The 288,358-nt window shown below is 42.2% G+C and overlaps 2 protein-coding genes across 3 annotated transcripts; one reads left to right on the top strand and one right to left on the bottom strand.

The window, feature by feature from the left end:
• Window positions 1-74,984: 74,984 nt before the first annotated feature.
• Window positions 74,985-189,707, top strand: SPATA6 (spermatogenesis associated 6). 2 transcript variants are annotated; one of them, XM_089684445.1, is made up of 10 exons: window positions 74,985-75,023; window positions 81,533-81,559; window positions 91,030-91,099; window positions 93,915-94,130; window positions 95,744-95,816; window positions 103,214-103,254; window positions 125,562-125,746; window positions 172,521-172,620; window positions 183,535-183,617; window positions 189,396-189,707. In XM_089684445.1, the coding sequence occupies exons 3-10, from the start codon at window positions 91,088-91,090 to the stop codon at window positions 189,577-189,579; spliced, it is 894 nt and encodes a 297-aa protein (XP_089540571.1). In that variant the 5' UTR covers window positions 74,985-75,023; window positions 81,533-81,559; window positions 91,030-91,087; the 3' UTR covers window positions 189,580-189,707. The 2 variants fall into 2 exon arrangements, with proteins under 2 accessions (XP_089540571.1, XP_089540570.1); XM_089684444.1 differs by lacking the exon at window positions 74,985-75,023 and having other exon boundaries at window positions 81,470-81,559.
• A 46,613-nt stretch (window positions 189,708-236,320) lies between these two features.
• On the bottom strand, window positions 236,321-286,955 carry LOC149456839 (sodium/glucose cotransporter 4-like). The gene is made up of 16 exons (XM_089684360.1): window positions 286,842-286,955; window positions 281,617-281,688; window positions 274,341-274,445; window positions 273,235-273,399; window positions 273,031-273,136; window positions 272,396-272,476; window positions 268,383-268,588; window positions 265,207-265,342; window positions 263,092-263,199; window positions 255,681-255,831; window positions 252,867-253,032; window positions 248,189-248,404; window positions 244,304-244,424; window positions 243,822-243,887; window positions 239,175-239,321; window positions 236,321-236,343 (listed from the first exon to the last, which is right to left on the bottom strand). The coding sequence occupies exons 1-16, from the start codon at window positions 286,953-286,955 to the stop codon at window positions 236,321-236,323; spliced, it is 1,983 nt and encodes a 660-aa protein (XP_089540486.1).
• Window positions 286,956-288,358: the final 1,403 nt, after the last annotated feature.

Raw genomic sequence — 288,358 nt, 5'->3', positions numbered from 1 at the left:
CAGTGACACCAAGTCAGTTCCCCCCAATGTCAGAATGCCCACTGCAGTCCTGCAGTACCACTATAAGTCACTGATTGCTGCCACTACTAGTAGAAAAAAAAAACAATTCCAGTATATTGCCATTTGTAAACATTATAACTTTCATGTAAACCAATTAATTTACACGTATTGGGATTTTTTTTTAGCAAAGACATGCAGCAGAATACATTTTGGCCTAAATTTATCATAAAATTTGATTTTTAAAATTTTTTACTGGACGTTTAATAGCAAAAAGTAAAAAATATTGTGCTTTTTTTCTCAAAATTGTCGGTCTTTTTTTATAGCACAAAAAATAAAAACTGTACAGGTGATCAATTACCACAGAAAGAAAGCTCTATTTGTGGGAAAAAAGGTCGTAAATTTAATTTGGCTGCAGCGTTGCATGACTGCACAATTGTCAACTAAAGTAACGCAGCGCCGTAACGCAAAACATGGCCTGGACAGGAAAGGGGGTAAATCTTCTGTAGGGCAAGTGGATATTCAATGTGCATGCAGCTTGGACCAGGAGAGCAGAGCTGTGACCACAGCATAGCAGAGGAGACTAACCAAAAACTAGGATGTATAAATGTAGAGAGAGCAGTATATAAACTCCTAGAAGAAAAAAATAATAAATAAAAATATGCAAAATACTAAATATACAGGATGCATGGAGATGAAGCTTAAGGCTCGGTTCACACTGCTGCGACTTGGGATCCAACTTGTAAGACCTCAAGTCGCATGACATGCGAAATCTAATGTTAGTCAATAAGAGCTGTCTTAATTAGCACTAATGAAGTTGCACCGACTTTAGAAAAGATTCCAGTACTACTTCAAGGCGACTTCTATCAGACTTGTGCCCATAGACTTTAATGTAAGTCGTCTCCAAGTCGGAAGCTTATCTATAGTGATGTGCTTTGCTTTACAGGAAGATTACCCAGGCAAAGTCACATGGCATGAAAGTTGTGCATCAAGTCGCATCAAAGTCATACTCAAGTCACCAGGAAATCACCAGCAAGTCACCTGGCAAAGTCGCACTGTAAGTTGCAATAGTGTGAACCGAGCCTAAAAACTAGCCTGCATTTAATACATTTAGAAAGAGTTTAGAGTTTCACTTGCTTACTTCAACCTGTGGGATCAGTTCATGATGGACCCGTTTGAGATATTCTCCAGACCTTGACCATGTCTTGTGCAATGCTTTAAAGTGAACCTGTATTCCCTGTAAATGTGCTAAGCCACTCAAAACAATGCAAGGTATATGCAAGAACCTAGAGGCACTTACACATACCTTTATCCTCCAGAGCACTCAGGAACCTTAACCACTTTATGACCATTGATGTACTGGCCTGTTGCTGGATTTATAGGGGGGTAACACAGTCATTGCTGCAGCTGCAGTTAGCGGTCGAACAGTCAAACCTAATGAATGTTTGATTGCAAACTTCAAACAAGTCTATGGGACTCGACTGTAAATTCAAAAGTGCCCATTTTGAAGGCTTATATGAAAGTTATTGGGGGTATGAGCACTAGGGGACTACCCTGAGGGACATGAATCAGTGAAAAAAAAATCAAAAAGTACAGTTAAAGGGGCAGTCATTTTTCATAGCTTAAAGAAAAAAAAAATGAAAGATTAATTTAAATATCATGCCTGAGGGGGTCCCGACTACCTGCAAAGTTGCACATCTGTACATTGTATAGAACCTGCTGCAACAGGACTGACTTTTTTTTGAAAAATTACATTTTTATAAACAAAAAAAAATAAAATAAAAACAGCATGGAGTCACCCCTAATCCTACCAGACCCTTTAGGTCTGATAGGAAGGTAAGAAGGGACCCCACGGTAAATTAAAAAAAAAAAAAAAAGAGTGCGTGCAAGAAGCTGGAATCTATAACTGCCTTTACATACCATTAACCACTTGAGCTCCAGAGGATTTACCCCCCTTAATGACCAGGCCTCTTTTTGCTACTCGGCGCTGCACTAATTCAACTGATAATTGCGCGGTCATGCAATGCTGCACCCAAACAAAATTTACGTCCTTTTTTTCACACAAATAGAGATTTCTTTCGGTGTAATTTGATCACCTGTGCGCTTTTTATTTTTCACGCTATAAACAAAAAAAGGCCACAAATTTTGAAAAAAAACAATATTTTTTACTTTCAGCTATAAAAAATATATAGTAAATTCAAAGTTGGTTATAAATTTAGGCCAAAATGTATTCTGCTACATGTTTTTGGTAAAAAAAATCCCAATAAGTGTATATTGATTGCTTTGTGTGAAAGTTATAGCGTCTACAAACTATGGTATAAATACTGCAATTTACGCCATTTTTCTGCTATACAGCGCTGCGCTAGTTTAACGGACAATTGCGTGGTCATGCAATACGGTACATAAATTAAATTTACATCCTTTTTTTCCCCACAAATTGAGCTTTCTTTCGTTGGTATTTGATCATCTGTGCGGTTTTTGTTTTTTGCGCTATAAAAAAAAAGGCTGACAATTTTGAGGAAAAAAAACAATATTTTGGACTTTTTGCTATAAAACATGTCCAGTAAAAAAAAAATGCAAAAATCAAATTTAGTCATAAATTTCTGCCAAAATGCATTCTGCGACATGTCTTTGCTAAAAAAAAAAACCCAATACGTGTAAATTAATTGGTTTACGTGAAAGTTATAGCGTTTACAAATGGCGGGAAAGATACTGGGATTTTTAGGGTTTTTTTTATACTAATAATGGCGGCGATCAGCGAATTATGGCGGCGATCAGGGACTTATGGCAGCGACCAGCGACTTATGGCGGGACTGCGGCGGACATTCTGACATTGGGGGGTACTGACTTGGAGTCACTGACATCCCCAAAAACACTAATACAGTGATCAGTGCAAAAAAAAAAAAACACTGACACTGTACTAATGGCACTGGGGAGGAAGGGGTTAACTTTATTTTGCAGGGAAGGGTTATAGGAGTGAGGGAAGTGTTTTACTAGGGGGCGGGGTGTGTACTGGACGGGACAAGGCTGATCGAGAAAGAGAAACTGTTCTTTCTCGATCAGCTCATCCTTGAGCTGACAGGGAAGTGACAGACAGCACAGCTACTGCAGCTGTGCTCTCTGTCACTGTTTACCGCCGATCGATAGCCGGTAAGGACCGGCTGTGACCCGGCGCCTGACATCTGCGGCAGTGATCGGTGGGACAGATAGGGCGGCGGCGCGCCTCGCGCGCGCCCCCTATTTGTTTACAAAACACACGTTTTAAAACGTGGTTTTGCCTGCGAGTGCCGCCCTGCCGCCATATATCTACAGTGGCTGGGCGGCAAGTGGTTATATACCTAAACTGCCTGGTAGGACTTTTAAGGGCAAACCCACTTCCCAAAAATGGGGGAAAAAGTGCGTGGGGTTCCCCCTAAAAGCCATACCAGGCTGTTTAGGTATTTAACGGTATGTAAAGGCACTCCTGGATTCCAGCTTCTTCCATATACTAGCCAAGAGTTTCTATTCTGACACTTCACCACCACTGGACTCCGGAGTAAGAGCAGACCTCCCTAAGGTGCATGACTCTGAGGAGGAGTTTCAGGAGGCGGGGTCAGTACAGGAATCACTGCTTGCAAGCAGCAAGATACCATGGGACATGTAGTCTTTAGAAATGGAACGTAAACAGCAGAGAAGAAGCTGCAAAGCAGAATTCAGGATGTTGTGGAAAGAGATGGCCAGCAGACAGGCAGAACTCATAACATAAATGGAAGTATTTCAAACAAGCCTATATTGGATTGCCAAATATAACTATTGTTTGTATTGTTATTACATGTGTAGCGCTACCCTCTTGAGGACTACTGAGTTTTTGGGTCCCCCTAAGCTCTGCACAATCAAGCAACATGCATTTTCCACACTTTCATCCGAAGTCAACAGTCCATGAGCTTGGTTTTTGCTGTTTTATTAGGGGTAAACAACTTGGATGGGGTCTAGCGGTATATGAGATGCCCAATGGAACTGAACAGCTTGGAGGACAAACTTCTTAAGCAAAATGGCAAGAACCCAGCAAACAGCACAAAATGGATCCTAGGCTCTCTATTCCTTCAGGAGTGGCACTTGCTTTCTGACAGATTAGTACACAGTCTTTGTAAGGAGCACTTGGTCCCCTTTAATGAACCTCCTCAGACACCAGATGAAAATCTCATCCACCTGGCTGTCTTGAGAATATTCCAGGACAAGGACTCCAAGACACTCAAAGAATGCAGTCCCAAGGAGAACTTGTTGGGTATTGAACCTGATTGCTCTCTCCCTTCTTTGGCCCAGAGGGTGTAGAAATACACTCTCCTGTTTCTGTGGCTTTTAAGGTTGAATCTGCTTTCAGGCCTTCTCTGCTCACAAGCTGTCTTTCTCTGATAGACTGTGGCACAGTGGAGGTCCTTCTGTCCAGCTTCAGCCTGTAAGCAGATCCCCCTTCTCTGGGGCTCCCTCCCAGACTCCACACCAACAGTACTTCCACACTCCATCTTCCACCCGACTACCCAGCTGACCAGGCTCTCTCATATTTAAGGGCTGATTTAGCCACCATGATAGGTTTCCTGCCTGGGGATTGGCCAGATTCTCCTAGGTTTGCAGATCAGCCCCTCCTCACCTCTGCCCACTGCTTCCAAAAACTTCTCCAAGTTTCTAGAGCAGGGGGAGATATATATTATAAGAATGCTCTGTGAATGGGAATACATATACTGTAAAGGGGTTTCTAAAATTTGAATACATAGTGGAAATACACTTTTAAGACACTGCTGCTTTCACAAAAACTGCAGTTATGTTTGGTGATGCTACTACTGCCCACTATTCTGAAGGGAAGATGGGGGTGGGAATCATCTTGGACATAAGAAAGTAATGCCTTGCCTCTGCTAAGATGGCCACCTCAATACAAAGTTTGGAACAAGACATGGGGGTTGATTTGCTAAGACTGGAGAGTGCAAAATCTGGCGCAGCTCTGCACAGAAACCAATCAGCTTCCATATTTTATTGTCAAAGCTTAATTGAACAAGTTGAAGTTAGAAGCTGATTGGCTACCATGCACAGGTGCACCAGATTTTGCACCCTACAGTTTTAGTAAATTAATCCGATTATATGACAGTAATAGGGAAATGCAGGATACCTATAAGCAGTACTAGTGACTGATATTTTGCCCTCTACTTGCCTTTTTTTGGGCACAGTTTTCACAGTACAGGTTCTTCTTAAGGTAACTTGTACAATTTTGGGCAGGTGTCAGACAGAACAGTATTGGAGGAAAAATCTCTGCAATGGAGACACCAGCAAGGATAAAACCACAACCTTCGCTGCTCTTTATGAAGATGAAAAAATGTACCCGATGATGGGCTTTGACTCAATAATTATTGTAAATTCTCTCAAGCTATCTGCAAAAACTGTGTTCATCTTATCTGACTTACAGGTACTATATCCCAAATGTATCCTGAAGTATAGATTCTTAACTCCTGGCAAATCACTAAATTACAGATGAAATACACAAACTAATGTATGTCTACTCATCCATTTCTGAGGGTCACACAGCTCTGCCTCGCGGCTTTGTCTCCTAGGGCTGAAAACCTGATTTTTTTTCTCTGTTACAGATAAAGCATAACTCTGGGCATTTTCTTAAAAAATGCTGATAAAATATAAATTGCTTGTTTTTCTAAGGGAAGATTTAACAGAGAGTATTACTTATTTTACTCCTTAGTCCCATGCCAGCCAGTGGTCCAGTTTTCTTCTCTTCAGTGCAAGAATGTAGGTGGCATACAAGGCAGGACCAGCCATGGTCGCTGTATATAATGACATTGATGACCCACAACAAGACCTTCGGAAGAACACAAAGGGCTTTGGGAGATCAGATAGCAGAATCACAGAGAAGAGTGGGACCATAGAGTATGGAACAGACATATATTCTTCCACTTTTGGTAGAGTGACAGGGATCAACAAATTCAAAGTTTTACGTATTGCCCAGGCTTTTAGAACTTCAGGTGGTGTTGTTCATCCCACAACCTGAGACTGTGACGGCAAACTTATGAACACATCTCTCTGTCACTTTATTATCTCCTCCTATCAGCATACCAAACACTGGAGCACAGGTAATTGGCTCCTTCTGTTGCTTCTCCCTCTCCCATTCTGACCTCTGCTGTACACTGCAAGAGGCTGAAGCCATATAAAATTCAAGTACTTACAATGTTTGCATTTGAAAGAAATGCATTGATCAGGGCACATATGAATAATTATTTAGTTATGAAGAATTAAAGTGTTGGTTCACCTTTACAGAAGAAATGAAAAGATGAACTAACACTGTACACCCTCCCCACCACCCTGCTGTACATACCTCTGGAGATGCTGAGCTGCCAGTGCCAATGCAGCCGGTCCAGTAGTCCAGGAATTTGAAATCCCCGCTCTTCTACATCTTATCTGTGCAGAGCTTCTGGGATGGACCAGAGAGATCCTTTGATAAAGTTGTGATGACGAAACGCGCCAGTAAGTGACGTCAAATGTTACCGGACGTATCGAGGCGGACATTTTGGACGAGGTCCGGACTTCACATTGAGAATAGTGAGCTATAAGGGCAATTGTTCTGCTGTATTTACTCTGCAAAGGCTATCTTCACTACTCCATTAACTCTGCATATTATGTAAGTGCTTTTATTAAAGTCTTGTACAATTTTAAAGAGCTTCTGAACGATGATCCTTTACTTTTATTTTGGGTACTTACAATGCTGATTTTGGAGTTTGGTACTATAACCTGGACAGCAATCAATTCTGAGTTAAAGCTTGCAATACCTGTCAATCTGGTAAGGATTATTTCTTATCACATGTGTTACTTGATCACTTGTGGATGTTGGAGCACAGATTCACATTGCATGAAGGATACCTGACACCACGTTGTAAGAAGGATCCTGGAGCAAGAGAGTTTGTTTATAATAAAGTCTGCACTACCTGTCTATCTGGTAAGGTACATTGATTGACAGGTGTCACCTGATTTGATTGCACTTTGACCACTCATTGCTGTGTGCTGTGGCACTTACTTACACCACGTGGAGAAATGTTGATTATATAAGAGAGTTACTGCTCTGTTTGGATAAATAGCAGGAACCAGAGGCGGACTGACCATTTGGGAACTCGGGCACTGCCCGAGGGCCCAGGGTCAGTAGGGGGCCCCATGAGATGCCCCTGGTACCTTTCATAGACTTTTTTGGGTGCGGTTTGATTGTGGGCGAGGACACAAGGGCCCCATAGTCCCCTATTGCCTGGGGGCCCCATGAGTTGTCAGTCCGCCCCTGGCAGGAACCCCAACCGCTGGATATATTTGTGATCACTGGTCACGGGTTGTGTGAATATTTGGAAGCACACATACCATTCATTATTATGTTTAAGGGTAATGCACTATGTTTAGTATATTTTTGTTTAGATACTAAAGGCAGAAGAAGAAGTATTGCTTTGAGGAATTTTGGACATTTTAAGGATCACTATGAACTGGTGGATTTAAGGAAGACTTTATCAGGGCACACGGAGAACTTTGGAAGGACTCTTATTATTTATTCTGGTTGGACACTGATTCATTTTGTTCACATATCAACCTTTATTGCCTGTATCTACATTTGTAACCTCTGGGGGGAGGTATTTATGCATTGGGTCTGTGGATGATTACACTTTAAGTTAGGTGTGGTTTTGTTATATATATATATATATATCAAAAAGTGCTACATGCTTTTCTGCAGCATCCCCATTGAAGTCTATAGAACCAAAAATGCAATGTTTTGCATTTAAAAAAAGTCTCTGACCCTTTCCAATAAATGCGCCTGGAGAAAACACGGAGATGTGAACCTGTCCCATAGGAAACCATGTTAAATGGAATGCTGTGCGTTTCTGCAAAACGCACCGGAAAATGCATAGGTGTGAACCTAGACTAAAGGTGAGCGAACACATTAGCTCACCTTTCACAATCACACTAATGCTGTGCGATTTTAGCATGGTTTTCAGTGTGATTTTGCATATTCTATGGGGCCCAGTCAAACTGTAAGTCACTCCAAAGTAGCACAGGAACCTTTTCCAAAATCGCACTGTGCTGAGTTGTATTGCTGTGAGCAAGAACCATTGAAAACAATGTGTTTTTACTTGTCATGTGATTCTGTGCGACTTCCGTCGCATCAGAAACCGCATTCGCGTGAACAAAGCCTATGTTCTTTTTATCTGCCTGGAATTTAACTTTAACTCCATTGCAAACAATATTTGAATATAGTTTACAGGGTCTATCCACATATTAATGTCACTTGTTTCTTATAAAGCACCTAATTGCAGCAGCAGCTCCTCCGACACGAACAGAGGTTGCGTTCATCTAGCGTGAAGATCAATCTGCGACCTAATAACTAATTAAAATAATCTAATTGAATTTGCGCGTTCCCAGCTATTTCTCCGATGAGGAATACTGTAGCATAATTACAATAGGATGTAACATATGACACGAGTCCCAGAGAAGCACAAATAGTTGATGATCTCAGGAATTTTTGCTGTTGGTTCTGAGGCCGCAGGGGGAAAAAAAATAAGAATTACTAATTTATGTTCCCTGACAGTCTGTGTGTATCGTCACTCCCGTGAGAGTGTTTAATTGCTCTGTAAACTTCAGACTTAAGTATTTCTCAACATCAAGAGTCAAGTTGGAGTTGCAAATGTGAAGGGAAAAAAAAAAAGAGTTGTTGACATGTTTATTTAATAGATATAACCACAAAGGGGGCCGACATCGAGATCTTACATATAAATTAACTCGCAAACCGAATTTAACAGCAAAAATCGTAAAGAAAAAAAAAAAGAGCCACGCAGGCCATCGTGACACAATCTCTGCATATCAACTTAATTAAGTGATCCTGCATAAATTAATTTACATTTCAATTAATGTCCTTAGCAACAAAATGCTGCTTTAATAGGGTAATTGGATGCTAGGGAGTGTGTACACAAATAGAGTGCTATGTTCTTGGGAAGAATTCATATTTTCTTGAGCTTTTTTTGTTTTTTTATTTTTGCATTACTATAAATTATCCGAGTAATGATTGTATGTTTGGGCAGGTCTTTGCTCCCTTCTGGGTCTAATTATAAAGACTTAGTACCTCATTAAGCAAAATGGGTTTGGAGTCACAGGAAAACATTACTCTAGTTGAGAGTCATTAGTTTTTACAAAAGAGGGAATTCTGGGGAATTGGGCACATTAACTGCCATGGAAGGGAAATTCAGCTGCTTGTTTATTGGTGTTAGATAATGCAAAAAATAACATCAAACCAACAAATTCCAGCACGACACACAATATTTTGAGATACGGGCCTCTATTTAAAGAAGACCTATACTAAATGTTAGTTTAAAAGGAGCCTGAATGTTCGTCAAGTACATAAACAAAACAGTCCCTTCATAATCCAATCCATCAGCGATTTCAATTGTATTTCTTCTTTCCACAAAATGTGCTTTTGAAGTAAACCAAATAGTAATGTTATTAAGTAAATTATTATTGTATTACATGTAAATTGTTTCAAAATAAATGATTATTATTATTTAAATTCAACTTTTTCTTTAAAGTCTACAGCTAAGCCCTCACCCCCATCTCCAAAGACCCTTCACGCTGCTATTAAGTAAATAAAGTAATACAGTAAGCTAAGCAGATCTAAGCAGATGAATATTATATTAAATATTTTGATATATTTTTGTAATATATTATTATTACTATTGTTATTAATAATAATGAGTCAATTTGAACCCTCCTAGCTCTTAGTAATATTATTATTAAGTAAATAAAGTTATAAAGTAAGCTAAGCAGAACTAAGCAGATGAATATTATATTCAAAATTTTTATAATACATTATTATTATTATTACTATTATTATTATTGTTATTAATAATAATAATGAGTCAAGTTGAACTCTCCAAGCTGTTATTAACATTATTATTAAGTAAATAAAGTTATAAAACTCCAAAGACATGCTGGTAGGTTAATTGGATCCTGTCTAAATTGTCCCTAGTATGCGTATGTATGAATGTGAGTTAGGGACCTTAGATTGTATGCCCCTTGAGGGTTAGGGACTGATGTGAATGTATAATATATACGTAAAAGCGCTGCATAAATTGACGACGCTATATAAGTACCTGAAATAAATAAATAAAATAAATAAAGTAAGCTAAGCAGATCTAAGCAAATTAATATTATATTAAATATTTTTATATATTTTCGTAATGCATCATTATTATTAATTATTATTAAGTAAATAAAGTTATAAAGTAAGCTGTTATAAGTACACTATCAACATAATTCAGGTTTAAAAAAAAATATATATATATATATTTATTTATTTATTTTAATTATTAATAATGAGTCAGTGTGAATTTTTTATTTAAGTCTACAGTTAAGCCCTATTCTCCATGTCTAAAGACCCTCAGAGCTGTTTTTAATGGTATTGTTAAGTAAATAAAGTAATAAAGTAGGCTGTTAGTAATACTTAAATTGTTGTTATATTACATGTTTTAAATATAATTGTTTTTTTTTATAAATTGTTATTGATAATAAGTGAATTTTAACTTTTTTTGAAAAACCGACAGCTAAGCTATCACCTCCACCTCTAAAAACCCTCTGAGATGTTATTAATAAGTAAATAAAGAAATAAAGTAAGCTGTTGATAAGTAATTTATTATAATATTACATGGGTTAAATGTTTTTATATATTTTAAAATTTGTATACATAATTATTATTATTATTATTATTATTAGTAGTAGTAGAACTAATGAGTAATAAAGTAAGCTGTTATTAATACGTAAATTATTATTATATTACATGTTTTAAATATGTTTATTTTTTTTTATAAATTATTATTGATAATGAGTCTATTTTAACTTTTTATGAAAAGCCTACAGCTAAGCCTTCACCTCCATCTCTAAAGGCCCTCAGAGGTGTTATTAATAAGTAAATCATCATAATGTTACATTAGTTAAATATGTTTTATATATTTTAATATTTGTATACATTATTAGTATTAATAGTAGTAGCAGTAGTATTAATAATGAGTCAATTTGAACTTTTTTTGGAAAAGTCTACAGCTACAGGAAGCCTTTACCTTCATGTATAAAGACCCTCAAAGCTGTTATTAATGTTATTAGCAAGTAAATAAAGTAAGCTTTTATGAATAAGTAAATTATTATTATTTTACATCTTTTAAATATTTTAGATTTTATTTATGAAACATTATTATTATTTTAATAAATCAATTTGAACTTTTTTTGAAACTTTTTTTTAAAAGTCAACAGCTAAGCACTCATCTCTATCGCTAAAGAACGGTTGATGTATGCAGAGAAAATGTTTCTCTTAGCTGTCATGTTACCAAAAGACTAGGCATTTGGTCACATTATACAATACCATAGGGAAGGGGAGAGTCTACCAATTTTAACATAGATCTTCTCCTTAAAAGATCACATGACAGATAGCTATTAAATGAAAGACAATGCAGTGCTTTGATTATTAATGATCAAAAGATGACAAAACTGACAGCCCTCCCCACTCAGCAACCTCCAGAAATGAATACCCACCTGACCTGACCTCGCCTTTGGCACTGCAAAGTCTCCCAGATAGCTGATTCTGTGCCTGTGTAGAAAATCTCCTTCGTTTCTATAAAGGAGCCAACTATTATGCTTCTCTATGGTAGTCGTACTGTATAAGAGATGGCCTTAGTGCTGTCCAGCCAGGGGACTTCGCAGTGCATGTTTACTAGTTGGCCATACAGTGAAGATCTGGCAGGAGCAAGGACCGGTTAGAATAAGACTTTGAGGGGGATACTGGAGGAAGGGTCATTTCAAAGATAACTGTAGGGATTCACTAGTAACCCAAGATACACAGAGCATTATGGGCTTTCTAAAGAGAGACCACAAGAAGGTGTTTGCCTTCAGACTGTTTCTGATTGAAGTGCCAGATGATCCATCTGAATATAGTAGTCAGGGAGATGATGGGGGGAGCATTTCTCTGCAGATTATTCCTCATACAAACATTGTGCTATAATTTCAGTAGTAAACTAAACTAACAGTATCAATGGGAAGAGTACCTATTCATATATATGTAGCGGGGCCATATTGTTCATGTTCCTTACAACTTGTTGAAAACTTTAGCAGCTTTGAAATGACTAGACAGACCTCTGAAAGCAGCAATCTGACCTTGTAGTTAAATTGAATTGTGGTGCACATAAACCAAAGAGATTTTCTACTTTTATCTAGGTGCATATCACTTGCCTGCCAACTGGAGGGGGTTTGTGCCGTAACTATTCCTTTTTGATCAGCTGTTCAAAAGATACTGCTAGGCATCTTTTCAGTTACTACCATTTGGAAGAGCATATTTTTGCCAAAACAATCCAACAAATGGATCTTTCTGACCACAAGATTGTGAAGTGGTAGAAGTACTGGACCGGCTTATCATAGCTTTTCAAACTGCAAATGGCTCTTCTGCTTTTAGCTAAAAGTTTTATTATTTATTTATATTACGACTAATATAGTTATCTGGAATCCATTTTTATGTTAACTTCCTATACCCATCGGCCCATGCTAAAGGAACATAACCCTCTTTGACAGATAGCAACTGACACTGTAGGCAAGCTGTCAGACCACGCTAACCCCCTGTTGGTTATGTGTTAGAGAAGACACTGGTGGTGATGAGGCAGAACTCTGTTTTACTTGTGTGGCTTAAGTTGCAAACATACAGAGCACATTTCAGCAAACTGTGACAGCAGACATCTTGGTTTGAGATGAGAGAGAAGAAGAGAGAACCAACAAGTTTTACACATATGCACAACTAATAACCTTAGTGTACAGTGCCATCTACTGGTCAAGTGATATTAACATACAATACTATATATAGTACATGCTGTTGTATCTCCAACACCCCAGGCAGCTCGATGAATGATTGGGGATTGAATAAAATAAATCCTGATCACTTGATCCTGTCAGCTATCGAATAATGATTACATGAATCCTGTGGATACCCCCTTGAAATACACCCTCAGCCTGCAGACACCTTTGGCAGTGTGTGAAGTACTGTAGTTGTATTTAAATATATATATATATATATATATAAAATGTATATATATGTTAATTGTTGTCAATTTGTCAGCCCATAAAAGACCCCAGAGCAAAAATGATATTAAAACAGAGTAATAAAGACCTTTTATATAAAGGTTATTGTTATCATTAATGTTATCATGGGTAATCAAGTTAAACAATGCATATCGATGTTGCTAAATGTATCCTACACAGCTCAGCTTCAAAGACCTCTGGTCACGAAACGTTTAAATAACTTTCAGGTCTCAGGGTGTAGGCAGGTATTGGGTTGCACCAACCTGGAGGTGGCACTGTGCTGTTTCTTCAGGCTAGCAGGAGACCACTGAGGACTAATTTATAGCCTGCTTTGGGCTTCAGGTATGCATTTTTGAGTGGTTAACATATCTTAGGGAAAGAATAGGTTTCCTATTACAGGGTATGTCCTCGGTCAGCTTCCTTGAGCATTTTCCCATTATCAGCCAGATATCTGCAAGGACTTTTGGAGGTTGCAGTATGACTCAGTAATACCACCACCCCTCCACGGGAAGTGCTCCTCTTGTGATCTGTAAGTGTGTATCATAACACTTTTGGAAAACTGCTCTGTGGATAAACATACATTTTTCTGCCCGAAGAACTATGTAGTATACAATATATGTAGTGCGATTTCTAGAAATACCTTGTTTGTGACTATTCAATTTTTACAATATAAACTACATTCGCATAACGCCATGTGGTGATTCCTCTCAACCTTCAGCTACGTTGATTAGGCCTTACCAACAAGGGAGCCTTGCTCAAATTATATTATCTATGGCTCAAAGTGCATTAGCATAATAAATAAGATGAGAAATAAGAACAAATAAAAGAATAAGGAAGATGACATATTTGGTGTATATGAAACACAAGACTGGTTTATATGACAAAATTATTTTTTGTAATTAAAATTAAATGAATAGTAATGAATGACTAGAAAGGAAACGTCAAGAAAAAAAATTAAAAGTGGCGGTCAGTGAAGAAAGGACCACTTACATTGGTGGTCTTTGTAGAACCCACTTAAATTGGTGTTCAGAGGTGCCCTCTTACACTGGTGGTCAGTGGAGAGGTTTCTTCCTACTTTGGTAGACAGAGGAGAAGAAATCCTCTTACATTGGTTTCCATTGGGAAAAATGTTACTTTATATTGGTGGTTAGTGAGAGAAGGGCCCCATTATAATGATGGCAAGAAGAATGCACCTCTTACAGATAGGTAAAAAGATTGTTGGTGTCACTGGTTACTTATTTGAGAGTTAGAACTTGCTCATTGCACAAGGACCCACTGGCATCGTCTAAAAGAACACAAAGAATCTTGGTTGAGAATGACTAGTCTAGTGGTCTACAAACTGTGGCCCATGGGCCGAATTGCAGCTCTTTGTTAGTCTTTATCTGGCCCTTGGGGGCACTACTCTTTCCAGTGCCACCAAGAGTGGGGCATAATTCCTGCCACTGACACCAATGATTGGGCACTATTCCTCCAACATGATATCAATTATGGGGCACAGTGTTCCTACAACTGACCACAGGTGCTCTGTAATTTCTATACTCGCACTGACCACAAAGCCTGAACCTTAGTATTTCTACTAAATCCAGAATATTTTGTACCTCCACTGGCCACAATCTGGCGCCCCTAAAGTCAGAGGAATAGCAAACTGGCCTTTTATTTAGAAAGTTTGGAGACCTCTGGACTACTCTAAAAGATAGAATTTGCAGAAAGGATGGGAACACAAGGTAAAATGATGACCTCATCCATGTGGTGATAGTCCTAGTAAGCAGACTGGAGTTGGGCCACTGATCAGATTGTGTCTTTGAACTCATAAAGTGAGGTCAGTTACTTGGATATGCTGTTTGGAGGAGTAACTGACTTCACTTTCTGAGTTCAAAAAGACACAATCTGATCATTGGCCCAACCCGATATCTGCTCTAATCACAATATTTTGGTAAGATAGTTTACATATATTGTATGCAATAGCAGTAAATTGATAATTCATTTATTAAAATTGTTTCCAATGGAGCTGTGCACCATATCAGGGCAGCATTAATGTAAAGTGTAGGAATGCTCATTAACAGTCATATGCAATGTTCTGGCACATAATTAATTGCTAGCTATCTCCCCAGTGATCTTGTTACCTTCAGTTACCTAAAGTGTAATGTAGTATGTGCCTGCAGAACGGATTCGCTGGGGTTCACTTGTCAAAGCGGTGCTCCGCTCTCAGTCTGCAGTGCTCTGTGAGCCAGTAGGTGCAGTGAAAGCACCATACACAAATCTAGCACATATCACTATTCAGAGCTGTCAAGCTGATCACCTTGATTGCAGATATTCCTTAGGTGTTGCAAACTCCAGCAACTGTGGATCTGAATATAGAAATGTTATTAAGATGCATGTGATTGAACTTCATGAAATATGTATGGATGTCTAATATATTTCTTTCCCTAGATATTCCTAAATATGGCTTGATGTTATTTGTACTGGCTAATAAAAAACAAAGAGAATGCAAAACCCAGCAAAATCAGATACCTAATATTGCTTCATAAAGAAAGAAATGTATATATTTATTGTAGCATAATAGTAATTTTTTGCTGGTCAAACAATTGTATTTATATTGCTAAAGATATACTATTAAAGTGGTGGTAAACATCAAAACAAAGGGGTGCATGTGCGGTGGTCCAAGATGACGGACGCATTAAGTCTGAACTCCGCTGATCCTCAGACTTCACGGCCCTCCCGCTCCACTTCTACAGCATCTGCAGCTCCAGGAGGGCCCTCTCCCAGGTCGTGACACATACAGGCTTCCTCATGGAAAAAAATCGGGCTCTGGAAGCCGCCCACGCCACCTCCTCCAGACCCTATGCCTTCAGTGCTGGACAGCTTCTTCACAAGGCCCGCATCCCCGGCCTCGAGTAGTGGCGGTGGCCCAAGCGATTGCTCCGGAGGACCCACTGAGATGGATGGGACGGATACAGACCCCCCCTAGCAGCTTCATATCTTTCACCGGTGGTCCCTTCTCTGATGGTGGATACTTTGTAAAATAAACTGCAAGTATTTCTACATAACAGTACTGCATTTCTGCGGAGGTCGGGAAACTGGCTCAGGAGCTTAGGGGGGAGATTACTCAGATAGGAGACCGCACAGACCACCTTGAGTCTAAATTTGATGAACTGGTACAATATGTCCATGTTCTAGAGGAGGATAATGCCAGCCTGAAACAATTAGTGCCTCAATTACAACACCAACAGGAAGATTTGGAAAACGGAGCGTCATCAGAATATTCGTATCTGTGGCATATCCAAAATGGTTTCTGACTCCAAACTTCAATGTCACTTGCTGTCTCTATCCATTACTCTGGCTCCCAAGGTCCCAGATGTTGATTGGCGAATAGATCAGGCCCATAGGTCGTTAAGCCTGAAACCTTCTGAGGTCACCAAGCCTAGAGATGTTATCATTCGCCTTCACTACTTTGACAGCAAAGAAGCCTTGCTCACTTCTACCTGTAACAAGCCCTCTTTGGAATTTAAGGGAGACGGGTTCCAAATTTTCAGTGATTTTTCAGTGATTTATCCCCCATCACCTTGGCAAAAAGACTGGTCCTGAAGCCAGTCACCTCTCATCTTCTGCAGCATCATATCCCATACCGTTGGAGATTTCCCTTCAAGCTGGTTGTCTCCAAGGATAACACCCAAGTCATACTCTGTGACCTGCATGAAGGGGACTCCTTCTTTAAACAACTGGGACTTCAGAGGGTCTATCTCTGAAGAAGTGTGTGCGCACGAAATGCGTCAGTGGAGCCCAGGACGCCGTTGACACTACGCCGCCGGTGCCACGTGGAGGCCCGGCGGCCATCTTGGTATTTAAAGGGTCAGTGTGTTCACCCATACTTGGCACCACTGTGTTTTATTATGCACCCATGCTTTTCTAAATAAAGTCAGTTACCTACTACATTATGAGTATTTCCCTGTGTCTCCTCCGAGGAGCTTTTTCAACCTTTACAGCCCCGAGTGATTCCTGTGTCAGCTCCTGAGAGGGTGAACTATATTTTGGTAGAGATTTCTCTGACCTGCTGGACCACATCTTCACCACACGAGGACGCTTGATCTTCATTCTTTCCAGCTTTTCCCGTGATCAGACCAGTAAGGAGAGGGGAATCTTCAGGATATTTATTCACATGCGTATTACCTATACGCTTCGGGTTAGTGCGCATTTCTATCATTTGCATCGGGAATCAACGAGCACCTTTTACTGGACTGTGTCTCATTATTACCATTCATGATATATTAATAGCGCTGCATTTTTGTATATACACATTTTATTCTACTCCACATTTTCTCACTTAGATCATTTTTTTGGTCACCACCCCCTGCTCCCCTTTTTGGTCTCTTCTGAGATCAACCCTATCACTTGGTCAGATCATGCCTTACGGTCACTTAATCTCCTACTCCCTAACTCCTCCCCTAGGATCTTTCACTAGCGCCTCAACAAAAGTTTCCTATGTTTGGACCACCTTCGAGAGGAACTCTCAGGGACTGGGCGCTTATTTTCAATACAATCTTGGCTCGGTTGCCTCATCTTCCACCACCTGGGAGGCTCACAAAGTGGTCTTCAGAGGCCTTTGTATCTCCATGGGCACTTGTTTAAAGAAGGCCTCTGTTTGTACCAAACAGTCTCTTTTATGCCAACTGTCCTTAGCCGAAAGACGAATAATAGACAACCCGTCTATACCTCGGCTTCAGAAAGTGGCCCGTATACGCGACCTACACAGAACTTTCCAGTCCCTTGCTTGGACTAGGCAAAAATTCTATGAAGTCTCTAACAAAGCGGATCACATGCTTGTGAATAGACTCAAATCTCAAGCGGTCCCCTCACTGCCAGGTCACCTACGCCAGTCAGATGGCAAACCAACATATGACCCACATGTAATGGCTACTGTGTTTGGGGAATATTATGAGAAGCTGTATAATTGCCTAGTCCCTGATACCCACCCTCCCCTTCAGATGGTTGCTTTTGACGCTTTTTTTGATCCCTTACGACTACCAAGTTTGTCACCTGCTGATGTAACAGTTCTAAACACGGACATCTCTACTGAAGAATTATTGGATGTTGTCAAACATCTTCCCACACACAAATCTCCGGGTCCAGACGGTGTTCCTTATTCATATTACAAGAATTTTATTGGCATCTTGGCTCCCCACCTTTTTTCTTTGTTTTTTGATCTCCTGAAGGGGTCCCACATACACGATGATTTTACTCACGCATACATCTCAGTGATCCCCAAACCGGATAAGGATCACTCCCTTCCGGATAATTTTCATCCTGTAGCCCTATTAAACTCTGATTACAAGATATTTATGAAAATACTAGCTAACAGATTGGCCAAGTGTATTTCCAAGCTCATACACAGAGACCAGGTGGGTTTTGTAAAGGCTAGACATGCCATGGAGAACACTAGGAGGACTATTGATTTGATCGATCTTGTTAATAAGCCCTCTACTCTTACTCTCTTGTTGAGCTTGGATGCCCAAAAGGTGTTTGGCCCACTTAGCTGGCCTTATATGTTTCTGGTCCTGGAGAGATTTGTGTATAGCGGACTGTTTATAGCAACTTTGAAAGTTCTTTTCTCCACCCCCACCTCTCAGGTCAAATTGGCATAGTTTTTATCACCTACCTATAGTGAAAGTGACTGGCCTCATTAGATCCAATCCGGATATCCAAGGGATACGCACCCATAACAGTAACTATAAACTGTCCCTGTTCACTGATGATATCTTGTTGACGCTGATGGAGCTCCACACTTCTTTACCTGTTTTGCATCATACCTTACAACTCTTTGGAGCCCTGTCGGGATATAAGATCACCGCATCCAAAACTGAAGCACTAACACTCCATATACCATCTATGATTTTATCTTCCCTCCAGTTAAATTATCCTTACCAGTGGTGTCCTCATTCCTTGAAATAATTAGGTAACAAGCTTACTTCCTCATATCACTCCCTTTATGCTGCTAACTTCTCTCCTCTGTTTCATACAATTTCTCAATCCTTAAAGTCCTAGGACAACCTTCCCATTTCTTTCCTTGGATGGATCAATGTACTAAAAATTACCATATTGCCCAAGCTTTTGTATCTGTTTGAGATGTTTCCTGTTCCTATTCCCGTGTTCAAATTACACTCCCTTCAGAAATCCTTCACTTCATTTGACATAATAAATCTCATCGGATTGCCCGTACTGTCCTCCTCTCTCCCCGATCTCGGGGCAGTTTGGGAGCCCCAGACATTGTGTCATACTACTTCGCTACTCACCTTCGGGCTCTTGTCCCGTGGTCCTCCCAGCGACCCCCTAATAAATGGGCCGAGATTGAATGGCTACATCTAAGTCCGATGCACCCTTTGTTCTTTACGACCAACACTGAAACTTCCTCTCATAAACATCTCCTGCTTGGACCCATGCAGTTCGCTTTATCTATATGGAAACGATGCAGGGATAAATATGCCCTGTCTTCCCTGTGTTCCCCCTTGACCAATGTCATATTTAATCCATCTCCCAGATAGTCTGGTCTTGACTCATGTGCGTCCCTGGACCAAGGCTAATCTATTTCAGTTGCAACACTTGGTTCATCCAGCTTCTCGTAAGTTTAAATCCTCTGAGATTCCAAAAGAAACTCGTATGCCACCCCACCAATACTATGTTTATCTACAGATACTTCACTTCTTTTCCTCCAAAGCCTCTTCTTTGACTCTTGAGAAACCTACCCCCTTGGGGCGTGTCTGCATCCAAGGCCCATACCAACGGGGCATAATTTCCTCTACGTATAAGCTGCTTTTAGACGCCTGCCCTCTTTCTATTGATACCTACCTTTATATGCGTAAATGGCCCAAAATCCTCCAATGTGACATTGCTCTGGATCAAAGGAGTAGGAATTGGGAGGCTGCTTCCAGATCTTCTATATGTGTAGTATGTGTAGTATATAAAGAAAACACTTATAAAATTCTGATGTTTTGGTATTAGGACTCCTGAGCAGGGGAGGACTGACAACTCATGGGGCCCTCGGGCAATAGGGGATCATGGGGCCCCTGTGTCCTTGCCCAGACTCAAAAAAGTCTCATGGGGCCCCCTACTGACCCCGGGCCCTTGGGCAGTGTCCGAGTTTCCAAATGGTCAGTCCGCCCCTGCTCCTGAGGTTGTTCATACTCGTAATCTGACTGTTTCTTCTGTCTGCTGGCGATGTGGCAAGGAAGTTGGCACTCTTTTCCACATTTTTTGGGCTTGCTAGTACATTGCACCCTTTTGGAGAGAGGTTCTTAACCCACTTTTGCGTACTCCTATTTCATTTGAGCCCATCCACCTTTTTCAAACCTCTCCAAATTTGCAAGGAAACTTTCCTCCCACATTCTAATGGCAGCCAGGAGAACCATTCCCATGCATTGGTTTTCTACTACGCCTCCTACACTGTCGGAATTAATGAAGGTTATCGCTGAGATTAGAAAAATGTACCTCACTGCTTAACACGCTAACTCTGTACCCACTTTTGAGGCAGTTTGGGAACCATGGGATACTTTCAATTCCGATTTGTCTACTCAATTGTCTGAAAAATGCTAAATCACTGTTATATATTGACATTGTATGTACCTATGTACCTCTCATCGATGAGCCTATTCCTTTGTCCTTTTGTTGCTCTGTGTTTGTCATACCGTGTTTCTATGCCACTCTATTTGTTGTAAATGTTTGAAAACTAATAAAAAGTGTGATTATTGTCTAGATGAAGGGAAAGGAATCGAGGGAGAGTTTTTGTGTGTGTTTTTGTGGGAGGGGGGGATATTTTGTGTTACTTTGGAAGTGTGAATTTTGTATTATTATTGCTGTGTTGATAAAAAATTTATTTTATACTTATGTATGTAAATAATTTTTATGACGTTTTAAATAAAAGAATTAAAAAAAAAAAAATCTGGGAAAAAGTAGGGGTTTTCTGGGTGGGAAAATGTACATACATTTCAAGTATGCAAATTAGTGACCATGATCCTTTGCAATTCCTAATGTGTAACAACAAGGAAAGGAGTATGCAAATAAAGGTGACCATAATCCTTTGCAATTGGATCAGAACACTCTCCCAACAACAGAACACAACTCTCTTTGGGAGAGCCCCTTGTACTTGGTGGTCCGCTTCAGCTAGCCACAAGGAAAGGAGTCCGCCAGGTCTTTGGCCAGATGGACTATGTGGAAACCTCAGACTCTGTCAGGAGCCTCATGCCCCGGGGGATCAGTGTAGAGGTCCTACTCCTTTGTGGGCCAGACTAAAGCACACCCCTAAGTGCACTTTTTTGTGTTGCTGTTTTGCACTTGCATGTTCACTTATGGGTTTTTCATTTTTTTCACACCTCCAGGGACTTAAAAAAAAATAGAGAGGATAAACTACACCAGCCCACACTTACAGACTAGGATTGTGGGAAGGAGGAGTAAAGCACCACCACTGTGCAGTACTACACAGCAGGAGGCAGAACGTTGCTGTAAATATAATAATAAGCAAATATAACTGCCTCTATGTATATAATTAAAGTAGTTGCAAACCTCTAACATGAAATATGAACAACGCACTCCATAGTGTGTACTTATCGCTCTCCATGATTTTATTTAAGGGAAAAAAGTTGTCCAAACCTAAAGTAATTTTCACACCACCTTGCTAAACAGAATGAACTCTAATTAAGCACATTTTATGGAAAGCTGAGTTAAATTTCACTTGTCACATCCAGGCCTGATTACTGCCAGACCTGTTGGATCAAGAAATTATTTCAATTTAAGCCATCTGACAAGGTGAAGTATGGTAAAAGATCAAAAGGTCTGTTCTTTGAATAAATGCAGAGAAGACAAGACTGCAGATAAACAAGTACAACATATGTAGGAGGATTTGTTTCATTACTGTGTATCACCTGAGGCCAGTCACTTTCACTATAGGTAGGGGTTTACAATCACTTTAATTTCAAGTTAAGTTAACTATAGACAAAAGTTATTTTTTTTTTAAACATTAAGACATACCGATCATTTTCCATGTATCTCTGAAAAACAATGATGTAAAATCCTATAAGTCCCCTTTAAACCAGTTTGATTTTTTTTTTTTTACCTATAAGCAGTTACTGAATCGCTAATAAAGAGGGTCGTTTAAACTGAGAAGAGTGATAGTAGGCGAGCTGTCACTCTCTATTTGAGCGCTCATTTAAGAAGGCCATATTTCTTCTCTGGGAGCTGTGGAGGGACATTAAAGGTTATAGCTGGGCAGTTATTAAGGATACCTCAGCAAGTTTAAGGTACTTGTGTGTCTGCGGGCTTCGTTAGAACTGGAAGTTTGAGATGGCAGCACCGAGCTGGAGTTATAGACTCATTTTAAGACGGTCTACATTTAGAAGTGAACTATTTTCAGCCCTTTGCATGCTGTGTGCTTCAGAAAGTGACTGCGGGAAATACAACGCTGCAGCTACAAAATGTAAAAGAAACACTTAACAGATTGAACAAACGTTCTGCAATATACATATAAAAGGGCAACCTTCTTAAATTTCTTAAAGGATAATCCCCCCCCACCGATTAAAGAAAAAAAAAACTCTACATACCTTAAAGCTTAACTCCAGCTTCACCTTCAGTCTTGCACAGTTGTATAGGCTCCTTTTCTGGACTCTGTTTTCACTGCACACTGTGAGCTTGTCATAGTGTTCATTAGAAGCTACAGAAAGTCTAATTTTCTGGCTGGAGGACACCCATCATCATCTAGCTCTTTCTGCCTTACCTTACTACCCCTGGCGCACCTCTTTTGTTCTGCCTTCAGCAGGGTAATCTATTATGTGTTCTTCCTGCAGTATTGAATTTGGCCACAAGATGGCACCTAGAATAAACTTACTGTTTTACAGAAACCAGAAACTGTTTAGTTAATACAAGCTCCCATCATCCTTCATGCTTAGAAAAGGAAACTGGTGCATCCTGGAAGCCTCTCTTTATGCACTACATTTGCGATCTATGTTTTAGGGTGTCGTTAAAATATACTGACACCTGCAGCAGATTGTACACCCTGTGCATTTTGAGCACTGTGTTGGAAGTGTGGAGGGCACATGGGTTTCCCACACCACATTCTACTGTGAACAAGCCCTAAATTTACTCTTTAGGATGGACTGGGAAGATCATGAGTCCTTCCTCTTTGCTGTGGCCCAATTCTGGTTATATTTTTGGCTTTTAAATGAATTGCCCATGCCTTTTTAAAATAAACATAATTAGCTGCAATATTTGCTGTCCCCTGTAGACTCACTTTGAGAACTGGTATTCTTGAACTGGATTCAGCAAACTTCCTTCAACCCCGGGGGGGGGGTGCATGATCAACTGCTCTGAACTCAGAATTACCAGATTACCTGAAAAGGTGTGTAGCATCCTCTAGCGTACATAGTTAGAGGATCCTATCCTATAGGTACATTTTCTTTTGGCTCACAAGTAGCTAAAGTGAGCATAAAGGCAGCACAGTGGCTAAATGGCAGTACTAGGGTTGCTAGTTCGAATCCCAACCACGGCACCACCTGCCTGGAGTTTGCATGTTCTCCCTGTGCCTGCGTGGGTTTCCTCCGGGTACTTCGGTTTCCTTCCACACTCCAAAGAGATGCTGGTAGGTTAATTAGCTCCAGTCTAAATTTGGCCCTAGTATGTGTAGGTATGAATGTAACTTCAGATTGTACGCCCCTTGAGGGTTAGGGACTGATGTGAGTGTACAATATATATGTAAAGCAGTGCATAAATCAAAGGCGCTATAAAAGTACCTGCAAAAAATAAATGTCTGTGGGGTTCAAGCTCAGGTCAGGCTGGAGTAGGGTTGTCACTTCATCCCTTTAAAGGATAAGTTCACCTTTCGTAACATGTTACACCCATATTCAGGGTGTATTATGTAACATCTTACGAATGGACTGACCGCCGCTCCTCTGCCCACTCCCCGTTGTGATAGTTATCGGGGGATATTCTCCTCCCTGCTAGCTGTCACAATTTTTAATTTTAATTCACTGTTTTCTGTAAATGAATGAACTACAAGTCCCGACAGCCTTTGTGCCTGCCCGCTTGTAGTTCTCAAAGAACTAGCATGGCACTGTGGAGTGCCGAGGTAGCTCATTCATTCTTCCTGTCAGTATATGTGCTTGGCTGTACATCCCGTATGGGCAAGCAGATATACTGACAGATCTGCAGGAGACCTGCATGGCACCAGCGATCTTCTGATCATTGGTGCAATGCTTTAGAGGCTCCAGAAACAACAAATAATAAATACACATGTATTTACCTACCAAAAAAATAGCATTTTTTTTTTGTAAAAAAGGTGAACTTATCCTTTAAAACCAAATACATATTAATTATGCAGGTTCTGTGGGTAATTAAGGTGGTAATTAAACTCAGTGCCTTATCCGCATTAAATTAGCTTCAGAACCTGTGTCATTAAACCAGAAAAGGGGAAGTTCTGCTTTTACTGGTCCCCCCGCTCCCCGTGAGGAATTGGTACCTTTGGGGAGCAGGGGGGAGTGGGTACTTGATTTTGACAGGTATCCGCTCCACTGCAATTGCCTAGGCGATTGGAAGCAGAAGCTGTCCTCCCCCTCCCTCTCCATAGTCTTCTGCGACACATGACAGTCTCAGACGATTATGGGACCCTTCACAAGACGCACTGCTACGCATGTGCAGTGGGAACCCAGCTGTGAAGCTGCAAGCTGTCACAGCCAGATGCCCACACTTAAGATGTCAGTGCCAAAGAGTGAGGACAGATGCGGTGAGTACACTGCTGGATCATGGGACAGGTGAGTGGCTGTTTTTTAAAATCAGCAGGTACAGTTTTTGTATTTGCTGACTTTTATTTTTTGGTTTAACTGGAGCTCCGATTTAATATGTGTTTGGTTTAAAAGGGATGAAGTTTGCTCTGGGCTAGAGGGCTCTGCAGGTCAGGCCTCTGTTGCCTCCCTCTGGTTCTGGAGGTTTCCAGAAACCTTTAGAAGCCAGTAGGTAGGGGTACAGGGGCAGGGATCTGAATATTCACGGGAGTTTCACTAATCCCTGGACAGGAGGCCTGGCATGGTGGCAAGATCTGCCCATAAATTCTGAAGAGCCTGGCCAGCAGGTGTTCATTGCTGGTTGAGAGCATGAAGTGCTGAGTTGAGGATCATGAAGTCTGGAGGGGCCCTAGGGGGCTGAGGGCTCTGCCTCCAGGCAGGAGTTTAGGAAGGAAGGAAAGGAGCAGTTTGATCAGAGGGATCTTCACCACCCTTCAGTCTCATCCAGGAGACACCCTGGAAGGACTTACACAGCAGCCTAGCAGCAGGATTTCACAGGACAGTGTGAGTACCTCTACTTTCACCATCCAAAGCCTATATGGGAGAGGCAGCCAGGTGCAATACCCAATCTTGTGCTAATATGCCAGTGTTGGGATTGGAAGTGCTTTGTCAGTCCACTGAAAGTAATTACCCCTGGAAACACAGTCTGGAGTTTGTGCTGAGAAGACAGTGTAGCCACAGTGGTCCTGTCCTGTATTTCTACACTTTTCACCCCCCGATGCCTACAAAGGAGATTTCCACCAAGTGCAATAGTCAGCTAGTTTTCAGAGGGACTGCATACTGTTATCCTCCACCCTTGCGTGGGGAATTTTCAGTTGAAGCTAGGTGCTCTGGTATTTTCTACTAAGGGGACATAGATCTCCTGCATACAATTGGGACATAGAGCTCCTAAAAGCAGAAAGGACATTCAGTACTGATCCATTAGGGACTGACATTATTCTGGAGGGAGTACAGCCTAGGATCCATTCTTGCTATAAGTTGTACATAGAAGAGTTGGCCTCTAAATCATTTTCGAATTCCCATTTGGCATCCCAAAACCCATTATTCCTATCCAAGTTATGTTCCCACAATAAAACCTGAAAAGTCAAGCCCAAGGATTGCTTTTCTGACGTGTCTGCTGAAAATGCATGTTGCCTGGCTGCGCAGACAAAGGGGCAGCCAGAAATCCAGTGGCTCCTTAGGGGGTAGAGCTACAGGTGCTACCAGTCTGTACAGCATTGAGAACCCCGCTCACCACAGAAGGAAGAGGAGGACCCAGGGGGGTGGGTTTACTAAAATCAGAGAGTGCAAAATCTGCTGCAGTTGTGCATGGTAGCTATTCAGCTTCTAACTTTAGCTTGTTCAATTAAGCTTTGACTATAAAACCTGGAAGCTGAATGGCCACCATACACAGCTGCACCAGATTTTGCACTCTCCAGTTTTAGTAAATCAATCCTATGTCGTCATGTAACGACCAAAAGTCCAAAATGGAAAAAAAGGTATGTACAGTATAAAAAATTAAAACAAATAAGTAACAGTCATGGGGGTCTTCCAAAGAGGTGAAGAGTATGAGATAAGAGGGGTGTAAGACAACTGCAGAAACAATTTACTAGGAGCCAAATACAGATATGAACAGAACACACCAGAAAAAGCGGCAGAATAGTGACAAAACAACCCTACTGAACCCTTTACAAATAGGTTCCTTTATCTTAGATATTCTTAGCATGCAATTTCTATTTTCCTCCCACTACATACATTCTCAACAATATGGAAATGATTGGAGCCAAAGAAGCAATGATACTGCTTTTATCAGTGTCCAGGGACATTTCTCCTTTGTAAGTGGCTCTTTGATGGCTGCATTTCTCCAGTAAATGCTGAAGCAAAAGACCAGCGTCTCTTTTCATCTCAGCTATTATTCACATTCACTAGGTTAAACAGTTTCATATCTTGCAGCTTATGTGCAAAGATAAAAATCCCAGAGAAACCGCAAATATACCATATGTGTAACTGATATTTCCACATTTAAATATTCACAGAGAAGGGCATAAATAAAGGCACCCAACGGTACACTGCTGACTTTATCAGGATGAGATCAGACCTCAGTAAACACCTTGGAAGATAGATAATTTGACCAGCGATATTGTTGCTATCCCAAAGACAAAAAAGGTTGATAGCTTGTAAACTGAATTCCGGGAAAACTAAAGTTTTTCACACCCGATCTTCCGGCAGCATAGGCTCCTCCATGTTCTTCTCCAATATGTTTCAGCACCTTAATGTCTTGTATCGCTTGCCCCTGAAGGGGTCCCCTGTTTCTGTGCCCATGAAAATAGTAACACATTGCTGGGTTAGGAATATTTATTGCAGTACATGCAGTACCCAGGCAGATATACAACAACAGCAATAACATGGAAAACATTTTAACTACATAAAAAATATATATATTGCAAATAGTTGAACAGTAGAAAGGAATCTACAGTAAATAACAATCAATGGGTGTAGACTACAAATATAGACAATACACTTTTCTGCTGGCCAGCTTGTTGAGACTCAACTGTTATGTTGGAGCGCTCAGAATGATCTCCCTTTAAGTACTGATGATGGCACTGACTCTGGTCCCCGGTAGGCTCTATTAGCATTCCTGGTGTTCTTCAATGTCTGTCGCTGTGATCACCTCCTTTTAGGTGTGGCAGTGAGCAGTGTGCTAGCAGCCTGATGTGCAGTCAATAATAACCTCCACACCTCTCCACTGAGCCCCAGTGCCTTTTGGGATCTGCAGTTTCCTCTGAGCCCCAGTGCTTCCTGGGATCTGCAGTTTCCTCTTTACAGTCTATCGAGTCAGCTCAATCTGTGTAAGACTATACCTCCCACAATCCTAGCAGTCCACATCCTTTATCTGTCCCTGTTCAGTAGATGGCGGGTTGATACTGGCTGTACAGTTCCACAATAGCCATCTCCTCCTACAGCTGTGTCTGTGTAGAAGTCTCCTGTGAACACAAGCAAGGGCAGGAGTGGACACAGTGCCCAAGCACCTACTCCTTTCCTTGTCAGGTGCTGCACACTGGGCTACAGTCTTCTGATATCATCAGGACCAATGCAGAGCCAATAGCCCTTCTTTGGATGTGAGGACGCCAAGGGGCAGTCCACTGCTGGAATGTAGGTGCATTCCATCTGTTGAGGGAGCATAGGATCATGTAAGTAAAAGTGCCTTTCCTGTCCTCATACATAAGGCCATGTTCACTTATGTGCAGCCATGCGGGCTGTGATTTGTGCGGGTACGAGAGCCCATTCATTTGAATGGACTCCTGTGCCCCAGGACACGCAGGGAAGAAGTTCCTGCACCTCTTCGGAAATCGCAGCCCAAATGGGAACCAAGGTTCCCAGTACGGTTGCAATTTCCAGTGCAGGTGGCGTGCCATTAGAATTATTGGTTCCCGTCCGTGAGTCCCGCATTCCTCTATGTTGGTGGTGCAGCTGCAGGTACAGTATTTGTAAAAGGTCCCACAGTGGCACCACCCACACAGATGTGAACCAAGCCTAAATGAGCAGTCAACCTCTGCAGTGCGGGTTTAGGCTCACTGCAAGGGAGGACTTCCATTTTTCCCAGAGTTGGGGTTTAAGTGCAACTTTGGTGTATTAAGAGGGTTTTTTTTTTTTACTTCTATTATTAAACATTTTGAAAAGGATAATACAACTACAGCAGGCAGCAGTTTTAAAGAGCATGGACAAGCACAGCACACTGTAAATAGCTGAAGTGCTGATTGAAGGCACAATTCAGATATGGTTCATCAGCAAAGGGAAGCACTTAGGTATGAATAAAAGCATAGAGGTCAACATCACCTTAGTGTAAGGTTTTTGATAGGTAATCATTCATGGGGACACCTCCATAAGCATCTATGCCTGCTACAAATGGGCACCATTTACCTGCTACTAATCATCTCTTGGAAATTCAGGTAGAGAAAACTATTCCCCTACAATAATTAGCTTCATTGCTCCCATAAGAACATAAATAATGTAATAGCTTCTTGAACATATTGCTGACTCTTGACTAGAAGAACCCACTTTGAAACCACCCATTAGCTTAAAGAGACCCTGAAATTGAAGGAAGGAGGAAACAGCTGCAAGCACCTACAAAAGCACATATCTGCCGTAGTCCCCCAAACCTTTGTCTAACGACTGATTATTGGGCAGTTCTGACAAGCAAAGCTATAACACTAAAGGCCTCATTCACATAGGTGTTCTTAAGCATATGTGGAGGCCCTGGACAGGGCTAGAGGTGGGGGAGAAATAGACCTGCACTCAGGAGGGCTGGCTGTAGACTTCCTGACCCTTAGGGAGGTAGGGGCTAGGGCAGGTTGCAAAAGGTCTTTTAGGCCAGGCCAAGAGTTCCCTAAGAGTAAGGCTATTCCCTGGAGGGTCCAAGGACTGGTGTACCTATGGAGAAGGTGACTACACAGAGCATAGTTCTGTGATTACTAATGACCTTGAGTGACAGAAGAGACTGGTAAAAGGTAGATGACTGCTTAAAGTACTGCACATGCTTTCACATGTGACTGCTGCAGATGTATTTCAAGTGACTCCACAATGTATGTCATTGTGATGTAACTGTTATGCTATTTCCTGAGTATCATCAGTAAAGTGCAGTGATTCTATTCGTGTGTAGATATTCCTTCCTTGGGATATAAAGATCAATGGCTAGGAATGTCGTGTGGAAGTAGGGCACAATATGGCGGAGAATTTGGCCTCAGCAAAAGAGGTATTGTAGTGTAGGGTAGTACAGAATCAGGGGTAGGGACTTGTGCTGTCGGTGGAATCACTAGCCAATCACAAAGCCCCTCTTACAAGATTTATTTGTCCCCCATAAGTGTCTGAATCTTTTTAACAATGCAAACAACAGCAGTTGGGTGGAATTGAGAAATCTGGTATGGCTATCCTGCCAAATGAATCCTAACAGATATAAGAATCATGCAATTCAACTTTGCTTTCACACAAATAGTTCAGTTTTCTAAAGTTATCTAAAAAACATATCTCTCTAAAGTATTCTCAATGTCAAGTGTCCACTTTAGCTTCAAACACTGCTACTTAGTGGTGCTCATCTTGAAGGCTCAATGGACAGTTCCTTGAAATCTTGCTTCCGTGAATATACCAGTTATTATTTCCCATACAGTACATCTTTGACTTAATCACAAGACATCTCACAGTGCAGGCTGTGGAGTTTCGATGGTCTTAATGGCAGTTATATGCTTGCATGCAGATAAATTGGATTTTAATAATAAAATCCCCCTTTAAAAATTCAACATTTCTCTATAACCTTTTTAGTATTGCCCTTGTCTTTCCTGGCCTAGTCTCTCATCCACCTACAAAACAAAATCCCTACAAGGCAACATGCTAAGAAGAAAGTATATTTATTTTTCAGTGACAGAATCTACGATCTACAAATACTTCTGCATCTCAAGTGGGTTTTGTCGATATTTAATTTGTAAATCTTGGCAGTATGACCTTAGCCAAGCTACCAACGTCTAAAAGTTCTTATAAAGGACATTTTAAATGACAGGACTTAAAGATCAACTACAGTGTTGTTTCTGAAATGTCATGTGTTAACCAATTTCTGTAGCCTAGACCTTATACAGCGGCATACTTCATCCCGACCGCCTTGTGTTTTGGTGATTTATCCTGCAGCGTTCAGATGCCAGCTCTCTTGCTTGTTTTTGCAATGTTTCTTGTACTATGAAAGCTCTGCATTCAATTCTACTAAATTAATCACCTTTCAGCAGGAGAAGACAAGTCCACCGACAAAAATTTAGATGGGAACATTGGTTTTCTTTTCTTTATGTTACAGCGATGAAAATACCCAATTTAAACGTTTCTGACTCATTTACATGTGTACAAAACCTCACCGATGGTATACTCCAGTCTGATTGAAAATGAATCCTTGAAAGAATACTTTCTCTCTGCTCAGGGCTTCAGTTTTTCATTTATCCTTTTTGCTTAAAAATAACAAATATGTCATACTTTCCTGCTCTGTGTAATGGTTTTGCACAGAGCAGCCCCAGTCCTCTTCTTCTCGGGTCCCCCGCAGGCGCTCCTTGCCCCTCTCTTCTGCTTACTGCGCCCAGAGCAAGGAGCTTACTATGGGGGCACCCGAGTAGGCTCGCTCCCGAGTTGCTGCTCTGTGAGACCTGTTACACACAGAGCATGGTTCGGCCCTGCCCCTGCCCCCACTCTCTCCTCATTGGCTCACTGGCTGTGATTGACAGTAGCGGGAACCAATGGCTACTGCTGCTGTCTCAGCCAATGAAGAGGGAGAGACCCAGGAGAACTAAGGCTTTTGTGCACAGCGCTGGATCGTGATGGGGCTCAGGTAGGTATTAGGGGTGGCTGGGGGAGGTGTTGCACACAGAAGGTTTTTTTACCTTCATGCATAGAATGAATGAAGGTTAAAAAACCTTCAGCTGTAACAACCACTTTAATTTTTTTTAATTTATATGTACTGTGAACCCCCACCTTGTAAAACAACCTATACAGTTTAAAACAGAAATGAAAGGTAAAATATTTGTCCACAGATATAAAAACATCATAAATATCTTTTTTTTTCCTGTTTTTAAGTGACTACATACTATCTGTTCTCTTTGCATAGAGATGGGGGTGGAGAAATAGCAGCACACTGAACTTACCAGTGAATGGCTGTCTGGGGAAGGGGGGGGGGTGTCAGGACAAGTCTGAATTTCTTAGAGGAGGAATAAAAAACAAAACAACAAAAAGCAGCTGAGGCTAAATATTCATATTCAGCCCGGAGCTGTCCACATTCCACAGAATGAAAGATGTCCTCAAACTTCCTTTTCTTCTCAGCATTACCCTGCGCTCACAGTGAGATAATGTGCATTGTAATGATGCAGTCATGTCATCACCACTGTCTGCATCATTGACGACCACCCACCGCTGGAGAAGATCCAATGAGAAAGAGGGCCCTTTGGATCACGTGACTGGCCTAAAGACTTCTGGAAAAGGTAACTATACAAAAAAAGGCAAAATCAGAATTCAGCTACTTTGTAAAAAGTGCAGGCATACTATGAGTTAAGTCCAAGTGGACATGCATGCCACCTCCTGGACTTACAGTATCTCAATTATTTATATCTGACAAGTTTATGAAACTCTCGGAAGACAGCTATGGCTATAGTTCAGGGAGCTCTGATGCTGGACCTTATGGTCTCAGCCAGGGGCGGACTGACCATTTGGAAACTCGGGCACTGCCTGAGGGCCCGGGGTAAGTAGGGGGCCCCATGAGATGCCCCTGGTACCTTTTTCATAGGTTTTTTTGAGTTTGGGCAAGGACACAGGGGCCCCATGATCCCCTATTGCCTGGGGGCCCCATGAGTTGTCAGTCCGCCCCTGGTCTCAGCTCCTTCAGCACTAGAGTTGATGCAGTTGCTATGCTGCCCCTCCCCTCCTCCTGGCCAATCATAGAAGCCTTTCTCCTATGTGCACTCATTCCCAAAATACAAAGGCTTCTGTTAATGGGTAACAGAGGGGAGGGGCAGGCAGAGCTGCTGTGTGTGCTTCTCTCCTCTCACAGCCCCGAGTGTCTCCTCCAGGAGCACCATAAACCTGTCTAATATACAGTGAGTACTACAGCTATGTCTAGGAGGTGGCATACACCTTGTTGGATTTAACTCATATTATGCCTGTACTTTTTGCAAAGTGACTGAATTCCTGGAATTCAGCGTTAAGCATAAAATACATATAAGGGAAGCACAGGGGAAGAGGGAGTGGATACCAGTGATGCTTTCTAGATTGTAAGCTCGAAAGAGCAGGGCCCTCGAACCCCTGTGTATTGTTTTGTTACTGTATTGTCTCATGTTCTGTCCCCCACTATAATGTAGAGCGCTGAGCAAACTTTTTGGCGCTATATAAATACTGTATAATAATATTAATGACCCGCCCTGTAACTGGACTTAGTAGTCCACACGCCAATAGCAGATATATGGGGTTTATTAACACAGGAACAATCCCTACATGTGAATAATAGCAAACAATAGGTAGAAATGATAATTTCAACAATACAATGATAGCAGTACAATACAGCTACAAGAAGAATCAAACACAATGAGAGCTTATTCTTTTTGCCACTGCTTCATATGCACTAGCCGAGTGCAGAACAATATTCTAAGCAGCAAAAAAGCAATACTAATTAAACAATACTTAATACACAGTTATAACCAGTTGTATGATTTGAAGGGTATACCACCAAAAGAAAGCTCTATTTGTCTTATAGAAATGAAAAAAAATGTCATATGGGTACAGTGAATATATTGGGAGTCCTCCTGCGCTGCTATGGACCACCCTCCCCTTCCCTAGTTAACAGCCGCTAACACTCTGGCTGATGCCCACAAACAGTGTTCAAATAAATAATATAATAGTGTAGCGCTTGATAACATATAAAAACTAAAATAAATAAATTAGGTACATAAACCTAGTGACAACGCACATAGTGTCTAAAATATACGTGCTCTTAACAAGTGTAACTTAACTCATGAGTGAAAAAACCTCATAAAACATAATAGTGTAATTATAACCATACAACATACTATTGGTGTTAGTGCCACTCCTAATTAATGTAACATGTGATCGTGCCAAATCACTAAAGTAAATATATTGTCCAATATCCGAAAACACAAATATAAAACAGTGAAGTCCAAGTGATGCTTAGATACACATGCAATGTGTTAACATGGTGTCACTCGTGAGATATCCACTCTTCCACTTTGGCTGCAATGCCTCCTCACCTCCTTTCTACGACCCCTAGGGGCCAACAAGCCTTTTGGATCAACTTGGATCCTCAGCACTCCTGGATGGTACCTCTCAGGCTATCCTTCTGTTTTGACCTCCTCCGCACCTTTCCGCCTCACGGAGACCTCTACTCCGATCCTCTGTAAATCCTCACTCTCACAATGGTGAGTTCAAGAAAAGAGATCCTCCATAGTGTAGTAGTTAAAACACCAGCATTTTATTTGTAGAATAGAAAGTCACTCACATTTGTGTACAGCGTTTTCTTCTCCCCTGTATGGGTAAACTGCACTCATGTAAGGCTCTGGGAAAATGGCGTCCCGTACCGGAAGTGCGTCACTCGGGACTCCGGAAACTGCGTCTCTGCGTGCCTACGCGTTACGTCACGTACCTCGTGACTTCATCTGGGTACCGCTAGAGAGACTCAGATCTCTTTTATAATGAATGGGAGGTGTATACACCTCCCCTTCATTACCATGTATATGGCCGCCGCCATTTTCATGAAGCCTACTCCCAGGGATTTCTATTAGGCAAACAGCCTAGTGCTTAGATCATTACAATGTCTTTTATATACGATTAGTTAATCCACAACCTTCAACATTAGGCTATCTGTCTTAGCTGTGCTGACATAAATATATATTTAGTAACCTCTTTAATTAATGGCATAAAATAGATAAGAAATACATAAAAAACTTTTTAATTATTAAAAAATTCATATTAAAAATCAATATTCATAATTTTGATTAAATTGACTTATGAACATAATTAATTAATTCCCTGTACCCCCTGTCTACAAATATGACTAAATATAATCAGATACCCACCTCATATACTCACATGAGTATACACATATACCCATATGCGCAAATATAAATAGTAATCATATAAAAATGAATATTAAGTAAAAATAAATTTTTTATATATATATAGCAAAAACTAAAATCCTTTATGCTTGCAGTTTACCCATACATCACAATTAGAGATGAGCGAATCGAAGTATCCGAAGTGGAATTCGAGTCGAATTTCGGAAAAATTTCGATTCGTGCCGAATCCGAAAAACAGCCTAATTCGGACGCGCGAATCGAAATTTTTCCGAAAATGGCGGCTGACATGTGCGGCGACGGAGCGGGGATGTCGGGGAAGGCGCGCAGACAAGGCGCGCTGCCCCATAATGCATTCCTCAACGACATGTGATCGCATCAGCCAATCAGCAGCCAGCCAGCCAGCACTGTGTAATGGTCGAGGTATATATAGCGGCCATTTTGGAAATCTTCATTTGCCTGCAGTCATTGAACAGAGGCAGACCGCTCTGTACTAGGGACAGGGACAGAGTTAGGGCCACAGAAACAATACTTGGGGACAGAGAGAAGTTACTTAGGGACAGAGAACCATTACTCAGGGACACAGACTTGTTAATGAGGGCCACAGAATCGTTCTTTAGGGACAAAGAAACGCTAGTTAGGGCCACAGAATTCATACTCAGGGACAGACAGAATTGTTACTCAGTGCCAGAGAATTGTTACTTAGGGCCACAGAAACGTTATTAGGGCCACAGAATTTTTACTCAGGGACAGACAGAATTGTTACTGAGTGCCAGAGAATTGTTACTCAGGGACAGACAGAATTGTTACTGAGTGCCAGAGAATTCTTACTCAGGGCCACAGAATTCATTCTCAGGGACAGACAGAATTGTTACTCAGGGACAGACAGAATTGTTACTGAGTGCCAGAGAATTGTTACTCAGGGACAGACAGAATTGTTACTGAGTGCCAGAGAATTGTTACTCAGGGACAGACAGAATTGTTACTGAGTGCCAGAGAATTGTTACTCTCACAGACACAAAATTGTTACTTGCACAGACACAGAATTGTTACTTGCACAGACACACAATTGTTACTCAGGGCCACAGAATTCATACTCAGGGACAGACAGAATTGTTACTGAGTGCCAGAGAATTCTTACTCAGGTCCACAGAATTCATACTCAGGGACAGACAGAATTGTTACTCAGGGACAGACAGAATTGTTACTGAGTGCCAGAGAATTGTTACTCAGGGACAGACAGAATTGTTACTGAGTGCCAGAGAATTGTTACTCTCACAGACACAAAATTGTTACTTGCACAGACACAGAATTGTTACTTGCACAGACACACAATTGTTACTCAGGGCCACAGAATTCATACTCAGGGACAGACAGAATTGTTACTGAGTGCCAGAGAATTGTTACTCAGGGACAGACAGAATTGTTACTGAGTGCCAGAGAATTGTTACTCTCACAGACACAAAATTGTTACTTGCACAGACACAGAATTGTTACTTGCACAGACACACAATTGTTACTGAGTGCCAGAGAATTGTTACTCAGGGACAGACAGAATTGTTACTGAGTGCCAGAGAATTGTTACTCAGGGACAGACAGAATTGTTACTGAGTGCCAGAGAATTGTTACTCAGGGACAGACAGAATTGTTACTGAGTGCCAGAGAATTGTTACTCTCACAGACACAAAATTGTTACTTGCACAGACACAGAATTGTTACTCGCACAGAGACAGAATTGTTACTCAGGGCCACAGAATTCATACTCAGGGACAGACAGAATTGTTACTGAGTGCCAGAGAATTGTTACTCAGGGACAGACAGAATTGTTACTGAGTGCCAGAGAATTGTTACTCTCACAGACACAAAATTGTTACTTGCACAGACACAGAATTGTTACTTGCACAGACACACAATTGTTACTGAGTGCCAGAGAATTGTTACTCAGGGACAGACAGAATTGTTACTGAGTGCCAGAGAATTGTTACTCAGGGACAGACAGAATTGTTACTGAGTGCCAGAGAATTGTTACTCTCACAGACACAAAATTGTTACTTGCACAGACACAGAATTGTTACTCGCACAGAGACAGAATTGTTACTCAGGGCCACAGAATTCATACTCAGGGACAGACAGAATTGTTACTGAGTGCCAGAGAATTGTTACTCAGGGAAGACAGAATTGTTACTGAGTGCCATAGAATTGTTACTCAGGGACAGACAGAATTGTTACTGAGTGCCAGAGAATTGTTACTCAGGGACAGACAGAATTGTTACTGAGTGCCAGAGAATTGTTACTCTCACAGACACAAAATTGTTACTTGCACAGACACAGAATTGTTACTCGCACAGAGACAGAATTGTTACTCAGGGCCACAGAATTCATACTCAGGGACAGACAGAATTGTTACTGAGTGCCAGAGAATTGTTACTCAGGGACAGACAGAATTGTTACTGAGTGCCAGAGAATTGTTACTCTCACAGACACAAAATTGTTACTTGCACAGACACAGAATTGTTACTTGCACAGACACACAATTGTTACTGAGTGCCAGAGAATTGTTACTCAGGGACAGACAGAATTGTTACTGAGTGCCAGAGAATTGTTACTCAGGGACAGACAGAATTGTTACTGAGTGCCAGAGAATTGTTACTCAGGGACAGACAGAATTGTTACTGAGTGCCAGAGAATTGTTACTCTCACAGACACAAAATTGTTACTTGCACAGACACAGAATTGTTACTCGCACAGAGACAGAATTGTTACTCAGGGCCACAGAATTCATACTCAGGGACAGACAGAATTGTTACTGAGTGCCAGAGAATTGTTACTCAGGGACAGACAGAATTGTTACTGAGTGCCAGAGAATTGTTACTCTCACAGACACAAAATTGTTACTTGCACAGACACAGAATTGTTACTTGCACAGACACACAATTGTTACTGAGTGCCAGAGAATTGTTACTCAGGGACAGACAGAATTGTTACTGAGTGCCAGAGAATTGTTACTCAGGGACAGACAGAATTGTTACTGAGTGCCAGAGAATTGTTACTCAGGGACAGACAGAATTGTTACTGAGTGCCAGAGAATTGTTACTCTCACAGACACAAAATTGTTACTTGCACAGACACAGAATTGTTACTCGCACAGAGACAGAATTGTTACTCAGGGCCACAGAATTCATACTCAGGGACAGACAGAATTGTTACTGAGTGCCAGAGAATTGTTACTCAGGGACAGACAGAATTGTTACTGAGTGCCAGAGAATTGTTACTCTCACAGACACAAAATTGTTACTTGCACAGACACAGAATTGTTACTTGCACAGACACACAATTGTTACTCAGGGCCACAGAATTCATACTCAGGGACAGACAGAATTGTTACTGAGTGCCAGAGAATTCTTACTCAGGGCCACAGAATTCATACTCAGGGACAGACAGAATTGTTACTCAGGGACAGACAGAATTGTTACTGAGTGCCAGAGAATTGTTACTCAGGGACAGACAGAATTGTTACTGAGTGCCAGAGAATTGTTACTCTCACAGACACAAAATTGTTACTTGCACAGACACAGAATTGTTACTTGCACAGACACACAATTGTTACTCAGGGCCACAGAATTCATACTCAGGGACAGACAGAATTGTTACTGAGTGCCAGAGAATTGTTACTCAGGGACACCTAATCGTTGAATTAAATAGTATGTCAGACAACATGCAGAGGAGTGGCAGAGGAGGCAATGTTTTAGGAGCGAGCAGACGTGGCAGCAGAGGAAGGGGTCGAGGCAGCAGTATTCGCAGCCAGAGGCCAGTGCTCCCGGTGTCATCCAGCGGTCGTGTCTCCACCGACAACCCTGCCGTCATTGATTGGTTGGCTCGGTCGTCTTCCTCTTCCCAGGTCACCTCTGACACCTACAGCCAACGGTCGGTGGGTACGTCAGACACAACCGTTAGTTGGCATGGCCCGGGACCAAGCCCACTGAAATCACGTGTCCTCTACCTGCCCCTGTCCTTTGCTGTTCCCTCACCAAGCGAAGTATCGCATGCTGTGGGCTCAGCCCCACTGTACAGTGAGGAAGAGCTAACAGAGGGCGGTCAGGAACGGGGGGAGACATCGGCCTTTTCAGCAGCCAAGCGAACAAGTACTGGCGAGGAGAGTGGCTCGGTAGCCGGTCTAGAGACAGGTCTGTCTCCTGACCCAGACGCAGCCGAGGGGGCTAGTAGTGAGGCGGAGACCCTACTTGATGATGAGGAGGTTGATCGCACTTGGCAGCCTCGTCGTCATCAGGCAATTTCTTCCGCATCATCAGGAGAAGAGGGTGGCAGCTTGGCAGCGAGCAAAACAGTCGGTGGGTTGCCCAGGAGACAGCAGCAGGGTCGCATCAGTGTCAGTGGAGCCAAACGTCCACGGAGTAGAGCACCAGCTCCACTGCAGCCTACCACCACGGCCAGTAGTGGTGCCGGTGCGCACGGAGGAAGTAGCAGTCAGCCAGTGAAGAGTAGCGGGGGCAAAGTTTCCTACTCGGTGGTGTGGCAATTTTTCCTCAAGCCGCCCGAGGAAGTAAACGTAGCCGTATGTCGACTATGTGGCCAGAAATGCAAGCGTGGCCAGGGGGCCCATGTTGGGACTACAGCGTTGCGTCAGCATATGCAGCGTCACCATTCGGTGGCCTGGGAAAACCGTGATAAACATACGGCGGTTCTGCCTGCCCCAGCCCCCGCTCCATCACCCGCTCCGTTACTTGCTCCGTCACCCGACGTCGTCAATCGCCCTCTATCAGCCAGTCAAGGCTCCAACACCTCTGCTGAGGGGAGTTGTCGCTCATTGGCATCTTCCGCTCGTTCAGATGCTCCTTCTCCTGCTACTCCTCTTCTCGGATTCCGTCAACAGTCTTTCTTGGAATCCGTATCCAAGAGACAACAGTTTGCGAGCACGCACCCGACGGTGCAAAAGCTGAACGTCCTCCTGTCCAAGTTGCTGGTGCTGCAGTCCCTCCCTTTCCAACTGGTGGACTCAGCACCTTTCCGAGAAATGATGGCTTGTGCCGCGCCGCGGTGGAGAGTGCCAAGCCGTCATTTCTTTGCCCAAAAGGCAGTGCCAGCCCTGCATTCACATGTAGAAGAGATGGTGGGCCAGTCTTTGAGCATGTCGGTCTCTGCCAAAGTGCACGGCAGCGCCGACGTGTGGAGCTGTAACTACGGTCAGGGACAGTACATGTCATTTACGGCCCACTGGGTGAACGTGGTGCCGGCACAGCCGCACCAGCAACTTGGACAGGTCACGACGCTTTTGCCTCCACGTTTGCACGTCCTTGGTCCAGCAAGCATGTCCGCCTCTACCACCTCTTTTTCCGCCGTGTCCTCAGCCGCCACCCCCGTGCCAAGTCCCATTACCCGACCGGCATATCACATGTGCAGGGCGCAACGGTGTCACGCTGTGCTGCACCTGGTATGCCTTGGCGAACGTAGTCACACAGGGGAGGAACTGCTGAGTGTAATGAACAGAGAAATCGACAGATGGCTGTCTCCGCGCAAACTAAAAATCGGAACCATGTTGACTGACAACGGAAAGAACATGGTGTCTGCTCTGCGTCAAGGAAGGTTGTGCCATGCGCCATGCATGGCTCACGTGTTCAATCTGGTTGTCAAGCGGTTCCTAAAATCCACCATCCCACTGCAAGACATCCTTAAAATGTCACGTAAACTGTGCATGCATTTCAGCCATTCCTACACCGCAAAGAACACCCTCATTGAGCTGCAGCGGCAGAACGGAATTCCACAGCATCGCCTGATCTGCGACGTTGCAACAAGGTGGAATTCAACCCTACACATGTTAGACCGCCTTTACGAGCAGCGAAAGGCCATCACCGATTTCCTGATGTTACAAGCGGATAAAGGTACTCCCCTGTGTAACTTAGATGTCAGCCATTGGCAGCTCATGCGTGACACCTGCCGCTTGCTCAGGCCCTTTGAGGAGGCCACGCTATTCGTGAGTCGGCAGGACTATGGGATGAACGACGTCATTCCTCTGTTGCACGTCCTGGAACAAATGCTGTTAACAATGGCTGGTCAGGGTGCGGTAGACGTGGCGCACAGATCTCAACGCCACATGACCCCTGTGGGGGCAGGACAGGAAGAAGAGGAGGAGGTAGAGGAGGACATTTGTGCTCAGGAATTATTGAGTGAAATGGGTGGTTTTTCCACTCAGCGGACAGGAGTGGAGGAGCAGGAGCATCTGGTAGAGGAGGAGGAGGAGGAGACAGAGGACCCAGACGCACCGTGGCAGTATGCTGTGGAGATGGAGGCAGGGAGTCCCTCGCATTCCTTGGCACAAATGGCCCATAGCATGCTCGGTTGCTTGCGTAGCGACAGCCGAATAATAACCATCAGACAGAGGGATGACTTTTGGCTGTCCACCTTGTTGGACCCTCGCTACCGGTCCAAAATGGTGGCCTTTTTCACACCTGCTGAGAGGGAGGCCAAAATTACGTACTATAAAAACCACCTATGTAGTCAGTTGGTCTCTGCCTTTGTGCGCCAACGTCCATCCTCAGACACTGTGGGCCCTGTGCGCTCGCGTTCCGCTGGCATGGCAGCAGGGGAGGGGTGGGGTGGTAGGAGCAGTGGCAGCTCCACCAGCAGCGGCTGCCTCAGTCTGCAGTCGATGATGAGTAGCTTTCTTCACCAGCGCAGTGAGGAAACTACTAACCAGCCGCAGCAGCAGCAGCAGCATCAGGTGGACCTGGAGCAGGAGCTCAAACAACAGGCTTGGGCCTACTTGGACAGCACCCTGCCAACCGAGGTAGACAATCCCCTTGACTACTGGGCAACGAAACTTGACCTTTGGCCCCAACTAGCTGAATTTGCCCTTGAAAGGCTGTCATGCCCGGCCAGTAGCGTGGCATCGGAGCGCGTGTTTAGTGCGGCAGGAGGTATTGTAACTCCGCGGAGGACACGACTGTCCACCCAAAGTGTGGAGAGACTCACGTTTGTGAAAATGAATCAGGCGTGGATTAGTCTGGATTTCAAACCACCAGTTCCTGACACAACTGACTAAATCCGCCATGAATCATGCCTCAAACATGTGCCACTTTCAGGTCTCCTCACACTGCTGGTGTGTTGAATTTTTTGACATAGGGTGCTGGCAGATTACGGGCCTCCTATAGCTGCTGCCAGGCCCCTAATCTGCCATAGGCCCCTATATACCGCCTCCTCCTGCTGCTGCCAGGTCCAGAGTCTCTCATGGGTCCCTGTACGGCCTCCCATTGCTGCTGTCTCCATCGCCACACTCTGCTGCCATGTGCCACTTTCAGGTCTCTTCACACTGCTGGTGTGTTAAATTTTTTGACATAGGGTGCAGGCAGATTACGGGCCTCACATAGCTGCTGCCAGGCCCCTAATCTGCCATGGGCCCCTATATACCACCTCCTCCTGCTGCTGCCAGGTCCAGAGTCTCTCATGGGTCCCTGTACGGCCTCCCATTGCTGCTGTCTCCATCGCCACACTCTGCTGCCATGTGCCACTTTCAGGTCTCTTCACACTGCTGGTGTGTAAAATTTTTTGACATAGGGTGCTGCAAGATAACGGGCCTCACATAGCTGCTGCCAGGCCCCTAATCTGCCATGGGCCCCAATATACCGCCTCCTCATGCTGCTGCCAGGTCCAGAGTCTCTCATGGGTCCCTGTACGGCCTCCCATTGCTGCTGTCTCCATCGCCACACTCTGCTGCCATGTGCCACTTTCAGGTCTCTTCACACTGCTGGTGTGTTAAATTTTTTGACATAGGGTGCTGCAAGATAACGGGCCTCACATAGCTGCTGCCAGGCCCCTAATCTGCCATGGGCCCCTATATACCACCTCCTCCTGCTGCTGCCAGGTCCAGAGTCTCTCATGGGTCCCTGTACGGCCTCCCATTGCTGCTGTCTCCATCGCCACACTCTGCTGCCATGTGCCACTTTCAGGTCTCTTCACACTGCTGGTGTGTAAAATTTTTTGACATAGGGTGCTGCAAGATAACGGGCCTCACATAGCTGCTGCCAGGCCCCTAATCTGCCATGGGCCCCAATATACCGCCTCCTCATGCTGCTGCCAGGTCCAGAGTCTCTCATGGGTCCCTGTACGGCCTCCCATTGCTGCTGTCTCCATCGCCACACTCTGCTGCCATGTGCCACTTTCAGGTCTCTTCACACTGCTGGTGTGTTAAATTTTTTGACATAGGGTGCTGCAAGATAACGGGCCTCACATAGCTGCTGCCAGGCCCCTAATCTGCCATGGGCCCCAATATACCGCCTCCTCATGCTGCTGCCAGGTCCAGAGTCTCTCATGGGTCCCTGTACGGCCTCCCATTGCTGCTGTCTCCATCGCCACACTCTGCTGCCATGTGCCACTTTCAGGTCTCTTCACACTGCTGGTGTGTTAAATTTTTTGACATAGGGTGCTGCAAGATAACGGGCCTCACATAGCTGCTGCCAGGCCCCTAATCTGCCATGGGCCCCTATATACCGCCTCCTCATGCTGCTGCCAAGTCCAGAGTCTGTCATGGTCCCTGTACGGCCTCCCATTGCTGCTGTCTCCATCGCCACACTCTGCTGCCATGTGCCACTTTCAGGTCTCTTCACACTGCTGGTGTGTTAAATTTTTTGACATAGGGTGCTGGCAGATTACGGGCCTCCTATAGCTGCTGCCAGGCCCCTAATCTGCCATGGGCCCCTATATACCGCCTCCTCATGCTGCTGCCAAGTTCAGAGTCTGTCATGGGTCCCTGTACGGCCTCCCATTGCTGCTGTCTCCATCGCCACACTCTGCTGCCATGTGCCACTTTCAGGTCTCTTCACACTGCTGGTGTGTTAAATTTTTTGACATAGGGTGCAGGCAGATTACGGGCCTCACATAGCTGCTGCCAGGCCCCTAATCTGCCATGGGCCCCTATATACCGCCTCCTCCTGCTGCTGCCAGGTCCAGAGTCTCTCATGGGTCCCTGTACGGCCTCCCATTGCTGCTGTCTCCATCGCCACACTCTGCTGCCATGTGCCACTTTCAGGTCTCTTCACACTGCTGGTGTGTTAAATTTTTTGACATAGGGTGCTGCAAGATAACGGGCCTCACATAGCTGCTGCCAGGCCCCTAATCTGCCATGGGCCCCTATATACCGCCTCCTCATGCTGCTGCCAAGTCCAGAGTCTGTCATGGTCCCTGTACGGCCTCCCATTGCTGCTGTCTCCATCGCCACACTCTGCTGCCATGTGCCACTTTCAGGTCTCTTCACACTGCTGGTGTGTTAAATTTTTTGACATAGGGTGCAGGCAGATTACGGGCCTCACATAGCTGCTGCCAGGCCCCTAATCTGCCATGGGCCCCTATATACCGCCTCCTCCTGCTGCTGCCAGGTCCAGAGTCTCTCATGGGTCCCTGTACGGCCTCCCATTGCTGCTGTCTCCATCGCCACACTCTGCTGCCATGTGCCACTTTCAGGTCTCTTCACACTGCTGGTGTGTAAAATTTTTTGACATAGGGTGCTGCAAGATAACGGGCCTCACATAGCTGCTGCCAGGCCCCTAATCTGCCATGGGCCCCTATATACCGCCTCCTCATGCTGCTGCCAAGTCCAGAGTCTGTCATGGTCCCTGTACGGCCTCCCATTGCTGCTGTCTCCATCGCCACACTCTGCTGCCATGTGCCACTTTCAGGTCTCTTCACACTGCTGGTGTGTTAAATTTTTTGACATAGGGTGCTGGCAGATTACGGGCCTCCTATAGCTGCTGCCAGGCCCCTAATCTGCCATGGGCCCCTATATACCGCCTCCTCATGCTGCTGCCAAGTTCAGAGTCTGTCATGGGTCCCTGTACGGCCTCCCATTGCTGCTGTCTCCATCGCCACACTCTGCTGCCATGTGCCACTTTCAGGTCTCTTCACACTGCTGGTGTGTTAAATTTTTTGACATAGGGTGCAGGCAGATTACGGGCCTCACATAGCTGCTGCCAGGCCCCTAATCTGCCATGGGCCCCTATATACCGCCTCCTCCTGCTGCTGCCAGGTCCAGAGTCTCTCATGGGTCCCTGTACGGCCTCCCATTGCTGCTGTCTCCATCGCCACACTCTGCTGCCATGTGCCACTTTCAGGTCTCTTCACACTGCTGGTGTGTTAAATTTTTTGACATAGGGTGCTGCAAGATAACGGGCCTCACATAGCTGCTGCCAGGCCCCTAATCTGCCATGGGCCCCTATATACCGCCTCCTCATGCTGCTGCCAAGTCCAGAGTCTGTCATGGTCCCTGTACGGCCTCCCATTGCTGCTGTCTCCATCGCCACACTCTGCTGCCATGTGCCACTTTCAGGTCTCTTCACACTGCTGGTGTGTTAAATTTTTTGACATAGGGTGCAGGCAGATTACGGGCCTCACATAGCTGCTGCCAGGCCCCTAATCTGCCATGGGCCCCTATATAACGCCTCCTCATGCTGCTGCCAAGTTCAGAGTCTGTCATGGGTCCCTGTACGGCCTCCCATTGCTGCTGTCTCCATCGCCACACTCTGCCATGTGCCACTTTCAGGTCTCCTCACACTGCTGGTGTGTTGAATTTTTTGACATAGGGTGCTGGCAGATTACGGGCCTCCTATAGCTGCTGCCAGGCCCCTAATCTGCCATAAGCCCCTATATACCGCCTCCTCATGCTGCTGCCAAGTCCAGAGTCTGTCATGGGTCCCTGTACGGCCTCCCATTGCTGCTGTCTCCATCGCCACACTCTGCCATGTGCCACTTTCAGGTCTCCTCACACACTGCTGGTGTGTTGAATTTTTTGACATAGGGTGCTGGCAGATTACGGGCCTCCTATAGCTGCTGCCAGGCCCCTAATCTGCCGTAGGCCCCTATATACCGCCTCCTCATGCTGCTGCCAGGTCCAGAGTCTCTCATGGGTCCCTGTACGGCCTCCCATTGCTGCTGTCTCCATCGCCACACTCTGCCATGTGCCACTTTCAGGTCTCCTCACACTGCTGGTGTGTTCCATTTTTTGTCATAGGGTGCTGGCAGATTATGGGCCTCCCATAACTGCTGCCAGGCCCCTAATCTGCCATGGGCCCCTATACCGACTCCTCATGCTGTGACGTTGCAACAAGGTGGAATTCAACCCTACATATGTTAGACCGCCTTTACGAACAGCAAAAGGCCATCACAGATTTCCTGATGTTAAAAGCAGATAAAGGTACTCCCTGTGTAACTTAGATGTCAGCCATTGGCAGCTCATGCGTGACACCTGCGCTTGCTCAGGCCCTTTGAGGAGGCCACGCTATTCGTGAGTCGGCAGGACTATGGGATGAACGACGTCATTCCTCTGTTGCACGTCCTGGAACAAATGCTGTTAACAATGGCTGGTCAGGGTGCGGTAGACGTGGCGCACAGATCTCAACGCCACATGGCCCCTGTGGGGGCAGGACTGGAAGAAGAGGAGGAGGTAGAGGAGGACATTGGTGCTCAGGAATTATTGAGTGAAATGGGTGGTTTTTCCACTCAGCGGACAGGAGTGGAGGAGCAGGAGCATCTGGTAGAGGAGGAGGAAGAGGAGACAGAGGACCTAGACGCACCGTGGCAGTATGCTGTGGAGATGGAGGCAGGGAGTCCCTCGCATTCCTTGGCACAAATGGCCCATAGCATGCTCGGTTGCTTGCGTAGCGACAGCCGAATAATAACCATCAGACAGAGGGATGACTTTTGGCTGTCCACCTTGTTGGACCCTCGCTACCGTTCAAAAATGGTGGCCTTTTTCACACCTGCTGAGAGGGAGGCCAAAATAACGTACTATAAAAAACACCTATGTAGTCAGCTGGTCTCTGCCTGTCTGCGCCAACGTCCATCCTCAGACACTGTGGGCCCTGTGCGCTCGTGTTCCGCTGCCATGGCAGCAGGGGAGGGGTGGGGTGGTAGGAGCAGTGGCAGCTCCACCAGCAGCGGCTGCCTCAGTCTGCAGTCGATGATGAGTAGCTTTCTTCACCAGCGCAGTGAGGAAACTACTAACCAGCCGCAGCAGCAGCAGCAGCATCAGGTGGACCTGGAGCAGGACCTCAAACAACAGGCTTAGGCCTACTTGGACAGCACCCTGCCAACCGAGGTAGACAATCCCCTTGACTACTGGGCAACGAAACTTGACCTTTGGCCCCAACTAGCTGAATTTGCCCTTGAAAGGCTGTCATGCCCGGCCAGTAGCGTGGCATCGGAGCGCGTGTTTAGTGCGGCAGGAGGTATTGCAACTCCGCGGAGGACACGACTGTCCACCCAAAGTGTGGAGAGACTGACGTTTGTGAAAATGAATCAGGCGTGGATTAGTCTGGATTTCAAACCACCAGTTCCTGACACAACTGACTAAATCCGCCATGAATCATGCCCCAAACATGTGCCACTTTCAGGTCTCCTCACACTGCTGGTGTGTTCCATTTTTTGTCATAGGGTGCTGGCAGATTACGGGCCTCCCATAGCTGCTGCCAGGCCCCTAATCTGCCATGGGCCCCTATACCGCCTCCTCATGCTGCTGCCAAGTCCAGAGTCTCTCATGGGTCCCTGTACGGCCTCCCATTGCTGCTGCCTCCATCGCCACACTCTGCCATGTGCCACTTTCAGGTCTCCTCACACTGCTGGTGTGTTCCATTTTTTGTCATAGGGTGCTGGCAGATTACGGGCCTCCCATAGCTGCTGCCAGGCCCCTAATCTGCCATGGGCCCCTATACCGCCTCCTCATGCTGCTGCCAGGTCCAGAGTCTCTCATGGGTCCCTGTACGGCCTCCCATTGCTGCTGTCTCCATCGCCACACTCTGCCATGTGCCACTTTCAGGTCTCCTCACACTGCTGGTGGGTTCCATTTTTTGTCATAGGGTGCTGGCAGATTACGGGCCTCCCATAGCTGCTGCCAGGCCCGTAATCTGCCATGGGCCCCCGTACCGACTCCTCATGCTGCTGCCAGGCCCGTAATCTGTCATGGGCCACTGTTGTCGCTTGTTGGCATATTCCGCTCGTTCAGATGCTCCTTCTCCTGCTACTCCTCTTCACGGATTCCGTCAGCAGTCTTTCTTGGAATCCGTTTCCAAGAGACAACAGTTTGCGAGCACGCACCCGACGGTGCAGAAGCTGAACGTCCTCCTGTCCAAGTTGCTGCTGCCAGGCTCGTAATCTGTCATGCGCCCCTGTACCGCCTCCTCATGCTGCTGCCAGGTCCAGAGTGTGTCATGGGCCCCCGTACCGACTCCTCATGCTGCTGCCAGGCCCGTAATCTGTCATGGGCCCCTGTACCGCCTCCCCATGCTGCTGCCAGGTCCAGAGTGTGTCATGGGTCCCTGTACGGCCTCCCATTGCTGCTGCCAGGCCCGTAATCTGCCATGGGCCCCTGTACCGACTCCTCATGCTGCTGCCAGGCCCGTAATCTGTCATGGGCCCCTGTACCGCCTCCTCATGCTGCTGCCAGGTCCAGAGTGTGTCATGGGTCCCTGTACGGCCTCCCATTGCTGCTGTCTCTATCGCCACACTCTGCCATGTGCCACTTTCAGGTCTCCTCACACTGCTGGTGGTTTCCATTTTTGTCATAGGGTGCTGTATGGCCTCCCATTGCTGCTGCCTCCACCGCCACACTGTGGCTCCACACTCTGGTTTTGGCCCCGTGACTGCCCAAATGAGTGAAGTGTGCGGTGATTCTAAGATCGACGGCACTCATCTGCATGTCATACTGACTGACAGTATTATTTCTCTTCCCCAGCAGACTCCAAGGGCATTTAAATTAAAGGTACAGTGTTCTGCACTAATATTAAGTCTCTCTGAAGCCTAGAAACACCCTTTTTTAAGTTAAATTCACAGCGAATTTATTCGACTCGAATCGAATATTGTCCACGAATTCGCCGAATCAGTCGAATCGAATTTTTCATTTCTTCGCTCATCTCTAATCACAATCTTAAAAGCTATCTTAAAATGGGTCTAAAGCATAAACTACTCAGCTTCCACAGTATATTTAATATAATAAAAAATACTAATTAAAAGATTAAAAATCACTAATAAAACAATTGAGGTCAAATTCAACGTTTAAACCTCTTGGGACCAAGGTTCTCATATCATGTATCCAACGCGACTCTGCTTGACTTAATGATTTGACCTTATTACTACCTCTCCAATGCTTTTTGTGTCTCTCTATGCCCCAAAATTTCATTTTACTAGGGTCCCTGTTATGGTATATGGAGAAATGTTTTGATACATTGTGTTTCGGATACCCTTTTAAAATATTTCTCACATGTTCCCCCAGTCTCTTCCATAGTGGTCTCTTGGTTCTGCCTATATATTGGTATCCGCATTCGCATTCCAGGCAGTACACCACTCCTATGGTTTTACACGTTATAAAATCTTTGATAGTATATTCCTGTCCAGTAGTGTTAACCCTAAAGCTTTTCCGTTTCATATTTTTTGTGGCTTTACAAGCAAGGCAATTTTTACATGGGAAAAAACCTATATCATTTAAAAAAGTCAGTCTATTTGTACATGGAGGATCTAGCACACTTTTTACCACCCTAGATTTGACCGTGGGTGCTTTGCGATACACAAACCTCGGATGGTCTGATATGACTGTAGTTAGCCCAGGATCCAATTTCAAAATATTCCAATGTCTTTTGAAAATTGATTCTATTTTTTTATATTGGATATTGTAATCCAATACTACAGGAACCTCTTCATTATTAATACCTTCTTTATTTTTATCTTTATCCTTCAATAGTTCCTTTCTTTCCATATTGCCAACTTCTCTTATCTTCTGAGTAATCATATCTTTTGAGTAACCTTTCTCTATAAATCTGGATCCCAGTTTATTCGCTTGTTTCAGATAATCTTCATGTCTAGTACAATTCCTCCTCACTCTCACAAACTGGCCTTTCGGTATATTGTATAGCCATGGAGGAAAATGGCAACTTCCCATTGGTATGTAGCCATTCCGGTCCACATCTTTAAAGAATGTTTTTGTTGTAAATGTACCATTCCCAAATATTATATTTAAATCTAGAAATTTAATTTCCTCTTTACTATGTTCCCATGTGAACTTTATATTTTTATCATTAGTATTCAATTTATATAGAAAATTCACCAATGCTGTTTCTTCTCCCTCCCATATTATTAAAACATCATCAATAAACCTCTTGTATACTTTTAGTTCTTCCGGATAGTTAGTATATATCTCCGTTTCCTCCCAACACGCCATAAAAATATTCGCCACACTTGGTGCATACCTAGCACCCATTGCTACGCCTCTTATTTGTTTATAGTAGGTACCGCTATGCCAAAAGTAATTGTGACTTAAAGAAAAGTCCAAGCATTCCAGCAGGTATTTCCTTTGGGTCCATGTTAAGTTACTATATTTTCTGAGTCCCCAGTCTACTGACTTCATTGCATCATCATGTCCTATTATTGTGTACAATGATGCCACGTCAGCACTGGCTGCATACAGTTTTTTTGTTCCTTTATACTCTTCTAAAATCTGTATCAGATGTTTTGTATCTCTTAGATAAGCCCTTGTGCTTTTCACTACTGGTTGCAGGAATTCATCTATATATTCCCCCATTCTGGCTAGTACCGATTCTATACCATTCACAATTGGTCTGCCAGGTGGGTTTTCATTATTTTTGTGAATTTTTGGGACTGTATAGATTACAGGTACCCTACATAGGTCAGGGACTAGATATTTGGATTCTTTCTTATTAAGAATCTTTTTTTCCAAACCTTTCTTTACCAGTTTTTCCAATTCCTTTTTATACATCAAAGTAGGATCCTTCCTTAACACTTGGTATGTAGATTCATCATTGAGCTGAGTGGAGAGTTCTTTCAAATAATAATCTTTCGATAATATGACAATCCCACCCCCTTTATCGGCTGGCCTAATCACTATATCCTCTCGTTTGGATAACCTCTTAATCCCTGTTTCTAGGCCTATATTTTTCTTTATTATCGGAACCTTCAATTTTTCTATATCCTGATTGACTAATTTCTTAAAAACCTCTATTTGGCTATTATTATTAATCTGTGGGTTAAAAAGTGATCTGTTTTTAAGATTAGTATGGGTAAAACTGCTACTCGGGGCATTACTAACACAATTTTTTGCCCCTGGTAATCCTATAAAATATTTTTTTATATTTAGTCTTCTGATGAATTTTTGGGTATCTATATAGACTTTAAATTTGTTCATGGCCGCAGGAGGGGCATATTTCAGGCCTCTATCCAATACCATAAGCTCCTCCTTGGATAATGAGGAGCCACTAATATTAAACACCCCATCCCCTATTGTTCTCTTTTTCTTTTGCTTTTTGAATCCGGCTCTACATCCCCTCCTTTTCTTGGGCTCTTTTTCTTTTCTCTTTGGGGGCTCCTCTCCCCTGGGTGTCTCTCTAAAAAATCCCCTTGTCTGTACTCCTGCCTCAACGGCTCAAACCTATTATAGGTGGGTATGGGGCTTCTATATTCATATCTTGGGGGATCCCACCTGTCATATAGATCTGGACCATCATACCTAGGTCCATATGGTCTTGGGATATATGGTCTTTGCTGGAAATTATTGTAATTGGGCCCCGGTGGGTAGTACGGCCTATTATTTTGATAATATCTATTATTATATGGCGGGCCTTTCTTATAGTTGTTGTTATTATTTGGTCCCCTATAGCCACCATTTCCATTTTTTGGTTTATAACCATTTTTTGGTGTTCTATAGTTCTGAGTGTTATCTTGCACTTGAATGGGTTGTTGATTCTTATAAATTGGTGCAGGACCGCCTTTATTTTCCTCTCTTTCTTTTACTGGAGTAGTATTGGTTGAGGCCAGCTCAACTTCATTATTCGCTGATTGCCATTTAAATACTTGATTTTTCTTCATATCGTTTGAATCTCTCTGGTATTTTTTTGTCTTCCTGTATTTAACTTCCTGGTCTACTCTTTCTAGGTCTTTATTGAGGCGATTCGTTAGATTTTGTATCTCTACTGTATCTTTGAATGGTACAATTTTTTCTTTAATCTCCCCTATTTGTTTATCCAAATTCCTCAATTTCCTTTGTTTCCTTTTCAACAGGAACATGACCAATTCCAGGCCTTTTTCATGGAAAAAATTAAACCATTCATCCACTGCTTCTGGATCTGTTAGCCCATCACAGATGGGTATATCCCATCTGATTCTTCTGGGCACTAGTTTATCTTGTAGATACTTTTCATGTGTCACTATGTCCCACCATAGTGACACTTTTTTCTCCATTAGGTGGCCTAACTTCCTATATTGGGTTTCCAAATCACCCATAGGTCCCGTATTGGATTGATTAAAGACTTCCTCTAAGTTAATGGACCTGTTTTCCAGGAAGCCAAAAACATCCATAGTAGCTGCTAGAGGTAAGGATAGGTACTATACAATGAATATATTGGGAGTCCTCCTGCGCTGCTATGGACCACCCTCCCCTTCCCTAGTTAACAGCCGCTAACACTCTGGCTGATGCCCACAAACAGTGTTCAAATAAATAATATAATAGTGTAGCGCTTGATAACATATAAAAACTAAAATAAATAAATTAGGTACATAAACCTAGTGACAACGCACATAGTGTCTAAAATATACGTGCTCTTAACAAGTGTAACTTAACTCATGAGTGAAAAAACCTCATAAAACATAATAGTGTAATTATAACCATACAACATACTATTGGTGTTAGTGCCACTCCTAATTAATGTAACATGTGATCGTGCCAAATCACTAAAGTAAATATATTGTCCAATATCCGAAAACACAAATATAAAACAGTGAAGTCCAAGTGATGCTTAGATACACATGCAATGTGTTAACATGGTGTCACTCGTGAGATATCCACTCTTCCACTTTGGCTGCAATGCCTCCTCACCTCCTTTCTACGACCCCTAGGGGCCAACAAGCCTTTTGGATCAACTTGGATCCTCAGCACTCCTGGATGGTACCTCTCAGGCTATCCTTCTGTTTTGACCTCCTCCGCACCTTTCCGCCTCACGGAGACCTCTACTCCGATCCTCTGTAAATCCTCACTCTCACAATGGTGAGTTCAAGAAAAGAGATCCTCCATAGTGTAGTAGTTAAAACACCAGCATTTTATTTGTAGAATAGAAAGTCACTCACATTTGTGTACAGCGTTTTCTTCTCCCCTGTATGGGTAAACTGCACTCATGTAAGGCTCTGGGAAAATGGCGTCCCGTACCGGAAGTGCGTCACTCGGGACTCCGGAAACTGCGTCTCTGCGTGCCTACGCGTTACGTCACGTACCTCGTGACTTCATCTGGGTACCGCTAGAGAGACTCAGATCTCTTTTATAATGAATGGGAGGTGTATACACCTCCCCTTCATTACCATGTATATGGCCGCCGCCATTTTCATGAAGCCTACTCCCAGGGATTTCTATTAGGCAAACAGCCTAGTGCTTAGATCATTACAATGTCTTTTATATACGATTAGTTAATCCACAACCTTCAACATTAGGCTATCTGTCTTAGCTGTGCTGACATAAATATATATTTAGTAACCTCTTTAATTAATGGCATAAAATAGATAAGAAATACATAAAAAACTTTTTAATTATTAAAAAATTCATATTAAAAATCAATATTCATAATTTTGATTAAATTGACTTATGAACATAATTAATTAATTCCCTGTACCCCCTGTCTACAAATATGACTAAATATAATCAGATACCCACCTCATATACTCACATGAGTATACACATATACCCATATGCGCAAATATAAATAGTAATCATATAAAAATGAATATTAAGTAAAAATAAATTTTTTATATATATATAGCAAAAACTAAAATCCTTTATGCTTGCAGTTTACCCATACATCACAATCTTAAAAGCTATCTTAAAATGGGTCTAAAGCATAAACTACTCAGCTTCCACAGTATATTTAATATAATAAAAAATACTAATTAAAAGATTAAAAATCACTAATAAAACAATTGAGGTCAAATTCAACGTTTAAACCTCTTGGGACCAAGGTTCTCATATCATGTATCCAACGCGACTCTGCTTGACTTAATGATTTGACCTTATTACTACCTCTCCAATGCTTTTTGTGTCTCTCTATGCCCCAAAATTTCATTTTACTAGGGTCCCTGTTATGGTATATGGAGAAATGTTTTGATACATTGTGTTTCGGATACCCTTTTAAAATATTTCTCACATGTTCCCCCAGTCTCTTCCATAGTGGTCTCTTGGTTCTGCCTATATATTGGTATCCGCATTCGCATTCCAGGCAGTACACCACTCCTATGGTTTTACACGTTATAAAATCTTTGATAGTATATTCCTGTCCAGTAGTGTTAACCCTAAAGCTTTTCCGTTTCATATTTTTTGTGGCTTTACAAGCAAGGCAATTTTTACATGGGAAAAAACCTATATCATTTAAAAAAGTCAGTCTATTTGTACATGGAGGATCTAGCACACTTTTTACCACCCTAGATTTGACCGTGGGTGCTTTGCGATACACAAACCTCGGATGGTCTGATATGACTGTAGTTAGCCCAGGATCCAATTTCAAAATATTCCAATGTCTTTTGAAAATTGATTCTATTTTTTTATATTGGATATTGTAATCCAATACTACAGGAACCTCTTCATTATTAATACCTTCTTTATTTTTATCTTTATCCTTCAATAGTTCCTTTCTTTCCATATTGCCAACTTCTCTTATCTTCTGAGTAATCATATCTTTTGAGTAACCTTTCTCTATAAATCTGGATCCCAGTTTATTCGCTTGTTTCAGATAATCTTCATGTCTAGTACAATTCCTCCTCACTCTCACAAACTGGCCTTTCGGTATATTGTATAGCCATGGAGGAAAATGGCAACTTCCCATTGGTATGTAGCCATTCCGGTCCACATCTTTAAAGAATGTTTTTGTTGTAAATGTACCATTCCCAAATATTATATTTAAATCTAGAAATTTAATTTCCTCTTTACTATGTTCCCATGTGAACTTTATATTTTTATCATTAGTATTCAATTTATATAGAAAATTCACCAATGCTGTTTCTTCTCCCTCCCATATTATTAAAACATCATCAATAAACCTCTTGTATACTTTTAGTTCTTCCGGATAGTTAGTATATATCTCCGTTTCCTCCCAACACGCCATAAAAATATTCGCCACACTTGGTGCATACCTAGCACCCATTGCTACGCCTCTTATTTGTTTATAGTAGGTACCGCTATGCCAAAAGTAATTGTGACTTAAAGAAAAGTCCAAGCATTCCAGCAGGTATTTCCTTTGGGTCCATGTTAAGTTACTATATTTTCTGAGTCCCCAGTCTACTGACTTCATTGCATCATCATGTCCTATTATTGTGTACAATGATGCCACGTCAGCACTGGCTGCATACAGTTTTTTTGTTCCTTTATACTCTTCTAAAATCTGTATCAGATGTTTTGTATCTCTTAGATAAGCCCTTGTGCTTTTCACTACTGGTTGCAGGAATTCATCTATATATTCCCCCATTCTGGCTAGTACCGATTCTATACCATTCACAATTGGTCTGCCAGGTGGGTTTTCATTATTTTTGTGAATTTTTGGGACTGTATAGATTACAGGTACCCTACATAGGTCAGGGACTAGATATTTGGATTCTTTCTTATTAAGAATCTTTTTTTCCAAACCTTTCTTTACCAGTTTTTCCAATTCCTTTTTATACATCAAAGTAGGATCCTTCCTTAACACTTGGTATGTAGATTCATCATTGAGCTGAGTGGAGAGTTCTTTCAAATAATAATCTTTCGATAATATGACAATCCCACCCCCTTTATCGGCTGGCCTAATCACTATATCCTCTCGTTTGGATAACCTCTTAATCCCTGTTTCTAGGCCTATATTTTTCTTTATTATCGGAACCTTCAATTTTTCTATATCCTGATTGACTAATTTCTTAAAAACCTCTATTTGGCTATTATTATTAATCTGTGGGTTAAAAAGTGATCTGTTTTTAAGATTAGTATGGGTAAAACTGCTACTCGGGGCATTACTAACACAATTTTTTGCCCCTGGTAATCCTATAAAATATTTTTTTATATTTAGTCTTCTGATGAATTTTTGGGTATCTATATAGACTTTAAATTTGTTCATGGCCGCAGGAGGGGCATATTTCAGGCCTCTATCCAATACCATAAGCTCCTCCTTGGATAATGAGGAGCCACTAATATTAAACACCCCATCCCCTATTGTTCTCTTTTTCTTTTGCTTTTTGAATCCGGCTCTACATCCCCTCCTTTTCTTGGGCTCTTTTTCTTTTCTCTTTGGGGGCTCCTCTCCCCTGGGTGTCTCTCTAAAAAATCCCCTTGTCTGTACTCCTGCCTCAACGGCTCAAACCTATTATAGGTGGGTATGGGGCTTCTATATTCATATCTTGGGGGATCCCACCTGTCATATAGATCTGGACCATCATACCTAGGTCCATATGGTCTTGGGATATATGGTCTTTGCTGGAAATTATTGTAATTGGGCCCCGGTGGGTAGTACGGCCTATTATTTTGATAATATCTATTATTATATGGCGGGCCTTTCTTATAGTTGTTGTTATTATTTGGTCCCCTATAGCCACCATTTCCATTTTTTGGTTTATAACCATTTTTTGGTGTTCTATAGTTCTGAGTGTTATCTTGCACTTGAATGGGTTGTTGATTCTTATAAATTGGTGCAGGACTGCCTTTATTTTCCTCTCTTTCTTTTACTGGAGTAGTATTGGTTGAGGCCAGCTCAACTTCATTATTCGCTGATTGCCATTTAAATACTTGATTTTTCTTCATATCGTTTGAATCTCTCTGGTATTTTTTTGTCTTCCTGTATTTAACTTCCTGGTCTACTCTTTCTAGGTCTTTATTGAGGCGATTCGTTAGATTTTGTATCTCTACTATATCTTTGAATGGTACAATTTTTTCTTTAATCTCCCCTATTTGTTTATCCAAATTCCTCAATTTCCTTTGTTTCCTTTTCAACAGGAACATGACCAATTCCAGGCCTTTTTCATGGAAAAAATTAAACCATTCATCCACTGCTTCTGGATCTGTTAGCCCATCACAGATGGGTATATCCCATCTGATTCTTCTGGGCACTAGTTTATCTTGTAGATACTTTTCATGTGTCACTATGTCCCACCATAGTGACACTTTTTTCTCCATTAGGTGGCCTAACTTCCTATATTGGGTTTCCAAATCACCCATAGGTCCCGTATTGGATTGATTAAAGACTTCCTCTAAGTTAATGGACCTGTTTTCCAGGAAGCCAAAAACATCCATAGTAGCTGCTAGAGGTAAGGATAGGTACTATACAATGAATATATTGGGAGTCCTCCTGCGCTGCTATGGACCACCCTCCCCTTCCCTAGTTAACAGCCGCTAACACTCTGGCTGATGCCCACAAACAGTGTTCAAATAAATAATATAATAGTGTAGCACTTGATAACATATAAAAACTAAAATAAATAAATTAGGTACATAAACCTAGTGACAACGCACATAGTGTCTAAAATATACGTGCTCTTAACAAGTGTAACTTAACTCATGAGTGAAAAAACCTCATAAAACATAATAGTGTAATTATAACCATACAACATACTATTGGTGTTAGTGCCACTCCTAATTAATGTAACATGTGATCGTGCCAAATCACTAAAGTAAATATATTGTCCAATATCCGAAAACACAAATATAAAACAGTGAAGTCCAAGTGATGCTTAGATACACATGCAATGTGTTAACATGGTGTCACTCGTGAGATATCCACTCTTCCACTTTGGCTGCAATGCCTCCTCACCTCCTTTCTACGACCCCTAGGGGCCAACAAGCCTTTTGGATCAACTTGGATCCTCAGCACTCCTGGATGGTACCTCTCAGGCTATCCTTCTGTTTTGACCTCCTCCGCACCTTTCCGCCTCACGGAGACCTCTACTCCGATCCTCTGTAAATCCTCACTCTCACAATGGTGAGTTCAAGAAAAGAGATCCTCCATAGTGTAGTAGTTAAAACACCAGCATTTTATTTGTAGAATAGAAAGTCACTCACATTTGTGTACAGCGTTTTCTTCTCCCCTGTATGGGTAAACTGCACTCATGTAAGGCTCTGGGAAAATGGCGTCCCGTACCGGAAGTGCGTCACTCGGGACTCCGGAAACTGCGTCTCTGCGTGCCTACGCGTTACGTCACGTACCTCGTGACTTCATCTGGGTACCGCTAGAGAGACTCAGATCTCTTTTATAATGAATGGGAGGTGTATACACCTCCCCTTCATTACCATGTATATGGCCGCCGCCATTTTCATGAAGCCTACTCCCAGGGATTTCTATTAGGCAAACAGCCTAGTGCTTAGATCATTACAATGTCTTTTATATACGATTAGTTAATCCACAACCTTCAACATTAGGCTATCTGTCTTAGCTGTGCTGACATAAATATATATTTAGTAACCTCTTTAATTAATGGCATAAAATAGATAAGAAATACATAAAAAACTTTTTAATTATTAAAAAATTCATATTAAAAATCAATATTCATAATTTTGATTAAATTGACTTATGAACATAATTAATTAATTCCCTGTACCCCCTGTCTACAAATATGACTAAATATAATCAGATACCCACCTCATATACTCACATGAGTATACACATATACCCATATGCGCAAATATAAATAGTAATCATATAAAAATGAATATTAAGTAAAAATAAATTTTTTATATATATATAGCAAAAACTAAAATCCTTTATGCTTGCAGTTTACCCATACATCACAATCTTAAAAGCTATCTTAAAATGGGTCTAAAGCATAAACTACTCAGCTTCCACAGTATATTTAATATAATAAAAAATACTAATTAAAAGATTAAAAATCACTAATAAAACAATTGAGGTCAAATTCAACGTTTAAACCTCTTGGGACCAAGGTTCTCATATCATGTATCCAACGCGACTCTGCTTGACTTAATGATTTGACCTTATTACTACCTCTCCAATGCTTTTTGTGTCTCTCTATGCCCCAAAATTTCATTTTACTAGGGTCCCTGTTATGGTATATGGAGAAATGTTTTGATACATTGTGTTTCGGATACCCTTTTAAAATATTTCTCACATGTTCCCCCAGTCTCTTCCATAGTGGTCTCTTGGTTCTGCCTATATATTGGTATCCGCATTCGCATTCCAGGCAGTACACCACTCCTATGGTTTTACACGTTATAAAATCTTTGATAGTATATTCCTGTCCAGTAGTGTTAACCCTAAAGCTTTTCCGTTTCATATTTTTTGTGGCTTTACAAGCAAGGCAATTTTTACATGGGAAAAAACCTATATCATTTAAAAAAGTCAGTCTATTTGTACATGGAGGATCTAGCACACTTTTTACCACCCTAGATTTGACCGTGGGTGCTTTGCGATACACAAACCTCGGATGGTCTGATATGACTGTAGTTAGCCCAGGATCCAATTTCAAAATATTCCAATGTCTTTTGAAAATTGATTCTATTTTTTTATATTGGATATTGTAATCCAATACTACAGGAACCTCTTCATTATTAATACCTTCTTTATTTTTATCTTTATCCTTCAATAGTTCCTCTCTTTCCATATTGCCAACTTCTCTTATCTTCTGAGTAATCATATCTTTTGAGTAACCTTTCTCTATAAATCTGGATCCCAGTTTATTCGCTTGTTTCAGATAATCTTCATGTCTAGTACAATTCCTCCTCACTCTCACAAACTGGCCTTTCGGTATATTGTATAGCCATGGAGGAAAATGGCAACTTCCCATTGGTATGTAGCCATTCCGGTCCACATCTTTAAAGAATGTTTTTGTTGTAAATGTACCATTCCCAAATATTATATTTAAATCTAGAAATTTAATTTCCTCTTTACTATGTTCCCATGTGAACTTTATATTTTTATCATTAGTATTCAATTTATATAGAAAATTCACCAATGCTGTTTCTTCTCCCTCCCATATTATTAAAACATCATCAATAAACCTCTTGTATACTTTTAGTTCTTCCGGATAGTTAGTATATATCTCCGTTTCCTCCCAACACGCCATAAAAATATTCGCCACACTTGGTGCATACCTAGCACCCATTGCTACGCCTCTTATTTGTTTATAGTAGGTACCGCTATGCCAAAAGTAATTGTGACTTAAAGAAAAGTCCAAGCATTCCAGCAGGTATTTCCTTTGGGTCCATGTTAAGTTACTATATTTTCTGAGTCCCCAGTCTACTGACTTCATTGCATCATCATGTCCTATTATTGTGTACAATGATGCCACGTCAGCACTGGCTGCATACAGTTTTTTTGTTCCTTTATACTCTTCTAAAATCTGTATCAGATGTTTTGTATCTCTTAGATAAGCCCTTGTGCTTTTCACTACTGGTTGCAGGAATTCATCTATATATTCCCCCATTCTGGCTAGTACCGATTCTATACCATTCACAATTGGTCTGCCAGGTGGGTTTTCATTATTTTTGTGAATTTTTGGGACTGTATAGATTACAGGTACCCTACATATCTCAGGGACTAGATATTTGGATTCTTTCTTATTAAGAATCTTTTTTTCCAAACCTTTCTTTACCAGTTTTTCTAATTCCTTTTTATACATCAAAGTAGGATCCTTCCTTAACACTTGGTATGTAGATTCATCATTGAGCTGAGTGGAGAGTTCTTTCAAATAATAATCTTTCGATAATATGACAATCCCACCCCCTTTATCGGCTGGCCTAATCACTATATCCTCTCGTTTGGATAACCTCTTAATCCCTGTTTCTAGGCCTATATTTTTCTTTATTATCGGAACCTTCAATTTTTCTATATCCTGATTGACTAATTTCTTAAAAACCTCTATTTGGCTATTATTATTAATCTGTGGGTTAAAAAGTGATCTGTTTTTAAGATTAGTATGGGTAAAACTGCTACTCGGGGCATTACTAACACAATTTTTTGCCCCTGGTAATCCTATAAAATATTTTTTTATATTTAGTCTTCTGATGAATTTTTGGGTATCTATATAGACTTTAAATTTGTTCATGGCCGCAGGAGGGGCATATTTCAGGCCTCTATCCAATACCATAAGCTCCACCTTGGATAATGAGGAGCCACTAATATTAAACACCCCATCCCCTATTGTTCTCTTTTTCTTTTGCTTTTTGAATCCGGCTCTACATCCCCTCCTTTTCTTGGGCTCTTTTTCTTTTCTCTTTGGGGGCTCCTCTCCCCTGGGTGTCTCTCTAAAAAATCCCCTTGTCTGTACTCCTGCCTCAACGGCTCAAACCTATTATAGGTGGGTATGGGGCTTCTATATTCATATCTATACACCTCCCATTCATTATAAAAGAGATCTGAGTCTCTCTAGCGGTACCCAGATGAAGTCACGAGGTACGTGACGTAACGCGTAGGCACGCAGAGACGCAGTTTCCGGAGTCCCGAGTGACGCACTTCCGGTACGGGACGCCATTTTCCCAGAGCCTTACATGAGTGCAGTTTACCCATACAGGGGAGAAGAAAACGCTGTACACAAATGTGAGTGACTTTCTATTCTACAAATAAAATGCTGGTGTTTTAACTACTACACTATGGAGGATCTCTTTTCTTGAACTCACCATTGTGAGAGTGAGGATTTACAGAGGATCGGAGTAGAGGTCTCCGTGAGGCGGAAAGGTGCGGAGGAGGTCAAAACAGAAGGATAGCCTGAGAGGTACCATCCAGGAGTGCTGAGGATCCAAGTTGATCCAAAAGGCTTGTTGGCCCCTAGGGGTCGTAGAAAGGAGGTGAGGAGGCATTGCAGCCAAAGTGGAAGAGTGGATATCTCACGAGTGACACCATGTTAACACATTGCATGTGTATCTAAGCATCACTTGGACTTCACTGTTTTATATTTGTGTTTTCGGATATTGGACAATATATTTACTTTAGTGATTTGGCACGATCACATGTTACATTAATTAGGAGTGGCACTAACACCAATAGTATGTTGTATGGTTATAATTACACTATTATGTTTTATGAGGTTTTTTCACTCATGAGTTAAGTTACACTTGTTAAGAGCACGTATATTTTAGACACTATGTGCGTTGTCACGAGGTTTATGCACCTAATTTATTTATTTTAGTTTTTATATGTTATCAAGCGCTACACTATTATATTATTTATTTGAACACTGTTTGTGGGCATCAGCCAGAGTGTTAGCGGCTGTTAACTAGGGAAGGGGAGGGTGGTCCATAGCAGCGCATGAGGACTCCCAATATATTCATTGTATAGTACCTATCCTTACCTCTAGCAGCTACTATGGATGTTTTTGGCTTCCTGGAAAACAGGTCCATTAACTTAGAGGAAGTCTTTAATCAATCCAATACGGGACCTATGGGTGATTTGGAAACCCAACATAGGAAGTTAGGCCACCTAATGGAGAAAAAAGTGTCACTATGGTGGGACATAGTGACACATGAAAAGTATCTACAAGATAAACTAGTGCCCAGAAGAATCAGATGGGATATACCCATCTGTGATGGGCTAACAGATCCAGAAGCAGTGGATGAATGGTTTAATTTTTTCCATGAAAAAGGCCTGGAATTGGTCATGTTCCTGTTGAAAAGGAAACAAAGGAAATTGAGGAATTTGGATAAACAAATAGGGGAGATTAAAGAAAAAATTGTACCATTCAAAGATACAGTAGAGATACAAAATCTAACGAATCGCCTCAATAAAGACCTAGAAAGAGTAGACCAGGAAGTTAAATACAGGAAGACAAAAAAATACCAGAGAGATTCAAACGATATGAAGAAAAATCAAGTATTTAAATGGCAATCAGCGAATAATGAAGTTGAGCTGGCCTCAACCAATACTACTCCAGTAAAAGAAAGAGAGGAAAATAAAGGCGGTCCTGCACCAATTTATAAGAATCAACAACCCATTCAAGTGCAAGATAACACTCAGAACTATAGAACACCAAAAAATGGTTATAAACCAAAAAATGGAAATGGTGGCTATAGGGGACCAAATAATAACAACAACTATAAGAAAGGCCCGCCATATAATAATAGATATTATCAAAATAATAGGCCGTACTACCCACCGGGGCCCAATTACAATAATTTCCAGCAAAGACCATATATCCCAAGACCATATGGACCTAGGTATGATGGTCCAGATCTATATGACAGGTGGGATCCCCCAAGATATGAATATAGAAGCCCCATACCCACCTATAATAGGTTTGAGCCGTTGAGGCAGGAGTACAGACAAGGGGATTTTTTAGAGAGACACCCAGGGGAGAGGAGCCCCCAAAGAGAAAAGAAAAAGAGCCCAAGAAAAGGAGGGGATGTAGAGCCGGATTCAAAAAGCAAAAGAAAAAGAGAACAATAGGGGATGGGGTGTTTAATATTAGTGGCTCCTCATTATCCAAGGAGGAGCTTATGGTATTGGATAGAGGCCTGAAATATGCCCCTCCTGCGGCCATGAACAAATTTAAAGTCTATATAGATACCCAAAAATTCATCAGAAGACTAAATATAAAAAAATATTTTATAGGATTACCAGGGGCAAAAAATTGTGTTAGTAATGCCCCGAGTAGCAGTTTTACCCATACTAATCTTAAAAACAGATCACTTTTTAACCCACAGATTAATAATAATAGCCAAATAGAGGTTTTTAAGAAATTAGTCAATCAGGATATAGAAAAATTGAAGGTTCCGATAATAAAGAAAAATATAGGCCTAGAAACAGGGATTAAGAGGTTATCCAAACGAGAGGATATAGTGATTAGGCCAGCCGATAAAGGGGGTGGGATTGTCATATTATCGAAAGATTATTATTTGAAAGAACTCTCCACTCAGCTCAATGATGAATCTACATACCAAGTGTTAAGGAAGGATCCTACTTTGATGTATAAAAAGGAATTAGAAAAACTGGTAAAGAAAGGTTTGGAAAAAAAGATTCTTAATAAGAAAGAATCCAAATATCTAGTCCCTGACCTATGTAGGGTACCTGTAATCTATACAGTCCCAAAAATTCACAAAAATAATGAAAACCCACCTGGCAGACCAATTGTGAATGGTATAGAATCGGTACTAGCCAGAATGGGGGAATATATAGATGAATTCCTGCAACCAGTAGTGAAAAGCACAAGGGCTTATCTAAGAGATACAAAACATCTGATACAGATTTTAGAAGAGTATAAAGGAACAAAAAAACTGTATGCAGCCAGTGCTGACGTGGCATCATTGTACACAATAATAGGACATGATGATGCAATGAAGTCAGTAGACTGGGGACTCAGAAAATATAGTAACTTAACATGGACCCAAAGGAAATACCTGCTGGAATGCTTGGACTTTTCTTTAAGTCACAATTACTTTTGGCATAGCGGTACCTACTATAAACAAATAAGAGGCGTAGCAATGGGTGCTAGGTATGCACCAAGTGTGGCGAATATTTTTATGGCGTGTTGGGAGGAAACGGAGATATATACTAACTATCCGGAAGAACTAAAAGTATACAAGAGGTTTATTGATGATGTTTTAATAATATGGGAGGGAGAAGAAACAGCATTGGTGAATTTTCTATATAAATTGAATACTAATGATAAAAATATAAAGTTCACATGGGAACATAGTAAAGAGGAAATTAAATTTCTAGATTTAAATATAATATTTGGGAATGGTACATTTACAACAAAAACATTCTTTAAAGATGTGGACCGGAATGGCTACATACCAATGGGAAGTTGCCATTTTCCTCCATGGCTATACAATATACCGAAAGGCCAGTTTGTGAGAGTGAGGAGGAATTGTACTAGACATGAAGATTATCTGAAACAAGCGAATAAACTGGGATCCAGATTTATAGAGAAAGGTTACTCAAAAGATATGATTACTCAGAAGATAAGAGAAGTTGGCAATATGGAAAGAAAGGAACTATTGAAGGATAAAGATAAAAATAAAGAAGGTATTAATAATGAAGAGGTTCCTGTAGTATTGGATTACAATATCCAATATAAAAAAATAGAATCAATTTTCAAAAGACATTGGAATATTTTGAAATTGGATCCTGGGCTAACTACAGTCATATCAGACCATCCGAGGTTTGTGTATCGCAAAGCACCCACGGTCAAATCTAGGGTGGTAAAAAGTGTGCTAGATCCTCCATGTACAAATAGACTGACTTTTTTAAATGATATAGGTTTTTTCCCATGTAAAAATTGCCTTGCTTGTAAAGCCACAAAAAATATGAAACGGAAAAGCTTTAGGGTTAACACTACTGGACAGGAATATACTATCAAAGATTTTATAACGTGTAAAACCATAGGAGTGGTGTACTGCCTGGAATGCGAATGCGGATACCAATATATAGGCAGAACCAAGAGACCACTATGGAAGAGACTGGGGGAACATGTGAGAAATATTTTAAAAGGGTATCCGAAACACAATGTATCAAAACATTTCTCCATATACCATAACAGGGACCCTAGTAAAATGAAATTTTGGGGCATAGAGAGACACAAAAAGCATTGGAGAGGTAGTAATAAGGTCAAATCATTAAGTCAAGCAGAGTCGCGTTGGATACATGATATGAGAACCTTGGTCCCAAGAGGTTTAAACGTTGAATTTGACCTCAATTGTTTTATTAGTGATTTTTAATCTTTTAATTAGTATTTTTTATTATATTAAATATACTGTGGAAGCTGAGTAGTTTATGCTTTAGACCCATTTTAAGATAGCTTTTAAGATTGTGATGTATGGGTAAACTGCAAGCATAAAGGATTTTAGTTTTTGCTATATATATATAAAAAATTTATTTTTACTTAATATTCATTTTTATATGATTACTATTTATATTTGCGCATATGGGTATATGTGTATACTCATGTGAGTATATGAGGTGGGTATCTGATTATATTTAGTCATATTTGTAGACAGGGGGTACAGGGAATTAATTAATTATGTTCATAAGTCAATTTAATCAAAATTATGAATATTGATTTTTAATATGAATTTTTTAATAATTAAAAAGTTTTTTATGTATTTCTTATCTATTTTATGCCATTAATTAAAGAGGTTACTAAATATATATTTATGTCAGCACAGCTAAGACAGATAGCCTAATGTTGAAGGTTGTGGATTAACTAATCGTATATAAAAGACATTGTAATGATCTAAGCACTAGGCTGTTTGCCTAATAGAAATCCCTGGGAGTAGGCTTCATGAAAATGGCGGCGGCCATATACATGGTAATGAAGGGGAGGTGTATACACCTCCCATTCATTATAAAAGAGATCTGAGTCTCTCTAGCGGTACCCAGATGAAGTCACGAGGTACGTGACGTAACGCGTAGGCACGCAGAGACGCAGTTTCCGGAGTCCCGAGTGACGCACTTCCGGTACGGGACGCCATTTTCCCAGAGCCTTACATGAGTGCAGTTTACCCATACAGGGGAGAAGAAAACGCTGTACACAAATGTGAGTGACTTTCTATTCTACAAATAAAATGCTGGTGTTTTAACTACTACACTATGGAGGATCTCTTTTCTTGAACTCACCATTGTGAGAGTGAGGATTTACAGAGGATCGGAGTAGAGGTCTCCGTGAGGCGGAAAGGTGCGGAGGAGGTCAAAACAGAAGGATAGCCTGAGAGGTACCATCCAGGAGTGCTGAGGATCCAAGTTGATCCAAAAGGCTTGTTGGCCCCTAGGGGTCGTAGAAAGGAGGTGAGGAGGCATTGCAGCCAAAGTGGAAGAGTGGATATCTCACGAGTGACACCATGTTAACACATTGCATGTGTATCTAAGCATCACTTGGACTTCACTGTTTTATATTTGTGTTTTCGGATATTGGACAATATATTTACTTTAGTGATTTGGCACGATCACATGTTACATTAATTAGGAGTGGCACTAACACCAATAGTATGTTGTATGGTTATAATTACACTATTATGTTTTATGAGGTTTTTTCACTCATGAGTTAAGTTACACTTGTTAAGAGCACGTATATTTTAGACACTATGTGCGTTGTCACTAGGTTTATGTACCTAATTTATTTATTTTAGTTTTTATATGTTATCAAGCGCTACACTATTATATTATTCATATGGGTACAGTGTTGCATGACCGCGCAAATAGTCATTCAAAGTGTGAGAGCGCTGAAAGCTGATAATTGGCCTGGGGTGGAAGGCGGTGAAAGTGCACAGTGGGCAAGTTGGTATTATTATTATTATACTGGATTTATATAGTGCCAACAGTTTGCGCAGCACTTTACAATATAAAGGGAGACAGTACAGTTACAATACAATAAAAAAAACAAGAGGATTAAGATTGCCCTGCTCATAAGAGTTTACGATCTAATAGGGTGGTACAAAGGGTTATAACTGTAGGGAATGAGCTGATGGAAGTGATAAATGTTTAAGCGGAGGCACGATAGGCTTCCCTGAGGAGATGAGTTTTCAGGGATTGCCTAAAGGCAGCTATAGTAGGGGATAGGCAGACAGATTAAGGTAGAGAGCTCCAGAGGATGGGAGAAGCTCTGGTGAAATCCTGGAGGTGAGCATCGGAGATGGAGACATGGGAGCTTGAGAGCAGGAGATCATGAGTGGATCAGAGAGGACAGTTTGGGTAACATTTGAAGACAATATTGGTGATATAGCTCGGGGCAGAGTTGTGAATAGCTTTGTATGTTGTTGTTAGTATTTTGAATTGGATTTGTTGGACAATGGGAAGCCAGTGGAGGGATTGGCAGAGAAGGGTGGCAGACACTGAGCAGTTGGTAAGATAGATGATTCTGGTTAACATACTTTGCCAACCCATAGTGAGAAACAGGGTTGGGCAGTCAGGACGTTTGAGGTTTAGAGCTGACAGGATTCTGCTGAATCTTCCAGGGTTACCAACAGCCAAAAAATTTACGGATTTTCTGTAATAAATGTAATCCATAAAGTCTGAAAGAACTTGCCTGCACATTGTGCCTTTGTTTATGCCAAATGTTGCTTATACTGAACGACCAATGCCACACTCGTGATCCTCCTGCACTATAATGGTCCCAGTGCCCTACCACTTTAGAGAATGTGTAATGTAGTTGCCAAATCCTGTGGTACGGTATTGGGATATGGTCACGGTCCCACAGTAAAGAAAGCTGTGCATGCCTTGTATTGGGATGTTGTGCTAGCAGCCGCAGGGTTTTTATTCAGTTTTTTTTTAATTTTCAGGTGTATTTAAGTGCAGGTTTTCTTGTTGTTGCATGGTTCCAAAGTGTCCGTAACCCACAGGCTGTCCTGAAGCATCCAGGGCACAATGATAGAGTGTCAGTGGGGTTCCAATTGCTGGAATATTGTCACGTACTTGGTCAGAGGCCAAAGTGCCAAGAGGGCTCCCCTGGAGGTAGGTATAGGAGATGCTCAGCCCAAAGAAGCATGGGTTTCCAGCTGTAGGAGCCTGAAGATGATGATTACCTGAAGAAGTCAGGACCAGAAGGAGTGACTCCAGAAGTGGAAGGCAGTACTTGACAGCAGGCAGCAGCAGGAACAAGAATCAGGAACAGGTCAAGGTCAAACACAGGTGATCAGGCAGATGTAAAGTCAGGAGGATAAACCTGGGTCATACACAGGTAATCAGGCAGCAGCAGAGTCAGTAGACCAAGCCAGGGGTCAAAGCTAGGAGCAGAGAAAAAACAGGTCAAAGGCAATCCGGGTCGGCAATGGAAAGTCTAATAATAGTTCAGGAACACGGGGCTGACAATCATTCAGCAACTAAAGGCCAGAGCTGCAAAACAATTGGGCACCAATGAACAAGGGCCTAATAAGCACTGGCACTGTCCACCAATACAGGGGATAATTCAATGGCACTGTTCAGCAATGAAGGGAGAAATTCAATGGCACTAGTCACTGATAAAGAGGGTAATTCAATAGCACTCTTCACCAATAAAGGGGGTGATTCAATAGCACTGTCCATCAGTGAAGAGGTAATTGAATAGCAAGTGCAAAAAGAGTTATAACTAAGTGCATTCTGCATGAAACGCATTAACTATGTTGCTGCGATCCTGAATCCTGGGTCTGTGATGTCTGTATTTTTTTAATTTAATTAATAAAAGCTTGCAATGTTTCTGAAGATTGAAGTGCAGTTAACCTCTTTTTGTATTTGCTTGGAATGTTCAGGTCACGGATTGGACCGGCACCCTGTGGTTCAGAAAGGAGATTACATGATTATGTCTCACCTGGAGGGGTGTCTGCTTCTCTGCTGAAGTGTAATTCAATAGCACCGTCCACCAATGAAGGGGGTAGTTCAATAGCACCATCCACCAATGAAGGGGGTAGTTCAATAGCACTGTCCACCAATGAAGGGGGTAGTTCAATAGCACTGTCCACCAATGAAGGGGGTAGTTCAATAGCACTGTCCACCAATGAAGGGGGTAGTTCAATAGCACTGTCCACCAATGAAGGGGGTAGTTCAATAGCACTGTCCACCAAAAAAGGAGGGAATTCAATGACACTGTTCACCAATGAAGGGGAGGGGGGAATTCAATAGTACTGTTCACCTGTGAAGAGGGGCAATTCAATGGCACTGTTCACCAATGAAGGGGGGGAATTCAATAACACTGTTTACCAATGAAGAGGGTAATTCAATGGCACTGTTCACCAATGAAGGGTGTAATTCAATGGCACCGTTCACCAATGAAGGGGGTAATTCAATGGCACTGTTCACCAATGAAGGGGGTAATTCAATGGCACTGTTCACCAATGAAGGGGGTAATTCAATGGCACTGTTCACCAATGAAGGGGGTAATTCAATGGCCCTGTTCACCAATGAAGGGGGTAATTTAATAGCACTGCCATTGATCACCAATGAAGGAAGTACAGTCAGGGCCATAAATATTGGGACATCGACACAATTCTAACATTTTTGGCTCTATACACCACCACAATGGATTTGAAATGAAACGGACAAGATGTGCTTTAACTGCAGACTATCAGCTTTAATTTGAGGGTATTTACATCCAAATCAGGTGAACAGTGTAGGAATTTCAACAGTTTGCATATGTTCCTCCCACTTGTTAAGGGACCAGAAGTAATGGGACAATTGGCTTCTCAGCTGTTCCATGGCCAGGTGTGTGTTATTCCCTCATTATCCCAATTACAATGAGCAGATAAAAGGTACAGAGTTCATTTCAAGTGTGCTAATTGCATTTGGAATCTGTTGCTGTCAACTCTCAAGATGAGGTCCAAAGAGCTGTCAGTATCAGTGAAGCAAGCCAACATTAGGCTGAAAAAACAAAACAAACCCATCAGAGAGATAGCAAAAACATTAGGCGTGGCCAAAACAACTGTTTGGAACATTCTTAAAAAGAAGGAACGCACCGGTGAGCTCAGCAACACCAAAAGACCCGGAAGACCACGGAAAACAACTGTGGTGGATGACCGAAGAATTCTTTCCCTGGTGAAGAAAACACCCTTCACAACAGTTGGCCAGATCAAGAACACTCTCCAGGAGGTAGGTGTATGTGTGTCAAAGTCATCAATCAACAGAAGACTTCACCAGAGTGAATACAGAGGGTTCACCACAAGATGGAAACCATTGGTGAGCCTCAAAAACAGGAAGGCCAGATTAGAGTTTGCCAAACGACATGTAAAAAAGCCTTCACAGTTCTGGAACAACATCCTATGGACAGATGAGACCAAGATCAGCTTGTACCAGAGTGATGGGAAGAGAAGAGTATGGAGAAGGAAAGGAACTGCTCATGATCCTAAGCATACCACCTCATCAGTGAAGCATGGTGGTGGTAGTGTCATGGCGTGGGCATGTATGGCTGCCAATGGAACTGGTTCTCTTGTATTTATTGATGATGTGACTGCTGACAAAAGCAGCAGGATGAATTCTGAAGTGTTTCAGGAATATTATCTGCTCATATTCAGCCAAATGCTTCACAACTCATTGGACGCTTCACAGTGCAGATGGACAATGACCCAAAGCAGACTGCAAAAGCAACCAAAGAGTTTTTTAAGGGAAAGAAGTGGAATGTTCTGCAATGGCCAAGTCAATCACCTGACCTGAATCTGATTGAGCATGCATTTCACTTGCTGAAGACAAAACTGAAGGGAAAATGCCCCAAGAACAAGCAGGAACTGAAGACAGTTGCAGTAGAGGCCTGGCAGAGCATCACCAGGGATGAAACCCAGCGTCTGGTGATGTCTATGCGTTCCACACTTCAGGCTGTAATTGACTGCAAAGGATTTGCAACCAAGTATTAAAAAGTGAAAGTTTGATTTAGGATTATTATTCTGTCCCATTACTTTTGGTCCCTTAACAAGTGGGAGGCACATATGCAAACTGTTGTAATTCCTACACCGTTCACCTGATTTGGATGTAAATACCCTCAAATTAAAGCTCACAGTCTGCAGTTAAAGCACATCTTGTTCGTTTCATTTCAAATCCATTGTGGTGGTGTATAGAGCCAAAAATTTTAGAATTGTGTCGATGTCCCAATATTTATGGACCTGACTGTAGTTCAATACTTTGCATTTCAGTCCCCTGTACTGAAATAAAGCCAGTATAGTTAGGTAGAGGGATCTCTTCCTGACAGTATCAGCCAGGTGGTGAATAAGCACCATGGAAAGGGGTTAATCAGGTAAGCAAACCAAATGAACACTGCCACTGACCACCAATGGAAGGAGGGAGGCATTTAATAGCACTGTCACTGACCACCAATGAAGGGGGGAGCATTTAATAGCACTGTCACTGTTAAAGGGGCTATTTAGTATAGCTACCAATGAAAGGAGGGGTCATTTCATAAAGCTGCCAATGAATAAAGGGCGGGGGGGGGGGGTCATTTAATAGCACTATCAGTAATCAACTATGAAGGGGGGTATTTAATAGAAAGAGCACTGACCACAAATAAGGGGGGTCATTTAGTAGCACTGCCAATGACCATCAACAAAGGGGATGGGGGAGGGACATTTAATAGCACTATTAGTACCCACCGATAAAGGTAGACATTTAATAGCACTGTCACTGACCACCAATAATTGGAGAGGGGGTGTCATTTGATAGTACTGCCAATGATCAATAAAGAAAGGGGATTAAGTAGGGGATTAAGCTGGAATACTGAGGGTTATTATTGTATCCACTGACACCAATGTTGGGGGTTATTATTGCATTCACTGACACCAATGCTTGGATGCTGGGGGTTAATATTGCATCCACTGACACCAATGCTGGGGGCTATTTATGCACCCACTGACACCAATGCTGTGGGTTATTACTGTATCCACTGACACCAATGCTGGGGGTTATTACTGCATCCACCGACAGCAATGCTGGGGGTTATTATTGGATTCACTGACATTAGTGCTTGGATGCTGGGGGTTAATATTGCATGCACTGACACCAATGCTGGGGGCTATTTATGCACCCACTGACACCAATGGTGGGGGTTATTACTGTATCCACTGACACCAATGCTGGGGGTTATTACTGCATCCACCGACACCAATGCTGGGGGTTATTATTGCATCCACTGACACCAATGTTGGGTGTTATTATTGCATCCACTGACACTAACGCTGGGCGTTATTATTGTATCCACTGACACCAATACAGGGGTTATTATTGCATTCCCTGACACCAATGCTGGGATGATGGGGTTTATTATTGCATCCACTGACACTAACGCTGGGCGTTATTATTGTATCCACTGACACCAATGCAGGGGTTATTATTGCATTCACTGACACCAATGCTGGGATGATGGGGTTTATTATTGCATCCACTGACACTAATGCTGGGCGTTATTATTGTATCCACTGACACCAATGCAGGGGTTATTATTGCATTCCCTGACACCAATGCTGGGATGATGGGGTTTATTATTGCATCCACTGACACTAATGCTGGGGGTTGCTATTGCATCCACTGACACCAATGCAGGGGTTATTATTGCATTCGCTGATACAAATGCTGGGATGATGGGGTTTATTATTGCATCCACTGACACCAATGCTGGGGGTTGTTATTGCATCCACTGACACCAATGCAGGGGTTATTATTGCATCCACTGACACCAATGCTGGGATGATGGGGTTTATTATTGCATCCACTGGCACCAATGCTGAGGGTTATTGTTGTATCCACCGACACCAAAGTGGGGGGTTGTTATTGCAATCACTTGGCAGTTATACATTTTACGTTTGAATGTTTTCCAGTAGTGCTCTATTCTAAACACGGAAATCCTCAACAAAGTCCATCTACACAAACACTAATACTAGTCTGATTTTGGTTCTATTTTCTATGGGATACAGGGATTTGCTGCCTCTATTAATTATAGCCGACAATAATAACCGGAATATCATTACTGAACACGTACCTTGCGGTGTCACTGCTGCAAAATAAGACAAATAAGCCAGAGTTGGCCTGGAGCAGTCTTCACTATTTTTGGCACCTATAAAAAGTATTCTGAGATCCAGATTCCGGGTTCCAAGTTCTAAGTAATGATTTACAGTTCCATGTTCCAAGTTCCGAGTTCTACATTCCAAGTTCTCATTTCTGTGTTCCATCTGCCAATTTCTTAGTTCTGATTTCTAAGATATGAGTTTTAAGCTCTGAGTTCTATGTTATTGTTTCAATGTTCCAATTTCTTAATCCTAATTCATAAAATCTGTCCTACGAGTTCCAAGTTCCATATTCCAAGTTCTGAGTTCTGTGTTCGGAAATCCGAGTTCCATGTTCTGAGATCTACGTTCTATGTTCCAAGTTCTAAGTTCAATGTTCTGAGTTCTTTGTTCTAAATTCTGTGTTCTGAGTACAGTATTTAGTGTTCCATGTTCCAACTTTTGAATTCTAAGTTCTGATTTCCAAGTTCTTTGCTCCGCCTCCAAGTTGTGTCCTTAATTCTGAGTTCCATGTCCTGAGTTCCATGTTGCATTTTCTTAGTTCTTATTTCTAACTTAGTTCTAAGTTCTCAGTTCCCTGTTCCAAATTCTGTATTCCAAGTGCTAAGTTCCAAGTTCTGAGTTCCAAATTCCATGTTAGTAATTCTGAGTTCCTTGTTCCGTGGTCCATTTTCTAAATTCTGATTTTCAAGATCTGAGTTCCAAGTTCTGCCTTCCATGCTCCAAATTACGTGTTCGGAATTACATGTTCTCAGTTCTATGTTCCAAGTTCTTTGTTCTGAATTCCATGTCCTGAGTTCAGTATTTAGAGTTCTGAGTTCCATGGTCCATTCTGAGTTCTAGTTTCTTAATTCTGATTGCTGAGATCTGAGTTCCAATTTCTAAGTTCGCAGTTTCATGTTCCAAGTTCTGTATTCCACATTCTAAGTTCTGAGTTCCGTGTTCCAAATTCCGTATTCAGAATTCTGAATTACATGTTCTATGTTCTCTGTTCCAAGTTCTGAGTTCTTTGTTCTAAAGTCAATGTCCTGAGCTCAGTACTTAAAGTTCTGTATTCTGAGTTCAATGGTCCATTTTCTTAATTCTGATTTCTAAGAACTGAGTTCCAAGTTCTAAGTTCCAAATTCCGTATTCAGAATTCCATGTTCTGAGTTCTATGTTCTGAGTTCCGTGCTCTGCCTCCACGTTCTGTGTCTTGTATTCTGAGTTCTAGTTTCTTACTTCTGATTTCTAAGATCTGAGTTCCAAGTTGTAAGTTCTCAGTTTCATGTTCCAAGCTCCATATTCCAAGTTGTACATTCTGAGTTCCATGTTCGGAATTCCGAGTTCCATGTTCTGAGTTCCGTATTTAGAATCCTGTGTTTTAACTTTTGCGTTCTAAGTTCTGACTTCCAAGTTCTGAGTTATGTGTTCTGAGTTTAGAGTTCTCGGTTCTGTTTTTTTTTTAGTTCAGAGTTCCAGGAAGGATGTAATTGTCACAGTGTGAGGAAAGTACTGTCATCAACGCACATCAAAGCAGAAAAATTACCTGTTTGCAATATTTTATAATAGAAACAAAGAAAACCTTTTTTTTCAAAATTTACAGTCTTTTTTCATTTAAAGTGCAAAAAAATAAAGAGTGGTGATTAAATACCACCAAAAGAAAGTTCTATTTCTGTGAAAAAAAATGATAAAAATGTCATATGGGTACAGTGTTGCATGACCGTGCAATTGTCATTCAAAGCTTGACAGCGCAGAAATATGAAAATTAGCCTGGGCAGGAGGGGGAAAAAGTTCCTGGTAGACAAGTGGTTAACAATCATTTATTTTAAAACGTCTATTCCCCCCTCCCCTCCAAGAACAATTCAGCTTTATGTAATATTTAGTTTTTTATTATTCAAAACCAAAGACAAATATTTCCCAGCATACAATGTAAACATCTCATGGGGTGGGGATGCAGGAAGTGACACACAATTCCGTATCATAGCAACCACACCGCTCTGCTTCCTTCCAGCACACGGGGACCGCAGAAGACGTAACGTCCGAGGGAGGAGCCTCCCGGGGCTTGTCCAATCCCAGTGCGGAGACAGGGGGAATCTCTGGTGAACATCCTATGAACTTCTCCAGAGGCCGCCCAGTCACCGCGCCCGGGTAACTTTACCGAGAGACCGATAATCATCGCCACTGATACCGAGAACAGCGGGGGGAGGAGGAGCTGCAAGACCCAGCATGAGAGGGGTGTGAGAACATTCTGAGAGGGAGCGGGGCATGCTGGGTCTTGTAGTTCCTCTGCTGCTGAAGTTCTGCAGGCTGCCTCCCGCTGTGTTAATGGTTGTATTTCTGTTTTGCATTCACTAATGATAAATGGGGACGGTAGTGAGAGAGCTGTGGAGGCAGCCATTGCTCAGCTTGGTTCTGGAAATGCTCATTGCCTGGCACTGTCTGGCTGGGATGATAATTATCTGGAAAGCAGTGTTCAGGTCCCACAGTGCTCCTCGTCCAATCACCGTCCTTGTTCCTCAGAATTAGGCCCCGTTCACACTATGATGGTTGGTGTGCGTTTTGTCGCTGTGTGCATAGGGTGGTCAGTTCATTTCAGTTGGCTGTCCTGTGTGCTGCCAAAGCAGCTCATGTAGCGGTTTATGTGCTGAGTCCCGCGTGGAAGAACATTCGTCCGCTTGCTGCGTTCAGGTGCCATTAACCACTTCCAGTCCAGGCCATTTCTGACATTCTTCTACATGTAGAAAACCTTTTTTTTGCTAGAAAACTACTTAGTACCGCCAACCATTATACAGTTATGTCCGCCCCAAACTACATAACTGACCTGATACCCAAATACTACCCTACCCGTGCCCTCCGCTCCTCCCAGGACCTCCTACTCTCTAGCTCCCTGGTCTCCTCCTCCCACGCCCGATTGCAGGACTTCTCCAGGACTTCCCCCATCCTCTGAAACTCCCTACCCCAATCCATCAGACTGTCGCCTACCCTCCTCACCTTCAGGCGCACCCTGAAAACCCATCTCTTCAGGGAAGCCTACCTCAACCTCACCTAACACCCAACCTCACCTAACAACTAACCTCCTCCACTCCTCCCGCCACTCCATCCCCCACAGCCATCTCCTGTGCCACCTTCCCCTCCCTCCTAGATTGTAAGCTCGAAAGAGCAGGGCCCTCGAACCCCTCGTGTATTGTATTGTTACTGCCTTGTCTCATGTTCTGTCCCCCTTGCTACTGTACAGCGCTGAGCATACCCTTTGGTGCTATATAAATACTGTATAATAATAATAATATATATTTTCAGGAATTTACCAAAACATGTTCAAGCTATAGTTCTATAATGGATATGGGCTGAAAGTGCACACTCTCAGGTTTAATTTGAGGGTATGTACATCCAATTGGAGGAAGGGTTTAGGAATTACAGCTCTTAAGAGTAGCCACCCTCCTTTCTCAAGGGACCAAAAGTAATTGGACAATTGAATCAAAGCTGTTTCATGGCCAGGTGTGGGCTACTCCTTTGTTATTTCTTCATCAATTAAGCAGGTAAAAGGTCTGGAGTTGATTCTAAGTGTGGTATTTGCATTTGGAATCTTTTGCTGTGAACCTACATCATGCGTGCAAAGGAGCTGTCCATGAAAGTGGAACAGGCCATTGTAAGGTTTCAAAAACGTAACAAATCCATCGGAGAGATAGCAGCAGCATTAGGAGTGGCCAAATCAACAGTTTGGTACATTCTGAGGAAAGAAGAATGCACTGGTGAGCTCAGCAACATAAAAAGGCATGGACGTCCAGGGAAGACAACAGTGGTGGATGATCGCAGGATCCTCTCTATGGTAAAGAAAAACCCATTCACAACATTCAGACAAGTGAAGGACACTCTCCTGGAGGTGGGCATATCATTGTCAAAGTCTGCAATCAAGAGAAGACTTCACGAGAGCAAATACAGAGGATTCACCACAAGGTGCAAACTATTCATAAGCCTGAAGAGTAGAAAAGCCAGATTAGACTTTGCCAAAAAACATCTAAAAAAGCCAGACCAGTTCTGGAAAAGCATTCTTTGGATGGATGAAACTAAGACTAATCTGTAGCTGAATGACGGGAAGAAAAAAGTGTGGAGAAGACTTGGAACAGCTCATGATCCAAAGGACACAACGTCATCTGTAAAACATGGTGGAGGCAGTGTGATGACATGGGCATGCATGGCTTCCAGTGGCACTGGGTCATCAGTGTTTTTTGATGATTTGACAGAAGCAGTCGGATGAATTCTGCAGTGTTTAGAGATATACTGTCAGCCTAGATTCAGCCAAATGCAGCAGAGTTGATTGGACGGCGCTTTACAGTACAGATGGACAATGATCCAAAACACACTGCAAAAGCAACCCAATAGCTTTTGAAGGAAAAGAAGTGGAATATTCTGCAATGGCTGAGTCAATCACCTGATCTCAACCCAATTGAGCATGCATTTAACTTGCTGAAGGAAAAACTAAAGACAGAAAGACCCACAAACAAAGAACAACTGAAGACAGCTGCAGTTAGAGCCTGGCAAAGCATCAGAAAGGAGGAAACCCATTGTTTGGTAATGTCCATGGGTTCCAGACTTCAGGCAGTCATTGCCAGTAAAGGATTCTCAACAAAATATTAATCATGAACATTTTATTTATGATTATATTCATTTGTCCAATTACATTTGAGCTCTTGAAAATTGAGAGACTGTGTATAAAAATGGTTCCAGTTCCTAAAATTTGTACTTGATATTTATGTTCAACCCCTTGAATTAAAGCTGGACTGCACTTCAAATTGTCTGCACTTCAAATTCATTAGGATTGTTTCGTTTTAATCTATGCTGGTGGCATACAGAGCCAAAAGTATAAAAATTGTGATTGTGTCCAAATATATATGGACCTAACTTTATATTTTTAAGCAGAGGCCTCAGAGAACAAAATGGTGGGCGTTGCATATTTTTATGTCACACCATATTTGCGCAGCGGTTTTTCAAGCGTTTTGGAAAAAATACGCTTTATTAATTCTAATGCACAAAAACACATATATAATACAATTATTTGGTGAAATATAAAGGTAACGTTACACCGTGTAGAAACCAAATGTCATACTTTAAAATTGCATACGCTTGTGGAACGGCTCCAAACTACAGTACCTAAAAAATCTTCGTAGGCGGCGCTTTAAAAGCCTTTGCAGACCGGTAACACCAGGTTAGAGTTACGTAGGAGGTCTGCTGCTAGAGTCATTGCTTTTACTCTGACACGATGTCCCCGAGTTGGCGTGACTTGCGCACATGCGCAGGAGTTCAGTCACATTCGGCACTGCTGAATTTGTACAGTGAGCTGCGTGTGAATCTTGGACAGGCAGGTAACTTTAATTTTGCAGAAATGCACTACAGTCCATTTAACATGGTTTCCTATAGGGCACGTTCACATATATGCATTTTTCAGCCGCTGTGTTTTTTAAAAGGATCAGGGACATTTTTAAACACAACGCTGTACATTTTTGGTTCAATAGACTTCAATGAACACATGGCAGAAGTGCATAAAGTGAGGTTTTGACATGTTTTTGATGTGTTTTGCATTTACAATCAGCATAACAAGAAAAACAACAAAAAAAGAAAACGCATTGAAAAACACGCGTGCAAAAACACACTGTAAAAAGCACTGCAGAAACAGATGAAAGCAAATTGCATACAGTTTGTGTGAACCAGGCCTAAGGCTAGGTTCACACCTATGCAGGTTTGAGCCGTTTCTGCATTTTGTTTTGCATTTTTGCGTTTTGAGGGTTTTTTTTTTTTTTCAGTTTTTACAAATTTTTCTTCTTGCTAGGCAGATTTAAAATGCAAAACTCATAAAAAATGCAGCAAAAATGCAATACATGCTTTTCTGCAGCAATTCAATTGAAGTCTATAGAACCAAAACCGCAACTTTTTGCATTCAAAAAGTCCACGACCCTTTCCAAAAAACGCACCGGGTGAAAACGCACAGGTGTGAACATGGGTAGGGTAAGACCTGGTTCACACCTATTTGTGTTGCAATTGATGAGTTTTGCTGGCACGTTTTGTGGTGCGATTTTGAATGCGTGTTTTTGATGTTTTTTTTCGACTTTACACTCTCTAGCAAAGTCGCATCAGAGTAGTGCAGCAACCTTTTCAAAGTTACAGTGACTTTGAAAATGTTCCTGTACTACTTTGATGTGACTTTGATGTGATTTGAATGCCAGAGAGTGTAAAGTTGCATCAAAGTTGTAACCAGTAGTGCAGGAACCTTTTCAACATTGCAGTGACTTTGAAAATATCCCTGCACTACTTTGATGCAACTTCAGTGCCAGAGAGAGTAAAGTCACATCAAAGTCGCATTCAATACTTTCCTACTGAAAAAAACCCTGCAAAATGCATCAAAAGCGCAATTGCATTTTTGGTGCTGTTCCATTGAAGTCTATTGCACCAAAATGCAATCTGCTGCAGGGAAAAAAAGTCCCTGACCCTTTCCAAAAACATAGCAGCTGAAAACGCATAGATGTGAACGTGGCTCATAGAAAGCCATGGTAAATAGGTTGTAGTGTGTTTTCTCCAAAACACACGGGTTTGTATTTCAATGTTTTTATTTATAAACAGTTTAAGACAGGAGCAACAAAACACGCTCACGCAGGGGCTATCAATTGCACATAAAAAATATAAAAAAAAACAGTGCTCTAACACCAACAGAGCAAAAGGTGCGCCCACGCAGGGGCTATCAATGGCACATAAATGACAAAAACATTAGTATAACTCCGACAGTAACTCAAACTAAAGGCAGCTATCCACTGCCACACCAAAAAACACACGGATTTGAACCAGGCCTTAGAGCAGGGGTCCTCAAACTACGGCTGGGGGCTACATGCGGCTCGCCGAGGACATTTATCCAGCCCGCCGGGCAGGGGTGTATCTGCTGCGAGGCAAGGGACTAGGGTTTGGCAGGTCGGGAGAGCTCGGCAGGGCTCCGGCAGGAGGCAGAAGGGACTAATGCTGTCGCTGCAAAGGGCTGTGCTTGGCCAGGGGGGCGTGCTCGTGTGTTATAGAGCTGGGCGGGTTCCTGTGTGCTCGGCTGCGAGAGAAGAGAGAAAACCTGTCAGCCATGGAGCCGGCTGGAGAGGGGGCCGGGTGGCACATAGAGGACCGTGCATTTCTCTTTTGCTCTATGTGCCGCCGATCACCTCCCCCATCCATCTCCTGCATGTCAGCTACTGTATGCTCCCCCACGGCCGCCCCTCCAGCACTGCAGGGGATCTGTCAGCATATGCAGTCCCCAGTGCTGACAGCCCCCCCCCCACACACAGACCGGAGAGAAAGCTGCCCCTCCTCCTCCCATCCTCTCCTGTGTCTGCCCCGCCCACACTTCCAGCCAGCCTTGTGTCTTCTTTCCTCTCTCTCTCCCTCCTCTCTCCCCCCCTCTCTCTCCCTTCTCCCCCCCTCTCCCTTCTCCCCCCCTCTCCCTTCTCCCCCCCTCTCCCTTCTCTCCCCCCCCCCTTATCTCCCCCCTCTCTCCCCCTTCTCCCCCCCTCTCCCTTCTCTCTCCCCCCCTTATCTCCCCCCTCTCTCCCCCTTCTCTCTCCCCCTTCTCTCTCCCCTCCCCCTCTCTCCCCCTTCTCTCTCCCCTCCCCCTCTCTCCCCCTCTCTCTCCTCCCCCTCACCCTCTCTCCCCCTCCCCCCCCCCTCTCTCTCTCCCCCCTCTCTCTCCCCTATCTCTCCCTCCCCCCCCCTCCTCTCTCTTTCCCCCCTCTCCCTTTCCCCCCTCTCCCTTTCCCCCTCCTCTCCTCTCTCTCTCCCTCCTCTCTCTCCCTCCTCTCTCTCCCCCCCATCTCCCTCCCCCCTCTCTCTCTCCCCTCCCCCCTCCTCTCTCCCCCCTCCTCCTCTCTCTCTCCCCCCTCTCCCTCCCCCCTTCTCTCTCTCTCCCCTCCTTATCTCTCTCTTTACATTGTACACAGATCTGACCCAACAAGGTGTCCTGCATTTACCGTATATTTTGCTCCATAAGACACACTTGGGGATGAAATGTCTGTGCGTCTTATGGAGCGTCCGGCCCAGTATTCCCGCCGCCGCTGTATGTCCGCAGTCTCTGGTCATCTCCTGTACTGTGTCCGCATTTGTTCATAGTTTTTTTTTTTTCGGAAACTATAGTCCAGCCCACCAACGGTCTGAGGGACAGTGAACTGGCCCCCTGTTTAAAAAGTTTGAGGACCCCTGGGTTAGAGCATCATAGCAGCCAACGTAAAGTCACTGCACTGGATCTCGAGGACAAATGTGGAGTTTTTTGTATACAGTAATTGTGTTGCCGTTATATTGTGACATGTTGAAAATTAATTCATTCATTCATCTGACAGATCTGCATTTAGAATGAGAATATTTAGCTGTGCTTTAGACTTGTATCCTATTTGCATGTAGCAGCACACATATATGGTATATAATAGCACCGTGTCCAGATCAGCAACACTGCTGCCAGTTTGTTTCATTGACCTATCAACAGCATGCTGCGGCTGTCACCTCCCTGGTAACCGCTTTACCAACAAGAAATCTTCACCTTAGTAACCATTATAATCTCACTGGATCCTAGCTAGTAGTGTGGTTGGTGAATACCTGGGAAATGCCTGTATTCGTATAACACTGTTGTTTTATATCCCCAGAGAACACGCGCTGCTTCTCAAGTGCCTGTAAGTACCTGCATTTAGTACTGTATATTGTTCCAATTGCACTCATGTCGTTTGTACCTCCAATATGCATTTGTATTTTTGCTTAGAACCTATTAAATATAGACACCATTCAATACTGAACATAAAACCCTGAAATGCAAAAAAAAAGCTAATCTGGAACCCTAATGTGTGCAGCACTTTGACATTTGAGGCCCGGTGTTGTCAGTCCCACCTACTGTATACTCTGTGCTCACACTGCAGAATCTTGTGCTACATACATGTAAAATCCAGCTCTGCCCATTTACACGAGCTTCACCCTTTATAGAGCGATCCGTGAGGCTGTTTGACAAGTGGTGAGTAGGTGCTATTTTCTATTTATTTATTTCAGGTACTTATATAGCGCCGTCAATTTATGCAGCACTTTCCATATATATATTGTACATTCACATCAGTCCCTAACCCTCAAGGGGTGTACAATCTAAGGTCCCTAACATTTATATACAAGGGCCAATTTTAGACAGGATCCAATTAACCTACCAGCATGTCTTTGGAGTGTGGGAGGAAACCGGAGTACTCGAAGGAAATCCACGCAGGCACAGGGAGAACATGCAAACTCCAGGCAGGAGGTGCTGTGGCTGGGTTTTGAACCGACGACCCCAGTACTGCCAGGCGGAAGTGCTAACCATTTAGCCACTGTGGTGCCCATTACCATCTGCTTCAAACCCCATTTGAACATTTTTCAACTCAATGCTCAAAAACACTCAACAAGCAAAGTCCCATTCACTTCAATGGCCCCCTGTTCACAGCTGAGCATTTTGTGGCCTGTAGCAAAACATTTGTCGCTCATAAAAGTACATGAGCTACTTTTCAGGCAGATTGAACATTTTTGTCCCCCTACACTTCCATGGAAACGTCTTGAAAACCGCGACATGAGCGTTTTTTCAAGCAATTTGTCATGCGATTTTCTTCTCAAGCAGCAGCTCTCCACCCCTTTTCAGCAGCACTTTACACCTTTTAGTTGAAAAACGCCTGAAAAAACGCATATAATTTTTGCAAATCTGCTCAATAAAACACCTGAAAAAAAAACCACTGAAAAAAACACCTTAAAAAACTCAGCTAAGTGTGACTGTAGAGAACAGAGGTATACCGCTCAGGCCAACAATCCAGATCGATCCACGACAGGTGTAGGCTCTGGCTCGCCACACATGATCCAACAGGAAGAAGGGTCAGCCGCACACCGGAGGATTGATGAATTTAGTGTGTATTTATTGAGCCATAGGACACACAAAAGGGCATGAATACAGGACCTGTTAACGCGTTTCAGCGTGAATGTAGCCTTAGACCCTGAGGGCCCTTTCAGACTGATGCGTTTTTCTTGTGTTTTTACCTTGCAAGAATAATGGTTCCCTTTAAATCCTACGGGTCTCTACACACCATTGCACTGCAGGTGCGGTGCGATTCGAAAAGTCCTGCATGCTGCATCTTTGCTGTGGTTTTGAAAACTTCACAAAAAACAGAGCTCCCCCTTGCAGTGAATGGAAACCAGGACATAATTGCATAAAAATCGCACCACATTTTGCGTTTGAGTCACATTGTGGCTACTGCGTGTGTATTGTGGCTGCTGCATGTGTACAACCCCGCCTGCAGCTTAAGCTATAACTAAAGACAAAACTTTTTTTTAGATTTGGATAGAGTGGAGATGGATTAGAACCCCTGTCAGATTTTATTGCTGTCTGTTCCACCATTAGGCCTGGTTCACACCTCTGCATTTTTTGGTGCTTTTTATGTTTTGCAGAAATTCACTGCAGTCCATGGTTTCCTATGGGATACGTTCACATTTAGGCATTTTCAGCCCCTGCGTTGTTGGATAGGGTCAGGGACTTTTTTTTTTGGAGCAGATTACAACACGCATAGGTGTGAACTAGGCCTTAAGGATATTCACCCTTTCTATTTGTCCTGTTTACCATTATCATTGAAAGTGAAAGTAAAAGAGAATCACAAATGTTTTGGGTTTTCCCCAGAAAAGGATTGGAAGGATGTTAGTGTTTGGTTCGGTTTTCCCTTGTGGTTGGGGGGTGCTAAAAACAGGCAGCTGCACTTTTACCACCCCCAACTAAAAGTTGAACTATAGGCAAAACTTTTTCTCATTTTGGATAGAGAAAGGGTGTTTATAACCCCTATCAGATTTATTTTCGCCATCTATGTCCCATTGTGGAGATTTTCCTTCACTTCCTGTCCCATACCCATACAGGAAGTGAGAGAAAATCCCTGCAAATTAAGTGATATCCTTAGGGACCCCTAGGTCATCAGAACTAGTGTCCCCATTGGAAGAGTTCCCCTCTCATTACTTTTCTGGGGACAACCCAAAATTTGGGATTTTCTTTTACTTTCACTTTCAATGATAATGGTAAACAGGACAAATAGAGGGGGTGAATCTCCCCAAGAGGGGCACACACAGCAATAAAAGTTCTAATCCCTCTCCACTCTATATAAAACTGAAAAAAAAAGTTTTGGTTTAGTTATACTTTAACCACTTTAGCTCTGGAAGGTTTTACCGTGCACCCCCCGCCTCCGTCATGACCAGGGCATTTTTTGCTATTCAGCACTGTGCTATTTAACTGTCAACTGCGCGGTCATGCAACACTGTGCCCCAATTAAATTTATATCTTTTCTTTTTTTTCACACAAATAGAGCTTTCTTTTGATGGTATTTTATCACCGGTGGGTTGTTTATTTTTTATTATATAAATGAAAAAAGACCGAAAAGTTTGAAGAAACAATTATATTTTCTACTTTCTGATATAAAACATATCCAATAAAAAAAAAAATCAAAAGACCAAACGTCTTCATAAATTTAGGCCAAAATGTATTCTGCTACATGTCTTTGGTATAACTAAGGGTTGCTGGTTAAGGTATGTATTTTTGCTGTTGATACAAAGGTGTGTAAGAGGGTTGATATCCCTGGAGTCTGTAGCATGGAACATGATTTGGCATTGTTGAAAGACTGGTCAAAGAAGTGGAAATTGCAATGTTTCTAAATGTAAAATAATGCACCTAGGGAAAAAGAATCCTTTGACAGAGTACAACATTGGGGGTACAGTGTTGGCCAGCACTACAGAGGAAAAAGATGATTGCAAAATGAGGAAACAGTGTAGCTGGGCAGTAGGGAAAGCGAATAGAATTCTAGGATCCATCACTAGAGGGATCACCAGCAGGAGGAAGGAGGTCCTGATTCCCCTATATAGATCTTTAGTTAGACCTCATTTAGAATACTATGTCCAGTCCTTGCTTTGCAGGTAAAAGAAACAGCCAGATCGCTGCTCTGTGTACAAAGCTGTGTTGTTTGTAAACTGGTTGGACATTTTTAAAGAGTTCATTTGAAGTAAGCTGGTCCAAAGAAAATATTTCCTTCACTAATACATGCGACCGCTGTCAGCACTGTATACATTTTATCAGCTACATACAATATACAGTTCTGTGTTCCGTTGGTGGTACCTGGACTTTCAGTCCCACACCCGGAACAGAAATGAGTTGGGCTGAGTGTTGTGCTGTTTTATGAATGAGGCAGTTGATGTCACAATCTCCATCTCAACCAATCAGAGGAAGTTTTGTATTCATACATGAAATACAAGGCTTCCTATGAATGGCTGAGCAGTGAATGGGACAGGAAGTCCTTCAAATGAGCTATTTAAAGTTAAAGTGATATTAAAGCCATTTTTAGAAAAATAACAAACACGTTATACTTACCTGCTCTGTGTAATTGTTTTGCACAGAACAGCCCTGATCCTCCTCTTCTTGGGTACCCCACTGTCGCTCCTGGCCCCCTCCTCTTGCTGAGTGCCTCCAGAGCAAGGAGGGAGAGTCCCTGAAGAGCCGAACCTCTCCTGCACATCGCTGGATTGATATGGGGCTCAGGTAAGTATTAGGGGCTGAGGTGCCTGCTGCACACAGAAGATTTTTACCTTGAGCCTTTACAACCAGCTTAAAGTGGTTCTAAAGATTTTTTTTTTTTTTTTTTGTAAAATAACAAACATGTCTATACTTACCTACTGTGTGCAGTGCTTTTGCACAGAGCAGCCTGGATTATCCTCCTTCTCAGGTCAAATTCGGGCTCTCCTGTCTATCAGGTGCCCCCACAGCAACAGCTTGCTATGGGGGCACCCACTGCTCCATGTGTCCATTCACACATGGAGCTGTGGCTTGGCCCCGTCCCCTCTCTCCTCATTGGCTGACTGGCTGTGATTGACAGCAGCGGGAGCCATCGGCTCCCACTTGCTGTCTCAGGAGGCAGAGACCCGGGACAGCCGAGGCTGTCATTCACATTGCTGGATTTTGATGGGGCTAAAGTAAGTATTGAGGGAGCTGGGGGAGCTGCTGCACACAAGGTTTTTTTACCTAGAATGCATGAGGGTAAAAAACCTTCAGCCTTTACACCACTTTAAATCAAACCTGGAATTAGGCTTTAAATTGGTTCTGAAGACAGAAGATTTTGTACCTTAATGCATTTTGCGCATTAAGGTAAAAACCTTCTACAAGCAGCTCCCCCCACCCCCCTTACACTTATCTGATCTTGATCCAGCGATGTGCACAAGAGCAGAGGCTCTCTTGGCTGTCTCTCTCCTCATTGGCTCAGACACAGCAGTGGTAGCCATTGGCTTCTACTGCTGTCACTCAAAGGGGCTGGAGCTGAGCCAGCTCTGTGTGTGGACACACAGAACCAGCTTGGGAGCGAGCAATCACGAGTGCCTCATAGTAATTGGCTTGCAGGGGGGAGGGGCCAGGAACTCTGGCGGGGGACCCCAGAAAAAAAGGATTGGGGTTGCTTTGTGCAAAACCAATGCAAAGAGCAGATAAGTATGACGTGTGTATTTTTAAGGAATAAAAACTGAATGTTTATAACTTTAAGATCTGAGTGACATTCCTGGGTACCCATTGGAGGTTAGCCCTGTTTGCATGTGAGCCACCTAACCAGAGCCAATGGGCTCTCCAAATGGCTGTCTTTTTCTCCATTTACTACTCTGTATGAATAAGCAATGAAGTCCCAGCACACCTTGGCTGTACGGTGGAAAGGGCGATCTGTTGGGGGCCAGATTAATATTTATGTACGGGCTTCCTGTAACTTGTTGCAATAATTAAATAAAACATTTAACTGGAGAACCACTTTAAGAATCTTCTAGTCACTTTTTCTCAGCAGTTAATACTTTTTAGATTGAGTGTCATGGAAGCAAATTGCTCACCATTGTAAGATCAGCTGCAGATATGATTTGTCCTAAGCAGAAAGTCCTTGAAGAGGTTTTTGGAATGCGTCCCATGGCTTCAAGTGCTCATAAATACAATTTCTACTGAATAATATGGCACTTCACCTAAGTGCTGTTATATATATGTCATTATCAGTAAATGCAAGATTTATGACTAGCCGGTCCTATTACTGGATTATACTGAATGTTCCACTGTATGCACTGACACCAGACACAGTACAGTGATAGAATGCTTCCCTACTATGTATTAATATTAATAGAACTTTATTTGTCTTTAATATTTGAATGATAAAGCAGATCACCAGAAAGGCTGTAATTTGTCACCGCAAACGGAATTGTTGCCCGACAGCGATTCAGCACATTCGTATTTGTTGGGGAGCCAGAATGCAAAGTGTGAGCCTATATTAAAGTAAAATAGAAGATTTATGATGTGCACTAGGCCAGCTGTCATTTGGTGATCTTGCAGCTGATGGGGAACAGAAGGCCTGGCTTTTCGATATGCAGGGCAAGCAGAAACTGACAATTTCATAACAGCCTGAGAAACAGACTGTGGATTTGGGGTCTGCTCTCATCAGGGTTACTATCTGCCTGGAGTCTTTAGGCTGGTAATTGGCTTCCACCCAAATAGTCACTAGTGTTGGTGACAGCGTGGTAATGACTTTGGACTTCTCTGGGGCATTGATTCATTCGGTGCTGCCTGCGCTGGCCAGGACATTGTATGCAAATGCATATAAATTATATAAATATTTCTGTTTTAAATTCTAGAAGAATACAAGAGCAGAAGTGTGGCTTTGTGTGGTCTTGGAGCAAATCACTGGGTTTAGCATTCTAGCAGAAGGAAAGGCAAATGCAGGGAAGGGGGAAAAGGGGGGCTAATAGGTATGTCTAGGGGGGCATGAATAAGGAGACATACTGACCTCAGTCTGTGCTCCCGCAGACTCCCTCTAGCAGCACGTACCCCCCCCCCCCCCCACACACACACACGTGCAACAAGCGGGTGAAAGGATAAGTAATCCTGCCAGTTCATGTACCCCATACACATATTGAGCATTCTTACCTTGCAGATTGGGGAGGGTTCACTGCAAAAGCAGATGTTTTTTCGAATTCCTGGATTCAGATTAGATTTCTTAGCGATGGTTAAAGAGGAACTAAACGCTCCTATTCTTTACAGCCAAGCAAGTGGCCATCTTATCCTCTGATCTGCAGTTTCCAAGATGCTGCACATGTGATCAGTTATGACATCAGCTATTTGGTGGCTTGACCGTTCAGTTGCACAAGCAGCTGCCTTGAATGTAACTGTTTTGTGGAACAATTCAATGGGTTTAGTTCAGCTTTAACCCCTTTCTGATGGCTGCTAGAGACCCTTTAAAGAATTAGTTCACCTTTTTAATAATAGTAATAAATGCACTTTTTTTTTGCATTTATTTTTTTCTTTTCAAAGCCTGTAAAGCATTGCACCCTTGATCAGCAGATCATGGTACGGGCAGGCGGTTACATAATGACAGGAGGAATCGATGACTTATGAGGATGCTCACCAGCATCCTTGTAGTTTATTGAGAACTGCAAGCTGTTATCCGCAAAGGCTGTTGGTACTTGTAGCCTCATCATTCTCAGAATTCTGTGAATGAATGATTCGGCCATGTGTGTAGAGCTCACACGGCCACCCTCTTTTCAAATTCTGACAACGAGTGCGGGGAGAGCTGCAGGAACATGTTACATGTTTCACCCCCAAAGATGAACGTATCCTTTTAAATGGGTTTTAATGCTGAGAGGTGTAGCATCTTCCCACTGCTGTGATTGGTTCCCATAGTGCTCACACTATAGGAAGCCCATGTTGTTCCTGATCATATGTTGTGACTGAGAGTTGTCAGAGACAGCTCAGTCAGTGTGCTGGGAGTACAGTGAGCACATTCCCAGCCCACAACCATAGACCACCCTTGACACATTGGTGTGGTGGCTGGGCATTGGAGCCCACTTTTCCAGCTATCGTATATATAGTTACATGGTCGGGAAGAGGTAAAACATTTACCTGCATTCTGCAACAGTTTTTTTTTCTTTTTGAGAAAATCATGTTGCAAAGAAAATTCATTTTCAACTACCATCTTCAGAAGGAGAGGTTAGCATTACATCCTCATTATTTCTCATTTTACAGCTTTTCTTTATTAGGTGCTGCAGTGGAGGAACACCCCTCACGCACTAAGTGCTGGATTTGTGTTATAAAATGCAGTGTGTGTCAGGGGGCATGTCCCCTTTTTGACTCCTTTCCTGCTCTGCAAAGATCCTGACTGTCACTGTCCAATAACTGCTTATTCCTGCTAGTGACTTGTCCACGTATCACTAGTGTTAATCAGATCTAGGGCTTGAAGCCCAATTCCAGGCAGCTAATACATTATCCTTTGCAGTGGGGCTGAGCCTGCAGTGCAAGGCTTAATTACTTGTTTTTGTCTAGGGGAACAAGAAAAAATATTTACTTACCCGATCCCCTGCTCCTCCCCGCAGCCTCCTCTCCCCCTCACACCAGCAGTCTAGGGTCCTATAGTCCATAGCCCTGTATTGGATGTGATGATGCCGAGGAACATTCCACTGTTGAAGCATGGGGGAGTGCCATCTGCTGGGAGAGTAGATGATCAGGTAAGTAAAATGTTGTTTTCTCTCTCCTAGAGAAAACAAGTTATTAACCCTTGCAGTGCCAGGTTAATTTTTAAAGAAGTTCTTCAGAAAAGTATTCATTTGTTTCCACTTCTTCACTAAGGGGGAAGTCCACAGCTCATTAAAGTGGAACTATATTGTATTTGACCAAAAACACTTTTTAATTTATTTGTAATATTTAAAGTAAACTCCCCCATCCATCCATGTCTCGATACTTTATTTTGCTGAGAAATTACATTAAAAAAACAGCCCCTAGCATTCCTGGTCATGGCCATCTTGAGTAAGGCAGATGATTCATGTAGCATCCATCTGCCTTTAGCTCAGGCATGTATGCAGGAGGGTGTGCTTAGCTGGGAAAACCCCTCCTCCTCTCCTGAAGACATCTGGGATGTATGACATTATTTGCCTAGGCATGGAAATCAGGAAGTAACTAAAGAAATGTAAAAAAACAGTTTAAAACAAGTAAGTTTAATATACTTTCCTACCTATTTACTAATGCTAGCAGCATAAGGATTCAAAATAGTCAATGTTGATTGAGAGAGTGAAGTTCTGCTTTAAAGGATAAGTTCACCTTTGGGAACATGTCCCTGATACTACAGCTAAACCCCCCCCTCCCCGTGACAGCAGTACAGGGAGAAGTTCCCCGTACTACCTGTCAGATTTCATGAACAACACGCCCATGTGTGGCTCCGCCCTCACACCCCTGTCATTCACAGTCCTCTGTGAATAATTTGACTACAAGTCCTGACAGCCTTAGCGGCTGTTATCTTGTAGTCCTCAACGAGCTCTCACAGTGCTGTGGTAGTTCATTGATTTTTCCTGTCAGCAAGTATCAGCTTGCCTGTGCGGGATGTACGAGCAAGCAGATACACTGACAGTCTGCAGGAGGCCTGCATGGCATCAGCAACCTGCTGATCGATGGTGCAATACTTTACAGGCTCCTAACATAAAAAAGTAATACATGCAATTTTTTTTACCTGCATAAAATGGGCATTTATTAGTGTTTGTGGAAAGATGAACTTATTCTTTAACTGTAATAGAGCACACAACGGTTGTTTAATGTTTGAGTCCCTATCAGAGATCAGGGAGCTGTTAACATACATACCTATTTGGTTCGGTTTGTGGCAATAAACTGAGTTTCTGATTTTTTTTTTTGAGGGGGTCTAGCGTTCTGCCTTAATTCTTAACCCTTCAGTGAGAAACACCAGTGTGTTGTTTGGATAGCAAATCCTATTCGAATTTGTTTTTCTCTTCCATTTGAAATGCATTTTTAAACGGTTATCAGGAACGCCACTTAAAATCGTCAATCCTAACCAAACAATCCAGTGGAATAAAAGTCAGATCTTAATTGTTGTACAAAGCAATGTAATCATTTGTAATTGAATCGTCAGAAATGCAAATGTTATCTGCTTGACATTTCCTAGCAGTCCCGTGTCTTTTTTAATTATCTTTATTAAAGTCAGGAGCTTACAAAGGGAATGCTTCACAATTAAACCCCAGTTTGTTACACCGCCTGACATTTACCTGCGATAGCCTTTTCTTTTAGACCTTGATGTTTAATTATTGTTTTTTGTGACCCCTCCAGGGATTTGTTGGAAAAAAAGAAACGTATGCTTGAGCGGTGACCCGCCGACAAAAGGAAAATGCAGAAACAGGTTAGAGATCTTGTTCTTGTTTGTCTAATGACAGAAAACATTATGTAAAAGGCAGCCATATCTGCAGCTTGTTTTCTATTAAATAAGAAATGATCCTGATTATTTATTTTTTTTGTTGTTGTTTCTGCCAACAATTTTTACTGCCACAAATCCCTCTGCTCTAAAGAAAGCAGACAGCTCAATTAGACTTAAATTAACAGTAAGTGTTTTTATTGCACAGACACTGAAACTCAGTTGATATAATTGAAGTGGTCAGCTGTATACACTCTAGTGTTCCTTTTGTTTAATTTCATGCTGGTCCTAAATATTCTAAATTCATATTGATAAATATGTGACTTGGTGAACCAGTTAGGGGTAATAAAAATATCCACTAAGCACCCTTTATGCAAACATAAGTAAACCGTTTATAATTGGAGTGGACCTGTTCTCAAATGTTAATATAAATCTATGTTAGGAGTCTCGCTGGAATAGATAATTAAAGCTGAGCTTCAAGAATTATCTGTATTGCATACTTATATTGATCCAGCTTTGCACAATGAAAGTATGCATATCTCATACCTGATGGTCTGCTAGAAGGTAGTTACTGTAGTGGTCAGTGCTGCTACAGTGGTAGCAATGATCTTCTGAGTCCCGCTGAGGTTCTGTGTGAGCAACTTCTACTCTGCATACTGACCACAGCGGGTTGCTCGATTGGCATGGCTGCCATTGATATAACTCCTTTTACTTTTTTTTTTTTTAGCAAAAACAAGCCTTTCTTTGATTAGACGAGGTGGAGAGCAGGAGGTGGTGATGTTGCAATTTCCACCTAGTCCATTGAGAGAATGCCTTGTATTCATAAAAAAATACAAGGCTTTCTGAGAAAGGTGGATGTGCAGAACGAGCCACCCCGTTTGTAAAGGGGAAGCCACTCAGTACTGGACTCATATTAAGGCTATTACTGTATCAGTGCGAACTACTACAGGGATTTTCAGCTTCCACAGTGGCCCATCAGTTGTGAAATATTCATATTTACATTGTGCCAAGCTGGACACATGTAAGTATGATAATGATAGAAATAGATGGTGTAATGCTACCAAACCCCATCTTTCTAATGGTTCTACCAAAATAACCGAATAAAATAGGGAAGTAATACTGTATGTGAACTGCAGTGCACCTCCCCCACTAAAAAAAATGTGGTAAATCAAATCCACCACAGTATTTAAGCTTTCTTTATATAGGGCAATGTGCGTACCCTCAATAAAAGCTATAATCTTGCCATACTACAAAACACCTCCACTATGAACAGGCGTACATAATCAACAATAAATCAACAATATATATCTTCGCTGAAAAAAAAACAAAATTATGCTCTGGATATAAAAGTGCATATACTGAAGCTATAAAGCCCCCTCCCACATAAATATATTTAATAGTCTCTGGTGAAATCCACAATTTATAATTAAGTATGTCAAAAATGCTTAAGATGTAATAATTTCCTCTGGCTCCCAGTTGTTTATGGGTGGAATCTCCTCTGGCTCCCAGTTGTTTATGGGTGGAATCTCCTCTGGCTCCCAGTTGTTTATGGGTGGAGTCTCTTCTGGCTCTCAGTTGTTTATGGGTGGAGTCTCCTCTGGCTCCCAGTTGTTTATGGGTGGAGTCTCCTCTGGCTCCCAGTTGTTTATGGGTGGAATCTCCTCTGGCTCCCAGTTGTTTATGGGTGGAGTCTCTTCTGGCTCCCAGTTGTTTATGGGTGGAGTCTCCTCTGTCTCCCAGTTGCCTGAACAGTTGTTTGTTATTACAATCCTTTCTCCTGTCCTACGGATGGACCATACAGTGTGGATTAAAAGTTGGAATCTTCCATAGTGCTATACCATTGATTATTGTTGTTATGAAAAACATAAAAATGCACTCACAGCATATAAAAGATACTGGCCCTTTAAGAATACATCTAAGACACTCCTGCGTTTCTCGGATCGGAATCCATAAAACCAGAAGTGATGCAATTAGCCCAGCCCCTTTTTTTAGGGGGGAGGTGCACTATAGTTCACCTACCGGTGAAGGATATAGTGTTTGGTGACAACAGCTGGCCACAATATACTCCATAATTCATTGCACAGAAATATGTATTATTTACATGTAAGTATTATAGAAAGGCTAAAATGCTTACATTTCCGGGATAAGATACTGCATATTGGTCTATGCCTAGGCATACAAATCTACTGAAGGGAAAGCCCAGGCAGCCTGAACTCCCACCCTTACTTGCAGCTGAGATCACATGATCGAGTAGCTAAGACAATGATTCCCAAGCTGTCTTCTCAGTGAATAGGGAAAGAATCGCCCCATCACCGATGCCCCAGATATCAAATCTTTGCCCGAATGATGCAATGGCACCTTTGTATCAGGGGTAGGGATCCTAACCATCCTAAAGTCCTGTCATGGTTCAGCCAGTCATGTGATTTACAAACCTGCAACAACACTGCACACCCAAGAAGATCACTCTACTACTTTTTGGTTCAGCTTTACAGCTCCTTGGTCAGTCTTTCCTACTAGACAGAAGTGATGATGCTAATTCCTTGCCAAATTAGCAGTCTGGAGGCAGAGTGATGGTATAGGATAGCTGCAAACCTGAACCAGGAAATAGGGGTGTCACTTGTAGCCTCCTGTGCTGTATGGGAGGGTATATGAATCACATTTTTTTGGCAAAACAGTACTCATACAGTACATGTATTTCAACTGTGTATTTATCTATTCACCTGGATTTATACCTTGATTCCCCAGGACCCCAGAACTTTGCAGCAGTAAGATGTATGATGATTCTTCTGTTTTTCAATTACAGTTTTCTTCGCCTGTCCGTAAAAGTGTCTCCTTCAGGACATCCAGAAGATACGAGCAGCCTACTATTGCATCTAAATCCCGCTCACCATCGCCCTACACGAACAGGCGCATGTGTCAGTTATCTGAGGATGCTAAGCAAAGACTAGCCCATTTCAACCTGGGACCTTATGAATTCAAAAAAGAAACTGAGTACAAGCCTCCCTTTGTAGTCAGACATGTAGGTGAAATATACTCTCTTCATGTCTTTTTCATTTTCTTGCCCATGCCATAGAAAAATTTTGGTCTGTGTAAACAGTTTACGCTGTAGTATATAGATTGCAAGAGTAATTTATCAGAAACAACAATACTGTTTTCTGTTAACTGGAGTAAACTATCAGTGTAGCCCATAGCAAATACCTATTCCTCTAAAGCCTCGTACACATGGGCGAATATCGGGTAGTTCAACAGAAACTGGCCAACATTTGGCCCGTGTGTACGGCAGCCGGACCAACAAACACAGAAACCGGATGTTTGTTCGGCTTCTGTCAAAAGAGCGTGATCGGAAAAGGTCTGTTGTTCGGCTTCTTATCACCGCTTTGTGCCAATGGCTGAGAGCGTTGACTGGCGTGTTCTGGTGGGGGGGGGAGGGGGGTGCAGTCACCCTGTTTGAACACAATAGAACAGCAGGGAGATCACCCCTTGTGTTAGGACAAGAATCTGTCAGGTTTTTTTTTTTTTCGTTCAGCCCGCTAGGTTGAACAAAAAAAACCGATATTGTGTACGGGGCATAAGGCAGATTAGAAAATGAAAGCTAAAAACCCAGTTGTTAAAGGGGATTCCAGCTTTTGTCATGCTGTGTTCAATCAACATAACAGTGCCAAGACCTTGTAATGCCTGTTGTGTTATATAGATTAAACTGTATAGGATTAATTAACAGGAGATCATTTTCATTGTTATAAGTACTCTTGTATTTGTTAACTGCATTCTTCCAGAAATGTTATTTGTACCTACAGTGTGCCCTGAAAATTTTACCTTTTGTCCTGCATTCCTTCAACTATAAAACAGAGCACTTCTTGTGCGTTGAGTCTTATAGCTGTGCTTCTGCAGCATGGGATCACCTTAAGACACTGTGCTTCTGACTTGCTAGTTTCACAATATTTACAGTGAATTTGGTGATGCCACTAGTCTGCTGCTCATTGTTCCCAATGCTGGAGAGGAAGCTGTACCTGAGGACCTGCAGACCTGCTTTTAGTTCATTCACTCTGTAGAACTGTGTTTTCTGAACCTGTCCTTCTGCTTGATTATTCCTGCATCAGTCATTTGACTACCAGTCATCGGGACGAGGGGGTGGATTTTCTATGAGGAACATAGCCCTGCTCTTTTACCAAGGCAGCTGCTTTCACCCAGAAAGACAGTTCATACTATGCAGTCCTGAAAAGACCATCTACTGAGAGACACCAGCCATACTGTTGACCAGTCATTTGCCTTCTGCCATTATTGGGCACAGCTTTCACAGTTCAGTTCCTTTTTAAGGGATGCAGATAGAGGGAAAATCAGAACTCCTGAATTGCATACTTGTTCCAGGTCAGCGGCTCAGAATGCATTAAAACTAGAGGGTTACCATGACAGACAGGCAATTGGCTTTTTCAGTGGCACATCACCGATGATAGCTTCTATATTTCTCTTTTGGGTTCTGTTTTAGAGGTACAGCTTATTTGCATATTTGCTGTAACTCGAGGTTCAGAAGTTGAGGCAAAAAAGATTTATATTTCGAGAGTAGCTTTTACTGCTAGTTCTACAGAAAATCTTTTCTCTTGACCAGAATCCTTTTATGTTGCATCTCTGTTTCAGATGGAGACAAGTCAATCACCTGACACATCTATGCTGTTATGTTCTACCAGAGAATGCTCTAGGGGGCATAGTGGTAAGTAACAGTATTCTGCCACCTGGAAATGTTTTTGCTGTGTAATGCGTGTAGCACAAATTTCCTCACGGACAACGTTATGGTTGAAATATCCCTTAAAAGAAACATGTCGTTAAAGCTAAAGTCCGGGCACAAAAACCTTCCTTTAAATATAATTCTCAATTATCAACAATGGATATTAAACAACTTTGTGTGCACCAAGTACCTTTGCAAATCAAGATATAACCTGTAAATACAATGCTGACATCATCACTGGGGTGCACAAAGCCTTTGCAGAGTGCAGAGCTTTAGGAGGGACCTAGGAGCTCCAACCACTACAGGCAGACTGCAGAAAACTACAGGAGGAGGCAGATACAAGACCAGTCACTCTGCACCATAAGAGACAGAGCAGCACTGAGCAGTCTTTGCTATGGCAAGCTCCTGCACAGAGATTGTTTTACACTGGATTTGCTGTGCAGACTTCATGAAATACACAAAGCACACCAAAATTAAAGTAATAATACAAATGCATCTGGTATTTAGATAACATTTGCTTATCTTGGAGCTCAACTTGAAATCGTTAGTTCACCTTTACAGAAAGAAATGAAAAGGTGAGATACTATTATAATTCCTTCCTCCTTTGTCCCTGCTGTACTTACCTCTAGAGATGCTGGGCTGTCAGTGCCAATGCAGCTGGTCCATTGTTCCCAGGATTTGAAATCCCCGCTCTTCTCCCTCTTCTCTGTGCATCGTTTCCGGGATGGACCAGAACAATTCTGATTGGTCAGCACCTACCCAGTGAATAACTCTTGGTTGTCCTGGAAGAGCTGCACAGTGAAGGGGGGTTCAAATCCCTGGACCACTGCACTGGCTTCCTGGGCACTGACAGGTCAGCATCTCTGGAGGAAAGGGCAGTGGGGTGTGCGGTATTCACCTTTTCATTTCTTTCTGCAAAGGTGAACTAACCAGTTCAAGACCGCCCTTTAGCAGATTTACTATTATAGGGCAGCTGTTCTGTGCAAAATCACGAATATAAACATGATTTTGCACTTCCTAATGTAGGGGGCGCACCACTTCTGTGATTTGTCACAGCAGAAGCCGATCAACAAATGCTGGCCAATGGATGAGCGCCGGCACCCATTGATTGGTGAGGAGAGTGACAGGACACAGCTCTGCCTATGTAAACAAGGCAGAGCTGTGTCCTGTCAGTGGCAAGCCGCTAGATTTTCTTTCCCTGCAAAGCAAGGAATTGAATCTAGCAGATTGCCTAGTAAAGTCGCATTACTATGTACACAAAATGCAGGCCAGGCACACAGTTAACCCTTTGATTGCCCTAGCTGTTTAACTCCTTCCCAGCCAGTGTCTTTAATACAGTGACAATGTATATTTTTAGCACTGATCACTGTATTAGTGTCACTGGTTTCCAGTAAGTGTCAGTGTCAGATTGTCTGACGCAATATCGCAGTCCCAATATGTCACTGATCGCCACCAGTACTAGTATTAAAAAAATAAATACATAAAAATTCCAGTGTATATAAAACATAGTTTGTAGATGCTATAACTTTTGCGCAAACCAATAAATATACGCTTGTTGGGATTTTTTTACCAAAAATATGTAGAAGAATACATATTTGCCTACATTTATGAGGAAATGTGATTTTTAAAAAATAATTTTTAATTGTATGTTTTATAGCAGAAATTAAAAAATATATATATTTTTTTAAAATCGTCAGTCATTTTTTATTTATAGAGCAAAAAATTTAAAAAAAAATGCAGTGGTGATTAAATACCACCAAAAGAAAGTTCTATGTGGGAAAAAAATGGCATACATTTTGTTTGGATACAACGTTGCAGGACCACGCAAATGTCAAAAGTAATGCAGTGCTGTATCGCAAAAAATGGCCTGGTCATGAAGGGGTATAAATCTTCCAGAGGGCAACTGTTTAAGGAATCATGAATGCTGCTATTGCTGGCCTTACCTTCTTAAAATACTAGTTGCCTGGCTTCCATTCAGTCCCTTTGACCCTAATAATCAACGTGAAACAAGTATGTAGATAAAAAACTTTTCACTGTACTGTGATTTGTTTGATCTGCAAAGCAGAGGGCCCCAGGGTTCTGTTTTGGGCCCAATGCTCTTCATTTTGTTTATTAATGATATAAAGTTTTTTGCTTATGATATCAAATTATGTCAGGAAATACATTCAGCAAAGGATAAAGCATCATTGCATTAAGACCTTGGCAAAATAGGGAGTTCAGCAGCTACATGGCAGATGAGGTACAATATTAAGAAATATAAAGTTAAAGTGATACTAAAACTAAAAATTTTTTTTTACTTTAACCGCTTCCCAACTGCCCTATAGCAGAAGTACTGCTACAGGGCATCAGGGATGTGCAAAATCACACATATATACATGATTCTGCATTTTCGGGTAGGGGGCACACACATGGCTCCTCGGCATGTCAATCACCAGGTCCCGGCTGCCCATTCTCGGCCGGGACTTGGTGATCATCAGCGGAGCTTGGTGATCCAGCACTGTGCATGGCTGCATCTCTTCTCCCTTCTCTTCTGCTTCACTTCCACTTCACAGAGCACTCAAGCAGCCGCAGGAGCCATTGGCCAAACCACGGCTATCAAAGCCAGCAAAATACTGTCATTCACAAAAAAAGACATACATTCAAGAGAAAATCAATGATTCTACCCCTTTACAAAACTCTAGTTCGACCTCAACTCGAATATGCAGTTCAGTTTTGGTCACCAATCCTCAGGAAAGATGTTGTTGAACTATAAAGAGTTCAGTGAAGAACAACAAAATTAATAAAGGGGGGTGGAGGAGACTACAGAGACTACAGTTATTCACTGTGGAAAAGAGGCGCTTAAAAATCAAAGTGTTTATAATGTACAAATATATCACAAGTGACTACAATAACTGCAATAAATTCTAAGGTCTCTGAAGAGGACACGTGGCTACGATTTGTAATAAGAAGAATGATGGTTTAACATTTGATTGTGGAAAAGGGTTCTTTACTGTTAGAGCGGTAAAAATATGGGACTCCCTCCCCTTGAAGTAGTACTGGCTGAGAGTTGACAACTTAAGAAAAAAAAAACTTTAAATGTCTTCTTCAGGAAACAGAATATGGAGGGCTGTGGAAATTGTTAGAGAATAAATATCACACGCACATACATACACATAGGTTGAACTGGATGGGACTGTGTCTTTTTTCAGGCTTGTAAACTATGGAAGTATGCAAGTGCAGGAGACTGTGGAGACCCTTGTGGAAGTGTTGGTTTCCCAGCAGACTTCTGGGGAACATTTCTTACATGTGGAGTGAAGTTCAGCGGTGCAAGTGCTGAACTCCGCTCTTTTATTTATACACTCACTCACAGGTACACCTGTTCATTTGCTTGGTGACACAAATTGCTAATCAGCCAATCACATGGCAGCAACTCAATGCATTTAGGCATCTAAATGTGGTGAAGATGACTTGCTGAAGTTCAAACTGAGCATCATAATGGGGAAGAAAGGGGATTTAAGTGACTTTGAACGTGGGATAGTTGTTGGTGCCAGACGGCTGGTCTGAGTATTTAAAAAACTGCTGATCTACTGGGATTTTCACACACAACCATCTCTAGGGTTTACAGAGAATGGTCTAAAAAAGAGAAAATATCCAGTGAGAGGCAGTTGTGTGGACGAAAATGCCTTGTTGATGTAAGAGGTCAGAGGAGAACTGGAAGACTGGTTTGAGATGATAGAAAGGCAACGGTAACCATATAACCACCAATAACCACTCATTACAACCAAGGTATGCAGAATACCATCTCTGAACGCACAACACATTGAACCTTGTAGTAGCAGAAGACCACATCGGGTACCAGTGTACCCATCTGCTGATGGCTGCTTCCAGCAGGATAATGCACCATGTCATAAAGCTCAGATCATCTCAAACTGGTTTCTTGAACATGACAATGAGTTCAATGGCCTCCACAGTCACCAGATCTCAATCCAATAGAGCATCTTTGGGATGTGGTAGAGTGGGAGATTTGCATTATGGATGTGCAGCTGACAAATCTGCAGCAACTGTGTGATGCTATCATGTCAGTATGGACCAAAACCTCTGAGGAATGTTTCCAACGCCTTGTTGACACTTTGTTGAATCGATACCATGAAGAATTAAGGTAGTTCTGAAGGCAAAAGGGAGTCTAACCCGTTACTAGCAAGGTGTACCTAATAAAGTGGCTGGTGAGTGTAGGTACATGCTTGCTGGATACAGTTTACAAATGTGACAGGGTCACTTTAAAAAAATTAAGGAAATTAGAAATTCTAGGGGACTATTTAAATATAACCAACAGCATAAGATTCCAATATAGACCAAAACTTTGAAAAGAGTATACATTGGTACATGTCTTCTAATGCAAAGCCTTTGTGTGGAAAGCAGCATAGGTCAGTAAACATGACACCCCCACTGCAGCTAATCATCAGCCAATTTTTCAATCTTGGTATCAGGACACATGTCTGTCGCATCAGAAAATAATTTAGCGTCAACCAGGTGTATCCCAAGGGCAGAGCTTTGATGTGGTTTCACATGAATCTGAGTCATTTCATTTCCACTGAGCCAGGCATATGAGTGGGAGCTGGTAAATTAGAAAAGTGGGCGTTGGAAATATCTTGTCAGGTTGTTGCTCACACACAATGTTAGCCGATAAGGAATAAAACAAGCCAGATGATTCATTTCCCAAGTCTTTTGAGTTGTAGTTGGTTTCTCCATGAAATGGTATAGCATTTGGAATATAGCGGTATATACTTCAGTTTTGATGGAACTTGGCACATATTATAGGTCTACATTTTGATACTGTCACATCATTGCTCTTTCCCCTGATAAGGCGGTGGGAGTGAGAGAAGCACATAGAAACATGCATTAAAGAGATTTCCCCTGTGACTTGGATTATTCAGCACAACACTCTATGAGCCATATGATACTGTCTAGGTTTTTCTATACCTACAGTTAAAGTGGAACTTTACCCATAACATCTTGATACAAAATAATGTTCTTTAGCAAGGAACATACATTCCACATTAATAATTATGCTAGCAAAATTAGTGTGTGCTATAAATTGCCTCCAGCATTGTTTTTTTTTTTTTTTTTTCTTCTTGCCAGAAACTGCCATTTTGCTAAAGCCCAGAACCCTGAGCAGCAATAAATCTTTAGACTGTCAGCAGAGCAGTCTTTACATTTTCGGCAAAGTGCCAAAAAATAGAGAGCAATTGAGCATGTGCAGAGCAGGGTGAGACAGTGTATTACTGGATTTTAAACAGTATAGGCACTTATATGACATGTTTTACATACGTAGCTATACCTGCAAAAGGGGCCAGCCTGAAGTGATCTAGCAGGACTTCATTTTCTAACTAAAGTTCTACTTTAAATGAATTAGCTTCAGTTTAAAGGAAAAACTACAACTAAAAGCACAAAGTGTAGTTGTCAACTCCAGCCTAAACATTTTATTTTTATTATGTAGTTGAGGCATGGAAGAGTTGAAAACTCAGTAAACTTGTTTTTGCTGTCTTTAACCTCATTTGGGAAATTTCTTCTCACTTTCTTTCAATTGGATGAGTAACAGACCAGGGTGTCAAGGGGAATCTGCTAAACCAGTGGCTGGAGCAGATCTTGGGCTATTTATTTATTTTCCAAAGATTCTCTTGTCCAAATCTTCTTTTTTTTTTAGTCTAGCATCATTAAATTGGTTGAAAACCAAACAAAAACCACATTAAAGCCTTCACAAAAACATCTCTAACAATGTGTACCTTTCCTTTTTGTTTTCATAATTTTAAATTTTGATGAAAATACTAAATGATGCTACCAGTGATTTTCATTTCCTTACCCGTGGTACAGCAGTCTGCGGGTTCATGTACCCCCCGCACCACATTGGGCATGCTCAATCTAAAAAATAATGACTGACTCTGCTCAGCATGGGTAGGACCCAACCACAGAACATCACCCTGACATTACCAGTACACACTCCTCTGTCATGCTGTCAATGTCAATGATAGTAAAGAAAAAGTATTATATTTTAAGTTCCCAGGAGCAGGGCCATACTAACCCTCTTGTATTGAATTGAGTTGTGGGCAGCACAGTGGCTAAATGGTTAGCATTTCCACCTGGCAGTACTAGGGTCGTTGGTTCGAATCCCAGCCACGGCACCACCTGCCTGGAGTTTGCATGTTCTCCCTGTTCCTGCGTGGGTTTCCTCCGGGTACTCTGGTTTCCTCCCACACTCCAAAGACATGCTGGTAGGTTAATTGGATCCTGTCTAAATTGGCCCTTGTATATGAATGTGAGTTAGGGACCTTAGATTGTACGCCCCTTGAGGGTTAGGGACTGATGTGAATGTACAATATATATGTAAAGTGCTGCGTAAATTGACAGCGCTATATAAGTACCTGAAATAAAATAAATAAAATTGTATTGTTGTATTTTCTCCCTTTACATTGTAAAGTGTGGCACAAACTGTTGGAACTATATAAATCCAGTATGATCATCATCATCATAATAATAATAATACAACGCTCTTTGGAACAGCCACTGTCAATCAATGCTATTATCCCATATCCGAAAGTGCTGTTTGTGATATAGACAGGGGGGATGCTGATGGGGCAGATAATAGAATTGATTGACAGCCACTGCTATGAGGAACCTTGCTATCATAGCCATTGACTTCAGAGCAGAGGACTGTACACTGGCAATGTCAGTGTGGTATGCTGCAGCCCTGGAAAGCCATGCTGTCATTACCTTTTACTGTGAAGCAGACTGGACGAGTGTTTAATGGTGATGTTGAGGTTATGTGCTGCTGCTTGGTGTCACCAACCACCAGGACTGTACAGAACCCAGAAAGAGTGAAGTGGTCACATGATTTGAAAAAAAAAAAAATAGGACACAAGTGTTAGTGGGTTTTTCAACTACTTTCATTGCTTAAAAATGAGACCCTTTGGAACACCCAAAACACATTTTACATAATTATTGTACTAACTAAGCTTTATTTAGACTGCCAACTATACTTTTGATGCACTGTTTTTTTTACAAACCCCAGGAACTGTATCAGGGTCCATCGTGCACCTGGGTGCTGATTCAAAAGCATTGTCACATCAGTTTGTCACACTCACCACACCAGAGTCCAGCGCTCCACCATCTCACGTCTGCAATGATGTATGAGAGATTTCCCTTCACTTTCTGTCTAGATTCACCACAGGAAGTTAGAGGAAATCAAATCTTTGATGGGATGGCTGTCACTGTAACAGGTGTTCACATTGGGAGATTTCCCCTCTGCCTATGCTCCGGTCTAAAATGTTGGGTTCCCTTAGAACTTCATTTTATTTTAAATTTAGAAAATATAGACAGAAGTAACACATGCTTCTTTTTTTTTCCAGATCTGTCAGAACTGGACAGCCACATACCCTCGCATCCCCAAGTAAGTATATGTGCAAATGAAATCAGTCAGTTAACATGTCTATATAAATGAAAATTACAAACCCTGAAGCATTACCAAGATCATAGGGAAAAGCATTAACGTTATGTAAGCATATCTGAAATGATCTCAAGGGGGTCATGCACTCCCTGTTGGATTTTTATGAAAAGTAAAACTTCAGGCACACAGCTAAATACTAAAATGAAAACCAATATGTGGGCTTGTTTACCTCCCAAAAGAGTTGTATATCTGTTCAGTTAGTCCTGTGATTCACACACTTATGCCGCACTGCTTAGTGATACAAATATGTCATATAGCTTAGTTGGGCTCTTCCATTGCCCTGGAAACAGACAGGTGACATAGAAAGATGAAAAGCTCAGCCAACAATTGCTATGACCCAGCTGTCCTAGTTGGGTTGAGAAGTTTTTCTTATTCTCCTGTGTGGGAGAATTGGTTTCCCAGTGTCTTGTATTGACTTCCTCTGGATCAAAGCTACAGGTGCTGTGAGAACATGATGGACTTCAGTCATTTTTACCCTTAAAGTTGTTGTAAAGGCTGAAGGTTTTTTACCTTCATGCATTCTATGCATGAAGGTAAAAAGGCTTCTATGTTCTCCCCCCACAGCACCCCCAATATTCACCTGAGCCGCATCTCGATCCAGTGATCTGCATGGGAGTCTCAGCTATCCCGGCTCTCTCTCTCTTCATTGTCTGACACACAGCAGCAGTAGCCATTGGCTCCCACTGCTGTCAGTCATAGCCAGTGAGCCAATGAGGAGACAGCGGGGGGGGGGGGGGGGGGTGAGTCTTAACACATAGAACGGGGCTTGGGAGCAAGCATGCACCAATCCCCCATAGCAAGCGGCTTGCTATTAAGGGCACTGGTCAAGGGGGATGAGCCAGGAGCGCTGGAAGCAGACCTGAAAAGAAAAGGATTGGGGCTGCTCTGTGCAAAACTACTGCACAGAGTAGGTAAGTATGACATTTTTTTTATTAAAAGAAAAAAAACAAACCTTTATTATCACTTTAAAAAATGTGTATGTAAATATACAGTATAACCGTTTACTTACGCATTTAAGCTCTTTGTTTAAGTGCTTGCTTTGCTGAAAATGTATTCTGAAGAGTAATACTCCTCTTTAGTGGGAAGAACAACACTTTCCATACCCCTACTACAGGCATGTTAAAGCTGAACTCCAGGCATATTAAAAAAAAAACAATTACAGGTAATGCAGTTATGTATTCCTTAAAAAAATATTAAACACGTTTAAACCTAATTAGTTTAAGCATTTAAATTTGACTTGGTAATGGTTTCCTTTTAATCCTTTGGATAGTAGCTCTCAGACCGAGAGAGGAAGGGGCAGCTCTACCAGCCAGTTAGGTGTGCTGACAAGAAACATGCCAATAGTAGTGGAGAGCAGAAGGAATAAACCCATCAGTTCCTTGCTGCTCTTTCATTGATAATTCACAGGCTGCTAATTCTATGGCAGGTAAAGGAGCTCCCATATAAGGGTTTGAGGTCCCTGCTGTCAGAATACAATAGTGCAGTGGAGGAGATCCCTGCATCCACATTGTTTGTGTGACAGGAACCTGTCAGTTTTTTTTTTTTCATTCAACCCCCTGGTTAAACAAGAAAAGAAAAAGACAGTCTGTGCAAATCCAGCATCAGTTTTTTTGTTTTTTTTGCCATCTGTGTCCCATAGGGGAGATTTCACTTCATTCCTGTTCCATAGCCAAACGGGAAATTGGAGGAAATCCCTCCAAAGTGAGGGAATCGCAGTGTGATAGGGTTACCAGAACTAGTGTCCCAGTTGGAAGATTTTCCCTCTATTACTGTTTAGGTGTCAACCCAAAATGTGGGATTTTCTTTACTTGCACTTTCAATACTAAACAGGACTAATAGAGAGGGTATCTCTAATCCCTCTCCACTGTTCAAAACTAAGAAAAAAAAGGTTTTGCCTTTAGTTACACTTTAAATATAAGTTTTGCACTGCATCTTATTTGCTTGTTTTTTTTTCAGTTTTTACTTTTTTGAGTTGAATGTTACATTTTAGCTCAGGAAACATGTTGACACTTTCACAGTGTCTGTGTGTAGTTAGTATACAGCCACATCTTACGGGTGATTTGTGATACCATTGCAGTATAAGCCACGTTCCCGTTAACTCCACTCATTAACAAAAAGAGAATTTAGGATGCTGCCAATCTGCTGGACGTGCATTATTTCTCAGAGGAACTCATTCCATTTTCCACTGGCATCATCCATTATTTTGTAAAGTACCTAGTTATTGATTTTAGACTGGTCTCATACTTCATTGTGATGTTAGTTTAGTAGAAACAGCATTGGGCCACTTCTCACTTCTCTGTTCAACGACCCCCTATTCCTGCGTGTTGCAAGCATTCAGCAGGAAAATAAATAGGAGATTATTAATGCTGGTATTATTTTTGTAAAAATAAAGTGGAATTTGCAGGAAGGTCTGCTTCTTTTGTAGTGCATCCTCCCCAAAGGAGTATAAGAGGAGACTAAGAGAAGAAATAAAAAAGTAAATGCTCACTTTTTATCATGTCTTCCAAAGGGTTTACCTAGATGAGAGTAATGTCAATGGCCTTTCTCCAGGATCATGGAAAGCTGAGGATGCCAGATCTTGCAGGAAGTCTCTTCTGCACAGCATTGGAGACACAACTCATGAGATTTGGGATCTTCCGCTTTCTTGGTGTCCCAAGAGATGGCCAAGTGACGATTCCTTTGCCTACAGGAAGCCAGGGTGAGTAACTTTTATTTTTTTTTGGGGAAAAAAATGGATCTTGTGTTTTTATGCAAGATCTGTTTTAATACATACCTGTTTATTGCATTGCTTTTTGTCTTCTTAAAATTGAAGTGGTTGGTTTGGATTCTTAAAGTGGTTGTAAAAGCTCAAGGTTTTTTACCCTCATGCATTGTATGCATGAGGGTAAAAAACCTTTTGGGTGCAGCTCCCCCCAACCTCCCCTAATACTTAGTTAAGCCCCATCGCAATCCAGTGATGTGCAGAAGGGCCTTACTCTCTGGGGACTCTTCCTCCTCATTGGCTGCAATAGCCGCAGTACCTATTGACTTCCGCTGTTAATCACAGCCAGTGAGTCAGTGAGAAGCAAGAGGGGGAAGGGTCCAGGACACGAGCAGCGGCTCGGGAATGAGCCTGCTTGGGTGCCCCCATAGCAAGCTGCTTGTTTTTGGGTCACTAGGCAGGAGGGAGTGGCCAGGAGCAACATCAGGGGACCTGAGAAGAGGAGGATCGGGGCTGCTCTGTGCAAAAACCATTGCAAGTGTAGCATGTTGTTGTTTTTATTTTTTTATTGCCTTTAATGTCACTTTAAGATTTAGTCCTAGTAATTTATATGCACATAGATTGCAGAGGGGTACTTGGCATTGAGGCTGACACCACATGTGATAGTCAAATGTTTGATGAATAATGCTGGTTCCAAGGCGCAGGTTCACCAAGTGCCATAATGTGAATCAATCTTGGTGGGTTTTGCATTGAGCAAGCAGCTCATATATCTAATAGGATCTTACAAGAACTTCAAATTTAAACCAGAAAGACAATACAGAACAGTAAAATAAATCAGTAAAATGCCCAGAAAAGTGGCTACAAGGAATAGAATAGAGAAAAACTGGCTATATGTCACACTTCTTAGTAGCTGTTTTTTTGTAGTCAGTGTAAATTTTGACGGCAAATTTTGATTTAGTTTTAGTCCATGTCTTTTTACTAAAATTCCATTTTAGTTTTATAATATTTTAGTAATAGGAATTGTTTTAGTTTTAGTATTTTAATTGACTAAAATCTGCAGTATCAGTATTAATGTCAAAAATATTTTAGTTGCCAAAATTAACATTTATTGCAGTGCCATATTGCTGGTTTTCCTCTACTCAGTTCCTTGTAACTCAAAGTCCACCACATGTAATGACTATCTCAGCAGTTCCCATCCCTAATCTGTGAAAAACGGAAAATTGTATGAAATACCATAATTTTCCTTTCCTCAGGCCAATCCATGGCAGCATACATGTGATTATAGCTTTGCCCCTATATCCACTTACAGGACCTGTGTAAATCTATAAAAGTTTGACTTGAGAGCAACCTCCCCCATTTTCTGTACAACAAGATCAAACAAAGGAGGGTTCGTATGCTGCCATGGATTTGCATCAGGAAAGGAAAATTATGGTAAGTATTTGATACAATTTTCCATTTTCCTGACGCTAAGATGGCAGCATACATGTGATAAATAACTAGATAAACAGGGAGGGCTAAACTGTATAATCAAACTGCATTACAATGGACATGGAAGCCTAGACTACCATTCTGTTGAAGTCCATTGACGTAGAAGCCCCTGGATATTCTCTGAGGCAGGTGCACTGTGGTAACTAGCCTGCTGCTTTGCAAAAGTCTTCATAGACACTTTGCATGCGCTGCCCCGAATGTAGAGATGGACCTGGCTGAATGAGCCTCTACCACTTCTGGAGGCTCTTGCCTGGCTGCACTGTGTTTTCAGGATGGCCTTGACACTCCAAGATGACAAGGTTCATCCTCCAAATTTGCCTGATGGAAACACAAACAGCCTCCCAGAGGATTTAAACTAGGAAGCAGCTTGAAAGTAGGCATCTTAGATACCTGGTATATCCAGTTTGTTTAGGTTAGGTACTATCTGTGCCAGGAAGGATGGAATCAATAATTTGTAAGATGAAAACTGAAGCCACCTGGGGACAAAAGTGTTCGAGGGGCATAGGCCCCAACTTGTTCAGGAGAAATAAGATGTAGGACTCTGTAGCTTGAAGCGCTTGCAGATCCAAAACTCTGCCCCCTGAAGTTATCAAGGGACACTGCTTCTCGAGTGACGTCCTACTGAGGATTCATTTCTATTGGTGCAAACAGAGTCCTGGCAAGGAAATCCAGCGCCAGAATAAAATCCCACAGGTGAAATGTTTTTCCTCCTCAGGGCAAAGTTTCAGGACCGACTTCCAGAAACGCTGGCAGGTCACACACTCATTTTCCCTGATAAAGCTGAAATGGCTGAAATTTGAGCCATTACAGAACTAGGCTGAGCCCCAAATCCAGATCTGTGTAAGGAAACTAAAGCAACTGGGCGGGTTGCTAGGATCAAAATCCTGCTAAGCTGCAAAGACTGTGAACCTGTTCCAGACTTTGAAGTAAATTACATTTGTTGGCATCCTTCTTGAAACCCTGCAGGATTTACCACTGAAAGAGGATTGCCCTAATCCTTCAGTCCTTCCCTCTCAATTGCCAGTCCATCCTGGGCCAGGTGTTTGGAAACACTGGTAGCTGATGTGCTTGGTCCAGACAATAGTTCCATGGCTAGGGTAAAACCCAAACCTGCAGGCTAATTGGGCATGCGTGTTATTACAGTGAGACTCAGACAACAGTCCCCCCTGGAACTTCATGACCAAAGGCAGTAGAGGAAAGCCATTTTCTAGGCAACTATTCCTTGGCTGAGTGAGCGTCCACTTCCTACACCAATGGGTGACAGTAGCATGAGAGGCACTTTGTGAAAGGATGGTGATGCAAACAGGATCAACTGAGGGAGGCCCCATACTTGAGTGATATGGGCAAGATCTTTTCGATTAAAGACCCATTCATTGGGAAACAAAAACACCTGGTGCCACAGCCCCTTTTGGCATCGTGGGCACTCGCAGCCCCTGAAGATTCCATTTGGTCATGGACATGATATTTCCACTTCCAGTGGAACCTGCTGTTGAGTTTCCTTTATTTATAAATACATGATACTGATGCTGTGTTAACATCATGCAGAATAACCAGTCAAGCCTGAATGCGAAGTGACAGTGCACATAGCAACTGCAGGTGGTGATCCGCCCTGTAGCACAGGCATCAAAGGTGACAATGGTCCTTGATAATGAACCTACCATACCGGACCGAGTGATCCCCTGTCACACCCATAACCAGAGACCCCTGCAGATCTGATGAGAAGCACCTTGAATCAGCTCAAGTGCCTCCTTCTGTATTGCAAAAAGGAAATTCTTTGGAACATGCAGGGAATCCAGTGTGCCCAGGGTAGCATAGGGATGCAAGACATCATCGTTTCCAGGAGACCCCTGAATTGGGAAGCTACAAAACTGACAGAGATACCACATTGGCTAGGTGCTGATTAACCTACTTTTTAAATTGTAGGAGGAATCCAGAGCATACAAACAGAAAAGGCCCTGGGGGGGAATGTGATCCCAGGAACTCCAATCCTGGAAAGCAAGAGTGCTAGAAAAACATTGAAGCCAAGAAATCAAGCAAAACAAAAATGAGTTCATACATAGTTGCCATGGGAGACTGTGCATCTGGCATTTGCACTGTATTTTTAATAGGCACTTTAAGGTGCCAGAGAGTGATTTAGTGTCTGGAGAGATGAAATGAGAATATGCAATCATCTCACGACAGATCGAGTATATTAAATGATTTACTTCATTACAGAATATTGACATGCAATGCTCCAAGACTTGACAGACTTTTCCCCAGAGACTGAACAATTCCTGCTACAAGCTGATTGCACATACTTGTTTTCTGTATGTTCTCCTCTTCAAGCTCATACCCTGCTTAGAATTCTGGCATCATCTATGTCATGGTGTAATTCTTAGACATTCATTGCTCTATCCATTGATCTATATCCAGACAAAAAAAGTTAAAAGATAAGTTCACTTTTTAGGAAAAAAAAAATGCCCAGGCAAAAAATGTGCATTTTCAATATTTTTTGGAACCTGGAAAGCATTGCACCAGCAATAAGCAGAGTGCTGGTGCCATGCAGGACTCCTGCAAAGCTGTCAGTGTATCTGTGTCCTCATACCTCATACAGCCAAACAGATACACTGTGACAGAAAGAATCAATGAACTACCACAGCGATCAACAGTGCCTTGGTAGTTCATTGGGAACTACAAGCTGACAAAAAAAAGTGACAGCTAGTACAGGGAACTTCTCCCCGTACTGCTGTCACAGGGAGAGAGGGTAATGGGCAGTAGCTGCAGCAGTGAGTACATGTTACATGTTCAACCCTAAAAATGGGTGGAACATGTAACATGTTACGAAAGGTGAACTTATCTTGTAACAAAAATAAATGTATTAAAAACAGGCAGACCCGATGGACCATTTGGTCTTTTTTCTGCCATCACGTTTCTTTGTTGTTCCCTAAATAGCCAATATAAAGGAAAACTATAATGTGTATTCACAAAGTGCACATTTTGCATTTTTATTGACCTGTGGGACTCAGGGCCAGTTCTTTTTTGTTTGTTTTGGAAGTCTATGGAAGGGTCAGAGAATTTGTCTTGATTTTGTTACCGACTGTGTTTCTTTTTGGAAGATTATTCCTCACTTTTTTCAAAGGTAGTGGCTGTCTTTGGTCAGGCAATGAAAAGAAATTTTCCTAACTGGGACAAAGATAGCAGTAAAAACTTGAGATCTTCACTCTAATTCTTAAAGTAGAACTATAGGCAAAACTTTTTTTTTTTTTCATTTTGGATAGAGCAGGGAAGAGCTATAACCCCTGTCAGATTTTTTTTTTCTCCATCTGTGTCCCTTTTTAAAGATTTCTGTTCACTTCCTGTCCCATAGCCAAACAGGAAGTGAAAGGGAATCCCTTGGGGACCCCCAGGTCATCAGAACTAGTGTCCCCATTAGAAGATTTACCCTCTGTTACTTTTATGGGGACAAAGGAAAATGTGGGATTTTCTTTACTTTCACTTTCAATGATAATGGTAAACAGGACAAATAGAGAGGGGGAAATCTACTTAACAGTGGCACAGACAGCAAGAAAGAAAAACTGACAAGGGTTCTAATCCCTCTCCACTCTATCCAGAACTGAAAACAAGTTTTGCCTTTAGCTGTACTTTAAATCTGAACTTTTTTTTTTTTTAGGTAAATCACATTTAAATGCTTGTCATCATTATTTTTATAATAGGTTTTCTTTTAGACATTTATTCTGCTTGTGAAGGCCAGAAAGAAAGACTGTACCCTTGAAACAGAAATAGAATGTACTGTATGTAGTGGGTGTTTTATAGCATTAGGCTAGTGTTTCTCAACTTTTCTTCTTTCTGTCAAGGCACTTTTTAAAGTTCTGCACAATCTCGAGGCATCCCTTTCTAAAATATAAAACACTAAACTAATTGTTTTACATAATACAGAAACATCCACAGATACAGGACACTAAGGCTAGGTTCTCATCTGTGTGGTGGTGCCTCTGCGGGACCCGGACGTATACCAGAAGCCCCAACCATCCGTACAGACAAATGCAGGACCTGCAAGAAGGTTCTATTAATCTTAGTGGCGCGCTACCCGCATTGGAAATTGCACCCATACTGGGAACCTCGGTTCCTTTGCGGGCTGCGATTTCAAAAATAGTGCAGGGACTTCTTTTCTGTGTGTCACGGGGCTGCACAGGTGTGAACCTAGCCTAAACATTAGAGGTGATTTGCACGCTAGGATTGGTTAGTATTCCAGCATTTTATTTATCACAGTTAGTTGTATAGCGCCATCAGTTTACACAGTAAACATATATATTGTACATTCACCTCTGTCCCTGCCTTCAAAAAGCTTTCAATCTCAGGTCTCTAGCTCACATACATACACGTGTTGAGGCCAATTGAGACAGGAACCAATTAACCTACCAGAATATCTTTGGAGTGTGGGAAGAAATTTGATTACACAACAACAAAAACTCGATGGACCACTCGGTCTTTTTCTGCTGTCACTTTTCTATGTTTCTACCTCATGGAGGAAACCCATGTAGGCACAGGGAGAACATGAAATCTCCAGGCAGGTAGTGCCGTGGTTTGGATTGGACACAACGACCCTAGTGCTGTTAGGCTGGAGTGCTAACCACTTGGCCACTGTGCTGCTCAGCTTTTCTGTTCTCCCTCACTTTCTCTCTCCATCACTCTGCTAATGTGATCATAGTGCAGACAAAGAACGGCTGGGGAAGGGCAAACAAGGATACAGGCACCTAAATTCCTCCTTAACAACCAATTATTAAAATGTGATCTGGAGTACCTTTTTTGTGATGAGCCTCCATCCCTAAATCAACATATCCTCAAATTACAATACATTTGCCCTGGGACTTTAAATGAGGCGCATCACACATGATAAGCTACATAATTAATGTACGCGATTGCAAATTTATTATTACATATATACAAAGCTCAGCACAGTAAAATCCAGTTAAATTTGTATAAGGCTGATTTGTAGTATACAGTAATGTATATGTCAATGTAAATTCATTCAGTGGTATATTCATATACATTAAAAATGTTGGTATATGATTATATGAGAGACTGCATAAGGGGTCACATGACTGACCCAGAGTGGGCTGAAAATAGGTACAGTGAAGTTGATTTTGAATGTTTTCCCACTCGCAAAGAAATGGTCAGTCTAAAAATCGAATGGTAGGTGTATTGTAACACTGAAAGACAGAATAGAGACTGTCCCAGCTGCCTGGAGATCATTGACAAGATCCTCACATGTAGTTCTGGGATGATTCCTCACTGTTCTCATGATCATTGACACTCCACGAGGTGAGATCTTGCATGATGCACCAGACTTAGGGAGTCTGACAGTTGTTTGTGTTTTTTCCATTTGCGAATGATTGCACCAACTGTTGTCACCTTCTCACCAAGCTGCTTGGCGATAGTTTTGTAGCCCAGTCCAGCCTTGCATAGGTCTACAATCTTGTCCCTGACATCCTTGGGCAGCTCTTTGGTCTTTGCCATGGTGGAGAGTTTGGAATCTGATTGTTTAATTGCTCCTGTGGACAGGTGTCTTTTAAACAGGTAACAAAATGAGATTAGCAGCACTCCCTTTAATATGTGCTGATTGGATCACTATTGGTTGCTGTTCCTCTACTGGGATATCCTGCAGATCATTGCTCCCAGAGCAAAATGCTATCATGCTGGTTTATAATATAATCAGCATATAGCTCTGGTGAGTGTATTCATTCATCTGGTGTTAGATTTGCACATGGGTGTTTGTTTTCAAGATTGACATTAAGTTGATATTGGACTATCACTGTTATGGTGGCTGGACTTATGTTTATATTTATGAATTCATTTATTTTTATTATTTATCCTTGCATGTTTTGTGAATAATTAGCGCACTTTTTATTTGTACACCATTTTACCTTTTTTGGTTAGAGGTGCTGCTTATTATTTGATTTATTTTGCATTTTCTGTGGCGCTTCTTATATCTGCTACATTACTCCCTTTAAGAGACTGCTTCTAATCTCAGCTTGTTACCTGTATGAAAGACACCAGGTAGCCAGAAATCCTGCTGAATGATAGGGGATCAAATACTTATTTCCCTCATGAACTTGCAAATCAGTGCATAATTGTTAGACATGCATTTCTTTTGAATTTGTTGTTGCTATTCTGTCTCTCAGTGTTACAATACACCTACCATTTGATTTTTAGACTGATCATTTCTTTGTGAGTGAGCAAACATACAAAATACTTATTTCCTTCACTGTAAGTATATGCATCTATCTTACACAGGTTAGGCAGCATAGGTGTTAGGGAGGGATTGGAGACATGTTTAGACTGGAATTTTAAAAAGTTTTGTCTAATAAAATATTATTGCAGTCTTTGCATGAATATTTTTGGTCTGTACCCCAAACTTTTTTTCTTGTGTCCCATATTAGTAGAAAAAACCCTGGCAGGGGTTTTAACTATTCCCTACTCCAGTATTTCTCAACCTTTTTTCCAGTCAAGGCACCCATTTAAAATTCTGCACAATCTGGAGGCTCCCCATTCCAAAAATGTAAAAAACTAAACTAATAGGTTTACATAACAAAGCAACATCCTCACACATAGGACACCCTATGTTAGAGTCGATTTTATTCTTTCAAAGCAAATATACCTTTACACAATTGTACTGACTAGTATGCCAATGTTTCTATTCTCCCTCAGCTTCTCTAACTCACTCAGGAAGGAGCATGGGAGGGTCAAATAAGAATGCTGTACAGGTGCCCGACATCCTGCCTATCAACCAATGATGTAATTGGTTGTTAGGATGCCAGCGGCTAGTTCTAATTGTGCACAATGAAAACCTGTGGCTCTGTGTAACTAAAAGGCAGGCTTGATCAACCAGCTGGGTTGTATACAATTTTAGTCAATTTCTAGGCATTTTGCCAAGGTACCTCTATACATACCTGAAGGCACCCTGGTTGAAAAAGGCTGCTCTTCTGTATCCAAAACTAGAAAAAAAGTGTTGACTTCAGATATACTTTAAACTAATGAACTGCAGTATATTCAAATGCTCTCTTTTTGACAAATTTCCATTTAAATTATGCTTTTGGTTGCTGTTTGTAACGCTATACTTTCATTGAAAGTATTAAAGTTATACTCCAAGGAGCTAAATTCCCAGTTCAAATACATTAGGGCTCATTCACAGGGGTGTATTGATCCATACACTCGTGCGAAGGGGCCGTCTTCTGTGCAGAGCCGTGCAGGCACCACATTGAAATCAATAACAGGCTGCCAGCTGCACAAATCCCCAAAGCACATCCCTGAGTGTACATCTGTGCAGGTCCAGTGCAGGGATCTGTCTTCTTCCTGAGCCACACATTGGATCTTCACAGATGTATACTCCAGGATGTGTGTTGAGATCTATGCAGCTGGTGGCTTGTCATTTATTTCAGCAGCTTGCCTGTATGAGTCTCCACAGATCACCTGTGCATCTCACATTGAGAAAGACGGCTCCTTCGCATGTATGGATTGATACACCCTTGTGAATGAGTCCTATATAAAAGTTTAGTACCTGCCAAAAGATTTGTATTTCTGTCCATCCATTTCTGAGATTTACGCAGCTCTGCCACTAAGAACAGTGCTGCTAACATGTCTACTCCCCACCCAAACCCTATCAATGAAAATTAAAGGAGAAGTAAGGCCAAAGCTCTTTTGGGGATCACAGCAATGCACTTTGTTCTGCACACCTGTGACCCATTTTCAGCCGACTGCGGGCTAAAGTTACAGAGCTGTTCCAGGCTCTGAAAGGATCCCAACCATATTGTTGAGATCCACCCAGATTCCTGACCAACAGCTAGCTCAGCCTCCCAGGATGCTTCCGAGAGCCTGCGCCAGCCGCTCCTATCTCCTGCACAGCCCAGCGCTCCAGTGAGAGCTGAGGGGGCAGAGCAGAGAGCCGGTGATTGACCGTCACTGTTTCTCTGCTCACTGAAGACCGAGAGATCAGCAGTCTTTGATCGCTCAGTTCTTAGTCTTAGACAGCGGTGGACAGATGCAGCATCAGAATGAGTAGAACTGTTTTTCTAATCCCATACTTCTCTTTTAAATGAGAAGCAGCAAGCTCATAAGTTATTTTCTATGTCATTCTGCTCTTTCCTTCTGTCAACAGTTGTTAAGCACTGCAGTACAGCTGGATGGCTTCTTGTGGTGCTGCTTCTCCCCCCTGAGCTCTGCTGTACCGTGGATTTTAAGATGCTGCATTCATTTGTGCCCTTATGTCTGCCTAGAGTTTTGCTGAAGCTCTTTTTAATAATAAACAGGAGTTTCTGCTTACATTGTACTACCATGCGTTTGTATGATCTTGCGTGTTTGATTACTGTATATACATGTGTTTGTATGTAGGGGGTGTGCCTGATTGTTTTGCCCTTTTGGCATTTCAACAGACCAACTAATAAAAGACCAAAGTTAAGTTTGTGTCCATTGTGTTGTTTCAGCATTCAGTCCCCATTACTTTTAATTCCAATTTTCTTGTCACGCTGCCTCCAGCCTCTCGCCGTTAATGATAACCTCATCGGGCTTCAGTATATTTTCCGTTCGCTGAGAACGCTTTATATAATTTACTTTGCTTGGACTGTCCTGATGATTCACGACTGGTTTATCATGGAGATTTTAATTAAAATTGATTTGTTTGAAGGGGAAAAATAAAGCTATATTAACAATGGGAACTTTTGGGCCCTGCCAGACAGTTATGGTTGGTCTTCAATTCATCACTCCCTGTATGGCCCAAAGCCGCCGAGCATCCCCGCAAACCGACGAGAGATTGAAATCAACCTTTATTAGCAGCTGAAAACAACGGCACAGCTTTGAAATTAAACGGAAAACGTGTTTGGAATGAACTGGCCGACATCAAAATTCTGAGAATAAACAAATAAACCTCATCCCTGGCAACTTCCTGATGCAGATTGGATTCTCTTCAAGTAGAAAAACGCCAGATATCGATACGCTGATGCTGGTTTGATTAATAGCTTTTTTTTTCCTCCCCCTCTTTTTCATCAGCGCTCAGAAATCTAAATGACTTCCTTCATAATTTCCATTCCTCTTGCTCAGGCACAGCCTAGAGCCAATGATTTTCTTGCCTTTGATTTTTTTTTCCTTCCCGTGTAGGTATTTGAAGAGGTGTATTGGACGACGCTGTGCCAAAATATCCTGCAGACTTATTTTTCAAATTCATTTACAAGTTGTATTTGCTGGCTCAAGCTTTGTATTTCATTTATATGCAAGGGGCAAAGTGTGCAGACTTGTTTCAGTCATTTCTGTCAAATAGAAGAACAGATTTCTTTATTAAAATGCCACTTTGCCCAAAATGTGATTTGTAGAGTCTGGTGGGCCTAGTCACCTTTTGACTTTTTATTTATCTTGAGGGCTCCAAGGTTGAGATTCCTCTACCAGTATGTTTACCTTTTTTCCTTTTCACCAAGGGGCTTTGTGTTTTTCCACTTCTTCTATTGCATCCTTTACAGTGGAATCACTGAAAACTGGAGCAGGGAAAGTGGAATCCTTGATCTGTAGACCTGACAAAATGAAGGTCTTATTCTCAGCAGCAGAAGGAAACCCATGCAAGCATATAGGTGTGCCCAGTACTCTGTCCAAACCTCTCTGCATAAGGGAAATGCTAAACGTGCATTAGTATTTGTGTGTGCAAAAAATTAGCATGCTCTCACAAAGTAACGTGTATGGTCAAACTGGCTTTAGCGCCCAGCGACCCATATAAATTGCTGACTGTTTAACTGAAACCTGACCTGCTGGTTCTGCTTCCCCATGTATGATTCGGCTTACCTTCTGGACTCAGCTATGTATCCTGTCTACCCAGCTGTTACTTAGCTCAGCTTGTTTCCTGGTCTCTGTCTTTGCCTCCTGATTTGATACAACATTGCTCAGCTGTTACTGATCTCTGCTTTTTACCTGGACTCTGTCTCTGCCTCCTGATTTGATACCACACTCCCCAACTGCTACTGAGGTTGGCTTGTTACCTGGACTCCGCCTTTGCCTCCGGATTTGATACCACATTGCCCAGCTGTTACTGAGCTTGGTTTTTCCCTGGACTCTTGTCTTTGCCTCCTGATTTGATATCTCGTTGCCCAGCTGTTATTGACCTCGGTTTGTTTTCTAGACTCGGTCTTCTCCTGATTTAATACCACGCTCCCCAACTATAACTGACCTCGGCTTGTTTCCTGGACTCTGTATTCACCTCCTGATTTCATACCACGTTGCCCATCTGTTACTGAACTCAGCTTTTTCCTGGACTCTGTCTATGCCTCCTGGTTTGATATCCCGTTGCCCAGCTGTTACTGACTTTGGCTTTTTTCCTGGACTCTGTCTCCTGATTTGATACCACGCTCCCCAACTATTTCTGACCTCGGCTTGTTTCCTGGACTCTGTCTTCGCCTTCTGATTTGATACCATGTTGCTTAGCTGTTACTGACCTTGGCTTGTTTCCTGGGCTCTTGTCTTTGCCTCTGGATTTGATGCCACGCTCCCCAACTGGTACTGATCTTGGCTTGTTACTGGTCTGGTTATTGTTACTGACCTTGGCATGTTTCTTGGACTCTGTCTTTGCCTCCTGATTTGATACAACATTGCCTAGCTGTTACCAAGCTCTGCTTTTACCTGGACTCTGTCTTTGCCTCCTGATTTCATACCATGTTGCCCAGCTGTTACTGACCTCAGCTTTTTACCTGGACTCTCTTTGCCTCCTGATTTGATACCACACTCCCCAACTGTTACTGAGGTTGGCTTGTTACCTGGGCTCTGCCTTTGCCTCCTGATTTTATACCACGTTGCCCAGCTGTTACTTAGTTCTGCTTTTTACTGGACTCTGTCTTCTCCTGCTGATTTGATACGATGCTCCCCAATTATTACTGACCTCGGCTTGTTTGCTGGACTCTCTTCACCTCCTGATTTGATAACACATTGCCGAGCTGTTACTGAGCTTGGCTTGTTACCTGGTCTCTGTCTTTGCCTCCTGATTTGCTACGACATTGCCCAGCTGTTACTGAGCTTGGCATGTTACCTGGTCCCTGTTTTTGCTATCTGATTTGATACCACGCTCCCAAACTGTTACTGACCTTGACTTGTTACTGACCTGGATACTGTTACTGACCTTGGCTTGTTTCCTGGACTCTGTCTTTGCCTCCTGATTTGATTCCATGTTGCCCAGCTGTTACTGACCTTGTTACCTGACTCTGCCTTTGCGTTGTGCTCTGGAACCACTTTTTTCCTGTGCTTGGTTCCTGCTCGGGGATCTTCAGTTTCCAGTTCTACTCATTTGGCTGCAACACAGATCCAGCTTGGTCTGCAAACTCTGTCACTTATTCCACTCTGTTCCCTCACACTCTCTGTCACCACCTTCTGGAGTGTTGAATAGGAGGTGCAAAAGGTGCCCCTCATCTACTCATTCTCTACCAGGTATGTGATAGGCAGGTGCTCCATCTCTCTGCCATCTAACAAATACTGAAAAATCCATATAAGAAAAACTTTACAGGTTACAAATTACAAGTAAGAGTGAACACACACCCTGGAAAGCCATTTTGGATTGATAACACTGGGTTTACATGCCCTAGTAATGGGGCACACACCTAATATAACAACACTTAAATCTTGATATATCACTGCAGCACATGAGGTCTTTTGATGGTAGCACTTACAGAAGACTCCCCTGCAAGGGCAACTATCCAAAACAAAGGATACGTGTGGTATGTGTAATGTATGGTCTTAAAGTCTTTCAAGTCATTTTCAGTTAGTTATATAAAGTCAAGCTGTAAGGGTCTGAATTCTTTGGTTCTGAGGAAGAGGGGACACCCCTCATAACATGTAAACCAGCAAAGATCCAGGTGGTGTCTTCCCAAGCAAAGAAGCACGTGCTGTGGATCAAGCTATACTGTTGATGATTTCTTTGAGCTTTGTTTTTTACAGTGGTTTGTGTTTATATTCATGCTGGTTTATTAATAAATGATCTAGTGGGATAATGTGCAAGGCTAGTGCACCCTCTCTTCTTTGTTTTTGTAGTATGTTATTGGGGTATCTCCTGTCCTAAGTGGGCAGCAAATTGGGTGCTTCCTTATTTTCCGTTGAGGAGTAGATGTGTGAGAAGCATTGGTGTCTGGCTATCACTGTCATGCGCCGGAGGTGATGAGACAACGTGTAAGGGACCGCCTGGCGGTACCACTAGCACTCCACTGAATAGGCGTCCCCAGCGCACGGAGTCTAAGTCCCAGGGTGCTTGTTCACCAGGGCCCCTGATGGTGGGGATGGACTTGGAGCCCCCTGAGACCAGGTCGTGGCTACTGGGTGCGTCCGTCAGTGGTAGTGGTATGCGCCAAGGGCTCCCACGGGGAAGAGTCTGATATGAGGAGGTCAGCAGACCCCACTGCACGGGATGGATGGATGAGCAAGGTCAGACGGGCCGGGTCGGTAACAGAGAGGACGGCAAGGTACAAGGCAGCGGGCATAGAATGGTCGGGTCACACGCCAGGTCAGCAACAGCAGGTCAAATCCAATAGGGGGCATTCAGGAGAGAGGTCAGGCAAAGCAAGGGTCAGGGCAGGAGAAATACAGCAAGGTCAGGTACAATCCGGGTCAGCAACTTACAATACACAGGTTCGCAGATACAGGATACAGGTAAGACCAGAAGGCACTGAATGACAGCTCAGGGTCGTTTAAATATCCCGCCCTGCGCTGCCATTGGTGCCCAGCGGGCGGCCGCGGCTTCTACTGCGCATGCGCGAACTCGAACGCCGCGGCCGGCCCGGACCTAGTGCTCGAGTCCCTGCACAGGGAGGCACACTGCGCCTGCGCCGGGACCATCGCGGCGGGGATCGAGAGGATCCCTGACATTGCCCCCCCCTACGGGCAACCTCCGGATGCCCACCCGATCTCTCCACCACGGGTGATCGCGAAAGAACCTCCGGACAAGTCTAGGTGCATGGACATTCTGGGCTGGTTCCCAAGAATTGTCCTCAGGGCCATAGCCCTTCCATTTGATTAGGAATTGGGCCTGGCCCCCCCTCCTTCGGCACTTTAGGATTGATTCCACCACAAATTCTTCTTCTCCCTCGACCGTTATGGCTTCTGGGGGTCTCGATTCTCGGTCAGGGAAGGCATCTGGGATTACTGGCTTCAGCAGGGACACATGGAAGACTGGGTGGATTTTGAGTGTGTCAGGAAAGACGAGTTCGTAGGCCGCTTCGTTGACCATCCGTTTAATGCAGAAGGGGCCTATAAACTTGGGTCCCAATTTCTTCGACGGACAAAGCATCTTTAAATTGGACGTCGCTAGCCAAACATTCTCCCCAGGCCGCAACACCAGATCTCCCCTCCGTTTCCTGTTGAATGCCTTCCTGTAGTCTTCCTGGGCCCGACTGATGGCCTCTTGAAGCTTCTTATTGTTCGTGGAGAAAAACGTTACTACATCTTGCGTTGCTGGTACTGGGCATTCCGGGACCAAATCCGGGAGGAAGACGGGGTGAAAACCATAGTTGGCAAAGAACGGGGACTGTCCCGTCGCTGAGTGACGGGCGTTGTACGTGAATTCTGCTAGGGGGAGAAGTGGCATCCAGTCATCTTGAGTAAACGAAGTGTAGCATCTCAAGTATTGCTCCAGGGTCTGATTGGTCCTTTCGGTTTGACCGTTTGAGGGTGGAATGCAGAGGAAAGGGACAATTTGATGTCCAGGGCTTTGCACAGTGCCCTCCAAAATCTTGACGTGAACTGGACCCCTCGGTCCGAGACAATGTCTTCGGGGACCCCATGCAGCCTTACTACCTCACGAATGAAAACTCGCACAGTCTCGGCTGCCGAGGGGGTTTTCTTCAACGGGATGAAGTGGGCCATCTTGGACAAGCGGTCCACGACCACCAGGATTGCCGTGTGGTCTATTGATGGCGGAAGCTCGACTATAAAGTCTAACGAGATCTTTTGCCAAGGCCGTTCAGGAATCGGTAAGGGTCGCAGCAGACCCCAAACTTTGTTTCTGGATGGCTTGTTCTTTTGGCAGGTGATACAGGACCTTACATAGCCCTTACAATCTTTAGCCATGTCCGGCCACCAGAAGGAGCGTCGGAGAAGTTCCAGGGTCTTTTCTGGGCCAAAGTGCCCCGCCATCGGATGGTCATGGCAATGGCCCAAGACCAGGGTTCGGGCTTCCTCCGGCACCACAATCCAGTCTTCCCTCCATAGGAGTCCCCCCTTGTTCTGGAGGAGCCCTCCGGCTGGGGTAGAGACGGTTGTGGATGCCTCCATTATCTTGGAACGAAGGTCCGACTGAAGGGCCAAGAAGTTACCCGAGGACAGGATGGTGTCGGGTACTGGGATCTCCTTGGCGTCCTCGTACATACGTGATAACGCATCTGGCATAGTGTTCTTTGATCCAGGCCGGTACGTAATGTGGAAGTTGAATCTAGAAAAGAATAGTGCCCATCTTGCCTGTCGCGGGCGTAGACGCTTGGCGGTTCTCAGATATTCTAGGTTTTTGTGATCAGTAAATATTAAGATGGGGTGCACAGCACCTTCCAGCAGGTACCTCCATTCCTCTAATGCCGTTTTGATCGCCAGTAGCTCTCGATCACCGATATCATAATTCTTCTCTGCTGGGGTAAGCTTCCGTGAGAAGAATGCTACAGGATGGAGCAATTCCTTGGTGCCTTTCCGCTGGGAGAGGATGGAACCTACCGCATTCTCCGATGCATCCACTTCCAGGATGTAGGGCAGGGCGGCGTCTGGGTGACCCAAAATGGGTGCCGAGGTGAACAACTTCTTCAAGGCTTCAAAAGCTTCCTGAGCTTCTGGTGTCCATCTGAACCGGGTTCCCAGCTTGGTTAGCTGAGTAATGGGGGAGACCAGACCCGAGAAGTTCTTGATGAACTTTCAGTAAAAATTTGCAAAACCAATAAATCGTTGGGCGCCTTTCCTGTCCGTGGGTTCAGGCCAATCCAGTATTGCAGCGACTTTCTGGGGATCCATCGCGACCCCCGCGGTGGAGATAATCAGGCCCAAGAAAGTAATGCTGGATTGTTCGAAACAACATTTCTCTGCCTTGGCGTACAACCCATGCTGCCGCAATCGCCCCAATACCCTCGCTACATGTATTCTGTGTTCCCCCAAGGAAGGGGAGAAAATCAAAATGTCGTCTAAATAGACGATAACAAAGACATCCAGGAAGTCCCTAAAAATATCATTCACAAAGTGTTGAAACGTGGCCGGAGCATTACACAACCCGAACGGCATGACCAAATATTCAAAATGGCCGAAGCGGGTGCGAAAGGCCGTCTTCCACTCGTCCCCCTCCCTTATGCGAACCAAGTTGTATGCTCCCCTCAAATCCAGCTTTGTAAAAACCACTGCTGTTTTTAAACTTTGGAATAACTCTGGTACTAACGGCAGTGGGTAACGGTTCTTTATCGTGACCTTGTTCAACTCCCTGTAATCGATACACGGCCGCAAGGTTTTGTCCTTTTTTTCAACAAAGAAAATTCCCGCCCCCGCCAGTGAAGTGGAGGGGCGGATGAACCCCTTCTGGAGGCTGTCCTCGATATATTCCTTCAGGGCCCCCAATTCAAGCTCTGAAAGGGGGAAGATTCGCCCAAAAGGAATTTCTGAACCGGGTAACAGGTCAATGGGACAGTCATAAGGGCGGTGGGGGGGTAGATTATCGGCTCCCCGCTTGCTGAACACATCTAGAAACTCATGGTAGGCTGCCGGGATTACCTGTTTTAATTCGGCTTCCCCCTCAGAGCACAGGAGGATTTGGGGGACCCCCGGGCCCGAAGTGCGGCAGTATACCCGACAGTATGGAGAAGGGAACGAAATTACTCCGGTCTCCCAGTCAATTTGGGGGTTATGGGCCCGTAACCATGGGAGCCCCAAAATGACTGGGAAGAGGGGTGAAGCTATAGCATCCAGGCGGAGCAGTTCCTGGTGCTGGCCGGCAATGACAGTGGCGATGGAGGGGGTTTCCTGGTTCACTACCCCTGATTTTATCCGGGAACCGTCGGCCAAATAAATATTGAACCCCTTCTGTTTCATTTGGAGAGGAATACCCTGCTGGTGAGCAAAATTAATGTCCAAGAAGCAGCTGCATGCCCCCGAATCAACTATGGCCGATACTTCCACGGTCCTTTCCGTAAGCTGAAAGGAAAGGGGCGCCACTAAGTATTGGGATGGACTAACATTGCCAATGGACAAGGAAGAAGAGGTGCACTTACTCAGTTTCTGCGGGCAGGATCGTACCATGTGACCAGCTTCACCACAGTAGAGGCACAGGTTCTGGGATCGTCTGCACTGATGTTCCTCTGGAGATAGTTTAGGCCGTGCCAGGCCGAGTTGCATAGGTTCAGGGATATCTCCAGGTGGCCGGTTCTGGATGTTTGGCCTAGGTGCTTGACTGGGACCTTGAAATGACCCCCAGGGATTTCCATGACCCTGGCCGGACCTCTCAAACCTGCGTTCCCGCAGTCTACGGTCAATCTTAATAGTCAGTGCAATTAAGTCCTCTAAAGTCTCAGGCACCTCCACCCGGGCGAGCTCATCTTTCAGGCCTTCTGATAGGCCTATACGGAACTGATGCAGGAGAGCAAACTCGTTCCAGCGTGTGTCCCCCATCCAGCGCCTAAATTCAGACGCGTACTCCTCCGCTGCTCGGCGGCCTTGCCGGAGCGTGTACAAAGTAGCTTCAGCAGAAGTTGCCCGCTGTGGGTCATCGTATAGGATGGCCATTGCGTCAAAAAAATTGTCAACCGAACTGAGGTGAGGGTCATTTTTTCCCCGCAGTCGGTGGGCCCAGTCTTGGGGTTCACCCTGCAGGAGGGAGATGACGAACCCCACCTTCACGGATTCAGTCACAAAGGTTCGTGGTTGCAACTCAAAATAGAGAAGACAGGACTCACGGAATGACCTGAAGCGTGTGCGGTCCCCGTGAAAACGTTCCGGTAAGGGTACTTGGGGTTCGGCCGCCGGGAGTGGGGCGGATGCCCCAGAAAGCGGCACAGGGGCTGCTACGGCCGGGGGTGCGGGGACCGCGGCCTGTGGGGCAGAAACGGATATAGTGCAGGTCTGGAAGTGATTCTCAATCTGCTGACATCTGTCCTGCAGGGCCGATACGGCCTGTGTCAAGTTAGACAGGTGCCTGCAGATCTCCTCAAGCGGCGAGGGCCCTCCTCTAGACTCAGTCATGGCCTTCTGGTACTGTAAGGGACCGCCTGGCGGTACCACTAGCACTCCACTGAATAGGCGTCCCCAGCGCACGGAGTCTAAGTCCCAGGGTGCTTGTTCACCAGGGCCCCTGATGGTGGGGATGGACTTGGAGCCCCCTGAGACCAGGTCGTAGCTACTGGGTGCGTCCGTCAGTGGTAGTGGTATGCGCCAAGGGCTCCCACGGGGAAGAGTCTGATATGAGGAGGTCAGCAGACCCCACTGCACGGGATGGATGGATGGATGAGCAAGGTCAGACGGGCCGGGTCGGTAACAGAGAGGACGGCAAGGTACAAGGCAGCGGGCATAGAATGGTCGGGTCACACGCCAGGTCAGCAACAGCAGGTCAAATCCAATAGGGGGCATTCAGGAGAGAGGTCAGGCAAAGCAAGGGTCAGGGCAGGAGAAATACAGCAAGGTCAGGTACAATCCGGGTCAGCAACTTACAATACACAGGTTCGCAGATACAGGATACAGGTAAGACCAGAAGGCACTGAATGACAGCTCAGGGTCGTTTAAATATCCCGCCCTGCGCTGCCATTGGTGCCCAGCGGGCGGCCGCGGCTTCTACTGCGCATGCGCGAACTCGAACGCCGCGGCCGGCCCGGACCTAGCGCTCGAGTCCCTGCACAGGGCGGCACACTGCGCCTGCGCCGGGACCATCGCGGCGGGGATCGAGAGGATCCCTGACACAACGTCCTGACTTTTAGAGACATGGGGACTCTATAACTTGTAATTGAAAGAATTGTTGTCCTAAAATTATAAGGGTGATATTATGTTATTAATTTTGATGCAATATGTGCTTAGCAGAGTCTTTTTTTAATAAATATATTTTTTCTTTAATCTATTACAGAGTTCACAAAGGATGCACGTTGATGACCTTCACATGTCCTTGGACAGTCTAAATGACCTGATGCCCCTAGAGACAGAGAGTGGTTTTGCATCTCATTACAGGTCTTCCTTTTCTCGGTCGGCTCCATCATCAGTACTAAGACACCCCCCCAGCCCTGTCCTTAACCGATCTTCTCTCAGAGAGAGGTAATACTCGTATTTTTCGCGAACCACTTTTTATAATTTGTAAAGTGCAATTTTATGTGATCTCTGGACATGCATTATAATATCAGAATGCATGAACGTGCTGTATAGACCTTGATATGCTGCAAACAAATCAATCTCAAGGTGTTGTTTTGATTTAAGTTCTCAGTTTCAGGAAAGTCATCTGATTTTACGCTGGAGGAAGGTAGTCAGCAGAATTGTTGCCTAATTGTTCAATAGACAAAGTTGCTGAGATCGTAGATTTTATAAAAGTACAGTTTTCTCTCAGATTCTTTTCATTTTGGATGTTGCTGCCTGTCAGTCAGTTCTAAGATAGCTGAGATAATAATCTTTCTGAAGCTGTCTGAAGGTATTCTTTCCTAAAGAGTCAGTCCACCCAAAACTGACATTTCAGCCTCTGCTAAAATCAGACAGATAAAGAATTGGTGCTCTCAAAAATGACATCTTAGTTGCAGTCCATCTAAAAATTCTATTTGGTTATTATGGGAAACTGATAAGCTAAGCCACATGGAGTTTCTACAGCTAAACTCCATATGGATAAAAATTAATTAGTGTAGTTATGTATTTACTGAAATTCGTGAAATGTTGCAGCTATAGTAAGTTCCTAAATTGGACTTAGATGTTGCCCCTCTTTACTAATATCTTGTACAGAAGTACCTGGGTTAGGGAGGGTCAGTATTGTAAGCATGCTAGGTGCTACTGCTTGTGCCAACAGGAGGAGAGAGCTGACCTTATGCTTCTGCACCTTCACTGTCCTATCACATGGGCAGGTAGGTGACCTAGCAGGGTTGGTCAATTGCAGTAGAAAACAATGAGGTCACTGACCTGGCTTTTCTTCCCAGTTGAACTGTGTAAATCTTAGGACTGACTGGACAAAATTGCAAGTCTTTTGAAAGAGAAAACAACTTATGTTTTCCAGCTCTGTCTATCATGAAGTGATACTAAAGTCTCTTTCTTTAAAAAAAAAAAAAAATAGGTAAAAAGAGTTTATACTTACCTGTTCTGTGCAATGATATTGCACAGAAAGCACCCTCTTCTGCTCATAGACACACAATACCAGCACGTTGCGCCTCCGTTTCCTCATCACAGGCATTTGACTGACAGCTATAGGAGCGTATGGCTCCACTGCCCTCAGTTTCTCCTGTAAAACCAGGAAGTGGGGGTAGCAGTCCTGGAGCAGTGACAGGAGCCAGATAAGTGTTTATGGATGGAAGGGGTAGGATAGGTTATGAGGCGTTTTTTACCTTAATGCAGAGAACACATTAGGGTAAAAAAAAACATTTTGCCTTTAAACCACTTTGAGTTTAGTTTTATGTCTTGAAGGGCTCCAGCATGAATATTTCAGTACCAGCCTCTAAATTTAGGGGTGGTTCAAACTTTTTTACCAACTCCTTGCCATGACAGAAATATAATTCACAGTTATCAAGTTGCAGATCTAATGCTGTATTAGTAACATTTTAGCAATAGTATCATGTATTAAAGCACTTATTATTATACAGGATTTATATAGCGCCAACAGTTTGCTCAACACTTTACAATATAACGAGAGACAATACAGTAACAATACAGTTCAATACAAGAGGGATTTGAGGGCCCTGCTCCTTGGAACTTACAATCTAGGAGAGAGGGGCTAGTGGTACAAAAAGGTAGATTCAGTATTAGCTGAAGGCAGGATAGGCTTCCCTGAAGAGAGAGGTTTTCAGAGATAGCCTAAAAGTGAGCAGAGTAGGCGATTGTCTGATAAATTGGGGTAGAGGGTTCCAGAGGATGAGTAAAGCTCTGGAGAAGTCCTGGAGACGAGCAAAGGGGTAAGAAACAAGGGAGCTAGAGAGCAGGAGGTCTTGCGAGGAGCGGAGTGTACGGTTTGGATGATATTTAGAGACAAGATCGGTGATGTAATTTGGGGCAGAGTTATAAATGGCTTTATACGTTATTGTTAGTGTTTTGAATTTTATCCGTTGGGCAACGGAAAGCCAGTGGAGGCTTCCCACTTAACTCCTTTACACCCCAACAACCCATATGTGCGGCGCCATTAGCTTTAAGGGCCACATGTTGCACAAATGCATCACCAGGCAAGCAATGTTTATGTGCTTGGTCGCCAACTTCTGATCATGTGACCACTTTGACAGCCAAGCATATTGGTCACATAATCGCCAATCCTTTTTGACCCCCCTGGGAGTTAAGAACTGTAGCAAATTTGCTCATCAGAGATGGACACAGAGTCCCCCTTTTTATTAAAAGTATTCATTTATCCTTTAGTCTCCTCCCCCCTCCCTTCCTGAGAGGCACAGTGACAGATGTGTGTGTGTTAAAAGTCACTGGCAGGTAGAGCAACAGGGGGCCCAGAGCTACAAAGCCCCCCCATAGAGACAGAGCCTCTCAGAGACAGGCTGTCCAAAAGCCTGTGTAAACTCTCACCTCCTAACAGAGATAAGGAAGCTTTTCCCTGGACTTGAAAGAGATTGTAACCTCATAAAACCTACCAGCTAGGTGACAGAATTAAATGAACATTCCTCAAGTCAGTTTGTCCCCTATGTTTCATATCATGGATTATGAAGCTGTTGGTTTTAATGCAGAGTCGACCCGACGATCCCTCTCTAAACAGGGTATCGGCCAGTTACTCAGAGCCATCCCCCCTGCTGGGGGATTTTAAACACAGGCTAGCAGGTCTAAAAAGAAAAGTTGAAGACATCTCCTATTTTTCCATCGGGAGATCAAAGACTCTTTCGCTCTGCAACTTGGATCTGCTTACCTCAAAGGCTTAACATGGCAAGTAACCTAACCTTTTAACTTCTCCCTGTTATCTCTTTGCTGTGCTGTGCTGTTTTCTATGTATATATATATATATATATATATATCTTAGTTACATCTTTTTTGTAAATATTTATTTTATTGCACCTGTTTGACTCTTTTAGTAATAAATCTTTCTTTCTGAAAGTGTTGAACTGTTCCTATAGTTCTTAATTGCAATTTACGAATCCCTGCCTTTGAAGAGCCGCTACTGTTTGTTTTAATCTCTGTATAACGGGCCTGCGGACTGTGTTATACAGACCATTATTTCAATCATTATAGTGTATTAACTGATAACGAGAGTTTCCCCTTTCTCTGTGCAAAAAGGGGTGGTGGCAGTAGAGGGTTAGTTGCGTAATTAACCTGACGCAGTATCAAGCGCATTCAGGCTGCCGGTGTGTCGATTGCGTTCAATTAGCTGGACAATCGTTGTGCATGGCGCAACTGAGTGTGGCATTGTTACGCACGTCACATCGCGGTCTGGATCGGCCAGTCCTTCTGTCACGAGTTTGGTGAGAAGGTCTGGGGTCTGACGCCACGATCGTGATGTATTGGTGGAAATTTTAAAGGGAATGCCAGGGCAGATGGGAAGGGGGTTAGCCATGACATGTACTGTATGCTGCAGCCTGTATCTAGCATTTAGACAGCAGTTAGTCCCGTCGTAACATAGTTTTATTACATGTTGATCCTGCCAGTAGATCCTTTATTTTTCCATTTCCTTGTTTTGTTTCCCAGTTTTACAGAACTGTTTGTTCTGTGGTGATATTGCACAGCATCATTGACACCTTGTGTACGGGGTATTCTTAGATGGCATTTAGCTTTAAAAAGCCCAATTCCAGCAAATACTTTTTAAGCAGTAAGGCCAGTTGCACAGAGGCGTAATAATTTACTGATGTTTATACTCAGGCTCTTTTTGATGGAAAGATGCTGAGTAAAATGTTCCATAAGGACCTTGCCTAAACATGTTTATAGATGCGTAAAGTTATGTAAGCATATAGACAAGTAAAATTCTTCTTCATTGTTGTAATATACTAATCTATACTCCTGTAAACACGCGTATACGCAAAATTTACTGCACTCAAATGTAAAATCTTCTAATTTTTTTACTGATTTGTACTCATCGCTTCATTACCGATCTTTACTCTGTGTACATTGTTCCATAGAAAACAATGCATCTAATTTCAAACCCTTAAAAAACATGGCTATTTACTCCCATGTGGAAGAGGCCCTACATTAAGTTTTTTTTCCTTTAGAATAAAGTATTAAATCATATGAATAAAAGGTGACAGCTGTAATCACTCCTGGTACTGATATATTGGTTGTCCCAACCTCTGTAACTCTCATTTTTGCTAGCCTGTATGCAAATGTGGAGAATATATAATAAGAGATTCTACAATAAAAAAGGATTTATATGCTGAATCATTACAGGTATAAGCACCATACAATTTTAATTAACAGAATACAATATTTTTATTAATATAGTGGGCCTATACATTTCTTTATCAAGCCTCACACTTTGACTGTATGTTTGATTAAAATTTAAAATGGTGTAAGGCAGGGCTCACTGTAGCTGACTTTGATACAGGAAAAGCTTGAATTGCAAAAGAAGCACTAGCAAGTGTCTAACCAGTATTACAGAGGAATGAGTATGAACCTGATAGAGATCAGAGAGGCATCTGCTGACAGAAGGCACTGCATGGGGTTATTAGGAGCCCCTCTCAACTTATTGACTAAACAGCACACACAGGCTTATTTAGTAGTGATGATCTGCAAAGAGTATTTAGTAACCAGCAGCTGCCACTATTTTAGTGTCAGGCAGTCAGCTTGATTTGTTGCTGTGGGTAATAACTATTTGCACTAGCCCTTTTAAAGAGAATGTAATCACTAACTGAATGACATTTATCCCTGGTTCACACTGGATCTGACTTTGAAATTGTGCGACTTCACTTGAAGTTGCACAATTTCAAAGTGACATGTCAGTGTGACTTCAGGTGCGACTTGGCAGACATCTGTGTGACTTCAGGCACAGATGTCTATGCAAGTCACACCTGAAATTGCAAAAAATAGTGCTGGAACTACTTCCAGGATCACTGCAACTCCAATGGAGTCAGAGTCGCACCGATTTGAATGGTTCCTTTGCCAACAATAGGGTGGGACTGTCAAATCGCATGACATGTCGCATCGGTGTTAACCAGGGCTTAGAGGAAGATTTACTGAAACTGGTGCATATGTAATCTGGTGTAACTGTACAAAGTAACCAATCAGCTTCTAGGTTTTATTGTCAAAGTTTAATTATACAAGCTGAAGTTAGAAGCTGATTGGTTACCGTGTACAGCTGCACCAAATTCTGTGTGCACCAAAATCTCCCTCTTAGTTTGCCAAAGCACTATGTATGATACTTTGTATGTATATTATGTATTGAGTATTGTTGAGGTTTGAACCACATCCAATCTGCATGGCATGTGAAATAATATTGCTTCCTATGGTGCCTGTTGACATATGTCGGGTGCACTGGTGGTACGGATTCAGTGCAGTTTGAAAAAGAGTCCTGAATGATTTCTGAGCAGTGCGGTCTGGTTTAGGTGCGGATTACAGGCTATTGACTACTATGGGAACCGTATCTAAACCGCATATGTGTGAAGATAAAATCCTGACCTAATCTTATCCTGAACCTGATGTAAACCTGACATGAACCGCTGATCATCTACTGTACCACTTAGCTATGAAACCTGAGCTTCAATCCGCACCACACATGTGTGAATCAGCTCTTTAGGTGTTTACATTGAAGAATTTTGTTGATGCTACAGCAAGACATTTAATCAACTGTGTGCTTCCTTGTGGTAACAGTTTGGGGAAGGCCCCTTTCAGTTCCACTATGACTGTGTACAAAACCAGTTCCATACAGAAATGGTCTGATGGTTTGGTGTGGAGAATCTCAAATGGCCTGCAGAGAGTCCTGACCTCAACCCTACTGAACACCGTTGGCATAAATTGAGCCCAGTCTTCTCATCCAATATCGGGCTGAATGTCACAGATTCCCACAGACACAATCCCAATATTTATAGAGACTCTTCCCTAGGTTTCTACTAACAGCATTGCTTACCTTCCCTCTGAAAAGTAATCCATAGTTGATTTCTTTTCAGAGTAGTTTGATAGGTGGTGAGGAAGCAATATGTTGCCATCTCACCACCTGTTTTAAAATTGTGGTCTCTGTGTAGGGGTCCCAACCTCAGCGTCTCTGACACATCTGGTTGGATGGAAATCACTGCAACCACAAATAACAGCACAAGTGGAAAATACCCCTATCCTAGCTTGTAAACACCACACCACTACACTTCAAACTACATGCATTACACACGATTTTAGGACAGTTGCAGTGATACCTAATCTGCTTGAATGGGTTGCGCTTCGCGGAGCTGCCCACCGTATGCAGCAGTGGGGTCATTTTTGCTGTGCAGAAGCAAAGCAATGTGGCCCCAGCATTTGTGCACCCCTGTCGGGCTGTGATATGCTACTATAACTGACAATTGTGTGGTCATATAACACTGTACACAAATGGAATTTATACCATTTTTTTCAGACAAATAGAGCTTTCTTTTTTATTTTTTGGGGTATAAATGAAAAAAAAAAATAAAATATTTTTTTTTTACTTTTTGCTATAACACATATCTTAGAAAAAAATACATTTCTTCATAAATGTAGGCTTAAATGTATTCTGCTACATGTTTTTGTTAAAAATCCCAATAAGTCTATATTAATTGGTTTGCATGTTTACAAATGATGGTATATATACTGGCATTTTTTTTTTAATACCAGTAATGGTGGCGATCAGTGATTTATAGCAGGACTGTGATAGTTCGGCAGGCATTCTGACACTGACATGACCAGTGACACTAATACAGTGATAATGCAGTATATAGATACAGTTCTAATAAAATGCACTGACGCTGTACTAATGACACTAGGAAGGAAGGGGTTACTATCTGGGGCAATCAAAGGGTTAACTGTGTGCCTAACTATTGTGATGTGTGTACTTTGTACTGTTTTACTAGGGTGACGTGACAGTTTGTCAGTAAAGAGATCTGTGTTTTTTACCAACACAGATCTCTCTCTCTTGTCACTGGCTCTGACAATCAGCGAGTCACGGCCACGAACCATCGGCTGGGACCCACAGATCTGCATGCCAGGGAGCCAATGACAGCGCAGATAGGCGGGTATGCGCCCCCCCCCCCCCCACTTCATATCTGGGTTCTGGGCTGGGATGTCCAATGAGCTTATACGGAGCACACCTATATAGATGTGATGGTCAGGTGTCCATAATCAATTGTCCATATCGTGCATCTGCCCATCCTGCTTTTTCTCTGTGATTGCCCTGATGTTGTGATGAGCGATCAACTATTCAGTGCAATCATTTTAATAAATCCGATGTCTGAAACAATCCGTCATTGCAGCACAAATAATACATTTTCATGCATCGGTCTGCTCACTTTCATTGTCAAAAATGTACAAAACAAATGTGTTTTATTATCAATAGATTGATCCATACACCATCCTATCAGCTTGGAATTTAGTTCACTTGATAACTTTCATTTTATTTGGCCACCAAAATAGAATGAAGGTTGAAATGATAGAGAAAAACAATTCACAAATGCTAGATCCAGTCAGAATATTGAAATGATCATTTTATCAAAGATTAGATTGATATGTTCAGTATGTGGCCAACAATAATTTCAGTGTCAGCTCTCCAGTGAGTGGTGTGGCTTTATTTTCTCTAGTATTGACTTATCTGCTCCCTAATGAATGCTCTGACCACACATCCAGCCTTTGTATGGGTCAAGGACCCTTAATTTACCAGTGTGTGTTTTCTATAGCAACTCGACAATCCATATACCGATCAAGTGATTTTTTTTTTTACCATCAACAGCAACATGGATGACATACTGTACTTCTGCTAAATCTGCCAAGACCTAGCTGTGTGTCTGAAAATGACTTTCGGCTCATCCAGCCGAATAGCACTATAAAAATTCAAATTATCATGAGTTTGAACTCAGATCTTTTTTTTAGATGTGTGGGATGCAGTTAAACAAACAATGTTCCCAGCGTGGCAAGCTTTCCTGCTGGAGTTATACATCCTGACAAGAATCTAGAATGCAGTCTTATTTCTTTCCCTAAGAAATGATCTAGTAAAAGATTTTAAAATAAACATATGATATATTTTTTTTTTCTTAGAAACACTACATTCTTTCTTCTGCTTGAAATAATATTTTGAAAATGTTCTTTTTCTTAACAGGAGTTTGGATTTAAAAAAAAAAAAAACTACTTGTCCAAGGGATTAATTCGGGGTCCCAATCTACTTGTTCTGATGAAAAAAAAATTAACCAAAACACCCGGGGGCTAGCAGGGAGGGGAGATACCTTGCCGTGTAATGAGCACTGATTGGGTGCTTGGCAGGAAAGGGGAGTAACAGACTCTCTTAACTCTCAGCAGAAGAGCATCTGCTGAGCGAGTAAATTATTATTATTATTATACAGTATTTATAAAGCGCCAATGGTTCGCTCAGCGTTGTACATTACAAAGGGGGACAGAACATGTGACAGAACAATAACAATACAATGCAAAACATGAGGGGATTGAGGGCCCTGCTCTTTCGAGCTTACAATCTAGAAGGGTCGGGATAGTGGTACAGGAGGAGATAGCTGTGGGGGATGGGGTGGTAGGAAGAGTGGAGGAGATCAGCAAGTTAGCAGGGGGTGGGGTAGGCTTCCCTGAAGAGATGGGTTTTCAGGGTGCGCCTAAAGGAGAGGAGAGTAGGTGATAATCTGATGGGTTGGGGAAGGGAGTTCCAGAGGATGGGTGACACCCTGGAGAAGTCCTGGAGGCGGGCATGGGAGGAGGAGACCAGGGAACTAGAGAGAAGGAGGTCTTGTGAGGAGCGGAGTGTGCGTGTTGGGTGGTACTTGAATATTAGGTCGGTGATGTAGTTCGGGGCAGTATGGTGGACAGCTTTGTACGTCAGTGTTAGGATTTTAAATTTGATCCATTGCGCAATCGGAAGCCAGTGGAGGGATTGGCAGAGGTGGGTGGCGGAAACGGAGCGGTTGGAAAGGTGAATGAGTCTGGCAGCCGTATTCAGGATTGACTGAAGCGGGGATAGCCAGCAGCGAGGCAGGCCAGTGAGGAGGGAGTTGCAGTAGTCGAGTCGTGATGTGATGAGGGAGTGGATGAGCTGTTTAGTTGTCTCTGGGGTTAGGAACGTGCAGATTTTGGCGATGTTGCGGAGGTGGAGTCTGCACGAGTTTGTTAAAGATTGGACTTGGGGCCGGAAGGATAGGTTGGAGTCCAGAATGACACCAAGTACTCTGGCCTGCAGGGCGGGTTTGATATTGGCGTTGTTGGATGTGATGGAGAAGTCAATGAGACTCTGGCTCCAATGAGGGAAAACAAATTTATTCCTTCAGCACTTGGATGCCCATTACAAGCACATGCTGAGAAGACAAATTAGAGGTGCAACTAGAAACTTCAGGCCCGGTGCTAGAACCCATGAAGGGCTCCCTTGGCCTGCAGCCAGGCCCTTCCCACTGATCTCGGGGCCCTTCACTCCAGTCATAGGACTCTTTATTATGGGCCCCCTTCCTGCTGCCTTGGCGTCTCCTGGTGGAACGCCGGGGCCAAGTTGCAAGTGTGACCTTTACGACCCCGGTAGTTCCACCACTGGTGTCAGTAGTTTATTATTTATCTATTTTTACCATTTTATTTTTCATTATTTTTCAAAAGATTTTTAGGACCCCCTGTACTGATATAGTGTATATTCACACAGCTCTGTATGGTCTTTCTTTGAAAGGCCCCTTAGCTCCTCTTCTGGCAGTGCTCTCCTTCCTTCTCTGGGTGCCTCCTTAGCAAGCCATGTTCTATGGAGGCATCTGTGCACACATGCTCCTGAGCAGGGATGTGTGCATCTATAGACACACAGGGCCAGTGTGTGAAATATTGTTGCACAGAGTAGGTAAGTATAATCTCTTATTTTATTTTTAACAAAGAAAAAAAAGTTTACGTTTTCCCTGTGGGAATGGAGCCTAACTTTATTAAGCACAATCTACCTGCTCAGGGATTTGGCATTTCACCCTAGAAGTGCTTGGGAACACCAGGCTACCAGTGTTAAATCAATGGATTTTGTGGGAATTCTGCAATTTGATACAATGGCAATCAGGGATTCCTAGCTCCACCCATTTGTCTCTCTGTAATCAATTGTGCATACATTTGATCAGTGATAATGTCCAGCCCACCTGTTTTAAAATTTTGGATAGTATAGGGATGGCAGGTTTTGACTGCTATGCAGGGTTCCATTAGAGAGATTTTCTATAGCTTTCTGTTTTATGGACAATGGTTTTACCAGACAGGTAGTTTGGGAAAATCTGCTTTAGTAAAACAGACAACAATAGACAGCACATGGTCACTTTGTGAAAAGGGTCTGTTTTCCCAAATGTTAATGGATACACCTCTTTTTGCATTTCTTTTACTTTTTTTCAGTACACTTTATTATCGAACAACAATACATTTTTAAAATGTCTATCTAAATGAATATCTAATGGGCAATACATATTGACTGGGGTTCTAGGCTTCTTCAACTCTGTTTTTATAAGCTACTTGCAATATCCTGTATAGCAACCCTCAGCTTGGAAAAGAAAGGGGGATGGAAGTCAATCTGGTATGCTGCATGCAAATGTGTAGACAAGGAAGATACTGATTTACATATCCAATCTTATCTCTAAATCTCACCCAGCCGTACACTCCGCTCCTCGCAAGACCTCCTACTCTCTTGCTCCCTTATCTCCTCCTCCCATGCTCGTCTCCAAGACTTCTCTAGGGCGTCACCCATCCTCTGGAACTCCCTACCCCAATCTATCAGACTATCACCTACTCTACTTACCTTTAGGCAATCACTGAAAAGCTATCTCTTCAGGGAGGCCTAACCCTCTGCTAATACTGGAATCCTCTACTCTTCCAACCACTCCATCCTCCACAGTTTTTACCTTTTGTACCACTCACCCCTCCCTCCTAGATTGTAAGCTCCAAGGAGCAGGGCCCTCAATTCCCTCTTGTATTGTATTGTATTGTTACTGTATTGTCTCACCCCTCCCTCCTAGATTGTAAGCTCCAAGGAGCAGGGCCCTCAATTCCCTCTTGTATTGTATTGTATTGTTACTGTATTGTCTCACCCCTCCCTCCTAGATTGTAAGCTCCAAGGAGCAGGGCCCTCAATTCCCTCTTGTATTGAACTGTATTGTTACTGTATTGTCTCCTACTATAATGTAAAGCACTGAGCAAACTGTTGGCGCTATATAAATCCTGTATAATAATAATAATAATACTGATGGAAGGAGAGGGCAAAGTGATCAGAGAGATGGCCTCATCAGATTGCTACTTCTCTTTTACTGTCCAGACAGCAAGCTGAGGATAGAGAGAGGACTGCACTGTATTCCCTACTGTAAATGGTGTCATCCATCTGGCTCTACTGTGTGACATGCCTGTGTAAATCTTAGGGCTGGATGCACAGAAATACAAAACAATAGGGAACTAAAACATCTCCCTAATATGTATTTCATCTGTGTATTCAGCTGTTTGCCTTGAGTTCGAGTTTAACACCCAGATGCTATTTTGAATAGCGCTGATACTGTCAAATCTCCAGAACACAAAAAAATTCTGTCTTGACCATGAATGGGTTAAATTACTGTCCACCAGCTTTCCCTTCCTGGAATTAAAACCTATTTTGTAGTTCATAATAAAGCATTCTAACTGTGTATATCACAACTACCTCCTTCCATTTCATTTTTGCAGCTCCCTCCATTTCCCTCTCACAAATAATAAAAGCAGAATAGGAATAAGAGGTTTTATTAGTCTTTACTGCTGACATTTGTTCATTGCTTTATCGCCATACTTAGTCGAATTTACTGGCCCTTTCTGCTAGAATTTCCGTGCATTTTACTCTAACACAAGTAGCTCAGAGTTCACCTTAAACTCTGTGGGACATGAACCTGTTGTTTGGGATGTGAGTGCACCCATTGTCTTTTTTAGCATGTATTGCTGCTACACATATTTAATTGGCTTATACATAAAGCAACAAAAACATGTCTCTCTGTCTCTAGGGAAGGGATGGATCCCCTGCTGGGATTACACTGCAGTACTGGGAAATCTGCATCTGCCCAGATGTGCTGTGGCATACTAAGCTTGCCTTTACAGCTGAGCCCTTGTTGTCACTAGTCTGCAAGTTTTACATATTCCTATAGAGCATACATTAAAAATCATTTGATACAGATTTATTTCAGTTGTTAATTTCACGCTGAATCCCAGGCAAAGATATATGTACAGTCATGGCCAAAAATATTGGCACCCCTGATTTTCTGTCAGATAATGCACCACTTCGCCCAGAAATGTATAGCAAATAAAATGTTTAGGCATTCTCATGTTTATTTCTTGAATTCGTTTCTATTGGTATGAGACAAAAAAAGTGGAGAAAGAAAAAGCCAAATCTGACACATTCCACGCAAAACTTAAAAAAATGGACTGGACAAAATTATTGGCACCCTTAATTTATGATTTGGTAGCACACCCTTTGGAAAAAATAACTGAAATCAATCGCCCATGACCGCTGACGGACACCCAACTTTCTGACACTGGGCTCTACATTGCACCCCAGAATTTGTTGGTAGTCTTCAGATTTTATAATGTCATGCACACGGTCCAGACATCCAGTGCCTGACGCAGCAAAGCAACTTCAAAACATCAGTGAACCTCCACCATGTTTGGCTATAGGTTCATTGCTTTTTCTGAAAACAGTAGAATGATGGGCTGTAAAGAAAGCTGTAAATTTTGTTTCATCTGTCCACAGCTCATTCTCCAAAAAGGATTTTGGCTTCCTCTGGCAAGTTTTTCGCAAACTCCCAATCTGGCTTTTTTATTTTTCTGTGTCAGCAATGGGGTCCTCCTAGGTCTTCTACCATAGCGTCCCTTTCATTCATATGTTGATATATAGTGCATACTGACACAGCTGTAACCTGTGTCTAAAGGTCAGCTTGAATTTGTCTGGAAGTTGATCGAAGTTCTTTAGCCACCATTTGAAAAGTCCTCTGTTGCAATCTTTGATCAATTTTTCTCTTTCATCCACATCCAGGGAGATTAGCTACAGTGCCATGGGCTGTATACTTCTTGACGATGTTGTGCACAGTGGACACAGGAACATTAAGATCTCTGGAGATGTACTTGTAACCTTGAGGTTGTCCATGCTTTTCCACAATTTGTGTTCTCAAATCCTCAAACAATTCTTTGCTGCTCTTTCTCTTCTCCATGCGGCACACAGAGACACACAACAGAAAGGTCGAGTACATTTTTCACCATTTTACCTGGTTGCCGGTGTGATTTCTATATTGTCTGCACCTGTTAATTGATACAGGGGTGTTTAATTACAAATTACAGGAGCATCACAACCTTGGAATGCAATTATTTCTTACAATTTTGAGAAGGTGCCAATAATTTTGTCCAGTCCATTTTTGGAGTTTTGGGTGGAATGTGCCAGATTTGGCATTTTATTTCTCCACTTTTTTTGTGTCATATCAATACAAACAAAAGAAATAAACAGGAGAATGCCCTAAACATTTGTAATTGCAACAATTTTAGCGAAGTGGAGCATTATCTGACAGAATTGCAGGGGTGCCAATATGTTTGGCCATGACTATATATGAACAGTTTTATTTCCAAAAGGTTTAGTAATTCTCTTTAACTAGTCTTGTGGTAAAGGGATTCCTGTTAGATGGCATAGCCAGGTCAGTAATTTCACTTTTGTGCAGCAAAGCCATGCAGTTTGGTCACCAGCCTACGCATAGCCTGCTGAATAAAAAAAGAAAGAGCATCACCACATTGGGTAGGTCACAGCTTTATGGTTCTTGCCTCCTGGTGGCAGGATTTTAGTGTTGGAAAGACTCAGTAGATTCTTATTTTAGAATCATACAGTAGAAGTTACGTCTACATAATTATACCAGTAAACCTAAAACAACTACAGCATTAGTAAATACAAAATAAAAATAATCATTATACTCTGTATTACATTCTATAGCATGACATGCTTTTTTTTTTAATAAATTACATTTTGATAATAAAAAAAAAGAATGGAAAAAAAGAAATATGCAAATTTGACACTTTAGCTCTCAGAAGTGGTACAGGCACCCATCACGTGAACCATAAATTTCAATACTTTCAGCAACCTGGAAAGAGATGGCGTTGCATTTCGCCTCAGATTTGTTGAAATCAAACACTGCACAAAACACAGAGAGGGCGCAAATGCCTAGCTCATTATCTTCAGCACTTTATTAAAGGGTATAAGAAAACAGGGATGTAGATGCACAAAGCACACAATCAAAAAGTCCGGTCTCCTCCTCTAGCTGAAGACAGGATGCTAGTGCCAGCTGGTCCGTTTTGGGGGAATAACCCCTATGGCTGTGCCATAGCACTGAGGAAGGGGGTTAGTCCTCCGAAATGCACCAGTTGACACTGGCATCCTGTCTCCAGTTAGAGGAGGAGACCGGACTTTTTGATTGTGTGCTTTGTGCATCTACATGCCTTAGCTCACTTGGCTTGTGAGTACAATATATTTTCTTATTAGGACCCTGCATTCACTATATCTGGTCTCCCCGGACCCTGCATTCACTATATCTGGTCTCCCCGGACCCTGCATTCACTATATCTGGTCTCCCAGGATCCTGCATTCACTATATCTAGTCCCCCAGGACCCTGCATTCACTATATCTGGTCTCTCAGGACCCTGCATTCACTATATCTGGTCCCCCAGGACCCTGCATTCACTATATCTGGTCCCCCAGGACCCTGCATTCACTATATCTGTTCTCCCCGGACCCTGCATTCACTATGTCTGGTCTCCCCGGACCCTGCATTCACTATGTCTGGTCTCCCAGGACCCTGAATTCACGTTGTCTGGTCTCCCAGGACCCTGCATTCACTATATCTGGTCCCCCAGGACCCTGCATTCACTATATCTGGTCTCTCAGGACCCTGCATTCACTGTATCTGGTCTCCCACCGTACATAGAACATGGAAGTACAATTACGTTAGTAAATATAAACTGCTAAACAACTTTTCTCATCTGCAGTTAGAACAGTCTTGTGACTTCTGTCACTGTCCAGTACAGCACATGTTAAAGCTTGTAGAAGGCGTTTTCTTTCTGCTCTAGGAGGATGCAGGACCACTGACCTCTGTCTGGATAGTGCTGATTGTCTCTGTGCTGATCACATGCACCCTCCCAAGAAACAAAAAAAAAACCTCTCTAGCAATACACACCAAACTGAGCATGTGCAGAGTGACTCCACATTGAAATGTCTTATCAGGAGATAAAAAGGAGACACTGGAAAAAGGGGAGGATCAGATAAGTCAGGATAAAATGGCCTTTTTACACAGTGAAAGCGAATAATCCCTTAGGTTCCACAGAGAGTATAACAAGCATGCTTTACTGCATATACAGACTGATTTTACTGTTGCGGGTTTAGTAACACTTTAAATAAAGTGCTGAAGATAAGGCGCTAGGCGTTTGCACCCTCTCTGTGTTTTGTGCAAAAAAAGAAGAATATCTGTTGATCCTGCATGCTCCAGAGAAGCCCTGTCCACATCTTACTCTACCTTGCTCCGTTTGGATCTGACTGTCCCTGATGGTAGGTGGGGCCAGTTTGCCCTGCCATGAAGGACAATGACAAGAGAAACCACTGTCAATCAGACACTCGTATGTGCCCCTTCAGGCGGTGCTGCTTGTGACAAAGCCAGTTGGGAGACTGATGGGACAAGTAACAGTGATCGACAGTGGCTCTTCCTGTAATTGCAATTTACAGCAGGGCAAACTGGTTCTGTCCACCCTCCAGGCTGGTTGTATCTAAAGAAAAGCAATGCAGTCATGTGACCTAGAAATAAATGATTAAACAAAAGGTATTTGGGAAGTTTATTCTTCTTTATAGTTTAATTTAGGAGTCTATTACCAACCTAGATTTGTAAAAAAAAAAAGAAAGAAAAAAGCATTTGCAGTTGACAACCATTTTAAAGGGTCAGTTCTCCCTAAAGTTTTAGTTATAGGTGGAGCTTGGTGTATTAAGTCAGCATCATCCTACTATAATTCCTTCTTGTGTTCCAGTCTAAGCTCAGGTGTGTTAAGACATAAGTCCGAACCCGTCTGTGCCTTGACAGTGCTGACAGCCAATCACAGGCGACGATGGCATTTCCCATCTCGCATCTGTACGTATGGAAGGTACATGTATACGTGCGGCTGTAAGGTTGGGAATTCCAGGGAATGATTGGCTGTCGGATTTGACAGCTTCCTGGTGGGATAACTTAGGCGGGTTTGGACTTGTCTTTGAACCCACCTGAGCTTATCACTGTTCCTGTCTACCTGGGGGTTTTGATTATTCGCACCCGACTTTACATATTCCATCTCTTACAGTGCCTTGAAGAAGTATTCATACCCCTTGAAATTATTCACCTTTTGTCATGTTACAACCAAAAACGTAAATGCATTTTGTTGGGATTTTATGTGATAGACCAACACAAAGTGGCATATAATTGTGAAGTAGAAGGAACATTTTTTACAAATAAATATCTGAAAAGTGTGGCGTGCATTTGTATTCAGCCCCCTGGAGTTAATACTTTGTAAAACCCCCTTTCGCTGAAATTACAGCTGCAAGTCTTTTTGGGGATGTCTCTACCAGCTTTGCCCATCTAGAGAGTGAAATTTTTGCCCATTCTTTGCAGAATAGCTCAAGCTCTATCAGATTGGATGGAGAGCGTCTGTGAACAGCAATTTTCAAGTCTTGCCACAGATTCTCAATTGGATTTAGGTCTGGACTTTTACTGGATCATTCTAACACATGAATATGCTTTGAACTAAACTATTACATTGTAGCTCTGACTGTATGTTTCGGGCCATTGTCCTGCTGGAAGGTGAACCTCCGCCCCAGTCTTAAGTCTTTTGCAGACTCTTAACAGATTTTTTTCTAAAATTGCCATGTTTTTGGCTCCATCCTTCTTCCCATCAACTCTGATCAGCTTCCCTGTCCCTGTTGAAGAAAAGCATCCCCTCAGCATGATGCTGCCACCACCATGTTTCACGGTGGGGATGGTTTGTTCCAGGTGATGTGCTGTGTTAGTTTTTCGCCACACATAGCATTTTGCTTTTAGGCCACAAAGTCCAATTTTGGTCTCACCTGACCAGAGCACCTTCTACATATTTGCTGTGTCCCCCATATGGCTTCTTGCAAACTACTTATGGCTTTCTTTCAACAATGGCTTTCTTCTTGCCACTCTCCCATAAAGGCCAGATTTGTGGAGTGCACGACTAACAGTTGTCCTGTGGACAGATTCTCCCACCTGAGCTGTGGATCTCTGCAGCTCCTTCAGAGTTACCATGGTCCTCTTGGCTGCTTCTCTGATTAATGCTCTCCTTGCCCGGCTTGTCAGTTTAGGTGGACGGCCATGTCTTGGTAGGTTTGAAGTTGTGCCATACTTTTTCAATTTTTGAATGATGGATTGAACAGTGCTCCATGAGATGTTCAAAGCTTGGGATATTTTTTTATAACCTAACCCTACTTTAAGTGTCTCCACAACTTTATCCCTGACCTGTCTAGTGTGTTCCTTGGCCTTCATGATGCTGTTTGTTCACTAATGTTCTCTGACAAACATCTGAGGGCTTCCCAGAACAGCTGTATTTATACTGAAAATAAATTACACACAGGTGGACTCTATTTAGTAATTAGGTGACTTCTGAAGGCAATTGGTTCCACTAGATTTTAGTTAGGGGTATCAGCGTAAAGGGGGCTTAATATAAATACATACCACATGTTTCAGGCATTTATTTGAAAAACATTTTTGAAACCATTATCATTTTCCTTCCACTTCTGACAGAGCTTAAGCTATTTTGAAAAGTAGAATGGGCAAAAATTTCACTCTCTAGATGTTCAAAGCTGGTAGAGACATCCCCAAAAAGACTGTAATTGCAGCTAAAGGTGGTTCTACAAAGTATTGACTCCGGGGGGTTGAATACAAATGCACGCCACACTTTTCAGATATTTATTTGTAAAAAATTTTAAAAACCATTTTATCATTTTCCTTCCACTTCACAATTATGTGCCGCTTTGTGTTGGTCTATCACAGCAATGGGCAAACTACGGCCCGGCGGACCTTTTAATCCGGCCCGGCGGACCTTTTAATCCGGCCCGCGGAGCGTGATACTGTCAGGATGGCTGTCAGGATGTGTGTAGGCGGGGCAGCGTGACGAACGTGAGGGGAGCTAGGCTCCTCTCACAGTCCGCCCTGAAGACCGGAACGGCGCGGGAACACGGCGAGAGGAACGCGCGGAGCAAAGGTAAGTAAATTGAATTACTATAGGGGGAATGAATTACTATAGAGGGGATGAATTACTCTATGGGGGATGAATTACTATATGGGGGATGAATTACTATAGGGGGGATGAATTACTATGGGGGATGAATTACTATATGGGGGATGAATTACTATGGGGGATGAATTACTATATGGGGGATTAATTACTATGGGGGATGAATTACTATGGGGGATGAATTACTATATGGGGGATGAATTACTATATGGGGGATGAATTACTATGGGGGATGAATTACTATATGGGGGATGAATTACTATGGGGGATGAATTACTATATGGGGGATGAATTACTATGGGGGATGAATTACTATATGGGGGATGAATTACTATGGGGGATGAATTACTATATGGGGGATGAATTACTATATGGGGGATGAATTACTATGGGGGAATATTACTATACTTACTATGGATGACACATACACATCATTCATCTACTCTTGGTCCGGCCCCCGGGTCCAATATATGAACCCATTGCGGCCCTCAAGTCAAAAAGTTTGCCCACCCCTGGTCTATCACATACAATCCCAATAAAATACATTTACGTTTGTGGTTTTAACATGACAAAATGTGGAAAATTTCAAGGGGTATAACTACTTTTTCAGAGCACTGTAATGACCACAGCGGGTGTGCAGACTTCAGAAGTCAAGCTAAAACATTTCAGCAATAGAGTCCCCGAGAGATATAAGAAACTGTGAGGTTTAGATGCTCCAGCATCTACCAAACACTAAACTATCAGTTTTGAATGGACTGACCCTTTAATCATTTGTATTTCCAGATGAGAATGTGTTTGTTTACTGTACCAACAAATCTGTATTGTTGGATTTACAATATGTCTGCAGTCATTTCACCGCAATACCATTATATAGCTTGATTATGTATTAGTTTATTATCAGCTACCTGTCCATCACCTCCATTCGTTTCTCCACCAGGGATCCGAGCACCTCTCCACGCTGCGCCTATACAGCTATCGATTTCTCTTCTCTGATACTTTGTCCTTGTAAGTCATTTTGCGAGCAGCTCGCTGGCTAAGCCTTTGAAGTCAGCACAATCCATGATCTCTAACATCCTTCACAAATATGCATGCCCTCAGGGAGAGCGGACAAAGTTTAGCAATATATATTTGCAAAGAGTATGTGTTTATTCTACGTGTTCGTCCCTATCCCCGTCCCCATCACCGTAGATGTTACCAGCACGTCTTTGTCTTAAACAGATAATTGTTTGACATTTGAGACAAGTTTTTGTATCGAGTGATAAACCATCAGTGCATGAACCACCAATGACTTTTTTTTTTTTGTGTGTGTGTGTGCCTTTGCTTGTAGTTACCGGCCTTTAATCCCACGGAGAGTCACACCATTGTCACTTTGGCTAATCAAGAAATCTTCCATCTAAAGAGATTATTTGCTTTCTTTATGTTGTCCCTTTCGTTCCTTGTCTTTATCGTTGCGCAAACAGAGGGCAAAGCATACTTTTACCGCCACGTCAGAGAGAGGGAGAGAGGAGGGCGGGCGATCACACTTGACGGAGCATCTTTGAAATGAATTATGAGAAGGGCTGCTATTGATCTGGCTTTTTTCAGGTCGCTGAGCAATAATTCCTAAGTGTTTATACAATCTATTGAAATCAATAAACAATTTAAACTGGTGTAGCCGCAGAATGTTTGCAGTGGCTGGGGAAAATTGAAAGTATGACAGTGAATACAGCTAAAGAAGTGTATTTTTATCATCAGAGCAAACGGGTCCCTTAATGAAATGTTTTTTTGTTTTTTTTTTCTTTTCTTCTCTCCTTTGACATGACAGCAAAATCCCAGTTACAGGGACACGAAAAATAAAAAAGGGAGACGTTTTTTTGTATTGTAAGGCTGTCAGGCTGTGACAATGGTGATTCAGTTTGTTTCTGGGCTGTAAAGCTGTGTTGTTGCTATTTCTGGTCTAATGTATGCAAATAAGGGATTATTCCATTAAGGCAGATGTATCTGTGCGCTAATGCTTGCCGTCATGCTCGCTATATGGCTTTGTAGTTATTGTGCAGCATGTTTAAAGGGATACAGGTAGGAGATCTGGAAGCCAAATATACAGGAAACAGTAGATCAGAAAATAATTGCTGATTTCCTGTAAACATCTCATAAACAGAGATCAGATCACCAAGCATTTTCTCCTACCGGTATTGTTTGGAACACATCTAACAACTTAATGAGAATGAGAAGATGAGAAGACAGTTTGTCTTTAAAGCTGGCCTAATTTCAGATGCCTGCTCAAAGCTGAAGTTTTATCTCTTCCACCTCATCAATATGCTAATGCAATTTTAAAATAAAACCTTTCCATTTATTTTACATGCTTTTTTTTAAGGCCCAGTGATTTCACCCCTGGTCCTCTGAGCTTCTCTATATGATGAAGCCACATCATGGCTGGTGGGAGGGGTCAGCAGGGTGTGGCACATAGCTTCCTAAAAACATCACAGCACCCTGCCTCAGTGCATTTCTCCTGAGCCCTCAGCTCTTATGTAATCAGTGGGCTGGCTCTTGGGAGGAATTCTAGGAAGAATGTATTTGCATGCAGGCCACCCTAGGTAATGCCCAGATGTGATGCTGAGCCTCTGTGATTGAACAAACTGAAATACAGTAAATAAAGGGGTGGATTAGGGAGAGTCAAGCTGGTGACGGAAGGGCTAGAACAGTGGTCTCCAAACTGTGGCCTGAGGGCCGGATGTGGTCCTTTGCTTCATTTTATCTGGCCCTTGGGGCATTATTCTCCCACTGTCATCAACTGTGGCTGTGTGGGTTTGCTCTGGGTACTCCAGTTTCCTCCTACACTCCAAAGACATGCTGGTAGGTTAATTGGCTCCTGTCTAAATTGTCCCTAATATGTGTATGTATGAATGTGAGTTAGGGACTTTAGATTGTACACTCCTTGAGGGTCAAAGACTGATGTGAATGTACAATACATGTATGTAAAGTGCTGCGTAAATTGACGGCGCTATAGAAGTACCTGAAAGAAATAATAAATAAACAGTGGTGCATAGTTCCTGCCACTGACCAACAATGGGGCACTATTCCTCCCACTGACACCAACGATGGGGCACTAGTCCTCCCACTGACACCAACGATGGGGCACTATTCCTCCCACTGACACCAACTATGGGGCACTATTCCTCCCACTGACACCAACTATGGGGCACTATTCCTCCCACTGACACCAATGATGGGACACTATTCCTCCCACTGACACCAATGATGGGGCACTATTCCTCCCGCTGACACCAATGATGGGACACTATTCCTTCCGCTGACACCAATGATGGGGCACTATTCCTTCTGCTGACACCAATGATGGGGCACTATTCCTACTGCTGATACCAATGATAGGGCACTATTCCTCCCGCTGACACCAATGATGGGGCACTATTCCTCCCACTGACACCAATGATGGGGCACTATTCCTCCCACTGACACCAATGATGGGGCTCTATTCCTCCCACTGACACCAATGATGGGGCACTATTCCTCCCACTGCCACCAATGATGGGACACAATTCATGGGGCATTTTTTACTGCCACTGACACCAGGACGTTTTCTACTCCTGCTGGCCACAGTCTGGCCCCCTTAAAGATTGAAGGACAGTAAACTGGCCCTTTGTTTGGAGACCCCTGGGCTAGAAGATGCTGGATGTCATCCAGTCATGAAATGAGGCAGGATCTATCTGCAGCTTCTAATGCACAATGTGAGAAGCTCACCGTGTGAGTGAAATCAAAGTCAGTAATTTTAGTACAGGAGGGGAGCCTGTACAACTGTGCAAGATTGAAAGTAAGGCTGGGGTTCAGCACTAAAGCGGTTGTAAACCTCAGACATGAGGTTGTAAACCTCAAAAATGAACAAAGCATATCCCTCTATAGTGTGTACTTGTCTCAATCAAGAGAGCATAAAGTGTCATTTCTGTCTTCTGCTTTGTTCCTCTGCTATCAGCATGAATCACTTCTGACACGTTTTATTGACACCAAGAGAAAAATGGTGACAAGGAGGGACCTCTAGCAGAGTGACAGCCTCAGCTCTGTTCTTGTGTGCCATGTGGAGGGGGGTATGTCTCTTCCCTCCAATCAACTCTCAGAGCTTTCCTCACTGAGATCTGCAGAATGTAACTTCAACTCTCCCCCTTTTTTCTAAACTCTCAGACAAGCTTATAAATTCTCAACTTTGAACAGATGTAGAGAAGAGTAATGTAGATAAACAGGTACAACTTATGTAGGAGGATTTGTATCATCTCTGTGTATCAACTGAGGCCAGTCACTTCACTGAGTATATGTAAGGGCTTACAACTACTTTAACCTCCTCGGCAGTATGATTCTTTCCGATTTTTTGTGCTGAAAGCAGTACCATTTTTTTGCATGGAAATATGTTGTTTTTTATTGTAGGCTGTAATTTTTAGGAATAACTCACTGAAATCTGTCCGAACAAGAGTCTATTAAACATTCTGGATATGATAAAACTTGAAACACAAAATCATAATTTATAATTTAATAAATAATCATAAAAAAAAATAATATAATAATAATAAATTTAATTCAATAATATAATCAAACCAAAAACACTTAAATTTGAAATACAGAGGCAAATTCGCACATCAAAAGAGCAAAATCGTTTTCAGTGTCTGGTGACAAATTTCCCCACGAATCATTATCACTCAATTCTGCAAGTGGTTCTGATTTACTATCGCTGTTATAAAACCGCTTTTGACGTAAAGGGACGCTTTTTGGACGGCATGGACTTTTTTAAGTTTCCAGGCAGAAAGAACATTCAAAATGCAGGCAGGGCACAGGACAAAGCAGTAGGGACAAAATGTATGTGAAATGCATTGAAATAGCAATGACAGCAAAAATGAAATTTTTTAGAAATTTCAAATTTCCCGCCGTTTCCGGTGCCCGTACGTCCCGACGTCACGGGGACCGGAACACAGAAGCCGGATGCCGGCATCGGCCGGAGGAGATGGCCGGGGACGCTGCAGGGGACACATCGTGGGAGCGAAGGACAAGGTAAGTGTTGCAGGGACCCCCAGAGCAACGCCGCATGGTAAGCCCGAGTGTAGCTCGGGGTTCCCGCTTTTGGTATAGAAATTTTAGCCCGAGCTACACTCGGGAATACCGCTAAGGAGGTTAAAGCTGTGTTAACAGTGTTGGGATGGATAAAAAGCAACAAAAAGGCAGATATATTTATGTTTACTGAAAATAAAATGCTGCTTTAGCTTTCTTCATGTGTTATGTAACAAGACGCCCAGGCTCCTTGCTACATCCCTTGTTGATCCCTGCAGAGGAGGACGATCCAGCAATAAAACTATATTCTACTCCCCCATTAACATAAATCACATGACAATATTCTTAGGCTTTTAGTTATGTAAATACCACAGGAGGAAAGCTGGAGCAGATTATATTCAAGGAAAGTATTTCATGTTTTAATACTTTTTATCCATCACACCAAGACAGTTAAAGAGCCCGTGTCACCGGTAGGAAACGGGGGGGGGGGGGGAAGCTGCTGCTAGGGGTGTTTGCACATTTCTGTAGCAGCTTCCTTATCTACCTTAGAGAAAATGGAATGGAGATTCTGACATTTGGTTTGTCCTTTTATTGTAAAGCCGGCCATAGATGGATGAAATCTCAGCCTGTTCAGCAGGAACCAGCTGAGATTCGATCCAGGTATGAGCAGGCTGGTTGTACTGAAGTCACTCCATTAATTGACTTCAGTACAACCAGCCTGTCGGATTTTGTTCATGCAATCACTGCTGGCAGCTATAGTGACCAACAGTGATCGTTGTGTTCTGCTGGCAGGGAAGGCTCTCCTTCCGGAAGAACACAATAGAGCTACGGTAGGGATTCCCCCATCAACTCTGACTGTGTTGATGGGGGAATCAAGCTATTTTCTTTCTCTTCATTCATGGTGGAAGGAAAGAAAATTACTAAAAAAATTGGGCTACTTTACAGTTATGAGATTAAGATGGATTATCTGGATTATAGGCAGACACCGTCTCCACACAAGAAGATTTACTCTGCCCATCTGGCTTGTAACCAAAATTAAAGCACCAACCCAAAAATGTAAATATCCACATCTAGATTTATTCTAAAATGAGATTTAAAAAAATGCTCATCAAAGAGAACCAAGTATAAATTTATAGTGCTAAGCAGTTTGTATGGAATGGGTTACAGACAAAAAGAAAAGTGGTTGAATAATCTCCTAAAGCAAAGAACAATATATTTCCCCCCAGCAACAATAGATCTCCCAGCAGCCAGCATGAGTAAAGCCTCCAGCAGCCAGCAACAGTAGCCCCTCCCTTAGCAGTAGTCTCCCCCCCAAGCAACCATTGACCCTCAGCAACATAAGATCCCCACTAGCAACAACAAATCCCCCAACAGCAGCAATAGATCCTCTTTGCCACTATATACAGTGCTGCTGAAAAAACACCCTGGTCTTTAGGAGTGAAGGTTGTACTTGGAGGACTCTAGCCAAAGCCCCTATAGGCTCCATTCACACTTGTGTGACTTCAAAATTGTGTGATTTTCATGGCGACTTTACAGTGCGACTGGATGTGATATTTAGATGTGTGACTTTGATGCGACACAAGTCGCATGTATATCGTCCAGGTGTAACTTTCATGCGACTTTGGAGGGTTTACTTTGAAGTCCATGGCCTGCAAAATCACGTATCTATACGTGGTTTGCGCTACCAGGTAGGGGGCGCGCGTGCCCTACCTGCGCCGCTAATAGCAGCCACGGCTGTCAATCACTGGGTCCCAGCCGGTGATTACTCACCAACAATCGGTGATTGCCTAGCATCTTTGTCAGGGGGAAGAACTGTTAAAAAACAAAACAGTTCTCCCGGTCAGCTCGCGCACACTGCTTTGCATGGCTGTGCACAGCACAGCCATGCAAAGCAGTGTGCTTACAGTGATGCACACAGTAAAACAGCATACAGTTAACCCTTTGATTGCACCACATGTTAACCCCTTCCTGTCCAGTGCCATTAATACAGTGTCAGTGTTTTTTAACACTGATCACTGTATTGGTTTCACTGAGGAAGTCGGTGAAACAAAATCAGTTCCCCCCCAGTGTCAGATTGCCCACCACAGTCCCACTGTAAGTCGCTGATCGCCGCCATTACTAGTAAAAAAAATTAAAAAATTTAAATACCAGTATATATACCGCCATTTGTAAATGCTATAACTTTCACGTAAACCAATTAATTTACATGTATTGGGATTTTTTTTAGCAAAGACATGTAGCAGAATACATTTTGATGTAAATTTATGATGAAATTTGATTTTTGAAATGTTTTTACTGGACATGTTTAATAGCAAAAAGTCAAAAATATTGTTTTTTTTTCTCAAAATTGTTGGTCTTTTTTTTTTAATTTTTCGCCCAAAATTAAAAACGGCACAGGCGATCAAATTCTACTGAAAGAAAGCTCAATTCGTGGGGAAAAAAAGGATGTAAATTTCATTTCAACTGACCGTGCAATTGTCAGTTAAAAGTAATGCAGCAGCGTAACGCACAAAAATGGCCTGGTCAGGAAGGAGAGTAAAGCCTCTGTAGGGCAAGCAGTTAACAAACGTTGTTTCAGATTCCTACCCTTTGTTATTCTGAAGAAATAGCTGTCTGTTTGTCTGTGTCCATGTGTAGAGTAAATCTGTATGGGAGTGATTTCATAATTATCAATCAGCTGCTGCGTCTGCAGGGCTCTAATGAGGAAAGTGGCAGGGTCTGCATCCCTTTATAAGTGATTTCCCTTTGGGAGTATCTCACCAGAAATGACATTTTTGTTGCAGGAGATGCCAAAAATTTTACTTGTATTTTAGTGCAGACTTCTGGAGAAATCAGTGAGCCAATCAGTAAAGCAGGAATTGACATTTCTGGGGGTATTCTGTACACCATTTGTGTACAGAACTCCTCCAGGTAGCCATATTGCATTACATTTTACAGAAAATTACAGCGCTGCCGATTGAAAAAGGAAAGGTAATTTTTAATAACATTCAATTACTTGAGTTGCAAGTATACGCTATATATTTTTTTAATTTGCTAATTTTTTTCCCACAAAAGTGGAGATACACTTTAAATTTTTTATTTTTTTTGCATCTATTAACACGGTAGTAAACCGCCCCAAAAAATTCCTATAAAATCTCCCTGCAAGTTAAGAGCATGCTGTGCTAGTATGCATCGCATTCTAGAACATTATGAAAGACTTACCTGAAAACGAAGCCCTCCAGCGGAGCACTGTCACGGCTCCCCAGGGCTTCCATCTTCACCCGATGCGAATGGTCAATCCGCGATGTCGTCACTCCCGCGCATGCATGAACGGAGTTTCGGCACGCTGTCCATTGAGTGCGCAGTGCGCATGCGCCAGTGACATCACCTGCGCTTCTACAGCAAATATCTCCTAAACAGTGCACATTTAGGAGATATTTACAATACCTACAGGTAAGCCTTATTAACCACATGCCGCCCAGCCACTGTATAAATACAGTGGCAGGGTGGCACGGCTGGGCAAAACCACGTTTTAAAACGTGTTTTGTAAACAGGTAGGGGGCGCACCGCCGCCCTACTTGTCCCGCCGATCACAGCCGCGGATGTCAGTCGCCGGGTCACAGCTGGGCGTTACCGGCTATGTCCCGGCGATCGGTGGCAATCGCTGACAGAGAGCAGGGCTGCAGTAGCTGTGCTTTCTGTCAGTTCCCTGACAGCTCCAGGACAAGCTGATTGGGACGGAAGAGTTTCGCTCTCCCGATCAGCGGTGTCCTGTACAGTACACACCCCCACCCCCTGGTAAAACACTCCCCTCACACAGTTAACCCTTTCCCTGAAAAATATACTTAACCCCTTCCTCCCCAGTGCCATTAGTACAGTGTCAGTGTTTTTTTTTTGCATTGATCACTGTATTGGTGTCTCTGGGGATGTCAGTGACCCCAAGTCAGTACCCCCCAATGTCAGAATGTCCGCCGCAGTCCCGCCATAAGTCGCTGATCGCCGCCATAAGTCACTGATCGCCGCCATAAGTTGCTGATCGCCACCATTATTAGTATAACAAAAACTAAAAATCCCAGTATCTTTCCTGCCATTTGTAAACGCTATAACTTTCACGTAAACCAATTAATTTACACGTATTGGGGTTTTTTTTTTAGCAAAGACATGTCGCAGAATGCATTTTGGCAGAAATTTATGACTAAATTTGATTTTTAAATTTTTTTTTACTGGACATGTTTTATAGCAAAAAGTCCAAAATATAGTTTATTTTCCTCAAAATTGTCAGCCTTTTTTTTTATAGCACAAAAAATAAAAAACGCACAGGCGATCAAATACCACCGAAAGAAAGCTCAATTTGTGGGAAAAAAAGGATGTAAATTTCATTTATGTACCATATTGCATGACCGCGCAATTGTCCGTTAAACTAGCGCAGCGCTGTATAGCAGAAAAATTGGCGTAAATTGCAGTATCTATACCATAGTTTGTAGACGTTATAACTTTCACACAAAGCAATCAATATACACTTATTGGAATTTTTTTTACCAAAAACATGTAGCAGAATACATTTTGGCCTCAATTTATAACCAACTTTGAGTTTACTATATATTTTTCATAGCTGAAAGTAAAAAATATTGTTTTTCTTCAAAATTTTTGGCCTTTTTTTGTTTATAGCGTGAAAAATAAAAAGCGCAAAGGTGATCAAATACCACCGAAAGAAAGCTCTATTTGTGTGAAAAAAAGGACATAAATTTCGTTTGAGTGCAGCATTGCATGACCGCGCAATTATCAGTTGAATTAGTGCAGCGCCGAGTAGCAAAAAGAGGCCTGGTCATTAAGGGGGGTAAATCCTCTGGAGGTCAAGCTTACCTGTAGGTAATCGTTACCAGAGTGGGGTTACTTCCATTTTAAGTCTTTACAAGTTCATCTTTAAAAAAATATTATGCGGTCAAGGGACCACAGTAGTGTAAGCAACAAAAATACAGTTTCATTCACACAAACATACCCCCTCCTGGATTTGAAGCTGGCACAACCTGATCATTGAGCACACCCCAAGCATAACAAAGGGAGGGAGAGTGCACTGCGCATGCGCTGGTCTTGAAAGAGGTAAAGCACTCATTTCTGTGATGCTGGGGGAGTGTCCAGCTTAGGATGCACGCCAGATCCTGGGCAGCACAAAGTAATTCACTCCCAGTGCTATTTTTTTGGTCAGGCTGTGGGGAAGCCAGTCTTGTCCTACATTTATAGCTATTAAAGGTCCAATTTTCTAAACTGCATAGTGTTTGTAAAAGCACTGGGGCCCCTTGACTGCATACTACATTTTGTTACAAAGGTTATCATAGCCTTTAAATCTGTGCAGCAGTTAGATGCAGTTCCTGAAGCAGAATATCACATTTTCTCTATATTATATGAACATTTCAGCCTTGATGTGGTCCTTCAGTTTTCTTCACTCCCCATTTGGTCAAGATTATATCCATTATATCAATTTGTTTTTTATATCCTTTTTTTTTTTTCTTCTATTCCTTCACATTTTTAGTTACCCTCTCGCTAAAATTATCAAAATACATTTAACAAACATTAGAGTTCTGTTAATAGGGGAAGACTTTTTTAATTTATAGGTATAAGTGTCTTCCTGCTAATTCCTCCACAGTGAGCTGATAAATTAGCCCACAGCACCCCCTAATGGTGCATTTAGGAATTTTTGAAAAAGTGTTGCAGCTAATCAAAGTGCAAGTTGACAAAACCCAAGGCAAACGTAAAAACCATGAATTTTACATAATTGTGTATCCATATAGTTATTGAATTAATGCAGAAGTTATCTTTTAACTTTGTTATGGACAATTATATGCAATGCTGTTTTAAAATTACATTTCTATCTTATCTTTAACTTATCTATTAACTAAAACCATATATAAACCTCACATATCACATGATTATAACTCATATTTCTTAATCTTTAACAGATAAAGTGCAAATATCCAATATGTCCCAAATTGTGCAAAGTGCCCGCGATCATACATGTGTTTCATGGTGCTCCACTTGACAGTGCAATTTGTGCTCCACATGGACTAACACTCACTATATGTAGATGACCATCTGTTTCTAGTATGGTCAAAAGCGCTTGTGGGGCATTCCCCTGTAAGATATACAGCATTCAAGATGAATCCATTCAAAGGGAAGAAACACAGAAATAAGATCTCATAGTGTAAAACCACTCCAGTAATTTATTCGTAAAAGTTCATAAATATACACTCCCATGGTACAGTGCCTAAAAGACCAGCATCCAGCGTAAACCGCTTGTGTGCAGGAGGAAAAATGGCTGCTGCCTGCTCCGGTACCAGAAGTGGGACATGTTCCACCGCCCGGAAGTGACGTCGGTGGAAGTTGCGTCACCAAGCCTGATCTACATTCAGAGGATGTTATAAACAACAGCCAGTGCTGGCATTCACAGTAGAAGTGACAGTGACTGATCTGCCTGCAGATCACCTTGCTTAGGTTATTTTTAAGTCAGTTTAACATTCTGCCATTTACCCCAGCACTTATTTCCCTGTATAATCACCATCACTCTGATTTATCAGAAGATATACAGCATTCATTACACCCAGCTTAAACAGCTTGTGTATAGGAGGAAAGATGGCTGCTGCCTGCTCCGGTACCGGAAGTGGGATGCGTTCCACCGCCCGGAAGTGATGTTGGCGGAAGTTGCGTTACTTAGTCTGATCTGCATGCAGAGGATGTTATAAACAACAGCCAGTGCTGGCATTCACAGTAGAAGTGGCAGTGACTGATCTGCCTGCTGATCACCCTGCATAGGGTATTTTTGAGTCAGTTTAACATTCGGCCATTTACCCCAGACCTGATTTCCCCGATTAATCACCATCACTCTGATTTATCAGAAGATATGCAGCATTCAAGATGAATCCATTCAAAGGGAAAAACCACAGAAATAAGATCTCATAGCATAAACCACTCAAGTAATTTATTCATAAAAATTAATATATATACACTCACATGGTACAGTGTCTAAAAGACCAGCACCCAGCGTAAACAGCTTGTGTATAGGAGGAAAGATAGTTGCTGCCCGCTTCAGTACCGGAAGCGGGGCGCAATCCACCGATCGGAAGTGCCGTCCGCAGAAGTTGCGTCACCGAGCCTCAGGCTTCATGGTTCACCTGGTTACAACAAGCAGTGCAAAAGACAGTCAGTGTGCTTTGGGAGCCACACAATCCCCCATCATCAGGGTTTGGTGAAATGACAGAATGTTAAGTGAACAGTGACAGTGCTGTGTCACTTATGTTTTAAGAAGGGTTAGATGTCACACCAGTTTCTCATTTATGCAGGTTGAGGAGCTCCAGGATATCTGTTCTGTGTGGAGAAAACTGGTTGTGCAGTTTTCGCCAGGTTTGGTAAACCCCGGATTGGGTTCTAGCATCTAGAGGCTTTGTAGAGATTTGGGAATGAAGTCCCTAACCCTGGGTCCACATTTTATTGGAAACCAGCATCCTGGTTGTGTATGTGTGCACAGCCCGTTTAGTATAGGACCTATCTATGATTCAGGGCTCCTTCCCTGGAGACAAACTGTTGCATGAGCGGAGCGTGTGAACAGATACTGGAAGAGTGTGTGTTCTGGCCTCAAGGGAGGTGACCTGAGCAGGCCATTGCCTAAGAGACTTTGTAATTAGACAGGAGCATGTGCAGAACAAGTTGGACAGTTTATCACAAGGCTAAATGAGATAACATGGTGAGTCTGTGTGGAGATAAGTGTAAGAACTATGCAGTCTGGAAAATGTATATTTGTTTCTATGACGCTGAAAACTGTGTAGATAACCATCTGTGTGATTTTAGAACTTTTGGACTCAAAAACACTCCTAAGCAGACTGATCTGCAGGCAAAGGATGTTATAAACAATGGCCAGCGTTGGCGTTCACAGTAGAAGTGACAGTGACTGATCTGCCCGCTGATCACCCTAATTAGGGTATTTCTGAGTCAGTTTAACATCCTGCCATTTACCCCAGCACTGATGAAGGGGGACTGTGTGGCCCCCGACTCACTTTTGCTGTCTTTTGTCTTCTATGTTGTAACCAGTTGCAAAAATAACCGCTTAGCGACCACCATGAGTACATTTACTGCAGCAGGGTGGCCACTGTGCACTGGATCATGTATCTGGTATGTGATCAGCGCTTTCAGATAGAGCACATGCATCCCCCGGCCCCAGCTGTGCTGTGAGTAGTTACAGCACAAGCCGATCAGCGGATCCTGGCCAATGATGTATCGCCAGGACCCACTGATCTGCTCTGTGATTCACCATGACAGGCAATCTTGCTATTTTTTTAGCAGGAAAAAAAACAATATTACACACATTACACAGTGTTAGGTACATGGTTAACCCCTTGATGGTAACCCCTTCCCAGCCAGTGTCATTAGTACAGTGACCACGTATAGTATTAGCATTGATCACTGTATTAGTATCACTATTGATGTCAGTGTACCTCCCAGCCAGCATAAGCTAGTGTCAGATTGCCCTCCACACTATCACTGTCCCATTATAAGTCGCTGATTACTAGTATAAAGATAAATAAATAACAATTCCGATATAAATACCATCGAAATATGCAAAAACTAGAAAGGCTACTGGGACTTTTTGGGTACCATACCAACAACAAAACATACAAATGTTATAAAAGCCATAACTTTATTGTAGAATTGTAGAATATTAAAAGTAATGATTGTAGTACACAAATTGAGCATCAGAAGGCTCTCTAAAAACACATATGCCATTGCATGTTGAGACAACACAAGCATCAAGCTTGATATAAATAGCTACAGGATTACATATAAAGTACATAAGGAGAATGTAATGTATATACAGCGGGTAAAATAGGTATTGAACACGTCACCATTTTTAGCAGTAAATATATTTCTAAGGGTCCTGTTGGCATGAAATTTTCACCACATGTCAGTAACAACCCATGCAATCCATACATACAAAGAAACCAAAACAAATAAGTTCAGAAATTAAGTTATGCATAATAAAATGGAATGACACAGGGAAAAAGTATTGAACATGCTAACTGAAATTTATTTAATACTTCATACAAAATCCTTTGTTGGTAATAACAGCTTAAAGACACCTTCTGTATGGATAGTCGCATGCATTGCTCAGGTGCGATTTTGGCCAATATCTTTTTGTAAGTGAGGTCTCCAGAACTGCACACAGTATTCTAATGGAGATCTCACTAAAGATCTATATAGAGGAATCAGGACCTTCTTCTTTCTGCTGGTGACCCCTCTAGTGATGCATCCTAGAATTCTGTTCGTTTCCCCCACTGCCTGGCCACACTGTTCATTTTGCAAACATCTGAATAAATACTCCCAAATCGTTTTTCTCTGTAGTGCTGGCCAACATTGTACCCCCGATGTTGCGCTTTGTCAAGGGATTCTTTTTCCCTAGGTGCATTATTTTACATGCAAAAACATTGAACTGCAATTTTCAGTTCTTTGCCCAATCTTTCAGCAATGCCAAATCATGTTCCATGCTACAGACTTCAGGGATATCAGCCGTATTGCACACCTTTGTATCATTTAGCAAAAAGAAATACATTGCCCAACAATCCTTTAGGTATACCAAAGACATGCAGCAGAATACATGTTGGCCTAAATTTGTGAAGAAATTTGTTTTTTGGATATGTTTTATAACAGAAAGTAGAAAATATATATTGTTTTCCAAAATTTTTGGCCTTTTTTCATTTATATAATGAAAAAAATAAAAAACCGTGTGGTGATCAAATACAACCAAAAGAAAGCTCTATTTGTGGGAAAAAATGATATCAAGTTTCAGTTGGGTGACCGCACAATTGTCAGTTAAAGTAGCGTAGTGTCGAATACCAAAAAATGGCCTGGTCGTGAAGGGGGTAAAACCTTCCAGAGGGCAAGTGGATTAGGACTTTAGACTCTTAAGTATTTTACTTTTGGAGCTCTCTTGGACACAAAATAGGCAGAGTTGAATCCCACAGGAGCAATTGTGAGATGTGACAGGCTCCATCAAAGATAAATGCTTAAAATTAAGTTCTACTTTGGAGCATCTTTCGAAGTTCAAATGTTTTAACTCTAGTAATTGAAAAGAGTAAAATGTACCTTCCCCTCTTTTTTATTTTTATTTTTTTTAATAGGAATACCCACTACCAAAAAAGATGTGTGACTTCTAGGGGCACATAAAGCGGTTTAAAGTATAACTAAATGCAAAACTTGTTTTCAGTATTGGATAGAGAGGAGAGGGATTAGTACCCCTGTCAGGTTTTTATTGCTGTCTGTGCCCCCGTTGAAGAGATTCACCCTCTCTTTTTGTCCTGTTTATTTTACTTTTACTTTCGATGATAATGGTAAATTCCCAAATTTTAGGTTGTCAGCCGGAAAAGTAATAGAATGGATTTCTTTCAGTGGAGACATGAGTTCTGGTGACACCAAGGGATTCCCTTACTTTACAGGGACTTCCTCTCACTTCCTGTTTTTGGTTGTGGGACAGAAAGTGAAAATAAATATCTCCAAGCTGACGGGGGTTATAATCCTCTCTTATTCTATCCATCATAAAAAAAAGTATTGCCTGTAGTTGTACTTTAACATCTGCTAGGTTCTATACTGATAATTCTGGGTTGCATTCGACGATCATGAGCTTGTGGCCTATAAAAGATGCTTGAGTTTTTTTGTAAGTTGAACCACAAATTCTTATTGGTTGCTGTATTAGTTGGGTAAAAGATATGCAATTTTGCCTGGTTGGTTTGATTAACTGGTCTCTAAATTTGGCCCCTTTCACACGCTTGTTCCGTTTGTTTAATCAGTTCAGTCATGTTTTTTTCAAAGAAAAAACAGCAAAGTTTACATCAGTTTCCCCGTCAGTTTTTTACATCCACTACTGTTGCAAAAATAGACCATTTATCTGTTTCTCATCCATTCCATGCTTTGTTAACGGAATAAAAATAGGGCTTTAATCTGTTTAAAAAAACGGACGTTGATGGATGCAGATGTAAATGGATGATCATCTGTTTTTTTTTCGATAGAGATGCATTGATGTCCGTTTTTCATTCATCAACAAATTGATGAAAAACAGACAAATGGAATGCTCGTGTGAAAGGGGCCTAAAGTAAGTAAGACAAAAGAACAGGAACCCATAGTAAGGCCCCTTTCACAAATGCGGATTGTTCGTTTTATCAGTTCAGTCAGTTTACATCAGTTTCTCATTAGATTCTTATAAGTTTCTCATTCGTTTTTTACATCCACATCCGATGCAAAAATGGACCCTTTGTCCATTTACATCCTTTTCTTCGCCCTTTTTTTTTTAAGGAAAAAAGATAGGCCCCTTTCACAGTGACGGTCTGATTGGGTTCGCCTGTCCGTTTTTCAGAAGATCCCGATCGGACCATCCATAGGTCTCTATGGAGCGGTGGGTGTCAACTGACAACCGCCGGCATCTGATCTGATCCTGTATTCTAAAAACAGACGGATGGGGATCTGTTCCCCATCCGTCTGACAGATCGGGTTGGGTGGAAACATCCTACCGATCCATAGAAAACAACGGGCTGTATTAGTGTCCGCTCTGCGGTAGCGGAGAGGACACAGAAATGTCATCTGCTTGCTCAGCGGGGATCAGCAGAGAGATCCCCCGCTGAGCAAGCAGGTCCGCTGACTAGTCCGCCCCGTTTGAAAGGGGCCATAGGACTTTGATCTGTTTCAAAAAATGGATGTGGCTGTAAACAGACATCCGTGTACATCCATTTTTACATAGAGATGCATTGATGTCCATTTTTCTTTTGTCAACAGATGGATGAAAAACAGACAAGCGGTCCACACGTGTGAAAAGGGCCTTAGCTGTGAGACGTAATCTTTGTGGATGAGTCAGGTTGCTTTCGGTTAAAGCTCTGTGCAATATACAGTGGGGATCGAAAGTTTGGGCACCCCAGCTAAAAATTTGTATTAATGTGCATAAAGAAGCCAAGGAAAAATGGGAAAATCTCCAAAAGGCATCAAATTACAGATTAGACATTCTTATAATATGTCAACAAAAGTTAGATTTTATTTCCATCATTTACACTTTCAAAATAACAGAAAACAAAAAAATGGCGTCTGCAAAAGTTTGGGCACCCTGCAGAGTTAATATCTTGTACTGCCCCCTTTGGCAAGTATCACAGCTTGTAAACGCTTTTTGTAGCCAGCCAAGAGTCTTTCAATTCTTGTTTGAGGTATCTTTGCCCATTCTTCCTTACAAAAGTCTTCCAGTTCTTTGAGATTTCTGGGCTGTCTGTCACGCACTGCTCTTTTAAGGTCTATCCATAGATTTTCAATTATGTTGAGGTCAGGAGATTGTGAAGGCCATGGCAAAACCTTCAGTTTACGCCTCTTGATGTAAGGTTCGAGGTGTGTTTAGGATCACTATCGATTTGTAGAAGCCATCCTCTCTTTAACTTCAGCTTTTTCACAGATGGCATCAAGTTACTATTCAAAATTTGCTGAAATTTTATTGAATCCATTTTTCCTTCTACTCGTGAGATGTTCCCTGTGCCACTGGCTGCAACACAACCTCAAAGCATGATTGATCCAACCCCATGCTTAACAGTTGGACAGAGGTTCTTTTCATTAAATTCTGTGCCCCTTCTTCTCCAAACGTACCTTTGCTCATTCCGGCCAAAAAGTTCAATTTTAACCTCATCGGTCCACAGAACTTGTTTCCAAAATGCATCAGGCTTGTCTATATGTTCATTTGCAAAGTTCAAACGATGAATTTTGTGGTGAGGACGTAGAAGAGGTTTTCTTCTGATGACTCTTCCATGAAGACCATATTTGTACAAGTATCTCTTTATAGTGGAATAGTGTACCACAACTCCAGTGTCTGCCAGATCTTTCTGGAGGGATCGTGCAGTCAAACGTGGGTTTTGAATGATTTTTCTCACAATCCTGCGAGCTGTTCTGTCTGATATTTTTCTTGGTCTTCCAGATCTTGCTTTAACTTCCACTGTTCCTGATGACTGCCATTTCTTAATTACATTCCGAACAGAGGATATTGACATCTGAAAACGCTTTGCTATCTTCTTATAGCCTTCTCCAGCTTTGTGAACGTCAACTATTTTCAGTTTCAGTTTTCTAGACAACTGCTTAGAAGAACCCATGGTGCTGATTGTTGGGGCAAGGTCAGACGAGTCTGGGCATTTAAAACCTTTGAGATTGACAGAACCTGGTCTTCCCAGACGATGATTGAGAACAATCCATGACACTGGCAGGTCTCAGCTTGGCAAAGGGGGCAGTGCATGCTATAAATTCTGCAGGGTGCCCAAACTTTTGCAGACGCCATTTTTTTGTTTTCTGTTATTTTGAAAGTGTAAATGATGGAAATAAAATCTAACTTTTGTTGACATATTATAAGAATGTCTAATCTGTAATTTGATGCCTTTTGGAGATTTTTCCATCTTTCCTTGGCTTATTTATGCACATTAATACAAATTTTTAGCTGGGGTGCCCAAACTTTCGATCCCCACTGTAACTGCCAGTACATTGAGCACCAGCTTACTGAAGACTGCAAAAGTTCAATGCATGATTAACTAATACACAGAAAACCATTTTAAGACCGACCCAAACCAAATAAGTGCAGGCCATCTTTTTGCAGCCTTTTCCATTGTAAAGTTTTCATAACTCCTCTTTACTGATGTTTGGCTATCCCAACTATTGGAATGCAGATCTAATAACAGTAAGAAGGACCCATTCACCCTCAAGCACATAGTTCTGTGTGTATTTCTTGCATAGATGCTCATTTCCCATTCATTTTGAAGGGGCTGTTTAATTTTTTTTTCAATTGTGCTGAAGGACAGGGGTTACTCTGTGTATGCATGTTAGGGTAATGCAAGTTTTATCATTTGTATAAGTATATAATAATATATTCCATGAAAGCAAATTGTGAGTCTAACATGATTATACTTTTCTCATATTTCCCTAGAATGTGATATTTTCTCTTATTAGTATGTACTTTCATATCTCCCCAAAGTAAGTTGTTCAGAAGCAGATGTCTTCATTTATCAACCAAAACATGTATGTCTGCAAGCCACAGGAGAAGAGGATTTGTCAATGTCTAGCAGTAAACATGAGCAAAACCAGATTTACCAGAGAATAAATCCCTATCGGTCTAGGGAGACCTTTTACTTAAATAATTCACTGCCTCTTGTTTTACGGTTATATTACTATTGTAAGTAAGCCGCTCAGCATGTCTTCCAATTACAGCTTTGCCTGTTCACATTGTACCAAAGAACTACAAAGCTAGAAGAGTATAAAGATTATACAGTCATGGCCGAAATTGTTGGCACCCTTGATATTTTTCCTGAAAATCAAGTATTTCACACAAAAAAGGTATTGCATTAACACATGTTTTGCTATACACATGTTTATTCCCTTTGTATGTATTGGAACAAATATAAAACAGAGGCAGAAAAGCAAATATGACATAATGTCACACAAAACCCCAAAAATGGGCTGGACAAAAGTATTGGCACCCTTAACTTAATATTTGGTTGCACACCCTTTGGAAAACATAACTGAAATCAGTCGCTTCCTATAACCATCAATAAGCTTCTGACACCTCTCACCCGGAATTTTGGACCACTCTTCCTTTGCAAACAGCTCCAGGTCTCTCTTATTGGAAGGACACCTTTTCCCAACAGCAATTTTAAGATCTCTCCACAGGTGTTCAATGGGATTTAGATCTGGGCTCATTGCTGGCCACTTCAGAACTCTCCAGCGCTTCTTTGCCATCCATTTCTGAGTGCTTTTTGACGTATGTTTGGGGTCATTGTCCTGCTGGAAGACCCAGGATCTTGGACGCAAACCCAGCTTTCTGACACTGGGCCCTACAGTGCGACCCAAAATCCTTTGGTAATCCTCAGATTTCATGATGCCTTGCACACAGTCAAGGCACCCAGTGCCAGAGGCAGCAAAACAACCCCAAAACATCATTGAACCTCCACCATATTTTACCGTAGGTACTGTGTTTTGTTCTTTGTAGGCCTCATTCCGTTTTCGGTAAACAGTAGAATGATGTGCTTTACCGAAAAGCTCTATCTTGGTCTCATCTGTCCACAAGACGTTTTCCCAGAAGGTTTTTGGCTTACTCAAGTACATTTTGGCAAACTGTAGTCTTGCTTTTTTATGTCTCTGTGTCAGCAGTGGGGTCCTCCTGGGTCTCCTGCCATAGCGTTTCATTTCATTTAAATGTCGACGGATAGTTCGCGCTGACACTGATGCTCCCTGAGCCTGCAGGACAGCTTGAATGTCTTTGGAACATGTTTGGGGCTGCTTATCCACCATCCGGACTATTCTGCGTTGCAATCTTTCATCAATTTTCCTCATCCGTCCACGACCAGGGAGATTAGCTACAGTGCCATGGGTTGCAAACTTCTTGATAATGTTGCGCACTGTGGACAAAGGCAAATCTAGTTCTCTGGAGATGGACTTGTAACCTTGAGATTGTTGATATTTTGCCACAATTTTGGTTCTCAGGTCCTCAGACAGTTCTCGTCTCCTCTTTCTGTTGTCCATGCTTAGTGTGGCACAGACAGACACACAATGCAAAGGTTAAGTGAACGTCTCTCCTTTTTATCTGCTTTCAGGTGTGATTTCTATATTGCCCACACCTGTTACTTGCCCCAGGTGAGTTTACAGGAGCATCACATGCTTGTAACATTCTTATTTATCCGCAGTTGTGAAAGGGTGCCAATACTTTTGTCCAGCCCATTTTTGGAGGTTTGTGTGACATTATGTCGAATTTGCTTTCTTTCCTCCCTTTTTTTGTTTTGTCCCAATACACACAAAGGGAATAAACATGTGTATAGCAAAACATGTGTTAATGCAATACGTTTCGTGAGAAATACATGATTTCCTGGAGAAATATCAAGGGTGCCAACAATTTCGGCCATGACTGTATATCACAACATAGAATTCCAGAATATCATGCAATCCTAAATCCTTGCAATATCCCTGGACAGTACACAAATCTATTATATTACACAAATTTCAACAAAGAAAAAAAAACTACACAAAAAAAAGACTCACGCCAAAAAATATATTAAGAAAATCAATGTGTAACTCTGATTTAGTACTGTATATAAAAAAAGTAACAATATCCAAAAGAAAAACAATAACATACACGAAACAGCAGAAAACAAGAATACTGTACAAATATAGACAACAGTGGACAACTACGATTTTGCTTCCTGAACATGTTTTGGTGTATTTTATAAATGTTAGACTGCTAATCATGAAAATGGCCCCTAATTTAATGTATTGCTTACTGGTTTCTGTTTTTTTTTTCAATTTGCAAAACCTGTTTGCTCTGCTGCACTAATGAAAGAAGAATACAAAAACATGGAACTGTTGTTGAAGCACATCCAGTACACCAAGAATAACTGGAATATCTGTGGAAATCTAATAATAGTAGCTCTGCTGCTTGGAATCCGGCTCAGATATAAAAAGTACTGTTGTTACAAATGCAAATGGAACATCCATGCAAGACCGTGTTGTTACATTAAAAAGAAATGGCCAGCAATGCATAGTTTAACCATTTCAATACTGGGCAATTTTACACCTTCCTGCCCAGGCCAGTTTTCAGGTTTCAGCGCTCTCACACTTTGAATGACAATTGCGCGGTCATACAACACTGTACCCAAACTAAAATTTTATCATTTTCTTCACACAACTAGAGCTTTCGTTTGGTGGTATTTAATCACCGCTGGGGTTTTTATTTTTTGCCAAATTAACAAAAAAAAGACCAAAAATTTTGAAAAAAACCCACATTTTTCTTTGTTTCTGTTATAAAAGTTTACAAATAAATAATTGTTCTTCATAAATTTAGGCCGAGATGTATTCTGCTACATGTCTTTGGTGAAAATAACCCAAATTAGGATGTATTTTTTAGTTTGTAGGAAAGTTATAGAGTTCACAAACTATGGTATAGATCTGAAAATTGATCAATCCTGAAGTACTGACGGCCAATCTAATTTCTTGAGGTCCAAGAATGTCAGAATAGTACAGATATCCCCAAATGACCCCTTTTTGCAGAGTAGACAGTCCATCGTACTTCATAAGAGGCATGGCGAGTTTTTTGAAGTTGTATTTTTTTGTCATAATTTTTCGGAAAATGAAAAAATTAAAAAAATTATTTTCACTATTTTTTTTTTTACATACTGTCACCAGTGCAGTACAGCGTCATCATATAACTGGCATGGCGGTGAACAGGGACACTGACTGGTGACAGTATGAAAAAGATATATATATATTTTTTTTTTTTTAATTTTTTTATTATATTTAATTTTTTATTACATTTTTTAAATTTTTTTTAAGATTTTTTTTTTCATATTTTACTATGACCAAAGTAGTACAATGTTACCATAGTAACATTGTACTACTTTGGGGAAGTGATCAGTATTTTTTTTTTTTTTTCACAATTTGCTTATAGCAAAGAATTACTTTGCTATAAGCAAGCATTTACCTGAATGAAATCGATTCATTCAGCTTTTTTTTTTTTTTTTTTTTTTTGTGCTTAGCTGTGATTTGGTCACATGTGCATGTGATTAGCTGTGACCATTCACAGCTAGGCACTAGTATACAATGGATGGCATCATGAATGAAGCCATCCATTGTATACAACTGTCATGTGACCTGCTGTGATTGGTCACAGCAGGTCACATGGTACCAGCAACGGGAGCCGGTACTCGAATCTGTCATCGGCCGTGTCCGAGGTGCACGGCCGGTGACAGATCGCACTGCTGCGCCGCTCTCCATTAGCGCAAACTGCGCATGTGCGGGAGCACGCCAAATGGCGTGCACCCGGAGTGCAGAGACAGTTTTGAAGCCGCCAAACGGCCATTGGCCGGGCGGCTATTGGTTAAAGACCATTCCATTATGGGGTTCATATACTGTTGCTGTCAATATATATGAGATCATATCATAATGGTATAGAATTCCTGACACCTAAGAATATGATCACCGAAGTGTTTCAGATTTTCTGACGTCGTGCCATTTGTTGTAACAGTATTGAAAACCTTGGATAGTCTACTTACTGTAATACCTTTAAGGTGGTTTTGCACTGTGAGGCTTCATGCACACTAGCATTTTTTTACACTTCTAGAAGCTGTTATCAGCATTTTTTCTGCTTTTTTTTGCTAGCAGCATTTATCAAGCTTCAGCATTTTTAGGAGCCAAAAAATAATTGTTTTTGTAGAGTTTTTGGGAATGTTTTTCCAGCAGAAAAAAAAACACTAAATGCTCCTAAATGATACTAAAACGCTCCTAACAGTTTTTTCTAACGCTCCTAAATGTTACTAAAACGCTGCTACAAGCCCCCACAAAAACACTATTATTTGTGTTATTCAACAAGCTTTTTTTTTCCTAGTTTTTTGAGCTTCTAAAAGAAACAATTGAGTACTGTCCGTGATACTTTTTTTATTTGCACTAACATACAATTTTAAGGACAAGCTTTAGGGGTATGTCCCCTTCTTCAAGGTCCAAGCAGTACTAATCACAAAGTTTTAGCAGAATGTTAGAAGAGATGTGGGGGATGAGAAAAAAAAGAAAAGGAGATAAAACACGGCAAAAGCAAAGACTGGGGGGGGGGGAACAACACTACAGAGGGAGTCATGCTTGAGGTGATAAAACTGTTGGATAATGATTGAGGAATCCTATGTCCAAATTCAGGCCGTTATCTCTTGTGGCAAATAGAATTATCATTCTTAGTTCAAAGGTTTTTCTTTCCTGAATGGATTTGAAATTTCCTTTAAGAACTAAAATATTGAGGTCTCCCATTGTGTGGTCTGGTTGTGTGAAATGGTGTCCCACAGGTGGGCAGATGTCATCTTCTTTATGTTCCTTGATGGTATGTCTGTGCAAATTCATCCTTGTTTACAACTTCTATCCTGTTTCGCCAACATAAGATCCTTTGCTACATTTTCTGCAATGGATAAGGTACACAACATTACTGGAGGTGCAGCTGTATGATCTGGAGATATTGAAGATTCCTTTTTGAGTGTCTGACGCTTTTTGATGGATTGATTTGGTTGCACAGTTTGCAGCATTTTTTATTGCAGGGTTTGCTTCCATTATTTGTGACATAATCAGAAGGAAGTGTCCTACTGATTAGTTTATATCTGAGGTTGGGGGGTTGTCTGAAGGCCAGTATTGGTGGTTGCTGGAATATTTCTTTCAGAGTTCCATCCTCTGTTATGATGGGTTGTAAATCTTTGATTATTTTTCTTATTCCTTCTAGTGCTGGGTTGTATGTGGTTACTAGAGGTACACGGTTGTTTGTTTTTTTCTCTTTGTACTGAAGTAGATTTGTTATGGACCACCTGGTGTACTCTAGCAGTCCACAGGACAGGATTCCCTAGGGCACGGAGTCTAAGCCCCAGTCCGCTTGTTCACCAGAGCCCCTGATGGTGGGGATGGGCTTGGAGCGGACAGTGACCAGGTCACGGCCCCTGAGTACACCCACCTGAGGTAGAGGAATCGCCAGAGGTAATGACAGGTGGAGAGCCTGGTGTGAAGAGGCAGACAGGTCTGGAGAATAGTAGCTAATCCATGCGGGTCGGATGGATGGCTGAGCAATAGCGTGGTCAGACGGGCCGGGTCGGTAACGGGTGGACAGCGTGGTACAAGACAGCAGGCACAGAGGAATCATGTCACTCACCGGGTCTGGTAACAGAAGTTAAGATCAGAAGGGATATCCAGAAGAGTAGTCAAACAAGCCAGAGGGTCAGGGCAGGAGAATATCAGCAAGGTCAGGTTCAAGCAATGGTCAGCAACAGTCAGGAATGAACTCACAGATCACAGGAACAAGATCAGACCATACGGCAACTTGTGTCTGTGCAGGGCTGGTTTAAGTAGCCCGCCCTGCGCCTGACAGGCGCAGCCTAGGTCCTAGTGCCTGCCCAGCGCCGTCATAGGTGACGGTTGCGCCTGGGTCCTAGTGCCCTGCCTCCTGCATGTCTTGACAGACACCTACGCATGTGCAGACCCATGTGTCGCGATGGTCTCTGGCAAGATTTTCTCTTCGGGTTCTCAAGGCTGTGTTTATGCTGGTGTTGATAGTTTTGTCCTTGTAACCTTTCTTATGGTAGGAGTCTGCTAGTGTCCCGAGATGTTTATCTCGGTCTCTTGGGTCAGAACATATTCAGTGGTATCTAATGGCCTGACTGTGTATGATGGCACGTTTCGTGTGTTGGGGGTGGAAGCTGGAACTGTGGAGGTAGTTGCATCTGTCAGTGGGTTTCCTGTATATTGAGGTGTGAAGCGTATCATCCCTGATGTATACTGTGGTGTCTAGGAAGTTGACGTGTGTGTTTGAGTATTCCATTTTTAGTTTTATTGATGGATGAAAAGTGTTGATAAATCAGTAAAATTGTTTTAGGTGTTCTTCACCTCTTTACTATAAAAAACTGGATTATGATCTGACCCAGGATTTTACAAAGCAATTAAAAGGTCTCATTAAAACACTTCCAGCCCACCTACATTCAGAATTGTAACAATTTTACTCACTGATCAACACTTTTCATCCATCAATCAAACTTGTATGGGCTTTTGTTTATTACTGAAAATCCAATAAAGATTTATTCTTAAAAAATAAATTGCCACTTTGAAAGAATTTGGTTTCAGGAAAGAAAAACATGACACATGAACCACTCTTTGACCCAACAAAGATATTTTTGCCTTTCCTCTTCACATAAAACTGTGACTGATGAAAAACTTTGTGAAAGTGATGAACAAGGAAGGTGAAGGTTTTTATTATTTGAGATGTTTCCAAGAGTAATTGATGCCAAGATTAATGAAGGGATTTCTGTTGGTCCACAGATCAGATACATCATCAATGACAAGCGGTTTGTAATCAACAAAATTTGGCAGGAAGCAAAAAAAAGTTTGGAAAAAATGTGTAGTCCGGTGCAGTCGCACAATTCTGAAAAATACAACAAAATCTCATTCTAGGAACAGCACAGCCTACAATATTACGTACTCATGAGGTTAGGTACATGTAAAGCACAAATCTACCCAAAATCGATACTTTATTCATAGATGTAACTTGAGTGGTTTGATTTAGCCCCTGACTTCTTATATGCCAGTGTTTCTCAACCTTCTTTCAGTCAAGGCACCCTTTGAAAGTATATTTGGTCTCGAGGCACCCCAGTCTAAAGCTAGGTTCACACTAATGTAGGGGGTTGTGAGAATTGCAGCTGTTCCCGTACTTGCAACCATCTGCAGCTACAACGCACTGCTCTTTACAGACACATGGGGCTGCCATTCATTCCTAATGGCACACCCATGCATCTAAAAATGCAACGTGTTTTCAGATGTGAGAACTGCTGTGAAATTGCATGGTGCCGCTGCATGTTAAAAATGGTGCAGGGACCTTTTTCTTGCATGAAACACAGGCACAGCCTGTTGTGCCTGAGAAAACCCCACTTGCAGAGTCGCAGTAGTATGAACCTAGCCTAAGAGCTTATTCACATGTGAGGTTGGGGGATGGGAAAACAATGCGGTTGAGCCACAGCCTAGTTGAGAGAGGCTATCTTAGTGTGTGCTCATTTTAAGCTACTGTACCATGCCTGAGCACATTTGACCTCCAAAGTGCAATTTGTCTGACTAGTGTGATCATTGCGTACCGTGCATGGGCATGGTTTACTGTACTGTGCCTGGGGAGCTTGAAGCAGTGGGCTCAGGCACGGTTCAGTTGATTTGGGTAAGGTACACATCTGTGAGAAACAGAGCTAATGACATAAGGGTTCTGAGGCTTGGCACAATGTGAGCGCAAGTCAGTGGACAGTCTTGCTTGCACATTGTACAAGGCAACCATACCTAGTGTGTGTACACCCTTATATACTCCAAAATCAAGATCACTCTGGTATAATATGAGGGAGATAGAAAATATTTTTCTTTATTTTTAGGGTGTAAATATAAAGTTTTTAACAATATAGAGGAGTGTGCATGTGTGTATACAGCCCTGGCCAAAAGTTTTGAGAATGACACAAATATTAATTTTCACAAAGTCTTTTAGTTTTTAGATCTTTTTTTAACGCTTAAGGCATCAGCATACCAAGACATTTTGGACAATTTCATGCTCCCAACTTTGTGGGAACAGTTTGGGGATGGCCCCTTCCTGTCCTAACATGACTGCACACCAGTGCACAAAGCAAGGTCCATAAAGACATGGATGAGTAAGTTTGGGGTGGAGGAACTTGACTGGCCTGCACAGAGTCCTGACCTCAACCCCATAGAACACCTTTGAGATGAATTAGAATGGAGACTGCAAGCCAGGCCTTCTCATCTGACATCAGTGCCTGACCTCACAAATGCGCTTCTGGAAGCATGGTCAAACCTTCCCAAAGACACACTCCTAAACCTTGTGGACAGCCTTCCCAGAAGAGTTGAAGCTGTTATAGCTGCAAAGGGCGGGGCCAACTCAATATTGAACCCTACGGACTAAGACTGGGATGCCATTATAGTTCATGTGCGTGTAAAGGCAGGTGTCCCAATACTTTTGGTGTAATATATATATATATATATATATCAGGGGCGGACTGACCATTTGGAAACTCGGGGACTGCCTGAGGGCCCAGGGTCAGTAGGGAGCCCCATGAGATGCCCCTGGTACCTTTTTCATCGGCTTTTTTGAGTTTGGGCAAGGACACAGGGGCCCCATGTTCCCCTATTGCCCGGGGGCCCCATGAGTTGTCAGTCCGCCCCTGCTATGATTTTACTAGTTTAAATTAGTTTGCAGAGAATTGGATATAGAAGTGCATGTAACTCATATGTACCTTTAAAGTGTACTCCAAATTGCTTTCAGATTTTTACTGACAACCTGTTGCGGCCCTAGCACTGGTGTGTGTAGATGCACTGGCCATGCATGCACAATCCAGCTACCAAATGATTTTCACACATATGTTGGCATCAAGTGGATATTCACATTTGTTCATATAGAGATGAACGAAAAGAAAACATTGAATGAAAGCAGTACAGCTAGACAGCTAGATTAGAGAAACTATTAGCAGTTAGTCACATTAAACTGGTTTTGTATGTTTTGTAGCTTACCTACTCTACTTTTAAGTTTTAATGAAAGGAAGAAAAGTATTTCCCCAACTTATTAGAACTGGAGAAGTTGCTGGGATAAGCTACGAAACATCTTCAGCTTCACAGAACAAGTCCAGTTGAATGTGATGAACTACTACTAGCTATACCATGACCTGGATAAATGAGAAGCTTCGCAGACAGGCCTATGGTCATTTGTAAACACCCAGCGTGTGAAACAAGTTAAGGTATACCTTTCAATGTTGGATTGTTAGTGGTAGTTTTTAAATTGAAGCTTTCACCATGCAAGCAACTACCGTGGACCCGTTTATGCGATGTGATTGTAATGTTTTAGATATGTAAACCAGACTAAGCAGTATAAACTGGCTTAAAATATTTTTAAATGTTTCTAAGTGATTTTGAACTTCTGATTTCATTTTTTCGTAGATTCCAATCTGACCACCGAGCTTCAGCCAACTGGGAAGAGATCCATTCTCGTGTAAAAAATATATTAAAGACACACAGTGCTCGACAAAGGCTTGTTTTTGTGAGTATCAGTAATGTGCTCTATTATTGTGTAAAAGGAATATTCATTAGAAAAAAATATATAATTACACAAACAGAATAACATTGAAGCTTTTTCACTTCTTTTGTGACTCTGCACACCCTGCACATACTGTAGGACTAGCAACCAAGAATTGTAATTTGGTATGTTTAGAATAACTTTTTATAGCAGTCATAGTTAGAAGCCCGGTCATCAGACCATCCACGTCTACAAATATCTTCCTGTAAGATTATATTTGCAATTAAAGTATTTTTTTGCATGTTATTTACCTATAAAAGCCTTCCTTGTGTTAGCATCCAATAGCATTGAGGTTGCTGCTGGGCATCACCATCTTGGATAAGATGTCAGCAGCCCAGCAGACTTAGAGCAGTCACCAAAAGCAGAATTATACTAATTTGCGATCCCCTGATGCACTGTCCCGGAGCTCCCTACCTGGCCACTGACATCTCTGGGCGACCGGCCTCCGGGTCCCAAATGCTGGCCACTGTCATTGGCCGGGTGGGGATGATGTCACTCCCACGCATGCGCAGGAGTTCCGTCAATTTTGCCATTGCCAAATTTGTACAGTGAGCTGTACAGGGGTGGACAGGCAGGTAAGTAACTTTAAAGCAAGAGACAAAGCATGTCTCTTCTGCTTTAAAAATCCTGCCTGTCCGCCCATTTTTAATCTTTATTTAAAGTTCCACTTTAAGTGACACTGTACCGGGCAGCATAGTGGCTACATAGTTATCAGTACTAGGGTCGTTGGTTCGAATCCCACGGCACCACCTGCCTGGAGTTTGCATGTTCTCCCTGTGCCTGCGTGGGTTTCCTCTGGGTACTCCGATTTCCTCCCGCATTCCAAAGACATGCTGGTAGGTTAATTGGATCCTTTCTAATTTGGCCCTAGTATGTGTATGTATGAATGTAAGTTAAAGACCTTAGATTGTACACCCCTTGAGGGTTAGGGACTGATGTAAATGTACACACAGCGCTATATAAGTACCTCAAATAAATAAATAAAAATACATCTAGTATTCTTCTTCACTCTTTCTCTGGCAGCTACACATAAGGCTATGTAACGAAATGAGGGTAGGGGCAAAAGAGCAAGGATCAGCACAGAGAGTAATTGGACATTCCAGAAGAGAAGTGGGCTATGGCATGCAAGGAAGGAGGGGACTGTACTAGGGAGTTGACAGTCTCTGAAGTTGGTACATTTCCCAGCAAGATCTAAGGCACACCACAAGTTAATAAAAAAAATGTATGGAAAGGAAAAAATGCAAGCATTTAAAGTACTTGATTTTTCTTTTTTCTGCATTTTTTTAAAATTTTTAACAGTCTCTTTAAAGATTAACTCCACTTTTATTAAGAAATAAACAGTCCCCTGTGGGTGCTAAGTGTATATTGCAAAGATTTCAACAATCTTTGTTGCAGATTCCTACCGTTTGTTGCTCTAATGGAACTATCTGATCATTTGTGTTAATGTTCACAGTGAATGGGAGTAACGTTTTCATTATTAATCAGCTGATGCTCTTGCAGTGTTGCGGAAAATTGCAGTGTTTTAATTCCTTTAGACATGATTAAACCTTTGGGAGTATCTCACCAACAATGAAATGTTTGTTCCAGAGGATGCCTAAAATCTGACTTGTATCTGAGTGCAGACTTCTGAGAAAATCAGTGAGCCAATCACACAAGCAGGAAATGACATTTCTGGGAGGCGTTCTGTACACCAACTCTGTACAGAATGCCTCCAGGTTGCCAAATTGCATTGAATGTCAGAGAAACGTATAGCACCACAGATTGAAAGGGAAAGTTCATGTTCTATTAACATTCTATACATAAAGATGGCAACCACTTCTATTTATAACTAACCTTTACAGTAAGGTGTACATGGAATGAAACCGCACACCACAAACAAACATAAAATTCCCAGCACATTTACCAGCTAGCCTGCAAACAAACCAAATTGACCGTGTCGAACAATTCATGTTAAAACAGAGGGTTTCGTTACACACATTTGCAAATATATGTGGAAGCCGCAGTGCTCACATCAAGGCTCCTTTGTATATTGCGGTCCTAACTTTATATTTTAAACAAATACAAAATATATTATTATTATTAATAATAAATAATAAACTTGATTTTAGAAATATAAAGTTAAGACCGCAGTATACAGAGGAGCCTTGACATGGGCACTGCAGCTTCCACATATATTTGCAAATGTGTGCAACGAAACCCTGTGTTATAACTTGAGTTGTTAGGGTCAATTTAGTTTGTTTGCAGGCTGCTGGTAAATGTGTTGGGAAATTTTTGCTTGTTTTTAATAACATTCAATTATAACATGGCTTGTGTAGCAATTGTATATGCTATATTATTTTTTATTTGCAATTTTTTTTCCTATGAAAGTGAAGTTACCCTTTTAAGTATGTAAATATTTTAGAAGCGTTTTGATTTTATCACATCTAACATCCTGTCCAGAACTCTCAATGGAGAATAGTGCCAACTATTTATAAGCCTGCTGCCTAAAATAGAAGGAAAGGTTGAGCAGAGAGGTGAAGGGTCCATTCACACTTCTGCAGTTCTCTGCAGTATTCTCACAGCGGGAGGTCAAGTCCAATATCCATCTTAGTCATTTGCTGCGGCTCACATTGCTGCATAGAATTGCAGTTATTTTTTTGAAAATCTTCCCTGCTACATTTTTATGCATTTATCTGCAAGTCACCTATCCTCAAGAATGAATTAAAAGGTATGTGTAGTATGTTTTAGCCTTTGTTTTAGGGTTGCTCACAGCAGTCCCCATTGCCAGGGTTATGCAACACATTCCCATCCTATAGTCAAGGCAGCTTGCCTTATTATGCACACGCTCAAGGGCGGACTGACCATTTGGAAATTCGGGCACTGCCCGAGCGCCCGGGGTCAGTAGGGGGCCCCATGAGATGCTCCTGGTGGCTTTTTTGAGTTTGGGCAAGGACACAGGGGCCCCTATTGCCCGGGGGCCCCATGAGTTGTCAGTCCACCCCTGCGCACGCTATAATGCATTGCAACACTCCTGCAAATAGAATTCAGTAGGGTTTTAAGATAAATATAGTTCTGTTAAAATAAAAACAATCACACCATATAAATTTTTGTGATCTGTTATGTCTGCGGGTACTAAAATTCCAAGTATCCCTGGGTAGCACACAACACCTTTTGGTTTTCAAAGTTTTCCAAATGATTATGCTCTAGTTATATGGGCTTTGCTATATTTTTTTTTTTTTTGCAATAATTCCCGCAAACAGTCTGTGATTAGGGCTCTCATTTCTTTTTCAAATCTGAATTTGCTAACTTTCAAGTTGTAATACAGTACATTCTTTCTGTGTATGCTTTATTGCAGAGTCCTTGTCTTATCTATTGTGACTGAATGAACCATAGCTGCATAATTGTGGTAGCATTGATGTTAACTACTACTACTACTTAATACAATAACCCTTTTGGATTAAAAAAAAAATAAAAACAAGCATTGTAATGTGTTTAAACAGGAAACCCATACTGCCCAACTTTCTAAGATAAGAAAGGATGCCTTTAGAACAATGTAGTCCATGTACGTAGTCACACCCCCAAATATTAGGATTATAAAAAATTAATGTGCAAAAAAAGATGATTGGTTAAACCCACAAGTGTTTTTTTTCCACCGCTACCCTTCCTTTGTACTGGCTTTTTAAATAGCAAATGCAATCATTTAGACTTTAGATGAAATGTTTAAAGTAATATAACACTTTTGGTAGTTAAAGTGTTACTAAACCCCGGACCCTGCATTCACTATATCTGGTCTCCCACAGTACACAGAACATGGATGTGCAATTATTTTAGTAAATATAAACCGCTAAATACCTTTTCTCATCAGCAGTATATAGCAGTCTTGTCACTTCTATCGGTGTCCAGCCAAGCACTGGTTAAAGCTTGTAGGAGGAAATTTCTTCTGCTCTAGGAGGATGCAAAAACCCTTAACTCTGTCTAGACAGTGCTGATTGGCCCTGTGCTGATCACATGCACTCTCCCAAGGAAAAAAAAACTCTAGCAATACACACTAAACTGAGCATGTGCAGAATGGCTGTGGTTCAGTCTGTCTTATCAGGAGATAAGACATGGACATTTGAGCAAGATGAGGAGCAGAGAAGCCAGGATCAAATGGGCTTTTTACACACTGCAGAGGATTAACCCCTTAGGTTCCACATTGAGTCTAACAAGTATGCTTTACTGCATATACAGACTCATTTTACTGTTGTGGGTTAAGTAACACTTTAAATTATAACATGTACAGTCCATCAGACTAAAAAGAGGGATAGCTGCTATAGGAAAGAGGGACAGAAAGATTTGCTTTCTAAAAAAATACAATTGCTCCAAATGAAGGACGGTTGAGAGCTATGGGAAATCACATGTAATAAAAGGAAATGTTTACTGTCTTTTCTTCATTAGCAATATATGTTTTTTTTTTTTTTTTGTTATGCCTTTGTTGCTAATTTTGTCCATTTGTACAGGTGTGTAAATGTGTCTTTTGCTCATGACGATCTTTCTGTCTTGTTCTGATATGATGGAAGTATGGCCAAGTAGTGCAAAGAAATCATATGGGGTTAGCGAAAAAAAAAACTATCCTCACCTAGGTGGATGCAACATCAGTCCGATGTGGCTTCTGTCCCCTGCCCTTTCTAAGAATGAGAGCTTAGCAATCAATGGCCACTGAACGCTCAGTTCCCGGTCTTCAGTGAGAAGAGAGCTGATGACCCACCGGCTCTTTGCTTTGCCCCCCCCAGCACACACTGGAGTGCTGGGCTGAGGAGGGGACATGAGCAGCTGATTCAGGCTCTCAGCGGCATTCTGAGCCAGCTGCTAGTCAGACTTCTGGGCGGATCCCGACAGCGGGCTTTAAGAGTACAGAATGAAGTGTGATCCATAGGAGAAGTATAGTCAAAATAGCTTTGGCCATACTTCTCTTTTAAAAAGTTGTTACCAAATGGCTTTCTTCTGCATCATCTCAAGAAGTTTCCACCTTTTATGACCACTGAGTTTGTTGGTTCTACCTCTACCCTATGCATTTGAATTGTTGTATGTTTAATTTTTCTGAAATAAAAGAGAAAATCCAAATAGAGTGTCAGATATTTGACGCAGGGGTGTCAGAGATTCCTGCAGAAAGAAGAAAAGTGAAGGAATGGAGTGGAACAGAGAGATTCTGGTAATTACAGCTAACCAGTACAAATGATCAGATGTCTAACAAGAACATATTAGCATGAGAGCTCGCTGAGCTTTGAAATTTGATTCTGATGTTCCGTTTTACAAATGTTCTACTGCCACGGGAGTTTAAAGGCATGAGCGCTGAATGGCAAGCGCCAGTGATTTCCAAGGCCTCCGTAGAGTCTCTGAAATTTATAACCCACAGGAATTTTCCTTCCTTCTCTCCATTCGGCAGCGTTTAATTAAAAATATTCATCAATTTGTGGCTCATTACTCCACATTGCTCTTTATTCTCTTGCTGTTTTTTTTTTTCTATAAAATTCACTGTAAATGCTCAGTGTTTGTGTGAAGGACAGAGAACATTTTTCACAGTGGTATAAATGATAGAAAACGTAACGGTAGCATTAAGTTTCTTGGGAAATGTCACTTTTTACCTAGAGTCGTTGTTGCAACCATTTTTTTCCCAGGAGCCATGAGTACAGATGTATGAACACACTTTTAATAGCATAAATTTATATACCTAAAGGCTTCAAGATCTTGTCAGAACTGTTTTTATTTAAATTTACTGACCTTTTAACCACTTGTGCTCCATAATATTTTACCCTCTTTATAACCATTTTCCTATTTAGCACTAGTGCTTATTTTACCTGATAATTGTGCGGTCGAGCAATGCTGAACCACTGTTTGTTTTATTTTTTGCAGTATAAATGAAAAAAAGATCAAAAATGTAAAAAAAACTAAACAATATTTTTTTCTTTCTGCTATAAAACATATCCAGTAAAAAAGTAAAAAAATCGAATTTCTTCATTACGTTTGGTCAAAATATATTGTGCTACTTGTCTGTAGCTACTGCTACTGGTAAAAAAAATCCCAATAAGTGTATATTGATTGAAGAGTAATCACTGCTCAAGGCTGGTCTCCACCTGTATCACCTCCACTGCACATTAGTAGGTGCTGGCCCCGTTTGTAGCAGACATCATGGGAGAAAAGAAATATCCAGTCGGCCGCACATCCAATAAAATCACCTTTATTTGGACTTATTCAAAATAGACACTCCACAATGTACAAAAGAGGGAACATAGCACTCCAACTAACGCGTTTCATGCCACCATCAGCGCTTAACCAAAGTTATTGATTGGTTTGCCTGAAACATATAGCGCCTACAAACTCTTGTATATTTATTTGTGGGGTTTTTTTCATACTACTAATGGCGGTGATCAGTGACTTATAATGAGACTGCAATAGTGTGGATTGTAGTCTGACACTAACTGGCACTGGGGGAAAATTGACTAACTGCAACTGACATCACCAGTGACACGAATACAGTGATCAGTGATAATACTATACACTGTCACTGTACTAATTACCTTGGCTGGGAAGGAGTTAACATCTAGGGCGAACGAGGGGTTAAATGTGTGCCTAATACTGTAATGTGTGCTGCTTTTACTAACAAATCTTTCTGTTTCCTATTCCTGCTTTGCAAAGATAAGAAACAGAGGGATTGTTCTCTCTGTATAGAGCCCTATGTTAATTGTCAACACAGGGTTCTGGGTTGTGATTGGACACAGCCAATCATCAGGTCACGGCCATTAATAATTGGCCAGGAATTGCTGACAGACTCCTGCTGTGTACAATCACAGGAGGTGTTGGCGGAGGAGCGCGCGCCCCAAACCTGGAAGCAAGTAGCAATGCACTAGTATGTTGCTTTGCCTGCACAGACCGCCGGTCCACAGTGCATTGCATGCAGGCAGTCTTTAAGTGGTTAAAGTAAATGTCAGCCATTTAAAGTTGAGATCTACCAAAAATTACTTTTAATTTAGTGTGTGCCATTTATGTATGCTGCTCATTTAGCTCTTATGCCTAGGACATGTAATGAGAATATCAGATGTTAAAAAAAAACACTTTCAGAGCGATCTTCCGATAATCGGTTTGTTAGTACACAGCTTTCAAAAGCATTCTTTTACGACATTTTAATGCGAAAATATTGGAAAGCACAAAAAATTGTCTCATAAGATAATAGAGCAAACAATTGTCATGTAATTAATATAGTATTTAGTATTTAATATAGTATATACCCACCTCTTCAGGGAAGCCTACCCCACCCCCTGCTAATTGCCGACCTCCTCCACTCTTCCTACCACTCCATCCCCCACAGCTATTTCCTCCTGTACCACTACCCCCTCCCTCCTAGATTGTAAGCTCCAAGACACCGGACCCTCGAACCCCTCGTATATTGCATTGTATTGTTATTGTACTGTCGCATGTACTGTCTCCCATTGTAATGTACAGCACTGAGCGAACTGTTGGCGCTTTATAAATACTGTATAATAATAATAATAATAATAGTATTTGTATGAAAAAAAAATCAAGTGACCAAGACCATGCATGGTTGGAAACGAAAGAATACATTACATCACTTCCGAAGTTGTATTCTATCCTACGAGAATTTTCATAATTTTAGTAACCTTTTCCTTTTCGATATGAGACTAGCTTGCAATAAAAAAAAAACTGGAGTACAATGGTCATAGCGGATTGCTTGCTCTACACCTCAAGAAAACGTCTTGACTTTTCTTATTCCGAAAGTAATGGCAGCTGGCCTGGTCTTTTGTTGCTTTAGCCCATCCTAATCAAGGTTCTGCACACCACTATTGTAAAGAGCAGTTATGAACTTATGGTCAACATAAATACATCTGATGCTGTCTTCTGACCTCTCACATTGAAAGAACAGACATTCATTGGGGGGGATTTATCAAAACTGGAGCAGACCGATTCTGGTGCAGCTGTGCATTACAACCAATCATTTTCTATATCCAGGTTGGTTGTTCAATTAAGCTTTAAAAATGAAAGATAGAAGCTGATTGGTTGCCATGCACAGCTGCTCCAGATTCTTTTTTTTTTTTTGTTTTGTTTTTTGTTTTTTTTCCATTTTTGCACCATTCCTTAAAACTCTAGAGACTGTAAATTCTAATTCATTAGTTGCTGAGATTCACCAAGCTCCATATTTGGCAGCTTAGTTTTCACATCTTACCCATTTTGATAGTTGGTGCAAAGTGGTGGACCTGCATACCTTTATTTTGAGCTGCATCCACTTTATTTGATGTTTGGATTATTGGCACAGCTAATGTAGCATCTCTAGAATATGTAGATTCACTGGTGGTTTTGAATGCTTCTGTGATCTGTTTATACCAACTACCTGCTTATTTCCTTTAAATTCATCACATACATTAGTTCAAAGTCACCAAAATAATTTCATATTTTGCAGGCTCCAGTTGTTTGTAAGACTAATCATTACCCAGCCCTATTTAAAATGGTTAATTTACCCAACACCACTGACAGGCATTCATTATTTCCTAATTAGAATTTAATGACACGTATATTATCCTTCATATTAGTTAGAGAGCTAATTAATGTTAATCCTTGGACAGAGACACAAAGGACTTTTAAAGCCTCTATCTAGCAAGGGATCTGTATGTAACCTAAAGAACGTTTCTGGTTAACACTTGTATTCTGTAAATGAAATATCTTCTTAAAGGGCAACTGCAATCCTTTTAAATTTTGTGCATACACGTTTAATGTATCATGGTTGTATGGTTCACTTATGTTTTAGGCCCCCACCATCCATGTAAAAAACAGGGTTATGTTTTAAAAAAAAAAAAAATACATTTGCCAATAACCTTGACTTTTACACACAACGCCTAGGCAAGGGTGTCATCACCGGGCCTTCAGGCAAAATCCTGCAAACGTTAGGGGGTCTCAGTTCTCCCTAGAAGACATTCCAAAACTATGCTTCCTCCAGCACTAGGCACTCCAGCTGCTATGCTTAACCACATGCCGCCCAGCCACTGTAGAAATACGGTGGCAGGGCGGCACGGCTGGGCAAAACCACGTTTTAAAACGTGTGTTTTCAAAACAGGTAGGGGGCGTGCGCGAGGCGCGCCGCCGCCCTACCTGTCCCGCCAATCACGGCCGCGGATGTCAGTCGCCGGGTCACAGCCGATCGTTACCGGCTGTGTCCCAGCGATTAGCGGCAATCACTGAGAGAGAGCAGGGCTGCAGTAGCTCTGCTCTCTGACAGCTCCTGACATGCTGATCGGGACAGAAGAGTTTATCTGTCCGGATCAGTGTGTCTCCATGCAGTACACACCCCCGCCCCCTAGTAAAACACTCCCCTCACACAGTTAACCCTTTCACTGAATAATAAAGTTAACCCCTTCCTCCCCAGTGCCATTAGTACAGTGTCAGTTTTTTTTTTTTTTGCACTGATCACTGTATTGGTGTCACTGGGGATGTCAGTGACCCCAAGTCAGTTCCCCCCCAGTGTCTAAGTTGCTGATCGCCGCCATAAGTCACTGATCGCCGCCATTATTATATAAAACAAAAATTAAAAATCCCAGTATCTTTCCCGCCATTTGTAAACGCTATAACTGTCACGTAAACCAATTAATTTACACGTATTGGGAGTTTTTTTTAGCAAAGACATGTCGCAGAATGCATTTTGGCAGAAATTTATGACTAAATTTGATTTTTAAATTTTTTTTTACTGGACATGTTTTATAGCAAAAAGTCCAAAATATTGTTTTTTTTTCTCAAAATTGTCAGACTTTTTTTTTTTATAGCGCAAAAAATAAAAAAAGCACAGGTGATCAAATACCACTGAAAGAAAGCTCAATTTGTGGGAAAAAAAAGGATGTAAATTTCATTTATGTACCGTATTGCATGACCGCGCAATTGTCCGTTAAACTAGCACAGCGCTGTATAGCAAAAAAATGGCGTAAATTGCAGTGTCTATACCATAGTTTGTAGACGCTATAACTTCCACACAAAGCAATCAATATACACTTATTGGGATTTTTTTTACCAAAAACAAGTAGCAGAATACATTTTGGCCTAAATTTATAACTAACTTTGAGTTTACTATATATTTTTTATAGCTGAAAGTAAAAAATATTTTTTCTTCAAAATCTGTGGTCTTTTTTTGTTTATAGCGTGAAAAATAAAAAGCGCACAGGTGATCAAATACCACCGAAAGAAAGCTCTATTTGTGTGAAAAAAAGGACGTAAATTTCGTTTGGGTGCAGCATTGCATGACCGCGCAATTATCAGTTGAATTAATGCAGCGCCGAGTAGCAAAAAGAGGCCTGGTCATTAAGGGGGGTAAATCCTCAGGAGGGCAAGTGGTTAAGGTATGCTACCTTATAGAGCCAGCTATGCAGTTCAACCCTAAGATTATATTGCTTGAAGGCAATGCAAGGGTGGAGTTAAATCTCAACCAGAAGACGGTAACTCAGGTGAGCTTTATGAGGATGACATCGATGGTTGGTCATTATCAGTGCAATGATGTCCACTAGTGGGTCTATGACCAGTCATTCGGTCTAGTACTGACATAAAATCTGCAGAATTGCAGACTGCGAAAGTATTGTCTCCCCTTCTTATGCTATGCAGCCCTATACAGCAACAGAAGAAAGTGTATCACAGGACAATGTGTATTCTTTATTCTTTTGCAGATAATTTATTTGTGTTTTATATCAATAGTTAAGTGAGTGTCTAGGATTGACCTAAAGAGCCCAGGATAAAACATGAGATGATATATCCTGCTTTAGGAGCAAAAATTGCAGGGGCAAATCTCCTTCAACCCCCTGGATTGTCCCTAGAAATGCAGAACATTTGAAATGTATTTTACCACTGATGATCCTTATTTCACTGTTTTAGGACAACACTGACACTTGGAAGGAAGTCCATAAAAATAAAATAGGAAACCGGACATCACCTTGCGCAAAAGATTTGCACGAGAGGTAAGATTTTGGCATTTTGTATCAATATTGGAACCTATGTTGGGTATTCACTGCTGTATGTGTACCCATTGGGGTGATTAGATCTTTCTAAATGTCCTGGCAACCATTGTTATAGGGCCTTACACTATTTAATATTGCAATAGAAACTTAAAAGAAGAACTTTCACTTTCAAATGTAAATTACAGTCATTTCCCCCTGTCTATTTGGTGCTCCTATTATGCTGCATTAATATACTTACAAGCCCAACAGATCGAGTGTTGTTCTCTTCTTTTTTTTCCACTCTCCTGCAGGTCCTACCCAAGCTGCCATCTTCCTCTTGGGGAGCTGGCTATACACTCCTGGTCTTGCAGATGGCCTATCCCCAGAGTCACAGTGAGGGGGATTTACAAAGACTGGAGCAACTGTGCATGGCAACCAATCAGTTTCTAGGTTTTATTGTCAAAGCTAAACAAGCTGAATTTAGAAGCTGATTAGTTACTATGCACAGCTTCACCAGATTCTGTCGGTTTCAGTTTGAGTGCATCCACCACCACCACCCCTCCCCCCCATTGCCTGGTCTTGCACATGCACAGCCAAAGATCTGAAGACATGCCTGTTTACATGTTTTCATGGACTTTAAGAATGGAGGATAAGGAGGAGGAGTACTACATCCTGGGATATGTGACATTGTTATCCCAGGAAGCTGCAACATAATTCTCGTCTAGGGGAGAATCAAGGCTGGGGGTGGGTTAAATTGAAAAGGTGAATAATTAAAAAAGCTTGGCTTTTTTTTGTCTGGGAATCAAACTGACCCTCTCGTATGCCACTCTTTTCTTGACCAATTACTAATCACTTCTGCGAACCATTACCTCATGCAATCGTGGTAGTTCCCCTCATTGTCGTGGATCGGCTGTATTCACGTGGTTAAAATGACCATACTCCCCAAAGTCTTATGTTACTTCAGAACCCTACCTGTGTGCGTACCATTTGTCTATTTACGTCTCTTACAGAATAAAATTCTTTCTTTTATTTGGGCCTATAAGCGCCCAGATTATCATGCTTTACCCTATATACACACTACGGGGAGGTCTTGGAGTATCTAATGTATCAAATTACTACCCGGCGGCACACATCTCTTCTTGCCTTATGCCACTTCGGATATCCCTTTTTGGGTACTCTTGGAGCTTCCCAAATGTGCGCCATTCCCCATAACGGCTCTGCTGTGGCTTCCCCACAGGCTCCGCCCTTCGCCCCTTAGCCCCTTTAAGCTTGTAGTTTACGAATCTGGCATTCAGTCCATTATTCGGGCGACCTCATGTCTCCTTTTTTTACCTCTTCTTCCCCTTTTCAACAATCTTCATTTCCCTCCAGGCCTAGAACAGCCGGGAGCATTTTCATGGTGATCATCTCACAGCTTCACGCAGGTCCACCACTTCCTCACCTCATGCACCTTCCCTTCATGGTCCTCTATCCAGGTGACTTATGAGGCACCACCTGCTGAGTTTTCCCGCTATGTATGCCTTTGCCACTGAGTGACCTCTCTGAGGTGCAAGTCCACCTATCCCTTTCAATCCACAGCCTTCAAACATACATGTCGACACTCCCCTCGTGCTCCAGGCATTATCTCCCTGATCTACTCTTTCCCTGAATGCTATTGAATCTCCTTCTACTACTTAAACGTCTAGTTGGGATCAAGATCTGGGAACCTCTATTGATCTTGAGGAATGGAGTAAGGCCTGGTCTTCCATAGCAAAATGTTCCTTTAACATGACTACGCTGGAAGCAGCTTACAAGGTCCTTTTGAGGTGGCATTGGGTCCCAGTCCATATTGCAGTTTTGAACCCATCCTACAGTGATAGGTTCTTTAGCGGCTGCAGTCAATGCGGTGATGTGGTTCATATCTGATGGTCCTGCCCACTTCTAACGGGGTTCTGGTCTCCGGTCTTTGGGCTTTTATACACTAATTTCATGTACCTATCTTTAAAGACGCTAAATTAGCCCTACCGCAACAATAAACAATATTGTACCAGAAAAAAAGTTGTGTTTTTTTTAATATTGCAGAGGGAAGGATTGCAACGGTGCAAATGGTTATTTTTGTGTAAAGGTCTGTTTTAAGGTCTCATTACAGAAATGTACTGTATATTCTTTCTTGTCCTTATAGTTGTCCCATGATGCAGCATTTATATTGATAATACATGATAGTGGTGTAGTGTCCTTCCTACATTGGCCTTTTACCTCATCGTCAGTGCAACTCTGCCTGTAAATGTCAGTCTAGAGTCTAATCCCTTTACCTGGCTGCTGCCTGTCACACGCTGGAACAGCGGAGACAGGGACTGTTGCCATGCTTGTCTTTATCTAGTCATTCTGCCTCTGGGCACACTTTTTGTGTAATGGGACTGTACATTTACAGTCCTCAGAGAGCCATTCCCGCTTGTACAGTCTATTTAGGTAACAACTTCTTTTAATTAAATCTACTGGTTGCAAAATTGTATTTTATTGCTTGAAGTTTGGAGGCCGAGTGACTTTGTTCTGCAAGATCTGTGAGATATCTTTTGCATGCAGGGCTGTCTGGGAGAGAATCTATTCAAAGCACTGTATCTAAGCTGCCTTCCTAAGACATTTAAAGAATGCCGGTTTTCTTGACTTTTATTGGTAATATCACTATTTTGCAATTGCTGTAGTAGCTCATCTTTGTATGTTCTTGTAAGGCCATTTAAAGTCCCAGAAATAGATATTCAGACAGACATTGCAACAACAACCTCTATGTTCATAGCTTTATTTCCACGTTTGATTTACATTAGTTACACAATGAGTCTAAATATGATGATGCAGTATATTATGCACCAGTCAGACCCAGTGCTCGCTGAAATGTTACAGAGCTGCTCAGGCACACTGCTTCCCCTTCTCTGCCGTAGATGCTCTTTAAAGCAAAAAAAAACTCTGCAAATACCTCCCCTCCAACGATCTGATGCCCATGAGGTACCTCTTCTACCCGGCTTCTTCTGGGTGTTGGATCTTTGGCCTTCTTGATTGGTTGGCACATAATGATGTAACGCCACACAGGCACCAGAATGTACGCAGAGCTGCGCATGCGCAGTGTACATTTTAAAGAGGACTGCAAACAGGCTGATGACTTTTTTTATTCTGGAAGAAAAAGTGCATGTCTCTTCTACAATACATAATCCTGCCTGTTCTCAATAGTTTTTTTGCTTCATTTGGTTTCACTTATGCTGCATGACCATCTAAGACTACCCTGTGTCATGCTACTTGATTTCACTTAAAAGTAAACATTGTTATCACCTAGTTATAGGCAGTGCAGAATAACAGATCTATTGGTGGGATTAACAGGTAATACAAGTATGGTACGGAGGAGAAAAACAAAAACAGCAGTGTTAATGTTATTGGCAGACTGCATAATATATGTTGTTTGTGATTTTTTTTTTACCGGTTGTTACAGGTTGGACTCATTCTCTACCTTCAGTACCGTCAGTATAATTCCCCTAAAGCAAGTATGCATATCAGAAAATGTGTAGAGAATTCAGAAGTCTTATCTGCATACTTGTTCCAAGTCAGTAAATCAAACTAATAAAGCTTGAGGGTGATTAAAGCTGTAGGCTTAGGTATGGCTTTGACTAATGCAGTGTTTCTCAACTCCAGTCCTCATGGACCCCCAACAGGTCATGTTTTCAGGATTTCCCTCAGATGAAACAGCTGTGGTAATTACTAAGGCAGTGAAACTGATCAAATCACCTGTGCAAAATAATGGAAATCCTGAAAACATGACCTGTTGGGGGTCCATGAGGACTGGAGTTGAGAAACACTGGACTAATGTAAGTATGTATATGCCATACCGGACCAATCCCTGTGGAAGCTGGAAATCACTGTAGTAGGAACCACTACTACAGATATTGCCACTAGCTCCTGGGGCCCATGGCTACCCTACTGCTCAGTGAACACAGGAGGTTGCTTACTTGGCATGGGTGTCATTCACAAAACACCTTGCATTTTTCTAAATGAATGCAAGGCATCTTCTTGGATGAGATAGCAATTGTGACATCACTGCCCCTGCATATATATATATATATAATTTTTTTTTTACATACAGTTGTGCTCAAAAGTTTACATACCCTGGCATTAATTGTGGCATTGATACTGAAAATATGACTGATCATGCCAAAAAATGCTCTTTTATTGAAAGATGATGATCATATGAAGCCATTTCTTATCAAATGGTTCCTTTTTAAATCATAATGGTAGCAGAAATCACCCAAATGGCCATGATCCAAAGTTTCCATCCCCTGGAATGTTTGGCCTTGGTACAGACACACAAGGTGACACACGCGGGTTAAAATGCCAATTAGAGGTTAATGTCCCACATCTGTGGCTTTTTAAATTGCAATTAGTGTGTATAAATAGTCAATGAGTTTGTTAGCTCTTACGTGGATGCACTGACTAGGCTAGATACTGAGCCATGGGGATCAGAAAAGAACTGTCAAAAGTCCTGCGTAACAAGGTAATAGAACTTTATAAAGATGGAAAAGGACATAAAAAGATGTCCAAAGCCTTGAATATGCCAATCAGTACTGTTAAATCACTTATTAGGAAGTGGAAAGTTTGGGGATCTCTTGATACAAAGCCAAGGTCAGGTAGACCAAGAAAGATTGCAGCCATAATTGACGGAAGAATTGTCCGGAACTCAAAATAAAAACCCCACAGGCAACCTCAAAAGAAATACAGGCTGCTCTGGAAAAAGATGGTGTGGTTGTTTTTAAGGAGTACAATATGGTTATACTTGAACAAAAATGAGCTGTTTGTTCGAGGTGCCAGAAAGAAGCTTTTACTGCACCAATGCCACAAAAAAACCCAGTTACAATATGCCTGACAAAACCTTGGCATGCATAACCAGGCCTTTTTGTGTCATCGATGCAGTAAAGGCTTCTTTCTGGCACCTCGACCATGCAGCTCATTTTTGTTCAAGTGTCATCATATTGTGCTCCTTCAAAACAACCACACTGTCTTTTTCCAGAGCAGCCTGTATTTCTTTTGAGGTTGTCTGTGGGGTTTTTCTTTGAATTCCGGACAATTCTTCTGTCAATTATGGCTGCAATCTTTTTTGGTCTACCTGACCTTGGCTTGGTATCAAGAGATCCCCAAACTTTCCACTTCTTAATAAGTGATTTAACAGTACCGATTGGCATATTCAAGGCTTGGACATCTTTTTATGTCCTTTTCCATCTTTATAAAGTTCCATTATCTTGTTACGCAGGACTTTTGACAGTTCTTTTCTGATCCCCATGGCTCAGTATCTAGCCCAGTCAGTGCTTCCATGTAAGAGCTAACAAACTCATTGACTATTTATACACTGACACTAATTGCAATTTAAAAAGCCACAGATGTGGGACATTAACCTCTAATTGGCATTTAACCCGTGTGTGTCACCTTGTGTGTCTGTACCAAGACCAAACATTCCAGGGGAGGGAAACTTTTGATCGGGGCCATTTGGGTGATTTCTGTCATCACTATGATTTAAAAAGGAGCCAAACAACTATTTGATAATACATGGCTTCATATGATCATCATCCTTCAATAAAAGAGCATTTTCTTGGCATGATCAGTCATATTTTCAATATCAATGCCAACATTTCACAATTTCTGCCAGGGTATGTAAAGTTTTGAGCACAACTGTATTATTATGCTCTCTATTTTTATATATTTACTGTCCCTTCTATGTAATAGTTTTTCCCTCTGTTGTTATTGAGTAAAATAACAAGATTATCTATTCTCTTTCCTCCTGCACAGCCTTCCATACACACGTGATACCTCTGTCCATTTAGACAATGGGGAGTTCTGGTGCAATAATGCTTCGGCATACAAGGGGAAGAGTCATCGGGTCATCTTTGAAGAGAGTATGGAAAAGATCTATAAGAATATGTACAGAAATGCCTTGAGTCCACATACTTACAGAAGATCACACAATTCCTAGGGTAAAATGGGAACTCTAGTTCTGGAAAAAAGCACCTCTTTTGCAATACCAATATAGTATTATTATTTTGAACCAATAAACAAGTCTTGCTGTCTGTAAAATGGACAATAAACTGGAGTGGATATTTAGCAGTCGTCTTGTTGACTCTTCTAGGGTATTATTGGAATATATTGAAATGCTCGTTTATATGCAGACAATGTAGTTTATAGATTGCTTACATAATCCATTGTCCTAAAGCCCTAACCTGAGTTTCAGAGGACAATAATTGGACTGTAAATGTACAACACACAGGCCAGTTTAGGCTGTTTATGGTGGGGATGCATGTATCAATTTGTAATTATTGTAGGCATGAGTGATCACCAACAATCGGTTCATCATGGATTAAATGTGTGAACTATTCAACACGCATGGTATTATTGTGCACTGGGTGATAAAAAATACAATATATGAGTTTTTAATAAAAACAACCTAATAAAACAATAATTTGATTGACCTGTTTTACGATCAGTTCTCTGACATGCTTGAAAATCTCCATAGGTGAGATCCTTTGGAACTTTCCCTACCACCTACCACTTAACTCTTATACAGTCAGGTCCATAAATATTGGGACATCGACACAATTCTATCATTTTTGGTTCTATACGCCACCACAATGGATTTGAAATGAAACGAACAAGATGTGCTTTAAATGCAGACTGTCCGCTTTAATTTGAAGGTATTTACATCCAAATCAGGTGAACGTTGTAGGAATTACAACAGTTTGCATATGTGCCTCCCACTTGTTGAGGGACCAAAAGTAATGGGACAGTTGGCTTCTCAGCTGTTCCATGGCCAGGTGTGTGTTATTCCCTCATTATTCCAATTACAATGAGCAGATAAAAGGTCCAGAGTTCATTTCAAGTGTTCGATTTGCATTTGGAATCTGTTGCTGTCAACTCTCAAGATGAGATCCAAAGAGCTGTCACTATCAGTGAAGCAAGCCATCATTAAGCTGAAAAAACAAAATAAACCCATCAGAGAGATAGCAAAAACATTAGGAGTGGCCAAAACAACTGTTTGGAACATTCTTAAAAAGAAGGAAGGCACCGGTGAGTTCAGCAACACCAAAAGACCTGGATGACCACGGAAAACAACTGTGGTGGATGACCGAAGAATTCTTTCCCTGGTTGAAGAAAACACCCTTCACAACAGTTGGCCAGATCAAGAACACTCTCCAGGAGGTAGGTGTATGTGTGTCAAAGTCAACAATCAAGAGAAGACTTCACCAGAGTAAATACAGAGGGTTCACCACAAGATGTAAACCATTGGTGAGCCTCAAAAACAGGAAGGCCAGATAAGAGTTTGCCAAACGACATGTAAAAAAGCCTTCACAGTTCTGGAACAACATCCTATGGACAGATGAGACCAAGATCAAGTTGTACCAGAGTGATGGGAAGAGAAGAGTATGGAGAAGGAAAGGAACTGCTCATGATCCTAAGCATACCACCTCATCAGTGAAGCATGGTGGTGGTAGTGTCATGGCGTGGACATGTATGGCTGCCAATGGAACTGGTTCTCTTGTATTTATTGATGATGTGACTGCTGACAAAAGCAGCAGGATGAATTCTGAAGTGTTTCGGGGAATATTATCTGCTCATATTCAGCCAAATGCTTCAGAACTCATTGGACGCCGCTTCACAGTGCAGATGGACAATGACCCAAAGCATACTGCAAAAGCAACCAAAGAGTTTTTTAAGGGAAAGAAGTGGAATGTTATGCAATGGCCAAGTCACCTGACCTGAATCCGATTGAGCATGCATTTCACTTGCTGAAGACAAAACTGAAGGGAAAATGCCCCAAGAACAAGCAGGAACTGAAGACAGTTGCAGTAGAGGCCTGGCAGAGCATCACCAGGGATGAAACCCAGCGTCTGGTGATGTCTATGCGTTCCAGACTTCAGGCTGTAATTGACTGCAAAGGATTTGCAACCAAGTATTAAAAAGTGAAAGTTTGATTTATGATTATTATTCTGTCCCATTACTTTTGGTCCCTTAACAAGTGGGAGGCACATATGCAAACTGTTGTAATTCCTACACCGTTCACCTGATTTGGATGTAAATACCCTCAAATTAAAGCTGGCAGTCTGCAGTTAAAGAACATCTTGTTCGTTTAATTTCAAATCCATTGTGGTGGCGTATAGAGCCAAAAATATTAGAATTGTGTCGATGTCCCAATATTTATGGACCTGACTGTAGCTGCCAACACTAGAACTGAAATCACTGGCACACTTTTCAGTTGTTTTGATTTCTCTAACACTCACAAATATTTGTTCTATCAGAAGCTATTGACTTGGAAGATTGTAAATCAATGGATAGCTCACTAAATTGATTGAATGGAGAGTCTCTGGTTTACGATTTTCTACCATTCAACCAGTTTAGTCACATTGAATAATCGATTGTATGCAAATATCAGTACATATTTGGCCCCCATTAGACTTCATTTGGCCAGTTCCCCCAGTCTCTCATTGCAATCCAACTGTAAAATCTCCTTTCAGATGACGGAAACTATGTAATATTATGACCTACCTAAACAATCCAGTCAATTAGAATCTAGTCAAGAAGGCCATTGCATGACATTGTTGTTAGTAGATCTAATGGAAACTGTTTAATCAGACTGTAATGTGTGATGAGTTAACTCTTCATACAATGGTCAATACTGCCAACATGTAAGGACGCCATGTGAATAAATTGTTCTTATCAGCAAGAAATGGCTGAATATATATAAGGTCAAATATGAGAAAGGCTGGGCTTATCCCTACCTGGAAGCAGAAGACATATTGAAGGATCAGTTTTTCATAACATGGGTAGCTTTAGAATACAGACCTATTTGTGCCATGCTGTATTTACCATGTAAGCTGAGACAATGGGAGCTTGTGTTATCTCTTCTGAAATCTGCATTGTAATTAGGAAGGTTAATGCAGAGGAAGTCCAAATACCAATATTATTAAAAGTACAGCTGCCCTTTAAACGCCTATGCTGTAACGAGTGTTGGATCGCATTTGCCATTAATAGCAAAGGAAATGTATTACTGAACAATATAGTGTGTGTCTATCAGCTGTAATATTGCATGTCAGTTATGAGAATCTTATACTAAGCGTGGAATCAGAAGTTATAAGATCTGTCATCAGAAGTCCTTACAGAAGTTATAAAGACTTCCTTACCAACCTTTATGGTATGCCTTGTATTTCTATACAATATCGTAAAGGGTTAGTTCCCCTTTTTAGAAAAAAATGAAAAAGGTGAGATAACACCTGCCAGTGCTGACCAATCAGAACAACTCTGATCTGTCCCAGGGACCCTAGAGGAAGAACTAGATGAACAACATGGTTTTCAAACCTCATGACTGCTACACTGGTCATAGATGGTGAAGCAGTATCACCCATGGGAATTAAGTGAACTTGGGACTGGGGGGTGGGTGGAAGAGGGTTGTAGGGTGTTATTTCAATTTTTTCTGAGAAAATAAAAATTACACTTTAACATATACTTAAAACGAAACTAAAATCCCACTGTGAAAAAACAGCAAGCAGGCGGGCTCTTTATAGCATGCAATGTCTTTTCTGCAGTAAAATACACCTGCCTGCCTGCTCGCTGTCTTCTCCGGCATATAAACTGAGCAGCGCATGCACAGCAGTGAGCCATTCCACACCAATTTATGAAAACGGCCAAAGACTGGCACCCAGAAGATGGCAATGAGACAGGGAACATTCTAAAAAAAAAAAAGGTAATTTAGCTCAATTTTAAAGGCTTAGTTCACCTATTAAAATAAAAAAATAATAAATGCATATTTTTTGCAGGTAAAAGGAATGTGCATTTATTATTTTTTATTTGTGGAGACTCTAAAGCAGTGCACCAGCAATCAGCAGATCGCTGGTACCATGCAAGTCTCCCTCTGACCTGTCAGTATATCTGCTTGCTCATACATTCCATACAGGCAAGCATTTACTTACTGACAGGAAGGCTCAATGAACTACCATGGCTCTGTGGAGCGCCATGGTAGTTCATGGAAAACTACAAGCCGACAGCGAAGGCTGTCGGAACTTGTATTTATCCCATTTACAAAATACTGTGAATGAGTGGCGCGGTCGGCGGGTGGAGACCTGCACAGCTGTGCTTTTTTAAAATTGTGACAGCTAGCAGAGAGGAAGAGAACCCCCGCAAGCAGTCACAACAAGGGTGTGGGGGTCAGTTTGATCTTAACATGTTACAACCTGAATATGAGTGTAAAATGTTACGAAAGGTGAACTTATCCTTTATTACCTGTTAAATCCAAAAACAACAGCTGTAACAAAAAATAATGAAGTAATGACAGTGGCAGTTTAGGTTATTGTGTTTAGTACAAAGTGAGGTTCCTTTCACAAGGGTGGCTGTAAAAACAGGCGGTTGATCCACATTTTTGCCGCCTCCTGACTGCCCACCTATACTGTAAAATGATGGGCTAAGTGAGTAGCACATATTGCTGCAGCCATCATTATTTTCTTCATGGTACAGCCAAATTTGGGCTTATGGTTGCTTCAATAGAAAATCCCTGTTCAGCAGGAGACCGCAATATTGCCTCTGAATGCCTCTCAACTGCTGTTCTACTACCCTTTGAAAAGAGTGGATCACCTTTTAGTGGAACAATAGAAAATGCTGCACATGTAAACAAACCCTATCATTAGGTCCTGTGTCAGTGGACTTTGGACTTGTATCAATAGCATCAGTTTGAGATGCTTCTGAGATCATTCAGAATTCATTAACTAAGCATTTGACCTGCAGTTGATCGTCTGACTTGCATTTTACCTGCTTCAAATGGTTTTTGCATCCCAATAGACTTCAATGAGAATACAAAACCCACTTGATGCCAATAAAAGCCCATTGATTGTTTTGAAGCTGACTTTCCCTTTCTTCTTGTTCCAGTGACAGGGCTCATCAAGACAGGAGGTGATGGGAAATTCCTTTGACACAGCAAAGGAAACTTTTTTTTTTTTTTAGTGAAGGGAGGAAGGTTTTATAAATTCTTAAAGGCTCCTATTGCTGGTAGCCAGTAGCCAGATTGAAGTGTAATGCTAGAAAATATGGATTCTTGGAACAGACTTCCAGAGAGGTATTTGCTTGGGATAAGCATAAGTATATATCAGACAAAAATGTTTAAAAATAAATAATTATTAAAAGGGTGGACTTGATGGATAACTTGGTCTTTTTCTGATGGTAGCCTTCTATGTTTCTATTCTTTTAGCCCACACGCACTTGGGTCTCTTTGACATGACCCTAGAGATGCGGCAGGATGACAAATGCGGTAGCGATAGCGTTAAGGGGCATTCAAGGCACATTTTGCATACATTATGGTTCATTAATCAATTCTACCAAACACCACCTCTGGTTTTCAGTTTTTTCTCAAAAGGGGAAATGAATGCTGTGAACACATCAACAATACAATAGGCAGGTTGCAATGGACTTTAAAACAAGCAGTATGTCAGGGCTCCGGGTATGACCAGAGGTGTGTGGACTGACACAGGGAAACGCAGGCTTCAGATATAGTATAAACAATATAATTTATTTAAGACTAAAGAATACATAAACGCAGTGCAAGACTAAGCATAAACACAGTGCAAACAAACCAAACCAAAACCCCCAACAGATAACAAAAGAACAATACTAAGTGTAGTCGGGCAGGCCGGGTCGGTAGCAAACGGGCAGGCAAGGTACAAAGGAGCAGGCAGAGCGTAGTCAGACGGGTCGGGTCAGGAACAATCAGGCAGACAAGGTACCAAAGGAGCAGACTGGAGAGTGATCAGGAATAGCAGAGGTCAGGACAGGCGGAGTTCAATCAGAGTCAGGGATCAAGCAGGATCAGACAGGAACCAGACAGAATGCAGGTACAGGGGCTCTTGGGAAACATACACCAAGGCCCTGAATGCAAGTCTGGCCATTCCTTATATGCACCTTCTGCAATCAGCCTCAGGTGTTTTGGCTGACTGCAGGAGTGAGCCTCTGGTTGCTGAGAGCACCCGCTGGCCACTCCTGGTACTGCAACCCACAAGGCAGGTGAGTCCCACCACTATTGGCGAGTCCATTCCTGACACAGTAGCTTGCAACATAACCTAGAGAACACAACACAAAGCGACTCTTACATGCTAGTGTGTTGACAGGCGGTACGGAGGAGTTAGTTATTTGACTCGATCTATGGTGAGCCTCATGCACATAGATAAATAGGAGATCTGTATGTATTGGCACTATCTGCGGAGTTTCAACTAGGTTATTAACCAGATGATGCAAGAAGTTACTTCTGCCATCTATAAGACATTGTGTGCCATGTATAAGGAAGATCCTATCTCCCATGGGTGGTAATTTTGGTTCTCCTTAGGGTTAGGAGTCTCTTTTTCTCATCTATGGGCAAGGTTCAAATTTGCCCCAATCACACAAAAAATGGCTACTTTAAAAACATTTTTGTTATACCTGCTGCTCTCCTCCTGGTGCTCCTTGCTAGTCACCTCCAAGAAGTATCGGGGATGTTTAGTTCTGTATCTGGTTGCAGACCGATGCATGGGCCAGACATCTCTAGATAGATCCACCCTCTTGCCTCCTCTCCCCCTCCTGAAAAAATTATTATGACCCATGAAATGCGTTGGGAGACTCAGAGGCTCCTTTTCCTCCCTCGTTTGTTTTGTGTCCTTAAGCACCACAAAACATCCGATTTGCCCCAAATAGTTTTTCAATTCTTCAGTGGTTATGAGGACGAGGTGCTTTGTAATTGATCCACCTGCTACTTTCTGTAGATATGTCTGGATCGTGTATAGGCAGGTGGTACAGAGGAATTAGAAACATTTTGTTTTTTGTCACATCTATAGGCCCATAAGAAAGGCCTTGGAGTACCATTCCAATGACTGTATTCCACTGCCCCTCCATGTACCCGTTACTGTATCTGGCCAGCTAATGAACATCACTGCACTAACACACACCCAAAACCCATTGTAGTGTACATTGGGGAAACCCACATTGTGTTTAGGGTGCTTCCTATTGCAATGTTAGTGATCTTTGCTGCTCCTCCGGGTAAAAGTTTATGGACAATCGATAGACATTCCTTAACAACCATTACTAGATAGGTTGACTTTCTTACAATCTATGTCAAATGTATGAAATAGTATCCTGAAAGCAGCAGCCATTGAAAAGCAAGTAAATAAAATGTATGTCTGGATAATCTTATCTAAATTAATAATTTAATATGATCACTTGCTACCCATACACAAAAGTTTCCTTTTACAAGTAATTCATCCACCTTCTAACAATTCCTGGCCAGGAGGGACCGGGTAAAGTTCCGCATTAACTAGTCTAAGCAGCCGGTTACCATTCCGCATATGTAGCTAGGTTTAGAGAAATTCTTTCTGCTGGGAGCTGCTGGGATAATTATACTTTCACGGAGAACAAATCAGCACAGTAATAAGCTGTAATTGTTTGTTTCATCTCACTTTCCACCAACAAAACTGAAATTTCTAATGCAAATGTCTGGGTTACTTGGGGATAACACGTATTTTCTTCTCCCTTTGCAAACATCGCTGCTTGTTTTTGTTACCTAAATCATAAAACATATTAGAATCGAATGCTATTATTTTATTTATGTTTGTGTTTATTAAAAACAATTTCGTAAGTCACAGTTTCCTAAACGATTTGTAGAGAAACAGTGCACACTCTGTAACATGCAGATATAAAAACAAGTGATGCATGTAAATTTAAACTATCCAATGAAAAAATATTTTTCTTTTTGAAGCTTACCATTGTAAGTGTTTATTCACATTTCTTCCCTTCCCTCACTTATCCACTTTCAGGGAAAACTCCACTAAGCACTGTTTGCATCTAAATTGACTTGATTCTTGTTTTATGACTTAATCAGGCTTGTGACTTTGGTTTTTACATTGATATTTCTTCCACTGGTTCTACCTGCTTCCATTAAAAGTCTTTAAGGAACTACAGTACATAGCATAACTCAAATTATTTTTGTCCATGCCTAGATAGGCAATTGAGAGAATTTAGGTAATTTGTGTCCAAAGGTGAATTTGGACAGGTACTAGTCACTGGTGTCACATTTGATATACACGCAGACTTGCACACGGGATAGAGGATGACCACCAGTATATAGGGATCATGGGTGTATACTGGATATTTTGACTAGTCTGCATTCCTTGTAATCTTGTACTTGTTTTCTGACTCAATCAGGCTTGTGACTTTAGATTTTGGATTGATATTTTTACCACTGGTTCTACTTGCTACCAATAAAGTCTTTAAGGAACTACATAGCATAACCCCATGTTTTGGTTTTCCCTGTATATCTACTAGATAGGCACATTAAAAAATGTTGTTAATTTGTGTCAAAAGGTGAATTTGGACAGGCACTAGTCACTACCTTTACATTTGGTGTACATGCAGAATTGCACATGTGATAGAGTTTGACCACCAGTATATAGGGATTAGAGATGAGCGAATCGAACTTGGCGAAGTGGAATTCGTTTCGAATATTAGGAAAATTTCGATTCGTGACGAATCCGAAAATTAGCAGACTTCGGATGCGCGAATCGAAATTTTTCCAAAAATGGCGGCGACATGTGCGGCGACGGAGCGGGGATCTCTGGGAAGGCGCGCAGACAAGGCGCGCTGACCCATAATGCATTCATTCATGACATGTGATCGCATTAGCCAATCAGCAGCCAGCCAGCACTGTGTAATGGTCGAGCTATAAATTGCGGCCATTTTAGATTTCTCCATTTGCCTCCAGTCATTCAAGAGAGGCAGACCTGGCTGTATTGAGGGAGAGAGTTAGGGCCACAGAAACGTTACTTAGGGCCACAGAAACGTTACTTAGGGACACAGAAACGTTACTTAGGGCCACAGAAACGTTACTTAGGGCCACAGAATCGTTACTTAGGGCCACAGAAACGTTACTTAGGGCCACAGAATCGTTACTTAGGGACACAGAACCGTTACTTAGGGCCACAGAAACGTTACTTAGGGCCACAGAATCGTTACTTAGGGCCACAGAAACGTTACTTAGGGCCACAGAAACGTTACTTAGGGCCACAGAATCGTTACTTAGGGCCACAGAAACGTTACTTAGGGCCACAGAAACGTTACTTAGGGCCACAGAAACGTTACTTAGGGCCACAGAATCGTTACTTAGGGACACAGAAACGTTACTTAGGGACACAGAAACGTTACTTAGGGACACAGAATTGTTACTCAGGGACAGACACAGAATTGTTACTGAGGGACACAGAATTGTTACTGAGGGACACAGAATTGTTACTCAGGGACACACACAGAATTGTTACTCAGGGACAGACACAGAATTGTTACTCAGGGACAGACACAGAATTGTTACTCAGGGACAGACACAGAATTGTTACTGAGGGACACAGAATTGTTACTGAGGGACACAGAATTGTTACTCGGGGACACAGAATTGTTACTCAGGGACAGACACAGAATTGTTACTCAGGGACACAGAATTGTTACTCAGGGACACAGAATCGTTGAATTAAAGAGTATGTCAGACAACATGCAGAGGAGTGGCAGAGGAGGCCATGTTTTAGGAGCGAGCAGACGTGGCAGCAGAGGAAGGGGTCGAGGCAGCACTAGTCGCAGCCAGAGGCCAGTGCTCCCGGTGTCATCCAGCGGTCGTGTCTCCACCGACAACCCTGCCGTCATCGATTGGTTGGCTCGGTCATCTTCCTCTTCCCAGGTCACCTCTGACACCTACAGCCAACGGTCGGTGGGTACGTCAGACACAACCGTTAGTTGGCATGGCCCGGGAGCAAGCCCACTGAAATCACGTGTCCTCTACCTGCCCCTGTCCTTTGGTGTTCCCTCACCAAGCGAAGTATCGCATGCTGTGGGCTCAGCCCCACTGTACAGTGAGGAAGAGCTAACAGAGGGCGGTCAGGAACGGGGGGAGACATCCGCCTCTTCAGCAGCCAGGCGAATAAGTAGTGGCGAGGAGAGTGGCTCGGTAGCCGGTCTAGAGACAGGTCTGTCTCCTGACCCACACGCAGCCGAGGGGGCAGGTAGTGAGGCGGAGACCCTAATTGATGATGATGAGGCTGATCGCACTTGGCAGCCTCGTCGTCATCAGGCTATTGCTTCCGCATCATCAGGAGAAGAGGGTGGCAGCTTGGCAGCGAGCAAAACAGTCGGTGGGTTGCCCAGGAGGCAGCAGGGTCGCAGCAGTGTCAGTGGAGGCAAACGGCCACGGAGTAGAGCACCAGCTCCACTGCAGCCTACCACCACGGCCAGTAGTGGTGCCGGTGTGCACGGAGGAAGTAGCAGTCAGCCAGTGAGGAGTATCGGGGGCAAAGTTTCCTACTCGGCGGTGTGGCAATTTTTCGTCAAGCCGCCCGAGGAAGTAAACGTAGCCGTATGTCGACTATGTGGCCAGAAAGTCAAGCGTGGCCAGGGGGCCCATGTTGGGACTACAGCGTTGCGTCAGCATATGCAGCGTCGCCATTCGGTGGCCTGGGAAAACCATGATAAAGATACGGCGGTTCTGCCTGCCCCAGCACCCGCTCGGTTACTTGCTCCGTCACCCGACGTCAATCGCCCTCTATCAGCCAGTCAAGGCTCCAACACCTCTGCTGAGGGGAGTTGTCGCTCGTTGGCATCTTCCGCTCGTTCAGATGCTCCTTCTCCTGCTACTCCTCTTCACGGATTCCGTCAGCAGTCTTTCTTGGAATCCGTTTCCAAGAGACAACAGTTTGCGAGCACGCACCCGACGGTGCAAAAGCTGAACGTCCTCCTGTCCAAGTTGCTGGTGCTGCAGTCCCTCCCTTTCCAAGTGGTGGACTCAGCACCTTTCCGAGAAATGATGGCTTGTGCCGCGCCGCGGTGGAGAGTGCCAAGCCGTCATTTCTTCGCCAAAAAGGCAGTGCCAGCCCTGCATTCACATGTAGAAGAGATGGTGGGCCAGTCTTTGAGCATGTCGGTCTCTGCCAAAGTGCACGGCAGCGCCGACGTGTGGAGCTGTAACTACGGTCAGGGACAGTACATGTCATTTACGGCCCACTGGGTGAATGTGGTGCCGGCACAGCCGCACCAGCAACTTGGACAGGTCACGCCGCTTTTGCCTCCACATTTGCACGTCCTTGGTCCACAAAAGATGTCTGCCTCTACCACCTCTTCTTCCGCCGTGTCCTCAGCCGCCACCCCCGTGCCAAGTCCCATTACCCGACCGGCATATCACATGTGCAGGGCGCAACGGTATCACGCTGTGCTGCACCTGGTATGCCTTGGCGAACGTAGTCACACAGGGGAGGAACTTCTGAGTGTAATGAACAGAGAAATCGACAGATGGCTGTCTCCGCGCAAACTGAAAATCGGAACCATGTTGACCGACAACGGAAAGAACATGGTGTCTGCTCTGCGTCAAGGAAGGTTGTGCCATGCGCCATGCATGGCTCACGTGTTCAATCTGGTTGTCAAGCGGTTCCTAAAATCCACCATCCCACTGCAAGACATCCTTAAAATGTCACGTAAACTTTGCATGCATTTCAGCCATTCCTACACCGCAAAGCACACCCTCCTTGAGCTGCAGCGGCAGAACGGAATTCCACAGCATCGCCTGATCTGCGACGTTGCAACAAGGTGGAATTCAACCCTACACATGTTAGACCGCCTTTACGAACAGCGAAAGGCCATCACCGATTTCCTGATGTTACAAGCGGATAAAGGTACTCCCTGTGTAACTTAGATGTCAGCCATTGGCAGCTCATGCGTGACACCTGCCGCTTGCTCAGGCCCTTTGAGGAGGCCACGCTATTCGTGAGTCGGCAGGACTATGGGATGAACGACGTCATTCCTCTGTTGCACGTCCTGGAACAAATGCTGTTAACAATGGCTGGTCAGGGTGCGGTAGACGTGGCGCACAGATCTCAACGCCACATGACCCCTGTGGGGGCAGGACAGGAAGAAGAGGAGGAGGTAGAGGAGGACATTTGTGCTCAGGAATTATTGAGTGAAATGGGTGGTTTTTCCACTCAGCGGACAGGAGTGGAGGAGCAGGAGCATCTGGTAGAGGAGGAGGAGGAGGAGACAGAGGACCCAGACGCACCGTGGCAGTATGCTGTGGAGATGGAGGCAGGGAGTCCCTCGCATTCCTTGGCACAAATGGCCCATAGCATGCTCGGTTGCTTGCGTAGCGACAGCCGAATAATAACCATCAGACAGAGGGATGACTTTTGGCTGTCCACCTTGTTGGACCCTCGCTACCGTTCAAAAATGGTGGCCTTTTTCACACCTGCTGAGAGGGAGGCCAAAATAACGTACTATAAAAACCACCTATGTAGTCAGTTGGTCTCTGCCTTTCTGCGCCAACGTCCATCCTCAGACACTGTGGGCCCTGTGCGCTCGCGTTCCGCTGCCATGGCAGCAGGGGAGGGGTGGGGTGGTAGGAGCAGTGGCAGCTCCACCAGCAGCGGCTGCCTCAGTCTGCAGTCGATGATGAGTAGCTTTCTTCACCAGCGCAGTGAGGAAACTACTAACCAGCCGCAGCAGCATCAGGTGGACCTGGAGCAGGACCTCAAACAACAGGCTTGGGCCTACTTGGACAGCACCCTGCCAACCGAGGTAGACAATCCCCTTGACTACTGGGCAACGAAACTTGACCTTTGGCCCCAACTAGCTGAATTTGCCCTTGAAAGGCTGTCATGCCCGGCCAGTAGCGTGGCATCGGAGCGCGTGTTTAGTGCGGCAGGAGGTATTGTAACTCCGCGGAGGACACGACTGTCCACCCAAAGTGTGGAGAGACTCACGTTTGTGAAAATGAATCAGGCGTGGATTAGTCTGGATTTCAAACCACCAGTTCCTGACACAACTGACTAAATCCACCATGAATCATGCCCCAAACATGTGCCACTTTCAGGTCTCCTCACACTGCTGGTGTGTTCCATTTTTTGTCATAGGGTGCTGGCAGATTACGGGCCTCCCATTGCTGCTGCCAGGCCCGTAATCTGCCATGGGCCCCAGTACCGCCTCCTCATGCTGCTGCCAGGTCCAGAGTCTCTCATGGGTCCCTGTACGGCCTCCCATTGCTGCTGTCTCCATCGCCACACTCTGCCATGTGCCACTTTCAGGTCTCCTCACACTGCTGGTGTGTTCCATTTTTTGTCATAGGGTGCTGGCAGATTACGGGCCTCCCATTGCTGCTGCCAGGCCCGTAATCTGCCATGGGCCCCTGTACCACCTCCTCATGCTGCTGCCAGGTCCACAGTGTCTCATGGGTCCCTGTACGGCCTCCCATTGCTGCTGTCTCCATCGCCACACTCTGCCATGTGCCACTTTCAGGTCTCCTCACACTGCTGGTGTGTTCCATTTTATCATAGGGTGCTGGCAGATTACGGGCCTCCCATTGCTGCTGCCAGGCCCGTAATCTGCCATGGGCCCCTGTACCGCCTCTTCATGCTGCTGCCAGGTCCAGAGTGTCTCATGGGTCCCTGTACGGCCTCCCATTGCTGCTGTCTCCATCGCCACACTCTGCCATGTGCCACTTTCAGGTCTCCTCTCACTGCTGGTGTGTTCCATTTTGTCATAGGGTGCTGTATGGCCTCCCATTGCTGCTGCCTCCACTGCCACACTGTGGCTCCACACTCTGGTTTTGGCCCCGTGACTGCCCAAATGAGTGAAGTGTGCGGTGATTCTAAGATCGACGGCACTCATCTGCATGTCATACTGACTGACAGTATTATTTCTCTTCCCCAGCAGACTCCAAGGGCATTTAAATTAAAGGTACAGTGTTCTGCACTAATATGAAGGCTCTCTGAAGCCTAGAAACACCCTTTTATAAGTTAAATTCGCAGCGAATATATTCGCATCGAATCGAATTTATTCCTCGAATTCACCGAATCAGCCGAATCGAATTTTTGAATACTTCGCTCGTCTCTAATAGGGATCATGGGTGCATGCTGGACATTTTTACTAGTCTACAGTCCTTAGAATCTTGTGCTGGCTTTCTGACTTAATCAGGCTTGCAGCTTACCCCTGGCTGTATTTGATTCCAGTAAAAGTCTTTAAGGAACTATAAAAGTGTGATGTGCTTCTTCAATGTGTGATATTGTGTATGTATGTGGAAGAAGATGAGGCCCAATGAAGGTTCAACAGCTGAAGATACATGGCTGCAGAGGAATGGTTTTGGCGTCTCTTCTTTTTGAGTATCTTGTTTGGTAGCTAATTGTTTTCATTTCTGATTCCTAACGCTGTGTTTTACCACACCACCCTTTATCTAAGTCTGGTAATGTTTCTACATGGCATCTGTGGTCTTTAGTGGGGCAGATCTGGGGGTTGCAAACTTGAAGTCACCTTCCAGTGAATGCCATCCATGCCATTCCTTTGGGAAGTCACATACACCACTGATTACTTTCAAAGATTGACTCCTCTCTGCCCCAAATACCTGACTATCTTGTTTATAGATAGTAACTTAAATTCCTTCCAGCTTCTCCTGTTACTGGTTACAACTGTCCCATGGCCAGACTTCATGGACCAACTTCTGGATTCCAAGGTTACTACCAGATACTTTTTTCAATGACACTCTTTACACCACAAATGCATCCAGGTTATACCAGTAGTCTCTACAAATTAAAAGCTATGTATCGTCAACAGGTCATAGCTGGCAGTGGTAGGGGTAAACAAGGTTCCCACTGACCCACCGTGATTTTAAAGCAGGTCAGGCACAGGTCAATGAATCGTATGAGCACATACAGTTGTGTTTAAATAATAGCAGTGTGTTGAAAAAAGTGAATAAATCTCAAAATCCTTCTAATAGCTTTTATTTCCATACACACAAATGCATTGGGAACACTACACATTCTATTCCAAATCAAAACATGAAGAAAAATATATTAAATTTGTGTTGTTCCTCTAAAAAAATTGAAGAAAAGTGAATATTAGACTGTTCAAAAAAATAGCAGTGTTTGTATTCTTCTTTACAAACTCAAACATTCACTATATAAACTGAAAAATGTTTGAAGATTTTGCTTTCCTTTGAATCACTTAATGAATATTTAGTTGTAGTCGCACTGTTTCTGAGAACTGCTGTACATCTGTGTTGCATGGAGTCAACCAACTTCAGGCACCTGTGATCAGGTATTCCAGCCCAGGATGATTGGACTACATTCCACAGTTCTTCTCTATTTCTTGGTTTTTGCCCCAGAAACTGCATTTTTGATGTCACCCCACAAGTTTTCTATTGGATTAAGATCCGGGGATTGGGCCGGCCACTCCATAACGTCAAACTTGTTGGTCTGGAACCAAGATGTTGCACGTTTACTGGTGTGTTTGGGGTCGTTGTTTTGTTGGAACATCCATTTCAAGGGCATTTCCTCTTCAGCATAAGGCAGCATGACCTCTTCAAGTATTCTGATGTATTCAAACTGATCCATGATCCCTGGTCTGCGATAAATAGGCCCAACACCGTAGTATGAGAAACATCCAAATATCATGATGCTTGCTGTCAGGGCTCCAGGTATGACCAGAGATGTGTGGACTGACACAGGGAAATGCAGGCTTCAAGTATGGTGTAAAACAATATAATGTATTAAAAGCTACACAGTACACCCAAACACACAGTGCAAGAACCAAACCTCCAACAGATCCCACTATGTGTGGGAACACAAACGTAGTCAGGCAGGCCGGGTCGGTAACTATCGGGCAGACAAGGTACAAAGGAGCAGGCAGGAGAGTGGTCAGGAATAGCTGGGGTCGGTGCAGGCAGAGTTCTAGCAGAGTCCAGATCAGGCAGAAATATCAGGCAGGATGCAGGTACAGGGGCTCATGGGAACAAACATCAAGGCACTGACTGCAGGCCTGACCATTGCTTAAATACACCTCCTGCAATCAGCCTCAGGTGATGGCTTGATTGCAGGAGTGAGATTCTGGCTGCTGAGAGCACCCACTGGCCAGCACTGGTACTGCAGCCCACAAGGCAGGTGAGCCCCTGCACCACCTGTGCTGAGCCCATTCCTGACACTTGCGCAACCATGCTTCACTGTCTTCACAGTGTACTGTGGCTTAAATTCAGTGTTTGGGGGTCATCTGACAAACTGTCTCCGGCCACTAGACCCAAAAAGAACAATCTTACTTTCATCAGTCCACAAAATGTTGCGCCATTTCTCTTTAGGCCAGTCAATGTGCTCTTTGGCAAATTGTAACCTCTTCAGCATGTCTTTTTTTCAACAGTGGGACTTTGCGGGGGCTTCTTACAGATAGCTTGGCTTCACATAGGCGTCTTCTAATTGTAACAGTACTCACAGGGAACTTTACACCTTCTTTGATCTTCCTGGAGCTGATTGTTGGCTGAGTCCGCGCCATTTTGGCTATTCTTCTATCCATTTGAATGGTAGTTTTTCACTTTCTTCCACGTCTTTCAGGTTTTGGTTGCCATTTTAAAGCATTTGCAATCCTTTTAGCTGAGCAGCCTATCATTTTCTGCACTTCTTTATATGTTTTCCCCTCTCCAATCAACTTTTTAATCAAGGTACACTGTTCTTCTGAACAATGTCTGGAACGACCCATTTTCCTCAGAATTTCAGAGAGAAATGCACTGTAACCAGCATGTACAACATTTGCTGCCTTCCTTCCTTAAATAAGGGCAATAATTGCCACCTGTTTTTCAAAGAATGAATGACCTCACTAATAGAACTCCACACTGCTATTATTTTGAACATGCCCCTTTCAATTAGTGATTCAATTACACAGAATCAGCAGCATGCATGTCATGACTGTTGGGTCTGTAGGATTTCTATTACTCTACTACACCTGCTAGTAAATTATTTGCCATGTAGAAATATCATTTCTACCAAAAACAGTGATTGATCAGGTTAGTGATGTCTGACTGCTATTATTTTGAACACAACTGTAGATGTTTTCTATGCTGTTATGGACTTCGTCTTTATAAAGACAAAGTAGTATACTGTGTAGACTATGAGAGTTTCTCGTAAGTAGAAACCATAGTTCTAAACCTAACCCTAAAACTCAGCTCAAGCCAAGTAGTAACCCAACTTGAGATCAGCACTTGCAGCCTCCATATTTCTCTCATAGTAAGTTTCTTTAACTGTCACCATGTCTGAATTTTCTTTTTCTTGATAAGAATGATTTTGATACCTTTGTTTGATAATTATATAGTGTAGGAGTCAAGAATTCCAGGCATAGTTTACTTTACATAGTTACCCTCATCCAGTTTAGACCAGTATAACTATGTACGGTATATACCAGGGGTATTGAATTAAAATGCACCAAGTTCCAGGCAGTAAAATTTGCATGCATCAGAGGTCTGAATCTCATGTAGGCCCCTGTGGTGCCTTTTTGTATGCGCCAAATTGCATGTTGCTGCGGTGCAATTTTGAAAAAAAAAGGTCAAGGACTTCTTCAGATTTCTAGTAGGTAGTGCTGACCTACCCACAACGTGTGCATGAAAATGCGTATGTATAGATCTCAACCTGTTCTTACATCAGTGTCCTCAATCCCTACTGCACATCACAATCCCCACATTCACAGCAAGAGCCCTCTTGATGAGTGTCCTCAGATCCCCCTTTACATCACCCCCTCCACCCCTTTCACAGTAGTGTTTTCACTCTTCCTTGACATCAACACCCCCCCCCCCCCCACCAGTACTGTCCTGTGCCCACTTCACTGAAGTGTACTCTGCCCCATTTTACATCATCCCTCCACATTACTGTCCCCAGACCCCTCCCCATATTACTGTCCTCAGCCCCCACATGTAACTGTCTTCAGCTCCCCCATGTTACTGTCCTCAGCCCTCACATTACTGTCCTCAGCCCCCCCCCTACATTACTGTCTGCAGCCCCCACATTACAGTTCTCAGCCCCTCCAACTTTAATGTCCTCAGCCCCCACACACCACAGTCCATAGCCCCCCACATTACTGTCCTCAGCCCCCCCACATTCAGTCCTCAGCCCCCCTTCACACTAATGTCCTTAGCCCCTTTAACTTCGCCCCCCACTGTCCTACCTTACACAGACAGTGATTGACAGGCAGTGATTGATTGCTAGAACTGCCCTTCATCCTAGCAACCAATCACCTGCTTGTGAACCCCGGGCAGCTCCCACCCTCCATCCAGAGCTGTCCTGCCTCCTGCTGACAGCTCTGTGAGGATAACCGCGAGACAGCTGGGGGAAGAAAAGGCTCCTAAATGGCAGGACTACATGGGTCTAGATGAGACAGTGACTCGGTCCACATCCAGACCCCGCCATTTAGTGATGCCTGGTATATACCATACCTGGCCGATGCCCCTGGAAGCTGGAATTGATTGAAGTAGACACTGTTACTTCAGTGATTGCCACTTGCTTCTGGGTCTCATGCTGAGCAGCCACCCTGATACATTGTGAACACAAGATGTCGGCTGCTCAGCAGAATGCAAAGTGTTCTCTGATTGGACAAGGTGACAGGAGAGGTGGTGATGTCACACACTCCACCTCATCCACTCAGAGAATGCTTGAGACTTTGAGAAAGCCTTTTCCGGAGCAACGCGTCAGTGAGCAGTGACATCATCGCGCTGGACGGAGTCCGGACGACATGTTTGGAAAAGCTTTGTGATATGCCTATTGAGTCATATAATATGCAAGTGAAATTTTACTTTTTTAATACAACTGGAATAGCGGTCTGCACTATTGGTCTTTTTTTTGATTTGAAGAGGAGCCATGCAACTGACCTCCTTTATCACAATGAGATCCTACAGATAAGGTGAGAAGACACCTGTGAGGTGTGATGAAGGGCACTGTGGTGTGTGTTCACATTGAAGAACATCTTCCTGGAAGAAATTGTTCATTGATCTGTGATTGCACAACAATTGAATGTTGTATGGGACTTTTAAATGAACTTTCTGTTTATATTTTATTTAATTTGGTTTTGGTGATACTGTGTCACTACTCATTGGTATATTATTCAGAGCTATATTTCAAGACATGTATTATTAGGATTTATTGACTTAATTGTTTTATCCATTTCATATTTATTTCACATACTGTATATGTTATTTGTATTCATATGCCACAACTGCCACAGTCAAGAGTTCAGTGAAAGCGCTTCACCATTTGATTTATTTATTCTCTGAATGTCATCTGTGCCAAGGGGCCGACCTCCTGTATTAACAATGTATCAGGCTGGCCGCTCAGCATGTGACCAAGGAGCAAATAGAGATCACTGGAGTAGCAGTGTCTACTTCAGTGACTTCAGCTTCCGGACATCGAAGAGATATGGTATATACATAGAAATTATGAAAAAGGGGGCAAAACAGTGCCAAACACAGTAACACCACACAGGGGAATAGAATATTGTAACATTAACTAACTCACCAAAATTCAAGGTGTGGATCACAGTACCCAAAATGCATAAGAAAATGTATGGAGGGAAGGCCCCATAGAGAAAGAGGGTACTTTCATGTGACCCGGGTAGTTTTAAATTTAACAAAAAACTTTATTAATTCACATATGAACAAGCATGTGCAAAAATTTTAAATAGCCTCCACCCTCCACCCATCACCATTCAAATATGACGTTGTCACTTAAAACTAGGAAAGCCTGGGTTAGATGTATAAAGATCAGGGGCGGACTGACCATCTGGAAACTTGGGCACTGCCCGAGGGCCCGGAGTCAGTAGGGGGCCCCATGAGATGCCCCTGGTACCTTTTTCATAGGCTTTTTTGAGTTTGGGCAAGGACACAGGGGCCCCATGATCCCCTATTGCCCGGGGGCCCCATGAGTTGTCAGTCCACCCCTGATAAAGATGTAAGATGTTAATCCCCAAGATGGTATATCACCAAGCTCACATGCACCACCACAAGTCATCCCATATAACCTGGTAAGGGAGATGTGTGGAGGCAGAGCACAGACATAACAAATAGGGGAATAACTAACCCTAATGTATAAAAAAGCTGAGAATGGAAAAGAAATCATGCATGTATATCAATATTAGTAATAATCAAAATTGTATAATTCTCAGCCATATATATGATTTAAGAAAATCAACTCTACAATTAGGAATCTGAAAACCTATTAGTCCTGCCACCCTCATAAAGGTTGTGCTGTGGATAATTTCAAGAGGGACAAAGTCCTAACTGAGGATCAATAGACTGTTAAATATTCCAGGAAAACCTATTAGTGAGGAACCCGCCCTCTGGCGGATGACTGTGATCAATCATACGTCATTTTGTAGGAGGAGGTCTGTATGGGAAACATGGATTGTAAAGCTGAACAGTCTCAACGTGGATATTCACTCAGATTGTGAATAATCAGATTGTCTCCAAATGTAATCATAAATCGTCTACATCAGCGGATAATTAAGCAGTATAGTGGGATAGCAATCCACTCTTAGTGGCTAATCTGCCACGGACCATTGAAGGGATCTGTTAGATAAAGTTCAAGGTAAATCCCACTTACTTGGCCGCTGTCACCGCAAATCATCAAATAACTAATATTACACAAAGATAGCCTGTGTAAATTAAAAAAATGACGTTTTTAAATAATGATTTCATTTATTAACCACTTGCCCTCGGGAAGATTTACCCCCCTTCATGACCAGGCCATTTTTTGCTATTCAGCACTGCGCTATTTCAACTGGTAATTGTGCGGTCATGCAACACTGTACCCATATGGAATGTTTGTCCTTTTTTCACGCAAATAGAGCTTTCTTTTGGAGGTATTTGATCACCAATGGGTTTTATATATTTTTTTATATAAATGAAAAAAGACAGAACATTTATAAAAACAAAAAACTATTTTTTACTTTCGGTTATAAAAATATCCAGTAAACTCAAAGTTAGTCATACATTTAGGCCAAAATGTATTCTGCTACATGTCTTTGGTAAAAAATCCCAATATATGTATATTAATTGGTTCATGTGGAAGTTATAGCTTCTACAAACTATAGTATATACAGTTGTGTTCAAAATAATAGCAGTCAGACATCACTAACCTGATCAATCACTGTTTTTGGTAGAAATGATATTTCTACATGGCAAATAATTTCCTAGCAGGTGTAGTAGAGTAATAGAAATCCTACAGACCCAACAGTCATGACATGCATGCTGCTGATTCTGTGTAATTGAATCATTAATTGAAAGGAGCATGTTCAAAATAATAGCAGTGTGGAGTTCTATTAGTGAGGTCATTCATTCTTTGAAAAACAGGTGGCAATTATTGCCCTTATTTAAGGAAGGAAGGCAGCAAATGTTGTACATGCTGGTTACAGTGCATTTCTCTCTGAAATTCTGAGGAAAATGGATCGTTCCAGACATCGTTCAGAAGAACAGCGTACCTTGATTAAAAAGTTGATTGGAGAGGGGAAAACATATAAAGAAGTACAGAAAATGATAGGCTGCTCAGCTAAAATGATCGCAAATGCTTTAAAATGGCAACCAAAACCTGAAAGACGTGGAAGAAAGTGAAAAACTACCATTCGAATGGATAGAAGAATAGCCAAAATGGCGCGGACTCAGCCAACTATCAGCTCCAGGAAGATCAAAGAAGGTCTAAAGTTCCCTGTGAGTACTGTTACAATTAGAAGACGCCTATGTGAAGCCAAGCTATCTGCAAGAAGCCCCCGCAAAGTCCCACTGTTGAAAAAAAGACATGTGCTGAAGAGGTTATAATTTGCCAAAGAGCACATTGACTGGCCTAAAGAGAAATGGCGCAACATTTTGTGGACTGATGAAAGTAAGATTGTTCTTTTTGGGTCTAGTGGCCGGAGACAGTTTGTCAGACGACCCCCAAACACTGAATTCAAGCCACAGTACACTGTGAAGACAGTGAAGCATGGTGGTGCAAGCATCATGTTATGGGGATGTTTCTCATACTATGGTGTTGGGTCTATTTATCGCATACCAGGGATCATGGATCAGTTTGAATACATCAGAATACTTGAAGAGGTCATGCTGCCTTATGCTGAAGAGGAAATGCCCTTGAAATGGGTGTTCCAACAAGACAACGACCCCAAACACACCAGTAAGTGTGCAACATCTTGGTTCCAGACCAACAAGATTGACGTTATGGAGTGGACAGCCCAATCCCCGGATCTTAATCCAATAGAAAACTTGTGGGGTGACATCAAAAATGCAGTTTCTGGGGCAAAACCAAGAAATAGAGAAGAACTGTGGCATGTAGTCCAATCATCCTGGGCTGGAATACCTGTTCACAGGGGCCAGAAGTTGGGTGACTCCATGCAACACAGATGTACAGCAGTTCTCAGAAACAGTGCTTATACAACTAAATATTCATTAAGTGATTCAAAGGAAAGCAAAATCTTCAAACATTTTTCAGTTTATATAGTGAATGTTTGAGTTTGTAAAGAAGAATACAAACACTGCTATTTTTTTTTGAACTGTCTAATATTCACTTTTCTTCAATTTTTTTAGAGGAACACCACAAATTTGATATATTTTTCTTCATGTTTTGATTTGGAATAGAATGTGTAGTGTTCCCAATGCATTTGTGTGGATGGAAATAAAAGCTATTAGAAGGATTTTGAGCTTTAATCACTTTTTTCAACACACTGCTATTATTTTGAACACAACTGTATATATTGGAATTTATGCAGCTTTTACTTTCTGACTGCCTATCACATTTCTTGAGGTGCTAAGATGCCAGAACAGTACAAAACAAACCCCATGGAATTGTCTGGCAAGAGCTGAATTTGGGTGGGTGGCCAGGTGTCATTGTGCGTATAAATTGCTTGGGCCCACAATCAATTGAAAAGCAGTGAACAGGGCTGATCCTGCTAACACTGCGTTTTGGTGGACACTATACTAAGGAGGCATTAGTATAGTTCTGTTCGTGATCAATATATTGATCTGTACAAACACTTTACTAGTAACGGCAGTGATCAGCGACCTATAGAGTGAGTGCGATAGTATGCGGGCAATCTAACACTAGCTGACCCTGGCTGGGAGGGTCGCTAACTGACCCTGGTGTTATCTGATGTCGCTAGTGGTAGTAATAAAGTGATCAGTGCAAAATTTGATATACTGGCACCAGGGGTGGACTGACAACTCATGGGGCCCCCGGGCAATAGGGGATCATAGGGCCCCTGTGTCTTCGTCCACACCAAAAAAAGCCTATGAAAAAGCCAATGAAAGGCACCAATGGCATCTCATGGGGCCCCCTACTGACCTCTGGCAGTGCCCAAGTGGTCAAATGGTCAGTCCGCCCCTGACTGACACTGTACTACTGACACTGGCTGAGTGTGAGGGTGATCAAAGGGTTAATAGGGGTGATCAAAGAGTTAAATGTGCTAATCTAAAATGTAATGCTTTTACTCAGTGCCGTGTTCATTCTTCTCTCCATGGATGGCATAGGGGGCAGTGTGGGGCGCAAGCTCTTGCTTTGCCCCAGAGCTGCCACTCGACTGCACATTGTTGGCATGTGGGCAAGTAGTTAAAAAAACTATTGAATTTTTTAAAAAAAAAGATTTTTGTATTTTTTTAAAATTCTTTTTACTTTTTTTTAATACTTTCATCAGAGTGGTGCAATGTTACCATAGTAACATTGTACTACTCCGGGGTGGTGATGAGGGATTTTTTTCGTTTTACACTTTGTATTGCAGCAGCAATGAGGATTATTATGTGATTGGTTCCAGCTGGTCACATGGTACAGGGTGCTATGATTGACCCCATGTGCCATGTGAGAGCTGTGGACCAATCACAGCTCTCCAGGAAAAGAAGCAAAGATTAATTTATAAAAACCCATTCTGCTGTGTCCACCTGGGAGGGAGGAGCGCCCCCGTGTTGGCAAAAATCCAGCGACCTACTAGTATGTGGCTGGTCCTGTAGCTGCCACCTGTCCGCAGTACATTGTCGGCGGCAGGCCAAAAGTGGTTAAGAGAAAAAGCTGTCCAAATCTGCCTGGCCCTATGTGAAAAGGTAATTTTCCACTAAACCCAATGACTGGTTGTGCCACCCTTCACAGCAACAACTGCAATCAAGCATTTGCTATAACTGGCAATGAGTCTTTCACATCGCTGTGGAGGAATTTTGTTCCTCTCTTCTTTGCAGAACTATTTTAATTCAGGCACATAGGAGGGTTTTTGGGCATGAACGGCCTGTTTAAGGTCACGCCACAGCATCTCAATGGAATTTAAGTCCAAACTTTGACTAGCTCACTCCAAAAACTTAATTTTTTTTTTGAGCCATTCAGATGTGAACTTGCTGGTGTGTTTCAGATCATTGTCCTGCTGTGCACTTGAGCTTAAGGTCACAAACTGATGGCCAGTCATTCTCCTTCAGGATTTTCTTGTAGAATGCAGAATTCATGGTTCCATCAATTATGGCAAGTGGTCCAGGTCCTGAAGCTGCAAAACAGACCACTGTGCTACAACCACCATGTTTGACTGTTGGTATGATGTATATGCTGTGTATTATTGAAATGCTGTGTTAGTTTTACGCCAGATGTAATGGGACACACACCTTACAAAAAGTTCAACTTTTGTCTCATCAGTCCACAGAATATTTGTCCAAATGTCTTGGGGATAGTCAAGATGTTGGCAATGTAGGACAAACCTTTGTGTTCTTTTTGGTCAGCAGTGGCTTTTGCCTTGAAATCTCCCCATGGATGACATTTTTGCACAGTCTCTTTCTTGTTGAATCATGAACACTGACCTTAACTGAGACAAGTGAGGTTTGCAGTTCTTTAGATGTTGTTCTGAGTTCTTTTATGACCCAATGAATGTGCTCTTGGATTAAAGGTTCACCCCTGTTCAAGTTTTCTCCACTTGTGAATAATGGCTCTCACCATGGTTCACTGAAGTCCCAAAGCCTTAGAAATGGCTTTGTAACCCTTTCTAGACTGATACATGCAAATTTGTTTCTCATCTGTTCTTGAATTTCTTCAGATGTTGCATGTTGTGCTGCTTTTTAAGATCTTGTAGTGTGCTTCATTTTGTCAGACAGCTACTATTTAAGAGTTTCCTGATTCAACAGGTCTGGCAAGTAATCAGGCCTTGGGTGTGGCAAGTGAAATTTAATTTAGCTTCCCAAAAAATGTGGTTAATCACAGTTCATCAGTTCATTCATGATTTAGCAAAGGGGGAGGGGGGGGGGTAGCAATTAATTTTTCACATAGGGCCTGGCACTTTTGAACAGCCTTTTTCCCTTGATAAATGAAATCATCATTTAAAAACTGCATTATTTACTCAGTTTATCTTTGTGTAATATAAAAATTTTCTTGATTATCTGAATCATTTAAGTGTGAAAAATATGCAAAAGGAAGGGGGCCTCACTGCCACACTGTTGTCTTGGAAATTCGCTTTAACGAATTTCTCCTTACCGTGAGTACTCGCAGTTGGATGCGCAGAAATCCCCCATAAAGCTGTGCGAATCTCGCTTACCACGACTGCAGCTAAACTACACGATTCCTGCCCATCCAAATGGGTTAGCTCTGTTGAAATGTGGGGGGTGGAGCTCCGTTACCCTAGAATAATCACACGACACTCTAAGGCTGGTGTTGCAATTCACATAAGGGCCGGCTTCAGACTCAGCCCTCGGTTTTATTACAAATACACACATGACCCCCACATGAATAAAGTCAATCCCCTCCCACCGAACAATGCAATGGGGAGTCCCTATACACAGGATGTACATTCCGATTGGAGCATAGTCTTTCCTATTATCTATCACTGGTCCTCCCCCATGAGCCTTCTGAAGTCAGCAAACTTCCTCCCCTTCCCCCCCATGAGCCTTCTGAGGTTAGCAAACTTCCTGTCCTACTAGCTCCTATTGGTATGTAAATTCTTTGTACAAGCATTCCCTAGGCTAAACACCAGTCTGTACCTGGATGGGCCCGATACGATCTTTATTAAAACACATCCATCCAAGATACAGTTCAGATTGGTAATGGGTTGTAAGATATGCATAAGCCTACACGCGGAGTTCGTACCGCTTGGCGCCTTGCGTTATGAAGTCCATGTGGTACTATGCTGCTGATATGTGGATACAGGCCCGCGGTCTACTGCCAGCGGCATTCACATTGAATGCCGTGGTGGTATACACGCCGGTCTATAAGCGCAGATCTGCCATCTCATCCATTACCGAGCTGAGTACTGTAATACATACATTGTACATGCGCATGGCCCAATTGCAGCCTTCAGAGCTTTAATTAAGCCACACAAGAGACATATGAATAACACGAATATATGACACATTTAAAGTTCGACCAACAATACAAAATTTCCATGACACTGTATAGCCAGGTGACACTTCTATTTCTTATTGAAGTTTTGTCACTTCTTATGTCACCTAGTTGCTCCAGGTCAATGCTTTAACATAATTGCTCTCACATTGGATTCACCTATCCAGCTACCTAGGGTGGCAGAGGTGATTGAATCTCATATATGGGCAGCACAATGGCTAAATGGTTAGCACTTCCGCCTGGCAGTACTAGGGTCATTGGTTTGAATCGCAGTCATGGCACCCCCTGCCCAGAGTTTGCATGTTCTCCCTGTGCCTGCGTGGGCTTCCTCCGGGTACTCTGGTTTCCTCTCACACTCCAAAGACATGCTAGAAGGTTAATTCTGTCCAAATTGGCCCTAGTATGTGTATGTATGAATGTGAGTTAGGGACCTTAGATTGTACCCCCCTTGAGGGTTAGGTACTGATGTGAATGCACAATATATATACAGTCATGGCCGAAATTGTTGGCACCCTTGATATTTCTCCAGGAAATCATGTATTTCTCACGAAACGTATTGCATTAACACATGTTTTGCTATACACATGTTTATTCCCTTTGTGTGTATTGGGACAAAACAAAAAAAGGGAGGAAAGAAAGCAAATTCGACATAATGTCACACAAACCTCCAAAAATGGGCTGGACAAAAGTATTGGCACCCTTTCACAACTGCGGATAAATAAGAATGTTACAAGCATGTGATGCTCCTGTAAACTCACCTGGGGCAAGTAACAGGTGTGGGCAATATAGAAATCACACCTGAAAGCAGATAAAAAGGAGAGACGTTCACTTAACCTTTGCATTGTGTGTCTGTCTGTGCCACACTAAGCATGGACAACAGAAAGAGGAGACGAGAACTGTCTGAGGACCTGAGAACCAAAATTGTGGCAAAATATCAACAATCTCAAGGTTACAAGTCCATCTCCAGAGAACTAGATTTGCCTTTGTCCACAGTGCGCAACATTATCAAGAAGTTTGCAACCCATGGCACTGTAGCTAATCTCCCTGGTCGTGGACGGATGAGGAAAATTGATGAAAGATTGCAACGCAGAATAGTCCGGATAGTGGATAAGCAGCCCCAAACATGTTCCAAAGACATTCAAGCTGTCCTGCAGGCTCAGGGAGCATCAGTGTCAGCGCGAACTATCCGTCGACATTTAAATGAAATGAAACGCTATGGCAGGAGACCCAGGAGGACCCCACTGCTGACACAGAGACATAAAAAAGCAAGACTACAGTTTGCCAAAATGTACTTGAGTAAGCCAAAAGCCTTCTGGGAAAACGTCTTGTGGACAGATGAGACCAAGATAGAGCTTTTCGGTAAAGCACATCATTCTACTGTTTACCGAAAACGGAATGAGGCCTACAAAGAACAAAACACAGTACCTACGGTAAAATATGGTGGAGGTTCAATGATGTTTTGGGGTTGTTTTGCTGCCTCTGGCACTGGGTGCCTTGACTGTGTGCAAGGCATCATGAAATCTGAGGATTACCAAAGGATTTTGGGTCGCACTGTAGGGCCCAGTGTCAGAAAGCTGGGTTTGCGTCCAAGATCCTGGGTCTTCCAGCAGGACAATGACCCCAAACATACGTCAAAAAGCACTCAGAAATGGATGGCAAAGAAGCGCTGGAGAGTTCTGAAGTGGCCAGCAATGAGCCCAGATCTAAATCCCATTGAACACCTGTGGAGAGATCTTAAAATTGCTGTTGGGAAAAGGTGTCCTTCCAATAAGAGAGACCTGGAGCTGTTTGCAAAGGAAGAGTGGTCCAAAATTCCGGGTGAGAGGTGTCAGAAGCTTATTGATGGTTATAGGAAGCGACTGATTTCAGTTATGTTTTCCAAAGGGTGTGCAACCAAATATTAAGTTAAGGGTGCCAATACTTTTGTCCAGCCCATTTTTGGGGTTTTGTGTGACATTATGTCATATTTGCTTTTCTGCCTCTGTTTTATATTTGTTCCAATACATACAAAGGGAATAAACATGTGTATAGCAAAACATGTGTTAATGCAATACCTTTTTTGTGTGAAATACTTGATTTTCAGGAAAAATATCAAGGGTGCCAACAATTTCGGCCATGACTGTATGTGTGTGTGTTTGTGTAAAGTGCCGCATAAATTGACAGCGCTATATAAGTACCTGAAATTAAAAAAATGAAATAAATTATATGGCTTAACAGAATTGCAAGTTGGAAGGCAAAACGGTTACATTTGTGAATTTCAACTAGTGTAGTTAGCTTTTGCATGGAGTTCCACTCTAGATATAAAGGCCTGATAATAAATATAAAATAAATGTGATGCTGATGGACTGGGATGAACATATTCACTATTTGCTTTCATAGACAATAGCCTTCATGGTATACCCATACTAGTCATAGTAGCTGGTCTCATGAGACAGATCTCAAGTTGTGTTGTGACAAAAATGTCTCTAGAAAGCTGATAGAACTTCTGTATTGGTTATAGGCTACATCGGTTTTGATTCCTTGTATTGATGGCATAAGTTGCCTATCAATCAAGACAACCACTCACCAAAATGAAGGGTTTTGTAAAGGGGAAAACCAGTTTCAAGAGACAACTTAGAAATCCATATTCAGCTTTACAACAACTATTTTTTTTACAGCTAACTAGAAAATTGACAACAGGGTTGCTATAGATAATATCACCATTAGAACTGTGAGAGCCGTTATATCTGGCTAAACTTCATAACACAGGTGTCCAGTTAGTGAGGGCAGCTTACTTCTGCTAGACTTCTCAACCTAAAGTTGCCAGCCATTTCCCAGTATGCAAAAATCTACATGCTGAGCATAAAAGTTTAATTATTATGTCTTATAAATTCCAGGCTCCTGCGTCTCCCTCATAGACGGCATTATATTATCTCACTGCCAACACATATTAATATTTCAGAGATGCTGCATGTATATTCAAAGGGCAGCTGGCCTGTAAAACAGTTTCACGTTTCAGAGAAGCTTTATTTATGGGAAGAACTGGTCGTCCATATTTCTTCCCGTTCAGCCGGAAAACCAGCTAAAGCCACTTTTTACTGGTGTCAGAGGTGTTCTCCGTTTTATACTCCATTTTGCCAGGGGAGGTGATTTGTTTTTGAAATATGAAAATAGCTCATGCTGCTGGTTTAATACAAGTAACCTTTCCAGTTCTGAAAACTTGCCGCCCACGGGGGAGCACCACAAATTATAACTGTAATCTCACTTAAGGTTAGAAGTCCTGCAAGACGGAGGTTTTGGGTTAATGGAAAAGTGACATTGGCGCCCTGCTGCTTTTTAAAAAAAAAAAAAAAAAAAGTATACAAACCTTAAACAGGGAAACATTACACAGATTAGAATTTTGCTTTGCAATCGTTTTTGAAAATGTTACATTTACAGTTTTGACTCTATGGCCAAACATGTTTTGTATTCCGTTTAGCTGAAGTAGGGTAGGGTAGAAAATGATGGCTTAGGGCTTATTCACACCAGCATATCTAAACCCCAAAACAAAAAAAGCAATGTATAAATTGTAGTGTACCATTGTGACGGGAGTGACTTTTGGGGGTGGGGGGACCTCTGTAACATCTTCCCAAATTCCTATTATGTTTAAGGCACCCTGTGCCTGTTAAGGGGTACAGGGTGTGTATGTGAATGTCTGAGTCTTGTGTATAGTGTGTGTTCCTTTGTTCTCGGTCACATGGTTGTCCATTGTCTGTTTGCCATGTGCTACCCCCCATTGTGCTGTGTCTTCCTGTCCAGCCAACTATTATGGGATGTACTGTTTGTGTATTGGTGTGGGGGTTGGTCAATGTCCTTTGCCATGTGCTTCATCCCATTGTTCTGTGTCTTGGTGGGATGGGGAGGGGTGATGATGTATTTCCTGTTCTTGGTTGTGTTTCCCCGCCCTCTGTATATATCCAGTGTTTTGTGTTAAAATAAATGGAGTTGGCTTTCTGTTTTAAGAAGAGCCGGGTGCTGTCTTTTTCCTGAGGGATTTCAAGGGTGTGGTCCGTGGATGGTGTTCGGACAGGGAAGCTGGAGTTAATGGAAAATACCCAAGTGTAGTCTGGGGTTCCGGTTCCGTTACAACTATACCTTAAATGTGGTGGCTGTATTACTTTTCTTTTTTCCCAGTTTTTTCCTTTATTTTCACCTACCTGTAACACACACCCAGTCCAAGGGTGACAATGCTCGCTCATTGTATGCAGCTATGTAGAAGCAGTGCGGCCCCCCTAGGCTGATAACATTGTTTTGGATTTCAGTTAATTGCACAGGAAGTCACAAGGATTAGCAGGATCAAAAGATTTTGTTTTGTACTTGCAGAAAATGTATTTAACCTGAAAAAAATAAAATCTAATTAGTCTTCATACCTAAGGACTGATTAGCTGCCATACACTACACTTGTATTGTTAGATTTGGATGCAGTTTGAAAAACTCCTGGGTTAAAGTAAATCAAAACCCTAACTGGATGAAATTTAATTTGCTAACGTACTGTTTACATAAACAATTTCCATTTTTATATCAAATATATTTTTTCACATTTCTGTATTTTTGTTTTTGTTTCTCAGTGTTTCTGATCTCCTGTAGCCTGTAGGTAGAAGCAGATTGATGCTGCGGCAGTAATAACACAGAGTCCGGTTGCAGATAACTCACAACTTGTATTGCAGAGAATGTTCCACTACAAACAACGCAGTGGGAGAGCGCCGCACTGGGTAACACTCACTATTCTGTATAATGCACAGATGCAGTGGGTAAAGATGCACCGTCAGTCTTCAGAGGGCAGAATGTGGCCTGGTTGGTCCTGTCCCAATGAGGAGGCTTTCTGCAGAAGGATGGCCTATTTGTCTGGAACCATTCCCTGCCACTAATCTCTTTCCCTAACAGATGGGTTACCTTTCCCTACTCTAGCCTCTTTACAAATGCACACCAAAACCTGGGGTCTTAAAAAGACTCTGCTGACCCAAGATGGATGCCAGGGGTCACCTGGATGCAGCATAGTCAACTGGAATGTGGCCTCAGTGGACCAGGAAACCATAGAGAAACCAGATTTCTCCTGACTTCCTCTCCAGATGCTTGTTGAATCTGCCATGCTTTTAACCCACCAGGGTTCTTCGGGCTATGCCAGGCAGTGTGGAGGAGGTCACTCACCCAGCCCATGGGGTACCTTTACATGCACATGCTCACCAATGCCTGGGATTGGGAGGAGGCCATGTTCCGATGAAATCAACCTTAGAGATGAGCGGTATACTGCGTGTAGTAATTACCAGAACAGAGTTCCTCTGTTGTGTCTCGTGTCACTACACACCTCATTGTAACTGTTGCATTTAGGAGTGACACCGCTGATCCTATGCCCATTCCACCCATCCAGCGTACCTTTGTCACCTTACTCCCAGTGACAGAATGGGGTCCTGCCATGCACCTAGCAAGGACCTCATGAGTACTCAGGCTTAGCTCTTTCTTCTCCTTTATTGGGTGGTGAGGCAGATGTTTCCGTAACATGGATTTGGTCCCGGTTGCTTGGGAGGGAGGCAGAACACCGACCCCTTCGCTACCAGAGGACACCTCCCCTGAACCAGGTACCACTCTTCACGGCAGGCTGCTAGTCACTTTACACCAGTCCTTTGGTTTCCCCATGACAACTGCTAACTTCCTTCATTCCAATGCCAAGTTAACCTCTTGCGACTGACTTTTTCCATACCCCGTATGTACCTTAACTGACCCAAGTGAATTTACCTGCCAATTTAACCTTCATGCACCCCTTTACTAAATTCAGACCGGGCTTAGACAAAGTTTAACCCCTTTGCGCCTAAAGGTAAAACAAATGTTATTGCCTAAACGCAATTTTGACGTATGTTAGTAAAACCATACATATCACAACTACTTTGTGCATCCAGGTGGACGATATCTTGTTTTTTTTCAGGACAAATTGGGCTTTCATTTTTTGGTAAATGGTAATGGATATCTCCTGATTTTTTTTTTTATTATCAAAGGAAAACTGCTCTAAAATAGTAAAAAAAAAAAATCATTTTTAATAGGTGTATATTTCTTGCTACTACCATAACCTACCACCAAAGAACAACCCAAAATAAATTCTCCTGCTCCTGACGATTGCAGCTATACCACATATGTGTATGTTAGTTGTTGTTTGTACCTGTAGTACAGCTCAGAATCAATAGTGCGCATTTTGACCCTAACTGGTACTAATTTAATTTTTTTTAATCCCGCCCAAAAAAATATTTACCCTGACCTTGACCCAAACACTAACCCTGGCACTGACCTAGATCAAACCTTGATCTAGGTATTTTTTTATTTTATTTTTTTTTATTCATTTTTTTTACATGCTTTTTTTTTCTCTCTCTCCCTGCCAAGAGATAAAGAGAGATGCAATGTATCTCTCTTCTCCATTCAGAGAGAAAAAAAACGGGGGCGGATTTCACAGTAACTGATCACTAAGATAGCCAATCAGAGGCAATCACAGCGATCAGGTGACCTGGAATCGGGAGTTCCGGGTCCCAATCGTTAGTACAGGACCCGGGGCTCTCGATGAGATACAAAGTCAGAGACACAAAGACGTGCTCCCAGCACGAAGACAAATATGCAGCAGAAAAAAGCCCAGTCCAACGGAACCTCATATTTGCATACGCTCGGTGGGAAGGTGTTAACATATTTTACTGGAAGTTCTGCAGCATAAGAGTAAAGTGCAACTCAGTTCAAACAGTCTCATCCCTATCTATCTATACTAGTATGTGGCTGCCCAGGTGTACCTCAGTAAGGTAACAGTCCATGAGGTTAGAGTCCAAACTTGGCAGTGCTCCAGGGAAGTCAGCTTTTTCGGAACATTGTTACATCCTTCCTCAAGGCAGAGAATCCCCACTCACAGAAAGTTCAAGGGCAAAAGGAAGCAGAAGTGTCAGGAATGGACTCGCTAATGGTGGTGGGACTCACCTGCCTTGTGGGCTGCAGTACCAGGGCTGGCCAGTGGGTGCTCTCAGCAGCCAGAAGCTCACTCCTGCAATCAAGCCATCACCTGAGCCTGATTGCAGGAGGAGTATTTAAGGAATGGCCAGGCCTGCAGTCAGGGTCTTGGTGTATTGTTCATATGAGCCCCTGTACCTGCATCCTGTCTGCTTCCTGCCTGATCCTGACTCTGCTTGATCCTGACTCTGCTTGATCTCTGCCTGCACCGACCTCGGCTACTCCTGACCAATCTTCTGCCTACTCCTTGTACCTTGTCTGCCCATTAGCTACCGACCCGGCACGCCTGACTACGTTGTTCTCCATATTTATATATATATATATATATATATATATATATATATATATATATATATATCTCAGTTAAGGTTTGGGTTTGTTGCACCTTGTTGTTGTACGTATTTGTGTTAGTTTTGGGTTTGGTTTGTTGCACTGCTTTTATGTTGCCCTTAATAAATTATATTTTTTTACACGCTATACCTGAAGTCTGTGTTTCCCTGTGTCAGTCCACACACCTCTGGTCATACCCGGAGCCCTGACAGGAAGAGTCTCTGTACCCAGCCTTCCCCCCTTATATTAGCAGCATAGGGTGGGTAGGCTGGGTTCAGAAAGCCCCAGAAAAAGGGACAGAGCAGTTTAACCCCTTCCCTGGGCCTGGGTCAGCCCAATAGCGCTGAAAGCTGAAAATTGGCCGGGACAGGAAGGGGGTGAAAGTGTCCTGACTTGAAGTAGTAAAGGAAGGCATTCTGACCACCACTGTAAGGGGAGCATTCTTTCAACTGGCCACCAACGTAAGAGGCCTTTTTCCTATTGACCCCAGATCAGCAGGGATTCCCCAAGACCTGCAAATTCTGTTAAAGGTTCCTCTTGGCCAGGGCAAAAGGGTTGAGAAATGCTACTCAAAGGCTGCCCATACACTATACAAGTTTCTATCCAATTTCTGCCCAATTGCCTTTAGATTTACCTTCAACTATGTAGTGCAAGGGCCTGCCCAGTTGGATACAACTGAAAGTGTTGTTTAGGTTTGACCTCATATTATATGGTTTTTGGTAAATCTAAAGCAAAATTCTCAAGAAAATTGTATAATGTATGGCCAGCCTAAGTAATGCACCACAATTAGGTTTTTGGACAGAGAGTCATCATCCCCTCCCCCACCCATCACAGCTTTATATAAAATATCTTATTCTGATCCCTTAAATCTGTTTAAATGATATCTAAAATGCATTGAAATTCCCACTGTGTCATTACCTAGACTCTCCAGGCAGCTTATTTTTAGGTTTATTGAGATTTTATATTCTCTTGTTTATGTAGCTGCTGCTCTTTTTACAGCTTAGCCATCGTTAAGGTAATTAAACATCCTGGATATGTTTTTTCAGATAGATCTCGCTCTTCCACATTAACGTTTTAAGTGCGCGGTTTACAGAATTCACATTTCTTATCTTATTGTGCCACCTGGTGGATATTGTGTATACTGGCACTAAAGGAGGACTCCAAGCAGCTACCAAAGGCAAGTGAATGCAGCTTTGTGTTCATTCATAAATCATTAAAGCGATTCTGCATAAAACTTTACCTTGTCTTGCCCCCCCCCCCACAAAGAAAACATTGAATATTTACCTCTGCTGCTGCCCGTGCTGACAGTCACTGCAGAAGAAAAGCGATATCAGCACACCAAAGACATTTTTTTAAATTAAATCTTATGATAGTTTATATTAATCAGCGAAATCATAATATAAGTATACACAATGTACAGGAAATCACACCAAATCCTGAGTGGTATTCTATACATAGGTCAGCTTTCAACTTATATGCAGTATAAATGACATTATACAGATGGCAGGAAATGTTGAGTCCCAGTATAGAAAAATGTCAAAAACCATACATAGAGTATAAAGATGCACTAGGGGGTGTATTTATAAAAATCTGCACAGCTGTTGGTCTATCATAAACCGCATGTAAATTAATTCTGTACAAATCATATGTTCTCAGGCTTTATTTTATGCAGTTTGAGTGCGTGAATGCGGAAAGTACCGCATTATGGCCACTAGATGGCTCTAACAATAGGAAACATGTATTCTCCTCAGCTCCATCTAGTGGCCATAATGCAGTATTTTACAAATGGAGGAAAATAAATTTAATCTCCAAACAGGGAAAGATATCTTCAAAGTAAGAGCTGTGAAAATGTGGAATAGACTCCCTCAAGAGTTGGTTCTGGCCAGCTCAGTGGATCGCTTTAAAAAAGGCCTGGATTCTTTTTTAGATACACAGAATATAACTGGATACTAACATTTATAGGTAAAGTTGATCCAGGGAATATCCAATTGCCTCTCGGGGGATCAGGAAGGAATTTATTTTCCCTGCAGGAGAAAATTGGATCATGCTTTGCTGGGGGTTTTGCCTTCCTCTGGATCAACTGTGGGTATAAGATTATAACTTTTTTATTTATTTATTTTTTTTAATGGTTTAACTGGATGGACTTTTGTCTTTTTTTCAGCCAGACTAACTATGTAACTATGTAACATTCAAACTGCAGAGAATGTAGCCTGAGAACATCCAATTTTCCAACATTTGCACAGAACAAATTGACAGGTGATTTCAATTTGAACAGCTATATTTTATAAAGATAAAAATTTTTTTATAATGGAACAAAGAGAACATTTTGGGAAACTTTTGCCTTTCTCAAATTAAAGTGTTACTAAACCCACAACAGTAAAACCAGTCTGTATATGCAGTAAAGCATGCTTGTTATACTCACTGTGGCATTGTGTTTGATCCTGACTTTCCTGATCCTCCCCTTCTTCTAGTGTCCCCCTCTTGTCTCCTGATAAGACATATCATTTGGAGTCACTCTGCACATGCCCAGTTGGTGTGTAATGCTAGAAAGGGTTTTTTTTCCCTTGGGAGAGTGCATGTGATCAGCACAGGGCCAATCAGCAATGTCTAGACAGAGGTCAGGGGTTCTTCATCCTCCTAGAGCACAAAGAAAATTCCTCCTACAAGCTTTAACCAGTGTTCTGTTGGACACTGATAGAAGTCACAAGACTGCTCTAACTGCTGATGAGAAAAGGTATTTAGCAGTTTGTATTTACTAAAATATTTGCATTTCCATGTAGTGTGTACTGTGGGAGATCAGACAGTGGTAATGCAGGGTCCTGGGTTTAGTGGGATTACAGTAAGGTAGGGAATTGACTTGAGAAAAGGGACAAGTTCCCCCAAATGTTGTGTCCTTTTCCCACCTCTCATCTGGTGTACAATGTCTGTATACTCTGTGTGTGGTAACTCTTTTTGAAACATTTTTTTGTGTACTGGAACTGCACATGTTCTATTTTCTATATAACACTACCTATACTGCATATAAGCAGAAAGCTGACTTATGTATTAAATATCACTCTGGATTTTACGTTGTTTCTTGTACAATTATTTTCTTATTCATATACTTTTGCTGATGAATATAAACTATCATATCATTTGAAAACAATTTTCTTTGGTGTGCTGAATGATTTCTTTTACTGTGTATCTGTATCAAGTTATTATTGCTTTGTAGTCTGGTGACATCTAGTGGTGGTCTTGGGGCTCTAAAGCAGGTTTACGATATGATTTTGGTATCTCCCTCTGTCCTCTCCTCCTATTTAGTGTTAGTTCAGTCCTAACTAGATCCTCAACATTTCTTCCATGTTCCCTCAGTCAGTGTTAGTACTTCACAGACAGAGGACTTAGGAAAGTTATTGTAGGGGGCACAAAGGGCACCATTAAGTGTAGTATTAAAGCAATTTTAATAAATCAACCTGATTAGGTTTGATAAAGGAGCTGATCGGTGCTCCAAAACGCATTGCCCCACTTGATGTCACTTCCGGTCTTGCGGTCCATGGTGGTTTCTGACGTCAATTCTGGTTCCGCAGTCCACAGTGGTCCTGGAAGCCGGCTTTCACCAGCTGAAATGCAGACGTTTGGTTTGTTCTCCTGTGCTGTCCTGTATGGGGTCTGCTGACACATCATCCTGGAATGTGGACAATTTTTATATTGAAGTCTACTATGCTTACAAGCACTTTTTTCATGGAATGATGCAAGTGGACATACAGATGGTTTATTAAAATAGCTTTTAATACTACACTTAGTGGCTCCCACTTGCCTACTGTTTTTGCAGAGATACATTCCAGTCACTTGGTGGAGCTGCCTACCTTGTGTTAGAAGTCTACTATGGACATTAATTACTATGGACTATATCGACTCATTAGTCAACTTCCATCTATTTTATTCAATTTTACCTATTTTTTTGTTTATGCTTCATCTTCTATAGAGGGAATTGCTTGTGCAAATCAGGGATTGTGCCATATACTGTATTTTGTGTCTTAGGAAAGTTATTGTCTACTTACACTTCAAAAGATTGGTAAAAAAAATCTTCTGTACTGCAATTAGCCTACAATTGTGTTGGATTCAACTTCTGGACAGACTGGATCTAAGGCGGTATATCCAGGGGCAGACTGACCATTTAGAAACTCGGGCACTGCCCGAGGGCCCCGGGTCAGTAGGGGGCCCCATGAGATGCCCTTGGTACCTTTTTCATAGGCTTTTTTGAGTTTGGGCAAGGACACAGGGGCCCCATGATCCCCTATTGCCCGGGGGCCCCATGAGTTGTCAGTCCACCCCTGGGTATATCAATGCATAAAGCAGCTTTCGAAAGTGAACAGCCACTTCCCCCAAAATGTGGATCTTCTGCTCTGTCAGAACCACTGAGGGGGGGAGGTGATGTAGCAATCTGATGGTGGCTCAGTCCTTTCCTCACCTAGTGGTTAGTAGCAAACAAAGCAATCACATGACAGTTGCTTACTATTGGCACTAGGGAATCCCAACATTGGGCCAATGTGTCCTATGCTGTGAACTCTGGGCACCAGCTTGGGAGAGCCTGTTTCCCATTGGACACAGAATTCTCTTGAGATTTATGCAGCCATCTTTGATACAGAGGAACTCTATAGCCATTCCATGGATTATTGAGTTGACTGCAGTGTGGGAGTGGATGTAGACACAGAATTATGCTTGATAAGGAGAGGCTAGGCCTTCAGATAGAGACAGGTTCCTGCTGAGGAGGGAAAATGTAGGCTCCGGCCAGGAAATATTGGGAGAGGACAAGATGAAAAGAAGAAGTTTCTGACTCCATAGGAAATGTGCTGGAACACTGGGAAATACTCTGCAAGTAGCTGGGTCAGGACTGGTCCCTTTGCTAGGATAACTTTATCCTGGGAATTTCTTGCCAGGACAGCAATTTAGAAAGCTTTATTCAACCTCCTGTATGTAAGCCCTGCATTCTTACATTGCACTCTTGACTGTTACTAAAAGTGCCTTATTGCTGGAAGGCAATCCATATTGATATAACTGCTGATTATTCATATATAAAGTGCTTAAAGATGAATTCCAAGTATGGCAATTTATACATAGTTACACTGGTTTCACTTGTATGTACCTGTATGTATGTATGTGCCAAAAATAAATACCTAAAACGTGTAGCGCTGTCACTCAATACATAAACAACAGATAATGAATAGTGAAAATGAATATAAATAAATAAAAATCCACCGATAAAGAAGTTAATGTGCATAAATGTACCTAAAAGCAAATGTGCCACAAAAAATCAAATAACTCCACCAAATGAAAGTCTACCACATAACCAAAGCGTCACCAATAACTGAATAAAATCCAATGCTCACTGTACCGAGATAGCCCCTGTGAAGATGCCTTTTCGGATGAAATGCGTAGGGAAGAGCTACTGTGTCATCACATCTGCCAGGGTGATCGATGGAGGCTTTGTGACATGCTGTATATTGCTTTATACAGGGTTTCACAACCAGGGTTCCTCCAGAGGTTGTTGGGGGTTCCTTGAGCAATCAGCAAATTCTGCCTCTCAGATACGTTCCCGCTAATACCATTGATCTTGTTAGATATCTGTAAGGGGGTAATTCTTCCCAATGACCACTCATGTAAGGATCATTCATCCCACTGACCATCACACTAATGTATCATAAGTTGTAGATATAGTAATTTTTAGCAGGGGCTCCCTGAGACTGTAAAGCTGTTACAAGGGTTCCTCAGTGTTGAAAAAGTTGTGAAAAGACGGCTTTATATATGTGAGTAGCTACCTGGTTTTATTAAAAGGTGGTCTATGTGACTGCATTATGGGCGATTCTCCTTCCTCTTTTTATGGCATGAGTGACTGGCTGCCCGGGGGTGATTTTGGCGTGACCTAACTGGAGCTGGGAAAGCTGATGAGAGGCTGGATTGAGAGGCTGAGCATCCACCATACATCCATCCATTTACATTTTCTCTCACAAGCATTGTTAGCCCTCCTAGTTTATGAGGTCTAACCTTCTGGTAAGCAGCAGTGTGGCTATTTGGTGGCTGGTGCACAGTGGTAGTGTTCTGAAGTGAGTTCTTGTGCACAATCTTCTACTTTCACTTTTTTTGTTGGTAAAACACCTAATGATATTGAGCATTGGACTTTTTTTTTTATTAATGCAGAGACATATTGGTCATTTGGTGGACTTTTCTGATGATGGCACATTTGTTGATTAATGCAGAGACATTTTGGTCATTTGGTGGACTTTTCTGATGATGGCACATTTGCTATTAATGCAGAGACACTGTGGTCATTTGGTGGACTTTTCTGATGATGGCACATTTGCTATTAATGCAGAGACACTGTGGTCATTTGGTGGACTTTTCTGATGATGGCACATTTGTTATGACATATATTTATGCACATTAATTTCTTTATCTATTGTTGATTTTATAATTAATTATATTAATTTTTCACTATCCATTATGTATTTATCTACAGTATGTATTCATGCATTGATTGACTGCGCTACATATTTTAGGTATTTATTTTACTTGATATTGATTGGTGCGTGAATAGTAGTGAGAGCAGCTGTCTGAATTTTAACATGTTGCACCTTTAGTGCAAAGCACTTTTGAATATATATTCCATAGCTGTAGGATTCCCATGAAAGCTGGAAATCATTGATACTGTACTGATCTCTACTAGCTTCTGGATCCCATGTCGAGCAGCTGCTGTTCTGCATTCTGAACACACTTCGCACAGGCACCATTCAGAGAGCACTTTGCAGTTTCTCAATGATTGTGAAGCATTCTATAATTGGATGAGATGGAGAGGTGGGGTGGGGCTGTCACAGTCCCTACCTTGTCCAATCAGAGAACACTTTGCATCACTAAGAAAATGGAAAGTTTTCTCTGAATGGCTTCCATGCCGGGCAAGCATCATCCTCTGTAATGCCGGGAATCCCGAAGCTAGTGGAGATCACTGGAGTAGTGGTGCCTACTACAGTGATTTCCAGCTTCCATGGCGATCCCAAAGGTATGGCATATACATAATTACATTGATCCAAACTTGACCAATATAACTATATCAAAATACCTGGAAATCGGCTTTAAAGGAGAAACTGCGTTCCTGTTCTCTTTAAGCCTCTGCCACACGATAATCTCCTGCTACATTTGGACTGGTTAGAGCACCAGCCTAATGCTTGCTTTGAATTCATAATAAGGTTTGTGCTTTTATATTTAATAAGTGTGAAGAGAAAACCAGTGTCTAAAGATCTTGCAGAATCCGACATTTCTGGGAGTGTCAATCTGCAGAAATGTACCACTCCCAGAGGTTTTAGATTTTATAAGATTCTAAGGCACCAGGTATCTCTTCACTGCGGCAGCGGTCAGCAGGAGTGCTAAGTATTCCATATGTTCTTTGCAGGGGCCAAAGAATGGAAGGTTTTATTTTGGCAAAATGGTCTCTTTTGCACTGGTTCACACTGATGTGGTGTGGAATTTGCAGCATTTTCTGTGCGAATTCAGCACCGCATCAGAATCGCACCCCATTCATGCGAACCGCTGCGGGTGTGTATGTTAAGTTTACAAGACTCGGCATGTCCTCCTCTGTTATTCCTGTTTATATCCGCCTGAATCAAGTAATGTTAATTGCTGACATTATGTATGTTCCAGATTTGTATCCAGCTAGAGATACGGGCGTTTGTTGAGCTGTGTCTATGTCCTAAAAATGACCTGTATTTGTTACCACTCTGCTGTATTTTTTTCAATAAAACTGTTTTTGGAAAAAAAAAAGTTAACAACACCCTGAAAGCGATCCGCAAAATGCAGTGCGATGTGCAGAATCGGATCACATAGGTGTGAATACCCATGCTATCTGATTCTAGTGCGGACCCATAAAAGGGTCGAGCACCTTTTTGGTGCGGGTGTGGTGCGATTAGAGCCGTACAAAATGTATGGCTCCAATTGCATCACACACAAATCGCATGTGATTTGCACAGAAATGTGGTGCGGTTCCTGTGCAAATCACATGCGATATACCGCACAGCATATATGTGAACCCAGGCTTAAATGTATATTTTTAAATGAACGCAGCCCAAGTTCCTGAATTTGACTCAGTACCAACCTTTTACAATTCTGTATACAGTAATGCTCAGATAAGAAGAAGTTGCAGAAGGAGCCAATTAACCTGTGGTACAGTGCTCATGTGCTAACAAGTGATAGGAGGAGCTCATCAGTTGCTGCTTCTCTTTTCACTGTCCAGTCACAGGCTGGGAGAGGGACAAGACCTGTATATGTTTCTTAACTGCAACAGAAAAAAAAAACAGGTCTTTTTTTTTTCATGTGGCAGAGCTGTTTAAATCTCAGAAATGGATGGCGGGATATAGATGTCTTTTGGCAGGTAAATCCGCTGCCAGCTTTACAGTACTTGTATAGGTTTGCTGGACGCACTGCTTATAAGTGAAGTTCACCCTTGTGCCATGTATTTCCATGCGTTTCTTTATGTGCTCCCAGTAAAGTCTACGGGGCAAAAACACACACTTTGCTACACCAAAAAAGCAGTAGCACTTTTCCCCAAAATGCACATAAGAGAAGTGCATGGGTGTGAATAGACACCATAGAAAATAACAAGAATTCTTATGTCATGAATTGTCGCACGACAGCCAAAGCATGTAACATTGTACAGGTGTGAGCTGAAACCTGTATGTACCATTCCTAAACATGTTTGCCATCATCACACTTATGGTCACAACATACATTTGTATTTTAGAACATCAGCATTGTAATAACAATACAAACAATAGTTATATTTGACAATCCAATACAAACTAACTTGGAAAATCTCCTTTCATATTATGAGAGCTGCCTGTCTGCTGGCCGTATCTTTCCACAACTTCTTGGACTCCGTGCATGCTTTGCAGCTTTTTCTCTGTTTACTTTCAAAGTCTAAAGACTACATATTATTATTATTATACAGTATTTATAAAGCGCCAACAGTTCGCCCAGCACTGTACATTACAATGGGGGACAATACATGAGACAGTACAATAATAATACAATGTGATACAGGAGAGGTTCGACAGCCCTGCTCCTTGGAGCTTACAATCCCATGGTACCTTGCTGCCTGCATGCAGTGATTCCTGTACTGACTCCGCCTCCTGAAACTCCTCCTCGTAGGTCAGAAGGCAGGCTCTGTGAAATGTGTGACACAGCAGTGCCTGCTCACAGGGCATATTGAATGCGTGTCACAGAAGTCAAGGAAATAAATGTGTGGGGAGGTCTAACAATTACAAGATTGTTCAAATTAATAGGAGCAGGCTAGAAATAATTGAAATGCAATGTAGAAATGAATAGATGATTTTAAAGCTGTGCTCCGGGCTATGCAAATATTTTCTAAATACAAGAGCCACTTGAGGGTCTAATTATGAAACATTTCTTAGCCGAAATGTCAGAAGTATTCATACAAGCAGAACAACATTTTCCTGTGTTTTCTGTAATAGATGAATTCCTGTATTGTCAGCGCTGTCTAGTGGCCAAAATGTAGTATAGTTTTCTGAAATACTTCAATGAGAAAATAAACTGCATTTTGGCCAGTAGGTGGGGGTAATAATATATAAAAAAAATGTATTACAAAAAATATGGGGTCCATTTGTCCACGTTTCACAAATGTTTTTTTCACATTCAGCCAGAGTGTTTTAAACATAAACTTCTGGGTGTCCTTTGTGTATTTCTTCCAGATCTGTGCAGTAATCCAACGTGCAACTTAATGTAAACACTTTCTTTAATAAAGACTGTACACTGCTGCTCTCTCTTCTGTAGGGTAACTGGTCTGATCTCCGCCCCCTCCTGTAGTTTTCTGCAGGCAGTCTGTAGTGGGTGGAGCCTGCTGGGTCCCTCCCACAGCTCTGCTGTCTGCACAAGCTATTTACTGCTCTGTGACAATGCAGTGCACCTTTTACAACAGAATATCTGGGTTTTAAAAGTCATTTGGTGCCCACAAAGTTTATATCCCTAGTGACTGATGAAGAATAGGGAATATCCAATTGCCTCTCGGGGGATCAGGAAGGAATCTGTTTTACCCACAGGAGCAAATTGGATCATGCTTTGCTGGTTTTTTTTTTTTGCCTTCCTCTGGATCAACTGTGGGTATAGGATTATAACTTTTTTTATTTTATTTTTAATGGTTGAACTGGATGGACTTTTGTCTTTTTTCAGCCAGAATAGCTATGTAACTATGTAATAGATTTAAATGAAAGTTTTAGAGCCGGGAGTTCAGCCTTAAATTTTGGCCATAGACACACTTTAAATAATGTTATAGATTTACATTATATATTAGAAGTTGTACACAGACTTCCATCTGTTAGTCTCTTGGCAGGCTTCTTAATCTTTTTCATTTTCATGCAAAATTTTTTTAAGAAACGACTTCTTAGTGTCATGGTGGGCAGTCACAATGATGAATTGAACCGTTCACAGGAGAGAACATTGCTTTGCAGAGCAAGTTCTCCACACTGGACATAATGTTCTGAAACAGTGACAGGACTAATAATTAATGACATCATCAAACGTTTTCTCCAAACTTCCCGCTGCCTGTTGTATGAGAAATGTTTGTTTTTGTAAATAGTCGATTATCAAATAGTAGTAGGGGTTAAAAGACATGAAGGGATGGATGGAAAGAGAAGAGAAGTAACAATATATGCATTCACTTCCCCCTCTGTCACAGTTTGCTTCTCCCTGGTCCAGGAACACTTGTATGACTCCAAAGTCGCATGGATTTCTAGTGCAACTTTGATCCGACTTTGCGCTCTCTGGCATTAAGGAGCATCAAAGTAGTGCAGGAACATTTCCAAAGTCACCGCCACTTATATAGATCCGAACGGGTGCCATTGAGAACAGTGGACTGTGACTTGTCATACAACTTTATGTGTCCAAAGTCTCATGACAAGTCACACAAGTGTGAATGGAACTGGTTTGTTGATGCAAGGTGCAAGATTTTCATAAAAGTTAGTGTGTATGATAGCGCTGGACCGATAGAAGTGGGTGGACCCTGTCTGGTCCTAGGCTGCAACGAACAAAAGAAGTGCTCACCACACATTAATTCCTTGGATATGTAAAGAGGAGCACTTGGTACTAAAGTTTATCTCACCTTAAAGGTGTTTTTGAAATATTTACGAATTAGGAGCATCAAATATAGCCAACACATTTCAGGGGGAAAAAAAGCCTCCCCCTCCTTCAGTGCTTAAACTCAATGTTAAAAGAATCATGGCAGAATGCACTACGGGACCTGTGTTAAGGTTTGATTAAGACTAGTAACACCTGACAGCACTTCAGCCGGTTGTCTTTAGTGCTGTTAGGAGACCCCAGTCTTCATCAAACATTACTATAGGTCATGTAATGCACTTTGTTGTGGTTCATTTAACATTGACTGCTCAAGCACTGAAGAAGGGGGGAGAGAGTTTTCCCCCAAAACACATTGGCTGCACTTGATCAATAAATGCGTCAAAAAGAAATTAGGAGCCTCAAATTGAGCTAACACATTTCAGGAGAAAAACCTCTCCTTTCTTCAGGGCTTCAGTAGTCAGTGTTAATAAAATTGCAACAGAATGCACTAAGGGACCCATGTTAAGGCTTGATGAAGAACTAGTGTTTCCTAAAGGCACTAAATGAGGCTGGATGAAATTCCATCAGGAGATGCTAGTTCTTCATAAAGTCCTAACATGAGCCCCTTATTGTATTCTGTTGTGATTCATTTAACATTGACTGCTCAAGCCCCGAAGAAGGGGAAGGCTTTTCCCCCTCAAACCACCTTTGCAATATTTGATGCTCTTAACCACTAAATGTTTCAAAAAAGACCTCGAAGTGAAATTAACTTTTGTACCAGGTATGTAAACGGGTTGCATTTGAGTTAGTTAGGAGCTGCCCTGAACAGGAGGGTTAGAGTTAATGTTTTTCCCAGTCTTTTGCTTGGCAAGTTTCTTTGGGTCAGACCCACTGGTCCTATGATATAAAAAAAAAGGGATAGTGGTCTGAAGCAGAGAACTGAGATGAGTCCAAGAGCCCTAAGGTAGTGGAGAGAGAGTTGAAAGCCCTGCTTTTGTTCTGTGATCCAAGAGAAGAGCGGCCACTGAGGAACCCGTGAGATGTAGAGGCAGTAGAGTTCACCCCAAAGACACCAGCCACTGGGAAATACCACTGATGGACCTTTTATCACATGAACTTTACTTTTGCAGGTTTGCCAAGACGTCACATAGCCCAAGTTAGGATTAGGGATGTAGGGACAAGAACAGTTTTATTACTTTATGAACTTTGTATGCTCAGAGTCTCTTACGTAAAGCGTATCTGCCTCATCTGAAGTCATTTAAAGGAGTGCAATGTAAGTAACCGGGCATTTCTACAGGTGTTGAGTCACTAGCATATTGGAGTATGCGGAGACAGCACTTAAGAGTCATCCTGGTGCAGTACAACAAGTGGTTACCTTGAGTAATACAAGCCTGCAGTTCGTTCATGCAGCCTGTCGGTACCATGTACTTGTTATAGGTGGAATGGCCTCTAACAGTGAGGAAGATGTTGTTCCCACTTCCACTGTGGCCTGTCTCCCACAGCAACGGGAGTGGACACTCACCCGAGAGACTCCTGTACAGGGGTACAGAAGCTCAAGAGTCAAGTCATGTACATGTATTGGGTCCCACTCTGATACTGGAAATGGTAGTGGAAACCGCTGGACAGGTGGTTATGGACAAGTCTCACTGTGTCCCTCCTAATTGAAAATTACATTGGGAAGATGTACATTTACATGGGAACCTGGGAGTCAACTGTAGAACAGTGGTGCTGCAAGTGTACTTGATGTATGTTCATCACTGAGAGTAGGGGCCCGCACTAAGGTTGAGTATTCCCCCATGTGGCCTCAGCCTTATCCCAGAGCATTGATGAAACTGACACAAGAGTAAAAGGTACCCCATATGTGTAATAGAGTGATCCTGTTCAAGGTGCCTAGCTTAGCTCTGAAGAACCCACGGCCCAGGGCAGACCTCTTATGTAACCCAGACTTGGAGCCCAAAAAATTAATAGGGGAAACACAGAGGGAAGCAACACCAACCCTGCCACCAACAGCTACACACCCAAAAAAATAAACATTTTGGGGTCTTAAATGTACTACTCAACTGTGTGGTCCTGAAACCCCAGCCCAAAGACGTAGGTGGTTTAACACCTAATACTCAAAAGAGTAAAGACTGTCTGCAGGTCCTATAGGTAGACAGCATTGTAACCTGCAAAAAGAAAGAATAGGACCACAAGGAATACTACTACTTATCTCATCATCTAAGGCCTTGGATAAATGGGCAATGCCTGGTTAACAGGAAATTTTTACAAGCTTTGTCCAAGCTGAACTCCACCCAAACAGCCATACAGGGACTGCAAAAGGTGGATACCAGGTCAAATCTTGGTACATACACTGCTTACATGCAAAAAAAATAATACATTTTAAGATGTAATAATGACTACATGACTCTAATAATGTGTGCTGTTTATATCTGCCTGGGGTTCAGCCTTCACAAAAAATGAAAAGGTGAACCCACTGCAAATATCTTGGCATCTCTCCAGACTCCACTGCACATAATGGCCATGATGCCATGTGTTGCCAGTGTAGCAGCCTGTACAATGCACACCACAGTACGCAGCCCCCATGTATAGTATATGAGAAGTGGATTTTCATCTAGAACGCCTTACCAGTAGAAGCAGTCAGATGCTCTTCTTAATGGCTAGGGTGGTCAGGTGGCTGTGCTAACCAATGAGCAGTTGCTATTGTAAGAATTATAATGGGTGCTCATTCCTGGGCTGTATATTACAGTATACAGGGAATCATGGCAGTGGCATCCAGAAGGGTGGCCAAGATATTTGGTGTTAGTTCACTTTTTCATTTTTAGTGAAAAGGTGAACTTACCCTTTAATTTTAATTATGTGAAGTCCACTGCAAACAGATTTCACAAATAGTTCCTAGCTATGAGGTTTTTGGATCTACTGCCTAAATCTGTGGGTGGACGAGTGCACTGCAGCTACACCTCAATAAAAATGGGAGCACTAAGCCTGTAGGCTGAGCATGCAATTTGGCACTTTAATTGCATGCTCAATTAAAAGTACTGTGTACGTTTAATTCTACGTTAGCCTAAAACTGTTTTGCAGGAAAAAAAAAATGTTCAGATAGGAGTCTTTTTGGATGCATTTTTGTTATCACCATGAATAGTTCTATTATGAGTATTTATTCTCTAATTTTAAGTTTAATGGCCCGTTATTTCTAAAGGCTCTTTTGTGAGATTATTCTGTTCTAAGCAATCCAATATGTAACATCTTAAATGTACCTGGTGTTTGAAGGTCACATAAAACATATGCAGATTGTGCTGAAGCTCAGAGACTGGATGGAGAATGCAGGAGTTCTTTTACTGCCGCAGGGGTCACCAATGCAATCAGCTTCGAGCCCCAGAACGCCTACTAACACAATCATATACTACATGCAATTACCTGTGCATACCCACAATGCCTTGCAGATTACCACTAGAGATATGTTGCGTAAGCCATTACATGTCAGTTGTTGTCACCTCTTCCAAGGTTATCTTAACTTCACTTATCTGAATTCTATAAAATGTAAAATTGGTGTTTGATCGTAAAGGAGAATGCTACCTAAAAATGGAAAATTGTATAAAATACTTACTTTAATTTTCCTTTCCTGGTGCCAATCCATTGCAGCATACATGGGGTAGTATGCTGCCATGGTTTGGCCAGAAATACAGAAAATTGTATCAAATACTTACCATAATTTTCCTTTCCTGGCACATGGCATGACCTTTCCTGGCACGATCACATGTATGCTGCCATGCTGGCACCAGGAAAAACAGATTTTTTTTTTCTTCACTTCCCCTATTCATAGAGTTTGGTAGGGTTCAGCATGTTTATAACTCTCCAATGCTTTGGTAGCTGAATTTACCCTTCATCTCCTTGCATAACTGTGAGAGTAAGTAAGGTCTTCACATATCCTTATAAAGCATCATGTGCCTTCTAGTGGATGATCTATCTCCGGGGTCTGCAATTTCTTGTGCAGCCGCTCTCAACCAGGGTTCCTCCAGAGATTTCTAGGGTTCCTTGAGCTGTGGCTGATTGACCTTCTAATCTGATGGTGCCCAGATAATTGTGGGTCCAACACTATTTGACAGAAGCAGCAGCATGATTTTTTTTTTAGCGCTTTGTAATGTTGGCATTCTCACCACCACTGTAAGGGTTGCATTCTTATTGACCATTAAAAGCAGTAGTAAACTGCAGAAAAGGGGGAAAAAAAAAAAGTCCCCTGCAAGGTAATGTCATAATGTGTTAGGATGCACCACATACTAGGACATTATGTAAAACTTACCTTAAAATGAAGCCCCCCAGCGGCACACTGCCACCACTATAGAGGCTTCCATCTTCACCTGGTCTTCCTTCCAGGTTTGTGAGCTACGGACATCTGGACAGGCTGGGCTACGCATGTGGGAGTCTCAGTCCCCATCACAGAGCTCTGAAGGAATGGCACGGGTATGTTGTTCCTTCAGAGTGCATGCACCTGGTTAGAAAAAGTGAGAATGTCTCCTAAACGGTGCATGTTTAGGATATAGTCATTGTACCTACAGGTAAGCTTCCTTATAAGCTCACCTGTAGGTAAAATGAAAAAAAAACAAAAAAAAAAAAAACGAGTTTACTAACACTTACAAAGTAAGGGGCATTTTTTTTAACCCCCAGTGAATTTGGTTTTAGTAAGGGTTCCCAAAGACCTGAAATTTATTTTGGAGGTTCCTCTGGGGTAAAAGGGTTGAGAAAGGCTGTTCTAATGAATACACCAGAAAAATAAACAATGACCAGAAAAGTTGACTGGTCTTATTCCACTTATTGCACATAAGCTGCATCTAGCATTCCATGCACATTGCCAGTTGGCTTTATGTCTGGCACAGCATGTATTAAATGATTCATGGAATTTGAAGCATGCATTAAATATTTCCATTTATTCTACAATGTTATGCAAAATATCCCCAAAGGAAAACATTGATTGCAAGCACTATGACAGCATTCATATTACATATTTCTCTCCAGAAGGGGTCTTCTTCAATGCTAGTCAATTTTGTCTGCAATTTTTGCTCCTCCTCTTTGGTTAGTTGGACCTTAGGCTGCATGGAGGTACCACAGAACCAATAATAGAGCTTCTTCCCCCAGGAGTATGAAGGTGCTGTAACGATAAAGAGGTTATGATATTAAAGGCTTCTAAGAACTAAAGGTTCTCTGAGCTAGAACTTTGTTTTCTGCCTTTTACTGTCTAAGGACTTGTTCACACAGAGCATACACCCGTGCAAGGATCGTGTTTATCTACACAGGGGTGCACCAGTGTTCTATGCATCCCCATGCAAGCAGTCCCAATGATGTCAATTAGGACATAAATGCTGCTCCCAATTTGACATCCGCAAGGACCTGAATGCAGTGTGGTTTTAGGGCCACTGCAGCCGCACTGACATAGCTATGTCTATGCTTTTGAATGTGTCTACAGAGGGATGCATGGACACCTGTATAGTAATCACAGCCCTCGCATGGATATGCACTGTACTACGTCCCTTGTGAATGAAGTCTTAATTATCAGATGCACCTTCCTCAAGCCGATATCAGTTTCATTGCAGTTACCGCAACGCACTTTTTTCACTTTGGTGAGCTGCTGTGCCATTTAGGGCCCACTTACAAATCAGCTGAGCTGCTGCAATGCATTAGATACATATTTATTTATTACAGGTACTTATATAGCGTCATCAATTTACACAGCACTTTACATATTGAACAATCACATCAGTCTCTAACCCTTAAGGGGCGTATATTCTAAAGTCCCTAACTCACATTCATACATACACATACTAGGGCCAATTTAGACAGGAGACCATTAACCAACCAGCATGTCTTTGGAGTGTGGGAGGAAACTGGAGTACCTGAAGGAAATCTATGCAGGCACAGGGAGAACATGCAAACTCCATGCAGGTAGTGCCGAGGCTGGGATTCAAACTAATGACCCTGGTGCTGCCAGGTGGAAGTGTTAACCACTTAGCTGCCCATACATGGTTTAATGCTTGTTGTGTCAAGCATTAACATGCATTAGGCTAAGCCTATTCATTTGGATAGGTTGACCAATGCACCACAATGGACAAACAAAATCATGCATAAAGCATTTTCGGCAGTGCAATGTATACGTGGAAAGGTTCACATTGCGTGCTAAAATGCATCAGTGCAGCACTGATAAAAATAAAGAAAATTAAGAATTGCCTACACATTTTTTGGTGCATCTTGGAGCATTAGGTAACCTACTTACATAAATTGGTTTTGTGAAAGCAACGCCCATTAAGCAACATTTCACGTGCCAACGCTGCTGCTCTTACCCACTGACAGCTGCACCTAAACCCTGCTCTCAGTCTTCCTTCACTGAAACATGGTCAGCCAGTCAAAAAAACAAAACAAAACAAACAAAAAAACACTTTACAGCTTCGCTCAAAAAAACAAAACAAATAAAAAACAAAAACATCCACCATATGTTTAAATTATACTCTTACAAATAAGCTGCGCTGTAAAAATAAACTAAAAAACGGATGTATACTGAAATAAACGTGTTATCTCCCAACGTGAAAAAATGAGAATTATAAGTCCAAAATATTTAAATTAAGTAAAGTTCTCCAGTGAAGAAAGTGTCGATCAACTTCAATGCTCAATACGGTATGGAGGGAATGCAGGACTATAGGGGGATCCAAATCTCCTGTCGATTGCAAAGGGGGTAGTGCTACATTTGCAATTTTTTTCTATTTTTTTTTCAAACATGGAGTTTTCTTTTAAAATGAGGAAACAAACATGCTTAAATTTTCAGAGAAATTGCACTTTTGTTCCCTGCAGCTAAAACTTTTCACAAAGAAAATCAGCAATATATGTAATCTGAACAGGGGTGTCAAACTTTGTCAGAACTCTGCGCTGAGTGCTATATTAGTGGAGGTAAGAACCAGGTTGAAGCAGAACAAAAACACTTCTGGGCCTCCCAGACCACTTCCAGCTTCTACCTGCCAGGCTATTATGCAAAGAGTTCAGGGGCTCTGTAATTCCAGTGGGGTTGATGGCTGAAGAGACCCTGCAGAAACTTCCCACCAGTCTGTGACATTGACTGGCAAGATGACTTATAGGATGTATGTGGGTTTCCTTACATAAGCTGCCCATTTAGAAATTTCAATGAGAATCATCTATAACCTATTTCTTTTGTTTGAGCAATTTACTGGTGGGTTTGCTAATGTGCTTCAGATCATTATTGTATCCAGTTCAACTTCTACTTTTAGACGCAAGCACAGCTAGATATTACAGAATTTGGGCTGCACTCTGACTGCAAGCTGCCCAGGCCTTGAAGCAGCAAAGCAACCCCAAAACATACTATTTCCACCACCTTGTTTCACAGTTATGAGGTTCTTCTCCTGAAATCTTGGCTTTGGTTTGTGGCAAACTTGTCTACAGTCACTCTGACAAAACATATTTTTGACTGATCATTCTTCAGTTCATTGTTCCAGACCTGGTCTTTGCCTATAGGTTTGTAGCACTATCCCCTTAGGAATTGCTGAGTTTGGGGTCCCCCTATAGTCCTGTAGAGCCAGGCAACAAGCAATTCCTTCAGACAGGAGGAGACGGTAAACAGTCCTTGAACTTGTTTTTTTTTGGATTTTATTAAGGGGTTATAAACTTGAATGGGGTTGAGGGGTGCATGGGATGCCCAAGGGACCTGTGAACTGAGGACAAACTCCTTAGCAACTATGTACATGTGTTTTAGACAGCAAACTTTTCTTGGAGAGCTGTCCAGTCCTCCTGGTGTACCACCCCAGACCCCAGATGAAATCTCTTCACCCAGCTGCCTGTAGGAATCCCTGGGCAAGGGGATCCAGTGCCTGTCACTTCCAGTGAAAGTCCCAGGTATAGAGCGAGCCAGGTTTGCCACCCAAATGCTCCTTTCCCCTTAATTGGCCCAGGGGGTGTAGGATTACTCACTCAGTCCTTTTTCCTGTGAGCTTGTGGGTTGGTAGCTACTTCTCAGCCACTCTTAAGGGCTGTCCTGATTCCATACCAAGCTTCCTGCTTGGGGATTGGTAAAGTACTTATTCTGGTCTCAAGATCAGGGGGAAGTATCAGAGAGTTGATCTGCAGAGCCTCTCAGCCCTGACACAAATTTGACCTTCTGACTATCACCCAGGCTGCTACTCAGCCATCGAACTAAAAAATAATTTTTTATTTTTGGCTGGGTAATTAGGAGGGTGCTACATGTTCAATAGTAACCTTGCTGCTCTAATATTTTTTGGATAGCAAAGGCTTTTTTTTTTCTTTTAAACACAGCTCTAATGCAGGTTGAATTTGTGCAATCTCTTTTTGACCCCAACTGTAACAATAGTTACCTGAACACTCCATTGTGAAATGTTAGGGTTCTTGGAGATTTCTTTTGAGCATCAAATGGTAATATTCTGGGTTGAATTTGCTGGGCCAGCCAGAGCTGGACAAACTAGCAATTATTTCAAATCTACACCACTTGTAGATTATTTTCCTTATAGTGTAAAAATCAATTTCAAGTCATTAGGCAAACTCCCTTGCCAGACTCATAAGCATCCACAACTTTATTTCTGAGGGCCTGACAGAGCTCAGTTGATCTTGGCATGATGTCATCACACATCCGAAGCAAAGAGAACACCAAACCCTAGCTCTCTGTTGTTCAAATAAGGCAGGTTCCACCTGAAAACTCACTCAGGAGGTTCTAGTCATTGGCACCAAATCTGAAGACCTATTTTCATGGATTTGAAGTGGTGGTAAATGTAGGGATGTACTTTTTCCATATGGCAAATCTGCATTTTCATTCATTTAGATCATGAAAATACCATGTCAAGATTATGTGCTATTTATTTTGGTGTATCCCATTTAAGTGTAGGAACTATTTGAATCAAGCTCTAATGTTTGCCTGTTCAAATGTGTTGAAAAAGTCAGTTTCTTTGGGGTTTACTTACTTTTTCACATAACTGTATATGTTCATTTAGTGTATTTTGGACATGTGGTATACCAGTAAAAGCCTCACTTGTCTATATATCCCAAAAGCCTGAGATTGCTGTTGCACGCCACCTGGATGTGATATCAGCAGCCCCAGCAGATTCTTAAGTGACATTCTATATTCCCCTGCTCTACCCCCCGCTATATAAAAAGGTGGTATAGGAAGAGGGAGGGGGCTGTGCTAGGGAATTGACTCTTCCTGGAGTAGACAAATGTTCTAACAAGTTCAGAGGCATATTGTAAGTGAATAAAATAATAATTTATTGAAAGGAAACGTGCTGCAAATAAACATTGAAAATACTTTTTCTGTGCTTTTACTTGCAATACCTAAAATTGTCAAAAGGGTCTCTTGAAGGGGAAGTTGTGACATAAGCAAGTCTCCTGGACTTCTTAAAGTATGATGAGGTAAGAAGGATGATATGATAATTCATACAAGCCAATCAAACTCTTATTTGCTGAAAATTGTACAACTTCTCCGCGGCATTTCTTAGCTAGCTCCCATTGTATGCAACTTATCATAAATAAGGTTTCCATCAGACCATGGAAAAATTTGACAGAGTCTGCTCAAGTTCTCCATAGATGTGTAAATATGTCCCAAAATAGGAGCAACAAATGGATGCATCTTAGTTTAAACACTCACCCACATGACCTCCGTTCTGTTCCTGAGTAGGGAAGACCACATCTTCTGTCTGTGGTACAACGTCAGCTGTGTAGAAAAAACAGTAGAAATTAATATATTATAATTTGGATACATAAAAAGGGACAATTCACACTTGCCGTCAACACTCATTACATGCATTATTGTGCTGCAATGCCATTGATTTTCTAGTGCACTGCATCATAAAAAATAGTGCAGGTCTTTTGCAGCTCAACGCTTCAGAACACCTTATTGGTAAATTGGAACGCAATTGTGAGCCAGTTCTTCTCATCCAAAAATCAGAATCTGAACTCACATGTTCTGGAAAGCCTTTCCAGAGGGATGGAGGCTGTTATAGTTGCTGGGAGCACAGTTCCATATTAATGCCCATAATTTTGGAATAGGATGTCCAAGAAGCTCAAGTTTGATGGTCATGTGGCCAAAAACATTTGAATAAATAGTGTATATTACTTTGATGAAGTTACCTAGCATCTGCTCCACCTGTGGGCTGTTGATGGTGAGCTCACTAGCATCTTGGGATGATGATATCTGACAAATAACATTCTGATTTGGGTCTTCTCTTGTCCACCAAGTTAAACGCGCAAGCTGAACAAAATATGAATTGAGCACATTAATGACCAACTCCTCAATTCACAGATATTAGAATGCTGAGAGAGAAGGGTGCAGATATGAATGTTTATGATATCTCTTTTTGGAGTCACCACAAAAAGTAACGCTCTGTACTAGTTTTTTAATTTGCAAACAGACATAGAAGAGATAGGAGGGCTGCCATTGTGGATCTCGTTCTATTAAAGCTAGCTTCCTGGCTGTCATGCAGCCAGTGGAAGTAGCAGAAGGTCAGAGATATGCATACAAGTTCCAGACGGAGCTAGAAGTTCAGTACACCAGTCAAGCCATTACCATTTTGTGAAGAACAAATTAGCAATGGCAGCCTTCACGTTTCTCCCATGACTGTTTTCCTTTAAATCAGCACTATGGACTACAATTTACAAAATGTGCCGCAGCTCCTAATTATACTGTACAGTAAGCCCCCCCGTGAAGTCCCACAGCCATGATTGTCTGAAATACGTTGGCTATTTTTAGCTTTGTACATGCTGTTATAAATAAAGAAGTTTACGGGTGGATATCACACTGTGTGCCAACCTTTCATGCTTTCCACATTGATTTGGGGGGCATCAGGTGGAGCGGCAATTGAAGGAGGTCTGCAAAGTCCATACACCTGTTTTCCCCTGTGAAGTCCCACAAATGCCTGTTGATCCTGCCAATGAAGTCCACCTAATGCAACTTCCTGTAATAGGGTGGCAATAATGCTGCACTGTTACTGCATTCAGGGCACAGTTACCACTCTCATGTAGGCTGTGCCTGCTTGCACTCCGGATAGGGGAGGGGGGGGGGGGTACAAAAAAAAAAAAATACTATGGGGGGCATGGCTATAAGAATTGTCATAGGCCTAATGCTTGTCAGTCAACACCTGCCCACTGCTTTCTGGACTGAATGCAATGCCACTGTTGCTGAAACTCTCCCACTATGAACCACAGAGAGCCACAAGGTGACAGAACTTCAGGATGATGGAAGGTTGGGCTGTATATGACATACGCCTGACCACTGAACTTTTTATGCTAAATTATACAATAGCTGCTGGTTGCTCAGCAGTCACTGACTTCTTCAAGGTAGGCTGTATGCAGAAAAGCATAAGTAATGGAAGAATTTCAGACTTTACAAATAATTATGCTGAGGTTTGTACATATCTTTTAGACTCTTGGTTATAATACAGTAATTAATAGCATATTTTGTGGGTACAAGGACTGTGTCATATGTTACCATGTATATAGTGAGTAGTCTCAAGTTTATAGCCTTCTGGCTCTTTCAATTTTTCCACACCAATAATTTGCCAAACCAAGCTGAATGCACATTCTACTTGTTCTCCACTGGGTGCCCACAGCTGCAAACTCACTGCAGAAACAATATCTAGGACCCTGACAGTGGTTACACTGCAAAATTAGACACAATCCATTACCATTATAAGTTCTGTCCACCAAGAGGCCACTATGTGTAAAGCCCTCCAGGTTAGCTAGATAGGCTGTTTGTGGTTTTTTTTTTTTTTTTTTTAGGCATAGGCTGAGTAGCAGCCTGGAGTGAGGCAGGAGTTCACCTCTGGACAGGATAAGAGGCCTATCAGGTCAAGGCTTCTGGTGCCCTCTCACCTCTCCAGAAACCTTGGAGCTTTCTGGAAGAGGGGTGGAGGAGGGGAAAAGGCCTAGATCTGCATGGTTGAGGAACTCTGGCCAATCCCCTAGCAGGAGGCTGATCAAGGTGACCAAGGCAATCCTTGGAGCCTGGGCGGAGGAGTGCAGTGTCGGGTGGAAAAATGGAAGGCTGGAGTATGGAGCCTGACAGGGGAGCCTACCTATAGGCAGATCACTAGAAAAGAGGATTTCCACTACCTCAACGTCTTCTAAAGGAGGAGGACAGCTTGTTTAGCAGGGAAGGAGCCAGCCCAGGGTAAGGCCCTAAGGCATCCACCAACCCACCAAGCTAACAGGAGAGGACAGTGTGAGTACTCTTACACCCCTGGACCAGATAACGGGAGAGGGCAGTCAGCTGCAAGACTCAACTAGCTTTTCATCTGAGACTGTTTATAAACTAACAGCTTTTGGGCCCCTTTGTCCTGGCAATACCCTCAGTGCAGCCTGGTGAAGAGGAGAATTCATCCGGGGTACACTAGGAAGAGTCTTTGGAGCTCTTCAAGTAAAAAAACTGTTGCTATCCATATTTTTGTATGTTGCTGCTAAGAAGTTTGTCCTCAGGTTTTGCAGATCCTCGAGCATCCCATATACCCCTAGACCCCATCCACGTTTTTAACCCCTTAATAAAATCACAAAACCAAGCTCAAGGACTGTTCATTTACTCCAGTGTGCAAGGTATGGAAAATGCATGTTTCATGTGCAGAGCATAGGAGTACCCAAATCAAATCCAGCGGCCCCTAAAGGGTAGTGCTGCATGTGCAAGATCAGCTTTTAACTACCAGTCAAGTACAAAAACGTATGAATGCTAGATTCAGATGAATTTTCAGCTTGCATTCAGATGAATTTTCAGAAGTGATTGACAAGTGGGGAGGACATGGTGCAATGCCTTCTATGTGATGCTTGTTTTAACCCAATTCTCGCCATCAAATGTGCCACAGCAGTGTGTATTGCACTCAGCCATGAGGCAATTGTGGTGCTTCCCCTTTTGCCAAACACAACACGCTGCATAGTTCTTGCCAGAGGCATGAAGTGAAGCATTCTAACTACAGCATGTAAAGACCTCCACTGCCATTTGTACCCTGGGGGGGTGATAAAAAAAAACATTGCTGAACTGCATCTCTAAACTTACTCTTACAGTGTATAAAAAGACAACTAAACGGACATGTCGTTAGTCTACATGACAATAAGAAGAGGGCAGGTTTCTTACCCCTTAGCCCTTGTGCACCCTCAAGTGTGCCATAACTAAAAATGAACCTCGATATGTCTATGTCCCTTTTAATCCCAGTCTTTGTTTCGGTTGGGTCTATTAAAAGGAAAACTTCAGGTAAGTTTGTATATTTTGGATGGGGTGGAGGAAAGAAGTTTTGTATGTATCCCCACAATGGGATCGCTCATCCTTTCTGCCCAGAGACACAACCGGTTTCCTAATTGAGAGATTTCACCTCTATTTCTGTTTTTTGGTGACTCAACAGTGAATTTACCAAGATCTTCTGTTCTGCCGAGATTGCAACAGGAAGTGAGGGGGAATCTCCCCGACAGAAAGCATAGACAACATATGTTCTAACTATTCCCCACCAAATGCAAAAGTTTGTTTTTTGGTGACATACTTAAACCAGAATCCCACAGACCCCCCCCCCCCTCCCATGTAAAAGGAGTGTGTACCTGTTTCTGATAGGTACTCACTCTCACTTGCGCTTTTCTCACCTAGGCAAGATTTTGACCTCCCCCTCCACCCTGCCTTCAACCTCCTGGGGCACATCATAGACCTGGAGGTGTCTATGGCACCAGTCCAAAGGTTCAGCAGCAGATCTTGCGCATGCGTAGTGGGGAGTCAGCTGTGAATCATCAGGAAGTCTCAGCTGGATTTCCACAGTCAAGATGGTGGCACTGGGGACCCAACGACCAGCGAAGGACCAGCCCCAGTGATGACAGCGCTGGATCCCTGGTCTGGGGAGTGTCTGTTTATTAAAAGTCAGCAGCTACAGTATTTATTTTTTCTTACAAATGACTGGAGTTCCTTTTAAACTTTCATTGGGATTTAGCCCAGATGTCGTTATACATAATTATCAGCTGTAAGTCCCTAGATGCTAGAGAAACACTGACCTGCTCTTCTGGAATGGCCGGGCTGCACAAACTAATCACAATGCATATAATAGTTGTCAACCCAAATAGAATTATTGTAAAGTACAAGTAATGCACATCCTTGATGATTGACGGTCGTCTGTCCAGCTGTCCGCACTTTGGTTCACCATATACAAAATCCATGACCATCCGGATGAATCCAATTAGCATCCCAATTATCAGAGCCCAGAATGCACCCTTTGAACACAGGAAAGGTAAAAGGCTTTTAACTTGTAAGTATGTCTTCACAGCTCAAACAGGAACAAATTTAATTGAAAAAAAAGGACACATAGAAAAAAATTCAGGCCGGCTACAGATGAATTTAAACAAGAAAAAAAAAAATAAAAAATACAAGTATGTAACTAAAAACAAAGCACAACACACACACACATATACATACACACACACACACACACACACACACACTTGCAAGAAAAAGTATGTGAACCCCTTGGGATTACGTGGAGTTTTGCATGAACTGGGCATAAAATGTGCTCTGAACGTCATCTAAGTCACAACAATAGAAGAACACAGTCTGCTGAACATAATACTACACAAACATTAGATGTTGCCATGGTGTAATTGCACATAACATGTAAACATTCACAGTGCAGGGAGGAAAAAGTATGTGAGGCCCTAGCTTAATGACTTCTCCCAGAGCTAATTGGAGCCAGGAGTGAGCCAACCTTGACTCCAATCAGTGTGATGATATTGGATGTGTTGCTGACAGCTGTCCTGCCCTTAAAAAAAACACACCTGTTTTGGGTTTACTGGTTTCAAGAAGCACTGTCTGATGTGAACCATGCCTCGCAGAAAAGAGCTCTCAGAAGACCTACAATCAAGAATTGTTGACTTGCATGAAGCTGGAAAGGGTTACAAAGGTATCTCCAAAAGCCTTGATGTTCATGTGTCCACAGTAAGACAGACTGTCTACAAATGGAGAAAGTTTAGCACTGTTGCTACTCTCCCTAGGCGGGGTCATCCTGTAAAAATGACTGCAAGAGCACAGCGCAGAATGCTGCATGAGGTAATGAAGGATCCCAGAGTGTCAGTTAAAGACCTACAGAAATCTCTGGCACATGCTTACATTTTTGTTGACACGTCTATAATAAGGAAAACATTAAACAAGAAGGGAGTACATGGGAGGACACCACGGAGGAAGCCATTGCTGTCCAAAAAGAATATTGCAGCACGTTTGAAGTTTGCAAAAGAGCACCTGGATGTTCCACAGCACTACTGGCAAAATATACTGTGGACAGATGAAACCAAGATTGAGTTGTTTGGGAAGAACATACAACACTATGTGTGGAGAAAAAAAAGGCACAGCACACCAACATCAAAACCTCACCCCCACTGTAAAACATCGCGGAGGGAGCATCATGGTTTGGGGCTGCTTTGCTGCCTCAGGGCCTGGACGGATTGTTGTCATTGATGGGAAAATGAATTCCAGAGTTTATCAAGACATTTTGCAGGAAAACGTACGACCATCTGTCCGCCAACTGAAGCTCCGCAGAGGATGGGTGATGCAACAGGACAATGACCCAAAGCATACAAGTAATTCAACAAAACAATGGCTGCAACAGCACAGAATATGCCTTCTGGAGTGGCCTAGTCAGAGTCCTGACCTCAACCCGATTGAAATGCTGTGGCATGACCTTAAGAGAGCGATTCACACCAGACATCCCAAGAATATTGCTACACTGAAACCGTTTTGTGAAGAGGAGTGGTCCAAAATGACTCCAGATTGTTGTGCAGGTCTGATCTGCAACTACAGGAAATGTTTGGTTGAGGTTATTGCTGCTAAAGGAGGGTCAACCAGTTATTAAGTCCAAAGGTTCACATACTTTTTCCTCCCTGCACTGTGAATGTTTACATGTTATGTGCAATTAAACCATGGCAACATCTAATGTTTGTGTAGTATTATGTTCAGCAGACTGTGTTCTTCTAATGTTGTGACTTAGATGACGTTCATAGCACATTTTATGCCCAATTCATGCAAAACTCCACGTAATCCCAAAGGGTTCACATACTTTTTCTTGCAACTGTATACATACATACACTATATTGCCAAAAGTATTTGGACGCCTGCCTTTCCACACACATGAACTTTAATGGCATCCCAGTCTTAGTCCGTAGGATTCAATATTGAGTTGGTCCCGCCCTTTGCAGCTATAACAGCTTCAACTCTTCTGGGAAGGCTGTCCACAAGGTTTAGGAGGGTGTCTTTGGGAATGTTTGACCATTCTTCCAGAAGCACATTTGTGAGGTCAGGACTTTAATTCATCCCAAAAGGTGTTTTATCAGGTTGAGATCAGGACTCTGTGCAGGCCAGTCAAGTTCCTCCACCCCAAACTCACTCATCCATGTCTTTATGGACCTTGCTTTGTGCACTGGTGTGCAGTCATGTTGGAACAGGAAGGGGCCATCCCCAAACTGTTCCCACAAAGTTGGGAGCATGAAATTGTCCAAAATCTCTTGGTATGCTAATGTCTTAAGAGTTCCCTTCATTGGAAATAAGGGGCCAAGCCCAAACCCTGAAAAATGACCCCACACCATAATCCCCCCTCCACCAAACTTTACACTTGGCACAATGCAGTCACACAAGTACCGATCTCTTGGCAACCAACAAACCCAGACATGTCCATCGGATTGCCAGACAGAGAAGTGTGATTGGCCACTCCAGAGAACATGTCTCCACTGCTCTAGAGTCCAGTGGCAGCATGCTTTTCACCACTGCATCTGACGCTTTGCATTGCACTTGGTGATGTAAGACTTGGATGCAGCTGCCCGGCCATGGAAACCCATTCCATGAAGCTCTCTATGCACTGTTGTTGTGATAACCTGAAGGCCACATGAAGTTTGGAGGTCTTTAGCTATTGACTTTGCAGACAGTTGGCTACTTCTGCACACTTCAGCATGTGTTGACCCAGCTCTGTCATTTTACGTGGCCTACCACTTTGCGGCTGAGTTGCTGTTGTTCCGAGTTGCTTCTACTTTGTTATAATACCACTAACAGTTGAGCATGGAATATTTAGTAGTCAGGAAATTTCACGGATGGACTTATTGGACAGGTGACAACCTATCACAGTACCACGCTTGGATTCACTGAGCTCCTGACAGCGACCCATTCTTTCAAAAATATTTGTAGAAGCAGTCTGTATGCCTAGGTGCTTGATTTTATACACCTGTGGCCATGGAGATGATTGAAACATCTGAATCCAATGATTCAGAGGGATGCCTTAATACTGGGTAATATAGTGTATATACAAACACACATACACACTATAAAATTATTTTGCATAGAGTAGGGAGTGCTTAAAACCGGTCAGTTCTTTTTTCTCAAATTTGAATGTCCCAGTTAGGGGATTTTCCTTCACATTCTGTCCAACATGAAATATCTTGGGACATAAAATGTAGCAAAAGGTTGTGTTTGACCTGCTTTGCCTGTGATCCATGAAAATCTCAGTGAGACTTCAGTACAACACAGCCTCAGAACGATCATCCACACTACATTGATGTAAATGGTCTTATGTTTAAGCGCTTCCTGACCGCCCTATAACAGATACACTGCTACAGGTAGACATGGGTACGCAAAATCACGTATATATACACACACGTGATTTTGCATTTCCGGGTAGGGGGCGCAAGCCCTACCTGCGCCGCCGTTTGCGCCAATGACTGTCAATCACTGGGTCCTGTCCGATGATTACTCTCCGGCACCCGGTGATTGCCGAGCATCTCCGACGGGGAGAACTATGTAAACAATACAGCACTCTTCCCTGTCAGCTTGTGTACACTGCTTTGAATGGCTGTGCACAGCACAGTCATGTAAAGCAGTGTGATTATAGTGTAAAAACACACACACACAGGCACAAGTAAAACAGCACACAATTAACCCTTTGATCACCCCTCATGTTAACCCCTTCGTGCCCAGTGACCTTAGTACAGTGTCAGTGCTTTTTCATAGCACGGATCACTATATTGGTGTCACTGGGGATGTCAGTTCCCCCCAGTGTCAGGATGCCCGTTGCAGTCCTGCCATAAGTTGCTGATCGCCGCCATTACTAGTAAAAATTAAAAAAAAAAAAAAAACAAACAAACAAAAAACACACACACACATTCCAGTATCTGTGCCACCATTTGTAAACGCTATAACTTTCACGTAAACCAAATTTACATGTATTGGGGTTTTTTTTTTTGTTTTTTTTTTTATTTTAGTAAAGTCTTGTAGCAGAATACATTTTGGCCTAAATTTATGATGAAATGTGTTTTTAAATTTTGTTACTGGACATGTTTAATAGCAAAAAGTCAAAAGTATTTTTTTTCTAAAAATTCTTTTTTTTTTTTTTAAATAGCGCAAACCCCCCCCCCCCCAAAAAAAATGCACAGGCTATCAAATACCACCGAAAGAAAGCTCAATTCGTAGGGGGGAAAAAGGACGTAAATGTCATTTGGGTGCAGCGTTGAATGACTGCACAATTGTCAGTTAAAATACCAGCGCCGTAATGCAAAAAAAATGGCCTGGTCAGGAAGGGGGGTAAATCCTATGGACAGCAGGTGGTTAATGTACATTTTAGTTGTGAGAGAACACTAGGAATCTCAATATGACATGTCAATGTGTTCTGTAGAAATAAGATTCTAGGCCAAATTGAAATCTTACCTGTTCATTGACCCTCTTGAAGAAGATAGCAAGAATAAATATGGCAGTCAGTGGTGGGGTCAGGTAGCTGTTGATGGATTGCACATAGTCAACTATTCCACTACTCACGTGTTGGATAACGGGGATCCATAGGATACTGATAATTACAAGGAGTGCGGTAAAAACTCTGAAAAAAAATTTATAATTTAGATCATATGCCTTTTAGGTTGGAAAAGGTCCTGGACCATGCTGTACTAATGGAAGCTAAGCTTTAACTAGATTTAAAAAAAAAAAAATTTAAGTTTTAAAACAGAATGAAGAAAAAAATTAAACCTGACCCCATCAGGGAGTTTTCCCCCTCATTCCCTGTCCCTGCGACTCCCCTGTTTAATTACTGGGACAGAAAAAAAACAAACAAAGTCATAAGTTTTAACCCGTTTTTACGTGTTCTCATTGTCAACGTTTCCAAATTCTTCTGCCCTGACTTGAAGTGAAGGGAAATTCCCCCAATACGATAGGTAATCGACCCAACTTAATCCTTACAGAAAATCCAAAATGTATTATATTATAATAAAATCACACTATGCATTGTTTGAGAAGAACACAGGACTCCATCGAGGTATGTGTGACTCAGGAGTCTCGTTCTGAAATGTTGTATTATGCTGTGATTTTACTTACCTACTTTTTGCAGTGAATTAAACCCCAACTGTGGCCAAAACACCCTTCTCATTCCTCCTGCTACCTTTCAGCTCAGTGGTCTCCAAAGTGCATCCCAAGAGCCGGATGTGGCCCTTTGCTTGCCTTTATCCGGCCCTTGGGCACTATTACTCTCACTGACATTAACAATGGGGCATAATTGCTGCCAATGACACCAACAGTGGGGCACTATTCCTCCCACTAACACCAACGATGGGGCACTATTCCTCCAACTGACACCAATGATGGGAAGCTATTCCTCCCACTAATGCCAATAACAGGGCACTATTTCTCTCATGGACACCAATGATGTGGTATTGTTACTGACACCAGCACATTTTCTACTTTCACTGGCCATTGTAGAACCCCCTAAAATCTGAAGAAGAGTAAACTGGTCCTTTGTTTAGATAGTTTAGAGACCCCTGTTCTAGAAAAAAGAACCCTTTTTATGTACCTAAATCTGTGGTCATGTAACTTTTGTGTCATGGATCCTTTACTCCTCCATTTTCTTTATGGCAAGGTCCTGCCTAAGGTGTCTACATTGTGCATGTAATGTGGTGGTGCTCACATCTGGAACCTGCACTGGCAGAGGACCAGAATGGTGGATTTAGGCGAGTAGATCTTCCTTCACCAGGTAAGAGAAAAAATAGTCTTACATGACGGGATAGAGAGGGGTGGAAGGAAAGGATAGGAACATTTCTTATTTTGCCTAGAGCTGGTCTTTGCTGAGAACATTCTATGAATGTGCAGTATTACACATCGACAGCCATTGGTCAATAAAGCAACCATACCAAGGCTCTGGTATTGTGAGCAATGGGAAAACATTTATCAATTTGCTCAATAGGAACATAGATTGCAATAAAAATCTGAACGAGGCTCCAATCAAAAACAAAAACACGTTTTGGATGGATTTATGCATTTGCTGCTATGCATTCTTCAGAGACATTTAGGGCGTTACTGAGTTGTCTGGTGGGGTTGTGTAAGGAAAAAAAAAAAAAAAGTGTCTGAACAGAATTACAAATATTTTGGGAGGTACAGCAATTCACAAGTACAGTACTGTATGCATCAACTATATATACAAATCAAAAGATTCACCCAAGCTCTACTGCTATGTGAAAAAGGAATGAGAGCAGAAAGCTGGTACTCAGGCTGGAACGTTTACTTCAAGACATGTAGAAATATAGCCAGCAACTTGATCACTTCTTCATAAAGAATCTTTATTGGCACACAATAGGAGATACAAGATTCATAAATCTAACGCGTTTTGGCCAAAGCCTTCCTCATAGCAGGAGAAAGGCTTTGGTCGAAATGTGTTTTTTTTTATGGATCTTGTATCTCCTATTGTGTGCCAATAAAGATTCTTTATGAAGAAGAAGTGACCAGGTTGATGGCTATATATCTACATATCAACTATGTATAGGCTTGTCTATCATTTTTCTTTAAAGTGGTTGTAAAGCTTAAATAAAAAAAAAAAAAATAATAAACATGTTATACTTACCTGCTCTGTGCAATGGTTTTGCACAGAGCAGCCACAATCCCCTACTTCTCAGGTCCTCTGCCAACGCTTCTGGCTCCTCTTCATTCAGTGCGCCTATGGTCGCTCCTGACCTCTGCTGCCTTTGTCCATAAACACAGACAGCGGCAGCATGGTCCCACCATCCCCTGCTCCCTTGTCACAGAGTTTTGACAGAAGCAGCATGGCTCCCGCTGATATTGATCTGCTTAGTGAGGAGGGACAGAGACAGGAGAGCGCTGAATCGTAATAGGGCACAGTTAAGTATAAGGTGGTGGGGGAGGGGGGATCCCAGGCACAGAAGAATTTTAACCTATACCCTAAAGCATAGAATGTGCTAAAGTAAAAAAAAAAAATCCCTAAGGCTTTACAACCACTTTAATCAACAATATTGTACTGCATCTAGAATACTGCATTATTTATATTCATGTTCTTGACGCTCTGGGTTCAAAGGAATCATGCTAAATGGTGCTGGCCATCATTCATCCTGGAGGAGGGCCAACATTGGACCACAAAGAAGGACTTAGGGGGCAGTACTGGAGCAGGCAAGTAGTGTATGACACAGGCATCTTTAAAAAACCCTGGATGCTGAAATTGGGTTCTAACTTATAAGAAGCAGTACTTACCTACCCACAATTACAAGCTCCCGATCCTTTGCATTCTTGCGGAAGTATAACCAGATGTCTAGCGTGAAAATAGTGCTGGCACTATTGAAGATGGACGTGAGTGAACTCATCAGGGCAGCCATGATTACCGCGATCATTAACCCCTTCAGTCCTAAAAACAGAAAAGAACTACATATCAGATAGGCAGCTGGAAAATTATATGTTGCCTCCTCACTGCCCATTTTAATCTTGAAAAGGTTGAACCACAGTTCTGCAACTGCCTGCATCGGATGCCCTTTTTTGTCGCTAATATGATTAACAAATATTCCTCACTGGTGTATGTAAATAAATGCACATAACCGTGATTGTAAAGTTCTCACAATTAGTAAATGATCACTCCAGTAAATGATCACCACAGTACAGATCCAGACTGAAAAAAAGCATTGTACAGATCTATAAATCTACCTGTATATTTTTATTATTAAACATGCATTTAGAAAAAAGGAAAATATGGGGTTACTAATGGTTGACCACCTTTTAAAAATGCGGTTTATCAGTGTCTGGTCTCATTAGGAATCAATCTGGAATACGCATTGAGCAAATGACAGTAAAAAAAACCCTCTTCATTTATATACTTGTTCCAGGCCATGGAGTTGTAAAATTAAACCTCAAGCATCAAAGTGGACGTCAGGGAGCTAGCATGGGCAGTAGAAGAAAAGGTCAGCAATAGCTCTCTGCCAGAGCAGCAAAGGATAAGGTACATACATGTTGTATGTTTCTCTGGTATAGCCCTCTAGACCGAACAAAGATCATTAAAGCCTTACTATACAAGTGGGGAGCTCCCAAAGGGCAATTTTACAAGCTGACCAGAGATCTGTTTTAGGTAAAGACTATGGTGTCCGTTTGTGAACCAGCGGTAATAGATCGCTGCTCAGTTCTCCGGCATTCTCTGAGGACACAGTTCTCCTGTGAATGCAGTTTATGAAGCAGTTATCAGAACTAAGGGAGAACGGTCTCCAAACGCTGGAGAACGGTCTACAAACTCTGAAAAACGGCTCATTTTACTATAATCTCGCGAGATTACAGTAAAAGATCAGTTTACTAAACAGAGGTAAATTATCTCTGCTTAGTTTGCGGTCCCTCTGATTCTCCAGCTCTGGGCTGGAGAATCTGGAGGGAGAACACAGGTCTCCAGAGAAGGGCTGACATGATCTCCTGAGTGTCAAACTGTGAATGACCAGAGAATAGCTGAGATCTGTTGAATCGCAGCTATTCTGTGTGTCATAAAGGGACACCAATGTGGTGAATGAGGTATTTAATTCCAAAACAGGCAACATGAGAATTTTGCAACCAACAACCTAGCTATCTATCTTCGGATACCTTTGCTGTATCAAGCCCTTGACCTCAAAGATACAATTAGTAAAAGATTAGATAATAATGCAATGCAATGAAGTTTGATTGACTTTTACGAAGGTTAATCAAAGTTTAATTTTATTTACCAATCGTAAAAACATGAGTAATATAAAATAACACATTTGGCACATTTTACAGTGATCTGCCTGTAAGCAGGTGATTCCAAAGAGTTTAAAGTTTTTCTTCTGCTGTGTGCAAGCTCTGGAGTTACTCAGGTCAACTATGTTTATGTGCACAGACTATGTTACAATGTATTTTGTTGCAACTGTTGTCCTTATTTGACCTGCTGAGTTAGTGGATTTGAGATGGAAGGGATAACACTGCTGGACAGGTTTTCCCACTCTTTTTCAGAAGGTTACCACTCCCTGCAGGTCATACCACATAAACAGGGGCTCATTAGCCCCAATGGGGTCTTTGGTTAGTGAAAGATTGCCAAGATGTAGCAATTATGCAGTCAGTTTGAGCGCTCCTTTGGCGAGCCCAGTTAGGGTTCCCAGTGGGGTTTGGAGCCTGTTCGTATTGTTTGTATGCTGCCTTGTGATGGACCCTTCTTAAGGATGATTACTATCTCTTGTGGATTTACTGCCCAAATAGAGTCTTGCCTTAAAAAGGATGGTTTTATAGACCTTGCCATTTATCTAAGGTATCACTACCTCGTGGCACTAGAGAACTTTGCACAGGAAAGTGTGTGGAAGATGTCTTGAAGAACTGTCTGTTGCCTTTAACTACTTCCATAAAAGGACTTTGTTCATCTAAAATATCTGGTCTGAAGTTTCTAAAGGGTGCATGTAAAACAGCGGCGTATCATCCATGGGTGCAGGGTGTCAACTGGAGGGGCCCAATGTGGTGTGAACACCCTGCACCCATGGATGAGATTATCAGGAGCAAAGTTGGGGATGATCAGTGCAGTGACAAGCACCAATCTCCCTGTATGGCTTTCAATGAAGCAGCTGAAAGCAGATCTCCTCTCCCTCCCACCACTTCCAGATGCTTCATTGAAAGCCATACAGAGAGATTGGTGCTTGCCACTGCCCCCACCACTGCACCGATCATCCCCCATCCTCTGCACCAATAGGAGAGAGAGAGAGGCTGGATCTGCTATGCCTTCCCCTGTGGGAAATTATATAGAAAGCAGCCAATAGCTCTGTAATGCTGCTGACTGAGCCAGTAAGCCAGGGGCTAGCCATGTAAGTCCAACCTTCTTCCCCTCCTTTCTTTCATCCTATCTTCCTTTCATCCTTCTTTCCTCCAAATCTCTCTCCCTCCTCTCCTTCTCTTTCCTATTTTGTCCTCCAGCAATAGCATTCATGAGTGCAGCCAAAGACGTTTAGTTTTGTGTCATTAGCCTTTGGTAGTAGTTGGTCCCATGTGAGGACATCTGATGTAAGGGGAACTGTGATAGGGACACATGATATAAGGGGGTACAGGTTCTGTTTATTCATCCAGTCCCTGTTCTCTCCCAACTGACACTGTCCACTGCCCCCAGAAAATCATTGTGAAAAAAAAAATCTGAAAATAAAAAAATTGCAAAAAAACTTTAAAAAATTAAATAAAAAAAAAAAAAAGAAATTCTGACACCCACTTCATTGCTCTACTGACACCATCCACTTGCCACCCAAAAGCATTTTGAAAAATGATAAAAATAATAAAACATTAAATTGTAAAAAAAAATACAAATTGTAAAAATAAATAATAAAAATAAAGTACTACTGACACCAGCCACTGCCCTAATGACACCATCCTGCATATACTACCCACCGCCATACACTCCGCACTCCTCTCCCTGTACATACTACCCACTGTCATACATTTCACGCTGTACATTCCCTATTTAACATTACATTCTGTGTGGATGTAAGTCATCTCAGACATTATTTAACCAAACCCCATTTTAAGCCACACTCATTTTAAAAGCACCATTTAAACCACACCCACTTTTTAGAGCCACATTTTCTTCTTTATCATTGCCTGGTGCCCATTTTTAATATTGCACACGGGTCCACTGATTTCATGATACACCCCGGATGTAAAGCATTTCAAAAGAACATGGCTTATAATAGGGGACTGGAAAGGTTAGAGAAGATACAGTACAGAGTCTATCAAGATGCATCAATTGGCCAGATGGTGCGTAGGGACATGTACCCTCGGTCAGTATAGATTTGTTATTTGCCAAAGATGATGATTTACAATTAGTGCTTAGTTCAACAGTTGATTTATATAGCCTTCATTTGAGATTTTGACCTCTAGCCTAGGTCAAATAGGTCATGAGCTGGTTTTCTTGAAAAGGAGACTGATTTTGATTCACTCTCCCTGGAAGCCAGTGAGGTATTCTCTAATGAGATACCTACTACATGCAAAGAAACAAATATACATGAGGCAAATGGCCAGAGTCTATAAGAAACACGCAAGATGTTGGTGGGAGGTAGCTAGTCTCGAGATGTACATTAAGAAAAAGGATCACAGTTAGGGGCCTTAGAATCATGATTAAACCACACTCACATACAGAAAAATGTAGAATTTATGCAGGGTTGGGATCAGGGGCGGACTGACAACTCATGGGGCCCCCTACTGACCCCGGGCCCTCGGGCAGTGCCCGAGTTTCCAAATGGTCAGCCCGCCCCTGGTTGGGATATCCTTCAGACAGAGAATATGTTAAGGATGATGCAGCACCTCCTTGATTTTCCAAAAACTCAATTTAGTGAACTAAATAAACAATTTAAGGAGGAACAAAGCAACATCCTTAACTTTAAAGATCACACTGACTTCAAGAGATTAGAGGAAAGGTTACAAAAACGAGTAGAGGCACATAAAGAGACAATAAAAACTAAAAAAATAGGAAATTTGTAAGCGACTGAGGATTTCGTCAATGATAGAGTCTACTCATGGACATGCAAATATATAACCTCCTCTAGGACATCTATGAGACCAGAGTCAGACACATTTAGGGACTCTGGTAGCTTTGATGATGATGGCAGTGAAAGACTGAGTGACTCAAGTGACAGTAGAACTGAATACAACTATGCCCCTAGGAGGGGATGAGGTAGAAGATGTTTTTCGAGACCACCTAGAAGAAATCGTGGGAATTTTTTAGGTTATTCCACCCAGCAATTGAGAAATTGGGAGGAGTGGGGATACACAGGCACCAAGAGAGGGAAGAAATGACAGGCCCGGCTGACGTGAACACTACCCAGGAAAGTGATTTGCAAGTATCCAACCTAAGATGTCATTAACAATTGACCGTCTAACAGTATTGAGGAGAGGATTGTCCTTTCTACATACACAAGACTTTAACCTATTTGAATAAAGATATACAATGCCTCATCTTTTTTATTCTACCAAAAACTTGGGTAATTTATTGTGTCTGTTTGCTAAAGTTAAAATTCACTTTAGTGGGTGTTTTACTGAAATTTAGCATTTCCTAGACCTTTGCTGCAATATCGTGTGGCATATAAAATTTAAAACTACCACGATTTTATTCTCTAAAGTGTCTGCTTTCAGAAAATATATAATGTTTTGTGTAATATTCAGGCCTAAAAGGATTTTTTAAAACTTGTGTGCAAAAAATGCAAAAACGACTCTGTAGTGGAAGGGTTAAAAGAATGAGGTGGCAACCCTATGTGAGGTGTTTCCTGCATCCCCATGCGGGCAGTCCCAGCCGCTGCGTCCCAACTGACTTGAATGTTACTTAGGATGGCCACCTCATCCCTTTAAAACCGAACACATAGTTTCCTCCTCTCTGGACTGAATTAATTTACCCTTGGAGGCTGGACTTCCCTTCCTTCTCCGGTATCCCGTACCCATCCTTTCCCTCTTCCTCCCCCAACCCCGCCCCCTTTTTTTCTTCTCTCCCCCCCCCCCTTGTCTCTTTTCCAGCTTTTTGTTTCCGACTCCATTCTGTTCCTTATTCCTTTATATACACTTTCTATAAAAATGGACAGACCCCAACACTCATAGCTGCAGTTAGTTTGCCCCCCCCCCCAAACTATTGACTGTCGATTGTTTACTTTTTGTATTACTGCTGGCTGGTTATTGCATTGTGTTACCCCTTTTCTTCTGACGTATATACTGGAGATGTTTTGCACTGTTTTGTGAGTGTGGTGCTGTCTACATAAATAAAGAATTTGAAAAAAAAAAAAAAAAAAAAACACACGAGCACACATTAATTACACAGGTTCTGGGGCAAATGTAATGCAGACACCAAGTTTATAAGACACCAAGTTTAATTACTGCCGTAATCAGCCACAGAACCCGTGTAATTATTATGTGTTCGGTTTTAAAAGGATGAAATGGCCACCCCAATGGGACTGCATGGAATACACGTGCATCGCCCTGCATGTCTTATGAATATTAGTAGCACAGAGAAAAAAAACTGTCACAAATGTGAGGGCTGGTGCACAAGATTAGGCACAGATTGGGTTCCCTTTTCCTGATGAACTGGGAAAGAGGTGAAGCCATCAATCTACAAAAGGAAAGAGAAGTCAGGATGTTGTTATCTTTATCCTTGCTTTAGGACACTGCAAGTCATTCATAGGGAACAAGCACATGTGTAGATACAGTATTAGACGTCTAACATGTTTATTAATGGTCAGTGAGTTACACATAGCCAGAAACAGGATGACTGCCCAGGGCATCCTCGAAACGAATCAGCAACAGCAGCGCCCGTATCCTGACAAGTTCCTTTGATGGTTTTATGCTTTACTAAACTGTTGGGAGTTTTTTGAATCCAGACAACATTCACTGCATCCCCTCCACCCCCTACAATTCTCTTGCAGATTCAAGACACACATGGAAGGCACATAGGAAAAACAAAATTAGATAAAAATGATCACACTTTGTAAATGTTATAGTGTTACTAAACCATGCAGTAAAGCACGCTGCTTATACTCACTGTGGAACCTAAGGGGTTAATCCTCTGCGTTGTGTAAAAAGACTGTTTGATCCTGTCTTCTCTGATCTTCCCCATCTTCTACTGTCCACGTCTTATCTCCTGATAAGACAGACTGAACCGTAGCCATTCTGCACAGTATGTATTGCTAGAAAGGTTTTTTTTTTCTTGGGAGAGTGCATGTGATCAGTATACAGCCAATCAGCACTGTCCAGACAGAGGTCAGGGGTTTTGCATCCTCCTAGAGCAGAAAGAAGACCCAACCTACAAGCTTTAGCTAGTGCTTGGCTGAACACTGATAGAAGCCACAAGACAGCTCTAATGTCTGATGAGAAAAGGTATTTAGCAGTTTATATTTACTAAAATAATTGCACTTCCATGTTCTGTGTACTGTGGTAGATCAGATATAGTGAATGCAGGGTCCTGGGTTCGGTAACACTTTAATAGCTGTTGGCCAAGGCTTCTTAATACCTACTACCAGCGCATGTTATATGCATTTTGATGTGCAGTCACTGAGCTCTATGAGCCTCCCAATGTACTAAAATGCAGAAAAAGCACTGCAGCACTGATTTCGGCACAGATGCTATTTTTATTAAGGCGAACCAGTACACAGGCATTGTAGTGTGTTGGAACGTATGCATTAAAACACAGCAACGTACATAAGCCCTTTATGCGTTCGTTCCAATAGCATGTTAATAGAGAATCTCCAGCCTGCTCACAGATTACTTTCCAGGTAGGGCACAGGGGCCTGCTGGCCACGCCAGCTCAGAAAAGGTCAGACAGACATTTGGTCAGGGGTTTTGCATCCTCCTAGAGCAGAAAGAAAACTCCTCCTGCAAGCTTTAACTAGTGCTCTGTTGGACACTGATAAAATTCACAAGACTGCCATATTCTGCTGATTGGAAAAGGTATTTAGCAGTTAAATGCAAATAATTGCATTTCCATGTTGTGTGTACGGTGGGAGACGAGATATAGTGAATGCAGGGTCAGGAGTTTAATAACACTTTAAGACTTGGTGCTGCCCTCTCTGCCTTGCTGCTGTAAGCACTGGCCTATGACTGCCATTAAAATATAGCATTTCCGAAAGATTGCATATCTAACACCCAACATCTGCTCCGAGTGGAGCCATCTTACCTACAGGCAGGAGTGTAATCACCAGCTTGGGATAGGCAATGTTTGCACAGCCCATTTCAGAACCGCAGTACTTCATACATTCTGCCGGGTCCACACAACCAATTTCATCTAGGAAAAAAAGAGTCATCATTTTAAAGACATTTCCAGTTCATCTATAGATTTATTTAATCCATTGACAATGAAAAGATCCACAATAATGGATTTAAAAGGTTTAATTTAGATGTGTTGGCAGAGCCTGTGATTTCAGTCTTCTTTTACTTCGCATTACAGGTGATTGACATTCAGACAACTAAATATTCAAATGAAATACCAATATGGGAGCCATTTTATTATATTTCTGTCCACCCAGTCCTGAGATTTACAAAGCTCAGCCACACAGCACAGCCTCATCGGGCAGGGCATGAGAACAACTGTAGTTAAAGTGGTTCTAAAGGCATTCTATGCATGAAGGTGAAAAACCTTTTCTGTGCAGCATCTCCCCTAGCTCCCCTAATTCCCCTCTCCATCCAGCGATGTGCACTGGAGTCTCAGCTATCCTGGGACTCCCTATCCTGATTGGCTGAGACAGAAGCGGGAGCCATTGACTCCCACTGCTGTCAATCACAGTCAGTGAACTAATGAAGAGAGAGGGGGCGGGACCAAGCCACAGCTCCGTATGTGAACAGACACATGGAGCAGTGGGTGCCCCCATAGCAAGCTGAGGGAGGGGCCAGGAGCGCTGATGGGGGACCAGAGAAAAGGATCCGGGCTGCTCTGTGCAAAACCACTGCACAGAGTAGGTAAGTATAGACAGGTTTGTTATTTTTTCTATAAAAAAAACGCTAAAGAACACAAATGTGGAAAAACGCGGGAAAATGCCACAAAACGCTAAAAAACTCACGTTTTTAACGTAATTTTACACAGCTAACGTTACCAACATTATCAAAACGTCCCGTGCAGTCGTGTATTTAGGTTTTGTGCTGCCCTAGGCAACACAAAAATAGTCTGCCCCCATGGACAGCGACCAACACAACCTCCCCTTCCCCCTCCCATGGAGAGATAATGACATTGGCCAACAACACCCCTGCCTCCCACCTGGGAGAGTCTTCCACTACCCCCCACCCTCCGGCGATACAGAGACACTGATCTCCACAGCTCCGGACATCCCTGGGAACAAGAGCCAGCCTGTACATACATCATCAAGCAGCCCGCAACCTCTCTCAGATCCCACCTGGTTCTCATGGTGCGCGTGTCCCTTCTTTCCTCCCTTCTTCTGTGGGTAAGTGCTGCCCCCCTGAAAAATGCCGCCCTAGGCAAGTACCTTGTTTGCCTTGTGGTAAATACACCTCTGGTCCCGTGTGCATGAGGACTCATTGTCAAATCAACAAGTTGTGGGCAGTTTGGGACTGAACTTTACTGTTCGGCTGCAGAGGGCAGAAATGAATTCTGTATCACATCTCTTTGTTGTAAACACAGTTCCCATATAAAATGTTTCAGTTTTTGTTATTTAGCGGTTTGCCTAGAATTCAAAATGTAGGTGTCCTGCAGAGTCTGGTGGAATAGGACACTACGGTCTCATTCACTTCAATGAAGAGCCCCTGGTAACAGGCACAGCATGGGAACTAGGTGCCTATCTGCCTGCAGTGTAGGTGAGCTTTTATTTTAATGCCTATTTCTCTCTTTTCAAAGCTCTTTCTGCATGTGAGCAAGAAGATAGTTTATCTTGATCAGATCAGTGTTTTTTCCTTATTAGGAGGTGCCATCAATAGAACAAGCCACTGTTCATCATGTTATGAATCACACAGCAGCATACCATTCCAGTTGTTCCACTAAGTGAATAGGATTTCTTTAGAGGGGTTCATACACGTACATAATGCTAGATGGTACAACATGGTAATGAAGAATTGCATATTTATAAGACAGGAGTACCTACAAAACCTGCTCGTCTTGAGCCATTGATAAAGGGAGGTGCTTAGCAATGTCACTACTACTGTAGAACTTATAAATGTCCATTATATAGAAGACATATAATATTGTTGAGAATCACAGTACTTTTGATGGGAACTGGTGTGGTTTGACAAGTCAGGGTTGGGCTTAAAACGCCAATTCAAACAAATAGGTCAGTTAAACGTATACCTGGATATAGGGCCCTGCTAATCATGCCTGGCATTACAACAAAGAACATAGGCAACAGCTTCAAGTAACCGGCAAGAATGGATCCTCCTTTGGCATGGGAGAGGTTCTTAGCTGACAGAGATCTCTGCACCATAATCTAGGAGAAAATTAAAGAAAAGTCATTACTTCACTCAAAACTGATATTTGTGTACATACACATACACAGTTAGTTCCATATATATTTGGACACAGGCACAATTTAAATACTTTTGGTTCTGTATGCCACCAGAATAAATTTAAAATTAAACAATCCAAATGAATTTGAATTGCAGACTTTCAGCTTGAATTCAAGGGGTTGAACATAAATATCAAGTACACATTTTAGGAACTGCAACCATTTTTATACACAGTCCCTCCATTTTCAGGAGCTCAAATGTAATTGGACAAATGAACATTTTATTTATGATTTATATTCATTTTCAATATTTTGTTGAGAATCCTTTACTGGCAATGACTGCCTGAAGTCTGGAACCCATGGACATTACCAAAGTCTGGGTTTCCTCCTTTCTGATGCTTTGCCAGGCTCCAACTGCAGCTGTCTTCAGTTGCTCTTGGTTCGGTGGTCTTTCTGCCTTTAGTTTTTCCTTCAGCAAGTGAAATGCATGCTCAATTGGGTTGAGATCAGGTGATTGACTTGGATATTGCAGAACATTCCACTTCTTTTCCTTCAAAGGCTCTTGGGTTGCTTTTGCAGTGTGTTTTGGATCATTGTCCATGTGTACTGTGAAGCGCCGTCCAAACAACTTTGCTGATTTGGCTGAATCTGGGCTGACAGTATATCTCTAAACACTGCAGAATTCATCCGGCTGCTTCTCTCTTCTGTCACATCATCAATAAACACCAATGACCCAGTGCCACTGGAAGCCATTCATGGCCATGCTATCACACTGCCTCCACCATGTTTTACAGATGATGTTCTGTGCTTTAGATCATGAGCTGTTCCAAGCCTACTTCACACTTTTCTTCCCATCATTCTGGTACAGATTAATCTTAGTTTCAGCCATCCAAAGAATGCTTTTCCAGAACTGGTCTGGCTTTTTGAAGATTTTTTTTTGGCAAAGTCTAATCTGGATTTTCTATTCTTCAAGCTTATGAATGGTTTGCACCTTGTGGTGAACCCTCCTGTATTTGCTCTTGTGAAGTCTTCTCTTGATTGCAGACTTTGGCAATGATATGCCCACCTCCTGGAGAGTGTCCTTCACTTGTCTGGATGTTGTGAATGGGTTTTTCTTTACCATAGAGAGGATCCTGCGATCATCCATCACTGTTGTCTTCCATGGATGTCCATGCCTTTTTATGTTACTGAGCTCACCAGTGCGTTCTTCTTTCCTCAGAATGTACCTAACTTTTGATTTGGCCACTCCTAATGTTGCTGCTATCTCTCTGATGGATTTGTTTTGTTTTTGAAACTTTACAATGGCCTGTTTCACTTGCATGGACAGCTCCTTTGCACGCATGATGTAGGTTCACCAATAGATTACAAATGCAAATACTACACTTAGAATCAACTCCAGACCTTTTACCTGCTTTATTGATGAAGAAATCATAAAAGGAATAGCAAACACCTGGCCATGAAACAGCCTTTGATTAAATTGTCCAGTTACATTTGGTCCCTTGAAAAACGGGGGATGGCTACTCTTAAGAGCTGTAAGTCCTAAACCCTGCCTTCTAAAATTTGGATGTACATACCCTCAAATTAAACCTGAGAGTGTGCACTTTCAGCCCATATCCATTATAGGACTATAGCTTGAATATGTTTTGGGAAATACCTGAAAAAAACTAAAAAATTGTGCCTGTGTCCCAATATATTGTCCCAATATATACGGACCTAACATATACATATAAAAATCTATAAATCTTTTTTCAGCCATACTAACCATGCAGCTACGTAACAGGTGTACCTAATAAAGATGTTTCAAACATCTATGTTGTCTCATTCTTTTCTCTTATGTTTTCTGAAATAACCAGTAGATGGTGCACAAAAGAGTCACTATGTGCACAAAGTACAGATGCTGTTGCAATGCATGTAACCTGACTGCACGTATGTTCACAGTGGAGGCCACAACAGCTTAAGGATAGGAGCAGTTCTCATAAGAAAAGACAGGGTTATTATTCATACTTCCCACCCGCATAAAAGAAAATACAATCAACAAGCAATTTATTAGAAACAATATAATAGTATTAGGTATGACTACAATTTTGCACAGCCTCAATCCTTCATGGCATGGGTTCCACTCAAAAAAAAAAAAAAATCCCTGTGTGGTTATGGTTTATGTTGACATTTTTTCATGACAGATTTGTCAGCTGTACATCTCCTGTTCTGCCACTTTCCAAAGGCATTTTATTGGATTCAATAGATTCATACTGGCCTTAATCTGTCCGCCTCAGCAAACTTTGAGATTCATCCAGGCTAGTCTTCATTTGACCAGTTTTTGTGATTCTGAGACCATTGCAGTCTCAGGTTCTGGTTCTTGATTGACAGATGTCTTGATCTTCTGCTGGTGAATCCCATATGTCTTAAAGGTTCGATGCACTGTGTATTCTGAGAGGATCTTCTGCTCACCGCAGTTGTAAAATACTATAGCCTGTCAGCTTCAACCAGGCTGGCTATTTTCCGCTGACCACTCCTAACACAAGCAGTATATTTCCCAGCACACTTACCAGCTAGCCTGCAAAATAAATTGACCCTGCCTAACAATTCACATTAAAAACAGTGGGTTAAGTTGCACGCTTATAAAGTTTTCATCTGCAGAACTGGTGTTCAAAGGATGTTTGTTTTTTGCACCATTCTGAGTAAACTCTAAAGCAGTCTTCAAGCTTTCTAAACAAAGGGCCGGTTTAAGGTCCATCAGGCTTTAGTGGGGTCGGACTGTGGCCTTTGGGAGTTTAAATGCCCCAGTGTCAATTGGAGTAAACAATGCCCCATCCTTGGTTCTAGTGGGAGGAATAATCTCCCATTGTTGGTATTCCAGGGAGGATTAGTGCCCCTTCACTGGTGTCTGTGGGAGGAAGAGTGCCACTTCACCGGTGTCTGTGGGAGGAAGGGTGCCCCAAGGGCCAGATAAAGGCAAGCAAAGGGGCCAAATCAGGCCTTCTAAGTACAGTACAATATTGGTGGAGTCCATGGGTTAGTTTACCTGATCATTACACCAAGCAAATAAGGATAAGGTGGTCACACCAAATATAAGGCCAGGCCAGGGCAGGTCGCCAGTGATCGGGTCACGTAATATATGGAAGGCATCATTGCGGGGCAAATGACATGTTGTGTTAGGGATGATCACTTGAGGTATGGCTTCCATATATTTCATCTCCAGACCTGGGTACCAGCCAACCTTGTGAAAAGCTAAAAAAAAATAATAAAAAAAAAAAAAAAAAAAAATGAAGGTATGGTTATAAACAATGGTAATCAGAGTAAAATTGTACACTGTGATAAGGTATGGGTAACTTAATTGCCAGTACCAATGGGCAAAGTGCGGGTTTTCCTTAACCAGTTAAAACTCCAGAAGTTTGTACCTTCATGACCAGGGCATTTTTTTGCTATTCTGCACTGTGCTACTTTAACTGGCAATTGCACGGTCATGCAAAACTATTTATATTATTTTTATCACACAAATAAAGCTTTCTTTTGGTGGTATTTGATCACCACTGGGTTTTTCATTTATTATAGAAATGAAAAAAAAGATATGTTTTGCTACAAAAAATGTATTCTGCTACATGTCTTTGGTAGAAAAAAATCCCAATAAATATATTTTAAAATTGTTTGCATGAAATTTATAGCATCTACAAAAATTATGGTATATACATAATAGGATTTGTATTTATTTATATTAGTAATGGTGGTGATCAGCGACTTATAGTGGGACTGTGATAGTGCGGCAGGCAATCTGCTTTATGGGAACTGACTAACACTAATACACTTCGTCACTCTTATGAATACCTTGTCGTCCAGTCCTCGTCGTCTCTTCTCTACTTTTAACTCTACTTTCTCCACCTCCACCTCCACCCAGTACCTCACTCACTGCTTATGAGATTGCAAATCATTTCAATAACAAGATTGATGCAATTCGTAGGGGCATCTCTGCTACACAGACATCCATCCCACTTAGCATACCTTATACTAAATCTCCCTCAACACTTTCCTCTTTTGACCTTGCTGCTACCAAAGAGGCCACTAAAGCTCTCAGAAGCCCATCTCACCACCTGCCCCCTGGATCCTGTCCCCACTCAACTACTACGGTCACCCTCTTCTGTCCTATGCTCCCTCACTCACATTCTTTCCCACCCCTCTAAAGCAGGCACAGATTACTCCCATTACTTTAAAAGCCCTTGCTAAACCCCACCGACTTTCTACTCCTCACCTCGCCTCTTCAGTCTAATCTCGCATTACTAACCTACTAAGTGACATATCAGCATGGATGTTACTCCACTTCCTCAAACAATCTTTCCAAAATGGAGCTCATACTGTTCCCTTCAGCCCATGCCCCCTCCCCTGACTTCTCCATCAAGATCAATAACACAATCATCAGTCCCTCCCCTCATGCCAGGGTACTAGGTGTAAACCTAGACACCCATCTGTCCTTTCAGCCCCAAATTCAAATCACTGTCCAAATCTTTTAGACTTCACCTCCACAACATCTCCAAGATACGCCCGTTTTTAACCTCGGAAACCACTAAGCAACTTATTCTCTCCCTTGTTATCTATCGACTTGACTATTGTAACTCCCTCCTCATTGGCCTACCTTATCGCAGGCTATCCCCTCTAAAATCTATCATGAATGCTGCTGCCAGACTCATTCACCTTACTAACCGTTCTGTATCTGCCATCCCTCTCTGCCAATCCCTCCACTGGCTTCCCATTGCCCAACAAATAAAATTCAAAACATTAACAATAACATATAAAGCCATTTATAACTCTGCTGCAAATTACATCACCAATGTTTTCTCCAAATATCACCAAACCGTCCTCTCCGCTCCTCCCATGACCTCCTGCTCTCTAGCTCCCTTGGCTCCTCCCATGCTTGTCTCCAGGAATTCTCCAGAGCCTCCCCCATTCTCTGGAACTCTCTACCCCAATCTGACTATCACCCACTTTTAGGCGATCTCTGAAAACCTCTCTCTTATATGGAATATAGGGAAGCCTATTTTGCCTTCAACTAATAACAGAATCCTCTATTCCTCCTATCAGTTCATCCCCCACAGTTATTACCTTTTGTACCACCAGCCCCTCACTCTTAGATTGTAAGCTCCAAGGAGCAGGCCCCTCCTAACCCTTTTGTATTGAAATGTATCATTGCTGTATTGTCTCCCTTTATATTGTAAAGTGCTGAGCAAACTGTTGGTGCTATATAATTCCTGTATAATAATAATAACAGTGAACAGTGCTAATAATATACACTGTCACTGTACTAATGACACTAGCTAGGAAGGGGTTAACTCTTAGGGGCAATCAAAGTGTTAGCTGTGTGCCTAACAATGATTACTGTGTGATATATGTGCTGGTTTTACTAAGCAATGTGCCAGTTTTTACTCCCTGCCTTGCAGGGAGAAATAAAATGGCACATCGCTGCTATCTGTAGAGTGCCCTGTGAGGTTTACTAACACAGGGATCTTTTCTGTCATTTGCTATGCCAATCAGCAGGTCCCGGCCATAAGTCTTTGCCCGGGACCCGCTGATCTGCTTGTGCTGTAGTGAATGACAGCACAGTCAGGGTGGTGAGAGCAAGTGCCCCCTACCCAAAAATGCTGGACCACATACATGTACGTGATCCAGTGCAGCGGGCCCACACTGTCACAGCATATGTACAGTGCGTGGTCCACAGTTGGTTAAAGTGATACTAAAATGCACACAGTTTAATTTACATTGCCCCTTTTTGCATGCGAATGATGGCACTGTAAATATTTTAAGAATAAAAAAAAAATTTTCTTAATCTATATGCAGCTGTAGTATGACTCCGTTCTACAGGGACAGTGGCAGGAGGAGCTTCTAGTCCTCTGCTATTGATCGCGTGTTCAAAAAAAAAAAAAAAAAATAAAAAACACAGCATTTTGGATACAGGGTAAAAATAAATATCAATAAACGGTTTTAAATTGTCATACAAATAAATATTTGAAATCAAAAACATGGCGTGGATGTATTTCTGCCAGTCACAGGCTGTGTTGCGCCCCTCCAGCCTTTGTTGTAGAACAGAGAAGTGAAGCCTCCATCAATCAAGATGTAATATCCCACCTTTGTGTTTAACTGGTTAGTGATAGGGTGGAAATGCTCAGGGTAGAAAAACACTGAAAACTGAGCATGTGCACTAGCTGTCAACACTGTTCTGCAGAATCCCCAGCTACAGTGGGGACATGGACAGGAGGGGGAGACAGATCTGCAGAATACAGAAAACGAATCCCATAATAAACGAGTGGGATACGCAGCATGTAATATAGCATTTAGTATTAGTTTTTAATGATGTGTGTTTAAAGACACTTTAAAGGGTAATGAAGTATATGTGTTTTCTTATTTAACCACCTGCCACCCGCCATATAGTAATATGATGGGTGCAAGGTTGTTCTCTCGTTCTGGGAGGATGTCATATGACGTCCTCCCATTCTCACTGCGCACTGAACCCAATCTTGGCCATGTACTGCAGCCACAGCTCGAAGCTGGGTTAAGAGCTGATCCAAGTCACTCATCGTATTATTCTCCGTATGCAGAAACGGAGTAGTCAGCTAGACAGACGTTCCACCAACGATTTTCAGCTTGCAAGTGATGCCCTTCACTCCACCCCACCAACTGCTCTCTTCAGCTACTCCCATCACCCTGCCCACTCCTCCAATCCGGTAAGTGTGCTCTAATTTCATATCAACAGCACCTTAACCCTATCCTGCCAGGTTTTACTTCCACCCTGCCATGTATGCCCTGCACTTATTCTCTTCTTTCAAAGCTCCGGGCATGTCTCTGTTCAGCAAGCAACAAGGGGGTGGGTTTGTTCTATATTGTTTTCATATTATTTCATTTAATGTTTATATAGAATGTTTGTTGTATGTATTAGATTTTTTGCCACGTGTGATAGATTGCGCTGATTGAAGAAGGTTGGTTATTCAGGGTAAAAACAATATAACTGGTATGGGGCTGCAAGGCTCCATTTTAAACTAGAAATGTACTTACATATGAAGGTGAGTGTGAGGGCACCAATCACAATGATGATAGCTTGCAAAGTGTCTGTGTAGATTACAGCTGTCAGCCCACCTGTAAAATGGAGGATAGAAAAAAATAGCAAACAACCCCAAAAACTAGTACAAAAAAAAAAACCCTCAAAATTACAGGTAATGTATGGTTTAGGTCCCTGGTGATCATGAGCAAAAATAACTGTTGGAAACATTGGCACCATTATTCTTTAGGTTCCCCTTATTTTACACGGCTAGGACCACTGTAGAGAAGCAAACATTTCACTGCCACTTACCAAGCCGAAGCAGTTCCTAAAAGAATGAAAGGAGGAACCAGGGGTGGACTGACAACTCCCTCATGGGGCTCCCGTGTCCTTGCCCAAACTCAAAAAAGCCTATGGAGAAAAAAAAAAAAAAAAAGTACCAGGGGCATCTCATGGGGCCCCCTACTGACCCCGGGCCCTCGGGCGGTCCCCAAGTTTCCAAATGGTCAGTCCACCCCTGGGAGGAACTATGGGGCAACAGGGACCTGCACTAGGGACTAATAATGTAGTGAAGGATGGGTACAGATGTTATTTCTTCGGTGGGGCATAGATCTTGTGGTGTGATAAACTCAACCAGTACTTTTATATTAACCTGCGATGGTGAAAATTGCTGTAACAACGACCAGTATAATTGTAGACAAGTAAATGTCCCAGCCTAGAGCGACCTGAATGAAGAGCGCTCCCGCGTATATATCCGTCTGAAACACAAAAACTGTGTGAGACAATCTACTCATCTTTTAGTATTTAGTTTTAACAGAACCATTCCGAATACTCCTGTGCCATTGGTTACACTCACCGATATTTTAGTAAGTATGTAGAGAAGGAGAGAAAGCACCGACATATACATTTGGATGCGGTGACCACCAAAACGTTTTTTCAAATACTCCGGCATGGTGATTACACCAGAAGCGATGTAGACAGGCATAAATATCCAGCCAAGGGCGATCAACACCCAAGTAGCCTAGTGGAAAAGCACATGTATGATTGGCAACTTGTACATTGTATCATATGCTGCCATCACGAGACAGATTTTTGCTTTCACACATTTTTCCGTTGGGGCTCTTTCACATTTGCTTTGGTTTTGCATTCAGATCGCTCTTCAGAAAGCATTTGAGAGGCAGTGAGGAGGTTCTATATCTCCTCCTCACTGCCTGCTTTAAACCCCTTCAGCCACCAATAACGTACCGCAACCACTTCAGGGTGCTTCCAGAGTAACCCCATTCACTTGAATATGTCATGCTTGGAAGGCACTATGCTCAATAAAAACACAAGGAGGTACAAATCCTACTATTACTACATCCCCAGCTGCTGGCTCTACAAAACCGAAACTCAACCATGGGGTTTTACTGTCCCCCAACTATGTGAAAGAGCCCTTACTGTTTAATGTTAGAATCCATAAATGAAAATATAATTTGATATAGACATTGTATATCTGAGTACCTTGAAAATGCCATGGGGTAATGCTGCTCACCATGTGGGTGGACCGCGGTTGATAGACTAATCTGGTTGGTGTAAGATCTTGTTTGGGTCTTTAAGACTAAGCTTGTTGGGCTGTTAATATTGGTTTTTATGGTAGTAAAGATTAATAGTAGTTTTCTTTGGTAATGAAGGTTAAAAGTTTATTCCAGTATAAATTTAAAGGGGCTGCAGACTAAATTTTTCCCTCAAGGGTCGGGGTTTGTCAGTTGTTGCACTGGCCTTAGCCACAGCAGATTATGAACACAGTGGACACAGACATTTGCCCACTGCCCTCTGTGGCTACAAATTGAAAACAAAAAAACTTTAGGATTCATAGGTAATAAATACATTTTCACAGCTAGACATCAGAAATATAGATACAGGTTTACTGGGGGGATATTACAGGTCAGTATTAAAAACAAAAAACATGAGACCCTTTCTTACATTCCATTCAAAGCCTCCAACCGCCAAGCCTCCTGATGCTCCAGAGCTTGCCATTCCAACAAACAAAGTGCTGCCAACATTGCTGGACATGAGTGACGCTCCAATCTGCAAGAAAGACAGCTATCAGGTCTGAAAAAGCATAACTAAACAACGAGGAAAAATCAGCCAGGGTATAGCGAATGCTATTCAAAACACTGTATCTGTGCCAAATATCACTCAGTTTAAGCTTTTCCCAGGGAGTTTTTGTATCATTGCATGATTCTGTACAACACAATTTAGCTTGCCAGCTGTACCAGGTGAATGCCAGGCTAGGATGGATATCTTCTATGTTGCCAGGGTAGGGCTGATGGGATGATAGTCAAGTCCTTCATGTTTCCAATCAAATAGTTGTATGACAAGCATGGGAAACATGAAAGACCTACCCAAGGATGGGTTCTTCTGGGCTATGCTAGGTAACTAAGACAGGATAAAAAACAATGGAGAACCACCTGCGCTACCCTGAATAAACTATTGTTCTAGGAATGGGTTGCCGCTGACACCTTGTTATACACCTGGATAGAATGGGATCAAAATTATACCAAAATTGGTGCTGCGCTCCCACACTTGTACTTATATAAATGATTAAATCAAAATGAGGTTTCAATTACACCCCTAGTGAATATTATAATTATCACAAACTCAATTCTTCATATTATTATACAATCTTATACAGTTTGATAAACCATATGAAATAACATATAAATGTGAAAAACACAATACATAAACCCACTTGTATCCCTAAACAGGGTGAAATCACAAACATGTACTAAACCACACGTGATAAAACACTTGGCATAAATGAATGCCCAAAGGTACAGTGGAATTAAACTGACAAATGGCACTATTGTGGCTATAGAAACAAATAGGATGGTCAGGGTAAATTAATCGTGACTATAAGACAATCTACAAGGACTATAATGAATCCTTCAACATAAATGTGCGACTATCACTAAACAAGTGCCCACATGTACCAAAGTGTAAATTGCCATGCTCTAGTCCCCAAACTTGGGACTATACTACTATATGAATAAAATTTAAAAAAAATAAAAAATTTAAATCAAATATTGAGTGAATCCACAAATGAAAATCCAGTGACACTATGATAAACACATAACTTAAATCAATTTATAAAAAAGTCCACACATGCCACCAATTAATAATAAACAAAAAACAAATTGTCCATATGTGCAATCTTCAATATGGCTGGATATATAGAAACCTCCAGCGATAAATATAAATCTGGCAGGTGAACAAAAAGTGTAATCCTTCACCGGTAAGATTGCCCCCTCACCTTCATGAAGCGACCCCACAAGGTCAAAACGCTTTTTTGCGATTAACCTCCTTGGCGGTATGATTCTTTCCAATTTTTTGTGCTGAAAGCGGTACCATTTTTTTGCATGGAAATATGTAGTTTTTTTATTGTAGGCTGTAATTTTTAGGAATAACTCACTGAAATCTGTCCGAACAAGAGTCTAATAAACATTACGGATATGATAAAATTTGAAACACGAAATCATAATTTAATAAATAATCATAAAAAAAATAATAATATAATAATAAATTTAATTCAATAATATAATCAAACCAAAAACACTGAAATTTGAAATACAGAGGCAAATTCGCACATCGCTGAGTAAAGTCGCAAAATCGTTCAGTGTCTGATGACGAATTTCCCCACAAATAATTATCACTCAATTCTGCAAATGGTTCTGATTTACTATCGCTGCTCTAAAACCGCTTTTGACGTAAAGGGACGCTTTTTGGACGCCATGGACTTTTCTCAGTTTCCAGGCAGAAAGAACATTCAAAATGCAGGCAGGGCACAGGAAAAAGCAGTAGGGACAAAATATATGTGAAATGCATTGAAACAGCAATGACAGCAAAAATGACATTTTTTAAAAATTTCAAATTTCCCGCCAGTTCCGGCGCCCGTACGTCCCGACGTCACAGGGACCGGAACACAGAAGCCGGATGCCGACATCGGCCAGAGGAGATGGCCGGGGACGCTGCAGGGGACACATCGCGGGAGCGAAGGACAAGGTAAGTGCTGCAGGGACCCCCAGAGCAGCGCCGCATGGTAAGGCCGAGTGTAGCTCGGGGTTACCGCTTTTGGTATAGAAATTTTACCCCGAGCTACACTCGGGATTACCGCTAAGGAGGTTAAGCACAGCCAACCGCTCAATCCTCCACGTCAGATTCGGTATCACAAACAGTGGTGGTATCCCCCTTTAGAACTTACAGAACTTCTGCTATCCGGATGGTTTTCATATGATCTAATTGTACCTCAGCTTCCTCATTGATGTTTATAAAACAAGAAGAATCCTACCATCGTGTAATATTGTTTCATTAATTGATGTAAAAAAAATACTATAAAATGCTCACTCACATGTGTTATGAGAAAAAAAATGCTCACAGATCCTCATAGGAAGTGATGTCACCATGTCTCCGTCTCTCGTCCGACTAGTTGCGTCACTAATCACATGACCTCATTTTGACTTAATTATTTATATAAGTACAAGTGTGGGAGCGCAGCACCAATTTTGTTATAATTACCTAAGTCAGGATCACACTAATTCTCACAGGAGGTACCTTTACTCAGTGCCGTTTCATCAATCCCTTAGGACCAGGTCGAGACCAATGTGGGGGAATACTCAACCTTGAGCTTTAGAGATGACCAATACACCATACACATTTGTACAAAACAACTGTTCTCTAATTAACCCTCGGGTCTCCATGTAAATGTACATCTTCCCACTGTGGCTTGCAATTAGACAGGCTGCGCCGAACTCTGATCACAGCAACATGTCCAGCGTTTTCCACTACCGCTCTCAGTAGCAGCATGGAACCCCACCGTGCACATAGCGCAGTCTCCACCGTGTACTTGACATATCTGTTGAACTTTCATACCTCTGCAATGCAGTTACATTATGAAACGCAGCGTAAGAGGTGAAGACAATATCTCCCTCTCAGCTAGAGGCAATTCCACCTATAACAGGTACATGTTTATGACAGGCTACTTGCTGAGTGTTCCTTCATTGCTCATGGCAACCACATATATAACTAGCAGTGACTCTTCATACCCCATGTACTAATGACCCAGGCTGTAGACTAAGTGCAAAGTTGTTCCGGTTAGTTGCATGACACCTCTTTGAGTAACTTCACACCAGGCAAAAAGTAAGTTTAAATGCTTTATTGAATAAAGTGTAGACAGTACAGAGTCCAACATGACACAGTCTGTTCCGAAGTCTGTAATTAGACTCAGGCTATGTGCTGTCCCATCATTTATTACAGGTACTTATATAGCGCCATCAATTTACGCAGTGCTTTACATACATATTGTACATTCACATCAGTCCCTAACCCTCAAGGGGTGTACAATCTAAGGTCCCTAACTTAGATTCATACATACACATACTAGGACCAATTTAGACAGGAACCAATTAACCTACCAGCATGTCTTTGGAGTGTGGGAGGAAACCGGAGTACCCGGAGGAAACCCACGCAGGCACAGGGAGAACATGCAAACTCTAGGCAGGTGGTGCCATGGCTGGGATTCAAACCAACGACCCTAGAACTGCCAGGCGGAAGTGCTTAGCCACTGTGATGCCCATACCTGCGAAGGTGGAATCCATGAAAATTACAGAGTCCCTCAGAGGCAGTCTCCAGCAGATGGTGTCTTTGGAGCGAACCCCAAGTTCTGATGACTTTACATACAGGTAGAAGAGAACAACATTATTGTACCCCTCCCGGGTGTGGCTCTCCCATCCTTGAACTAGGCTGGGCAGGGAAAAAGCTCCCGACGCAGCCCACTGTTCTCTTTTATATATACACAGGTGCAGTGGGTCAAACCCAGAGATCCCACCAAGATCTAAAGAACTGTTAAAGCATTAAACTTGCACCAGTTTCTTGTGCCATTATAATGGTGCAGAAATCTTAGTTAATTCCCCAGTATGAGAGCGGTCATCGTTAAAATATATGAAACTATAAGAGCAGTCAGTCTATTGTTGAAGGACAAGGGATCTTCCTCTGTAAATTCAAGGCCCCCTAAGCTCTCCCAGGACACTCTTTAGCACAGAAGACTTCTCTAAAGATGTTCCATACTGTCAGCCATGTTCCTACTTTGTTCATCTGCATGTTCCTTCCAGCAGGGTAGCTAAAATTCCCAGAGCCTCTAGCACAAGCCCCCAGCTGTGGCAAGGCTAAGGGGAGAGAGACTCTTCAGAAAGGCTTGCAGCAAACAGTTTACCCAACAGGAAAAAAACCTCAGTAACTGGCTAGAATGGTTAAATATTCATAACTCATACATTGTTATCCCTCAACTACGGAAGAGAACTAAACAGCAGCAGGCAGAAATAATCAATTTCCTGAGCTTAGGAAAAACCCACCAAGCACAGGTACTGTAAAACAAAGTTCAGGCTGGTTACGGTCTAGCTGCAAAAACTACAATAAGGTCCCTTTCACACGAGTGGACTGATCGGTGGTTGTAAATGGACATGTATGTTTTACACCCGCCCGCATCCAATCCAATCCGCTAAAAACAGATGGATAGGAATCCATTCCCCTTCCTTGTAGAGGAGCAGATGGCAGTCAATGTAAAACAGACAGGCAATTTGTTTACATTCAGCAGCCTATAGAGGAGAGCTGTCTGCTTCTGTTCTGCATAAGCACAATGGACATGGACCAGCAATCTGCCTGCTCAGCAGGGTTCAGTGGGCGATCTCTGCTGTGCAAGCTGACTCCTGGTGGAGTCTGCTCCATGTGGAAGAGGCCTAAATTTAACTAAGAACACTTCAGTTTAAGGCCGAGTCTCTACATAAATCAAACTCAAAACTGATAAATATTCATACCCAGAACTGCTAAAAAACAGAACTCCAGCCAATACATTTTTCTGAAAAGAATCGGGATGGGTTAGAAATTGTTGTTTAGACCCCTGTTTCTTGTCCTAGTAATCGCCATCTCTAAACAGGAAATCAGAAAAATCCTTCCCAACTGGTGGGACACAATTAGTAATAAACAGGGGATCCAGCCTTTCGCACCACATTCATTATAAAAGGATGGATTTCAACATTATATTATTTCACATGTAACGCGCTCCAGAGTAGATAGTTTTGGTTTTTTTTTAATGGTTAGCTCATGGACTGTTTACTGACTGTGGATGCAAGAGTGGAAATTGCATGTTGCCTGGCTGTGCAAAGCTTAGGGGGACCCAAAAACTCAGCAGCCCTCAAGAGGGTAGCGCTACACACAAGTAAAAAAAAAAGAAAGTGTGTGTGAGTGTGGTGGTGATGACGGTGGCGGCGGGGGGGTTATTGGGCTCGACTCCTACCACCCTAATCACTCACTCCCTACCTTACTTACTTTTCTGTATATCTGGACCCTTCTTATTCTTCTGATGAATGTACCTCTAGTTCAGCTATGTCTACACAGGTACTACATCTACTCAGCTTGTTGGTCATCATAGATAATTTGTCTATATGGATTTTTGACCTCTGTATGCAACTTTCTGTACCTAGTTTTGACTTTTAATACACAATATACAGGAAAAAATTGATTGAGAACATCAAGATGCTTCATGATTGGAGATCTAGATTTATCTGTAAGTCTTTCTGTGTCAGTCTGCAAAGGCAATAAATAATAGTAACGCAAGTTTATTTGTTGTATGTGTCTGAATATTGTAAAGTTCATCCACCATACACTGTATCTGCTATAGACATCATTACAACAAAGTCCAAGTACATAACAAGCATGTATGTAGTCTGCCAGTGAGGTACATTACCAAGTCCAAAGGTGTTTGTAAAGACTTGCACATGTAATCATCACCCAGAGCCTGCCAATGTAGTGTTTTAATCTGTTACCTATTATAAAAAATGCAAGCTGTAAAATGAGAAAGTGTATTGTTCATGCTGAAAACTACTTCCGAATCAATATATAGACAGATGATCTTTCCATATACTGTATCACCAGCCAGACAACGTTCCCAGAGCACTGCTGTTGATTCAATTTATGTGGAAGCACATTGTGGGATGGGAAAGTCTATCTGTTGAAGACCTAGACTGCTGTGCTCTGTGTTGAGCAGAGGTCCAGCTCTCTAGCAGGTGGCTAGTACAGAGTAGAAAACTCTTGCTGCAGTAAATAGTGGTGTTAAAAAAATAGAGAAGCCCTCAGTTATGGTTTATGCTCGCCAATTTACAGTAATGATTCTTCAAGTCACTCATGCACACACGCCAAACTTCTGTTCTTTACTGTTATTAGTGGCAAGCCATTTTAGAATGTGGTGGGTCTTACTTCTTCCCTCAAGGACTTGAATAGCAGCTCTTGCTTAAACTGTTTTTTTTTTTTTTTTTTTACAGAGTAGGAAGATTACAGTTCCTGTCACTGTTGGGATGAGAGGAGGTCAAAAACTCATTGGTGAACCAAATGGCAGAGGTGCCCAGTGTGGTGTGGTTAAGGATGTGTCCAACCCATCCCCATACCGCACCAGGTGCCTCTGTCAATCAATTCACCAATGGTTTTTTGACCTCTTCTCATCCTACCAGTACAATACCCACCTGAAAACCCAGAATTGGGATGGCATCAAGAGTGACCAATCTCACCCTACGTGAAGACGGGGCCTTTTCTCCACCTGCATGGTTGCGTGTTTCTACCTGTCTGGGTCACTGCAACCTCACCAGAGGTAAGTTTTTCTTTTTTCTCTAGTCCAAAAAATTATTTAAGGCAACAACTTTACTTTAGATACATACTACTCTTGGATAAAAACAGAAAGTGATGGTAATTCCTCTCTCTCAATGCAACAGGTGCCCCTTTATAAAGATTTCTACTTCCATCCTTGCGAAAATCTTGCCATTTTGGATTTTCCCATCTCTTTCTGACCCAGTGACAATGGTCTCCAGAATATCTAGAGAGGGTGAATCTCCTCGGTTGGCAGCCAGACAGCAATAAAACCTAATAGGGGTTTTAACCTTTCTCTACTCCCTTACATATACAGTATATCATTATTACAAATAGGGCAATCCTTATCTTATCTTTGCATTTTCCTTGCTCAGTCTACAATGCTGATGGTTCAATAGTTAAACAGATATCCATCACAAAACACTTTTGGAAGTTTGTTTGGTTCTAGTAGTGGTGAAATAAGGAGCAATTTTGGCTCAGTTAAAGAAAATAAAAAAACAAAGAACATAAAATGCCCACAGTAAAAAGGAAAAGAATACCTATAGATCATCATACCACAAATACTTACAGGCCACCATGACATAGTCTTTCCAGCTAGGAAATATCCTCCTACAGTTCCACGACTGGCCCGCAATGAAGACTTGAAAAGACAGATACATTGATAAGCATCTATCTTGTAACATTGTTAAAAATATATGGCTATTAAAATGTACCATTTTTTAATTAAACAACCAACCAACCTTGTTGTGGTCTTCACTGGAAAGCAAGGGACATTGATACTTCATTAATGGGCCAAGAGCGGCATTTATGATCTACGACAATTAAATCTTGGAAGTGCCTTTTTACACCAAATTAATGAAACTTATTGTACAAAACCAATCTATATTATTTTTAGGTACTGATACTACCCTGATAATGTGTGACCATTACACATTATTAAAGCCGAACTTAAAAGATAACTCCACTTTCATGGGAAAAGATTAGCAAAAAAAAAAAAAATAAGGCATTACCAATTGCTACACAAGTCATATTGTAAATGAATGTTATTAAAAATAACCTCTCCTTTCCAATCTGCAGAGCTGTAATTTAGGTCGCAATTGTGTATAATATATATATATATATATATATATATATATATATATATATATATATATATATAAATAATTTTTTTTTTGCCAATTTTTTTCTCATGAAAGTAGAGTTAACCTTTTAAGAAGCTGGGGACTGCATTCTGGGGCCCTCAGAAACTAGGTGCTCTGCATCATTTTACTAACATTTCTTTCAAGTCCTGATAGCTATATTTGCATACCAGAGCTTTCATTGCAGCTCTATGGCTGGTTCAGCAAAGTCCTTCTATGTATAAGAAAGCAGACAGAGGGCATCATGGTACCAATGCCCGACATATGCGTTTATAGATAAATGGGTCTTCTTTAAAGTAGAATTTAAGCATTTTTTTTATTTTGGAGTAAAAAAAAAACAAAAAAAAACACAACACTCAGTTTTTTTGCCATCTGATAGCCAAAACAGGAAGTCTCTCCAAAGTGAGAGAAATCCTGGTTGTCACCAGAACTGGTGTCCCCATTGGAAAATTTCTCCTTTATTCCTTTTTTGGGGACAACAAAATTTGGGATTTTGTTTACTTTAACTTTCAATATCAATGGTAAACAGGACATATACTGTGGATAGGGTGACACTCCCTAGCAGGAGAACAGACAGCAATAACGCCTGCACCCCCAGCTGCCCAAGTGAATGTAACTGTACAGGGACATATACTGCAACAAAAACCTGACAGTGGCTCAAATCCCTCACCACTATCAAAGTGTTGCCTTTAGTTGTACCTTAAAGGGGTTGTAAACCTCAGACATGAAATATGAATAAAGCATATCCCTCTATAGTGTGTACTTGTCTCAATCCAGAGCACTAAGGGTCATTTCTGTCTGCTGCCTCCTTCCTCTGCTATAAGCAGGAGTCACTTTGGTGAGTTTTCCTGACACCAAGAGAAAAATGGTGACAGGGAAGGGCACAGCCTATGATTGACAGCCTCAGTTTGTGTCTGTCTGTACCTTTTCCTCAATCAGCTCTCAAAGCTCTTTTCACTGATGCAATTTCAGCTCCCAGGCCCCTCCTTTTCACAGCTGAGATCTTGTGTAAATTCTGCACTTTGAATGAATGTAGGGGAAAGAAAGCTTTAGATAAACAGGTACAAATTATGTAGAAGGATTTGTTTTATCTCTATATCACCTGAGGTCATTCACTTCACTGGGTATACAGTGAGGAACAGAAGTATTTGAACACCCTGCGATTTTGCAAGTTCTCCCACTTAGAAATCATGGAGGGGTCTGAAATTCACATTGTAGGTGCATTCCCACTCAGACAGAATTAAAAAAAAAAAAATTCAGGAAATCACATTGTATGATTTTTAAAGAATTTATTTGTCTTGCACTGCTGAACATAAGTATTTGAACACCTAAGAAACAGCAAGAATTCTGGCTCTCAAAGACCTGTTACTGTGCCTTTAAAAAGTCCACCTCTACTCCACTCATTAATCTAACTTAGTAGCACCTGTCTGAGCTCTTTAAAGACACCTGTCCACCCCTCAGTCAGTCAGACGCCAACTACTACCATGGGCAAGACTAAAGAGCTGTCAAAAGACACCAGAGACAAAATTGTGGACCTCCACAAGGCTGGAAAGGGCTACAGGGCAATTGCCAAGCAGCTTGGTGAAAATAGATCAACTGTTGGAGCAATTGTTAGAAAATGGAAGAGGCTAAAGGCGACTGTCAGTCTCCCTCGGACTGGGGCTCCATGCAAGATCTCACCTCGTGGGGTATCACTGATGATAAGAAAGGTGAGGAATCAACCCAGAACTACAAATGAGGAGCTGGTCAATGACATGAAGAGAGCTGGGACCACAGTTTCAAAGGTCACTGTCGGTAGAACACTACGCCGTCATGGTTTCAAATCATGCAATGCACAGAAGGTTCCCCTGCTCAAGTCATCACATGTCCAGGCCCGTCTGAAGTTTGCCAATGACCATCTGGATGATCCAGAGGATGAATGAGAGAAAGTCTTGTCAGATGAGACCAAAGTAGAACTTTTTGCTCTAAACTTCACTCGTCGTGTTTGGAGGAAAAAGAAGGATGAGTTGCATCCTAAAAACACCATCCCTACTGTGACGCATGGGGGTGGTAACATCGTGCTTTGGGGGTGCTTTTCTGTGAAGGGGACAGGATGACTGCACTGTATTAAGGAGAGGATGAATGGGGCCATTTATTGTGAGATTTTGAGCAACAACCTCCTTCCCTCAGAGCATTGAAGATGGGTCGTGGCTGGGTCTTCCAACATGACAACGACCCGAAGCACACAGCCAGGATAACCAAGGAGTGGCTCCGTAAGAAGCATATCAAGGTTCTGGAGTGGCCTAGCCAGTCTCCAGACCTAAATCCAATAGAACATCTTTGGAGGGAGCTGAAACTCAGTGTTGCTCAGCGACAGCCCCGAAACCTGACAGATCTAGAGATCTGTGCGGAGGATTGGGCCAAAATCCCTGTTGCAGTGTGTGCAAACCTGGTCAAGAACTACAGGAAACGTTTGACCTCTGTAATTGCAAACAAAGGCTTCTGTACCAAATATTAACACTGATTTTCTCAGGTGTTCAAATACTTATGTTCAGCAGTGCAAGACAAATACATTCTTTAAAAATCATACAACGTGATTTCCTGATTTTTTTTTTAAAATTCTGTCTCTCAGAGTGGGAATGCACCTACAATGTGAATTTCAGACCCCTCCGTGATTTCTAAGTGGGAGAACTTGCAAAATCGCAGGGTGTTCAAATAATTTATAACAAATCATTTTGTGAAATAAATTACAAGCCTATTGAGAGAGATGAAGCAAATATGTAGCATCCTGACACCGCAATGTACAGCACCAGTAATGCCCATAGCATCTAATGATTTTTCCACAATATAAATTCAAAGTCTTTTTACTCTTTGTTTGTTTTCAAAACTGCTTTAAAACACAGCGCCAACTCGGCTGTTTGCCGTCCCTTCTTGATGTCATCAGACTTTTTGTTATTTTGACTAATACCAGTCAGCAGGATATCCCTGTTTATATGTTATTGTTCTGCTCTGCCCCTGCGAGGGCGTATTTTGAGCTTGCTATATGCTTAAAAATCAAAACTCTTAATAAAAATATTGAAAACACAGCGCCAACTGGCCAGCAAAATAACAGATACCTACGCATACCTCCCAACTTTCTGAAACAAAAAGGGGCACATTATAGCGCACGCTACATAGGCAAAAGGACACATCCCTGCCATGTCACTAGTTACATGAACAATAAAGACGTAGGCCTGCTGCACACCTATGGTTTATGGTGCTTTTTAATCTGCCCAACATCAAATTAGTCAAAAAAAGCATAACAAATATAATACAGATCAGAGACCGCAAGAAACGTACGTGTGCAAAAATGCAAAATGCAAAGCAGAAACAGATCAAAAGCAAACCACATAGCTGTTACCCAAGCCTTAGTATGCAGAAAATGATCATCTAAACCAGTGGTCTCCAAACTGTGACCTGGGGGCCGAATGTGGCCCTTTGCTTCTCTTTATCCGGTCCTTGGGGCACTATTCTATCTGCTGACTCCAACAATGGGGTATAATGTCTGTCGCTGGCACCAATAATGGGTATACAGTATTCCTTCCACTAACACCATTGAAAGGGCACAATTCCTCCCACTGACACCATTGAAAGGGCACAATTCCTCCCACTAACACCAACAATGGGGAGAACTCCTTCCAGTGATACCAACGATGAGCCAATATGCTTCCCACTGACACCAAAAATAGGGCACTATTCCTCCTACTGACACCAAAGAAAGGGCACAATTCTTCCCACTGACACCAACGATGGGGCACTATTGTTCCCACTGACACCAACGATGGGGCACTATTCCTCCCACTGACACCAACGATAGGGCACTATTCCTCCCACTGACACCAACGATGGGGCACTATTCCTCCCACTGACACCAACGATGGGGCACTATTCCTCCCACTGACACCAATGATGGGCAAATATGCTTCCCACTGAGATCCACAATGGGGCACTATTCCTTCCCACTGAGAACCACAATGGGGCACTATTCCTTCCACTGAGAACCACAATGGGGCACTATTCCTTCCACTGAGAACCACAATGGGGCACTATTCCTTCCACTGAGAACCACAATGGGGCACTATTCCTTCCACTGACAACCACAATGGGGCACTATTCCTCCCACTGACACCAACAATGGGGCAGAATTCCTTCCATTGATACAAATAATGGGGCACTTCTCCTCCCATTGAGAACAACAATGGGGCACTAGTCCTCCCACTGACAAAGACAGAACATTGTTTACACCCACTGAATGCAAAGACATGTTCTGACCCTAGTCCGGCCCCCCTAAATTCTCAAGGGCAGTAAACTGGCCCTTTGTTTAGAAAGATTGGAGCCCCCTGATCTAAACCATACAAGTGCTTTTTTGACCTCTATTTTTTTTTCCTTTATATTAGCTTTTCAAAATACTAAATTTAGTAATATACTGTAGAAGTTGGATAAAAAGTTTAGTCCAACATAAGACTTTTGGTAGAGAGCAAGTACATTTTGTATAGAGATGTACCCATCAGTCTAAAAAGGAGGCACAGTCGAGGCTGCACTAGAGACAGGAGGGACTTAAAAGAGGGACAATCCCCCTATATGAGGGACAGGGGGGAGCACTGCGCCTACAGGTACAGAATAAATGATGACTTACCCATATCCCAACCAGCATAACAAATACAAAGTAAACGACAAGAACCACAATGTCTGCTGTCCCAAATTTTGGGTTCTGGGACCCCAGCGATGGCGCCTCTGTACTGTTCTCCATCCTGCTCAGAGAAGTGGCTATGGAACAGTGAAGAAGAAGAATCAATTTCTCTTTTGTTTGCCAATATAGTGTTAATGACTAACAAGGTTTATCAATGTGCAAATGGGCAGATTTCATTAGATTGTGCTGTGTGCCGGCTGGCATCTACAGACTAGCAGAGTTATGCCGTCTAGAAAGAATCACGTCGGACTTGGTTACATTAGTACAGGCGTTCCTGCTCCTCTGAAAAGCAATCCATAGTGAAACATTTTTCAGAGGGCAGCTGGGAAGCAATATTTAACTCCCTTAGTGACCATTCACGCTAGGAACTGCATGTGAATTGCACAGGAACACTGTTGTTCCTTTGGGATTCACATGCAGTTCTGTGCAGTGTCATTTTATTTAACCACTAGCCTACAGGGCACTTCTACCCCCTTCCTGTCCAGGCCAGTTTCCAGCGCTGTCACACTTTTGAATGACAATTGCGCGGTCATGCAACACTGTACCCATATAACATTTTTATCATTTTTTGAGACAGATAGAGCTTTCTTTTGGTGGTATTTAATCAGCTCTGGGATTTTTATTTTTTCTTAAACCAAAAACCACTGAAAAGTTTGAAAAAAAAAAAAAGTTTTTTTCTTATTTTGTTATACAATTTTTTAAATAAGTGATTTTTCTCCTTCACTGATGTGCGCTAATGAGGCTGCAGTGATGGGCACTGATAGGCTGCACTGATGGACACTGATAGGTGGCACTGATGGACACTGATGAAGAGGCACTGGTAGGTTGCACTGATGGGCATTGACAGGCATCACTGAAAGGCAGCACTGATATATGCCACTGATATATGGAACTGATAGACGGCACTGAGTGGCAGCACTGATAGGTGGCACTGATGGGTGACATTGAAAGGCAGCTCAGATGGGCACTGATGTGCACTGGTATGCACTGATATGTGGCATTTATGTGGCACTGGCATGTGGCACTGATGGACACTGACAGGTGGCACTTCTGGGGCCACACTGATCATCAGGGCACATGATCATCAGTGCCCTGATCATCAGTGTACATGTCCCCTCCGCGGAAAGCCGATTACCGGTTCTCCTCTCCTGCTGTCAGAGTGACAGCTCGAGAGGAGAGAAATGCCGATAACTGGCATTTCCATGTTTACATGTGATCATCTGTGATTGGACACAGCTGATCACATGACCGAGCCGACATCTTCAGCTCTTTCCGTGATCCGCTGTGTCCGAGGGACACAGCGCACCGGTGATCGCCGCGCTACGTGCTCCCTGAGCCGAACATGCGTGGTGAGAACGGGAGGATGTCATATGACGTTCTATCAGAACGAGAGAACCACCTTGTGCGCGTCATTGTAATATATGGCGGGCGGAAGGTGGTTAAATAAATAATTGCAAATCACT

The sequence above is a fragment of the Staurois parvus genome, unplaced genomic scaffold, assembly GCF_062004578.1.
Source record: "Staurois parvus isolate SC_StPar_1 unplaced genomic scaffold, SC_StPar_1.0 ptg000347l, whole genome shotgun sequence".
In the NCBI taxonomy this organism is placed as follows: domain Eukaryota; kingdom Metazoa; phylum Chordata; class Amphibia; order Anura; family Ranidae; genus Staurois; species Staurois parvus.
The sequence above is the reverse complement of the archived record's forward strand: the minus strand, read 5'-3'. Positions and strand labels throughout refer to the sequence as shown.

Coding starts and splice junctions, on each gene's coding strand:
- SPATA6 (XM_089684445.1), top strand. Junction 94,131..95,743: donor CTCCCTTTGTAGTCAGACAT/GTAGGTGAAATA, acceptor TCTCTGTTTCAG/ATGGAGACAAGTCAATCACC. Junction 172,621..183,534: donor CTCGACAAAGGCTTGTTTTT/GTGAGTATCAGT, acceptor TCACTGTTTTAG/GACAACACTGACACTTGGAA.
- LOC149456839 (XM_089684360.1), bottom strand. CDS start 286,955: ATGGAGAACAGTACAGAGGCGCCATCGCTGGGGTCCCAGAACCCAAAA. Junction 273,137..273,234: donor ACATACTTACTAAAATATCG/GTGAGTGTAACC, acceptor TTTGTGTTTCAG/ACGGATATATACGCGGGAGC. Junction 236,344..239,174: donor CCCCTTCTGGAGAGAAATAT/GTAATATGAATG, acceptor TTCTTTTTGCAG/GTTACAATGCTGTCTACCTA.